General features: G+C 43.0%; 14 protein-coding genes across 19 annotated transcripts; 5 read left to right on the top strand and 9 right to left on the bottom strand.

The window, feature by feature from the left end:
- Positions 1–8982: 8982 nt before the first annotated feature.
- Positions 8983–14031, bottom strand: stk16 (serine/threonine kinase 16). Its single transcript, XM_080527778.1, has 8 exons — positions 14011–14031; positions 13325–13447; positions 12853–13072; positions 11995–12128; positions 11728–11848; positions 11297–11392; positions 10921–11042; positions 8983–10450 (listed from the first exon to the last, which is right to left on the bottom strand). The coding sequence occupies exons 2-8, from the start codon at positions 13408–13410 to the stop codon at positions 10312–10314; spliced, it is 918 nt and encodes a 305-aa protein (XP_080383904.1). The 5' UTR covers positions 13411–13447; positions 14011–14031; the 3' UTR covers positions 8983–10311.
- Positions 14032–14982: 951 nt separating this feature from the next.
- Positions 14983–22838, bottom strand: tuba8l2 (tubulin, alpha 8 like 2). The gene is made up of 4 exons (XM_080526372.1): positions 22725–22838; positions 16961–17183; positions 16573–16721; positions 14983–16443 (listed from the first exon to the last, which is right to left on the bottom strand). Exons 1-4 carry the CDS (start codon positions 22725–22727, stop codon positions 15469–15471), a joined length of 1350 nt encoding a protein of 449 aa, XP_080382498.1. The 5' UTR covers positions 22728–22838; the 3' UTR covers positions 14983–15468.
- Positions 22839–33586: 10748 nt separating this feature from the next.
- On the bottom strand, positions 33587–36483 carry LOC308152152 (nuclear receptor subfamily 4 group A member 2-like; the record flags this gene model as incomplete). Its single annotated transcript, XM_080525070.1, has 6 exons — positions 33587–33813; positions 33921–34099; positions 34248–34450; positions 34636–34790; positions 34968–35097; positions 35617–36483. 6 exons carry the CDS (start codon positions 36481–36483, stop codon positions 33587–33589), a joined length of 1761 nt encoding a protein of 586 aa, XP_080381196.1.
- A 12457-nt stretch (positions 36484–48940) lies between these two features.
- LOC308154129 (glycerol-3-phosphate dehydrogenase, mitochondrial-like) lies at positions 48941–61855 on the top strand (the record flags this gene model as incomplete). Its single annotated transcript, XM_080527306.1, has 15 exons — positions 48941–49121; positions 49362–49486; positions 49619–49716; positions 49846–50009; positions 52268–52432; positions 52736–52880; positions 53248–53441; positions 53663–53797; positions 53944–54119; positions 55215–55346; positions 55571–55729; positions 56743–56861; positions 57108–57186; positions 60139–60237; positions 61380–61855. 15 exons carry the CDS (start codon positions 48941–48943, stop codon positions 61503–61505), a joined length of 2097 nt encoding a protein of 698 aa, XP_080383432.1. The 3' UTR covers positions 61506–61855.
- Positions 61856–80187: 18332 nt separating this feature from the next.
- On the top strand, positions 80188–87027 carry pcid2 (PCI domain containing 2). 2 transcript variants are annotated; one of them, XM_080525182.1, is made up of 15 exons: positions 80188–80285; positions 80589–80643; positions 80873–80962; positions 81186–81259; positions 81505–81570; positions 81694–81735; positions 81852–81906; positions 82005–82108; positions 82198–82273; positions 82660–82801; positions 83033–83133; positions 83392–83465; positions 83652–83777; positions 85866–85989; positions 86237–87027. In XM_080525182.1, the coding sequence occupies exons 2-15, from the start codon at positions 80608–80610 to the stop codon at positions 86324–86326; spliced, it is 1200 nt and encodes a 399-aa protein (XP_080381308.1). In that variant the 5' UTR covers positions 80188–80285; positions 80589–80607; the 3' UTR covers positions 86327–87027. The 2 variants fall into 2 exon arrangements, with proteins under 2 accessions (XP_080381308.1, XP_080381309.1); XM_080525183.1 differs by lacking the exons at positions 80188–80285; positions 80589–80643; positions 80873–80962; positions 81186–81259; positions 81505–81570 and having other exon boundaries at positions 81696–81735; positions 82009–82108.
- Positions 87028–87896: 869 nt separating this feature from the next.
- On the bottom strand, positions 87897–96453 carry prozb (protein Z, vitamin K-dependent plasma glycoprotein b). 2 transcript variants are annotated; one of them, XM_080525329.1, is made up of 9 exons: positions 96236–96453; positions 95642–95805; positions 95181–95205; positions 94922–95035; positions 90796–90894; positions 90125–90259; positions 89899–89984; positions 89656–89773; positions 87897–89097 (listed from the first exon to the last, which is right to left on the bottom strand). In XM_080525329.1, exons 1-9 carry the CDS (start codon positions 96309–96311, stop codon positions 88454–88456), a joined length of 1461 nt encoding a protein of 486 aa, XP_080381455.1. In that variant the 5' UTR covers positions 96312–96453; the 3' UTR covers positions 87897–88453. The 2 variants fall into 2 exon arrangements, with proteins under 2 accessions (XP_080381455.1, XP_080381456.1); XM_080525330.1 differs by lacking the exon at positions 90796–90894 and having other exon boundaries at positions 96236–96448.
- Positions 96454–96582: 129 nt separating this feature from the next.
- On the bottom strand, positions 96583–107961 carry LOC308154128 (uncharacterized protein). The gene is made up of 16 exons (XM_080527305.1): positions 107763–107961; positions 107135–107295; positions 106958–106982; positions 106554–106667; positions 106239–106376; positions 105924–106039; positions 105567–105687; positions 104607–105292; positions 102681–102765; positions 101902–102062; positions 101474–101498; positions 101021–101134; positions 99136–99267; positions 98742–98983; positions 98367–98484; positions 96583–97941 (listed from the first exon to the last, which is right to left on the bottom strand). The coding sequence occupies exons 1-16, from the start codon at positions 107824–107826 to the stop codon at positions 97325–97327; spliced, it is 2919 nt and encodes a 972-aa protein (XP_080383431.1). The 5' UTR covers positions 107827–107961; the 3' UTR covers positions 96583–97324.
- A 361-nt stretch (positions 107962–108322) lies between these two features.
- LOC308154127 (uncharacterized protein) lies at positions 108323–118360 on the bottom strand. Its single transcript, XM_080527304.1, has 16 exons — positions 118227–118360; positions 117556–117728; positions 116966–116990; positions 116424–116537; positions 115895–116059; positions 114783–114871; positions 114571–114691; positions 113044–113584; positions 112426–112538; positions 111286–111449; positions 111155–111179; positions 110856–110972; positions 110339–110479; positions 109918–110033; positions 109496–109616; positions 108323–109311 (listed from the first exon to the last, which is right to left on the bottom strand). Exons 1-16 carry the CDS (start codon positions 118315–118317, stop codon positions 108743–108745), a joined length of 2685 nt encoding a protein of 894 aa, XP_080383430.1. The 5' UTR covers positions 118318–118360; the 3' UTR covers positions 108323–108742.
- A 5600-nt stretch (positions 118361–123960) lies between these two features.
- LOC308154126 (uncharacterized protein) lies at positions 123961–157357 on the top strand (the record flags this gene model as incomplete). Its single annotated transcript, XM_080527303.1, has 9 exons — positions 123961–124042; positions 124481–124687; positions 131878–131937; positions 133215–133421; positions 139739–139837; positions 140714–140773; positions 142051–142502; positions 155086–155232; positions 157292–157357. 9 exons carry the CDS (start codon positions 123961–123963, stop codon positions 157355–157357), a joined length of 1380 nt encoding a protein of 459 aa, XP_080383429.1.
- A 3988-nt stretch (positions 157358–161345) lies between these two features.
- LOC308152678 (uncharacterized protein) lies at positions 161346–167049 on the bottom strand. 4 transcript variants are annotated; one of them, XM_080525719.1, is made up of 9 exons: positions 166781–167049; positions 166341–166546; positions 164685–164807; positions 164133–164365; positions 163733–163870; positions 163420–163613; positions 163098–163177; positions 162043–162126; positions 161346–161812 (listed from the first exon to the last, which is right to left on the bottom strand). In XM_080525719.1, the coding sequence occupies exons 2-9, from the start codon at positions 166525–166527 to the stop codon at positions 161667–161669; spliced, it is 1185 nt and encodes a 394-aa protein (XP_080381845.1). In that variant the 5' UTR covers positions 166528–166546; positions 166781–167049; the 3' UTR covers positions 161346–161666. The 4 variants fall into 4 exon arrangements, with proteins under 4 accessions (XP_080381845.1, XP_080381844.1, XP_080381846.1 ...); XM_080525718.1 differs by having other exon boundaries at positions 166341–166540; XM_080525720.1 differs by having other exon boundaries at positions 166341–166537.
- A 376-nt stretch (positions 167050–167425) lies between these two features.
- setdb2 (SET domain bifurcated histone lysine methyltransferase 2) lies at positions 167426–172596 on the top strand. Its single transcript, XM_080526764.1, has 10 exons — positions 167426–167529; positions 167621–167734; positions 168056–168160; positions 168286–169066; positions 169253–169422; positions 169680–169933; positions 170649–170697; positions 170836–171044; positions 171376–171464; positions 172292–172596. The coding sequence occupies exons 1-10, from the start codon at positions 167508–167510 to the stop codon at positions 172407–172409; spliced, it is 1911 nt and encodes a 636-aa protein (XP_080382890.1). The 5' UTR covers positions 167426–167507; the 3' UTR covers positions 172410–172596.
- A 4910-nt stretch (positions 172597–177506) lies between these two features.
- Positions 177507–184062, top strand: creg1 (cellular repressor of E1A-stimulated genes 1). The gene is made up of 4 exons (XM_080526182.1): positions 177507–177818; positions 179601–179720; positions 179946–180144; positions 182449–184062. Exons 1-4 carry the CDS (start codon positions 177528–177530, stop codon positions 182463–182465), a joined length of 627 nt encoding a protein of 208 aa, XP_080382308.1. The 5' UTR covers positions 177507–177527; the 3' UTR covers positions 182466–184062.
- A 23262-nt stretch (positions 184063–207324) lies between these two features.
- On the bottom strand, positions 207325–214157 carry pou2f1a (POU class 2 homeobox 1a; the record flags this gene model as incomplete). The annotated part of the gene is made up of 13 exons (XM_080527302.1): positions 207325–207596; positions 207881–207948; positions 208159–208387; positions 208599–208692; positions 209049–209228; positions 209636–209787; positions 209979–210120; positions 210496–210684; positions 211016–211107; positions 211261–211396; positions 211597–211770; positions 213887–213957; positions 214133–214157. 13 exons carry the CDS (start codon positions 214155–214157, stop codon positions 207325–207327), a joined length of 1824 nt encoding a protein of 607 aa, XP_080383428.1.
- A 776-nt stretch (positions 214158–214933) lies between these two features.
- Positions 214934–232064, bottom strand: dusp27 (dual specificity phosphatase 27; the record flags this gene model as incomplete). Its single annotated transcript, XM_080527301.1, has 6 exons — positions 214934–215019; positions 226647–229115; positions 230431–230648; positions 230976–231207; positions 231714–231832; positions 231949–232064. 6 exons carry the CDS (start codon positions 232062–232064, stop codon positions 214934–214936), a joined length of 3240 nt encoding a protein of 1079 aa, XP_080383427.1.
- Positions 232065–268605: the final 36541 nt, after the last annotated feature.

Genomic DNA, 268605 nt, shown 5'->3' with positions numbered 1-268605 from the left:
GCATGTGTGTGTACTGCATGCGTGTAACATTCTAACCATCACTCCTCAAACATTTGTCAATGTCCCCTTTTCATTCCTCTGCCCTCCTTCCATCCTTCACTCGTCCTCCCTCCTTTCCTCCTATCTTCCAAATAGGGGTCTGTTTAAAAGGTGAGAGGTCAATGAGCTCTTTCTCTGTCCTGCTGTCTAATTGGTTTGAATGAGTGGCCCCACCTCCTTAGTCAGTAGGTGTGTTTAATCAGTGGGGTCAGTTCACTCACAATGGGGAACGATGTGCGTCTGGAAAAGCATGCATGCATTCTTACATTACAATTTATATTTGAGTAAATTAGCACTTATACCCAGATCGACTAACAAAGTAAGTGCATTCAACTTAAGAATGTGAGACAGCCACACATCACACTCATCAAAAGTAAGATCTATAAAAACAGATGCTAGTTGCAACTACAGTTGAGAAGGCATAAAGAAGAAAAGTAGAGAGAGAGAGAGAGAGAAAGAGAGAGAGAGAGAGAGAGAGAGAGAGAGAGAGAGAGAGAGAGAGAGAGAGAGAGAGAGAGAGAGAGAGAGAGAGAGAGAGAGAGAAAGAGAGAGAGATGCTCTGCAGTATGGAATCAACTGTACTGTATGTGTGTTGGTTTCTAAATCTATTCTGGTTCACCTCCAGCTTCTCTACCCCTTCCCTCATTGTCCGGCTGAGTCTGTGTTGGAATATTTTCTGTTGGTGAGTGGTCCAGTGGTGCCAGGGTGGGACGGGACCGGCCCAGATCGGGGCTAACGGAGGAATTAGCAATCCCTTAATTGGCCGTTCTGTCAGGGCTTTTGACAAGCTGAAAGGCTGGAGCTGTCAATGGTCAATTTATCTCCCCTCATGTTGCGTCCCGTGCCACCAACACTAAACTTCATTCACTAATTAGATCGCTACTAAGCCTTTACCTCCTCCGCCTGCAACCTTTCTGCCCCCTCTCTTTCTGACTTTCCTCTCTTGTCCCTACTCAAATAATTTTTTGGTCATCCCTGTCCCTCTTTGCCTTATTTCCTCATCCTTCTCTCACATTCCCCCACTCTGTTTCTCCTCCTTTCTCACTCTTTCTTTCATTCCACCTCTCCTCCTATGTTTCTCTTTACCCCCTTTCTCTTCCCTCTCCTCATCTCTCTCTCTCTCATCTCCTACTTGGATCTCTTCCCCTCTCCCTCCCCTTGCTCTCTCCTTCTCTCTTTCCTCTCCCTCACACCCTCCTTCCCTCATCTCTGTGTCACAAGCCTCGTGGCTGCAGTGACAATGCAGCATTATGGAAATAAATGGTTCCATTAGGCACATTGTGCTCTGTCGTCAGGCCAAGTACAGGGGTTATTAATGGACCAGGCCTCTGCTTTGATTAAGACTGGAGATTTATGAAGAGACGCACACTGGTGGCATGTCCCACACACACACACACGCACGCACGCACGCACACACACACACACACACACACACACACACACACACACACACACACACACACACACACACACACACACACACACACACACACACACACACACACACACACACACAGACACACCCAAGCAAAGGTCATAAGAGCAGAAGATTTTTGCATATTTGGTTTTGGAAAGACAGACAAACGAACAAACATGCAAACGCAAAACATGCAAGACAAAATGAATTAATATTTGCATGTATACATTTACATTTTACATATGCAGTCTACATCTACTTAAAAAAAGACCCCCTCGTCTCCTGCCATTCTCCAGTAGATAGTGAATCTCACCACACTGCTGCCAATGCAAACGAACCAAATGGGGAGTGAGTGGAGGTTAAAGACTGATCTGAGGACAGAAGGGTGGAGGCAGAGCCAGATGAGTGAGTGGAGGTTAAAGACTGATCGGAGGACAGAAGGGTGGAGGCAGAGCCAGATGAGTGAGTGGAGGTTAAAGACTGATCTGAGGACAGAAGGGTGGAGGCAGAGCCAGATGAGTGAGTGGAGGTTAAACACTGATCGGAGGACAGAAGGGTGGAGGCAGAGCCAGATGAGTGAGTGGAGGTTAAAGACTGATCTGAGGACAGAAGGGTGGAGGCAGAGCCAGATGAGTGAGTGGAGGTTAAAGACTGATCTGAGGACAGAAGGGTGGAGGCAGAGCCAGATGAGTGAGTGGAGGTTAAAGACTGATCTGAGGACAGAAGGGTGGAGGCAGAGCCAGATGAGTGAGTGGAGGTTAAAGACTGATCTGAGGACAGAAGGGTGGAGGCAGAGCCAGATGAGTGAGTGGAGGTTAAACACTGATCGGAGGACAGAAGGGTGGAGGCAGAGCCAGATGCAGCCACTCAAAGCTAATGGAGACGCTAGTTCCACTTTTACGCCCAGTCACCAGATGTCATGGTGCTGCGCCATCCCGGGTCGTTAAGGCTTCTGCCCAATCAGGCACTTAACGAGTGCTCGTTTGGGCATCTTTCAATTACCGTCTTACAAGGCTGACCCCGGTGCACAGGGTGAGTGCACATGTGCATGTGTGTGTGTGTGTGGGTTTGTGTCTCTGGCATACAGTATACTTTACTGCATTAAAAGAATGTGACTGAACATACACTGAACATACATACAGGTACAGTATATTCCTGCTTGTGTGTGTGTGTGCGTGTGTGTGTGTGTATGTGTGTGTGTTTGCCTGTGTGTGTGTGTGTGTGTGCACCTTCATACTGAATGTGGACATGTTTGTGTCTATAGATACAGTATGTGTGTCTATATGAATTTGTGTGTGTGTGTGTGTGTGTGTGTGTGTGTGTGTGTGTGTGTGTGTGTGTGTGTGTGTGTGTGTGTGCGTAGGGAGGGGGACAGACAAGCAGGCAGTAGGCGGTGAATGTGTTTTTTTGTGGCAGATCCCATTTATCAGGCCAGTTAACCCTTGGCAGCAGGTTGTAATGTGGAGTGGGGGACAAGGCTGGGAGGCATGCACTTGCTCTAATTAAACCCCCCCAACAGCAGTTCCTCCCTAGACACGGGAAACAATCATCCCCCTCTCTCCCCCTCCAAACTAACCAGCCCCACAGGACTCCCACCTCTGCACTGTAAAATCCATACATAGCAAGGTGAGACTGGTGCTCATTGGGTTAAATGGATTTTAGTACTGTTTAGTACCATTTCCATTACACTGCCTCTTTATTACTGATCAGGAGTTTCAAGCTTTTTGTCTGAGAGACGAAGTACAGGCTGCACCTACATCCGCAATGCATCTGACCTGACACTAAACTCACACATATACAGTATCCGACAATAATCCAATAATATTGACACTGTACAATGGCCTTGCCTATCCAGATGAATACCGCCACTGCAAAGCAACAAGCTAATCCCCTTTATCTCCAGAAAAATGAAACAACGTCCGCAGCTCTGATACAAGCTTCCAACGGTGAATTATTTGTTGGAAGCAAACACAGAATAATCTTATTGACTTTCCCTGGAGTGTTTGAGCTAATTGAACTATGATGGTGTTCTTTTCACCTTTTAAATACATCTGGTATTTACCAAACCTGTTGACCTTTCAATCGAGGCTACTTCTTGGAGTGACAGACATGTTTTATGCTGACTCAGAGCAAAGGCACATTTTCTCAGCTTGTTAACAATACAATAATGAATATGTGTAGTGTTCGAGAGAGTGACATTTGCAAATGGCACCCATGAGTGTTTGAATTGGTGCAGTGCCATGTTGCCAGCTTTTGTGCAGGTTCTCCTGCTGCCCCGGGTTCAAAGGGGGGCTAAGCACTGGCGATTCATCTGGGTGACAGTATCAAAGGAACAGGCATCATTAATCTAGTCTCAGGCTGTCTGAGGCCTAATCAGAGCGGCTCTGTCTTCTGTTTGCTCAGACACATGCACACACACGTGCACACCAGGGGAGGCTGGTGGATGTAGAAATCGTGTGTTTGATACCATTTCTCATTCCATCCCATGCATTACAATGAGCCTGTCATCCGGTTTCTACCTCCACCAGACTCCACTGGTGCACACTTTACAGGCTTACCGTACCTCAGTAACGTTATACAGTAGGTTCAATTCCTCTTCCTCCAAATGTCCTCTTCTCTTTCTCTATTTGTATCTCTTTATATTCATCCATTTATTTATGTAAAATAAAGCGTAAGAAAAAAGCATTATGTACTTGTAAGGGTGTCTGGTGTTATTTTCATACCAAGGAAATGCCTGCTTGAGGAACTGAACCCCTACTTCCAATATACTGTATGTTATATCATTTCAACCTGAAAACAGACAACAGAGAAATTATATTCACAGGTTTGTGGTGTGTGCGTATATTCATGCATGCAGAGAGTGGCACGTCAACACCTCATTTATGTAATGGCTCGACGTTTATTGCAGCCAGACATGACAGACAGGTAATGACATCACTAACATTTCGAACCCCCATCCTGTTTGATCTACAGTAAGTAATATGTCCTAAGTAATATGCATTCCTTGAACAGGGTGTTTTTCCCTCATCTTTCTTGCCTTGCCTCACCCTTCCCCCCCCCCTCCCTCTCGCTCACACACAAAACCCTCTCTCTCTCTCTCTTTCACCGCCCTTTTTCCTCTCTATTCCTCCCTTTCTCTCAACTCTCGCCAGTTCTCTGCACTCTTCTCATCCTCTCTCTCTCTTTTTTACTGTCCTACAACCTTATGGTGTCACTGAGCTATCCAATTGGCATAATTGTGCCAGGTCAGGTGATATGGGGACCCGTAACAATCAATAAAGGTGAAATAAAAAACAGCTCTCTGTTATTGCTTTAGTCCTCGACAACGTCAATCAGCCACAAATGCCAGTGCCAGGAGAGGGATAGGCGGAGGACGGGTGCAAGTGCACACACACCCACACGCACGCATGCACGGACACCTACAGGCGCTCACACCTACAGGTGCACATACAGACACACACATCTACAGATACGTATTGTACAGACGCACACACACTCACTCACATAGAGACTATGCATGGTAAATAAAAGCTCAAATGTAATAAAAAAGGATGAGCTAAAATAACACACACACACACATCTGAATATGGGCTCTATTTCAAAGTACTGTAGCTAACTGAGGCCTGAGTGCTGGTAGGTGATGTGATGGTTTGACAGCCAGGAGAAGAGAGACTGGTCAGCACTATGGAGACAGATGGGACGGGCTGTGACAAGCTGCCACTCTCCTCAGCACCATCTCATCAGCATGACAGAGCTGTCACAGCCCTATTTCAGGAAAATTAAACAGGCTTACGGTAAACAGGCCCGCTCGGGCGGGGCCAGGGCCAAAGATGCCCAGTGTATGTGTGTGTGTGTCTGTGCGTGTGGAGCTGTTTGACTAGATTTTAGTGTGCAATGCACCCTTTAGAATTAGCCCCTGGGTGCATGCATGGAAATTACAAGATGAGTACTGAAGATGATAATTGAATACTGATGATGAGGATGGTGGTGATGGCAGTTTGTATGTAATTAAGTGCCTGATTAAGATCATACCGTTTTGTTTTGTGAGGGGGTGTGGAATGATGACAATGACATTGGTTTGTGTTTGTGTGTGTGTGTGTGTGTGTGTCAGATTGATCACCTGCAGTGTACAGATGGGCACACACAGCTCCTCTCGACTCTCCTCCCCCTCTAGTCTCCTCTCCTCCTTTAAGCACCATCCTCTCCTTTTGACATGGTAATGGATCCAAATTGATGAAGACATTTCACTCATTCACAGCAACTCTCTGACAAGCTACACAAACACTCCCCCTCCCACCCCCTCATCCATCAATCACTGCTGCTGGTTGGACGGGGGGGGGGAGACTGCTTAATCAGCTAATTTGATCTTGCCCACTTCCACTATGCCCCCAACAACCATGGCACAGCGGGATTATCTTGTCGTCTCTTTCTCTTAATCTGCGTTAATGAACTCCTCATCCACCTATTAGATGCTAGCTCTCACTAAGGGGGCAAGGAGGTATGTGGGCATGTACCCAGGGGCTAATTCTAAAGGGTGCAATGCTAAAGAACGTTCAAATAGAAACAGTGTAGAACAGCTATGGCTGTCTGTTACGCAGAATAGGGAATCGTGAGAGTATACAGCATGCACCTGCAGGCTAGGCACATTGAGCATGTGTGTGCACTAGTGTGTGTGTGTGTGTGTGTGTGTGTGTGTAACCGGTAGGTGTGTTTGCGTGAGTCCGATCTTGTCCTGTTTGCCTGTTTATGCCACTTTCCTGCCTACATCAGCACATTCCTGTGCTGCCGGTGAGAGTTGTGATGCCTTTAAAAGCAATAACACCCAACCTGTGCTGACCCTGTGGCAAATAAAAAACGATCGATCCTCCCTCCTCTACACCTCCACCACCCTCCCTCCCCCAAAAAGACTTATTGTTGAGCTCCACTTTCATCTAATCACTTGGCAAAAAACAGGCGCAGGCCTAAATAAAGAACGAATGAATAAAAAAGTCCTCGAGCCCAACGTGTTGCTCTCACCTTTGCAGATGAAATTACCCGAAAAGCTGTTACAAATCAATATAATCAATGCAATCAGCTAACTGACACAAGCAATCGCCTGCCAGAGAGTAAAATACCCCCGGTGGGGGGATCTCTCAATCTCTCCGGCCATAATTGCCCCGGGGGGCAACGTTAGCACGTAGCATTTTGTACACTTAATTAAATTAGCGAGGGGAGCAGACAGGACAGGTTTTCCATGGGTCCAGGGGAGAGAGCATTGGCCTGGCGCTACGCCAGTAATTAAGGCAATACCTTTCCTGATTACGCCAATCCCCCTTAATGAAGTCATTATGCATTTTAACCCAAACACTCACCGGAATTAATGAGCATGCAAAAAGCAGCTCTTAGAAAAAAAACTACCACAAGCATAACTCATAACTCAGAGACTCAATGAGGCGGATGTAATCTCGTCCATACGTTTTCTGTCTTATGGCATCAAGGCCACTTTGAATCTGTTTTGAGTCACAGTTGAAGTAAGGCTTAAAGGGTATCACTGCAGAGGTACTGAGGTACTATAAAGGGATAGTCCTATATCAGGATATTATACACTTACTATACAATATATTATCTTATTATTTTCCATCCATTTTGGATGTAGGCATATAAAGGAGCTGGATCTAAACTGCAATTCATCTCTACTTACGATAACTGTAGAGGTATGACACCATCTTTAAATTTAGAATTTTAATTCGTCTGGTCTTTTAATATAAAAATAAAATTAAATAAATAAATAATCCACAGTAGGTGTGCATAAACAATCTGGTATCAAACGTATTCATGTCACCCACACCCACACCCACACACACAGGCAGGTAGTGATTTAGAGAGACCTGGGTACACGGCAGGGTGGGAGAAGCTCAGCGCTGACCCATAATGTCTGGCTAATTAAATAATTCACTAATTGATTCATCACCAAATCAATAAAGCCCACAGATGGTTTATGGTGTGAGAGCTGCAGTGAGTGGGGAGTTATTACGGTATTTCAAATACACAATGAAATACACCTACACCATACACACGCATTCACACGCACACGCACACACACACGCACACGCATCAATCAAACAAAGAAACACACACCTACAAAACGTACACTTGTTGTGTGTTCACACCTGCACAAAGAAAGCCACTATGAAAAACCTGATTGCTGCCTTACTGCTCATCGCCTTTATTGATGGACAAAGAAGAAGGAATGGAAATTGGGTGTTAAAATGGAAGCCAGCATTGCGTTGACCTTGTGCTTGTATAGCATGACATCATTTCAGGCCCTCACAGGCAGATGATGGTGAATATAAAGGTGCTGCTTGGATGAGGGTGGGGGGGGGCATCTCCTCCCCTCCTGAACCCATAAACACTGCCACTGCATAATGAATACAATCCCAGGGGAGTCTGGGATATGGGTGGGCCGGGGGTAGGAGGTACAGTTGGGAGAAACGTTAATTAAAGTGTAATGAATCATGCAGTTTGTGTATTTTCAGTATATGTGTGTGTTTGTGGTCAGTTGTTCTTTCTGTGTATTATGTGTGTGTTTATGTGTATGCGGTTTATGATGGGTCGTTCCTACACTGGGTGTGTGTGTGTGTGTGTGTGTGTGTGTGTGTGTGTGTGTGTGTGTTCTGGGGGTCACCAGTGAGATTGATTAGGACAAAGAGTGAGGTACGACATCGCTTTGACCTCCACGACCCCAAGGGTCGTAAATCGAGCTATCTAAACAGTTTCTGATAATTGTTTCATACCTCCAAGTGCACACACACATAGAAGTGCACGCACGTGTTAACATGCGCAAGAGCACACCACACACCCACACACCCACACACCCACACACCCACACACCTACACACCTACACACCTACACAGGGGAAGTCAGGGTTAGTTTGCCTGCCTCTCTATGTAATCCAAGGCTGTGATACTGTACTAATAGCACCTCCTTGTGTTTTCTTCTGATTGGCCCGTTGTGTCAGTGGGTGTCTTCCATGTTATCTTTGATTAAACATTTTAAAATAAAAAAACATTAAAATGTTGTAATCTGGGATTGGTACATACATTCTTTTTTACTTTTTAATGATATAGATCGATTGATTCTTGACTCTTCAATCGGCGTAGTTCAACTGTCTTACCCCATCAGAGCCTATAATATAAGATTGTTTTAATCCAATGACACAAACGCTGTACAGCTTCAAAACATGGTCTCATGGACAGTCAGTCTATGCATCCATAGCTCAAGAATGAATTTGAGATTTCCCCAGCTCCATTGCTGTATAATGCAGCCCCCATTTCCCTATCTGTTGGTGGGGTGACCACTTTGCTATTGAATCTTAAATTGACCCTTTAACCAGGGTGCATGTGTAATAGGCATAGGGAAAAGAATGTCCGTTATTGAAGCATATTGCATATAAGTACCTTTTTATTTCCATGTATTGGTCAGAGAACATGTTTTTTCTAACATTCACATTTTGAGACTCTGTACCTCAACTCAGACCTCAGCTTAAACCATTTTGAGAGGGAGCATCTCCCCCTAGTGGAATAAAAGTCACAGAGCACTCTTACACTTCCCTTTTTCTTTTTCCCCCCTTTTTTAAAGCATCCTTCCTGCTTTCTGTGAGGTAATCACTGATCGGATCACATGATTGGATGGGCGAAAGCAATGTTACATCTATGTTGCTTTCACCAAATCCATCATTCCAGATCAGGGATTACCTTAAAAATTAGAGAGGGAAGAATGCATTTCAAAAGTAATGAAAGATGCTTAGAAGCTTAGCAACACATTTAAATAATAGATTGAATTAAAACACATGGTTAAATTAAAAAAGGAAAAAACTTTGACTTTGCAGTTATGGTGCAGTCAAAACTGCTAAAGAAAACTTGAACAAAACATGTATAGCAATATTCTCCATTATCAATACACACACTCCTACTTCATAAGAAAATGATTCATATAGAATAAATGATACATACCATTTCTCTTTGTATAGATGCATATTCGAAATAATGATTTCAAAAGCAATCCTTCGTTTTGAAAGTTCCTTAAATCAAGCAATTGTGTTAAACTATGAAAAACCTGAGAGTGAACCAAAGCGACAATCAAATCAGCGGCAATCAAAGATACATACAGGCAATAAGGCATACAAATGTAATTCTTAGGAACGCGACATAATTATGCAATCTCATTATGTGACTTCAAATAACAAAATACAGTGGAAATACAATTAAAGTGGACTTAAAACACGTTTCTAATATGCCAACAACAAATTGTGACGACTAGCCCATGACTAAAACCTCTTTAAAGCTTAACCGTCATCAGTTCTGAAGCTTGGAGGGCAGAGTCCGTTACGTGCAATGTCCATTGCCGTTTCTATGACAACCGTCTGGGAATTTCCACAATGTCCACAAGGTTCCAAATTCCTTTTCATGGCCCTGTGCACATCCCCATCTCCTGCAGTGTCTTAGTATAACCCATGCGGTCTGCCACTTGCAGTGTCCACTCACGTATCATTAATTTACACAAGAACAGCTCCGTGTGGAATTGACTGACAATCCACTGTGTAGGAGCGAGAGTGATAGATGCCTAGGGGTGACCAAGATGATGATGGTGTCTCTGTTTTCAATTGCAGCATAACAGGTGAAGGGGGAGCATGGGGGTACCCCTGAGGTTATGGTGGCGGTGGGTAGTGGGGGCAATGAACCCAGTGTCATCATGACAATTATAGTCCAGAGCTCAAACACTTCAAAGTTTTCAGTGTCCAGAGGTGAAGAGGGAGAAGAGCCCCAGGCCAGAAACAACCTCTATAGGTCTACTGGACCAGGCCAGAGAGAGACCATCATACCATGTTGGTCTGGGTGTTGGGACTGCAGGTCTGCAGGTCCTGGATCTGGTCCAGGATCCAGTTGATGTCAGGGCGCTCCTGAGGGTTGGACACCATGATGGAGCTCAGCAGCATCTGCAGGCCTTCCGTGTAACTGGAGAAGATAACAACAACAACAACAACAACAAACACAGTCGCATTTTCAGGACCAGTCACTGGGGCTTACGAATGATTCCATTTTGATTGACTCAATTTCGGGATTCCATGATGCTTCCATGAGGTCTATGATAGAAATAACTTTGCAAATATGTAGCTAGCTATGTTTGGGGAACAGCGAGCATAGAGTACAATGAGCTAGCCTTAAGGTCAGCTAGCCAAGACACAATTAGCCATAGAGTACATCTAGCCTTAAGGTCAGCTAGCCAAGACACAATTAGCCATAGAGTACAGCTAGCCTTAAGGACAGCTAGCATAATAGCTTGCATAGGGTACAGCTAGCCAAGACACAATTAGCCATAGGGAACAGCTAGCATACGGTACGTCTAGCATAGAGTAAAGCTAGCCATAAGGACAGCTAGAATAGGGTACAGCTAGCCTTAAGGACAGCTAGCCTCGGGGACTGACCTGCAGGGCTGTGGGATGGTCACAGGGTTCTGGACGGCAAGTGCCACACTGTCCCCCTTCTGGAATACCAGGTCATAGGGCCCCTCCAGCATCATCATACTATACAGCACACAACCTAGGGACTGGAGGGAGGGAGAGGGGAGCAGATAGGGAAGAGAGGGGAGCGAGATAAGAGACATAACATTTCATTGTATAAATGTTCAACAGGCATGAACACCAGGCACTATGAGGCAAGAGTCAAAACGTAAATCTCTACTCTCGTCAAAATGATGATTGGTCCATGAGAAAAATGTATCCAATAACCCACGTAATCTGCCTGTAATACTGTAAGCTTTCATGGACCCAACTAAAAGTGATGGGGGGGCGGGGGGGTTACCCAGATGTCGGTGCGCTCGTCGATGATGCAATGGCTCTCCACGTTAAAGAGCTCAGGGGCTCGGTATGAGATCGTACATCTCTGTGCTGCCCAGTCCTGACAAACACACAAACAGAAATTAAACCATTGTGGACAATTTGAGAGTCACATATGCCCAATGCCTAATCGACCCCTAGCCAGTACCCCTTAGACACTTGTGGAGATCTGAGGATCTCTGGATTGGCTAGGTGTAATGAAGATGGTGAAAAAAATGCTACCTGGTAAATCAGAGGGCAAGATTGAGCTAAATACCATATTACTTATTCCGGTTTGGTTGGGATGTCTAATTCTCTCAAATCTGCATAGCAGGTGGGGGCTAGGGGTGCATTTGGGATTTAGCAATAGAGTCATACAAAAGCAAACTTTCCACAGGAAGCAGGACTGGGTCTCACCTGTACAGTCATGGCCTCTCTGGTGCCCCTGACCTCCACCCTTGCCCGGTTCATAGAACCCAGGTCCATCAGGAGCGGTCGATCGTCCTCTTCAAGGAGAACATTTGTTGGCTTCAGATCTCTGAGAGACAAGGAAAAACGTTTACAAAGCTCTACATAACACATAAGGCCTATACCTGTGTGCACAGCAGCAATCATGGATGGGCGGACTGTGTGTGTGTGTGTGTGTGTGTGTGTGTGTGTGTGTGTGTGCGGGGGGTCCCGTACCTGTGTGCGTAGCCTCTGTCATGGATCGCCTTCAGCCCAGAGCAAATGCCATGTAGGATGTGCAGGATTCGTCTCTCTGCCATGAAGCTGCCCTTGTCCCTCAGCTTCTCCAGTACAGACCACAGGCTGCCCTTCTGTAATACGTGTACACAGACACACACACACACACACACACACACACACGCACACGCACACGCACACGCACACGCACACGCACGCACACAGAGGGAGTAAATTGTATGTGACTAAGGCCCGATCCCGATTCCCTATTCTACCCATATGGTTAATTTTCGAGTGATGCGAGGCCTCCGAACTGAGCCACAAGCCGTAGTGGTTGAAATCTCCCCCTATGAAATGGGACAACCCTTCCAGACCCTGATACGTCATCAGTAATGTCAAAGAAAAGCATTGACGCTCGCGATTAATTCACAACTTAAGTTTTACGCTATCAAACAAGTCATCAAATAAAAAAGAACAATGCTTCACTATCAGACCGTCAGACCGACAGAATAACGGTGCTCTGTAGGCTATTAACCTGTGCTCCTACCCTGCCAGTCTGCACTGATATAGGACAGGACATATAGGACATATAGAACAGTGCGGCTGAAATTTTGTTAAATTTCGGGCGTCATATGCCATTAAAGGGGCGAAATAGACATGTAAAAATGCATGACTATCATAGGTAGTCTGGTCATGAAAAATCTCCAAACAAAGCCGTGGATAGCCCTCCCCCTTCCCCCTAGCCCTCGATGAAACATGAATTGGGACACCCCTACCCTAAACGTGAACGGCCCTAAGAGTTCCTTCTCCATTACTGCATTACCAATATGTGAGCCAAAACTGTGTTTGGTGACTCACGCTGACGTAGGGCAGCAGTAGCCAAGCCTCACTCTTCCCCCCGCGCTCCACAAAGGTGTGTCCAGCCAGGCCCAAGACGTTGGGGTGGCTGAAGAGCCGGTGCATCTCCATCTCCGTCTGGGCCTCCTGGCACCCCTCGCGGTCGTGGCACAAGATACGCTTCAGGGCGTAGAAACGCCCATCCTGCACTCCCTCCACAAGGTCCACATAGCTGAACCCACTGGCAGTGGGGTTGAGAGGGGGGATGGAGGGAAGGTGGGAGCCAGAGAAGTGGGAGAGAGAAATCAGGTTGAGAGATAGGGGAGTGGAAAGAGAGACAAGGAGGAATGAAAGACAGCGGAGATACACTCCCATCTCTGCATCAGGACCCTTTATCTCTCATGTAGATACATGTAGCCTCATACATGTAACCCAAGCCCCCATCATATGAGGACTAATACTATAGGTGTATCTAAAGTAAGTCATGTCTTACCCTTCATCGAGTTTCTGGATGAAGTAGTATCTCTTATTGTCGATGGTGATGGACCCACGGGAGCAGATACACAGCGTCTGACCCATCCTCTCTGGGGCATCGCTCAATGCACACACAGACTGACTGAGAGAGAGGGGGGGGTTACAGAAGGGAAAGAATGAGATAGAAAAAACTGTTGATTTAGTTTAATTTAGAAGGGGGGGGGGGTTGTTGAAGGGATGGAGAGAGATTTGGGTATTAGAGCACAAAATGCTACTACTCTATAGTTATTTGGAGATGTTCCATAATATTTGAGCATTAACTGGACTAACTAAATTCACACATGGTAAACGACTGTGCGTATTGTGCTACACGCCCAGGTAATGGTGGCGCACAGGTGTGGCTGTAGCTGTGGCTACGGGAGGACACCCACTGGCAGTGGGGTGGCTGGGGAACAATCAGCTTTACTTCAATGCAACTGGCTACAGGGTTTGTCCAGTGACGGCTTAACAACAACCCCACCTCAAGTGAGTGTGGCTCTTTTTGATCAGGTAACGTGGCACACAAGCGAGTACAAAGCAGGCTGGCCGATATCCGAGAGGAAAGGCGATCTAAAAATGGTCCTTCGTCTTCGTTAACATGCTAGATCTCAATCTATACAATGTATACATTTGGTAGAGTTTTAAAATAGGTGAAATTGAAATAACCTGGTTCTGTCTGTGTCCTTTCTGACTGATGTTCCTCTTGTGTTGATTACTTCCGTGTACATGAAAGACGTAAAGGTGACGTAAGCTGCGAGTTAACCCATTGGTTACTCCTTAGCATTGAATGATTTGGGCCAGATGGAAGTAACCTATCTTTATTTTCAGTCAATGAACATATCTAGGAGAAACTCCAGGCATTAAGTATACATTTCAGGACACTATGCTCCCATTATAATAATAGCACTACCTTGCGTAATCACCGCTTTACGAGGTGGGTTGTAATATAATATAATAATATGCCATTTAGCTGACGCTTTTATCCAAAGCGACTTACATTGCAGTGAGTACATACATTTCAGTATATATGGACCCAGCGGGAATCAAACCCACAGCCTAAGCGTTTTGGGACCATGCTCTACCAACTGAGCCACAGAGGACCACATCATTTCAAATGTACAAGTTGTATATTTTAAATTGAATCCGAGTCAAGTTGCTTCCTCTTCTTGTTTCCCTATTCAGTGACCTTGAATAAATATCAACTGTCAAGTATATCAAATATAAACTGTCAGATGAGTGAGGAGAGAGCAAATCTTTGGACTACTGAGATGCACCATGCATGGAAGCTATAATTGTACCATGATTATCTAATGCCATTGTATGTGAATCTCACTATGCCCAAAAATTTGTTGAGGTCCTTACGAGTGTAATTTGACAACATGCCTTTAGCAGTGGTTGAAAAACAGAGTCCCACTCTCTCCTTGCAAATTGACATTCATTAAGTTCATCAGAAAGACATAAAACTACACTTAATAAAATGTCCATGTTGAAGCAGAGACAGGAATCCTTGTATTTTTCTAGGTGGTTTCCCCTTACTCGTCTGTTGGAAGAAACTTTCAGGCGTGCCAACGCTTTTATTGAGTAGGGCAGTAGGCAATCAGTGGTTAGCATGACAAAAAAGCAGAGTGACACTTCATGAACTGAGAAAACAACTTTATTTACAAAGGAGGTATGGTGATGTGGTACAATCTTTAATAATACACTGCTGTGGCAACAAAGTACACAGACATGGATAAAGAGAATAATAAAATCAATTGGGATAAAAAGAACAAAATAACTCAAATTTTAATGAGCTATTCCATTAATTAAGGTAAAATAAAATTAGCCAACCGATTTTTTGTTCAGCAGTAACTTTAACTTTAGCGTTTAGGGCAGATCTGAACACAGACGTCAACGAAGAAAACATTTTCATGGTGACAGATTTTATCATCAAGGCTGTATGGTGCCATAGTCAACCCTCTTGGAAAATTTAGTCAAACATGAATGCTGTTTCTTTGGTGAGGAACACATTGGCATACAGAATTACAAGAGGGAATCACATTACTCTCTCCATCAGAAGTAAAGGCAGTTCTCTCTCAGTTATGTTAACCATCAGAGGACCCATCCCTCCTTTGTTGATTTCTTCTAATACTCCTCTCCTTCCTCTTCCTCTTCAAACGAGTCAAGGCCCACCTCTTCGTAGTCCTTCTCCAAGGCGGCCATGTCTTCCCTGGCCTCTGAGAACTCACCCTCCTCCATGCCCTCACCAACATACCAGTGCACGAAAGCCCGCTTGGCATACATCAGGTCAAACTTGTGGTCCAGACGTGCCCAGGCCTCAGCGATGGCGGTGGTGTTACTCAGCATGCACACAGCCCTCTGGACCTTGGCCAGGTCTCCCCCTGGCACTACGGTGGGGGGTTGGTAGTTGATACCGACCTTGAAGCCTGTGGGGCACCAATCCACAAACTGGATGCTCCTCTTGGTCTTGATGTTACCGATAGCAACGTTGACATCCTTGGGCACCACGTCACCACGGTACAGCAGACAGCAGGCCATGTACTTGCCGTGGCGTGGGTCGCATTTCACCATCTGGTTTGCTGGTTCAAAGCAGGAGTTTGTGATCTCTGCCACTGACAACTGCTCGTGGTAAGCCTTCTCGGCAGAGATGACGGGGGCGTAGGTGGCCAGGGGGAAGTGGATGCGGGGGTAGGGCACCAGGTTGGTCTGGAACTCAGTCAGATCCACATTTAGGGCACCATCGAAGCGTAGTGAGGCAGTGATGGAGGAGACAATCTGGCTGATGAGGCGATTGAGGTTTGTGTATGACGGACGCTCAATGTCAAGGTTCCTGCGGCAAATATCATAGATGGCCTCATTATCAACCATGAACGCACAGTCAGAGTGCTCTAAGGTGGTATGGGTGGTCAAGATAGAGTTGTAGGGCTCCACAACAGCCGTAGACACCTGGGGAGCAGGGTAGATGGCAAACTCCAGCTTGGACTTCTTCCCAAAGTCCACTGAGAGGCGCTCCATCAGCAGGGAGGTGAACCCAGAGCCAGTGCCGCCACCAAAACTGTGGAAGACTAAGAAACCTTGGAGTCCTGTGCACTGGTCAGCCTAAGAGACAGAAAAAAAACATGTCACCTTTTAGAAGGGAGGTGCAGGTTTTTGTAAAGCACATGTAGGCTAGCTTCACTCTTAACCCAAGGTCAAATTACCAACCAAATCTATAATGGTTTCTCTTACCAGTTTGCGGATCCTGTCTAGTACAGAGTCGATTATCTCCTTGCCAATGGTGTAGTGCCCACGGGCATAGTTATTGGCGGCGTCCTCCTTTCCTGAGATCAGCTGCTCAGGGTGGAACAGCTGGCGGTAGGTCCCTGTACGCACCTCATCTGTGTGACAGAAACAAACAAACATGAGTAAGCATGCTCGCCAGCCAACCAGGGGGATAGTCCATCAACGTCTCGTGAAATAAGACAAAAGTAACCAATTGGTGATGCCCTCTTCTTTCTTTCGGATGCCTCGTCATTACTGCCCCAAAAACTATGGCAAAACTATTGTGTTTGTAATGTTTCCATGTTCTAAATCTAAACAAAGTGTCTGTTCCCATTTCCCCCACATACAAACTCACCAATGACTGTGGGTTCCAGGTCAACGAAGATGGCACGTGGGACATATTTGCCAGCACCAGTATCACTGAAGAAGGTGGTGAAGGAGTCGTCGCCACTTCCCACGCGCTTGTGGTCGGGCATGGAGCCGTCAGGCTGGATACCATGCTCCAGACAGTACAGCTCCCAGCAGGTGTTGCCCATCTGGACACCAGCCTGGCCCACGTGAACAGAGATACACTCACGCTGGAGAAAAACACAGGGGGAGGAAGGGTTATTCATTTGTGATTCACTTCAACCACATTTGTGACGGCGGCTGGTGAAAAGTGCAACCACTCGTGAACTGTGAAACCTCGTAAATCCTAAAAATGGTTTTCTTTTCAACAAAATGTGATTTGCAACAGTTTTACGATCACTAAATACCCGTAATTTATCAGCAAAGTAAGCTTGTTTTTTCGACACACATTCTCTTTTACTAGCGGTTACTAGCATAGAAATGGCCACAAAGTTTGCGTTTGCATGGAGGGCGAGGATCTTCAAAAGATCATAGTTCTATAATAATAATAATAAATATATTATATATAATAATAATAATAGATCATGTTCTGATGAGGCACAAAACATCACATGCCCTCCACCAAAGTCCCATTAGATGCATTATGGACTATAATGATAAATGCATACACACGGCCACTACATTATTATTTTTTACTATTCTATTATTGTATCTTGCCTTATGGTTTCCTTTTATAAATATTGCCATTTTGTTTTCTCATCTTGCTGCAATGTTGACTGGAACTGAAGCTATACAAATTGTACTCTTCTGTACTTGTATAATGGGATGTAATACACTTTTGGCACACATGGTAATAAAAAAAATCATGAATCTTGTGGTTGTCCTGGGGGAGTGGAGTTAACCAGCTGTTAACCACACCAGAAAAGTGTGAAGTGACATTTGAGTTGTACCAACATTCAAATACGCATATCTTTTTTCCGATTTCATTTGAAAGCTTACAATCTGTCCTTTCAGAATATGTAAAAATAAATAAATAAAAATTACTTGTTCCCCAAAACACCAGCAGCTGTCACATACGTGATTAGTTCCACTCTATCTAAATGACCATGTATTTCCATGAAGACATCTTTTCTCCAGCAAGTGGCAGTACACCACCCTTGCAGTGAAAACAAAACAGAACCACCCACCAGGCGGCCTGTCAATCATACCAGACCGACAAATAACAGCTGGTCGTGTGTACTTGCATGATGGAACACATGCCGTCGGCGTTCCAGGCAAGTCATCAAGACTTTGCGTATATTTACATCCTGACCTGATTTGTGTGTTAAAATAGGACTGTAGACAGTTTTTCCTAGCATGGCTTGCCATCTCTGTTGTCATCCATAGATGTGAATAATCTGTCATGTTGAAATAATAGATCTAAAATAGCACAACACCAGTCATCAAACCCTGGTCTGGTCACCGCCCATGACTCAAGACTGTTAGCTCCTTGAGCAAAAGCCTAGACAATCACTTGGAGTAGCCTTGAGTTTCACCTAACCTCATCCCCTATACACTACATAGACCTATAATCTCACACTAAATTGAGTATGCGACAGCGCAACCAAGAGCTCTAACAAGTCTGAGCCAGGGCCAAAGGACTTCTTCCACACCCTATTGAGGTATTTCTAGCTCGTTGTGAGTTAAACAAAAGTGTGGATGGATGAGTGGAGAGGAGAACAACACGTTAGGGCGCTGGCTCATCATTTTCTAATAGCACCACACCAGAGACAGTTCGTTGACTCAAAACACCTGTCTATCCTGTTCAAAAAACTGGTTTGTAACAGACAGACAAGGAGAAGAGGAATTAAAGACTAGGAAATTATGTAAATATTAAAAGTGGTGGGGGGATAATTATCGGCCCGATATTGGGAAATTAATGTCATTAAATATTTATCGGTTTCATTAAATTTTAGCCGATAATATGAAGCCGGAAATATTTCCGGTTCCGGTTGTCGCGCTGATGATGCGCCTGCGTACAGCCATGCAGTCAATTGGTAAGCTAAGGTAAATAGATAGCCAATGTTATCTAGTGCTAATGTTCACCATCTCTGTAGTCTGCTCTAAAATACGCAATCAAACAGTGCAGGCAACCCATGCTGTTCTGTGAATGAGACGAGCTATTGACTGATGGCTTTCTACTGCCAAATCATATTATTACAGCAAACATGTCGGTAGTTTGGCATCTTGTTCTCTGAACAACAAGGAGAGGCTCATTCCGACATTGACTTCTGTTTTCGTTTTCGCGATTTCAAAATAAAAGCGTGAGCTAAGCGTTGTTGAAAATGAATGACACATCGCTAGTCAACTAACACAGCTTGTTTTGTGAGCCTGCTAACAATGTAAAGTAGTGTTCTAGTTAACTAGGTAACAATGTAAAGTAGTGTTGTAGTTAACTAGGTAACAATGTAAAGTAGTGTTCTAGTTAACTAGGTAACAATGTAAAGTAGTGTTCTAGTTAACAATGTAAAGTAGTGTTCTAGTTAACTAGGTAACAATGTAAAGTAGTGTTCTAGTTAACTAGGTAACAATGTAAAGTAGTGTTCTAGTTAACTAGGTAACAATGTAAAGTAGTGTTCTAGTTAACTAGGTAACAATGTAAAGTAGTGTTCTAGTTAACTAGGTAACAATGTAAAGTAGTGTTCTAGTTAACTAGGTAACAATGTAAAGTAGTGTTATAGTTAACAATGTAAAGTAGTGTTATAGTTAACTAGGTAACAATGTAAAGTAGTGTTCTAGTTAACTAGGTAACAATGTAAAGTAGTGTTCTAGTTAACTAGGTAACAATGTAAAGTAGTGTTATAGTTAACTAGGTAACAATGTTAAGTAGTGTTCTAGTTAACAATGTAAAGTAGTGTTCTAGTTAACTAGGTAACAATGTAAAGTAGTGTTCCAGTTAACTAGGTAACAATGTAAAGTAGTGTTCTAGTTAACCAGGTAACAATGTAAAGTAGTGTTATAGTTAACCAGGTAACAATGTAAAGTAGTGTTCTAGTTAACTAGGTAACAATGTAAAGTAGTGTTATAGTTAACTAGGTAACAATGTAAAGTAGTGTTATAGTTAACTAGGTAACAATGTAAAGTAGTGTTATAGTTAACCAGGTAACAATGTAAAGTAGTGTTATAGTTAACTAGGTAACAATGTAAAGTAGTGTTATAGTTAACTAGGTAGCAGTGGGGATTACTCACCCAATCCATGCCTTGCAATAGTTTGGCTTGACTAGCGAGTGTGATGTGATTTTCAACAATGTTGAAATGTATTTCCTTTTTTTAAATAAATGAACATTTGAAGAGTCAGAAGTGTTCTCTTTGTTGTGTTAACAATAGTGATGTAAGTTAGATTTGGTGAGATCACTATGGAATATTAAATCATCAATCTTGGCTCACTACATAGCCTTTCTTACCTTCAGGTGTGCATGAACTACAGGTTCTCAACTGTGAAATTATATCTGTTCTCATATCGGTTATCGGCCACGAGAAGCGGGTAAACATCGGTTATCGGTAGGAAAATGCATATCGTGCATCCCTAATTTGAATGTATTTCATGAACTGAAATCATTTCAATACAAACCCTGATTCAGTTAGAGTTAACCGTTATTGCCTAATATCAATCCAGTCAGATGCAAATTGGCAAGTGACCTAAATATGAAAAGACTAGTTGCTACAATGAATGAGGCCTTTGTCGTTCTCAGGCCTCTCTCCCAAAATATGCTTCGGTCTACTTTGGAAAACTACTGCCTGTTTCTACACCCCTTTTGCTTGTTATTATTCCCAAACTAAATTAGACTGGGGCAACACTTTACATTACTTTTACTCCCCTGTGCAATTTGGCCTGGGGAAGGTAGTGTGTGTGTGTGTGTGTGTGTGTGTGTTAATGAGAATGCACAGGGATGTGGGAGTGCCTAGTTTGGGCATGGCAGCTAGGTCAGCAGCCAGCTATTTCAAGGGGAGGCGTCAATCATTCGACCCCCCTCTATGCAGTGTGAACACGCATACAGACTTTCTCCAACCCCCCATTCTACCCCACTGACCTCTGTGTAGGCACAGCCATGTTATATACTCCATGTTGGCACCACAAAATAATCTTACCACCATACACTCCATAACATTTTTTATTTGCATTCTAACTGGAATGAGGCAGAACTGTTAATATTGGGGTATGTTGAGGAGGATTGTCTTTGAAATTATAATGTCATACATTGACATAAGGCCTACTTTGCTTCCTATGAGCTAGGAAATCAGCCAATTGCATCACATGGTCTCCTTCAAACAGTTTATCTACTTATGTTTGCTGATGGTGCAACACACCATCTTTGTAAATGGTTACCAGACAGAGGCAAAGTTAACAGTCTCAGTTATTAGGGGGGGGGGGAGAATCCTACCACTTCCTGTCTGTAAAGAATTCAGGATCCAGTGATACCGCTGTAGTCATTGATGTTCCGATAAACATAGATAGATAGGAAACATGTAAGCTGGTTGAAACACTTTGAACCAAAATGGCTGTTGGATTGTGAAACACTGATTAACTGCATGTAATGCATGATGAGCCCACAGGCTAGTAGTGGGCAACCCCCCTCCTTGCAGTTAGCTTCCTGTTTTGTCCCACATGGGGCGGTAAGCAGTACTAAGAGGCCTGTGTAATGCCGGAAACATATGGGCCTGGAATTTACATCTAAACAAATGGTCCCCAACTCACCATTTAAATTAGACTCCAGGCATCATACTCCCCCATTGTTACCTTTGGTCATGCGTAAATCGATTGAGACCAGGGTAAGATATAGGCCTAGCACATGGAAGGACTTTTTAAGACCCATATTATGGGCTCATGGGCTAAACAAGATGCTAGTACATGAATTCTGGATTATGAAGTAAGATTTTTTTTCCTCATTAGAGAGTACACAAGTCACCTTCTGGGTCTTACATTCTTTTTTCAGATATGTTGATCCTGTAGTTTGTCCCAACTACTTATAGATTATGGAGAGGGTTGCGATATCAGGGCTAAAGTGCACCATACAGATGACTTGAGATACTATTGTCTTATTTAAGGGCAGTTGATAAATCAAGTCATGTTTCATGAATATTTCAGTCTAAAATGCTTCTATGTAAATTGTATGGCAAACATCTATTTGATAACTAGTTGCGCGAGGTTAACTGACTAGTCACTACACACGGATCGGAGGGAGCCACATCAGCATTTCAAACCAGCAAAGCAAATAAACCCACCCAAAACCACACTGGACCTACTGCTACCGCGCATATGGAAATGGTTACCGTTTTTTTTAAATCATTCAAATCCGTGTAGGCTGTTGAATTACTGTTTTAAAGCTTTGAGCTAAAATGTTATTCATGTACAACACACGCGACTGTGGAAGCCCACAGCATCAGATGAAATATGAGAATTAAGGTGTGGTTTGGGTTCATCGTACTCCACACAAATGATTTTATCTGCTGCGCCACTGGTGAACGACTCTTGAATGGCAAAACGGCGCGCTTCTCTTGAGCGCCGCAGCAAAATGGATACTGAGTGACGCATCACTATAGAGGGGCGATTTACTTGTTCTCCAAATGCAATCGAGCCGGAGCGAAGTCGTATTTCATTACTAAAGTAAATAATAAGGCTAATCTGCATGTATGAATATGGACAAATTGTAGACCTTTTCGTTTTGCTCCAAAAACCTACATTGTTACACCGTGATACAAAAGGTAATATTTGAAAAGGAAAAATCACTCACCATTTTTGTCTTTGTGTTTGATTGCCTTTCGGAGGAATAAGTAAAAATATATTTTTTTCTTTCTATACCGTCTCACAGTGCACCTTTTAATGAGGTCTCCGTGAGTATGTCGCAACTGAGAATCGCAGCGGTTTGCTTTTATACTGCGTCTGGTGGAGGCGGGGCTTCTAGGCAGAGAGAGCGCTACGTGCAGCGGAAGAGCCACTCAACTTCTTCCGTCTGAAATGTGGCCCATCCCCATCCACCCTCCGGTCGCGAATTTGCGGAACCTAGGATGGTAGGGGAAGGTAGGGCAATACCGCTACCTGATTGGTTGGCGAAGCAGGGAAGGTAGGGCAATACCGCTACCTGATTGGTTGGCGAAGCACTCATGAAGAGCCCCCTCATTGGCTGGTGAGTCTCCAGCCAATGAGGGGGCTCTTCACCAGTGCTTCGCCAACCAATCAGGTAGCGGTATTGCCCTACCTTCTCCTACCATCCTAGGTTCCGCAAATCCGCCCCCCGGCCCTCCATGGCCCTACCCCTCTGCGCTTTCACGTGTAGGGCTAGTAGCTGTGTTAGCTATCGAATGTTACATCTTCTAAGGCTGATTTGTGCATGACATTCCCGCATTTGACTATTTCCATGTCGCATTTCCCCCCTTTTGATGGCATATGACGCCCGAAATGTAACTAAAGTTCAGCTGCAGAGTTCTATATCACTGCAGACTCACTGCACAGGCCAGGGTGCTGCTGGCCGAACACCGCTATTCTGTCATGAACTGGCCTGGCTGGTAATGAAGCATTCTTATTTTTTATTTGATGACTTGTTTGATCGATTGATAGCGTGCAACTGACTCTCTTCCGTGACTGTATTGTTCATTAATAACGTTGTGCTTAGATAAGCGACCTCCACTTTAATGATGCATAGGCCTAGGTTGTAGGTACTGCTATGAGTTAGGAAGTATGTCATGATGCTCGCTTTGAGAGAAAACCCACCCATTGGATCAGAATTGCGCCTATGTGGACTTGTGTGACCCGCTCATGAATATTCACATTGCTCTCGTCTTAGGGCACATTGACTGGCTCACATGCATGAATATATTAAATATTCAATAGTCTACTTCCGTACTGCGTACATAACCGTACTTCCGGACTGCGATGCCCAAGTAGTCTGATCGCCACACCTTGTCATTCTAGCAAATCACAACAAATCACAAGTAGCCACACACTCCAAGTAGTCTAACGTGTCTGAAACCAAACTGAGATTTTGGGTAGCTGGCTGAACCTGCTCTATCCTGAGTGGAAGGGACAGACGAGATTCGTAATATTATTTAATCATATAGCCTAATTCACATGACAAAAGCTGCCATAAGGTGGTATCTGTGGTTCTATATATTATAGAATAATAATGTATATGCCTATAGTAGTATAATGGTGCATTCATGACCAACTCAGGAACTCATAATTCCCACCCCGTCATCTCGGATCTACTGCGTACATAACCGTACTTCCGGACTGCCAGTCTGATCGCCACACCTTGTCATTCTAGCAAATCACAACAGTTTATTAGCCACACACTCCAAGGTGGTATCTGTGGTTCTATATATTATAGAATAATAATTTATAGGCCTATAGTATAGTATAGTGGTGCATTCATGACCAACTCAGGAACTCATAATTCCCACCCCGTCATCTCGGATCTCCGAGTTCGGAAACATTCATGTGATTTGAGGTCGGAAACTCCAAACATCATGAACGTCCGCAGCTGATGGCAAACATTGGCCAGTTATAACCGCTTAATGTATTTTTTTTTTCTTGTTATGAATGTACTATAAATGTGTGTTTCTTGTTTCACATGAAGGTGAAGCGGTTTTGTCAAAATGTAGTTAGTGAATGTATTTCCGGTTCAAGCCAAAAATCCCAATTAATATTTTCAATGAATCAATTGAAAAACGATTTCAATGAATATAAACGTTGTTGATATATTACAGGTAATAACAAATTCAGATAGGCTCTGAGATTTACCCCTTGTAATTCTATTTATTATATTTGTTCTAAACTGGATTTATAGCCACTAGATGTCAGCCTTGTCCAAATGTTTTGCCTGCTGGTTCCTGGTTTGCCTGTAGGAAGACGCGGATCTCTGTACAAGATATGTCATCTGTGTCTTATTGACAGTTTTTCCATTTGTGTGAGTGTGGTCAGAAACAAGTACACTTTTAGCACTATATTTCAGTTTTTGCATACTCATTTTGTTACTCTCAATTATGTAATTATGAATTCACCACCCTTTGACACTATCCTCCATGCAGGTACTTGTATATCTGCGCCATGTGACAGACTGGGTTGAAGGTTATCATCAGTGAACCACCAGGTACGCTTCTCTGTTTTGCCTGAAAATAAACATAATCATAAACCCATCAAAATATTAGGGAGTCATTTAATTTGACTTTAGATACATCAACATTAGTTAAGATACTTAAAAAATAAAATTATTGAGACTCTGCTAGAGTTGAACTTAGTGTTTTCTCTCTTCTATCACAATTTACAGAAATCTTCACCTGAGCTATGCCTCCTGAGGCCTAACCCTCTTCTCCAGATGTTGGCTATGAATGAAAAAGTCTTAATCCCCAAAGAAGGGATGTGCTTCATCCACCATTCACTCATTTCTCTTCAAACAGTCTCTGTGGCTTCCTTGGGCAAGATATACGGATGATCGAAATCTTTTTCGAGAGCACTATTTTTCCTCTCCCACAGAGAACGCTATAGGGGCCAAGGATTGCTTCTCCCCTTTACATCTTCCTCACAGGTGTTTGGCAGTAAACTGTTTTATTTTTCCCTTTTCTTTCTTGAGTCTTGATTTGGCTTTCTAAAAGTCAGACTTTATTTCCAGTTCGTTCCATGACAGTAACACTGACAGCTCTTTCACAAATTGACCATAACTTCACACTTTTCTTTGCTAATCAAAAAAAGAAAATCTGTTTTCACTCAAATTTTATTTAGCAATTTCATTCACAATGACTGAGCTTTCTCCATGTTAAATGTAAACAAGTGCTTAATGTGTTGGTGATTGTGGGTTCAACATCATAGGGGTTCTGATGATGCCAGTACATACTTGCTGTCACCAAGAGAAACATGCTGAAATAGCATCATACTTATTTTCATGCCTCAGCAATCACTAGCCTAAAGGACAAGAGAGAGGGAGATGGGGTATAGATTGTTTCCATGTTGGTACCAACTTCAATTCATGCTCCTTGTAGAATTCATTTTAGAATATTTAGAACAGTTTTTAGACTGCGATTGTGCTGAATCAGCATTACTCTCCACAAAATAACCTGATTGTGCCATGTGTTTGTGCCATATAATATGGTCTCTGTCTTCTAATATAGTTAGTTACCTTCTGTCACTTCCCCTCATCTTAGGTTACTGCTAAACCACAAATAGTAAGATTAGCTTGAATTCAATTAAATCTGCACTGGACGAGGACCAGCACTGAGCAAATAATAACATGCTCTAATACCGTCTACCAATTCGGTATTTATGTACCAAACTCATGCATTCTTGTGGCACAGAAGCAATGGGATGTGTCCACATTGCAGATTGGAGATATTGAAGAATCTCTCAGAGTGTGCTCGGTCAGACTATGCCCTGTGCATACAGATTGAGAAATGAGATGTGTCCCCTGCAGCCCCCCCCCCCCCTCGCTCCCCTCTTATCCTCCCCTAAGCAAACCCCTGGTCAAACAGAGCCCCCTATCCCTGTGGCCCAGCTCCTATTATTCAAACTGAGAAACTCTGGGCCTGTGTTTGACCTCATACACACAACCTACTGATTGTAATGGGATGAAGCTGTTGGAGATGGGTGTGTGTGCATAACTACACGGGTATAAAATGATAAGCACCGATTAACGATCCATTGGATGATGACTCCATTCGACGTGTGAGGCATGTTAATAGAAAGAAACCCATTTATCTACAGCACTTTACTTTTTCAGAACATGCAGTACATAACGCCTCATAGATCATCAGTCATGAAGCATTAGGACATGGTACAATAAAGCAGTAAAAGAGGCCTTTATTGTGAATCTATCACAGCTCTCTTGCCTAATCCTTTATTATATAGTATCTTTGTTTAGTATTTTCTCATCTTGTATAAATGTCAGTTTCATAATGCTCTGTGACAGCTTCACAACATTACAAGTTCATCATACATTCGTTATGCTGTATGACTACAGATCTACCAGGTCAATTAAATATGTTTATATGGCAATTTAACACTTCAGAAGGTGCTTCAGGTATTGTTACCACAACATTGCAATTGGTATGCTGACTGCATGAATGTCCACTAGAGCTGTTGCCCGTGAATTGAATGTTCCTTTCTCTACCATAAGCCGTCTCCAAAGTAATTTCCAAGAATTTGTCAGTATATCCAACTGGCCTCACAACCGTAGACCATGTGTAACTACGCCAGCCCAGGACCTCCACATCCGGCATTTTCATCTGCAAGATCGTCTGAGACCAGCCATCCGGACAGCTAATGCAACAATTGGTTTGCATAACCGAAGTATTTCTGCACAAACTGTCAGAAACCGTCTCAGGGCAGCTCCTCTGTATGCTCATCGTCCTCACCGGGGTCTTGACCTGACTGCAGTTCGTCATCGTAACTGACTTGAGTGGGCAAATGCTCACCTTTGATGGCGTCGGGCACTTTGGAGAAGTGTTCTCTCCACTGATTCTCCACTGGTTTTCACTCTACCAGGCAGATGGCAGACAGCGTGTATGGTGTCATGTGGGTGAGCGGTTTGCTGATGTCAACGTTGTGAATAGAGTGGCCCATGGTGGCGGTGGGGTTATGGTATGGGCAGGCATACGCTAGGGACAACGAACACAGGTGCATTTTATTGATGGCATTTTGAATACACAGAGATACCCCACCATTACCTCATGTTGCAGCATGATAATGCACGGCCCCATGGATCTGTACACAATTCCTGGAAGCTGAAAACATCCTGAAAACATTGCACTCAACAGACATGTCACCCGTTGAGGATGTTTGGGATGCTCTGGATCAACGTATATGACAGCGTGTTCCAGTTCCTGCCAATATCCAGCAAATTAGCACAGCCATTGAGGAGGAGTGGACCAACATTCCACAGGCCACAATCAACAAGCTGATGCAAAGGAGATGTGTTGCACTGCGTGAGGCAAATGGTGGTCACACGAGATACTGACTGGTTTTCTGCCACCCCCCCCCCCCCCCAATTTTATCTGTGAAATCCACAGTTCACTCAATGTCTCTTTGCAAGATAAAACTGCACATTTTAGAGTGGCCTTTTTTTACCAGCCTAAGGCACATCTGTGCAATAATCATGCTGTTTATTCAGCATCTTGATATGCCACACCTGTCAGGTGGATGGATTATCTCAGCATATGAGAAGTTCCCACTAACACAGATTTAAACACATTTGTGAAGAACATTTGAGAGGAATAGGCCTATGTGTACATAGAAAAAGTATTTGATTTCAATTTGAGCAAAAACAAAAGTGTTGCGTTTATATTTTTGTTCAGTGTAGTTCAATGTGTTTATAATGCATTATAAGACTTGTTGTATGATTGCATTATAATGTCTTATATAATGTCATAATAATCCTGAGCTATTATTAGCAATTTTTCATCAGTTGGAAAAATAGCCAGCAAAAAAGCATCATGCATATATGATGAGTAATAACACATTGTATCTGTATGCTTTAAGTAAAGTGTTAACAACTACATGTAATACATTTCATGTATGTGAGGTTATTATTATTTTCTTTTCCCCCCATTCATTCTTTTATAGATTTAAAATGTGTTGTGGGATTTTGTCTTCTGTTTCTTCTATCTTATTCCGTTACCATGTTCCTACAGGGCTCTTCTGCAAAATAGACTCAGGTCTCAGTAAGATCTCCCTGTTTAAATAATATAAAATATAAATAAATAAATATTATTGTGTTCTGTCTCATCTCCCAAGTTCCCCCAACCTGCTGCTGAACCAGTCAAAGACCCAGGAAATCATCATGGACTTCAGGAGGAAAAAATCTGAGGTCCAGCCCCTGCTCGTCGATGGAGGGAGCGTGGAGAGAGTCTCAACCCTCCGATTCCTGGGGGTACAGGATGACCTGTCCTGGAAGACCAACACAGCAGCCATCATCAAGAAGGCACAACAGCGGCTCTCTCCCTCAACCACTCAGAGACTCACCCTCACTCCTCACTTTTAAATCTCACCTCAAAACCTACCTGTTCTCCCACGCCTACAGCCTCCCCTACCCCTAGCCATCTCCCCCATCCCTGCCACCCCCGCCCCCCCCTGGACATGCATACAACCTCCCCTATCCCTAACCATCTCCCCTAACCCTGCCACCCCCCCCCCCCCCCATGGACATGCATACAACCTCCCCTTCCCCGTTCGTTAACTCTGTGTTCTATGTGCTCATGTTATCTGTTGCTTGTTATTTCTGTGTTTTTCCGTTTTTCCCATATTGTCAGCGTCTTTGAGCCTCGGAAAAGCGCTATATAAATCTAATGTATTATTATTATTATTATTACTTCCTGAGAGTCCTCAGGAAATACCACCTCAAACAGGAGCTGCTTGTGACCTTCTACCGCTGCACAGTGGAGAGCATCCTCACCTACTGCATCTGCGTGTGGTTCTCCAGCTGCACAGCCGCAGAGAGGAAAGCGCTACAGAGAGTCGTGAGATCGGCCCAGAAGATCATCGGCGCCCCCCTCCCCTCTCTGGAAGAGCTGTACAACACACGCTGCCTCAGGAAGGCCTCCAAGATCTCCAGAGACCCATCCTACCCTGGGAACGAACACTTTGTCCGGCTGCCCTCGGGCAGGCGGTTCAGGACCATGTCCGCAAGGACAAATAGACTGAAGCTCAGCTTCTGCCCTGAACACAGCAAAGACCTAGGTTCTAGGCCCTGGACAATCTAGACAATTTGATGGCAGCTACTAGATTGTAATCAATTGCAATACTGAAACACAACTGTGAACATTTCAAACCTGCAAACTGCGACACTTTAAATGAATGTGCAATAATACTATGTGCAATATGACAACCCTCGGGTACATAAGGTTCAGATATAGGAAATGTTAGGATATTTATAGCATAGCATAGAGTGCAGCACAGTGTTTTATTTGTATAGTATAGTATAGTGGATAGTGTATATAGCCTTTATTTATGTAAACCAGCTCTTTTCCCTTCTTGTTTTTAGTATTTTTATTTTATTTTATTTTATTATTATTTTTTCCTAGCACCAGGGGAGCCCCCCCTCCCAAATGTCGTTGTATGGTACCTGTACTATATTAATGACAATAAAGACCATTCATTCATTCATTCATTCATTCATTCAAGTGCTCTCCAATCCAGTGATTATGTTTCAAGTGATAAACAGCCCATTGCCCCTAACATAGAAGAATCCTGACAGCAGGTAAGCCAGAGTTAACTCTTTTTTTTTTTTTTTCCACACAAATCAGTTATTACAAGACAGGATTTGTTACATAAAGCATTATATGAATACTTGAAATGATCTTCAATTGCTTGAAAAACAATCAGAATTGTGTAATTCTAAACAGATTCATGTCATTGGTTATAGAGTACATGGCCATTTTCTTGAAAATCCATGGTCAAAAAGTAACAGTGCACACATGTTCAAGACACAGATACGTCTGTGTTTGGCAATCTAGAATATGTAAATAGTGTTTGATACAGTAAGTCACTATAAGTAGCTGCCATGTTTGAATGTTATGGACCCCTCCCCCAATCAAGATCAGTTGAGAAATGGCCACCCTTATGCTGTCACAAATACAATGAATGGATAACTATTTGGTGGACTCATAACTATGGTTTTTGGACCACAGAGAATGTAGAATGAGGTAGCCATTAGAAATGGAAAGAAGACTGCCAGGGTAGCAAATATGCTTGCTGAAGTTTTACATCCCAGTGGGTAACTACATAGACATGACACTGCCATGTTTGGGATTATGCTAATCATAACATTGAAGTTTTAGAGGCAAGAGCCTCTTTTTATCGTAATGTCTTCAATTACGGTACCTTGACTGACTTAACTCAACTTGTTCATTTAGCAGTTAAACTGTAGGCCCTGCGAGAGACATTTTGGGGAGGATTTTTAAAATTGTTTTCATGTTTCATGTGGGAAACGACATAGTCTACTTTGAGTTGTGTTCTTATGTTTGTGAAAACACCAATTTAGTAAGAGACTGAGTTTGTTTTACCTATTTACTTCTCCCTCCAATCTACTGTAAAAGAAACGATGGTATTTTGAAACGCGGAAGGGCTACTACAGTGACCTTGGCTCTGGGGAATCTGGGATGGCCGTGATAACGGCTTAGCTGCTTTGAAGCTGGCTGAATGCTGAGATCAAGGTGGGCTACAGACCTCAATAGTAGTATTCAGGCCCCAGACATCCCAAGAGCTCTGCCCTTGAGATTAAATGTTGTCCTTATCAAAATTAAATTGCACTCAAAGGGTCACACAGGCCTCAAAAGATGCAATTATGCCATGAAAAAATGCCATGAGTTGGTCTAGTTGATAAATGGTTAATATTTGATCCCAGAATCTATTAATGGTTGATGTATGGCCACAATGTATTCTGTGTCAATGTTGAATGTGGTATAAGCCATAGATGTTCTCCAGTCTTCACAGTCTTCACCATCAGTGTGTGATGCTAACAAGGGTCCATCCTTGGGGATCAGTCCCTGTCACTCTCCATCCATGTGATTATAATGTATTTGACATTTCACCCATAATATTGAATATTTTATCTTAGTATTTCAGCATGCATGACACCCCATGAGCAGAGAGCATCATTATTGATCTCTGGCCTATTTAACCCTCTTGAATGTAATCGTTTTTATAAGACCTTTTACAGCCTATAAATCAATGTTTCATATTCCCAGACACAACAGACAGAGGAGAATGTCGGAGAGGAGGCATTTTACACCTGCACATCTTCCCCAGATGCGCAAATGTAATTCTTCAGCATTTTCTTTCTGAGATAAGGACCCGAGAGACATAGCCAAAGAGAGGTTGGGTGAGTGTATTGTATTTGTGCCATTTAAGTCTTGATTCATAACGTTTTTGCAGCAGGTGAAATGTTTGCACCTGTTTTCTTAGTAGGGAATAAAAAATGAAATATCAAGTAACCTCTCAAAACTGTATATTTTAATCTTGTGTTTATGTTAAGTATATCTTATTCCTCTTGTAAAAAATAAATAAAAATAAAACAATAATAATAATGAAGAAAAAAACGTATTGGACATATATATCCCACAATTGAATATGGTGTTCATATTTCTTTGTTGTCACTGATGTACCATGAATGTTGTTTAATGCTAAACCTGTCCTGAGGGTTTGGTGTGGAAATGTCATACAGCAGGTCAAATCACACACTCCAGCAATTTGTTCCTGCTCCTTTTGGTGCATTGTTCACCCTAACATGAAATGCTATACTAACAGGACCATGACTGGTTGCACTTTATTTTGTGGTTTAGAATGTTTTTTTAATGACAACCAAGGTAGCTAACTACATGCAAACTGACTCAGATATGAATCGATATGTAATAACCAATCGATACCTGATAGACTAACAAAGAGCAGTCAATAACGATGCACAATCATCCTTATTTTGTTATTACTGGGAATACTAACATATTCAACAGCAAAATATAACGTACACTTGACTGGAGAAGAAATAATATAGGCTAACCATCGGGAACAGTTTGCAACAGCACATATGCCAACACATTCTATGCCTATTCAATATGTAATAATTACATTACAGTCTTACTGGGTCTAAATGAAAATGTTTTTAAATCGGTCAAATTTAAATAATCCACAAATAATGTTACATTTGGCATCATTTTATTACTTGGAACGGAGGCAAATCCTCAGACAAATTGTCATCAAATTAGTTGATTTTGTTAGAGTGTAACATTTCATGTAGTCCTATACGTAATGCATAATATGTAGGACATTATTAGGAATTTTCATGACACAAAACCGGTGCACAAATAAAATGGGTATTTAACGAATCTCGTAGCAAAACAATGGAAACAAAATATGTAGGCTATGTTATTGGTGTTGGTATTTCCATTAGGCTGTATAATCCGACATCTCAACACCCCCAAAATAGTGTAGCCTACACATTAAGTATTTAGCCATAATAAATTAGAACGTCTGATTAACTTAGAAACCATTTGTTTTCATTGAAATAATAATAAACAGCATGAATTGCATTTTGCATGGACAAATATATACACTAGTCCTCCCATTTATCAAAAACAATATGACATAGATCGAACAGATAGACCTCTAATGACGAACACATTTAACGTTGGATTATTCTAGCATGTAGGCTATATACATTAATGCTTTTCACGTCTGGTGAGACATAAAACACATCCCAGTGTGAGTCGTAAAAATCTATAACACATCACGCACGCATATACATCCAGTAACACCAAACAACAATGTTCCCGAGAATGGTCACTTCAAACTGATGATCAATTTGAAACCATGGTGATTCTTATCTGCAGATGTCCTTTACACATCACGCTAAGACATTTAAGTGTTGTATAATGTCCTCTAATCTGTGCAGTATGATGAGATACATAAATGCTGGGTTCTCGTCTAATTATATAGATCTGTTTAACTCCATGATGGGAGAATGGATGTGCTCTAAATACAAAGCTCATTCACCTGTGTTCAATATCATGTATATCTTACATAAACCTCCTCACGTATCTGAATTGTGTAAACAAAAGAAAAAAAGAGAAAAGAAAGAAAAACCCGTACATTTGCGTAAATGACCTTCTCTGATATTTAAAAGGGTAATGTGTCGAGGAATAGCTTGTCTATTATGGCGGGTGGAGGAACCAAGTCTTCGAGCTTCAAGTAGAATATCCGCTGCAAACCCTGTGTACATAGCGTGCGAAGTTCTGGTAACTTTTCCAACAGCTTTGATAAGTGATGCACTTGATGTTTCAAGCAGTTCACTATCTTGTTTTGAAGTTCCTCTACTCTCCTGGGTTCCTTTAGTCCATGCCTGTCTGTAATGACACGGGTGCAATTTATTTATTGAGCACAAACTCGGCATGGCATTACACATTATGAATTGATGGAAAGAAAAAAGAAAAAATAATTTGGACTGTCTCACCTGTTACCATGGCAAGGGCGGATATACAGCAGAAAGTTGACACGTCTAAATTCATGCTTTGAAGGTTAGCAGAGAACTCCACAATGGTGTCAACCCACGCCCCAAAGCCGCGCCTGCATTGAAGCATGTGCAAAACCAATCCGTTGCAAAAGATTAGCTTCCCCTCTTCTGGGTTGGACCTGTATTCGATTAAAAGAGGACCGTTAGGAGGTCGACTAAGATTTAGTAATCGAATGGAGGGTGAAGTATATCATTATAGCAATAATAACCTGTAGCTTAATCAATGATTGGCTATTGTGCGATTGTAACCATCTTAAGCCAGGTTACCTATATGATAAACGTAGAACGAAGAGTTCCAGGAAGGCTGATTCGAATAGGAGATCTTGGTCTTGTTTGGGGAGATCGGTAAAACCCGGGATCTTTTGAGCCCATCCGCGGATGATCTCCATCGAGCCAGTCAGAACGTCATAGAACTGCTGGACGTGTTGCGTGTCGTCTCCAGTAATTGGGCTGTCAGGGTTAACCTGGAACTGGAAATGGATGATATTAATGGTCAGTGGTATTCGGATATCATAAACGTAATGGTCAAAATGGCATTGTAGTTTCGACAGTTGTGTTGTTTTATGTCAGCGTAAACTCGTGCGTAAAACAATCACACCTTCGCTCTCCACGCGCCTAGATGAATAGGGACTGAATTAGTGCTGTTCGTTCTTACTTTTGAATAGTCTAGACGAGATAGGGATGGGTTGGAGTCCACATGGGCCCTCACGAGCGCACTTAGGATGCTGACCGATGGCGAGGCATCTTGCGGACTCTTCGGTTTGGATGGCAACCGCCCCCGTCGACCCTTTAAACTGGCAGTCCTAACGACTGAATGTTGAAGAAAGACAAATGGATTTGATGGTGAATAATCATTTTATGTAGGTCTATAAAGGCCTATACATCATAGTACATGCCAACACAAATATAATGGAACAATCACGTTCGATGCGTAAACGTGTGTGTAATATAAAGTCAAAACACACCAAATGCAAAAGGTTGTCATACCCTCTTTGACCATTCCCACGACAAGGCACTTTTGGAAACGGCAGTATTGGCATCTATTTCTCCGGCGTTTGTCAACAGGGCAGTTCTTTCCAGCTAAACACACATATTTCGCGTTTTTCTGGACAGTGCGCTGCGGAGACAAGAAGAGCACATTATGAATGCTATATTATGCGTTGCACCTGATACCTGGAAACAAACACAAAATAACTTTGGATGGAAAATACATTGCCGCAGCACTGCACTCTGATACCTCTGCACAATGTACAGCTGTAATCGATTCAAGGAGCGGACAGAGAAGACGGTAGGTAAACACAATTCCGTGGCCACTCATATTTTGACGTATCCCTGAGACCCTCTCCCAATTCTCCACAGGCCAAACGAGCAGATTATTCAGTCAGGTAGGCGAAATAAGGAGGATGCTTGATTTTTTTTTGCCTCAATAAGAATAGAATCGGGTTTAGTTACATCCACCAGAATTGCTCACTGCTTACCCGAAAAAAACATACAATTCAGGTCTCCAAAAAGCGAATCAATAAAGAAGACTCTTACATATCGCAATTCATCAAAGGCATGCTATTCAGGAGATCCCCCTTCCATGCATTTATTAATGTCAAACTTGGAATGGTTTGACTTATGGAACATAGCCTACCTTAAAAAATCCCTTACATCCTTCGCAGGTTCGCACTCCGTAGTGTTGGCAGGCAGCGTTGTCCCCACATACAGCACATAAGACGTCATTGTTGGGGGATCCTCGGCTCGGAGGGGACGGTACTTGGTTATCCATGAAGTGTTGCCCGTGACCGATTTGGAGTGAGTGGGGGAAGCCCATAATGTGCTGCGTCCTTAGTGCGCTGGGACCAAAGATGCCCTGATGGCTCTCTAATGTTTGGTGCCCGCTCGGGGTGTCTGGGTTTACGGATACGCGGAGCGAACCGTCGAATCTCATCTGGCATGTCGACATATGGTTTCCAGGTTGGGAATGCTTAAGAGAAAACAATGAGAACCTGGGTATCGAATTTTTCCGTTGGTCCATCCTATGCGCCACCGCCAAGTAGTCCTGGTGGAAACCGTAAAAAGACCCAGAGTCGTCCCATACGTGGCTGGGTGGGTTTTGGAAATGTGTCGTGGTGGTTGGTGTATGTGGCGAGGGGGACTTGTAGTACATTGGCCGGGGGGGAGTGACTATTTCGTCGCACTGATGTGGTTGATGATGACTCTGCTGGTGGTAGCCTTGCACGGGGATGTCTTCAACTTTGACGGAGGACAGTTCCCCTGAATGTGGCATTTGAAATAGACACGGAGGCTTGACGTCGTATGTGGAATTGTAGCTGTCCACGAAATTAGGCAGAGAGGTCGTTGCTGCGATCTCGGTGTTGGTCAGGTCCATGCTGAACTTGACGAACTCGGGCGTCAAAAAGTCACAGCTGTGCTCTCCAACGGCGTGGACACTGGCGCTCTGAGATGCGGGACTTGCTCCTTGAGGGGACGACCCGCATTGAGCTTGGACGCAAGGCATGGCCGCTGAGAGTAGGAGACACGAACGGTTCTATGAATCGATCATCATGTCAAGGCACAATCCAATCAAATTCAGATGCATATCATGTAAATCAGAATAATATGCATGCGTAAAAGCGCATCCCTATAACATCAGCCAGCGCGTGGTTAGCACCACTCACCACTAGGGATTAGACGATAATACGCGCAGTCTTCAATATAATGTGTATAGTCTTACCTTCAATCAAATGGCCTAATTGGTAGATAATTCACTCAAATGTGCCTAGAAAACAGAAAAGAACGGGTCAAGTAACATCTACTTGCACACACATGGCAAACATGATATTTCTTTAGGAATATTTCATTATACTTTGAGCTTGTTGGAATCCAAAAGGGATCTTTCCCTGCTCTGATCCACCGAGGCAATCCACCTATCCAAATAGTAGACTTCTCATACCTTTTGGCTTCACCAAATTATTTCCCCCCCCATACTTCAAGTATGGGGAAAAAAAGTAGCTAATCAAAGCTGTACCTTATACAATAATCCGCAGTACCATCAAATATGCATTAGGGGAATTCCATCTTCTCTGCTGTATTAATATCCAAGGTTTGAAGCAATAGTATTGAGAGACTGGGGCTTCCGGACAAATGCTGACTTACCAGTAGACTAACCGCGGGTCACACTGACAAGTCTTGACGTGGCCCACACTTGGAATACAGCTGCTCACGTGCCCATGCGAGACGTCATACCCCTTGACGCGCTCCAATCGAAAACCATGGGTATGGGTGCTCTCAGAAATATAATAATAATAATAATAAATAAATAAATAAATAATAATAATAATAATAATGACCTTTATTTAACACTTTTCCTGCAAACGTTGGAGCTCAAAGTGCTTTTAAACATTATGCATTATGGTTAAATACTCGATGCATATGTTGCACAAGGGATCTGCAACAGGGATGTAGTGGTAAAAAAAAAAACGAAGTAACTGATACCAATTTTTCATATGGACCTATATGTCACACTTGGCTACAAAGATGAAACTATAATCATGCTTCGTCAGTCCAACAAGAGAGTTTAGGTGAGCAACAACACACCTTATTGAATCTCCTGGTAATGTATTTCTGACATCTATCACTTTTTCTGTTGTTAAGACACTTTATTTAACTATTTTGGTAGTCTGTCCAATGTGACCAGCTCACTCGCCCCCCTCCTGATTTTTATTTTGATGATAAATTGTAGCTAGCTGCCTATAACCTCTTCATATATATATATATATATATATATATATATATATATATATATATACTATACTATGCAGGCTATATAGTGATTAACATCATTGGCAAATGCATCACCTATCTTAAGAAAACGTGTCTCTATCTACCACTCCAATTGTGTCAGTTATCTGCATAATCTTGTATTTGCATGCTTTGTGCTAAAAAATTATAATAATGCACAATCACAAATCGAGTCCCTGGCACTTGTGACCTCAAAGATGTGACTCAAGCATTGTACTCGAGTGGGGAGGGCAACAGAGCAGAATATTGTGCAATTGTATCCAGCCGTTACGTCAACATGTAGTAACGCCCTCTCAAACACGATTGGACAAGTCATGGAACCTCATTCGTGCTTCCTTATGACAATCAAATCATGTTTGCTTCCTGGTTCTCCTGTCAAAAGATACGAATTGGATGTCCACAGGTAACGCCCTGCCTCTCCCAGCGTTGTTAACGTCATTTGAACTGAGAAAACAAGTAAGTAAAAGCCATGAAAATGTAATGTTTGCCCTTTCTTGGTTGTTCTATCAATAGCCTATGATGAGAAAGCTTGGTTGTTCTATCAATAGCCTATGATGAGAAAGCGAATGTTTGATACAGACACCATGGGCACGTCAATGCGCCTTCATATCAGTTACCAGAATTATGCTTATTTGTAATGACATGTAGGCCTATATACAAATGTTTTCTCAATAGGCATATTCTCGTGGGGTTTATTCACTGCGTTCATTAGCAACGTGAATGATGCGAAGTGTCCAGTGAACAGGTGGGGCAGCTTGACCCTCCTTAGGCTATTATTGCATATCAAGACTGTTAAACGTTGGTTATTGCGTATTGGCTAAGACCATAACGATCGGACTACACACTGAACGGAGGAATCATACGCTGTCAGACAGGGTTCATGTTATCAAGGAAGCAACGTTTATTGTGGGAATGGTCACATATATAGGATCAGCTGGCTCAATCATTCATGTCACACAGCTGGTGTCAATCAACCAATTATGCCCCACGAACACTGGGATAGGGATGACTGGAGAGCACACTCATGTCAACACCCCCACTTGCTCTCACCTGACCAAGATGGAGAGAAAAATAAACAAATCAATAACAATCAGTAGCCTACAATTTCCATAACACTCTTTGGGCTGTCATTCCATCAATCAAACAAACAAAAGCTGGCACTGATATTGTTCCTCTCCTGTGAAACAAGAATATACATCATCATCATCATTTACAAACAGTCTTCAGTTTTTCACTGGTATTCTCTTATAACACTTTGAAAAAATAAAGCAAGAAAACCAAAACAAAAATTGACCGCTTGGTCTTTACTCACACTGATGTGGTTTCTCTCCCAAACATAACCTTTGTGAACCTAACCAATTTGTCCTTAGTTACTGGTTTGGTAAACACATCAGCCACCATTTGATCTGTGGGACAATATTGCAAACAGATCTGTCCATTCTGTACTGTAGACCTGATGAAATGGTACTTTATATCTATGTGTTTGCATCTTTGTCTGCGGACTGGGTTCTTAGCTAATGCAATCGTTCCCTGATTGTCCTCATGGACAATGGGTGGTGCATACTTGCATGCATCCATATGTGTCAACAGTTGAGTCAGGTGTAAACACTCTTGGGTGGTTGCAGCTAATGCCATGTACTCCGCCTCACATGTGGACAACGCCACCGTTGGTTGCTTTTTGGTCTTCCATGAGACCAATGGACCATTCTCATGTAGACTAACACAGTAACCTGTTGTGCTACGACGGTCTGTGACATCTGCTGCCCAGTCAGCATCACTGAAAGCCTGTAATCTCAAATCAGAGTTACACCTTTTGTAACACAACATTTTATCACTGGTGCCCTTTAAGAACCTCAATACATGTTTGGCAGTGGCCCAATGCTCCTCGGTTGGTTTGGTAAAATACTGGGACAGTTTACTCACTATGAAACAAAGATCTGGCCTAGTACACATAGTCAGGTAGATGAGGCTACCGACGACCTCTCTGTACCGAGTGACATCACTCATTAATCCTGCCCCTTCAGTGTAATTGAGTGTCTGCTCACAAGGCGTCGATCGGGGTTTACAGTTCTGCATGTCAAACCTCTCTAGCATGTTCTTTACACACTGCTTTTGTGACATTGTTACACATCCATCACACTGTTCAAAATCGATTCCCAGGAAATGTGTCAATTTGCCCATATCTTTCATCTGAAATTTCTTTGAGAGCATCTCTTTTACAACATTCAGTGCATTCTCGTTACTGGCAGCAATAACCAAATCATCGACCCATATAATCATGATCACTTTCTCATGTTCCGTTTCTTTAGTATATACACAATGATCTGCAGGGTTTTGCACAAACTCATTCACCATTAGATAGTCGTGTAATAAATGGTTCCAATTTCGGCCAGACTGTTTTAGACCATACAGTGACTTCTCTAGTTTACACACCACTGTCTCTGTGCCAGATGTCTGCTCATAACCCTCTGGCTGTTCCATGTATATCTCACAATCTATCGGTGCATGAAGATAGGCAGTTTTGACATCCATTTGATGTAAAATCAAATTCTCCTGTGCTGCTTTTTGCATCAACACTCGAACACTGGTTAAATCGGCTGTGGGAGAAAAGGTCTCTTCATAGTCAACACCCCTTCTCTGACTGTAGCCTTTTGCAACATATCGTGCTTTGTATTTTTCTGAACCATCTGCATTTTTCTTGATTGTATACACCCATCTACCCCCCACTGCAACTTTGCCCTGGGGTAAGTTAGTCAAAGTAAACGTACCATTCTCTCTCAATGATTGCATTTCGTCGTCCATAGCACTGACCCATTCTCTAGACTTGGGTGACTTCACTGCATCACTGTAGGTCAAAGGTACGTTACACAACATTTTGTAGCAGTAATCAATGTTTACCTGTGCCTGGTCCTGACTTCCTACTTCATAGACACGGTCCCCAAAATAATCAGGTCTCTTCCTCTCCCTGGGAGGATAGCGTGGAGACTCCTGTTTCTCCCTAGTCTGCACCTGTTCGGGCCTGGTCACAGGAATATGCTCTTCAGCTGTCTTTGGACTCGCGTCCCTTTGCTTAGTCGTGCTGGCCCTTTGTGGCACATCACAGTCCTCATCATCTATTGATATCTCAGTCTGTGTCTGCTGCTCACCCATCGTCTTTGGCATAAATCTGACCAGTCTGTGCTTCCTCACCTTTCCACTGTCAGGATAGAAAACCAGGTAAGCTGGGCTTTTCTTGTCATGCCCTACAAAGAAGCCCTTCTCACTCCTTGGGTCTAGCTTTTTCTTATCCTGTTTGTAGGCATAACACACCGTTCCAAACTTCTGCATCCTAGACATATTGGGACGTCTCCCTGTCAGCATCATGTAAGGTGTCTGTTTTGTGCGATTGTTAAAACACCTATTTCTCACTACAGATGCAGTCTGTACTGCATAAGGCCATAACACCTTGGGTAGCTTGCTCTCTAATAACATGCATCGAGCCATGTCAAAGAGAGTCCTAAACTGGCGTTCTGCAGTGCCATTCTGATGTGGCGAATATGGAGATGATGTCTCATGTCTGATACCATTTCTTCTCAGTAGCCCTTGGTACTCTTTCCCTGTGAATTCAGTACCATTATCTGACCTGATACGTCTGATCCTACCATACGGGGCGGTGTCAGCTATGAACTGCTCTGTCGCCTGTACAGTATCACTCTTGTGCTTAAGAAAGTAGAAAAACACAGTACTAGTATAGTCATCTGTGAACGAAAGTGCAAATCTATGTCCATCTATGGACACTGGGTCAATTGGACCCGCTAGGTCTGTGTGCACCAACTCTAGAGCATTTTTGGCCCTTCTATCAGGCTTCCTGTTGAAGCTCTGTACAAACTTTCCCCGAGTGCACACTTCACAGTTCAGGTTAGACTTATCAATTTTTCCCTTAATTGACATACCATCAACAACATTCTGGAGTTTCAGAACATCCTCAAAATTACAATGTCCTAGAATTTCATGCCATGTCTTTAGATCAAAACAGCTCTTACTTTGATCACATTGGTCATCCACTGTGGGCAAATAATATAGTCTATTATGCTCATGGATGTGAAATGCAGTACCGTCTCTGTGCTGTAGGATGTCTTCTCCTGTTCTGAAGATCACAGTTGCCCCAGTGTCTGTGGCTGCTCTCACAGAGAAGATGTCCTGGGGGAATGAGGGGATGTACAGCGCCCCTCGCAGCGTTGTAGTCAGTCGCCTCCCTCGGCTGTCCATCAAGCACACCTCCGCATCTCCTCTGCGCTCTGCGACCCCTTTGCTCCTCGTGCCGTCCGCCAGCTCCACGCAGTGCGTCTCGGCCTGGAAACCGTCATCGAACACCTTGAACCTGGCCAGGTCGGTGATAATATGCGCAGTCGCACCGGTGTCCACCATCAGGCCCCTCGTAACACTGCGTCCTGGCTTGTCTTGCTCGGACACCCCTCGCGCGTCGTCCTGGTCCGGTCTCCTTTTGCAGGCGGCTCCTTGATGTGTGGATCTCCTACAGTGGTTACACCACACCTTGCGTCGACAGGTCCTTTTGATATGTCCCTTTTTGGCCACATTTGTAGCACACAATGTCTGTTCGCTGTGCGCTCTGGCTACGTGCGCTTTGGGCGTTCTGGGCACCCCGGTCAGACAGGGCTTGGGCTCGCATAACATTGTCCTCCGACGCCGTTACGCGCATTTTCTCAGTGTCCTCAAAACTCCTGAGCTTAGTTTTAAACACAGAAAAAGGCATGGTCTCGTCACTCTGTGACATGTATCGCAAAGGGTTTAAATGACTCGGGCAGTCCTTTCAATACCATAGCCACAAGTAGGCTATCACTCAAAGTCTCATCTGCATTCCTCAGTGCAGTTATTGCCCTTTCTGCACGAATGATATAGTCGGTCACTGTTTCACTGTTAGACTTTTGCAGTGTGGTCAACTCTGTATAGAGACTTATAACCCTTGGCTTCCCTGAACCCGCATAATAATTGCGCAATATCTCTAGGGCTTTCCGTCCGTCATCTGGTGCGTCTCGCATTATGAGCGACAAACTTTTGTCATCTAGAAACTGAATGAGCTCTGCGTAAATCTCTGCATTCTTCTCCTCATCTTCTCTCAACTCCTGAGCCGAAGCTGTTAAGGGAAGGTCTGTTTTGAGAGTGTCTTTCAGTTTCTGTAGCCGGAGATGGCCCATGAACTTTGTTTCCCACAGTTCGTACCTTTCCTCATCTCCGTCAAACGCTAGTCGAGACCAACGCGAACTTCTTTCCGATTGTCTCGCCATGGTAGCACTCTGGGCCCATAACCTGTTAAACGTTGGTTATTGCGTATTGGCTAAGACCATAACGATCGGACTACACACTGAACGGAGGAATCATACGCTGTCAGACAGGGTTCATGTTATCAAGGAAGCAACGTTTATTGTGGGAATGGTCACATATATAGGATCAGCTGGCTCAATCATTCATGTCACACAGCTGGTGTCAATCAACCAATTATGCCCCACGAACACTGGGATAGGGATGACTGGAGAGCACACTCATGTCAACAAAGACCATTGATCAAGACAAGCATGAAGTAAAGAGGGTGGAGTGATGTCTATAGTGTGAAATATAAATATGAACTATTACTTGAATGCCTATAAATTCACAATGTCGATGACCATTATTTATAATTGGATGACATGCGTTAACAGTGATCCATAACAGGCCTCCATTACAGTACTCTTAGACCTTCATTAGGAGTTATGTTTTATGTAGTCAGTGACGATGCTGTTGGGTAAGAAAGTCTGTTAATCAGGCAAAAAATAATAATAATCAAATAGCAATATTAACAATAAGACATCATAATAATAGGAAATGGTGTAGACCTACAATATAGACATTTAAATACACTGAACAAAAATATAAACGCAACACTTTTTAGTTTTTGCTCCAATTTGTCACGAGTTGAAGTCAAAGACCTAAGACTTTTTCTATGTACACAAAAGGCCTATTTCTCTCAAATATATCCAGGCGCTGATTAGACAGCATGATTATTGCACATATGCCTTATGGTCACAATAAAAGGCCACTTTAAAATGTGCAGTTTGTCACACAGCACAATGCCACAGATGTTGCAAGTTTTGAGGGAGCGTGCAATTGGCATGCTGACTCCAGGAATGTCCACCAGAGCTGTTGCCTGTGAATTGAATGTTAATTTCTCTACCATAATACACCAATAATAATATTTTCATATCACATTTAAAGGGGCAATCTGAGATTTAACAACAACAAAGAGGTCGTAACTTAGACTACCCATGACACGCCTTATCCCATATATGGATTATACTGGTAGGTAGGGCTATAACCATGGACCGTTTCTGGTACTTACTGCAAAGAAGACACAAATGGGATCTGCCTACCAACACAAATGGGAACTGCCTACCAATTAGTGCAAAGTCTTGCTTGATTCAATGTATTCTCAAAGAAACCAAACTGTAATTTATATGGAATTATTAGGTTGATCCATTTGACTAGCCTGATATCTGCCCTCTAAAACACCTGATGTTAACTATTTACGTCACCGAAAAGCTATTTGATTGCACAGGTAGGGGTATTGTAACCTGAAGAGTGAGTTTATCACTTGCATGCATAAACACAACGATGTTTGCTCTGTTCAAGATTACAGCACTTTGAAAAAGATATGTCACCAAACAGAGAGATAAGTGAGAAAATGCCAGTCATTCTGCTTTACAGCACCAGAGAAGAGCTGATTCACTTCATGCCATCCCCCACTGACCACCTGCCATGTCAGTATAATATAACCTCTGTCTAATTCATGCCTAACCAGTCCAAGCTTGTGTTGCAGGACCAATGGCATTCCGGAAGGCTCTGAAAGGGACAGCCATTGTAGGGGGCGGAGCAGTCGCTGCACTTCTGGGCCTATCACAGCTGTCGGAATACAGGAAGAAACAGGTAAACATGGGGAATGACAGCTCTCCTAAAACATACCCTAAATGCTTGTTGAGATGATTTGGTGCTAGCTATTCCTACCCTAATACTCTGCACTATGACTAGGATGTACACAGTAATGGCAATGAGAACATCTGATAATGGCATGCACTGAGCCTATTAAGGCAGCCACACCTATGGCACACCTAAGCCACACCTATGGGCATGCCTTATCTTGACCAAATAATGTGTTCGGCTCTTTTATACCACTCTATGCTGTGGTTCTCCTTTCTCCGTAATACATTCAGTTGGGTATCAAACTCCAAAGTTCAGTGAATGAAGATATACAAATGTAATAACAGTGATTAACAACAATATTTAATACAAGCTTGCAGGAGTACATTGTCTCTCTCTAAGAGATAATAAAAAGTCAGTCAGCAGTACAGAGAAAAGGGTGCAGTTCTTATCGGAGAGAAAGCTTTCATAGTATGGCCAGGCCATGTACGTTTCTTTCTTGGTCTGTCTTCCAGTTTCTCAAAATTCTGATCCATGACTAAACTGGAAGGTACCTGCCCCCTCATCTCTCCCCCCAACACCCAACCACACGGGAATGTCTCCTAGACTAACCTTGGTTGTACATATTACTCTGCATTCTGTCCTTCTGTGGTAGAGCATGGTTCTACCTACGCTTGGGTCTTGGGTTCGATTCCCGATGGGATCATACTGAAATGTATGTACTCACTGCAATGTAAGTCGTTTGGATAAAAGCGGCAGCTAAATGGCGTGTTTATTCTATTTAATTAAATTATAGTTATACAAAATAATTAATAAATGCAATTATAGTTACGGTATACAAGAGGATTTGGCTTCCACAATACTTTGCTTAGGTGTAGGTGTAGAGGTTGTTGCACTACTGTCTCCACCATGGAGGTCAATGGTATTGGCAGTTCTATGAGATTTAATGAAAAACCATTAGACATCCTGATGATGCAGTACTATAGGTTACAATTTAGTTTAGTACATTAATGTTTGTAAACAGAAAATAGGCCTACATACACCCACCGAACACTTTATTAGGAACACTATACTAATACTGGGTCGGGCCTCCCTTTGCTCTCAAAACACCTTTAATTCTTTGTGGCATTGATTCCACAAGATGTTGGAAACATTCCTTTGAGATTCTGGTCCATGATGACATGTTCCTAATACAGTGTCCGGTGAGTGTAGATTAGGCCTAATTATTATGTCAATGATTGGAGGGTGTGGTTGATGTTTTGGCTCATGGCTTCTGGCCAACCGTCTCAACCTACCACTGCATTCTATAGAAAGTGGTGAGAAAGCATAACTTGATTTGACCACTTTTATTCCACAGAATAGTAATTTAATCTGATTTTAATTTGGGTCTCTCTCTTATTATGGTTGGGAAACAAAAATCGTGTATACCTATACTGTCTTACTTTATATGTGAGAAACTAGCATTTACTTTATGATATGTGCTTAATGTGTGAATTACAAAAACATGATCACCATGAAACACAATTAGTGCAGTCCTAGGGTCTCATCCTCACATCTCATTTTATTTACATTTAGACAAGAAAGAGCCCTGGGGAACTTGTCTTATGTGATTGTATTATTACAACAAATAAGTTAAAGTCAAGTAGTTTTGAGATAATCAACACGACTTCTGTGATAAACAAGGGGAAAAAGGATGTTGAGGAGCAATGGGAGTCCAAATTCTATTTGATTATTTTTTAATATTTATTCAAATCTGCTGAATCTCATTTGGATCATTATCCCAAGTCTTCAGAATAATTGCTGAATGGAACTCCAGGGAACAGGCGAAAATACCCCTCAGTGATCGTTTCCATGGAAATGCATCATTTGATACTAATGATTAGAGAACATTTGTGACTGGTATGAATAAGAAATGTCTAGATTGGAAAAAGATATATAAATCATGAATCTTGAAGTTTTACTGTTGACCTAGGCCTATATGTTTTGACAGTACAAGGATAGTACTGTATAGCTGTCTAGTTTCAATACACTTGCCAGTGTTTCCTCCAGGAATTTTTACAATGGTGGCGGGTAGTGCTGACCGCGTGCACGCGCATGAAACGCGCACGCGCGCTCAAAACAACGACGTAATTTCAGCCAAAACTCGAGGATGGCCCAAAAAAATAAAATGTTTTCCTGTACTTCTCCCGTGTGTCTCTTATTGTCTGTGTCTGCATGTTTTTCCAGCATGTAATTCCGTTGTCAATAAAAACAAAAACACTGATCTGACGGTTTTTTTCACAACGTTATTACTTGTCACTTTAAGCCCAGGAGGGAGTTAGCGATTAGCGATGTTTAGCTTAGCTTAGTTTAACAGAAGTATCTTCACTTTTAACATGACTTCCCGTGGTCGTAGAGGGCTGGTCGACGGCTTAAAATGACCGTGTAGACCTGTAGACCTTATATAGTCATATATAACCTTATGACCTATATATAACCTATATGACCTTATAGTCTTGTGTTTCTACCCCGGGCATAGCCGGTGTTATTCACGGACAAACACTCCTGTTAGAGTGGTTCTAGTACACTGGACATAGGTAACACATAGAGAGGCTTCTCCTCTCTCTCTCCATACTACACTACACTACACTACGCATCCTATACTACACTACACTACGCTAGCTCGCGGTGTTCGGGTGACAGCCAGGGCGCGTTCGTAAATACGCTCTGGAAATCTGATCAGCACTCACGGAATGCCTCTTGTCCAATCAAATGACTTGGTCCCTTTATGACGTTGAACCCAGTGTGCGCTCCGGGGCTCTCAGAGCGAATTTACGAACGCAGCCTCAAGTTCAATACTCGCGACACACACGGACTGGTCCAGTTTCAGCGCTTGTGGGTGTGTCTAGCGCTGTGAAGGTCTGAAAAGCGGCCTAAATCTTTTTTTTTTTTTTGGGTTGAGAAATCTGAATGGTGGCGGAGGAAATTCCATCGTGGCGGCGCGCCACGATGAAATGCATGTAGAGGAAACACTGCTTGCACTTGGCTTTAGTAAAATCTTGATATCATTTACACACCTTTAACAAAGGTTATATGTATCTCACTAATTTGTTTAAGTGTGTGTTAGTGTTGTTAGTTAGTGTGTTAGTGTTTGATGTCTTTATGAATCATGTCATAAAACTATGACATTACACCATGTATTGCCATCCATAAGTCTTTCTTCCAGCAATAGTGTAAGTGGCACTACTGAATCACTATAGGGCTTGAAATAGCCATGGAGTTGCTCAACACTTGAGTCATGGAAACTTTTGAAAGAGAGAAACAGGTGAGTTGTGAAGTTAGATCTAGATGAACTCTCTGAAGCATTTGACCCTTTTGGCCTAATGTCAATGTCTAATGTTGTTTTGTATCCCTGCTGTACGAATGTTTCCCCCCCAATGTCCTCTCAACCAAGCATAAATGGGTAAGCAAAAGTCAAACCTGCCACGAAAAGATAATCACAAATCAGGCGGGTGGGCGAACGACAATCCTTGAAATTGTTATTCTAATTGGATAAATATGTCTGTTTTGTCTCCTCTATGGCAAGGGCACACTCAAATTCGGCTCAGAAAGTTTTGGCGCCACTGGCCGATTGGTCATTTGCATGAGATTCACCGTGGCACTGGTGTACTTAATGTGATTGCAGGGCAGACTGACACTTAATTGTCTGTGGGTGTTTAGATATGCATGTCCTTGGAAATAGATACTAATTATTTGATCTTGTTTGCGTTTACAGCCCTAAATTACAAATGCCCAGGTTTCATTCACCGATTTGCAAGTCAAATGGAACACAGGCATCATCGGAGCAGCTTGATGTAATCATTCAGAGCGAATGCTTAATAGAAAATGAATAAAATGTTTAATTATGACTGAAATCCTTGACATGCTTTGTGCCCACCCTTGAGTTCAGCATCTTCTTGATTTGACTTAGATTTTTTATTTTGTCTCTTTACAAATAAGATGACAGTAGTCAGTGTTATTGTCTGTGGCTGATATTCAGATCGAGAATTGACTACACTGTGCTCTCAGACGTGTGTGGGATTTGCAAAGCAACGTGTCCGATTGACACTTGAGTTGAGTTGACACTTGATTTAGTCCCAGTGTTGGCGAACCTGGCTGAGAAGTGCAGATATTCTGAATCTGCTGATATGTATCAATATGTTAGGTAATAATCTAGTGTGTGTGTGTGTGTGTGTGTGTGTGTGTGCATGTTGCAGGCGCGGCTGACATATGTGGCAGCAGAGGGGGAGTTGAAAGTGCCGTACGCAGATGGGTTCCCGACCCGGAAGGCCCAGTTGTCCACCCTGGAAGACACGGAGGAGTTTGACGTCCTCATTGTAGGGGGAGGGGCCACAGGCTCTGGGTGTGCCTTAGAAGCTATCACACGCAGTGAGTACTCTTTCTGAAGCGCCCCTTTTTGAAAATGACAAGATATGCCAGGGTTTGGGTCAGTTCCACAATCTGCAGGCCCTGCTCCCCCCCCCATGCACAATACAGGAGATGTATATACGAATGATACCACTGCATCCTGACTAGATTTGTTTAGATTTGAGATTTGACTCTGTACACTACCAGACTGTTATTGATCTGTCTGTCTTTGTGTCTTCGTGTCTCTGTCTCTCCTCCCAGACCTGAAGACTGCCCTGGTGGAGAGGAATGATTTCTCATCAGGCACCAGCAGCCGCAGCACCAAGCTCATCCATGGGGGAGTCCGCTACCTCCAAAAGGCCATCATGCAATTAGATTACGAACAGGTAAACATATCGTTTTCTATTCCCTAAGCTGGCGAAGAGCTCACTTTATCATCACATTGCTTAGTTTTCCCTACTCTGGCCATTTGTCATTGAAGAGATTTAGATATTGTACTGCTTTCCCCCTGGGTACAGTATATGATGGTGAAAGAAGCCCTCCATGAGCGCTCCAACCTGCTGGATATTGCACCCCATCTATCTGCCCCTCTACCAATCATGCTTCCTGTTTACAAGTAAGTGTGTACAAAGAGTGATGAATGTTTTGAGACTGAAAATATGTATCAAATATATGTACCAGGTGTCAATACATGCTGCACAGTGGAAGCCATCATTAATGATTGTACTGTGGTCTGTGTGCTCAGGTGGTGGCAGCTTCCCTACTACTGGGCAGGGATAAAGATGTACGACCTTGTGGCGGGGTCCCAGTGCCTTAAGAGCAGCTATGTCCTGAGTAAGAGCAAGGCTCTGGAACTCTTCCCCATGCTGAAGAAAGACAAGCTGGTGGGAGCCATCGTCTACTACGATGGTGAGTTGGTTTAGGCCTAGACTTAACATTCACGCAAAGATGTTCCACTGGGTGTGGTGCAGTTTCCAAGTCCAATCACTGGGATACATCATACTGGTTAATGTTTACTGGGGGCAAACACAATAAAGCTACTCATGTCACATTGTTGTGATTTTCCCGGCTATGTGGGTTAGATTGAATATGGCCCCAGGAGGTCAAAACAACAGCTAGCCAGTGGCCATCAGATCTCCACTGTTCCCCCTGAGTGAATGTGTCTGCAGGCTGCTGGTGCTCTGCATGCCCTGTGCCCCTGCTTAGCCCTGGGAAATCCAGCCATACGTGATGTCTCTATCTGGCTGTGTAGATTGTCACCCCCTTCCCCGTCACTCAAGACCTCTCATTTTCACACTGCAAAAAACTCCCAAACGTGTCTAAAGGCTATTCTGTCAGTTCTTTGTTTCGAATTATGTGGATACCTCCAAGAACAGACAGTCAACATGTTTTCTGAAAGGGAATTATGTCCACAGTCTGTACAATTCAGTCATTTAAAAGCTCCTATTTACATAATGTGTGGGTGAAAACAGAGATCAAGGGGAGTACTGCTTTAAGCAGGAGTTTGTGAGAAAAATGGTCATCTCATTTAGCCTAACCCGTCCTCCATAGGGAGATATAGCAGCATTGTCTCTGGGTATGCTCCTGGTAGCTGACAGAGAAAGGTTTCTAGAGCTTCTATCAGTGTGTGTTTGGTTTTTACCCTCCCCCATAGACTGCCATAGGGGGGCTTTTCTCTCCAATTATTCCGTCTGGAACAATCACGGCCGTGACATTTCAGAATTTGACCTTCTACTCTGTAACGCAGAGCCAGTACCGTGGTCCGACGGCCTGACTGCTGCTTTACAATCTCTCATCCCTCTTTACCCTGCTAGTTTCCCCCAAGCAGAGCTGCCGCCGTTCCTGTCTCCCAGGGGGCCAATGTGGTCCAGAAAACACACACTACTCAAGCTAAACACAACCTCACCCTGAAAAGCACAAGGATTCCTGGTTACTACTGATTTTGAAGTATGACATTTTTTAAAAATGGATTTATTATTCGGTCAAACATTAAAAATAAAACAACCCAAAAAACATGAAGTTTCAGTAGAAACTGCTGTCTGTCATCACCTCCCCTATTAGATCCGTGGACTCTCTGTGGGGTGTAGGGTAATGACTGCGTCTCCAGCTGTAAGTGTCAGCCTGGCCAAGTACAGTCTAGCGACTCATGACTGTGTTAGATGACACTGCCTGCCATGACTGTCCCCTGTCATTTTCCCACAGCCTCTAAATGTTTAAACCAAAAATGAAATCAAAATAATATATAATTACGCACTCTTATTGAGTTTAGTAGCACCTAAACCCAAGGCATGGGTTAGGATCGAATCATGGGGGCATCAAATCGTTCTGCAAGGAATTCCTATGCATCCTACAACACACTGCAAGGGTCTGTTCCGGTGAAAGAAATGTTTATTCTTTCCTTCTTTCCTTGAGGAAATCACTGCTAGAATACAACTGGACAGGTCCTGTGTAGGGCTCAATTGCATAGCTTTGACCTATCCTGCCAGGTCAGATCAGTGATCGTCCTCAAGGGAGGAAGGACCGATGTGTTAAGTACAGTGGGGTGCAAACATTTGGGCAGTGGGCACCCCTAGTCAAAATGCCTTTTACAAGGCCGGGCCGTTGTGAGTAGGGGTCGTCAGCTCTTCAGGTCTGAGGGAGGCGTGATGCTGAGCTCGGACTCCCTATCGTCCGCTTCATGTGCAAATTATCTTAACTTTACAGACACCACTAAGTAAGTGATAGTGAAGGATGGCTAACTTAGTACTTGTTGGTATAGTGATCGTAAATGGATAAATGGACTGCACTTATATAGCGCCTTTATCCAAAGCGCTTTACAACGGCCTCTCATTCACCCATTCACACACACATTCACACACCAATTCTTTTTCTTCTCTCCCCTACTTCTTTACTTCTTCTTTGTCTGTCACCTTTCCCCACGCTCCTCTTCCCCATCTTTACCTCTCCCTCTCCCTCCTTTCCACCAACCATCTTCCTCTCTCCCTTGCACACATCCTTTTTTCTCCTTCTCCCATTCCTCCTCCAAACCTCCTTGCTCCCCCTCTCCAATCTTTCTTCCCTCCCCCTCCACTCCTCCTGTTCCTCCTCTTCTATCCCCTCCCCCTCCTCCCCCTTTACCCCCTCCCCTTCTCTCCTCTCCTACCGTCTCACCCCCTCCGCCGCTGCAGGGCAGCACAACGACGCTCGGATGAACCTGGCCATCGCCCTCACGGCGGCCAGGCACGGCGCCGCCATCGCCAACTACACAGAGGTGATGCGCCTCCTGAAGAAGAAGGACCCCCAGACGGGCAGGGAGAGAGTGTGTGGGGCCCACTGCAGGGACGTCATCACAGGTACACACACAGCGACAGACAGGCAGACACGCATATACATTCTCTCCCTCTCAAACTACTTTCTTTCTATTTCTCCATCTTTCAAAATCTTCCTCTCTCTAAATAAGTTTAAATGTTTTTGAGTTTTTTTGAGTTTTTTTGGCCGCTGTTTTGATTGGCTACCCACATATCCGAATAAATTCATACTCCCTATCAACATTTCCCCTTGTCTACCCGTTAAAGTGAGCGGGCAGTCTAATAGATGAGCTCATAGGGGTTTATGGCCCTGGCTCTTGGTTGATGCTGTTACTGTGCCTCTCTCAGGGCAAGAATTTGATGTCCGGGCCAAGTGTGTCATCAACGCCACAGGACCGTTTACCGACTCACTGAGGCAAATGGACGACGAGAAGAATGAGAACATCTGCCAGCCCAGTGCTGGCGTACACATCGTTATCCCTGGCTACTACAGGTACTGCACAGCGACTCCATTCAGTCACGTAGTAGAGCAAGGAATACACACTGGCAGGGCATAGGGGCTGACCAGCCTGTCTTCTCTTGTAGAGGGAACTAAAGGCAGAACACACAAACGGGCAATTGCAATACAAAAAGAGTAAGGTGGCCTGTATATGGCAAGTATAGAGTGCACATTGCTCCTATATAGTACAGGCACTTGCAGGCAGGTCTCAGAAATGTTGATAATGTAATAAGATCAATGAACATAAAAACTGTTTGGTGTGGTGTACTACTTTGAATGCTAGTGCTAGACAACGGCATAATGATATAATGTGTGATTAGAGTGAGACATCGCTTTAACCCACCCCATCCTCTTCTTGTAGTCCTGACAACATGGGCCTCTTGGACCCAGCAACCAGTGACGGACGCGTCATCTTCTTCCTGCCCTGGGAGAAGATGACCATCGCCGGGACGACGGACTCGCCCACAGCCGTCACCGCCCACCCCATCCCCAGGGAGGAGGACATCAACTTCATCTTGAATGAGGTCCGCAACTACCTGAGCCCCGACGTGGAAGGTACGTCTACTAGGGAAGCTCAATACTAGTCTGATCAGCCATCATATCGGTATTGGCAAATAACGCTTATGCTTAAAATTACAGGAGGCTTTTTCTGATATTTGTATTGGCCCAGAATTGTCATATTCGTGCATCCCTATTATGTGTGTGTGTGTGTGTGTGTGTGTGTGTGTGTGTATGTGTGTGTGTGTGTGTGCGTGTTTTCTCCATTTGGTCCTCAGTGCGGAGGGGGGATGTTCTGGCAGCCTGGAGTGGTATCCGTCCCCTGGTCACAGACCCCAACTCCAAAGACACCCAGTCCATCTGCAGGAACCACATAGTCAACATCAGCGACAGTGGCCTTGTCACCATCGCTGGTCTGTACTCTAAAACCGGGCTGAAACACTTTGGGATTTTTTCAAATATAGGAGACATATTTAGTAGCTGTTTCTCTCTCCATATTTATTGAGGAATAGCTTGTGTGTGTGTGTGCTAATATAACCAGACAATGTTCTAACCCCAGGGGGAAAGTGGACCACCTACCGCTCCATGGCGGAGGAGACCCTGGACGCGGCCATCCAATCCCACGGCCTGAAGGCTGGGCCCAGTAGGACGGTGGGCCTGTTGCTTGAGGGGGGCAAGGACTGGAGCCCCACCCTGTACATCCGCCTGGTCCAGGACTACGGACTGGAGAATGAGGTGAGACACATCCCATAAGCAGTCACTTCACCACTTCACCCCCCATTTTGGCTCCAGAACCTAAAAGCACTGTCAGTGAATTCTGCATGCATGGCCACAAACAAATAATACCAGTTTGTCAAATGCAAGCGTTTTCCCTTTTCCAACACCAACAAAAAGTAAAGAAAGGAAATGCAAATAGCACTTTATTTCTGTTGTGCTTAAGCAATACCATTCCATTAGAGCAGCATTGCTTTTTTTTTTTAAATCATGATTTGAGGCTATACAGAATTTTACAAAAAAAAACTAAAACTAAAAAACCCATTGTTATCAGTCCTTATTGCTTTGGTTATGAAGGCATCATTGTTAGGGGGGTTATTAATAATACTGAATATATGACAGTGGCTTTTAAGTTTTCTAGGTGTCACAGTAACAATGTTGTAGTACCATTAGCAATTGAGTTACAATGCTGCTTAGACATGGTCCCATTGTTACTTTTACGATGGTTGTAGTTGTAGTGTTTTTTACATTACACAACAACACATCATTCTGTGATTTTGTTTGACTGCAGGGAAAAATAGTTTAAATTCTGCAGTGCTGGTTGGATTCAGTTGACTCCCCATTCTAATCTCGATTGTAGACATGCATGTACTCTTAACACTCTATGATTCAACCATACCAGGTAGTAAAAGAGCTCAACACCCAAGTATGTTAACTCCTCATTAGACCAAGCACTCTCTGCCATAGTGGTGTTTTGTAGAATATTCCAAAAGGTCAATGTTGGTGTTTTGACAGCATTTGACCTTTGATGTGAGAGGTAAGTCAGCCATCTGAATAGCAATACCCCTTTGTTTAGTCCAAACACAGGATGAATCCTAGACAAAACTGTACCTTCCCCACTACCCTCCCCAACAGATCCTCAACAGTGAGCGCTCTGTCGAGAGATCATATTGATCCTAGAGCAATAGCCTTTTGTGTGTGTGTGTGTGTGCGTGTGTGTGTGTGTGTGTGTGCGCGTGTGTGTGCATGTATGTCTGAGAAATGTGTCTTCTTTTCACACTAAACCAATGATGCAAACATGCAATTTCAGAGGATAACATTGTCGTTTATCTACAGGTAGCCCAGCACCTGGCCGCGACATACGGAGGAAAGGCATTCGACGTCGCCAAAATGGCACGGGTCACCGGAAAGAGGTGGCCGATTGTGGGCAACAGACTAGTCTCTGAATTCCCTTACATTGAGAGCGAGGTACAGTATTTCTGTATAGTGTTTCAGAGTTTTTCCTCACGCTTTTGACTTTTGTGAGATACACTCAGACCTTAGAGAGTCAAAGCAGGTAGAATACACAAGAATAAAGAGTGAAAGCCTGCACATGACCCACACATACACACACTTAATACATAGCTAAATCACAACCATAGACCACAATCTTCGTCCCATTAAAACGCTGCTCCTTCTCCCTCCTTCTCAAGGTGCGGTACGCCATTAAGGAGTACGCGTGCACGGCCATTGACGTGATCGCCCGGCGTACAAGACTGGGCTTCCTCAATGTGCAGGCCGCGGACGAGGCACTGCCGCGCATCGTAGAGATCATGGGCAAACAGCTGGACTGGAGCGATCAGAGGAAGACCGTGAGTGACCAGCCCAGAGACAAAAGACACAAATCACAGAATCTTTCATAGCACTTGGAAGGTCCCCTTATTACCTGGTATGGTAACAAAGTAATGACATAATTCTTTATTACTAGGGCTGTCAGTCGATTAAAACAAATTGCTTATTGCTAACTAACCCTAACCCCATCCTATTAATCAATCAATCAAACGTGGAAATGCGGGGAAAAAAAATCACCCTTTTTTTCACCTTGGTTTGAGATTTTAAAAACACTTCTAGACAAGAAACCCAAAGTGGTGCCTAAACAATGAGTTGGGGAGTAATAAAGTGCCCTACACGTTAATAATGAAATGATGGCCTCCCCATCAAAGGTGCACGTTTCTATTCCTATTCCCACAGATGAAGACACAAGGCTTAAACCAAGCTTCCTTGGTGCTACACTCTTGCTTACTTGGCTAAAACACTATATTCTGATTGTCTTATAAAGAATGCAATGGGAAGATTTAAGGGGCCTCCTCATTCAAAGTATTGTTTATATTGGCTTATTGAATATGAACATGCTTCCTTTCTGCACAAGAATCATGTTTATTTTTATCCATGTTTATCGACACAATAACAATGTTTATTTTTGTCCTACTCCTGAAATCTGGTAACCTGTTTTGATTGAATAGGGCCTTACATTTCTGTGCTGCTATTATGCTGGTGTATGTGTGGATAAAAGTACAATAGAGAGGTCCACTCCCTTCCTGTATTTCCCCCTCTAGGGGAGTGTGGTGTGTGTGTGTGTGTGTGTGTGTGTGTGTGTGTGTGTGTGTGTGTGTGTGTGAATGAACCCTGACCCAGTTCAGTTTAGGTGTGCGCTCTATCTCCCAGGTGTGTCCAGTTTCCCCATTAGGATGAACTACACCTTATTACACAAGACCCTGTAACAGCCATAAAACGTAACTGCAGTGGACTGGTGCCAGGCCGACTTTTCTCCATACTGTTCTGAAAACAAAAAAAAAGTCTCATATTTTCACTGTGATTTCTGTAGGAAGAGCTGGAATCTGCCAGAAAGTTCCTCCACCAAGAGATGGGCTACAGGTCTCGGGATGAGCAGCTGACCAAGACAAAATCCATGCCAAACATCCTTGATGCAGAGGAGGTGGCTAGGTACTGTGCTGGGGCAAAAGGAAGGTCTTTCACACATGCTCCAACGTACCTATCAGAAGGCAAGGTGTAGCCACCGCCATCTTGCTTAAACTCCAAATCTTTCAGGGAGAACTCCAAATAATTTCAAGTGTCCAGGGACTGCTAGGGGAGTTTTAGAAGGGAAGTAGGGAGGGAGCAAGTTTACAGATTGAGATGTACAAACAAGGGTATATTGTGTGTCATTGATGGCTATACTTGTATTGACAGGTACACAAAACGGTTCTACAAATTTGACAAAGACAACAAAGGCTTCATCACTACAGTGGATGTTCAGAGGGTCTTAAAGGTGAGCAGCGTTTCCATCTTTTAAGTCTTTGTCTGTAGGTATACAATTTTTGATACCGTTAAACCTTTTCCAAACAAAACCGCGGTTTTTCAGTTAACCGCGGGATTCAAAATGATGTTGTTGTAGGGCTTTGACGGATAATGGAGCCCTATACTACTACAATACATTCATGTGAAAACATCGGAAGCACAGTCGCAACACAATTAGGCTACTTTAATACATGAATTAAGGCACACTTTAGTAGGCTACACCGTACATGAAAATATATAAACACATAAAATACATGAAACATGGAGGGTGCAAGGAAGATCTATGAAGAAATCTTTGAACAGTGTCTTAATTTAATGAACTGCTTTTTCTCATTAGCTTGGTTCTTACACAAAGTTTCAACTGCTTCTCAAGGTATTTCAGTTTTTGAATTAGGGTTAGGGTTAGGGTTTGAATATCTGATTTAGAATTATGCAGTGAACATACTTCAAGCTCTTCATAAAAACCACATGCCTCTTTCTCATTAAACCAACGTGACTCTGACTCGTCTTGAACTGTCGTAAGTCTATCAACAAAGAAAATGCTATCAAAAATAAAAGTAACCTAACCATGGTAGAGCTGTCAAAATAAATGTACTAATACAGATACAGATAAATACAGCATTATATTTGCGTTCACTAGTGATCGTCTACCTTCTGAGAAGCAGTCATGTGACACGCGATTATGATTGCTTCTAAATAGTAGTTTTTGACAGGTTATTTATTTGACAAATAAACTTTTGTAAATGTTTTACAAAATGTTCTGTCAACAGTTTCAATAGCGTCTTCAACCACACAGACAGTGGAGCTTTGCACAAACACTCTTAAGGCATTTATTATTATCTCCTACCTCTTGTTTTATTGTATTGTGGTTTATTTACTACTCGTCAGCACTTGGAGTTACATTCAATGCATGAATTGTGCAATATATATATACCGTATTTTCCGGACTATAAGTCGCGTTTTTTTTCATACTTTGGCTGGTCCTGCGACTTATAGTCAGGTGCGACTTATATATCAATAATTCATAATCTCTGACTGACATGAACTGACATACGGTAATCTCTGACTGACATGAACCAAGGAGTAACTTCCGCTAGCGCCTCATACACGATAGAATAGCCATTATACTTGACAATGTGGACATTAAACACGACATGTGGACATTAAACATGATGTTATGGACCTTCTACACAATGTTATGGACTTTATAAACGATATTAAAGTCATTTATTCCTTCCAGAGACTGTTCTATGTTGCTAAGTTACCCCCGCGAGGCTATTTTGCTACTTCCGCTAGCGCCACATACGCGATAGAATAGCCATTATACTCGACAATGTGGACATTAAACACGACAATGTGGACATTAAACATGATATTATGGACCTTATACACGATATTATGAACGTTATACACGATATTAAAGTCATTTATTACCTTTCAGAGGCTGTTCAATGTTGCATTGTTTGTAGGCCGCCCTTCATCCTAACTACTTCCGTTTTTCACCAAGCTATCTTTGTCATGGCCTTATACACGATAAATAGTCGTTACACTCGACAATGTGGACATTAAGCACTATATTATGAACGTTATACACGCTATTATGAACGTTATACACGATATTAAAGTCATTTATTACCTTTCAGAGGCTGTTCCATCCTGTTTGCTTGCTCCCGCGACGCCATTTTGCTAACCTTCGTTAGCAACGCGCTAGCTAGCCCTGGCATTACACTCGATAATTTAAGTATTTCTAACCTTTCAGAAGAAGTTTTAACGTGAATTATGTCCTTCCTGGGCTTACAAATCCTCTCATGTCTCTTCACAGTGCCAGACTAGAGTCAAGCTCAACAGGGTCTTCTTTCCCCGCTGATTCCGCCAAGCCCGTTCCCTTGAACCATGCGACTTATAGTCCAGTGCGACTTATATGTGGTTTTTTCCTCTTCATGACCCATTTTTGGCCTGCTGCGACTTATACTCGGGTGCGACTTATAGTCCGGAAAATACGGTATATATATATATATATTTTTTTTGTGATACATTTTTTATTAATTTTTCTTCAGGGAATGGTACAAGGGAGTGGTAACATGTAAATGAACAAAAGAGAAATAGAATAACACAAATCCAGTAGAAACCTCCCCCCCCCCTCTCCCAATCTCCCTTTACCCCAGCAGTCCCCTACCTCCCCCTCCTCCCACACATGTCCCTCCCGCCACAAACCTCCAACCCACCCGCCCAATCACAGCCCCATGCCCCCCACCCACTAAATACATTTGATTGATTGATTTATATCATTGCGCTGCAGATTCATTGACTGCATCATTGTTATTTTGACACAACAACAAAAATGTGATACATGTTCCAGTTTTATTCTTTTTACAACAGAATAGCAAACGTTAACAACATCTATAAATATATATATATATATATAAATACAAATATAAAACTTGAGTGGAAACTCAAATAACACAAAAACGGCAGTACCAAAAATGGGCATAAAAACCTGTTGCGGTCTGTAGCGGACTCTGCAATGTAGAGGTCTGCACTGTACCCCCATCACAGTGGGCCTGAGAGTTGCATCAAAATGAGTCTATTAAATAGTCCATTAGGCTATTCTAGGTTTTTTGCCAGAAAAACGAGGATGTTCACCTTTTCAGGATTCACGGTTTAACCGTATAACCATCCAACCCTAGTATACATAGGTATACATTCTCTATTGATAGGTTGCTCAAAGGGAACAAACTAATGTGGATTTTGAATGGGACCCAAAGCCGCCATTTTTCCTAGGTCTCCTTCTGGTAGATGAAGGCACACATTGGCTCTCTATTACTGAGGAACAGCCAATAGAGCAGTGATATCTTTATTTATTTATTTTATTTTTATTTTTTATAAATGTCTCACCGATCTCTCTCTCTCTCCCCTCATCCAGAATATCTGTGTCCAGATTGACGAAAATGCGCTCCACGAAATCCTCAACGAAGTAGACCTCAACAAAAATGGGCAGGTTGAAATCGATGAGTTTTTACAGGTACAGTAGGTGTTTTTTTAAAGTAAAGTAAAGAGGTGTCTTCCGTAAGTGCAGGCGCTCATGCGTGTGAGTGTGCGTGTGCGTGTGTGTGCATGTGCCCATATAATCTCTGTCCTGCTAATAAAGGGACTCATCATAAAGATCAGACAAGGCGTGATGATAATGGAACCCCCAGGGAGTGGTATCCATTACACACACACACACACACACACACACACACACACACACACACACACACACACACACACACACACACACATACACTAATACTTTCAGTTAACTATAGCTCCTTGCCCTTCCTTTCAGATGATTACAACACTACAACTTAAAAATAGAATATAGAATCTTCATGTTCTTTTCCCTCCTTTTTCTTGGCCAGGCATGAGCAGTCCTCGCTCTAGGTGTGAAAGCTTCACTGCAACGTAATGTACACCCCAGACCAGCCGGTCTCACTAGATAAAGATAATTAGTCTAAAGAACTCCTCCTGACAGAATGAGTGGAGGTAATGAGGTTGAAACCAGTCCAGTTCCTGAGAAGTGATCCTGTGGTAAATGAGAGTGTACCATGTTGAGAGGGCCTAGAGAGGCTTGGTGACAGCAGTAGATGAGCACATAATGACTCTTCATTAGTGCATGTCTTTGACTCTGAGACCCTTGGATCCTTGGTCTGCTGTGCGGCCACCAACGGAGTGTGTTACAGGGGACAGAAAGTCTTGGAGGTTGTTCTTCCGTGTTTACCAGTGGTTCTTGTGTTGGTATTATAGTGATCAGTCTACTCTCTCTTTTAATTACATGCACTGAATCACACACACACACACACACACACACACACACACACACACACACACACACGCACACACACACTGTTCTTCCCTCTCTCCACAGACACTGACACACACACACACACACACACACACACACACACACACTTTCTCCCACTCAACATTTCATGTACATTTTTACGATTTGGCAGACACTTTTATCCAAAGCGACTTACAATTAGAGATTACAGGGACATTCTCCTTGGAGCAATTTAGGGCCTTGTGTTTGATACGTGTTTGATACGTGTCATTCCATTGAGAAGGGTGCTGACATATCATTCTCCTCTGTTCTATGGTTGTGTGTCCTCCGGTAAACTGTAGCTGATGTGCGCAGTAAAGAAGGGCCAGGTGTCCAACAGCCGTTTGGACATGCTCATGAAGAAAGCAGAGGAGACTCTGGACCTGAGGGGGCCTGTCTCTGTGGATCGCAGCGGGGGAGGGGTATGAAGTACCCCTGTACGAAACAGAGCTGTGGTGCCAAGGAGGTGGAGAGAAGCGCGTTTCTGGTGGCATGGCAGTTCAACCATGTGGTTGGTGACAGGAACGGAGATGTCATATGGTAATATGATCATTTGAATGACAATGTTGTAATCAAGGAACCATTCTGAATTCTCAAAATGTAGACCGTAACACTTCTGGTTATTTTTTGTGTGTGAAATTGAATCTAAATAGTGAATTGGAACTAGGGGAAATATGTTCATTTTAATTTGTATATGTATATTGGAACTAGGGGAAATATGTTCATTTTAATTTGTATATGTATATATATATAGTATATATATATATAGTCTAACAGAGTTTTTCATGATAATGGATTGCACTCCTTACTACTGTGGATTACACAACTCGTGCCTCTGACTGAAATGATGCTATTGTGACGCACCCAAAGTGTCTGTTTTGAGATTCTCATCAATGCTCTGCATTTAATGCATTTAATCATGTTGTAATTGTTGTAATGTTATTTTGTTGGGGCTTATTTGTTAGTTGTCTCATATGGCTGTCCAAGTTGTCCAAGTAACTTTCTTTAGCTGAGATACATAAACTATACAGTTTATCCATAAGAAAGTTGAATGTTTCTGACTTGCACATTTATGTAACTACCTATTATACTCCGTACCATACTGCAGTACTATTTTTTTAATGGTTTCCTAGAGATATTTTTCGAGAGCTGCTAACATACTGTACCTCTTGGTTTGTCAAACTATTGAGGTTGCCATTACAAGGTTTCTAGCTTTATTGTTACTGTTTAATCAAACTGCTTTTTACTACTGATGTTATCATTATATATTTTTGCATTTGCATTTGTGTTTATCATTAAATACATTTGCATTTGTGTCTTAATTTTTTAAGTTAACCCAGTGTTGATGATGTTGGCATCTTGCTGAATCTATAAAATATTGCATAGGAATCTCTCCTTTCACTGTCTCTATCTGTCTGCACATGAGATTATTTTATTATGTATTAAGTAATTACTGCACTAAAAAAGTAAATAGAATTTGCACGTTTTTACAGTGTCAATGAATAATGCAAACATTTCAAGCATGTAAAGATGAACAGTTATATAAGTCTATCACATAAAATTATTTTTTACAAAAGGGAAGTTTTATATTGTGCTGTGAATGTTTCTCAATATATGTTTTGAGTTATATAATACAATAGCATGTGTGTACACTTCCTTAGACAAACATTTGTGTTGTGAGAAAATCATTTGTGAGGTTTCAGTTGTGTACAATTACTGTAACTAAATCAAACCATGTGTATCAGTTTGTTGTCACATGGGGTTTGTGCACAATGCCTTGACAGCAAGGGCTCTTGGAACTGCCAACTTCAGCCTATGAAGAATACCTGATGGGCAACTCGACTTCAATCACTGTTCCTTTGATTGTGTCTTCTTGGATGAAATTTCATCTTTATCCAGATTGAAAGAGATTCATATTCCTCTTTTTTCAAAGAATACTATGTAAGTCAATCTCTTTTCAGAAAAACGTAATTATCTAATTAAATGTATTTGGTTACAAACAAAGCATTGTTTTGTTGTGTGAGTATTTTTAAGACATAGCTTCTTTTTTTAAATCCTGATGACTACCATTCATAAAGTTAGCATGACAAGCTTGCATTTCTCATGGGAATTATATCTGTTATGAAACACAATACAGGAAATGGTTCCATGTTTAACTGTACACACCCTGTAGGGTTGGAGGGCTGGAGGGCTGGAGGAGGTTACCTAACGATTACTCCTGTGCACAACAAACAATCCAGCACTATACATCTATTTAACACATAACTACACATACAGTGCATTCGAAAAGTATTCAGACCCCTTCACCTTTTCAACATTTGGTTGTGGTGGTATGCCTCAATTTAAAATTGATTAAATAAAAATAATTTCCCATCAATCCACACACATTTCAACATTCTATATGACACAATAATGCAATGATATAATGAAAAGAAACGTCATATTAACTGCATTCAAGCAACAATAATTCATGTTTTAAAATTAATTGACCTATATGGGCAACCATAGATGATGTCATTTTGAGTTTCCTTTTCCCCCCTCACCTGCTCCAATAGGATGGGAAATTACAAATGTATAGGAAATACTAGCTTAGACTGCGCTATTGATTAGTTCATAGACTATTACAAGGATAGTTCACTGTATACTGTATGTTTTGAATGAAATCATGTTTGTGGAGCTCATACTACGGTACTCCTCAAAGCTTCAGCATTCAAATTGAATTTAGCCTCAGATATATCTGTCAGAATTGAAAGCCATTTTAGTAAAACTGTGTCCTTAAAGTGAAAAAGTGAAAATGACTACCATTTTCTCAATATCTGTATTATATATTACTCTAAGCTAGTGGTTACCAAACATTTTACAACTGTGGAATTGTAATGAAAGGCTACAACACACAATACTTGTTATTCATAATGCAGTTATGTGCATTTATGCAGTATTAATGCGCATTAATGCGAGTTAGACCTCTCTGCACGTTTTAAAGTTGGATTGGTTTCAATATCTTAAAAATTGTAGTAGGATCAGCAGGTAGAAGAATTGGAATAATAATAATGATATGTCCAAGAACAATAGTTGGGCCTGCTGAAGCAAACCCCACCGAACTAGAGGAACTTTGTGGGCATACAGTCTTATGTTGATAGTGGAAAAGGTTTAAAGATGTTTCAATAGATAGATAGATAGATGGATACATACATAGATACATAGATAGATACCCAGATTGCTTGGTAATAGTAGTTAGTGGTGTTGGCCATAGCTCTGCTGTCATAGGATTTGAGGCAGGTCCAGTAGAAATCATGTCCCTGTATCCTGCACATATTGTTATTATACATATAATACATAATAACATAATATAATAACATATTATATTATAATTATAATAATATAATAACATAATATAATACATATTATACATATTATATATGTGCTAGTTAAAAGTTATACAATTATTAAAAAACATGTTTTCCAAACTATTTGTGTCTTGATTACAACGGTAGTTCATCAGGTGATCAGCAGTCAGCATAATGCAATTAAGAAGTCTGCACCATTCCACACCCTCTAATCCTGAACAAATTTGAACTGCACTGTGATAACTATAATCAACTATAATAATGTGGGATGCTAATGTAATGCTATGTGTCAGTGAGGAGAGGGGGAACACAGATCGGCCAAAATGTCTTAACTATCTACAACAAGGTGTCATGAGGAATTAGCCTCATTATAACCTGCAGAGTATGTGACACGGTCTGGTGAAAAGGGCTGCATGTCAGCAATTCTCAAGTTGTGCAAATGAGCACAAAGCTTCTTTTTTTCTTTCGTTTTTTTTTGCGTGTTGAAGTATTGAAGAGCCCACTGGATATAACAAACAACAGTTTTAGGATCATTAAATACTTTGTGAATTGGATTCACTGTCTCGTCTGCCATAGGCTACTGGGTAGGCCTAAGTGATACATGGTTTGTAAACAAACGTACGTTTTAGGACGTGTTCAAAAGTAAGGACTGTGTGATCATCTAATTATATGCAGTTATGTGTTTTTAGCATGTTGATGTTCTATCAGCATGTTGTGATGTGCTGAACATGCAGTCATATGTTCGTAGCGATGTTCCTTTTTAGCGCTAGCCTACTAGCAGCTGTTTTGCATGTGTTTTGATTCAGATCGTGTTTCTCCGCTATTTGATATAAGGTCTGCCAACATTCAAACTATTTTCAGATTTCAATGTATGACACATCATTTGAAAGCTTACAATCTGCACTTTCATAATCTGGAAAAAACTGAAAAATGACATTGCCTTACTTGAGGACTTTTTTTTACCAGACCCTGTCACATCCTCTGTATGCAATTGGGCAAGAGAGTATCTTAAGTGATATGGATTTAAACAGTTAATATTTTATTTTTCAAGTTTTACAACGGTAACAAGGTTTCACATGTGTTGTGTGTGTGCATAAATGAGCGAAAGAAAGAGTACAGTATTACCACTATAGTACCACTGGTACAGTGGACATATTTGTTTTTATGTATGGCCATTTATCTATTCACTACTCAAAGCCAGTTTGTTCTTTCTTCTCTAGCCTTGCTGCATTTACAGAGCCAGCACTGGTAGGAAAGTTATTCAACATGGTCCTGAAACGACATCACTAGGTCAGTTGTCAGTCAGAAATCTCTGAACGTTCAATCTCGAGCAGAAGAATCCTGTGTTGTGTTGATTCCATGACCCTCTTGACTTTGGACATTTTATTACTTTAGATTATTTTTTATTTTTTTTATCTAACCAAATCTCAATGACACCACAGCAAATGCTGTTTTCAATATCATGTCTCTATGATCCCATGCCATTTGGTAGAAATATTGTCTTTCAGTTTCTTTTGGAGGGGAACAGCATCTGATGGGGGGGGGGGGGGGGTTAAACTGGCCCCAGGACTGAGGGGCGGTCACTTACAGTATAACCAGGTAGGCTGAGAAGACCTCTGCTCACTGCCCACCTGTTCATAACACGGACACGATTATTAACACCAATTATGGAGCCTCTCGCTAGTCAACCTCTGATGAAAAAAATACAATTAAAACAGGCGTTTGCTAAAGGTCAGTGTGAGATTTGAATGGCAGGAGAAGTCCTCAGCTCAATTTACACTTTGGTGTGCATTTGCAGTGGGCCGTCCTTAAAGGCCTTGTGTGGGAGGAGTAATTAATTGTGATGGATAATCGGACAAATCTGGTTGACATATGACCGCTAATGCTCTCCATCTCTGGGGGATTAGACCAGGGCTAAAGAGACTGTCAGCACACTAATAGAAAAGAGCAGGGAGAAATTGGGGAATTCAACAGTGGTACTTGGCTTCTCTCCCACTTTCCAGAGCTATAATTTGTTATGATTGCCTTATTGACATGACATTAATACTGTAGTGCTACGGCAATTATCTATAAGCAAATGTTATGCTACCATACATAAAGGTGGGGAAAGCGTCATACCTCGTTTAGCAAAGCACCTTATGTGAGGATCTGTTACAGTACCCTTTGTACAGTATGCATTTGCAAATACATTGTTTCTAATAATAATTGAGTTTTAATAAAGTATTTTTTAAAGTTCTAATTCATTGTAACAGGCTAAACTAGTTAATAATTAGTGCATATTTGGTGATGACCAGAAATGTACATGTTGGAAGTTGAGGTCAGTTTTTCAATCTAATGTGTGTTGCTAGCTCTCAAATCCAGTTTAAGACATTAGCAATTGTATCATGAGGAATAGACTGAAGTATGGATCTAAATACATTGTCAAGACTGTAGAATGATAAATACACATGAAATAATAATATACAGTAAATAAGATAACCTCACATTATCTCACAATCCAATCAGTTCTTGAAAACTCGAAAAGGAGAACTTTCCAATTCAGTGCCCGTATTATGTTTGTCCGCAGAATGTTGTCATTAATTTACAACCACAGTTGTTATGAACCGAGCTGACAATAAAACTGTCTCAGTACACCTTTGTTCGATTACAACAGGTCGTGTCATATGGGAATCGTTTTCAAGGAGTTCTTTTGTAAACAAAAGGCCTAAGGCCTGATGTTATCTTAGCTTGGGAAAGAAGAGATCTCCACCACAAAATTGTATCTATTCATAGCAAGTTCACCACCCTACACTGAACTCGGCTAAGGTAGTACGGGGAAAGTACAAAAACGCATCAGAAAAATATATTCCATTGTCCAATGTTTGGAAATTATTTCTCAATAACCTTAATTATTAATTAACATTTGCCAAAATGGAACATTGAAACATTGAACCTGAAATTCTATTTATGTGAAACCCCAACTGTCAAGAACACTCACTACCTAGGTGTACACATACAGTGGGGGAAATAAGTATTTGACCCCTGCCGATTTTGTAAGTTTGCCCACTCAAATACTCAAATACTTATTTCCCCCACTGTAAGTGTTTTATATGGTATTTACCTAGCAACAATACTTTGATTGTCTACAAAATGAAGCAAAAATAATGTATGCATAGAATGTTGACAATTTGGGTTGACAACTTTATTCACACTGCACTAAATGAGTTAATAGAACACATGTAATCATCAATGTCTACTGTCTTTTATCACCCTACACTATGTACACAATTCTGTCTATGCTTTGACATGGTGTGCCAAAGCACGGAACATGGTCAAACAAACCTGAACATCTTTATGATACACCAGTTAACAAGCAAGTCCCATGTAATAGAGAGGATTCAGGAGGAGTCCTTTGGTGTTGGTGTATCTGCCTGACATTTGTAACTTGATTTAGAACAAGTGAAATCTCCAATGTCCATGAAAAAACATACACACAGTGTTTCTATAACTCTTGCAGTCGTATTCATAAATCATAGTTAATTAGTCTTAATAAGATATAGGTTAGGGAGGGGCATATTTAAAAGGAGCTGTTATTTAGTTTCAGTTAACGATTATGTTAATTAATTAATTTTAATTGTGTAATCATGGTAATTAATTATGCTAATCGTTCAAATTGGCTACTCAATAATTGAAGTTGGAAAACCATAACAAATGTACTGTATGTTCTAGCTGTAGGCTATCGGTGATACGGGGACAGGCCTTAATAAACAGCAATGATGGACAGACCCCTCACTAAAAATACCTACTTATGGTGCATCAGTGTCAAATAAAAAGCAGATTTATCAGGTCAGACTTAATGTCTTCCTTCAGACCACAATCCTCTGCATCAGGTTTTACATTGTGCTCTTCCACTCAGCTCATATCTATTAAGTCTGATATGAAGGTACTGTTATCAGTAACCTGACCAGAAAAGATTGTATTATGTGAAGCTGCCTTTTATTTCTTATCTAATCATTGTTCTCAACCAGTTCATGGCATACCAGAACATTCTGGAGACTGAAGACCCACATAAAGTCCCTACATACAATAGTCATAGGGAAAAGTCCCCATGGTGTTTCAGTAGTTGCCATGGTTTCAAGTCCAATGCAGCTCACCCACCCACACACTTAAGCGACTGTGTGAATAGCTGGCCTGTATCCTCAAGATATTGTGTGAAACTGAAGAAATCCAGTATCTTCACCATGACCCCTGATACTAAGTGAACTTTTGTGATGAAAGCATACTTGAAGGTTTACTCACAGCAGGCTGGAACTACTCCTGTTTTCCTCAAAATGTCTTTTAACATGTGTAAACATTGAGGCTGATTGATCTGTGAGGCCACAACAGAACAAAGTGTGTGTTGAAGTTGCAGTTGTTTTTTTGGACTGATCAGTTCTTGGTGTGAAAGCTAAAAGTGTATCTCTTGATGCAAATCCAGCAGGTTCCTGATAGTCTAGACTAGTGTGAAAGCAATGTTTCTTGAGGTGTTTCTGGCCAGAATCAAGAACAGAGTACATGTTTCAGATTCAGCAAACTGAACCAATTGTCACTATTAGGGGGTTGAGAAGGTGAACCACTGAGACACACTCTCTCAAAGGAGAGAAGGGAGGCAATAGGCTGTGTCGCTTTGTATCCAGCCTGGCTTTCACCTGAATGGAGAGAGCTGAGACAGTCTGGAGCACAGCAATGGAGCACAGTGGAATATTCATGGAGAGTCTGGAAGGGGGAGATTAGTGAATAACCGTAACCTAGGCCATGGGGAGCGATGATCTTGCTCTAACCCTACGTCACATGACGCTTCTGTCGCCAGGGGTCTGCTAAGTTAACAGATAAGGATAGGGAAGGATGGCTAAAGGACCTCACGAATACTAATAATAACCCTTCCATTGTGTGAAAAGAATAAATAATATGGCGATGCTAAGTCTGCCCATTTCTACATCCCCTGATCCTCCCATGAATTAAGGTATGCCGGTATTCATCCAGGCCATCCGGAGGTTTAGGGTTAGGGTGTCATAAGGTGTGTGAATTTTAGTGCTCAAACTGGAAGCTGTTTCTCTGGTTTTGCTAAGGGTACAGTACCTGTCATTCATGTCAAAGAACATCCCTGTCTGTCCTTGCATGGGGCAAGCTCACGGTCTGTGAACCCTCATATGTATAGAAAAGACATAAAGTATACAGTACATGTAATATAATACTATCAAATGCCCCCCCCCCCCACTTCAACATTTATTTGTGCACCCAATTAACCAACTTACGATGCAACACTATCCATGGGATGTGTGGTACCAAGCATCGTACAAAGACAGTGATCCCCCTTCACATTCAGTGCAACAGTTTGGTACAGTGTATGACATATTTCACTTTCCTATACTGCAACTCATTTGGACTCTCTACTATGCAACAGTGGCAGCATTTGTCCTTTGAGGTCCAAATGGCACCATCCAAGGATAGCTGTCCCCATCAGGGGAATGTTGAGAGCAGTTACTGCATGTGTAGAGACACTGGTGAATGAATGGCCCCCATGTTCTGCACTGCGAAACACCATTGTTCCCCCCACGTAGGGAAATTAGAGAGTCTGCACAGAATCTGGGTGAAGTAAACACTTCATGTGTTTTTTCTCTCTCTTTCTCTCTCAAATATGTTCCACTGCCGTTCGCAGCACTCCTCTCAACAATGTTCCTTTTCAGACTGGGGTTTGTGGATGGACTAAGACCCATGTGGGCTGACAAAATTACAGATAGATATGTAATGAGGATTCTGCATTGTTTAGCTTCTTCCTATTCATTTTCTTTTCTTTTTACAGCCATTTCTCGTTGAGAGACATCATAAAACAGCTTCTAGACCTCTGAAACTGCAGCGGTCATGCTTGAACCCAAAGAGCAGTGAGCACCTAGGCAAAATGAACATCTTCCTCAACCCTGTTTGAATACACCCTTCAAATGCATAATTTCATCCTCCCTCCCATGAAGAAACCCCTGTTCTGACATTATTATGAAAAGCAATGCACAGGCCATAGTATACAGTAGGTCAATGATTACATCAAGGATGGGAGGAAGGAAGGATGTCTTATATGGAGACATAACGATGGCTTTTATGTTTTGCAGTAAACCATTTTAACGTAGGTTTTCACCCTCTCTGCTCTCTAAAACTCACCCCCATAGTTCTCACTTTGCTATCATGGTTTAATTACTTCCTAATGTCACCAGAGAACATGCTGTTTTATTTGTTGAATTAAGACCTCATTAACAGGGAATGAAATTCCACTGGCACCAGCAGAAACAAGACAATATGGAGGCTGCCATGAGGGGCCACTCCCATTATCGCTTGACCTTCATTGCAATAGCTAATGTGTGTCGAGCGTTCTAGCACAAAATGCTGACCATGTGTGAGTGATTTACCTCAATACAATGTAAACACTTGGGGTCTTGTGAAAAGTTTTACTGTTTTGTATTTGACTGATACCAAAATGTATTATCATTCATTGTCATTTTACCAGGTAATCTTTCAGTAAACACCAGGAAAGAAAACCTTTCTTATCTTGGTATTAAAAACAGTCCTACTAGCCACCCTACTGTCACACCATGCTAATTAGACAGGCATCACATGCTGTAGTTCTCCCCCATGACAACTAATGATGGGGTGTGAATACACTGATAGAAATGTCGCTGTATGCATCTGTGTCTCAGTGGGCAGCTGGAATTTGGAATTATGGAAGCTTGTAAGCAAAAATGACTCACGTATCAAGGTTATTTTGAAAGTTGGTATCCTCAAGTTTTGGGTTTCATGGTTAACTTTAATGAGTGTGAAATGGTTATGGAATGGACACTAATCAGGAAATTAATTAAGCTTTTAGCCCCATGATTCAACGGAGTAGGTAAAAGGGACAGCGACAGCCTGTAGTGAAATTGCACCAATTAATTTGAACAACATGGTTGAGTTACAGATGACGATTTCTCAGTATGAATGAGATGCAGTAAGGTGAAATATGTTGTTACTACATATTAGTATACAATATATACTTTTAGTTATCAGTAGCAGTATGACCATTCGGTCACTGCCAGGGCTCTGACCTGGAAGTGCTTCCTGTGAGCTCTGCTCCAAGGGCTCATCTCAGAGGGAACAGGTGGCCTGCAGCCATGCATAGCTGACATTTGCGCCTATGCTAATTAGACAGGACAATATGCTTCTTAATACAGTCTTTTCCCCATTCTTCTGCTCCATAGGCTGCCATGGGGTGTTCATAAAGCCAGCATTGCCCTTTCATCCCCAACATAGCCCGGAAGGGTGAAAAAACTCTCTATTATTGAACAATATGTAAAAGAGATGGCTCAATAGAATTAAATCAAAGTAATTTAACGTAAAATACATAATAGAGTTCAATCATTTGATCAGCGGTACAGCGAAACTATGACTAGGAAAATAAACTTGGGTGGAGTAAATTAGCAAGGACAATTAGGCCTACTTCAATTGAAATTATCCATCTGATCACAACAGAAAAATTAAGATTTGAATTTGAGACAAACAACTAATTACACAGCCACTGTTTACACACCATATTTCTTAATGAGCTTCTTGATTGCCACTGAGTATTCACGTTTCTAATTCATGCAGCTATATGTATGGAGCTATTATAGTACTCCATATTATATGTTAAATCACTCATGCTTTTAACAAACTAAAACTGATTAGGATATTCTAATAAAGGTGTAAATGTCACATCAATCTGCCACAATCTGTAACATTTAGCATGGTTTGTTAGATCTCTTTTACGTGCAAATCACTACACCTTACATTGTAGTTTGGATATGACCTTCAATCAGCCATAGTAGGGTGCATAGGCCATGTTGGCAGGCCTATTTTCTATAGGTCTGTATTGCTTATATACAGTCAATTGAAACTATACTATTTATCAGACACAAACACATGATGCACGCACACGTATTTGGCCCACTGAGTCCGATAGAGCCCAAGCACCCTCTTGTGTCCTAAAATGGAATGTCTGGTACTTTCTCAGTTTGTGAGAGGGAGAGGGCTCTCGCCTGTCTTTTAAATTGTTTAATATGAATACATTACACTTCACTAAATAATTTGCAGGTCAAGTGTGAAACATACCCTTAGCACCTCCAAACATAATATGTGTCTTTATTGTGCTGAATACTGATATATTTATAAGACAATTTTGAGATATGAAATGTATCACTTATGTCCTTGAAATGTTTGGTGTTTCATCCTTCTGTAATGTATATGTTTCTATGTATTGTTTACCTGCCCAGGGACTGCAGATATACTGTAAATGATCTGTAAAGGTACAAAGCATCAGATCTTAGTGTCTGAGATATACAGTATGTGTTTTTTTGTATTATTGTCTCTGTCAAATAAACATAATAAATAGATAAATACAAAAACCCTACCCCTAACAAAAAAAACTGAACAAACGATAAAGTTCATATGGTTAATGAACTTTATTCAATTCCACTCTACTTGAAGTTTCTGTTACATTGTAAGTGTTTTATTGTAACAAATAAGCCATGGGGCACTATTGATAATCCATCCATCAGGCAGAAGAAGCATATTAGACCTAGAAAGAAAACCGTTCTTATCTTGGTATTATAGAAACAGTCCTACTAGCCACCCTACTGTCACGCCATTAAGCTATGCTGAAATTCTCCCCCATGATGACTAATGATGGGGTGTGAATACACTGATAGAAATGTCGCTGTATGCATGTGTGTCTCAGTTGGCAGCTGGAAGTGAAGATCAATTATGGAGCTTGTAAGCAAAATGACTTACCTATCAAGGTTATTTTGAAAGTTGGTACCCTCAAATTCTGGGTTTCATGGTTTGATGAGTGTGAAATGGTTATGAAATGGACACTAATCAGGAAATTAATTCAGATTTTAGCCCCATGATTCAGCGGAGCAGGTCAGAGGGACAGCTCTATAAAAAAAACAAAAAAAAACAGAACAAACGTTTTTTAACTGGTTAATGAACTTTATTCAATTCCATTCTACTTGAAGTTTCTGTTATGTTGTAAGTGTTCTATTGTACAAATAAGGCATGGGTCACTGTGTCTTATTTGGTAATTCGATCAAGGTTTACTATATGTATGCTGCATTACTATTCTGCCAGAGACCTATAAAAACGTTTAATCTTCTACAGCAACTGTATAAAACATGGTTACAACTAGCATTTTGTGTGTTTTGTTATAACTATCAGTCTGTGCATCCAAAGCTCTGTCTGTGAATTCTCCATGGTGGGGAGACTTTTTTTATTTTTAGCATTTAGCAGATGCCTTATTCCAAAGCGACTCACAATCAGTACATTTGACTAAGTAAGTGAATCATCAATCCACCAGTTGTAGCAGGAAAAGCAATCTAGCTCAGGCCAGCAGCCAGTGGCTATTGACAGCTGTTGTGCTAGATTTTTATTTTATTTTTGTAGACACTGGAGAAACAGTACAAGGGGGTAACAGAAATCTCAGGAGAAGTAGTATAGGGGGAGGGAAACAAGCGTCTCTGGAGACAGTGCAGGGGGGTAGTAGATGTTTCTTGAGATGGGTCTTCGTCTCCGATGGAAGACGGGGAGTGACTCTGCGATTCTGACAGCCGTGGGAAGCTCATCCCACCCGTGGGGAGCCAGTGTAGTGAAAAGACGCGACCGGGCAGCATTGCACATGACAACAGTGTTGTAAGTAATGTGTCTTGGTCACTGTTACTGAGTCTAGTGATTGATGATGAAATTCAGGTTTATGCTATATAGTTCAGAACATATTTCCGAAATCAATTCAAGTATGCAGTTAAATGTACTGTCTATACCCTGCACTCCCCACCCACACCCCCTTTGACCCCCACCACTTTTCTCATTTGCCGCATGCACCCACTCTTGACATCATGTTTATATGTCTATCATGGACTCAAACTCATCTATCCGTTGTTTTGTGTTTCCCTTACGGATCTTTCTGTAGGATACTGTTTGATATTTGGTTTGGTTAATTGGTTTCTTCCCATCGCAGAGGATCATCTCCCCACAGGACTCGAATCTTTGTGAACTAAGGGAGCCATTTTCTTTCCTTTCTTCCGCTTCGTCCTCTTCTTCACGGTCCGCTCGGTTGTCATTCATCGGCTCTCTGCTGGATGTGCTCTCTGTTGTCTCCACTGCCTCGCTCTCTGTTGTCATTCATAGGCTCTCTGCTGGATGTGCTCTCTGTTGTCTCCACTGCCTCGCTCACTGCCCCCTCCCCTATTTCAGGCTGACAAGTGGACAGCTTTATCACCTGCTTTGCCTCCTTTGTTGTCTCCGCCATTGATGTCACTTCCTCTTCCAATGATGAAGAAACTGGTGATAGTGAGATTAAACATTGAGAGGACTCTCTAATTATCATTCTTTCTTATAGCAATGATTTCACCAACAATCTTATCCATACCTCTTGGTGAGACACAAATAATCTGACTAGAGAGGGCTATGATACTGTAAAGTGCTTTGGATAATGGCTGGCATTGCCTAAGAAGTGACTTTGTGGAATTTTAATTTGGTTTTAATTAACCAACCTGGCCTCATGCCCAGTGTGTGTTTAGACATTTGTGCACACAATAATAGTGGTTGTGAAGTGCTCCCATTGACAAACTACACAAACTCATGAATCTACATTGTACATCATGCATAACTCATATTATATTAAAACACCTTAAACTCCCGTTGCATATAAAATAATAAACTTCTCTTATCAACTTTTCCAATAGACCACAATGTTATACTATGTAGAAACCTCCTACCTTCCTCTAGGTAAACCTCTGTGACTGGTTCAGCCGCAGTGGTGTAGTCTACGTGATACGCAGGACTACGCCGTATACCCACTAGGAAAGGCCAAGGATTTGCGTATACCCACTAGAAAATGCGCGAGGATACGTAACGGCGTTTTGTGACAGAACTTTCACTTTCATTCATACAATTCACCCCGTCTCACAAGAAAAGAGGATATTACATACCTGGGCTCCATCTTAGAGGCAAATCTTTCCGGAGATAAAATGGCAGCAAAAGTAATCAAAAAAGTGAACCATAGAACTAGATTCTTGTACAGGATATCCTCACTTGTCAGTAAAAACACACTGAGGACCCTATCAGGAGCTCTCATTCAATGTCACTTCGACTATGCCGTAACATCATGGTACTATAGAACCACAAAGGCCCATAAAACAAGACTCCAGACAGCCCAAAATAAACTGGTTAGGCTTCTGCTAGGCCTCAACCCTAGGACACATCTAACCGCTGCTCATTTTTTGAGCCTTGATTGGCTACGAGTAGTTGACAGAGTGCAGCAGCTTGCACTGGGCCTGGTCTTCAAGATACGCTACACCACAAAGACACCCAAGTACCTGTCAACATACTTCCAAAAAGTGAACAACGTCCACACATACAACACCAGAGGAAGCTCCACGAACCACGTTCAACCGCGTTGCACCACAAACAAGGGGTTAAACTCGTTTGCAAACTATGCAGTAAAAATGTGGAACGCCCTTCCTATAATCTTAAAGGAGTGCAAAACACTGCCCACCTTCAAAACCACTCTCAAAAAACATTTACAGGAGGCTGCAATCCGTAACTGGACCCTCTAAATCAAAAATCAGATTAAAAGACCCGAACTACCCACTGTACATACTTTGTGTTTTGTCCCCCGCCCCCACCTGTGGTGTATGTCCCCACCTGTCCTACCCGCTGTACATACCTTATGTTTTGTTGTATTGTTCTTCCCATGATGGATGTATGTTTATCTTGTAGATAGTAATAGTTATTTGTCTGTATTATCTTGTAGATAGTACTAGTTTTTTTTGTCTGTCTTACATGTAACGATGAATTGAGAATCAAGGACCCCAATTGAAATAAGCCAGTGGCTTTCTTGGGTTTTTATCCTTTTAGTTGACCTTGTATGTAATATGTACTTTCATGTACCTACTTCTGCAAATCTTCTAATAAAGTTTTCAATCAATCAATCAGTCTGTGTTACGAAGCACTTACCGTATTTTCCGGACTATAAGTCGCGTTTTTTTTCATACTTTGGCTGGTCCTGCGACTTATAGTCAGGTGCGACTTATATATCAATAATTCATAATCTCTGACTGACATGAACTGACATACGGTAATCTCTGACTGACATGAACCAAGGAGTAACTTCCGCTAGCGCCTCATACACGATAGAATAGCCATTATACTTGACAATGTGGACATTAAACACGACATGTGGACATTAAACATGATGTTATGGACCTTCTACACAATGTTATGGACTTTATAAACGATATTAAAGTCATTTATTCCTTCCAGAGACTGTTCTATGTTGCTAAGTTACCCCCGCGAGGCTATTTTGCTACTTCCGCTAGCGCCACATACGCGATAGAATAGCCATTATACTCGACAATGTGGACATTAAACACGACAATGTGGACATTAAACATGATATTATGGACCTTATACACGATATTATGAACGTTATACACGATATTAAAGTCATTTATTACCTTTCAGAGGCTGTTCAATGTTGCATTGTTTGTAGGCCGCCCTTCATCCTAACTACTTCCGTTTTTCACCAAGCTATCTTTGTCATGGCCTTATACACGATAAATAGTCGTTACACTCGACAATGTGGACATTAAGCACTATATTATGAACGTTATACACGCTATTATGAACGTTATACACGATATTAAAGTCATTTATTACCTTTCAGAGGCTGTTCCATCCTGTTTGCTTGCTCCCGCGACGCCATTTTGCTAACCTTCGTTAGCAACGCGCTAGCTAGCCCTGGCATTACACTCGATAATTTAAGTATTTCTAACCTTTCAGAAGAAGTTTTAACGTGAATTATGTCCTTCCTGGGCTTACAAATCCTCTCATGTCTCTTCACAGTGCCAGACTAGAGTCAAGCTCAACAGGGTCTTCTTTCCCCGCTGATTCCGCCAAGCCCGTTCCCTTGAACCATGCGACTTATAGTCCAGTGCGACTTATATGTGGTTTTTTCCTCTTCATGACCCATTTTTGGCCTGCTGCGACTTATACTCGGGTGCGACTTATAGTCCGGAAAATACGGTACTTCGAACTTTCTGACATGTTTGTTATCGCATAACCAGTCGTTCAGAATGCTAGTCTCAGTATTCTCAGAGAGCGTGGAGATAGTCTCAAACCTCCGATTCCTGGGACACAACATGCGGGATGACCTGGCCTGGAAGGACAACACTAAAGGCACCATCAAGAGGGCACAACAGCGGCTATACACCCTGAGATGCCTCAAGAAACAACACAGCAAGAAGGAGATGCTGGTGGCCTTCTACCACGGCGCAGTGGAGAGTATCCTCACCTTCGGCATCTCCAACTGGTTCCACAGCTGCACGGCAGCGGAGAGAAGCGATCTACAGAGAGTCGTGAGAACAGCACAGAGGATCACCGGCGCCCCCCTCCCCTCTCTGGAGGAGCTGTACAAAACACGCTGTCTCAGGAGGGCCTCCAAGATCTCCAAGGACCCGACCCACCCTGGGCACGAACACTTTGTCAAGCTGCCCTCGAACAGGAGGTACAGGACCCCGGCCGCTAAGACAAACAGACTGAAGGACAGCTTCTACCACAGGGCCGTCAAGGCCCTGAACACAGAAAAGGCCTAAGTTCTGGGCCCAGGACAGTACGGACGGATTGTATGGCAGCTAGTGCTGAGGCACAAACATGTACATTTTCAAGCCTGCAAACTGTGACACTTTAAAATAATGTGAAAAAATACTTTCTTGTGAAATATGACAACCCTAGTTGACTATCTGTGCAGTATAGTACAGTGGATTGTGTACATAGCCTCTATTGATGTAAACCAGCTCCTTACCTTCTTGTGATTTTATGCATCTATGCTTTTTCCAAAATGTGTTTCTTTTTCCTTTCCTAAACACCAGGGGAGCCTCCCCTCCTAAATTTCGTTGTTTGGTACCTGTACTGTAGCAATGACAAATAAAGTCTATCTATCTATCTATTTCCCCTACAGAGACTTGGGGTGGGCGGGCCGCGAATTTGCGAAACCTAGGATGGTAGGGGGAGACAGGGCAGTCTCGCCAGCCAATGAGGGGGCAATGAGGGAGTGCTTCGCCAACCAATCAGGTAGCGGTATTGCCCTGCCTCCCCTTACCATCCTAGGTTTCGCAAATTCGCCGGCGGGCCAGACCTCCACACACAGCTTCGTGCCGCTGGAGAATGGTTTTGGTTTTGTTGTGTGTGCGCGTGCGACGCGAGAGAGTTTTTGCAGGGTGAAAGCTCTGCAGAAGAAAGTAAGCAAGTTGAAACGTTAGCAAATGTAAATTACTGTGTTCTGACAGAGAAAGTTGGTTCAAATTAGTCGTTATTATTGTGACTAGAAAGTGTCTGATTATAGTTTCATGGTGTGAATAATAGTGTCAAAGAACTAGCAAGCTAGCTAGCGTGCTCAGAGGTGATGAGATGAGCTAGTCTGCTGCACACATGCCAGCTAAAGAGCTAACTGGATGCACTTTATTATTTTACTTAAAGTAGATATACAATATTTCTTATTCTGCTAGAATTGGGCTTTATGGTAATACCATAATGGTATATTTACAGTACATGGACAGTGGATTGAAGCATTGGAACAAACCCTCACTCATTGGAAATGTCTGTTTTTTGTAGTTGGACATACGATTTTCTTACAGGTGAGAGAGTAAGTAAAGACAGTATCTGACTGCATTGCCCACAGCAACCCAATATGCAATTAGAATGATGTTATGATTTGATATGAATTCAATGTATACCTCTTATTACATTATAAATACTCTGGTTGTTATGTTTGCCTTTTGGTTGACTGCAAAAGTGGGAGAGAGGAGGATAGAGAGGGAGAGAAGGAGAGAGAGCAGGATGGTGTGAAAGTGGAGAGAACCAGGTGAGAAAGTGGACATGTAGTCAAGACCACATAAGTAAGTAGCCTAACGGCCCTTAGGGGGCAGGAGCCTATCTCCTGTTTCTGTTGCGTGAGGCAGCTTGATGTACAAGTACAGTCCATGCCACCCCCCCCCCCCCCCCCAAGGCAGCAAACACTGGTGTAGATGCATACTGTATGCATAAGTGAGTGTGGTGGTGCTTATGGGGTGTCGCTACGGGACAGGTGTCGCTCTGACTGGGAGGGCAAAATCACAGTATACCCACTAGAAAAAACTAGACTACACCACTGGGTTCAGGCTGTGTCTTTGGGTCAGACTCTGGATCTGGTGCAGACTGTGTAGAGTTGGCAGCTCGGTGCATGTCTTGTGGACCAATGTCTGTGGCTGTGTTTGGGGTTCTGTGTTGGAGGCTTTGGTAATGTGACAAACACTCCCCCTCCGTGATAGTTGGCTGCCTCCCCTACCCAGCTGTGTCCCCGCTCCCTAGCTCTCTGGTAGGGGTCACTTAACTCTGTTCTAAGCATCTCATCAAAGCTCATTTCCAAAATGATCAGCTAAACAATGTTTAGATTAACACAATAATCGGCCTGATTGTAAGACCAATACAAACTTGTTTCAATTTGTATATTCTGAGAGATTTGTGTGTGAACAAAAGTTGTGGTTATTACTCTTTCTGTTAAGTATTACAGCAAGTTCACATTGTTCTTATGTTCACCAATGTTTTGCCATTCAATTTTGGGTTTGCGAAGAAACTTTTATTTTGACATGAGACGATACGAACTACATACTACCGGAAGTTCACCTTTTCTAATCCGGATGTACTTCGAATGTGCAGCAGGAATTACTGACCAAAATCATCACAATAGCAGTCAAAACTTTTTTGTTTTGGATGAATATTTTGTTTGTGGAAATCTAGGCATTATTTATGGTAATAATTATGCGTGTTTATTTTATTAGCTAACGGTTATCAGAGCGGTGTAGCAATATAGACCCAGACTTTGACAGTCCGATTGAATGAAGTCAATGCATGCTTTTTTTGGTGGCAAGCAAGCTAACTAGCTAACATTCAAATAGCAATGAGTGATATGTGTAATTTCTTCTACTAGCTTGTACAAGTCTGTAATCGTCACGATTAGCTAGTTAGGGCCCCTAACCGGAAACAACTCTTGAGACAACATGATAATAGAGGTTTGCTTGAATATCTGTCAAACCACATCTCAACTCTTTACAGGTGAACGTCCTGGACCCCAATGGCTCACATAACTATTAACCAGTATCTTCAACAGGTAGCCACCTTTCTGTTACATCTTGCCAGTTACAGGATGCTTACATGTATTATTATATTTTTTTTGCATAAGCACAATTATTGGATTCATAAGAACTTCTTACCTAGTGCGCCCATACAATTGATTGCTGCCTCCCAATCGTTTTATATTGTAGCTAAACACACAAGTGGCCGAGGGGTATAGAGTGTGTGGACTAGCTACCGTCTTAACACCAAGTTATCTTTTCCAGGTTTACGAGGCCATTGACAACCGAGAAGGGATCTTCTGTGCTGAACTTCTGTCATTCCAACACCCTCATGTTGCTAATCCACGTCTCCAGGTAGGGCTGCAGGGGGTCTGTTCCCTCTGGCAATGATAGCAGTCCTAGCAGAATTGTATGTATCTGTAATTGTTGATGTCTGTAAGTCGTAGATTTTTTTTGTAATCAGTATTTTAAGTCGTAGAATTTTTAAAAAGATGTCATGAATGTGATTTTATTCACCATGTTGATGATGCCACTCTCCTCTCTCTGTGGCTGTGACATCATTGCGGTGTGTTGACAGCTCCCCAATCCCGAGGAGAAGTGTCAGCAGGTGCTGGAGCCACCGTACGATGAGATGGTCGCAGCTCACTTGAGGTACAATACTGGGACCCTGTTCAAAATGAAATACTTTTGAGATACGTCCTTCCTTTCTAACTTGAGATGTTTTCTGAGCTAACATCATAGGTGGGAGATTTGTGAGTCGCTGTCTCACAGCCCTTGGGAACATAATAGGAAAGCATATTGTCACTTCAGTATGGTCATAACACTGTGTTAATGTTGCTCGCATAGTGTACATGTTTAGTAATGTCTTCCTACTGTATGTTTACGTCTGTTTTCAGGTGTACCTATGCAGTGGCAAACCATGACTTCATAGACGCCTACAAGTGTCAGACTCTGGTGGTTCAATATCCTTTTGTGTTCTTTAGACAACTTTGAATATGCAACACACGTACTACAGAGAAGTTAATTTACAAACTGTTCTTTGTGGCATGACATACTTACTCCACTTTTTCTCCTTAACTTGTTACGTCATTCCTGAGGGCCTTTCAATCTCACAAAGAGGAGAATTGGTAAGACCAGAGTGGCATATTCAATACAAAAATACAAGAAAAGTGGATTTTGCATAAAGGTTGATGTGCAATACATTCCTACAATACAAGTAACAACCTGCTAATTACATGTATAGGGCTTTGTCAGTGATGTTCGCTGTAACCCTGGACCTACGGATATTCGCCAACAATGTAAGTCAACGTAAATCACACATGGCTCAGAATGTTTTTTGTAGGATTGTGGTTGAGTTAAGTTGAAGTCGGGTTTTGATTATTGTGGTTGTGGTCAGGCAGAGCAGCAGCTGTTGAAGAAAGGGAAGGGCAAAGTGGGAGACATGTTGGAGAAGGCAGCCGAACAACTGATGGGCTGCTTTAGAGTGTGTGCCAGCGACAAGTGAGTCTGAAGCCACACACACACCCAGGAGAATTATCCTAGAATTGACTGACTAAAACATAATAACTTGGCTTCACTGTGGTTTGCAGTCGGGCCGGCATTGACGACTCCAAGAAGTGGGGAATGTTGTTTCTCATCAATCAGCTCTTCAAAATCTACTTCAAGGTGAGAGTTGTGTTCATCATATTTTGGTCATTTGAATAATGTTAAAATCACGAAAACAATGGGCTGTTTAGTTGAGTTTAACTTTAGTCACATCACCTTGTCTCATTAACCGATATAAACATAAATCACTGACTTCCATGCGCACAAATATACTTTACTTGTCCTACTGAACATGCTTTGTCCTACTACTAACACATTTTTCTGATAACAATCTGCAGCAGATTAAAAGTCACACCTCTGGACCTGTCACATAAAGGGCAGTAGGCCTAATCAATGCAAAAACAAGATCTTCCTTTGAGAGGATCACTGTATTATTTACTAAAGAGTATTGGTTCAGGTTGGCACAATATTGTGAAAGATCCCTTCATGTTTCTTTGTATTCCCAGATCAACAAATTGCACCTGTGTAAGCCTCTGATCCGCGCCATCGACAGCTCCAACCTAAAGGATGACTACAGCATGGCCCAGAGAGTCACCTACAAGTACTACGTAGGCCGCAAGGCCATGTTCGACAGTGACTACAAACCAGGTACCTTTCATGTGTATACTTTGAAAATTGCTTACAAAAAATAGTCATGGTTGTTATTGCACTGGTGGACAGTGGTCATATAGCATAGCTCCTATCCAAACAAACCTACAATAAGTGCCTTAGCATACGAACACTTTAATGGCTGTCTACAACGTCTTATAATTTATATCTTCTATCGTCCATCTGTCTCCCTGTCTCACCTTGTGTGTGTCCGTGTGTCCTTCTCTGCAGCGGAGGAGTGCCTGTCCTTCTCCTTTCAGCACTGCCACCGCTCCAGCCAAAGGAACAAGCGCATGATTCTCATCTACCTGTTGCCTGTCAAGATGCTGCTTGTGAGAAAACACACACACACACACACACACACACAGCCTGTAAAGACACTGCTGGTTGGAGCTAGTGGATTTACCACTGAATGTTCTCAACACTTACATGTGCAGTAGTCACCAAACTCTACTACGCTCTCATTTACTGTACACTCAACTTGACTACTCTCACCTTTAACTACTTGACTCCACTAAAATCAACAGATTGCTTCAACTGGCCTTCTGAGCTAAATGTATTTGACTACTATGTTGTTGTTCCTGTTTCAGGGTCACATGCCCACCTACCAGCTACTCAGGAAGTATGACCTCATGCAGTTCGCTGATGTCACCAAAGCTGTGAGGTGAGTAAGGCATACAGCTCCTCCCCTCCTATTTCCTCTGCCATTCCCACAACTCTCGTCAATTCCTTTCTTTTGCTCCGTTAAGCCCTGCCGCACCTTAACTTAACCATCCCCGTCTTCCCTCATTCTCATTCTCCCTCTCTCTTTCTCCTTCCTCTCTCCCTCTACCCCCTCTCTCTGTAACAGTGAGGGGAACCTCCTGCTCCTGAACGAGGCCTTGGCTAAACACGAGACCTTCTTCATCCGCTGTGGCATCTTCCTCATCCTGGAGAAACTCAAGATCATCACCTACAGGAACCTCTTCAAGAAAGTGTGAGTAGTTATGGACTGTGTGTGCATGCATGCGTGTTTGCATGCATGGGTTATGGTTAGGGATGGGGCGATTATCGTTTTTATCGTTAATCGCGATAAAAACACCTGCGATAACTTAATCGTGGAGAATTGTAATTATTTAAATAATCGTATGTTATGAATAAACTGTAATATAATTGCGATTCCTCACATGAGCCGCGCGCGAATATCCTCACAGAACTTGTCTCGCGCTATTGTTCAGCCTGCATGGGTAACGTTACTGTCAAGTCAGCCTTGTCAGTCAGTCACTAGGTAACGTATGCTAGCCTACTCACCATGGCTGGTGAAAAACTTAAGACGGGATACTGTCATTTGCCTACCTTGTTATTAACAGGCAGTGACAGTCTATGGCTGCAAAAGGCACGGTCGCTCCTAAGTAGGGATGTCCCGATCCCACTTTTTCACTACCGATACCGATACCTGGGCTTCGGGTATCTGCGATACTGATCCGATATTTGTATAATTTTTTTGACCCCTGAATAATAACAAATACCTCCCCAGTATATAGTCCACACCAACAACAGTTAAATTAAAGACTGCCAGCCTTTATTAAAGCAACAAATGCGACGTGTTGTGGATTGGAACTACGGATCATAGGCTTTCAAATGATGTGTCATACATTGAAATCCGAAAAAATATGAAGTTAGAGTCATTTGAATGTTGTTAGACGTCAGGCACATATAGGGTTAACCTCTTTGTAATGAAACCGGAAGCACACAGCGCTACGAACTATGACAGCTGTATCCATTATGCGCATTTTAAGCGCATATAGGACTCGCGTGAAGCATTTCTGCGACACGCGTTTCTGTTCACTGTTTTCATTCCCTCATCGCTTATAATACACATAAGTTTGACTGCGCATGACAGTAGTTCAGCAGTCTCTTAGTCGCACTGGTGCGATTGAATGTATTTCCAAGTCGCACAGAAATATATTCACTCGCAAATGCGACCAAAACAGTCGCACTATCGAGCCCTGGTCATGCACGTGACCACTGGCTACTACTGTTGTCGTCACTTGAGTGACGCGCGGATCGGAGCCTTTTTTTTCTGGTGCGATCCGCGATCCAGCATTCAGGTCCAATATCGCGGCGATATCCGGTATCAGTATCGGATCGGGACATCCCTACCCCTAAGCTTTAGCAAATATATTGTGGTTTACTTAATACTGTTCAGCACTTGGGGTTACATGCAATGCATGACTTGTGCTTTATAGGCTTAATAAAATTATGAAAGCGGCAAGTAGCAAGTGTGCGCATCAAAGGCATTAGGCACGTAACATCCATGCTGTATAAACACATGACAACCGTGCGTTATTTCCCGAACTTTGCCCGAACCCCCCGCGAGGACCCGGGGAACAACGGTACGCTGCCCGCGGCTGATATCAGACTGGCCGCGGGAGTGAGTGTTGAGGGAGAGAGGAGACGGCAACCCTCGCTCGCCATAGACTGTATCCCTACTCGTCTCTCCTGAGCTCGGTTGTAACGTGAACCGTGGAATACGGGATATGTTAGATGCTTTACAGTAATTCCCCAAATGACCAGAAAGGGAAGTTAGATTTGTCGCTGGTCGCTTTTGACTAATTAAGTCGCCATGGGGCTCTGGAAAGTCGCCAGATATAGGGACAAAGTCGACAAGTTGGCAACACTGGGAGTGCGTTCTTTAAACTTCCTTGGGTACGTTAATGAAAGGTGCTGATTGGCCGAAAAGGAGTTAGGTCAATCAACGCTCGATTGCTCTTCCTTAAGGACCCGGATTATGGCCAGAGATATGTGCCACTAGAATCTGAATTTGAATTACTGACTTAAAATGTCATAAAAATACAACAAAATCTAAGTTAAAGTGATATTTTATTTTATTTTATTCTCGCGATAATATCGTGGATCGCGATTATTTTGCCCATGATAATCGTGCCATGAAATTTTCTAATCGTCCCACCCCTAGTTATGGTTAGTACCCTGGCCCGTTTGTGTTAATGTTTATGCATGTGTGGCAACGTGCATGTGTGTTTTTGTGTTAACGTGTGTGTGTGTGTCATCTGGACTGTGTTAGGTACCAGCTCCTGAAGACCCACCAGTTGCCTCTGGATGCCTTCCTGGTGGCCCTGACGATGATGCAGGTGGATGAGGTGGACATTGACGAGGTGCAGTGCATCCTAGCCAACCTGATCTACATGGTGAGACACTCTGCTTACGTTACACACACACACACACACACACACACACACACACACACACACACACACACACACACACACACACACACATAATTTCATTCTTAAAAATAAGAATTTTACTCTCTTACACTTGTGTAATGTGACGTAACAATAAACTTGAATTTGTACACATTTGCTGGATACATGTTTTTTGCCTGTGTTTGCACCTGATATAGAAATAAAACCCTCACCACCTCTTCTCTTTCAGGGACACATAAAAGGCTACATCTCTCACCAGCACCAGAAACTGGTCGTCAGCAAGCAAAACCCCTTCCCCTCACTGTCCTCAGTCTCCTAAACTACATATCCCAGACTCCCATTCACCCAGCAACTATTCCCAGAATCCTGTCTGGCCCAATCCTGTTACTCGCCACAATACAATTTTAATAGGACTTATTCAATCCCCCTCAGGGATTTTAAATGAAAAGGACTGGTGTAAGAAATATGGTGGAAACTCTCCCTAGGTCATGCCTAACCCTATCCAATGCTTATACATTCATGAGGGAGAGTGAATGAGGGCACATTTAAGGGAGAAGGTTACAGAATCAGAATTCAGCAAAGTGCAGAGAAAGCCTCCTCACATTGTTTCCCTTCCTACTTCATCTGCACCGATCTGAAATGGCAGGATAGGTGAAAGCAATATGGCAGAGACATGTTTGCAATTTGTTTTCACCTGTCCAGATCTTTCTGATGTGCAAATGAAGGAAAAGAGGGCCTCTCAGGACTATTGAGAAGAGTTGCATCCCGAAACACCAAGTGGGTTTTCTACTGAGTCCTCAGTCCTAGTCCCGGAGTCCCCATTGTTTGCTGGTTATTTCAGATTTTGGCTGGTTTTCTGGAATCCACACCCATGGGTTCCCAGATCATTAAAGACAAGAATACCAATATGTTGGGAATACTCAACTAGATTCCTTGTTCAAACTTTTTTTCTCCAATATTTTGATTTGCTTTATTTTTTAAGCTCATTTATATGTTGCTGTTTTGTAATGTAAATGTTGAATAAAACCCATTATAGTTTGTTATGATTGTGGGGTTGATTATTCAGTATTGAATTATTACTCTGTGTGTGTGTACCATAATGCAAGCAAGTCAAATGTAACAACTCATCTTACAGTCATTGTAATAACTAATCATGGCAGCTTACGGTAGGCCTATGTCAATAATGATTTGATACTGATAATTTGATCATGATCTTATTTATATTATCTTGCTTTATTGTATTATCATTATATGATATTTGATGCTATGGTACAGTGTGATAGTGATGTGTTTCTACCTTTTGACAGAAAGCTGGTTGTTGTGTTTCTCCCAGACCCTGGTGAAGTTCATGTACTCCCTCAGTAGGGCAATCACCTACCACAATTGGAGACATGGCTTCAACGTGGGCCAGACCATGTTCACCCTGCTGATTGGGTTCAAACAGAATCGGTCCCTGTGCTGATGTAACACACTGAACTGTCACTCACTCTACAGTACATGCACAGATTCTACCACTACAGTTGATACATGACATCCATCTTGAAGCTGTAATGGCCAGCGATCCAAAGTGTTGTTTTACTGCATTTTTAAGCCCTGAACATTGATTCCACTCATGGTGTGAATCATTAGGGCATAACCTTTACTCATGCTACATTGTTTCTCTTCGGTGATACACGGAGCTCCTCATTGTTACTCACAGAGGAGGGAGGAGCAGTACGGGCAGCCTCATTACCAGAAGCCCTCAGAGACTCCTCCATGCTTCATTGGTTATAATGAGCCCTCAAGAGACAGGCTTCTCTATGGGAGCAGCATGTGTGTGTGTGTGTGTGGGGGGGATGAGTGAGAGAGAGAGAGATGCCAAGAGTCATAGAACTAGGACAGCATAGCACTGAATGAATATGCCATTTATTTATAGAATCATTGCAGGGGGAACAACTCAGCATGACAGCATTGGTGCAAATTCAATATAAAAACTCACATTTGTATGAGTTTCTGTCAGTTTCCTAGTTCCGAGCACACATAAACGGCACATAATTATCATGTACATTGAATGATTTAATTTAGTTGTCAAAGAGGTGTGGCAGATGTTAAGTAAATCATTCAATGTACATGATAATGATGTGTCGTTCATGTGTGCTCGGAACTAGGAAACGGACATTTCCAACTTAGAAACTCGTTGTACAAAGATGCTACCTGAGTTTCCCACTCAGTGGAGTATTTGAATAAACTAATAGGAAGCTCTATGCAAATAATTGTAACTTGAAATTCAGAGTATGTTCGTATGAACACTACATTATCCTCAGCCATCGTAGTGGAGCCATTTTGCCCCCAGTTATTTAAGTCAGTCTTTTTATTTCACAAGAACAATTAGACTACAGTCTTTAATGCAGTCTTGTTAGCTTTCAGTCCAGTGTAGCTGAAGTGTAGCTCTCTACATAGGTCAGAGTTAAGGTTCAGGTGGATACTGGTTAAGTTGGGGTGTCATCTCTGACTCGGCTTTATCCAGGTGTTCTTGAATCCAGAGCAGGTAGCGGGACATCTTGGTGAAGACCCGGCCTTGTCCACAGTCATGTAGCATGGGGGAGAGGAGCACCCCAGTGAGGAACACCGTACCACCCTCCACAGTCGCCATGGGGGTCCCTGGCAAGAGGCTGCAAAACTCCCTGGCCTCCTGCCCTGCTCGGACTGCCTCTGCATTCGTATTGAACCCCTCTCCGCCATCCTCTATCTTCTTAAGTGTGGATCTCCGCTCCATTTCATCATTTTGGCTCTCCATACAGAACATCTTGTTGCTGAGAGGGTGGGAGAGGTTGAGCTGGGTTCGACACTGCGCAAGGGGGAGGTAAGAGAGGCGCGGGGGGGTGGAGGGTGTCTTTACCGGCCCTCTGGCCACCCCCTCCTTCCCTGCTCTCATCAGAATATTTTCGCTGAAGTCCTTGGTTGGCAGGCAGACCTGGAAGGCAGACTGGCCAAGGGTGATGGGCCGTCTGAGTTTCAAGAGGGCTAGGTCATTATTCGGATTGCCATTCTTGTAGCCGCTGTGAATATACATCCGCTGTGCAGGGATCCTCACACCGGTAACCGGGTCATCTGAGTAAAACAGAGAGGGTTTGTAGGTATTAGATTTTAGGCTTTCTCTTCTTTTTAGCCAGAGGTTTTGGGGGTGGGGTGGGGTGGGGAAGGTAGGGCTAGCTATAGAGGGTGACCTAATTTCCTCTCTTCCATCCTGGCTGGTTTTCTGACTTTGTGTCTTGAAAATGTCACTAAATTCAAGGTAAGGATGGGAGGAAAAGTCACAAGGAAAGAGCAGAGCTAAAATGAATCTTCATTCACTCCAATGTTGCACAAAGCAACATTTATATGGATTTATTAATTTACCAAACTTACTGCAGTGATGCTGCAGTGAACATATAATTGTGTAAATAAATGTGTCAGAGAACATATATTTTAACCTATACATTTTTTAAAAATTCAGAACCATGCAGTGTTGAGCAAAATGTTCCTAAACGCTTCCACAAGAGCTACATCCATGGGGTTGAAAATGGACCGCAGCCCAGATATGAAATTGGTGTAAACTCTTATAAGCTCTTACAATCTACTAGGTCTGGAACGTGTCCCACATCTGGGTTAGTGTATGTGTGGACTCACCGACTTGTATAGGTATCTTGTCCATTGTGGAAAGGCACCTAGCAGAGGTGAGAAGGGTGCGTGGCCCCAAGATCACCCCATTACATAACTCCTCTCCAGAATCATTCACAAGTGCTACCTGTCAATCACAAATGATGGGTTATCCAATCTGGACTGATTTGGTTTTAGTACTCAGGAACTCAGGAATAGCCATATCGACATGCATTGGGGGAATAGTTGTTTTTTGTAAGTGGAGGGACTTACTTGCCAAGGACAACGACCATGTGGACAGATGTGATTAGTTGCATTGGTTTGGTTCTGTGAGGCAACTCTTCCACAGGGGTTTTTGACTAAGGAAAGGCACACTCTCATAACCACAACAGCAGAGGAGAAATCACGTGTGTGTGTGTGTGCATGTGTGTGTTAGTGTTTTTTTCAGCAATAGAAATATGCAGCAGGCGTGCAGATGTATAACTCAGAAGTGGTTTACCTGCCGGTATGCAGCTTCTGCCATCACTGTGAATCTTATATCCCTCAACACAAGAGCAGAGGTATGTCGACCCGAGCTTGGGGGTGCAGAAATGTTCACAGGATAAAGGCCCTTCGGTTGGGCACTGTGAGATATCTGTAACATACAACACAAACAACACCAATATCACTTACTTACTTACTTACTTACACACAAACACACACACACACACACACACACACACACACACACACACACACACACACACACACACACACACACACATACAGGGCCGGATCTAGGCATAAGCATTCTAGGCACATGCCTATGGCCTCCTTGCCACTAGGGGGCCCAGACAGAGAGGGGTAAAGAACATCAACTGCCTAAATAATGTTAAACATATATTTAAAAATATTTTTAAAATATAAAAATCCGATCTAAAACTTTATTTCAATGTTTATATATATATTTTAAAATTCATTTCTTTTTTTTAAACATACACAACGTTACGTTAGCACCAATGTGAGGGACAAAATATTTCCGGCGGTTCAGTGGAGATCATCACTGTATGTTAGCAGGAGCTACATATAGGCTAACTGTTTAAAATGAAGAGGAAGAAAGAAAATGACAGAGAGGGGCTTTACACAAGTTTCTCTCAGACCCTTCAAAGCCCACAAGCCAGCCTCAATTACCGACGGCAACTGCAAGATTTTCCACTGCTGAGGAGAACGGAGGCTCCGCACCCAAAGAGTCGGCGGCAGAGGCGGGTGATATTACCAAGGATGGTTCCTCTACAACGACACAAAAACATCACCACAAGCAACAAGGATCGACAAATAAAACAGATGAAAACAACAACAATGAAAAAAACCTGGATAAAAGCAACAACAATGCATCAACAACATCAGCATCCACATCACAGGACAAGACTATGGGAGAACATGAGACAAATGTTTTTTTCTTAGGTCTGTAGGAAAAAAAATAATTGAGAAATCCTGTTGAGAGAATGGTTAGTATATTCACCATCTACAGGCTCTATATTCTGTTATTGCTGCGAGTTGTTCAGTAAAAGAGACACTGTATTTACCACCACCGGATTTAATGACTGGAAAAACTGTTCCAGTCACTTACATGAACATGAACATTGTATGGACCATCGCAGTGCTGTGCTCCATCTGTCATCATTCGGAAATGAAAATGCACGAATAGATTAAAATTTAGTACAGCAAGTGGAATCTGAGAGAGCATACTGGCGCAACATTTTAAAATGTATAGTGACGACTTTCTTCCTGAGGACTGCCCTTCCGTGGTGAAGATGAGCTACTGGGATCACCCCACAATGGGAACCTTTTTGGCTGCTTGGAGTTAATTAGTTGCTTTGATCCACTGCTATCAGAACATATAGCCAAATACAGAAACAAGGTCAGGGGAAATACCAATTACCTGTCCTCTACCGTTTGCAATGAGTTCATTCAATTGATGGCTGAAAAGGTCCTGCATGCCATTGTAAAAGAAGTTAAAGATGGCAAGTATTTCTCTATCATTGTGGATTCAACACCCGATGTTACACATGTTCATCAGCTCGCTCTGATAATTCGCTATGTCCAGAAGAAGAACGGGGAGCCTGTCGAGAGGTGTTTAGAGTTCACACCACTGCGTGGTCATACCGCAGAACACATGGAGACAACACTCAAATTTGTGTTAAGAGACATTGCTGAAGGCATCAGCGCAGGACTTGTGTGGGCAAAGCAGTTCCGACCCTCCAAGAAAACCATCGCCTTTGTCAGAGCTGGGGAGCAGCCAACCCCTGCCAGGAAAACATCTGCAGGCATCTTGACCTCTGCAAAAGACTGGCAGCTGTTGGTTGACCTTGAACATAAGCGCGGAATCAAAGCGGCCAAGGCAGAGCACAGAGAGAAGATTGAGGAATGCCTCCTGAGCAACGACTCCAGGCGGATGTGGCAGGGGGTTCAGCAGATGACAAACTTCAGAGCCAACAGGCTCACAGCCGCAGAGGACGACCCCCTGCTGGCGGGAAAGCTGAACACCTTCTACGCCCGGTTCGACGAGCGGCGAACGGAGGTAACCGCAACACAAACACCACTCTCTCCAGCTCTCAGCAGCCTCACCCTCACAGAGCATGAAGTGAGACGCATACTGAAGGCGGTGGACCCCAGGAAAGCCTCGGGGCCGGATGGCGTCCTGGGACGGGTGCTGAGAGACTGCGCCGACCAGCTGGCCGGGGTTTTCACCAACATCTTTAACCAGTCCCTGTCCCAGGCCACCGTCCCACCCTGCCTGAAAACCTCAACTATCATCCCAGTCCCGAAGAAAAGCACGGTGAGCTGCCTAAACGACTACCGCCCGGTGGCACTCACACCAATCATCATGAAGTGCTTCGAGAAACTAGTCCGGGCCCACATACTCACACGCCTCCCGCCCAACCTGGATCCATACCAGTTCGCCTACAGAGCCCACAGGTCCACAGAGGACGCCATCGCGACGACTCTCCACGCCACTCTATCCCACCTGGAGAGGGGAAACAGCTACGCGAGACTGCTCTTCGTGGACTTCAGCTCCGACTTCAACACCATCCTTCCAGACAGGCTAGTGACCAAACTACTAGACCTGGGTCTATCACACTCTATATGTGCGTGGATCAAGGACTTCCTGACCGACCGCCCCCAGAGGGTGCGGGTGGGCCCCCACACCTCCACAGCCCTCAGCCTCAGCACTGGGTCCCCCCAGGGCTGCGTGCTAAGCCCCATCCTCTACAACCTCTACACCCACGACTTCACCCCCGTCCACCCCAGCAACTACATCGTAAAGTTTGCAGACGACACCACCGTGGTGGGATGTATCTCGGGGGGGGACGAGGCGGCGTACAGGGATGAGGTAGAGCAACTGAGCAAGCTGTGCAAGGTTAACAACCTGCTGCTGAACAAGTCGAAGACCCAGGAATTCATCGTAGACTTCAGGAGGAAAAAGTCCGAGATCCAGCCCCTGCTCATCGACGGAGAGAGCGTGGAGAGAGTCTCAACCCTCCGATTCCTGGGACATCACATGCGGGATGACCTGACCTGGAAGGACAACACAAAAGGCACCATCAAGAGGGCACAACAGCGGCTATACACCCTGAGATGCCTCAGGAAGGAACACAACAAGCAGGAGATACTGGTGGCCTTCTACCGCGGCGCAGTGGAGAGCATCCTCACCTACGGCATCTGCAACTGGTTCTCCAGCTGCACAACAGCGGAGAGAAATGCGCTACAGAGAGTAGTGAGAACAGCACAGAAGATCACCGGCGCCCCCCTCCCCTCTCTGGAAGAGCTGTACAACACACACTGTCTCAGGAAGGCCTCAAAGATCTCCAGGGACCCGACCCACCCTGGGCACGTACACTTTACCAGGCTGCCCTCGAAAAGGAGGTTCAGGACCCTGGCCGCTAAGACAAACAGACTGAAGAACTGCTTCTACCACAGGGCCGTCCAGGCCCTGAACACAGCAAAGACCTAAGTTCTGGGCCCTGGACAGTCTGGACGGATTGTATGGCAGCTGCTGGACTGAAAAAATCTGGTGTAGTGCTGAGGCACAAACATGTACATTTCAAGCCTGCAAACTGTGACACTTTAAATAACGTGAAAAAATACTATTGTGCAATATGACAACCCTAGTTGACTATCTGTGCAGAATAGTACAGTGGATTGTGTACATAGCCTTTATTTATGTAAACCAGCTCCTTACCTTCTTGTGATTTTTTTTTTTCTTTTTTCTAAAAGTTTTTTTTTTTTTTCCTTTTCTAACACCAGGGGAGCCACCCCTCCTAAATTTCGTTGTTTGGTACCTGTACTGTAGCAATGACAATAAAGTCCATTCATTCATTCATTCATTCATTCATTCATTCAACATCAGCTGAAGTTCCCCAGCCACATTGTAGTCACCACCCTGCGACCAGAAATTGTTCTCTTGTCTGAGTCCACCAGGCAAGCAGTGCTGCTGGAACTGACAGTCCCGTGGGAAAACCGCTTGGAAGAAGCCTTTGAGAGGAAGCTCTCCAAGTACGCGGGACTGGTCAGTGACTGCCAGCAGGCTGGTTGGAGAGCGAGGTGTTTCCCAGTAGAGGTTGGTTGCAGAGGATTTGCAGCCCGTTCCTTGGCCAGAGCCTTCAGCAGTTTGGGCATCGATGGAGAGAGAAAGAGGAGAGCCATCCGCAGTACCACCAATGCGGCAGAGAGAGCCTCTAGATGGCTGTGGCTCAAAAGAGGAGAGCCATGGAGTCATGGTAGCTAGTTAGCCATCTGGACACAAGCTGGGGTCTGATCAGCCCCGGCTGGGTCACCTGGAGGAGGGTGTATGATGTTGAAAGACCCGAAACGCCCGATGATTCCAGGAACATCACTGAAGATGTGTCCAGAGGCATCAGTAGATGTATGTACACAGGACATTGATTTGATGGACTGTCGTGGGCAAAGCTATGGCAATGCCTGTAATATGGCAGGTAAATATTATGGACTTCAGGCTAGAATAAGAAATGAAAACCCTCATGCTGACTTCACACCATGTTCTGCACATTCTCTTAATTTAGTTGCTGCATGTGCAGCACAATGTTGCCTAGAAGCAGTTTCATAATTTGGCTTCATTCAAAGAATACAGCCTAGTGTAATCTATCCATCCGGCCCTGCACACACACACACACACACACACACACACACACACACACACACACACACACACACACACACACACACACACACACACACACACACACACAGAAACACACAGTTGTCATTTCCCAAAAATGCTTTTGGCCCTGTTTACCCCATTCACAATTGGGCCCATGGTACAGATCAGTGCATTCACAGGTGTAACCCCCAATTCCATCTGTGCAGCTGCCCTCATGGAGACAGGGATTAGGGCTGCACTGGTCCCCATCTGGGTGGGAGAGGAAGGGGAGGGGGAGAGGAAGATGGAGGAGGGAGAGAGGAGCAAGGAGGAGGGAGAGGGAGAGAACGATGAGTAGCTAGTCTTGGGAGAAAACCCAACTTCCCTCTGCATATGATTGAAAAATGTGTCTTACCAATGTAGTCATTCCAGAAAGTGTTCTATTGGGATACAAGAGAGACACAATTAACACTGGTGGAAACAGACAACTACAATTGTCATCAGTTGGGCCCAGAGTTATTCCTGCTGAGAGTGGCCAGTAAAAAAATCAGGCCCACAACGGAAATGGATAGATCAAGGGCTTAAAGACCCTGTGAGGCATGTGTTATTGTACCTCATGGGCAATTCAATCATATTCAACAATGAGATAATATTATGATACTGTGTATGCCAATGATATATGATATAATGTACGCCATATGATACATAGATGACAGTCTTTACATGATATGATACGATATCAGATGATGTGCTACAAACCCACAATATGATACAATACTATACAAGATCAGTAAAGATGGAGATATGCTGAGATATTCTGTGCAACATTTGAGGGTACAGGTGGTAGTTTATTGACAGTATGCATCTGTCACTCACAGTTTTGGCGATGTTCTCGAAGACCTCCCTGGCCTCCTCATAGGTGCAGCGTTCCTCAAAGCACTCTCTTTCCAGGTTGCCTTGCAGAAGCTCATCAAATAAGAATTCATTTGCACGCTTGGACCGTAGGAAAACCATGCTGGCGTGTGCCGGGGGTCTGAACACTGCCATGTCAGAACCAAAAAGAAGAACACAAGAAGTCAAACAGTCAAACTCTGTTATCTTCCTCCTGCTGCTTACCTGCTGCTTAGAAGTGTGCAGGCTTTGGTTCCAGCCCAGCTTTACCCTCACCTGATTAAACTAATCACAGTCTGAATCGAAAACCATGATCTGTGGAGTGTTTCAATCAGATGTCAGCTAGGCTGGAGCAAAAGCCTGTACGCACTGCGGCTCTCCAGGACAGAAGTTTCCCCAGCCCTGCCTTTGTTTGACGTTTCAACAATGTTAAGACAAAATTGTCCCGTCTCCACTTCAACAAATCCCATGAGATTAGACACACAGAACACGGTAAACTATACCAAACACTCTTCTCGCCATGGACTAGAACATACAGTATATGCTATGCTTTAAAAGGCTTGAATTCATAGTTTTTACCTCTCCTGTTGCTCTGGACCAGGAGGAAGCTGCTCAGAAGAGAGAAGGACAGGAACCACCATTGCCACGGCCCCATAACGATCCACTCTACTGCACCCACAAGCCACTCTGGCTGTACCAAGGTCCTGTTGTCGGAGTCCCCCTCTCTCTCTCTCTCTCTCTCTCTCTCTCTCTCTCTCTCTCTCTGTTTTTCTGTATCTATCTCTCTCTCCCTCTCTGTTTTTTGTTACCACCCCCTCATTCACACAGAGACACACACACACACACACACACACACACACACACAAGTGCACACACACACACACACACACACACACACACACACACACACACACACACACACACAATGTCAGAGAGCTGTTTTTAAATTGTATTAAATACCTTGCAGATATATGTGAGAGTTCAGACCAACATACTGTATTATGTTTTGCCCCCTCTAACCAAATCTGTTCTGCTGTAATGACTTTGGTTCCATTTCTGGACATTTTAACATTGAATACTCTTTTATCAAACAACAACAAAAGCAAAAACATTTCTAATTTACTAGTGATTGTTTAAGAGTTGTTTTTGCCACTATCAGTTATAGAAGCTCATTTATTTGGTGATGAATTGAGAGGAAACCATGTTGTGTGTTGTACTGATGGTAGAGCAAGATACGTAATTGTACCCACTAGCACACTCTTACCCATAATAGAGCTTGACAAACACAGTGTTCCAGGAATGGACTCTAGTCTGTACACACAGACACACACAGGATGTTGTGCAATGTTGCGAATCAATGGGGTAAACAAAAACCATTACCATTTTGAAGCTTTCTGTATTGAAGGTGTACAATGTAGTTTTCTGCATTGCTGCCCTCTTTGGCTACAGCGTCAAATGTGTGCATATATATGTAAATAAAACAAAACTCAAACATACGTACTGGACCTTTAAGACATAGAGGTTATTGCTTACATTTCATGAGGAGAACAGCATTTTTATTTCACAGTGTTTCTCGAAGGCTTTTTTTAATTCTAAAAGCTTCTTTATTATTTATCGATGCACTCTCTTCCGTGTTGTAGCCTACATATCTGGCTCAGTATATCTGGTTCAAACCCAGAGCGTCGAGCGGCTGGTCCACCTCTTCCTCCTCCTCTCTGACATCGGCATCTCCTTGGTGGGGATGAACCTCGACATGACGTCACGGATCCATTGGATATACCTTGACACCTGTGTGTAGATGCCATACTTGCCCTCGCGGGCGCAGCCCTCGCCCCAGCTAACGATGCCCGTGGAGAACCACGTTTCCCCAAAGCGAGTGACATGTGGCCCGCCGCTGTCACCCTGGCATGCGTCCATCTTTTCCATGTCGTAGCCGGCGCAGAACATGCGGTGGGAGATCTTATGCTGGCTGGACTCGATGCAGGTGGCTCGGTCAACGTAGGGCACAGTCAGCCGGAGGAGGAGGGTGGAGGGCTGCTTGGACTCGCCCACGCGACCAAAGCCGCTGATCAGGCCGTCGGGCTGGTTCATCAGGACCTTCTCAGCAAAGTTGCGCTCAGGCAGGCAGGCGGGCAGGATGTACTCGGTGAAGACGATGGGCGTGGTTAGCTTTATGAGGGAGATGTCGTTGTGGTAGGTCTCATGCATGTAGTGCTTGTGGATGAGGACCTGCTCCACCTCGTGGATGGCCTCCCGCCCCTCCCTCACCTCTGTGTCAAACTCTCCTGCAGGTGAGGGTCGAATCAATGTTGCGTCAGTGCACAGTAGTCTCAATGTAGTTTCAACGTAGTTTGAATTCAGTAAAAACATTAATTGAAGCCGCTTCAATTCAAAGTTATGACAAGTGCCCATAGTTTTTCCTGAACATGTGACCTGACCAGGAACAACTCTGCGCCCTAATCACAGCCTACAAACAATCGTTTTTCCTGGTCAGGTTACATGGTCAGGAAAAACTATGGGCACTTGTCATAACCTTGAATTGAAACTACTTTGAAGTTCAATTTAACTGAATTCAAATTACATTGAAACTGAGTTTTTCCTAGTGAGGTTACATGGTCACACTAAGGGCCTAGAGTTCTCCTAGTCAGGAATCATGCTCAATAACACCTACCTGAGGGGGTGTTGCAATTTGGTAAATTGGACTACTTACCAAGTACAACATAAAAGGAGCTTGTCTGATTCATGCAGTGCGCTGCAGTTAAGATGAAGTACTCATTCAGGATGGTTCCTCCACAGAAGCCTCTGTCTTCATGGTCAACTAGAAAAGCCTACACACGGATGGACCGAAAGAAAGAACACAATTAACACATTGTAACGACTCTAGCATTGTAAACCCCTTAAGAGTTAACTTCCCCAAAAGCGAGTTAACTCTCTTGGAATAGTGGTCAACACCCCAGGTTTGCTTGCTGTGCAGAGAACCCATGTTTGATTCCCTCTATGGGCATTTGCCCTGTTAGAATTCGCAACAATATCAAAACAACTGTAACAAACACACAGAACTGCAACATCACAGAGGCATATCTACCTGCCAGGGGCATTCTCCAGGCGGACACTGCTGCCCGTTAACAATGCGGGTGTCGATCCTGGTACTGGGTACGATAATCTCCTCCTTCACTTGGTCAATCAGAGTTATATTATCGAACTGGTCAGTTACGTTCAACATCATGATTCCGTCAACTGTGTTGTTGACATTGGTTGTGGCATTGCTATGGTAGGTGAAGATGCTGCGTGTTTTCTTAACTTTCACAAAGCCACATTTAAAAGGTTCTGCAAAGACAAATGATAATGTTGTAAGTGCACAGAGGCCAGGCTAATGTCAGTCTCTTTTTTGTATCTATCTGTCTATCTTACTAATTTTCTCTATCTCCTCCTCTCTCTTTCTCTCTAAACCGTCTGAGCAGCTATCTGTCCACTCTTACCATCCGAAAAGCATTTCTTATCGTCAGATTGAAGGTAGTAACCATCAGCACAGGAACATTCCACCCGGCCCCGTTTCACAGTGCAGAAGTGTTCGCAGCCTCCGTTGTTATTCTCACACAGCTCTGGGGTCGCTGCAAAAGGGTGGTGGAGACAGAGACACTGAGGGAGGCAGAGACACTGAGGGATGCAGAGACACTGAGGGAGACAGAGACACTGAGGGAGACAGAAAGACACTGAGGGAGGCAGAGACACTGAGGGATGCAGAGACACTGAGGGAGACAGAGACACTGAGGGAGACAGAAAGACACTGAGGGCGACAGAAAGACACTGAGGAAGGCAGAGACACTGAGGGAGATATAAAGACACTGAGGAAGGCAGAGACACTGAGGGAGGCAGAGACACTAAGGGAGACAGAGACACTGAGTGAGACAGAGACACTGAGGGAGGCAGAGACACTGAGGGAGGCAGAGACACTAAGGGAGACAGAGACACTGAGGGAGATATAAAGACACTGAGGAAGGCAGAGACACTGAGGGAGGCAGAGACACTAAGGGAGACAGAGACACTGAGTGAGACAGAGACACTGAGGGAGGCAGAGACACTGAGGGAGGCAGAGACACTAAGGGAGACAGAGACACTGAGGGAGACAGAAAGACACTGAGGGAGACAGAGACACTGAGGGAGATATAAAGACACTGAGGAAGCCAGAGACACTGAGTGAGACAGAGACACTGAGGGAGACAGAAAGACACTGAGGGAGATAGAGACACTGAGGGAGATATAAAGACACTGAGGAAGCCAGAGACACTGAGTGAGACAGAGACACTGAGGGAGACAGAGACACTGAGGGAGACAGAAAGACACTGAAGGAGACAGAGACACTAAGTGAGACAGACACTGAGGGAGACAGAGACACTCAGGGAGACACAAAGACACTGAGGGAGACACAAAGAAACTGAGGGAGACAGAAAGATACTGAGGGAGACAGGAGACAGAAATACACTGAGGGAGACAGAAAGATACTGAGGGAGACAGGAGACACAAAGACACTGAGGGAGACACAAAGACACAGAGAGAGACATAAAGACACTGAGGGAGACACAAAGACACTGAGGGAGACACAAAGACACTGAGGGAGACACAAAGACACAGAGGGAGACATAAAGACACTGAGGGAGACACAAAGACACTGAGGGAGACACAAAGACACAGAGAGAGACACAAAGACACAGAGAGAGACATAAAGACACTGTGGGAGACATAAAGACACTGAGGGAGACACAAAGACACTGAGGGAGACACAAAGACACAGAGAGAGACATAAAGACACTGAGGGAGACATAAAGACACTGAGGGAGACACAAAGACACAGAGAGAGACATAAAGACACTGAGGGAGACATAAAGACACTGAGGGAGACACAAAGACACTGAGGGAGACACAAAGACACAGAGAGAGACACAAAGACACAGAGAGAGACATAAAGACACTGAGGGAGACATAAAGACACTGAGGGAGACACAAAGACACTGAGGGAGACATAAAGACACAGAGAGAGACATAAAGACACTGAGGGAGACATAAAGACACAGAGGGAGACACAAAGACACTGAGGGAGACATAAAGACACTGAGGGAGACACAAAGACACAGAGGGAGACACAAAGACACTGTGGGAGACACAAAGACACAGAGAGAGAGACATAAAGACACTGAGGGAGACACAAAGACACAGAGAGAGACATAAAGACACAGAGAGAGACACAAAGACACAGAGAGAGACATAAAGACACTGTGGGAGACATAAAGACACTGAGGGAGACAGATATACTGAGGGAGATAGAGAAGGCAATGGCTGACATGGACAAACAGCTAGGCTACATACGAATCTCGCAGTTGTATCCCTGGAACCCTGCACGGCAGAAACATGTGAACTTCCCAATCGCATCCTTGCACACTCCTCCATGGACACAGGGGCTAGAGACACAGGCGTCCCCGTCTGTGAAACCATAATTAGGGTTTATAGACTTGATCTGTGCAGTCATTTACGGACCTCTCAGTATGGACCTACAGAATTACCAAATACACTGAAAACCAGGGTTGGGGTCATTCCCATTATATTTTAGGCAATTTAAGGAATTCATTGCAATTGATGTCATCGATTTCACAAATTGAAATATTTTTTCTTTAGACTTTTTTTTCTTCACTTCTTCAATTGACTGAGTTGAAATGGATTTGCTCCCAAAACCTGCTGCAAACATGTTACTGTCATGTGTTCCAAATCTCCTCTCCACCTAACCTACTGTTTCATCCTCAATGTCCAACAACGTGGCCTTACCATAATATACGTTCCAGAATTCATTCTGATGGAAGAAAAAAGAAAGAAAACACATCTCAACTGCAAGTACAAACCAAAGGTAACTTAATCATTGGGAAATGTTTTGGTGTAAAAGTCTTTAGAATAGAATGCACAAGCCTGTGTAAAGGAAGGGAAAGTGTGTGAAAAAAGGTGGGAATTAGACAGGATGAGGAGTGAGAGAGCAAGGATGTGGATGTGGTACGCAAATACACAGAGCCAAGTACACAGAGACAGGGAGGGAGAGAGAGAGAGAGAAATAAGGAGGGAAGGGTGTGAGGAAGAGCTATACACAGTTAGTGATAGTGGTTTAAATTGACAGACAGACAGACACACACACTCACAGACACACACACACACACACACACACACACAGGCACACACAGATAGATAGATGTTTTCGCATGTACAGTCTTTTCGTCGTGTTCAAAGATCTCCCTGGCTTCCTCTCTGTCACAACGCTCCTCCAGACACTCGCGCTCCATGTCTCCCTGACGCCATTCCTCAAATGGGCTATTGGCCCGCTTCCGACGGTTCAGCACCTGGCTGGCATCGTCACTGTGGAGGAAGACTGGGGAACATGGGGACACATCCATCGTCATCATCATCATCATCATCCTCATCATCATCATCATCATCATCAGAAGTGTACAGCATTCTTCAATCTCACATTCTTCTAACAACACATTTCAAAAGGCAATATTCAGGACAGTGTCACAGGCATGCACAAGTATGCAAACACTTCATCATCATCAACAACATCATCATCATCATCATCATTATTATTGTTCTTGTCATTATCCTTTTCTACCACTTTTCTATTAAATTCTACCACCATTATGATTGTTTGTGTTCATCTTGATCATGAATTATTCTGTCATTTGCATCATCATCATCATCATCATCATCATCATTTTCAAGCTGGCATCACGCAGATCACATTAATCAAAGCAGTCATCCCTGGCATCCTCATTGGCATCAACACACACACAAACACACACACACACACACACACACACACACACACACACACACACACACACACATCCCTATCATCTTCCCACCACAATCACTGTGATGCAGACAACATATCACACATAATCTTTCAACACCAGATATTTCTCAACCTCACGTCTCTTCTATGTAACAGTTCATCAACACGTTGAGACAGTGGAGTGATTGAACATACCATTGGCGGACACACAGTGCAGCAGAAGGAGAAGGAAACAAGTCTGGGACAGCCGAAACATGGCCGATTCTCGGGTGAGGCGCCTCTACACTCTACACTCTAACTCTGGGGAGAGCAGCTAGAGGGAAAGAGCAATGACCTGTGAGCCAGGAAGAGACAGAGAGGGAGAGAGAGAGAGAGAGAGAGAGAGAGAGAGAGAGAGAGAGAGAGAGAGAGAGAGAGAGCAGGAGGGGAGGGGGATTAGGACAGAGAAAGGGAGGGGACTCAAGAGGGATAGAGGGAGGAACAAGGGCTGTATGTGTGGGCAAAAAAGAGATGAAGAGACAAACACAGAGAGATAAATAGAGATAGAGAATAGAGACGGGGGGAAAGGAGAGAGACTGAGGAAAAAGAGAGTGACCAGCACGTACGGTGGATTTGTGAGCCTTGAAATGTTGAAAGGTGTATGAATTATAAGGTTTGTTGCAGATCAATGTTTCTTCCTAAAACTGTAGTTTAAGAATGTGTGACTGTGGAGCAGGGACGGGTAATAAAATATTTATGGTGGGCTTGAGTAAACAAGGTGAGGTGAAAGAGAGCGACCAGGGCAAGTCTTTACAGGGTCAGAGGGAGGTTGCAGGGAGACACCACAGGGGTTCATAAATAGCAGGAACGGGTGGGTAAGAAATGGCTTAGAAAACAGGATTTCAGCCAGATAAACAACAGGTGATGTTAATGTTAATGTTAATTTTATTTATAATGCGCCCCCCATCCAACTTTTACATCGGCCCGGGGAGCAGCCCGGGTAAAGGAACAGATAAAGACAAAGACAAGGAACACAGAAAGCAATCAGACACAGACGACTTAAACGTAAATCTCAGGCATACAATTCACAACAAATAGGGAGTAGACTTAGGGAATATCATTTAGGAAGAGGTGGGCTTTTAACTTGGCTCTAAAGGAGTCCAGAGTGGGGGCAAAAAAGGTGATAAGGCAGTCTTACTTGAAAAATCAACAGCTCTGATTTCTGTCATAATTTACTAGTCAGTAATTGAGTAAAGATAAATAAGATATTGAAAGAATTGCCCACGACACACTTAGGTTCCAAAATCTAACTTTGGCCACTCAGGGAGCAAAGCCTTGTCCACTCCACTATACAGCCCTGTGCTCCTCAGCATGATGGCCTTTATGGTAGCCAATCAGAAGAGCTCATACTAGCCAATCAGAAGAGCTCATACTAGCCAATCAGAAGAGCTCATACTAGGGGCAGAAAGTCACAGATCATGTGAGTGTTCTGACTGAGGTCCAAAAGATTGAGCTAATATTTGCACTAAGGGATCTGTGACTTATCTTTAACAGTGGTCAACACCATGTTTTCGAGAGAGAAAGAAACAGGCTTTATATATAATAATAATAATAATAATAATAATAATAATATGGTTATCAAAAGAAATCACATTGTTTTACAGTGATTTTGCATTGCAGAGAGAATGAAAACTATGTGAATATGGTGGCTTATTGCTTGTTAGTACAATGCATCCATTAAAATAATTTAGAAATGTTCACATTGAAAAGTTGCCCATATCTTTGTCTCCCGCAAATACAAGTCAATATTACTAACTAAATTTTTTTCTCTCATTCCGTCTCATTCCGGGATTTTTTCACATCACATATCCTCTGTATTTACAACGGTTTACTGTCAGAGACACAGATAACAAAAATCATCACAAATGAGAAAACATTGAGTTTGTCAGTGAGTTATGTTTATTCTACAGAGATACTAGAGACAATCTTGGGAGAGACATACAGTATATGACAGGTCATGTCCATCATCATATATCTTCGTATACATCAATGAAATGCAAAATGATAAGAAAAGACAAACATTGTTGTGATGTTTGTGTCATTGTGGTGAGGTTAGCATCATTTGACTGGTTGAAATCACACAAGTTTCTGCTCTGGCATGGCAGGCAGTACCGTTGAGGCTTCAGTCTTCTGATTGACCTGATCTTGGATGCCAGCTTTCTCTAGGGGCTTCTCATTGGCTACAGCAATGCTGGGAGGAGCCTTCATTGTCTCCTCGATCCAATTCAGGAAGTTGGCTACGTTGGCGTAGGCCCCATAGTAGCCTGGATGGGGGCAGCCCTTCCCCCAGCCCACCACACCCATCAAGAAGTGGGTGGTCCCGTACTGAGTGACCAGGGGGCTCCCATCATCCCCTCTGCAGGCCTCTTGGCTGCCCTCCATGTACCCAGCACATAGCATGTTATGGGTGAAGTTGAACCCACTCTTGAGTGAGCAATCCGAGTTGGACAGGATGGGCACAGCTAGCCTGCGGAGGATGGGCGAAGAAGGGGAGAGCAGGCTGCCAGGTGGGGGCAGGTTACCCCCGTCGGTGCGCCTCCCCCACCCACTGACAGAGTGGAAGCGCACTGCCGCCAGCTCACTCTTGGCGAACGGGTGCTGGGGCAGGCAGATGGGCACAGCATAGATGCCCAGAACCACAGGCTGGCTCAGCCTCAGCATGGCGATATCGCTGTCACCCGTTGCCGGGTCATAAAGCTTATGGGGGATCGCCATGGAGACAGGGATCCTCTGCTCTGTGCCCTCATGTACCTCCAGGTTGTGTTCCCCTGGCAACAGAGAATGTTATTAAGTGGGGATCACATGACTTGAGTATGAATAACTCGGGACCCTATAAAAGGCATATTTTCGTTATGTGATGTACTGTAGGAGTGCATAAAACAATTTGCTCTCTCTTGCACTCAAAAGCCAAACAGACATGCGCACACGCACACATGCACCACACGCACACATGCACCACACGCACGCACAAGCACGCACATGCATGCACACACACACACACACACACACACACACACACACACACACACACACACTATGTACCTGCTACCACAGTCAGATCTTTGGCGTCTCTCATGTGGACACAGTGGGCGGCGGTGATGACCCAGTCAGGGTGAACCAACACCCCACCACACAGACTGCTTCCCTTATGTTCAAGTAGAACCTTCAACAAAACACCACAGGTACGTCAGTCATTTCCAAGTCATAACACCTGCAGCTTAAATAACACGGGTCAAATAAATACACCAATATCGTGGTTTATTTATTTTCTTGCTTTTTTCTTTCTTTGAGCCATTGATTGAGCCTGCCTGGAGTGCCACACGGGCAGGGGTTACACTGATTGGTTCCATTGCGCTATGCAATAAGCTCTGTCTGTAATGAGCGTGAAGTGATAATTACCTGCCACGAACAGTCACCTTTGGGACAGTGGTTACCACCAACAACTCTGACGTGTGACTGGACTGTCTGATTCATCAGAGCTTCCAGGGTTGGGATCTTACCACATGGATACTGGACTATGATGGACAGACAGACAGACAGACACAAAGTGAGACAGACAGAAGAGTACCTGTGCAAATCATGATGTCTAACGCTAGGTCCTTTGGGTAGTGTAATATCACCAAGTACTGTACTGTACTGTAACAACATGAAATGTACAATCATAAACCACGGGGGGTGGGGGGTTAACCTCCACAGGGGGGGGGGGGGGTTAACCTTGGGCAACACACTCTCTGCCGTCCTCTCCCAATGAATAACCAGAAGCGCAGCCACACTTGCGTCGTGGTCCTGAACCGTCACAGAAGTGCGCACAACCTCCATTGAGGTAGAGGCACTTCAGGGTGTCTTCAAACACTATGTATGGAGATATAGGAACAAGGCCGGTAACATAAGCAGCATTGTGTCAACTTACAATATACTGTAGATATCTATACAGTTCCATATAGTTAATGCAAACTATGTACATCTGAAAATGGTGAACATGATCATCATCACTTAATTGCTTTGACATCGTTCAGGTGTCCTTGTTACCTGTTTGACAGTATTTTCCCTCAAAGCCCTCTTGACACTGGCAGGTGTAGGTGTTGGCCATGTAAATGCATGTGCCATTATTTTGGCACGGGTTGACCAAGCAGGGATCACGACCTTTGAATGATGAAAAGTAAAGGTCATGACACAAAGAGGTCAGGGCAAGAAACAGTGCAACATTTGTGCTATTTGATTGAAATATCTTGTGCAAACAAACCAGGAATGTGTTAACAGACATACAGTACTACATAGTCCTAGGCCTACACCTCAATCAACATTCAACATGTTTAGAAGAGGTTAGTTTCAAAGGTTCTAAAAGGCTCTCAATAAACAAGCCTATGGCATTGATCATTGATAAAGCTACCCTTTGAGGTATTCCCTGATAACAATTCACAAACACCACTCACCATTGTATGTCAACCAATACTGGTTCTGTAAAAACAAACCATAAGAAGAGTTTACTTACAAAACCTAACAGTTAACAAAGCTCGTCTTTCCTCAACAATTAAAATGAAAATTCGAATATATGACAACGATAAATCAATCACAAAATGTACTCTAGGCTACCGTTTACATTAAGTTACCGTTTTGTCAACGTCCTCAAAAACCTCACGAGCCTCTTCATAGTCGCATATTTCTTCCACACATTCGCGCTCCAGGTTGCCCTGTTTCAGCTCCTCCAGGTAACCGTTGGCGCGTCTGCTTCTGTGAAGGACGACGTGCGCATCATCTCTCTCCAGGAACACTTTCGCAAATGGCAAAGGACGATAAAGATTCAGATTCAGATTCAATGTAATTGTCATTGGCATAGTACAAGTAAAGTGACAACGAAATGCATTTGTGAAGTGAAGTGAAGTGAAACTTTATTTATATAGCGCCTTTCGTACACGGATGCAACTCAAAGCTTTTTACAATGACTGAAAACAAGATTACAGAATAGAACAGTCTGATTGAAAACAAGATTACAGAGATGGGGGGACACGAGACAACAGGAAGGGAGGGGTGAGAGGGGTTACATCAATAACACTAATAATAACTTGTATAACTGCATCAAGCTTACACTATGAATGAATGAATGAATGAATGGTCTTTATTGTCATTGATATAGTACAGGTACCAAACAACGAAATTACTAATAACAACTAATAATCATTTTGCATAATTAGTTGTATTTAACATTCTAATAACAAAAAAACAAAAAAAAAAACTTACCTGCAGCAGAAATTACATTTGAAAAAGCCCAGATCGCGCATAAGGTTTTCAACAGCATCGTCATTGCAGAGAATCACCCAAGTGCCTTGAGGGAAACGTTTTCTACAGTGCTGCAGGGGTTTAAACAGGTCAGCACGCAGATGTTCACTCCCACTGCTCTATTAGGGGTCAATAGGCCAAATAGTTACCACATCTGGTTTGTGAAGACAAAGAAATTTGATTATCCAAACCAATCTCTATCTCTAAGATTATTTCAGCTCGGTTTTGATTTACCTTTGTGTGTTCAACATAATTATTAACCATAATTATAGAACCATGGTGATAGTGAATCACATTACCCTCACACTTTCCACAGAACTCATTCAATACATTTCGAATCAGTACACTATTTAGCTTACTTGATCATAATAATATAATAATAATAATAATAATAATAATAATAATAATAATAACTTTGTTATAGCACTTTTCCTGCAAACTTTGCAGCTCAAAGTGCTCGATAATATGCATTGAATGTACATGAACATAAGAGTTCCAATGGTACCCACAGAGCAAATTAGCATTGCTGAGGCAGCGAAGGGGAATGTACTTTATCACAAATTTGATTTCACAACATTTTCAGAACTTCTTTAGTGTCCATTTTTCTTTATTCTGTGACAATTTAGTTTTACAGTGTTGGTCACTTACTGTTTGTTTCCCTCTTACTAAAATCATTGAATTTACAGACATAAATGACACATGAAAATGGAAGAGTCACTCATAACAATTTCTTTCCTATTTCAAACAGAAATATATGTATTAAGTCAATGAACATACAGAGGTCACTACAACATGTAGTTTAAGCACCAGCCATGTTAAATATAAATACTTTGATCAAAAACGCTCAGTATGATGAAGAGCTGTACTCGTTAAACCAGCAGACCTTTGGGCTCAGCTCTACTACTGTCATACACATAAGACTCATGTTGGATTAGTCTGGACTATGAGGCTGCTGTGGTGTTCTGACCGTTCACTGTCGTGTGGTCGTGGATCCAGTCCAGATAGTTGGACACGCGGGTGTATATCCCATAATTTCCTGGCCGTGCGCAACCCTTCCCCCAACTGACAATGCCCAGCAGGAATATGGTGTCCCGGTAAAGGGTGACCAGAGGGCCGCCGCTGTCGCCCTTGCAAGAGTCCTGTCTGCCCTCAATGTAGCCAGCGCAGAACATGTTATCGGTAAGCACAACTCCGCTCTTCTCTATACACTCCTGGGTGCGGATGCGGGGCACCTCTAACCGGCGGAGGAGGTGCGAGGTGGGTCCGTTCTCGTTGACGCGACCCCAGCCGCTCACTGTGTGCATGTTGACGGCCCAAAGGTCACGCTCAGCCATTGAGCGGGTTGGCAGACACGCGGGAACGGCAAAGGGTGTGATGGTGATGGGCTTCTTGAGCCGCAGCAGGGCGATGTCGCTGTCCGCCGTCTTTTCAATGTAGCCCTCGTGCATGATGATCTCCGCCACTTCCATCACCTGCTCAGTACCCTCGTTTATTTCTGTGTCGTGTTCACCTGTGCACACACACACAAACACACACACACGCACACACACACACATACACACACACACACACACACACACACATACATACATACATACATACATACATAGATCTCTCTGCGACTGACAACTGAGGTTTAAACATGCAACGTGGTACATACAGAAATCCTCATTGTCAATATGCACAGCCCATACCTGCAACCACCCTCAGGAGATTGATGTCGACAAGCTCCAAGCAGTGTGAAGCTGTCAGGATCCAAGTGGGTTTGTATATCACTCCTCCACAGAAGCCCTTACCACGATGCATCAACAAGACCTGGAGAAACACACCCAGTTGGCAAAGACTCAAAAAGAGCTTCAGCTCCATCAAATTAGTTATTTTTGCTGTTTGGTTGTCAATATACAAATGCCGCAACACCACAATGTTAAAGTGTTGACTGGATAAACCATCAACATAAAAACTCAACTCAATACATTAAACATTTTACTTTTCAACCTTTTAGTACTGGATATTCACTACTTAACTACTGACCTTGTACTGTTGTAACAGCTCATGTTAGTTGTAGTTGTAACAGTACACTCTGAGTTGTCTTTGACCTCAAGGGCCTTTGTTTTACCTGCCAAGGGCAGTGACCCTTAGGGCACACTGTGCCCCCCACGATGCGCCCCACGATGTTTTCTTTCTCTGAGGCTTTTCCCTGCAGGACAGGGACCATCCCACAGGCAATTGTGTCTGGAGCAAAGAGTGGGCCAGGTCAGATATAAGATAGACAAAGATCATGTCATGTCACTAACAAAATGATACAGTACCACAATGGATTCACAAGTGGATCGTCAACAGAATTCATAGGTGTAGCTGTTCTCATTGTCACCATACTCAAGATCCTATTCATACTTGAAGGGGTATCCACAATTACATATGGAATAAAATGTGAATAAATGTGAGGTAAAATACACCAAAATAATTCTAAATTACATATACACTGTTTACAATGTCACACTTATGGTTTCTGAAATCATGATCTTGAAACCTCCCACCTTGCGTCAAGCAACTCTGTCCATCAGTTCCCAGGAAATAGCCGTCTGCACATGAGCAGTTGCGTGTCCTCCCATCCTCCTCGCAGAAGTGCTTGCAACCCCCATTCTCGTGCAAGCATGAGTCAGGGGTGGCTTTGAATTCTGAAGCAAGAGAAAGTGATGAGTTCATCAACAGGTGTTTGTTTTTCAGTTTTTTCTTTTTAAACCACAACATTTTAACACAGTTTTAAAACACCGTTTTTTACTATTATTTTTAAATGACTGGACTTTTTAAATAGGCACTACATTATAAACACTGCTATGTCTGTCTGTTTTTATTGTATGTATTAATGTATGTGACCTATGTGTGTTTTTAATGTAGAAACTGTATTCTTGAGCTGCACTTCTGCCTGTCAAAGGAGAATTTCTGTCACTGTGTGACAGACAATAAAGCAATCTTGAATCTTGAATCAACAGGTGTTTAGTAGAAACTGGCAGAAATGTCATGTCCAGAACTTTTCTCTTTTAGTGATTTTACCGAGCTCGCAGTTACGCCCACTGAAGCCAGGCGGACAGAGGCAGGCGTAAGATGATCCTGATGGGCTGGAACAGTTTCCGTTGTTCATACATGGGTTGGATTGGCAGGTGTCTTGAACTGCAGGGAAGGAAGTGGACATTAGTGAAGATTCACTCAGCAGTAGATTCAGATTCTGAAAATTGTTGTTCCATTGCTGGGAAATTTGGTTGCAGCAGGTTGGTTTAGGTATTATTATAGTTGTAGTATTAATTGATGACTAATTGATGGTGAGAAACCGAACATGAGGGACCATAGCTTACCATTATAGATTTTCCAGAACTCATCCTAGAGGAAGGGAATAGGAACAGTTGTCACTGTCATAATTAGGTTATGTCTAATATGCTGACCATGGTTTACTGATGGTCATGTTAGGTCTACCGAAGGCACTGACCGTGGTTTCTTTGTGTTCAAACACTTCCCGTGCCTCCTCGTAGGAGCATATTTCCTCCAGGCACTCGCGCTCCTGATTCCCTTTCTTGAGCTCCTCAAACCAGCCTGAGTTGGCCCGTTTCAGACGATTCAGGAGGCCATGGGCCTGTTCCCGTTCCAGGAACACTGAAAGACAGGCAGTTACACACACATACACACACACACACACACACACACACACACACACACACACATACACACACACACGCACACACAGGAGCATACATGATATGTGTGTTCTGGGCAGATACTGCATGTTTTACACACACCTACTTGCAAGATAAGTATTATGAACAATAAAAACATAAACAATTATTTGTATTATTCAACTTTATTTAGGCAGGGGGTCCTAAATTATAAATGACAACAGTGGGTCCCTGAAGATGAAGCGCAGAGCAGAGTGATAAACCAAGTGTAAGGTTTGAGAACTGAGGCTATCGAGTGCATGTAAATTATGTCACCATAATTGAGGACAGGGAGGAGCGTGACTTGGACAATACTCCTATTATCAAAGGTAAAGCAATTTACAACTCCATCCTGTAGGTAATAATAAGTATCAAAAAACCTTAGAGAAGTTAATATACAGGGCTGTACAATGCCTTTTCTTATCCAGGGAGATCACAATGTCAAAAAGGAAACTGAAAAAAAGGGCTGCATCTGAGAATTGATTAAGGAAATTATTTTTGCTAAGCAAGAAAGCGTTGAGATTGGACGGTAATCACTAAAGTTTGGGATCACCCTCCTTGTGAAGAGGGAGTATACTGTAATATAATAAGCCTTCCACACTTTTGGAATGGTAGCATGGAGAATTATCATGTTAAAAATGGAGGTTCAGCTATTATTAAGTGAAACTACAGACATTTGTAAATTAATGACACTCAACAACAACTTCCTATCTTAATGCATAGGATTCAATAACATATGATGTCTATGTATGTACTGACAGACAGACAGACACACACACACACACACGCACACGCACACACACACACACACACACACACACACACACACACACACACACACACATACACACACACACACACACACACACACACACACACACACACACACACACAGTAAGATAAGTATGCTATCTTACCTGATGCTGAATGACAACAGCAGATGCTTAGTGCCAGACAGAGGACATAAAGCCACATGATGAAACCTCTAACCTCAGGAGATCCAGCCACACTATCTCTCTCTCTCTGTCCCCTTCAGTTTACAGGTCCAAAGTCTGGCCAAAAACACCTCCCCAGGGCCCTGACCCTCCCCTTGCACGTGGTCTCAATGGACCACCCCCTACAAATTGTCACTATGCAGGCTCCGCCCCCTAATCCAATGTTTCATGATTAATGGACCTCACACATGATGTCCCTGTTGATGTATATGGTAGTGACAGGAAAGCCAACGGGAAATGGTACCTTTCAGTGACTCTCATTGCTGAGACAAGGTCCTTGTGTGATCCTTGATGTTGCGTTATATATTGTGCTTATAAAACTAGGAGTAATATCTTATAAATGAAGAAATCTATTTTATTTCTTAAAAACCTCTGATAACCACACATACATTAGAATTGGATTGAAGAATATACAAAAGTAGAACAATAGTTTTTTTCTTGTATTTTTTTGTATTTGAGTTCTGATAGCATGGTACACTAATGTGGACATCTTTGAGTATTTTAGGATGGGTACGGCTGACACCTTCCCCATCTTATCCAGTAGCCATGGTTTGATCAATCCAGTCCAGGAAATTGTCCACACGAGTATAGATCCCGTAGAAGTCTTTACGGGCACACCCCTTCCCCCAGCTCACCACGCCAGTGAGGAACCAGGTGTCCTTGTAGCGGGTAACCAGCGGCCCACCGCTGTCCCCCTGGCACGCGTCCCTGCCCCCCTCCCTGAACCCGGCACAGAGCATGTTCCTGGTCACATTGAGGCCTGAGTGGGCACGGCACTGTTTCAGTGGGACCCTGGGTACTTCCAGCCTCTGGAGCAGCTTAGAGTCGGGCCCTGACTGTGCCAGCCGGCCCCAACCGCTCACTACCGAGGTGCGCACGGCCCCCAGAGTACGCCCGAAGGAGCCGTCCAAGGCAGGTAGACACACGGGCACAGCGAAGGACCCCAGCTCGACCTCTTTCTCGAGCAGCAGCAGCGCTATGTCTCGGTCAGTGGTAGTGTGGTTGTACTGGGGGTGGATCAGCACCCTCACCACCTGCCTTGTCTGCTCAGTGCCCTCCTTCCGCTGACGGTCGTGTTCACCTTGAAGTTGGGAGGAGGAACTCAGGGTTAGTGGACACAGAGAGAGAGAGGTGGGGAGGTTGTGATAACTGAGGTACTTGGAGGGTTGGGAAAGCACTATTATATATATATTATATATTATATATTATATATTATACTATCTGTGCCAGGGATGCTGCGAAGCTAAACAAACTGGTGAAGAAGGCCAGCTCTGTGGTGGGGACCGGGCTGGACAGCCTAGAGGTGGTGGCAGAACAGAGGATGGGGAAAAAACTGGCGGCCATGCTGGCCAATCCCTCCCACCCGATGTACTGCGAGCTGGCGGGGATGAGGAGCAAGTTCAGCCACAGATTTGTTCTCCCCCGTCAAAGTACAAAATGATTTGGACAGTCCTTTGTTCCAGCTGCACTCCGACTCTACAACCAGGCCCTGCAGGGTGGGGGAGACCTGGAGCTGGAACTTTGGAACTTGGAACTTTTTACTTATTGAGCCTGCACTGTTTTATGTATTTTATTGAATGTTTTCTGTCTGCCCTAACTAAGCTGTTTGACAACAAAATTTCCCCATTGGGGACAATAAAGGTTTTCAATATTATATGATACACATGATAATCATCAGAAAAAAAAACTGCATTCAATTCAACTTTACTGTATAAACAAAACTTGGCTTGAGAAAAAAATGCACAAAAGTGCCTTGATCTTTGTTGCAGGCTTATTGTTAAACTCAAACTACAATATAGTTTTGCTGTCAGTCTATTTTGACCTTGTTTTCACTGATCGTTAAATCTTTTAATATTTGTATATAAACAAAGCAGTGCTGTTTATCCTCTCTTCTCTACAACTCTACATTGAATTTAATAGTTTCCTTTCTTTTTGTATCATTTATTTTATTTATTTTGAAGGGTTTTTCCTGACTAAGACAAGCTCCTGGTTCTACTGTATAGTGTATGAGCAGGACTTCAAAATGAAACTGTGGAGCCTGGTAAGGGGGCTGTACCATTCACTTACCCACAGTGACCTTCAGTTTAGAGGCATCCGAGGACCACACACAGTGGGCAGCTGTGAGGATCCACTGTCGAGCCAGAATGATCCCTCCACATTTATAATTACCCATGAACTCCAGCAGAGCCTGGAGAGAAAGAGGAAGAGAGGAAGAATGTGTGTGTGTGTGTGTGTGTGTGTGTGTGTGTTAGTGTATGTTGTGTGATACTGTACAGTACCTGCCAGGGACACTGTCCCTTAGGACACACATCTCCTTTTACAACTCGTGGGATTAAACCTCCCATAGTTCTTCCGCAGGGGACACGAACTAAGTAAAAAAGAAAAAGAGTGATTGAAGTTAAGAGGAGGATGCAGAAATAAGATAAGATAGAAACAATACAGGAGGAGTGAAATAGATGCTGGTACACACAAAGATTTTCTAAATCTTAACCAATTTTTTATCTGAGAGAGATCCCACACATGAAGATAAAAAATCATGGATTGAACAGTTTTGATCGTATTGTGTGTGGTGCGCTCCGATATTTCCAATACAGCACACCACATACATAAAGATCTGTCCTACGACAGTCTAGAGTCTCGTCCCCCAAGCCAGAAATCTCGTGTGATCAGGGTAGTAGTACCCTGACCAACCTGTACGAGGCAACCATGCGCGACAGGGGAAATAACGTGCCGAAGAACGAAAAGAAGAAGACGAGTCAGTCAGCTCGCTTCTTGATTGGCTACATTCCATTCCACGTCACAATCGGACTCGGGACTTGTCAATTTCGCCCACAGACAAGAGGACTTTTGATCGTAAATATTGAACATGTTTAATATTTACGATCGTCGGCCGGTTCACACATAAAGATAATCTGGCCGATTTTGGCCCGATTCCCACCCTTCCGACCAAGGACAGCAAACGCCCGATTATCGGATGGCTCTAAAGATTACGATCGTAAATATTAAACGTGTTCAATATTTACGATCAAAAGTCCTCTTGTCTGTGGGTGAAATTGACACGTCCCGAGTCCGATTGTGACGTGGAATGGAATGTAGCCAATCAAGAAGCGAGGTGACTGATGCGTCTTCTTCTTTTCGTTCTTCGGCACTTTATTGTGCCTTAAGATAACTAAAGTGGTCTGTAGGATTTTGCTGGCTGATGTAGCACTGACTGACAAAGGCCCTGAAAATCAGGATGGGCATCAGTTCCATTTCACCTCAGTCAATAAAGGATTATGGATTGTAATTCCAATTTTACCATATTGTCTTGAATAGTAAATGGGCTCATAGAGACATGGCTATGCGTTCCAGGGCTTGTAGTTACGAGGGTTTGACCCAGTGTGACACAGACCTTGAGGTAGGCAGCTGCTGTTGTCCTTGCCCAGGCTGTATCCGGGGGCACAATGACAGCTGTGGGACAGATCCAGAAGCTCCCTGCAGAAGTGTTCGCATCCTCCATTTCTGTACAGGCAGCCGTAAGAGATCTGTATTGCTGCAGAGGATAGAATCTGTACACCTTTACAGGAGAAATGGAAACCAGTATAGAAGAGACTGGTTCAACTTCATTCGTGGATCTAATAGGACTAGATAGGTGAGATTCGAGAACATTGTCACAGAAACTACTGACAAACTAAAGTACAACTGCCTAGTTGTCTCACATCCTCTAAGGGGAATGAATGAACAGGGGCAGAGGAGAGTGAACACTTTTCCTGGAATTAAATGAATTCCAGGTCTCTTTACAAAATGCATTTTGTAAAAAAGGGAAAAACCTTGCTTGATAAACAATATTTTAGTCTTAAATGCTGTATTATATTTGCTACACTAAGTGTAACCTCAGGGATAGGTTCAATTTCAGACAGATGCAGGTATATTTGACTTACCTTTATCACAGTTGCGTCCCTCAAACCCAGGAAGACAAATACAGATGTAGGTGTTCACCTGATCAGCACAGGTTGACCCGTTTAAACAGGGTCCAGACTCACAATGATCCACCACTATTGACAGAAATAAGGACCTGTGGTCCATTACTCCATTTTTTTTTTTACTGAAGTTCACTACTCTATGAATTTTAAAACCATTGGATTGGTTAATGAGGAGGAGTAAAGGGCACCCATGAAGCAGAAGGGTGGAAAATCGGATGGCAGCCTAGATTTCCCATTACTGAACCTTCCACTAGGCCTACACATATAGTATTTAAACAGCATACGACGTTCATTCAGTGCAGAATATCACTATCACATAAATAGCTCTTATTGAGCCCACTGTGAGTAGATGCATTAAAGTCCTATTCACCATAACCTTTGGGTCTATCATTCTGCTAAATGGTGATCCAACATCACGATGTACAGTAGATATATATTGAATGTTACTGAAATGATGAAATTGAATGAACTGTCTTTGAGTTCCTCCAGAGAGAAGTTACCTGAGTAGCCCCTCCAGAACTCCGCCTGAAAAAAGGAGGAAAGGGGGGATAGTTGTAAAATTAGAGAGAATCTACTATTATGGAAACAGTTGGGCAAAATCTATTGGTTCATTGAGTCTTGTTCCCAGACACTTGTGCGAAAGATCTGGTGGACCAATGCATCAAAGTTGTCCTTCATTAAGCCAACAGAAAGAGTGTTGAAAACAGACAGCACATAGCCATTGGCATTACTTCACATCAATCATCTCCCACAGCACTTCCCCTAATGCACACCACAAGTTTCTGACTCTGAGCTACGCCTCACAGCCGTGTGATTATCTGACATCAAATAATAACAGATACTTTGATCAGTAAATTCACTCCAGGCCAGGTTTGAGTCCAGGGTTTGTTATTCCAGACTTTTTACCCTGTGCGCAATAACCTGGGTAAGAAGTTAATTGTTTTATAATAGTAGAGTGACTAAGAGCAGGCTTATGTTTACATGACAACAATAATACACAGAACCTGTCTTTTTCAAACAACCTAAATCTCACACTGCTGCTTAAATGGCTCCAACTCCAACAAGAGTTCTGAGCACTTCTTTCACTCACCAACTGTTCAGGAAGCGTGAAGATCTCCTGCGCCTCCTCGTAGGAGCATTTCTCCTCCAGACACTCCCTCTCCAGGTCGCCCAGCCTCAGCTCCTCCAGTATGGAGTTAGCACGTCGCAAGCGTTGGTGTTGAAGCACCCCACTGGCTTCTGGTCTGTTCAGGAACACTGGGGCTGTCACCCACATAACACACCTGGTTATAGTAGTGTCCACACATCTAACAATGGTCTCAGGTTCTCTAGCTTTTCTACATACTTCAACAAACATACTGATTGTGTGACCTTCCCATGATGCATCAACAAGACTTGGAGAAACAAGCAGTTGGCAAAGACTCAAAAAGCTTCAGCTCCATCAAATATTTTTAATTAGGGGCTTGATTGTTAATATGAAATTGCTACAACACCGCTATGTTAAAGTGTCAACTGAATAAACCATCAGCATAAAAACTATAATGACACGTTCAGTGTACCCAGTTGAAATGCTTTTTAAAATACCAAATACTGTAACTATAGTCTATACACATCATTCACTGAGTCATGAAAGCCGGGGTGATTTATTTGGCCTTTTGCTTATACTTATCCAGTCTTTCAGATCTAAACAAGGGTCTACAGTGAAGGGCAGTTATTTCTATACAGCGCCCTGGAGACCCTTTGCTTGGATCTCAGACTTACCTTCAGAGAGCCCAGTACAGGCTGGGATACAGAGGGACAGAAGGATCATTTGGCGGAGCGTCACTCTCAGTGTATCTATGCACGACGCCATTACTGCTCTTTCAGGGCTCAGTCAAAGTCCAGATCTTTCACAAACTCTCACACAAAAACAGTCAGTATTTCCTCTCTCTGCTGTCTGCAAACATAAGTGGAAACAGAGGGCAGTGGGCTTCAGAAGTGATGTTGTGTAATGCAGATGGACAGAAGCCAGAGTTGCATTGCTTCTCTTGCACCAGTAGGAGATGCTATCCTATAGCCTTTTCTCAAATGTTGTTGTTTCTCAACATGGCCCCATCCTCTCCTCCATCCTCTACCCCCATCCTACAGACAACACATTGGAGTAAAGATCTAGGTTCCTACCCTTATATATTCTCCTTCAAAGTGTTTTGAGGATGAAGCGAGTGGAGGACTCGCTTTCTAACAATTGAGATTTGATTTTGCTGACTGCTGTAGCACTATCTGGCATAGGCCCTGAAAATCAGGATGTGCGCCAGTTCCATTTCACCTCAGTCAATAAAGGAATTAATTGAAATTACAATTGCATCATGTAGTTTTGAATAGTAAAGGGGCTCGTATAGAGATGGCCATGGCTTGTGGCTTGATAGTGCCCTTATTAATATAGTGTGTTTTGTTTGACTGTTTTACTACTTACATTTTTGTTTTTATTTGCATATTTGTTTTATCTGCACACTTGTAAAGCATTTTGTCTTGAAACGTGCTATATAAATAAAGTTCATTAATATTATTGTAATAGTTGGGGGTTTGAGCCAGAGTGATTCGACTAAGAGTTTTGTAAGGTATATTTCTTTTATGAGCTACCGCTCCAAAACAGCATGTGGCGGTAAAGCGAAATAAAAATGTTTATCGCGCTGTTATTGGAGAGCAGAAAAACACTAGAAGAAGTGCACATGCTGCATAGCCATCCAGCTGCGGGAGATAACCTTGCATTCTTTCAACATGTCCAAACTACAGTTGTTAAATGTGTATCTGACTCAGCGATTGACAGCGGCTGCTGTGGAGATATCCGTGGAAATTGAAAAAACGATAGTTGAATATGAGCAAGAAATCTCCCGGTCAAAAGAAGAGAACAAACGTTTGCGGAGGTTGCTGGATTTGGTATTGAAACCAGAGATCCATTTACACAGAGCAGACCATCATCAGGTAGGCCTGCTGTCTCCCCCTGTTTCTGGAGAGGAGGGGTCCCCTCAGCAACAGCAATGTGAGCAGGAGTGTCCCCGTCACATGCTCAGTGGTCACCTACAGAAGAACTATCCGCTTGTTAAGTCGTGACGTATTTCCGGGGCCAACGTTGGCTGAGGCGCTGTCTTCGAGATGCCTAAATAATAATAATAATTAATTATATTTATATAGCGCTTTTCCGAGGCTCAAATACCCTGACAATGTGGAGAAAACGGTAAAGTGCTGTGTCCCTTGTTGTATGAATAGATCCGAGTCTAAAAAAACGATTAAACTGTCATTCTACCGCTGTAGTTCACAGGTACTCCGGTGCGGAGAATTTCTGATTTGGACTAGGAAATGGCTAAACGTCACTTTTGACGTCAGACTTAACAAGCGGATCAGACGTACCATGCTTTCAGAAAAAAAGTCAGAAAAATAAGATTTCAGAATAAAAGTCCGAAAATAAAATTCAGAATAAAAGTCTGATAAATAACATTTCAGAATAAAAGTCTGATAAATAACATTTCAGAATAAAAGTCAGAAAAATAAAATTTCTTTTATGCGATAGGACCCGATAGATGGTGAACTATGCCTGGGCAGGGCGAAGCCAGAGGAAACTCTGGTGGAGGTCCGTAGCGGTCCTGACGTGCAAATCGGTCGTCCGACCTGGGTATAGGGGCGAAAGACTAATCGAACCATCTAGTAGCTGGTTCCCTCCGAAGTTTCCCTCAGGATAGTGCTCTGTTGAGTGCTCTGTTGAGTGCTTTGAGTGCTCTGTTGCATTGAGTGCTCTGTTGCATGTAGCAACTGCAAAGGATTATTGCAAACTCATCTCAGGCTGCATGTGATGAAGATGATGACGATGAAAATGGTGAAGATGAACCAGACACGTACTGATAAAGTTTTACTTAAAAGTTAACATGTTTACGTTTTTGTTCGATAGTGCCAACATACTGATTAGTGCAAATCTACCAGTCCAAAATATTTTGAAAGTAACATAAAAGTGTTATTTTAATAATATTGTTTTCAATTGTTGTTAATCAATGCCTATATTAATGTTGATTACTGCCAATTTATGTTGCCTTGTATAAAAGTATATTAATTTAGTGATTCGATTAAAGTTTCAACATTTTAAAGCTTTATTATGTCATTTTTGGAAGCAAAAACGTGTTACCAGGTTATGGTAAAAAAATATACTTTCCACCACTTGGATTTCTTAAGACTTTTTATGTCATATAGGAGACATTTATGAGCAATAAACAGTTGAAAGATTTTTTGTTGCAATTTGTCTGAGGTTCCCCCCTCTTTTCTCACAAAAAGCCTGTACTATAGGGTATGTAAGTACTGGTACAAGCTACTGGTTGCATGTCATTGCTTTTCTGGCATTTATGGAAAGTCTGATTTAGTGAGACTATGCCATTCAAGATCAACACTAAACCCACTACTAGTGACAGATATTACTGGGTAAATCAACAAAGAGCCTAATAATAATAAAATAAATAAATAAAGTATTTATCAACCTGTCAGTCAATTGTTGGAATTCTGTATTTTATGCTCTAGGCAAGGGGTCGGCCATAGACGGCGACCCTGGAGCAATTAGGGGTTCAGTGCCTTGCTCGACACGTGGCCAGCCGTGATTCGAACCGCTGCGAGCTGCCGACTTTTGCAATCATTAGATGCCGCTGTACTGGCTTCTTTGCTTAGCACACCAAAATGGTTTGTGTGCACAGCAGCCAGTGGGCCCAAAGGCAATACACGGTTGTAAAACAACAACCATACAAGATGTAACCAGATTGACTTTTTCAACACAAACAAATAGAGGCAAGGAATCTAGAGGTGAATTACTGTACATGTGTTTACTTTTACACAGTTTTTCTCAGTATAAAATCAAATGTATTGTATTGATTATGGTGTGTGTGTGTGTGTGCGTGTGCGTGTGCGTGCGTGCGCGTGCGTGCATGTGTGTGTGTTCTGGCTAAACTACCTAAAGTGAGGACTTGGACCTGATAACACACCAATAGAGTGGGGACCAACATTCTCTCTAACTTCTCTCACTACATTTACCTTACCAATTGCTGTAAAACATTGTTTTAAGGTGCCTGGTATCAAAATCTACGTCCTCACTAGTCAGAAAAGGTTACCACATCTCATTTGGTGAGCACAACCAACATTGATTGCACTTAATATATACATAGAATCCAGGTCAATATTAATATTTATGTTGCATAAAAAAAATATAACTGATTCCAACGACTTCATTCTTTAATAATTTCTACTTGTGTATCCATTTTGTCCATTTAAGTTACAATTTTTTTGTCTTTTTTCTAAACAGACAAGAACAGCTGAAAGCAGTGGGAGCACTGTTAACCTTAAATGCGATGAGAGCAGCATTATCTCCAGTGATGAGAGCATTTCTTTCTCCAGTGATTTTAAGTCCTCAGAACATGTTCCAGTCCTGAGAAGAACAGAGAGTGTTTTTGTAAGTTTACTTCTTAATTATTTGCCATCCTAGCTTAGTCTTTTGTAAATTAATGAACAATTGAAAAATATGTTATTTCATTTGTGCTCTCCCCCTCTCTAAGCTGATTAAGGAAACACTGGCGGATCTTTCCGGTTCCAGAGAGGGAGGGCATTATGTTCTTATTCCTGAAACTGATGAAGATTCTGAACACTCTTGGCAACCCAAATCCACCCGTTCTCGAAAGAAAAGTTCTATCTTTCCAGACATTGAAGATGAGCCTGATACAGTCAGAGCAAAGAGACAACATATCAAGTCTTCCAGTGGGCACACTGCTTTTTCAAAACCAACTTCAGAAAGTAAAGGTGAGTCACCAGTGGCCCTTCAAATCTACACACGACCAAAGCGATCTCATACCTCCCTCAACTGGAATCCAAATGTAAAACCATCTGAAGAGAGTGAAACCCATACCGATGTTTCCTTAAGTTCACTTGACAACAGTGAAGACAAGTCCATCCCAAATGCTAATGAATGTTCTGACAGCAGTTCTTCAGACCAAACAAAAGGCTCTATAACCCCTCAGAAATCAGCCAAGTCTCAAACATTGAAGCACAGAAGACTGTGTCATACAGACAGGAAGGGTCTCTCTAACTTCCCGCATTCTCGAAAGCGGATTGCTGACTTTTCAGACAGTGAAGATGAGTCTGATGCAGTGAGAGCAAAGAAACCAGCTGTCATGGCTTCCAGTAGGCAAGAGACTCAGCAGGAAGACCATCTCACGGGCGATACCGTAAATGTACAGGCATCAGGCAAAAAAATCTATGGAAAAAGGAACTACAACAAAAGACAACATTGTTTGTTTTGTGAGAAGCCGTTCAGCAAAATGGCTAGACATTTGGAGCGGGCCCATCTGAATGAACGGGACGTTGCCAGGGCCCTCAGCTTCCCCAAAAATTCAAAAGAGAGGCGACTTCATCTGGAGGTCTTTAAGTGTCCATGTATTGTCAAGAGTGATTAAGAGCAGATTCTGGTCTACAGCTGATCTCTCACAGAGGCACATTGAAATGCAAAGTGATTGCAGTATCAGCTTTGATGAGTAGCTCAGGTTTTGAAAACTAGTTTTGGTGGGAATGAATTGAAATGGCCTAATCATTGTTACAAAACTGGACTATCGCCTTAAGAACACAATGTTGTGCCATCATTTTAGTTGTAGTTCTAATTAACATTTCCATCTCCATTAGGAAACATCCAGCCACAGTCCATGTCTTCAGACCAGATCAGAGATCAGGAGACTGTTAAAGGTAGGGGCAAATATTACCCACTCACTAAGAGGCAAACATAGAAGAGAAGATCTCTTGGTTCTGCCCTTTGGAACTGTTAGGAGTTCAGTCACTAGAAACAAGTAGCGCTAAAATGATCCATACCTACAGTGTAGCAGGAGTAAGATGGCTTGAAGCTGGTTTGATTCCTTAGACTCTTGATGATGGTGTTACACTTTGACTGCCCTTCTCCCACTATTCTGTGGCTTGATATTTCCCCCTAAGGACGGTGTCGGTAACATGAGCTAAAGACCATGGGAGTATGCCTTCCTGACCCTCAAGTAAGGTGTGAATAATTGGCCATTTAGCAGACGCGTTTATCCAAAGCGACTTACAATGACCAATTACAGGGACATTCCGCCTGGAGTAACTGAGGGCTAAGTGCCTTACTCAAGGGCACACTAGTGGTGGTGTTCCAGGCGGGATTTGAACTCACAACCTTCTGATCATCAGCCCACCTCACTATCCATTAGACCCCTGCCTCCTGAATGACCCTAGCTAGGGCGCTAGGCTAGACGGGCTCACCTGTGGGCTGCCACTGTGTTGGCCTCTGTAGACAGCTCGGTCACCATCCGCATCTTTGTGCTACAGGAACCTCTGCCTTCTCTCTTCAAACTGATCTGTGCCGATCATACATCCTTCCCTATCTAACTAAACAGTTCTCTTAAAGAATGAGTAAGGTTAGTTCCAACAGTTTATCCAGAACGTGGCCGGAGAGAAACGTTCCCACTTCTCAACAATGGCGTCTCAATTCTCATCTCCCCAGCTGAGTGGCCTTAAACCCATAAGCCACGCCCACATAGCCCCCATGCCATTCGTCAGTATTAACCTACACTTAATCCCACTAATATACATACTAACTCAATCCAAACTGAACACATCCTAAACTAATATCCTAAAATATGTGATTAAGAGCAGTCTGGTCTATACTCTCTATTAAACTCTATGGGCCGGTTTCACAGACAAGGCTTAAGCCTAATCCTAGACTAAAAAACATCTTCAATGGAGATTTTACATTGCCTTGTCTCTGAAACCGGCCCCATAACTCTGATAGAGGCACATTGAAATGCAAAGAGATTGTAGTATCTGCTTGGAACAGTGGCTCAGGTGTTCAGTGATTCTGGTTTTGAAAACTTTGTGAATTAATTGAAATGGCTTAATTGTTACAAAACTGGACTTTCACCTTAAGAACACATTGTTGTGCTATAAAATGGTTGACTTTTTGCTGTGGTGCTAATTAACATTTCCATCTCGAATAGGAACCATCCAGCCGCCGTCCATGTCTTCAGACAACAGAGATCAGACGACTGTTAAAGGACTGTTAGAGGAGGGGTCCCCTCAGCAACAGCAATGTGAGCAGGAGTGTCCCCGTCTGGGGCTCGAGGACGCAGAGACCACATTTAAAGAGGAGGAGCAGCAGCTTCCAGAGTCTGATACCAAAGACATCATCATTCTCCGTGTAGAAAGTGACTATAATCAGGACCCACATCTGCACAAAACCCAACCAGTGGAGGATGAAGTAATGGATTTTATACCTAACAACAATACAGCTGAGCAGATCAAAACAGAGCCTAGTGGAGATGATGGAATATTAGAACCAACCATTGAGTCTAAGCCATTCCCTGCAGTAGGCCTACATCCAAACAGTTCTGCAGAACTGATTCAACGTCTAGATGGGGAGGAGAGTGAACTTGAAGGACTGCTGTCAGAGGTAAAGCCACTCAAACCAAAGACAACACAGTCAAAGAAAGGACAAAGCCTGCCTAGTTCTAATTTGAAAGGCCCAATGAGGCTTCACTCTGGGGAGAAACGATATATGTGCAAAGATTGTGGCAAGAGTTTTACACATAAGGGTCACCTGGCAGTGCACATCATGATTCATACTGGGGAAAAACCATATAGCTGCCCGTGTTGTTATAAATGCTTTACTTGTAGAGGTAATTTAAAAAAACATATGCAAATTCACACTGGTGAGAAACCGTATCATTGCGATAAGTGTGGGAAGAGCTTCAGACAGAAGGTTCACCTGGTGCTCCATAAGAGGAGGACTCATATCAGTGAATGAATGAATGAATGAATGGACTTTATTGTCATTGCTACAGTGCAGGTACCAAACAAGGACATTTAGGAGGGGTGGCTCCCCTGGTGGCTCCCCTGGGCAGTGCAAGGATTGTGTAGAATGCTTCCACTTGAGGGAAACCTCCAGTGCTCCAATGACACAGGCGTCATGCTGCCACAAACGTCATGCTGCCACAAACAGTATCCGGTTGTTAAGTCTGACGTCAAACGTAACGTTTAGCAATTTCCGGGTCCAAACCAGAAATTCTCCGCACCAGAGTACCAGTGTACTACAGCGGTAGAATGACAGTTTAATCGTTTTTTAGACTCGGATCTATTCATACAACAAGGGACACAGCACTTTCCCGTTTTCCCCATATTGTCAGGGTATGTGAGCCTCGGAAAAGCGCTATATCAATATAATTAATTATTATTATTATTGCGGCATTTCGAAGACAGCGCCTCAGCCAACTTTGGACCCGGAAACACGTCACGAATTAACAACCGGATTGTTTCATCCCACTCCTAGGTCACAGAAGTCTCAAACCTGTCCTCTCAACACCCAATGTTACAGGAAGAACAGACAGGACTACAATTCCCAGCCCTTAGACAGGTCAACTACTTCAGAGCGAGCTGTATGTGGTGTTTGATAGGTTAGGGGAAACATCACTCTAGTCTAGTCCAATACCCCAGAGAAGTTTGTTATCAGAAAAAATAAACATATTTGTGAGACACATTTCATTTGTTTATTTTGGATTGAGACCACTCTGGTGTTGAAACATACAATTTGTTTGGTTTGAGTGCTCATGATCAACATGAAAAGCAGGACATTTCACAGAATGACAAGATAATGATGTCTGTATGAATGCTTCATTTATGGATATGCTTTATTGAAGGAAGCCACTGCTTGGTAAACAACAAGAGGTATACTAAGGAACAGCATAGAAGTACACTGTACTTACATTACATTTAGACATTGTTTCGCCGGCGTCTAATGATCGCAAGGTCGGTAGATTGGCGGGTCGAGCCCTGGCTGGCTACATGTCGAGGTGTCCTTGGGCAAGACACTGAACCCCAAATTGCTCCCAATGAGTGGGCCGCTGCCTTGCGTGGTAGCTTGCCGCTATTGGTGTGTGAATGAGAGGCCATTGTAAAGCACTTTGGAATAAGGCACTATATAGGCTAAGTCAGTCCATTTACCATTTTATATAAAGTGCCTTGAAAAAGTATTCCAAACATCTATAGGTGTCACGATCCAACTGTTCCTAGTTGTCATGGTAAGCTCAGGGGGTGTTGATTGGCTACCCAGGGTACATGGGGGAGTGGCTTGCCTGTTGGCGGGACTCTCGAAAGGTATATGACAGGTGCTCATTAGCTACCTGGGGAGTCGAGAGAGGAGTTATCCGAGAAGAGAAATACTGATTGAGACGCCTTACCTAGAAGAGAACGGCTTGGACAATTATTATCAAGACTATTACCGTGTGAAATAGTGGATTACCCCCGAGGTCGTGTTGTGTCGTGTCCGGTTTTGTTGTTGTATGTTATATGTCAATACTGAATGGGAAGGAACACCCCACTGAACGAACGTGCGGGCTGTTCAGTATCCCCGCGGACCACGCCACGATACATCGGAGCCAGGTAAGCCATTTCCCCTTACCATCTACCTGGGTGCTGTCAGCTAACCCTGAGCTAATCTACCTGTGTCCGGCCTCGGCCCTGTGTGGGAACGAGCCCATTGACTATCTATGTACGCACATGGCTGGTGGGTCGTGACATAGGCTAATCCCATATCTGACCCTTTGAAAGTATGATAAAGATTGAAGATTAATGCAAAAATAATTCCATATTAAATGCATTTCAATTGCAGATTGTGAGGTAGCAAAATGTGAAAACTGTGCCAGGAGTAGTAGTACAGGCATTATACAATATGACCTCAGACAAATTGCAACAGAAACTCTTTCAACTGTCCTAGTCTCATGGATATGTCCTTCATAACATATCAAAAGTCTTAAGAAATCCAAGTGGTGGAAAGTATTGAAAAATACTGAAACTGGTGATGCCACAATTTCCCATTGACGCCCATGTTAAATAATGTTTTTATGCATGTCTTCTTGTCTGATGTCCACACAAAGTGTTCAATACTGTCCACAATCACCCAGAAACTGTTTTACATGAGACATGGAGTTGGATGCAGTACTATATGTGTGTAAAAGGAAATTCTTAACCCATAGATGCATACAGGTAAGTGGGTCAAGATGAAACAGTGGGTTCGTTTTCTTGCAATATATTTGTAATGAAAGGTGTTTATAATTTCATATTCCAGGTATTCCTAAAAATATATCAGACCATCTAACCCTAACCCATTAAAAAAAAAGATTTACCTTTTACACTTTTTATGTATGTTTTGTATTACTAGCCCAAGCTTCCATAAGAGGGTCAAAGATACAAAGATTAGGGATCAGTGTCTGCAGAGAAGGCTTGCAATGCTGATGTGATACTCAGAATAAAAGAACAACTCAAAAGCAAAAGTGAATACTTAAAATCCTGTAGCAGGACAGCTGCCCTCTGGTTGCAGTACATGGATATGGTGGACATACTTCGCAAGTTTCTGAGAGCTGAACGTACTGGCAATTGGGCACTGCACCTTGAGGCAATATCAGAAATGCTTCCTTTCATGGCAGCATCTGGCCACAATCTCGAAATCGGCTCGGATCTATGTGCAGCGGATGTGCAAGCTCCATTTACATTTAACTTATTTTTTTATTTTATTTTTTTACATTTTTTGGCATTTAGCAGACACCTTATTCCAAAGCGACTTACAATCAATACATTTGACTAAGCAAGTGAATCATCAATCCACCAGTCGTAGCAGGAAGAATAATCCAGCTCAGGCCCGGGGCCATTGATAGAAGGAAAAACCTTCTTCTAAACCTAGGTTGTTTTTTTATTTTATTTTATGTTATTATATATAGACACTGGAGAAACAGAGAAACAGTACAAGGGGTCAAGACACGTTTTTAGGGGACACAGTAGAGGGGAAAAGCGGGTGTCTTCAGGAGACGCAGTGCTGGGGTGCAGTAGATGTCTCAGGAGGAGCAGTTAAAAGTTAAGGGAAACACAGACACATCCACAAAAGACATGACACACCGCAGGCGAGCAGGTGGGAGGACTGGAGCAGCCGTAAGACATGCCTATTACGTAAGACATGCCTATTACGTAAGACATGCCTATTACGATGAATTACCTGTTCCTTTCAAACAACACAAACAAGCAGCAGTTCATCAACATGCTCAGTGGTCACCTACAGAAGAACTATCAGACGTACCATGCTTTCAGAAAAAAAGTCAGAAAAATAAGATTTCAGAATAAAAGTCCGAAAATAAAAATTCTGAATAAAAGTCTGATAAATAACATTTCAGAATAAAAGTCTGATAAATAACATTTCAGAATAAAAGTCAGAAAAATAAAATTTCTTTTATGCGATAGGACCCGATAGATGGTGAACTATGCCTGGGCAGGGCGAAGCCAGAGGAAACTCTGGTGGAGGTCCGTAGCGGTCCTGACGTGCAAATCGGTCGTCCGACCTGGGTATAGGGGCGAAAGACTAATCGAACCATCTAGTAGCTGGTTCCCTCCGAAGTTTCCCTCAGGATAGTGCTCTGTTGAGTGCTCTGTTGAGTGCTTTGAGTGCTCTGTTGCATTGAGTGCTCTGTTGCATGTAGCAACTGCAAAGGATTGGGGTATGCAAACTCATCTCAGGCTGCATGTGATGAAGATGATGACGATGAAAATGGTGAAGATGAACCAGACACGTACTGATAAAGTTTTACTTAAAAGTTAACATGTTTACGTTTTTGTTCAATAGTGCCAACATACTGATTAGTGCAAATCTACCAGTCCAAAATATTTTGAAAGTAACATAAGTGTTATTTTAATAATATTGTTTTCAATTGTTGTTAATCAATGCCTATATTAATGTTGATTACTGCCAATTTATGTTGCCTTGTATAAAAGTATATTAATTTAGTGATTCGATTAAAGTTTCAACATTTTAAAGCTTTATTATGTCATTTTTGGAAGCAAAAACGTGTTACCAGGTTATGGTAAAAAAATATACTTTCCACCACTTGGATTTCTTTTCTTGGATGACTTTTTATGTCATATAGGAGACATTTATGAGCAATAAACAGTTGAAAGATTTTTTGTTGCAATTTGTCTGAGGTTCCTCTTTTCTCACAAAATGCCTGTACTATAGGGTATGTAAGTACTGGTACAAGCTACTGGTTGCATGTCATTGCTTTTCTGGCATTTATGGAAAGTCTGATTTAGTGAGACTATGCCATTCAAGATCAACACTAAACCCACTACTAGTGACAGATATTACTGGGTAAATCAACAAAGAGCCTAATAATAATAAAATAAATAAATAAAGTATTTATCAACCTGTCAGTCAATTGTTGGAATTCTGTATTTTATGCTCTAGGCAAGGGGTCGGCCATAGACGGCGACCCTGGAGCAATTAGGGGTTCAGTGCCTTGCTCGACACGTGGCCAGCCGTGATTCGAACCGCTGCGAGCTGCCGACTTTTGCAATCATTAGATGCCGCTGTACTGGCTTCTTTGCTTAGCACACCGAAATGGTTTGTGTGCACAGCAGCCAAAGGCAATACACGGTTGTAAAACAACAACCATACAAGATGTAACCAGATTGACTTTTTCAACACAAACAAATAGAGGCAAGGAATCTAGAGGTGAATTACTGTATATGTGTTTACTTTTACACAGTATTTCTCAGTATAAAATCAAATGTATTGTATTGATTATGGTGTGTGTGTGTGTGCGTGTGCGTGTGCGTGTCCGTGCGTGCGCGTGCGTGCATGTTCTGGCTAAACTACCTAAAGTGAGGACTTGGACCTGATAACACACCAATAGAGTGGGGACCAACATTCTCTCTAACTTCTCTCACTACATTTACCTTACCAATTGCTGTAAAACATTGTTTTAAGGTGCCTGGTATCAAAATCTACGTCCTCACTAGTCAGAAAAGGTTACCACATCTCATTTGGTGAGCACAACCAACATTGATTGCACTTAATATATACATAGAATGCAGGTCAATATTAATATTTATGTTGCATAAAAAAAATATAACTGATTCCAACGACTTCATTCTTTAATAATTTTATACAAAGTGTATCCATTTAAGTTACTATTTTTTTGTCTTTTTTCTAAACAGACAAGAACAGCTGAAAGCAGTGGGAGCACTGTTAACCTTAAATGCGATGAGAGCAGCATTATCTCCAGTGATGAGAGCATTTCTTTCTCCAGTGATTTTAAGTCCTCAGAACATGTTCCAGTCCTGAGAAGAACAGAGAGTGTTTTTGTAAGTTTACTTCTTAATTATTTGCCATCCTAGCTTAGTCTTTTGTAAATTAATGAACAATTGAAAAATATGTTATTTCATTTGTGCTCTCCCCCTCTCTAAGCTGATTAAGGAAACACTGGCGGATCTTTCCGGTTCCAGAGAGGGAGGGCATTATGTTCTTATTCCTGAAACTGATGAAGATTCTGAACACTCTTGGCAACCCAAATCCACCAGTTCTCGAAAGAAAAGTTCTATCTTTCCAGACATTGAAGATGAGCCTGATACAGTCAGAGCAAAGAGACAACATATCAAGTCTTCCAGTGGGCACACTGCTTTTTCAAAACCAACTTCAGAAAGTAAAGATGAGTCACCAGTGGCCCTTCAAATCTACACACGACCAAAGCGATCTCATACCTCCCTCAACAGGAATCCAAATGTAAAACCATCTGAAGAGTGAAACCCATACCGATGTTTCCTTAAGTTCACTTGACAACAGTGAAGACAAGTCCATCCCAAATGCTAATGAATGTTCTGACAGCAGTTCTTCAGACCAAACAAAAGGCTCTATAACCCCTCAGAAATCAGCCAAGTCTCAAACATTGAAGCACAGAAGACTGTCATACAGACAGGAAGGGTCTCTCTAACTTCCCGCATTCTCGAAAGCGGATTGCTGACTTTTCAGACAGTGAAGATGAGTCTGATGCAGTGAGAGCAAAGAAACCAGCTGTCATGGCTTCCAGTAGGCAAGAGACTCAGCAGGAAGACCATCTCACGGGAGATACCGTAAATGTACAGGCATCAGGCAAAAAAATCTATGGAAAAAGGAACTACAACAAAAGACAACATTGTTTGTTTTGTGAGAAGCCGTTCAGCAAAATGGCTAGACATTTGGAGCGGGCCCATTTGAATGAACGGGACGTTGCCAGGGCCCTCAGCTTCCCCAAAAATTCAAAAGAGAGGCGACTTCATCTGGAGGTCTTAAAGTGTCCATGTATTGTCAAGAGTGATTAAGAGCAGATTCTGGTCTACAGCTGATCTCTCACAGAGGCACATTGAAATGCAAAGTGATTGCAGTATCAGCTTTGATGAGTAGCTCAGGTTTTGAAAACTAGTTTTGGTGGGAATGAATTGAAATGGCCTAATCATTGTTACAAAACTGGACTATCGCCTTAAGAACACAATGTTGTGCCATCATTTTAGTTGTAGTTTTAATTAACATTTCCATCTCCATTAGGAAACATCCAGCCACAGTCCATGTCTTCAGACCAGATCAGAGATCAGGAGACTGTTAAAGGTAGGGGCAAATATTACCCACTCACTAAGAGGCAAACATAGAAGAGAAGATCTCTTGGTTCTGCCCTTTGGAACTGTTAGGAGTTCAGTCACTAGAAACAAGTAGCGCTAAAATGATCCATACCTACAGTGTAGCAGGAGTAAGATGGCTTGAAGCTGGTTTGATTCCTTAGACTCTTGATGATGGTGTTACACTTTGACTGCCCTTCTCCCACTATTCTGTGGCTTGATATTTCCCCCTAAGGACGGTGTCGGTAACATGAGCTAAAGACCATGGGAGTATGCCTTCCTGACCCTCAAGTAAGGTGTGAATAATTGGCCATTTAGCAGACGCGTTTATCCAAAGCGACTTACAATGACCAATTACAGGGACATTCCGCCTGGAGTAACTGAGGGCTAAGTGCCTTACTCAAGGGCACACTAGTGGTGGTGTTCCAGGCGGGATTTGAACTCACAACCTTCTGATCATCAGCCCACCTCACTATCCATTAGACCCCTGCCTCCTGAATGACCCTAGCTAGGGCGCTAGGCTAGACAGGCTCACCTGTGGGCTGCCACTGTGTTGGCCTCTGTAGACAGCTCGGTCACCATCCGCATCTTTGTGCTACAGGAACCTCTGCCTTCTCTCTTCAAACTGATCTGTGCCGATCATACATCCTTCCCTATCTAACTAAACAGTTCTCTTAAAGAATGAGTAAGGTTAGTTCCAACAGTTTATCCAGAACGTGGCCGGAGAGAAACGTTCCCACTTCTCAACAATGGCGTCTCAATTCTCATCTCCCCAGCTGAGTGGCCTTAAACCCATAAGCCACGCCCACATAGCCCCCATGCCATTCGTCAGTATTAACCTACACTTAATCCCACTAATATACATACTAACTCAATCCAAACTGAACACATCCTAAACTAATATCCTAAAATATGTGATTAAGAGCAGTCTGGTCTATACTCTCTATTAAACTCTATGGGCCGGTTTCACAGACACGGCTTAAGCCTAATCCTAGACTAAAAAACATCTTCAATGGAGATTTTACATTGCCTTGTCTCTGAAACCGGCCCCATAACTCTGATAGAGGCACATTGAAATGCAAAGAGATTGTAGTATCTGCTTGGAACAGTGGCTCAGGTGTTCAGTGATTCTGGTTTTGAAAACTTTGTGAATTAATTGAAATGGCTTAATTGTTACAAAACTGGACTTTCACCTTAAGAACACATTGTTGTGCTATAAAATGGTTGACTTTTTGCTGTGGTGCTAATTAACATTTCCATCTCGAATAGGAACCATCCAGCCGCCGTCCATGTCTTCAGACAACAGAGATCAGACGACTGTTAAAGGACTGTTAGAGGAGGGGTCCCCTCAGCAACAGCAATGTGAGCAGGAGTGTCCCCGTCTGGGGCTCGAGGACGCAGAGACCACATTTAAAGAGGAGGAGCAGCAGCTTCCAGAGTCTGATACCAAAGACATCATCATTCTCCGTGTAGAAAGTGACTATAATCAGGACCCACATCTGCACAAAACCCAACCAGTGGAGGATGAAGTAATGGATTTTATACCTAACAACAATACAGCTGAGCAGATCAAAACAGAGCCTAGTGGAGATGATGGAATATTAGAACCAACCATTGAGTCTAAGCCATTCCCTGCAGTAGGCCTACATCCAAACAGTTCTGCAGAACTGATTCAACGTCTAGATGGGGAGGAGAGTGAACTTGAAGGACTGCTGTCAGAGGTAAAGCCACTCAAACCAAAGACAACACAGTCAAAGAAAGGACAAAGCCTGCCTAGTTCTAATTTGAAAGGCCCAATGAGGCTTCACTCTGGGGAGAAACGATATATGTGCAAAGATTGTGGCAAGAGTTTTACACATAAGGGTCACCTGGCAGTGCACATCATGATTCATACTGGGGAAAAACCATATAGCTGCCCGTGTTGTTATAAATGCTTTACTTGTAGAGGTAATTTAAAAAAACATATGCAAATTCACACTGGTGAGAAACCGTATCATTGCGATAAGTGTGGGAAGAGCTTCAGACAGAAGGTTCACCTGGTGCTCCATAGGAGGAGGACTCATATCAGTGAATGAATGAATGAATGAATGAATGAATGGACTTTATTGTCATTGCTACAGTACAGGTACCAAACAAGGACATTTAGGAGGGGTGGCTCCCCTGGGCAGTGCAAGGATTGTGTAGAATGCTTCCACTTGAGGGAAACCTCCAGTGCTCCAATGACACAGGCGTCATGCTGCCACAAACAGTATCCGGTTGTTAAGTCTGACGTCAAACGTGACGTTTAGCAATTTCCGGGTCCAAACCAGAAATTCTCCGCACCAGAGTACCAGTGTACTACAGCGGTAGAATGACAGTTTAATCGTTTTTTAGACTCGGATCTATTCATACAACAAGGGACACAGCACTTTCCCGTTTTCCCCATATTGTCAGGGTATTTGAGCCTCGGAAAAGCGCTATATCAATATAATTAATTATTATTATTATTGCGGCATTTCGAAGACAGCGCCTCAGCCAACTTTGGACCCGGAAACACGTCACGAATTAACAACCGGATTGTTTCATCCCACTCCTAGGTCACAGAAGTCTCAAACCTGTCCTCTCAACACCCAATGTTACAGGAAGAACAGACAGGACTACAATTCCCAGCCCTTAGACAGGTCAACTACTTCAGAGCGAGCTGTATGTGGTGTTTGATAGGTTAGGGGAAACATCACTCTAGTCTAGTCCAATACCCCAGAGAAGTTTGTTATCAGAAAAAATAAACATATTTGTGAGACACATTTCATTTGTTTATTTTGGATTGAGACCACTCTGGTGTTGAAACATACAATTTGTTTGGTTTGAGTGCTCATGATCAACATGAAAAGCAGGACATTTCACAGAATGACAAGATAATGATGTCTGTATGAATGCTTCATTTATGGATATGCTTTATTGAAGGAAGCCACTGCTTGGTAAACAACAAGAGGTATACTAAGGAACAGCATAGAAGTACACTGTACTTACATTACATTTAGACATTGTTTCGCCGGCGTCTAATGATCGCAAGGTCGGTAGATTGGCGGGTCGAGCCCTGGCTGGCTACATGTCGAGGTGTCCTTGGGCAAGACACTGAACCCCAAATTGCTCCCAATGAGTGGGCCGGTGCCTTGCGTGGTAGCTTGCCGCTATTGGTGTGTGAATGAGAGGCCATTGTAAAGCACTTTGGAATAAGGCACTATATAGGCTAAGTCAGTCCATTTACCATTTTATATAAAGTGCCTTGAAAAAGTATTCCAAACATCTATAGGTGTCACGATCCAACTGTTCCTAGTTGTCATGGTAAGCTCAGGGGGTGTTGATTGGCTACCCAGGGTACATGGGGGAGTGGCTTGCCTGTTGGCGGGACTCTCGAAAGGTATATGACAGGTGCTCATTAGCTACCTGGGGAGTCGAGAGAGTTGAGAGTGGAGTTATCCGAGAAGAGAAATACTGATTGAGACGCCTTACCTAGAAGAGAACCCCTTGGACAATTATTATCAAGACTATTACCGTGTGAAATAGTGGATTACCCCCGAGGTCGTGTTGTGTCGTGTCCGGTTTTGTTGTTGTATGTTATATGTCAATACTGAATGGGAAGGAACACCCCACTGAACGAACGTGCGGGCTGTTCAGTATCCCCGCGGACCACGCCACGATACATCGGAGCCAGGTAAGCCATTTCCCCTTACCATCTACCTGGGTGCTGTCAGCTAACCCTGAGCTAATCTACCTGTGTCCGGCCTCGGCCCTGTGTGGGAACGAGCCCATTGACTATCAATGTACGCACATGGCTGGTGGGTCGTGACATAGGCTAATCCCATATCTGACCCTTTGAAAGTATGATAAAGATTGAAGATTAATGCAAAAATAATTCCATATTAAATGCATTTCAATTGCAGATTGTGAGGTAGCAAAATGTGAAAACTGTGCCAGGAGTAGTAGTACAGGCATTATACAATATGACCTCAGACAAATTGCAACAGAAACTCTTTCAACTGTCCTAGTCTCATGGATATGTCCTTCATAACATATCAAAAGTCTTAAGAAATCCAAGTGGTGGAAAGTATTGAAAAATACTGAAACTGGTGATGCCACAATTTCCCATTGACGCCCATGTTAAATAATGTTTTTATGCATGTCTTCTTGTCTGATGTCCACACAAAGTGTTCAATACTGTCCACAATCACCCAGAAACTGTTTTACATGAGACATGGAGTTGGATGCAGTACTATATGTGTGTAAAAGGAAATTCTTAACCCATAGATGCATACAGGTAAGTGGGTCAAGATGAAACAGTGGGTTCGTTTTCTTGCAATATATTTGTAATGAAAGGTGTTTATCATTTCATATTCCAGGTATTCCTAAAAATATATCAGACCATCTAACCCTAACCCATTAAAAAAAAAGATTTACCTTTTACACTTTTTATGTATGTTTTGTATTACTAGCCCAAGCTTCCATAAGAGGGTCAAAGATACCTGCATGCATCTGATCTGGATGAAGTTGCTGTCCTCTATGCACAGTTGATGGAGGGATCTATTATTTATTAATTAATTATTAGGGATCAGTGTCTGCAGAGAAGGCTTGCAATGCTGATGTGATACTCAGAATAAAAGAACAACTCAAAAGCAAAAGTGAATACTTAAAATCCTGTAGCAGGACAGCTGCCCTCTGGTTGCAGTACATGGATATGGTGGACATACTTCACAAGTTTCTGAGAGCTGAACGTACTGGCAATTGGGCACTGCACCTTGAGGCAATATCAGAAATGCTTCCTTTCATGGCAGCATCTGGCCACAATCTCTACATGAAATCGGCTCGGATCTATGTGCAGCGGATGTGCAAGCTCCATTTACATTTTACTTATTTTTTTATTTTATTTTTTTAAATTTTTTGGCATTTAGCAGACACCTTATTCCAAAGCGACTTACAATCAATACATTTGACTAAGCAAGTGAATCATCAATCCACCAGTCGTAGCAGGAAGAATAATCCAGCTCAGGCCCGGGGCCATTGATAGAAGGAAAAACCTTCTTCTAAACCTAGGTTGTTTTTTTATTTTATTTTATTTTATTTTATGTTATTATATATAGACACTGGAGAAACAGAGAAACAGTACAAGGGGTCAATACACGTTTTTAGGGGACACAGTAGAGGGGAAAAGCGGGTGTCTTCAGGAGACGCAGTGCTGGGGTGCAGTAGATGTCTCAGGAGGAGCAGTTAAAAGTTAAGGGAAACACAGACACATCCACAAAAGACATGACACACCGCAGGCGAGCAGGTGGGAGGACTGGAGCAGCCGTAAGACATGCCTATTACGTAAGACATGCCTATTACGTAAGACATGCCTATTACGATGAATTACCTGTTCCTTTCAAACAACACAAACAAGCAGCAGTTCATCAACATGCTCAGTGGTCACCTACAGAAGAACTATCAGACGTACCATGCTTTCAGAAAAAAAGTCAGAAAAATAAGATTTCAGAATAAAAGTCCGAAAATAAACATTCAGAATAAAAGTCTGATAAATAACATTTCAGAATAAAAGTCTGATAAATAACATTTCAGAATAAAAGTCAGAAAAATAAAATTTCTTTTATGCGATAGGACCCGATAGATGGTGAACTATGCCTGGGCAGGGCGAAGCCAGAGAAAACTCTGGTGGAGGTCCGTAGCGGTCCTGACGTGCAAATCGGTCGTCCGACCTGGGTATAGGGGCGAAAGACTAATCGAACCATCTAGTAGCTGGTTCCCTCCGAAGTTTCCCTCAGGATAGTGCTCTGTTGAGTGCTCTGTTGAGTGCTTTGAGTGCTCTGTTGCATTGAGTGCTCTGTTGCATGTAGCAACTGCAAAGGATTGGGGTATGCAAACTCATCTCAGGCTGCATGTGATGAAGATGATGACGATGAAAATGGTGAAGATGAACCAGACACGTACTGATAAAGTTTTACTTAAAAGTTAACATGTTTACGTTTTTGTTCAATAGTGCCAACATACTGATTAGTGCAAATCTACCAGTCCAAAATATTTTGAAAGTAACATAAAAGTGTTATTTTAATAATATTGTTTTCAATTGTTGTTAATCAATGCCTATATTAATGTTGATTACTGCCAATTTATGTTGCCTTGTATAAAAGTATATTAATTTAGTGATTCGATTAAAGTTTCAACATTTTAAAGCTTTATTATGTCATTTTTGGAAGCAAAAACGTGTTACCAGGTTATGGTAAAAAAAAATACTTTCCACCACTTGGATTTCTTAAGACTTTTTATGTCATAGGAGACATTTATGAGCAATAAACAGTTGAAAGATTTTTTGTTGCAATTTGTCTGAGGTTCCTCTTTTCTCACAAAATGCCTGTACTATAGGGTATGTAAGTACTGGTACAAGCTACTGGTTGCATGTCATTGCTTTTCTGGCATTTATGGAAAGTCTGATTTAGTGAGACTATGCCATTCAAGATCAACACTAAACCCACTACTAGTGACAGATATTACTGGGTAAATCAACAAAGAGCCTAATAATAATAAAATAAATAAATAAAGTATTTATCAACCTGTCAGTCAATTGTTGGAATTCTGTATTTTATGCTCTAGGCAAGGGGTCGGCCATAGACGGCGACCCTGGAGCAATTAGGGGTTCAGTGCCTTGCTCGACACGTGGCCAGCCGTGATTCGAACCGCTGCGAGCTGCCGACTTTTGCAATCATTAGATGCCGCTGTACTGGCTTCTTTGCTTAGCACACCAAAATGGTTTGTGTGCACAGCAGCCAGTGGGCCCAAAGGCAATACACGGTTGTAAAACAACAACCATACAAGATGTAACCAGATTGACTTTTTCAACACAAACAAATAGAGGCAAGGAATCTAGAGGTGAATTACTGTATATGTGTTTACTTTTACACAGTATTTCTCAGTATAAAATCAAATGTATTGTATTGATTATGGTGTGTGTGTGTGTGTGTGTGTGTGCGTGTGCGTGTGCGTGCGTGCGTGTGCGTGCATGTGTGTGTGTTCTGGCTAAACTACCTAAAGTGAGGACTTGGACCTGATAACACACCAATAGAGTGGGGACCAACATTCTCTCTAACTTCTCTCACTACATTTACCTTACCAATTGCTGTAAAACATTGTTTTAAGGTGCCTGGTATCAAAATCTACGTCCTCACTAGTCAGAAAAGGTTACCACATCTCATTTGGTGAGCACAACCAACATTGATTGCACTTAATATATACATAGAATCCAGGTCAATATTAATATTTATGTTGCATAAAAAAAATATAACTGATTCCAACGACTTCATTCTTTAATAATTTCTACTTGTGTATCCATTTTGTCCATTTAAGTTACTATTTTTTTGTCTTTTTTCTAAACAGACAAGAACAGCTGAAAGCAGTGGGAGCACTGTTAACCTTAAATGCGATGAGAGCAGCATTATCTCCAGTGATGAGAGCATTTCTTTCTCCAGTGATTTTAAGTCCTCAGAACATGTTCCAGTCCTGAGAAGAACAGAGAGTGTTTTTGTAAGTTTACTTCTTAATTATTTGCCATCCTAGCTTAGTCTTTTGTAAATTAATGAACAATTGAAAAATATGTTATTTCATTTGTGCTCTCCCCCTCTCTAAGCTGATTAAGGAAACACTGGCGGATCTTTCCGGTTCCAGAGAGGGAGGGCATTATGTTCTTATTCCTGAAACTGATGAAGATTCTGAACACTCTTGGCAACCCAAATCCACCCGTTCTCGAAAGAAAAGTTCTATCTTTCCAGACATTGAAGATGAGCCTGATACAGTCAGAGCAAAGAGACAACATATCAAGTCTTCCAGTGGGCACACTGCTTTTTCAAAACCAACTTCAGAAAGTAAAGGTGAGTCACCAGTGGCCCTTCAAATCTACACACGACCAAAGCGATCTCATACCTCCCTCAACAGGAATCCAAATGTAAAACCATCTGAAGAGAGTGAAACCCATACCGATGTTTCCTTAAGTTCACTTGACAACAGTGAAGACAAGTCCATCCCAAATGCTAATGAATGTTCTGACAGCAGTTCTTCAGACCAAACAAAAGGCTCTATAACCCCTCAGAAATCAGCCAAGTCTCAAACATTGAAGCACAGAAGACTGTGTCATACAGACAGGAAGGGTCTCTCTAACTTCCCGCATTCTCGAAAGCGGATTGCTGACTTTTCAGACAGTGAAGATGAGTCTGATGCAGTGAGAGCAAAGAAACCAGCTGTCATGGCTTCCAGTAGGCAAGAGACTCAGCAGGAAGACCATCTCACGGGCGATACCGTAAATGTACAGGCATCAGGCAAAAAAATCTATGGAAAAAGGAACTACAACAAAAGACAACATTGTTTGTTTTGTGAGAAGCCGTTCAGCAAAATGGCTAGACATTTGGAGCGGGCCCATCTGAATGAACGGGACGTTGCCAGGGCCCTCAGCTTCCCCAAAAATTCAAAAGAGAGGCGACTTCATCTGGAGGTCTTAAAGTGTCCATGTATTGTCAAGAGTGATTAAGAGCAGATTCTGGTCTACAGCTGATCTCTCACAGAGGCACATTGAAATGCAAAGTGATTGCAGTATCAGCTTTGATGAGTAGCTCAGGTTTTGAAAACTAGTTTTGGTGGGAATGAATTGAAATGGCCTAATCATTGTTACAAAACTGGACTATCGCCTTAAGAACACAATGTTGTGCCATCATTTTAGTTGTAGTTCTAATTAACATTTCCATCTCCATTAGGAAACATCCAGCCACAGTCCATGTCTTCAGACCAGATCAGAGATCAGGAGACTGTTAAAGGTAGGGGCAAATATTACCCACTCACTAAGAGGCAAACATAGAAGAGAAGATCTCTTGGTTCTGCCCTTTGGAACTGTTAGGAGTTCAGTCACTAGAAACAAGTAGCGCTAAAATGATCCATACCTACAGTGTAGCAGGAGTAAGATGGCTTGAAGCTGGTTTGATTCCTTAGACTCTTGATGATGGTGTTACACTTTGACTGCCCTTCTCCCACTATTCTGTGGCTTGATATTTCCCCCTAAGGACGGTGTCGGTAACATGAGCTAAAGACCATGGGAGTATGCCTTCCTGACCCTCAAGTAAGGTGTGAATAATTTGCCATTTAGCAGACGCGTTTATCCAAAGCGACTTACAATGACCAATTACAGGGACATTCCGCCTGGAGTAACTGAGGGCTAAGTGCCTTACTCAAGGGCACACTAGTGGTGGTGTTCCAGGCGGGATTTGAACTCACAACCTTCTGATCATCAGCCCACCTCACTATCCATTAGACCCCTGCCTCCTGAATGACCCTAGCTAGGGCGCTAGGCTAGACGGGCTCACCTGTGGGCTGCCACTGTGTTGGCCTCTGTAGACAGCTCGGTCACCATCCGCATCTTTGTGCTACAGGAACCTCTGCCTTCTCTCTTCAAACTGATCTGTGCCGATCATACATCCTTCCCTATCTAACTAAACAGTTCTCTTAAAGAATGAGTAAGGTTAGTTCCAACAGTTTATCCAGAACGTGGCCGGAGAGAAACGTTCCCACTTCTCAACAATGGCGTCTCAATTCTCATCTCCCCAGCTGAGTGGCCTTAAACCCATAAGCCACGCCCACATAGCCCCCATGCCATTCGTCAGTATTAACCTACACTTAATCCCACTAATATGCATACTAACTCAATCCAAACTGAACACATCCTAAACTAATATCCTAAAATATGTGATTAAGAGCAGTCTGGTCTATACTCTCTATTAAACTCTATGGGCCGGTTTCACAGACAAGGCTTAAGCCTAATCCTAGACTAAAAAACATCTTCAATGGAGATTTTACATTGCCTTGTCTCTGAAACCGGCCCCATAACTCTGATAGAGGCACATTGAAATGCAAAGAGATTGTAGTATCTGCTTGGAACAGTGGCTCAGGTGTTCAGTGATTCTGGTTTTGAAAACTTTGTGAATTAATTGAAATGGCTTAATTGTTACAAAACTGGACTTTCACCTTAAGAACACATTGTTGTGCTATAAAATGGTTGACTTTTTGCTGTGGTGCTAATTAACATTTCCATCTCGAATAGGAACCATCCAGCCGCCGTCCATGTCTTCAGACAACAGAGATCAGACGACTGTTAAAGGACTGTTAGAGGAGGGGTCCCCTCAGCAACAGCAATGTGAGCAGGAGTGTCCCCGTCTGGGGCTCGAGGACGCAGAGACCACATTTAAAGAGGAGGAGCAGCAGCTTCCAGAGTCTGATACCAAAGACATCATCATTCTCCGTGTAGAAAGTGACTATAATCAGGACCCACATCTGCACAAAACCCAACCAGTGGAGGATGAAGTAATGGATTTTATACCTAACAACAATACAGCTGAGCAGATCAAAACAGAGCCTAGTGGAGATGATGGAATATTAGAACCAACCATTGAGTCTAAGCCATTCCCTGCAGTAGGCCTACATCCAAACAGTTCTGCAGAACTGATTCAACGTCTAGATGGGGAGGAGAGTGAACTTGAAGGACTGCTGTCAGAGGTAAAGCCACTCAAACCAAAGACAACACAGTCAAAGAAAGGACAAAGCCTGCCTAGTTCTAATTTGAAAGGCCCAATGAGGCTTCACTCTGGGGAGAAACGATATATGTGCAAAGATTGTGGCAAGAGTTTTACACATAAGGGTCACCTGGCAGTGCACATCATGATTCATACTGGGGAAAAACCATATAGCTGCCCGTGTTGTTATAAATGCTTTACTTGTAGAGGTAATTTAAAAAAACATATGCAAATTCACACTGGTGAGAAACCGTATCATTGCGATAAGTGTGGGAAGAGCTTCAGACAGAAGGTTCACCTGGTGCTCCATAAGAGGAGGACTCATATCAGTGAATGAATGAATGAATGAATGAATGGACTTTATTGTCATTGCTACAGTACAGGTACCAAACAACGAAATTTTGGAGGGGTGGCGCTGTCATGCGAAATCGTGTGCACTGCCAAATCGTGTGCACGCGTCACGACCTAACGCGTCACGACCAGCTGGCACACGTCACGACCAGCTGGCGACTGTGACGCGTCAGTCTAGTGTTTTTGAAACCTCCGTTTAGCGAAAAGCTTTAATTTGGCTCTACAAGTGTCAAATGTCATTTTATGAAGTTTTAATATGTTTTCAGGCGAGAAAGTAACCATATATATTCACAAAATGTATCCGGTTTATCAAAATAACCCTTATATCTATCTGATCTGACGGTTTTTTTCACAACGTTATTACTTGTCACTTTAAGCCCAGGAGGGAGTTAGCGATTAGCGATGTTTAGCTTAGCTTAGTTTAACAGAAGTATCTTCACTTTTAACATGACTTCCCGTGGTCGTAGAGGGCTGGTCGACGGCTTAAAATGACCGTGTATACCTGTAGACCTTATCCAGCTATAGTCTTGTGTTTCTACCCCGGGCATAGCCGGTGTTATTCACGGACAAACACTCCTGTTAGAGTGGTCTGATCAGCAGATCATTTTCTCATAAAGTTGCAAACGCAACTCAGCAATTCAACTTAATTAAAAAAATGCGCGTTTCGTTCAAGATCCATTAGAGTAGGACATGTACAGTTATGATAACTACAGTCATATGTAACTTTTGGACTAGTATAGTAGTTGATATTGTAATAAAACGTGCCAATGTCAGACGATGAACAAACACACCACGAGTCCACACTGATTCAGAAAACAGAATAAACTTTATATATAAATACACAACACTTCAGGGGGCTAACGTTTGCAAAAGAACTGTACAGGTTACAATCAGGTATATAATAATAGTTAGGGAGTAACATATCATTCACAAATTCAACAATAATAGAACAGATAAATACACAGATAGCCCTGCTACGTCCTCCGTGAGGGCCCGTTCCCCTGTACATAAGTCCCTGTCCAGCCCTGCTACATCCTCCGTGAGGACCACCTCTACCACATCCTGGTGGTGTGTCTGAGGTGGTGGTGGTAGTGGTGTGTCTGAGGTGGTGGTGGTGGTGTGTCTGAGGTGGTGGTGGTGTGTCTGAGGTGGTGGTGGTGTGTCTGAGGTGGTGGTGGAGGGTTGGGGTAACATCTGGGAGGTTAGGGGATAACATCTGGAGGGTTGGGGGTAACATCTGGAGGGTTGGTGGGTAACATCTGGGGGGTTAGGTAACATCACACCAATCAGCTCTCCTGTTGAGGTAAGCAATAACCATCTTGTTAGTGTAAACACACAAACAAGCACAGATATGTACAGTCAAAATAACATTTTGTGAGTAAACACATTTCTAAATCATCCCTATTCAATGTGACTTACCAGTGTACTGGGTGGATGGGGATGAAAGGTAACTGTCCAGATGTAATTTTGTCCAAAACATCTTGGTGCTGTGTGAATGAATGAGCATACATTTAATGTATTAGTAATGAAACAATCAATATGAACATTTAAAAATAACAATGATGTAATTGTGGCTCATACTTGCAGTAGCCTGAGGTAGAGGTGGTCCTCACGGAGGAGGTAGAGGTGGTCCTCACGGAGGATGTGGTAGAGGTGGTCCTCTCTGAGGATGTGGTAGAGGTGGTCCTCACGGAGGATGTGGTAGAGGTGGTCCTCACGGAGGATGTAGCAGGGCTGGACAGGGACTTATGTACAGGGGAACGGGCCCTCACGGAGGACGTAGCAGGGCTATCTGTGTACAATCTGGAAAATACTTAAAAAACAACTTTACAAGCAGTACAAACAAATTCATTAGGAAACATAATATTAATTGACACACAAGACGAATGGAACAACTTGAAACACCTCCTGCAGGATACCTGAAGCTCTGGTCGGATGGTCCTCCTGCAGATGCAGTGCACACTAACGTCCATAGTGTACACTGACTGGGCCGTGCGTGGACACCGTATGGAGCTGCGGAATGGTTTCAGGTGCTCATACTGAAAGCAGGAAAAGAGGTGCGCACGCATATCAGACTGATCAAATTCCTTGCTTGCTGGGTCCTCACCTCTGCAGCATGTGAGACTGTTCGCAATAGCAAACAGCCCACAGTCTGAGCTGCCTCTCTGCTGCTGGACATCAGGCCACTGCAGAAGGACCTTGGGACCTGAAAAAGAGAGGAGACCTGTTATTTGAGAAATGAACTCCTCGGTCGACCCGTGACCAGCGGAGTCATAAATGTTAACAGTACCTACCTCGCAGTTGATGTTACTTACCGTAACCCAGTGATTTGAACAAACATTTAAAATCTGAACAAACCCCTGGGTTGATGCAGGCACGGAGGAGAGGAGGGAGAGGGACGTTGTGGCGTAGAGGCCTCCTACATGGGGATGTTGAGCCTGTAAAAGAGCCTGAGCATTGTCAATGGAGAGATCATTCAGCCAACAATTGGGAGTCAGAACGAAAGGCCTAAGCACCTCCAACCCGCTACGTAAAGCTGGACAGGCCCGCCCCAGCTGAACATCTGTGATGGTGACATCTAGCAGCTGAGATGGTGCCTAAAAAACATAATGATGTTGGGTTAAAGGGACTGTCATGTTACAGTACTCAGCCATTGGAATTTTGATTATTTAAAATGAATGAAGCTAGGATTTTTAAGTGTACCTGAAGTGAGTCCCACTCCGGCTCAGAGTTTAGCGGTTCAGGGTCATCAGAACACACTGGCTCCGGTGGATGGGACACAGCTTTCTGAGTGGGCGGGCAGGCTCGGAATCCTTAAGTCAATCAACAAAACAATTTTAGAATGACATCTTGTGGTAAAAAAAATACAGTTTCACATTACATTAACTTTAAAATGTGAACTGTATGTTACACTTACTCGTCCGCAGAGGCTTCACTGAGGCATAGGGGGTTTTGGTTCCCAGTTGTTGGCCATCCAAGGTCTCCAACTGCACCAAATTGTTGTCCCCAACCTCAGTCACCCTGAAGAAAATATGTATTAATAATGGCAAAATTGGACATCACACATCACCCTCTCATTCTGAATATTCTTAAAAGTCTAACATTTACCGGTACGTAGTTGGCCAGTCTGGGTCCATTGTGCCACCAGGTCTCACACGTTTCCTCTCATTCTTCTTCAGGACCTCCATGCCCGGGAGGATCTCAAACCGCTTGGTTCCCTTCTTGATCCTCTTCCGGTAGCTTTCCCGCTGTTTCTCCTGGGCCTTCTCCACGTTGAGTCGCACCTTGATCGTTGAAGAAAAAGCGAAGCAGCAGAGATTGTAATTCTCTGTTGTGCAGTATAGCTCTGTATATTGCTGAGGCATTGTTATTGCTTTAGCAGTTACTTAGCATCACTCAGGTGGTTGTTCAGTATATAGTTGTGTAATATCTTTCACCTCGTCAAAGACCTCCTCATCCTTCTCAGCCCTGGCGTGGAGATAGTCTGCAGCGGTGTCTTCATTAATCTCGTCCATCTCCACAAAAGGACGGTCGCCTGTGATCTGAAATGAGAGGCAAATAGAGATACGCAATACATACATTTGCATAGAGTTAGTGTTTTATTTTTTGTTTATATTGAGAATCAATTTGCAAAACAAATTATATATTATAAGAACAATAATATCAAGAGTTGACATACCTCAGAGGACAGCCGTGGCTCCCGACCGTACATCAGGCGGTAGGGCGAGTACTTGGTGGAGGCCTGGACGCTGGTGTTATGTGCGAAAAGGATTAACTTAAGGTTGTCCTCCCACCGTTCCTGGTGCCCTTCCAGAGATTTCCCGATAGCGCTCTTGAGTGTTTGATTGGTCCGCTCGTCCAGTCCGTTGGTCTGGGGATGGTAGGCAGAGGTAATCCGGTGCTTCATCCCCCACTTCTCAAACAAAATCTGGTTGACCTAAAAGTAGTAAGACAGAAGTCATTAGTTTTGTCCATACAAGTATGTCCATAACTGTTACAAGATCATATGTTTTAGCAAGTACATGACCTTGTTGCAGAACTCTTTGCCCTGGTCAGTCAGGATGACCTCCGGCGCACCATGGGTGTGGAAGATGTCTATCAGGGCCTGGGATGTTGCCACTGCCGTCTTGTCCTAGCAGTGTATACACACAGGATATGGTACTATTATATTAATACTTATAATGTTAATTTTAAGATGAAAATTGGGATACATGGTGATGAACTGTTCAAGTACAATACATTCAAGTATTTTAAAAAGCATGGTCATGATCATTATATTTGAGAAAACAACACTAAACACAGATATAACACACCTGGATAGGAATGGCCTCCACCCACTTGGTGAAGAAATCTGTCGCTGTGAGGCAGTAGCGATTGCTATTCTTGGATGAGGCCTTGAACGGTCCGATGAGGTCCACACCTAGCAAGAAAAATGTGTTGGCATACTCTAACATTGGACAAGCGGAAGTAAAACATTCACACTAAAAGAGCATACTGAAAGAAAGCATGGTGGGAAACAAGTCAAACCCCAAAAAATTAATTGGGATATAAAAGTGTAGAACTCACCAATCATGTACCACGGTGAAACAGGCTTGATGCTCTTCAGCTCAGGGGCTTCAGTCTTCACCTTCTCAAACCTCTGGCAAGCCACGCAGGTACGGACCTTGAAACAATCAGTAAAGTGCAAGTTGAAATGAAATGTGAATGAATGAATATTATCTGTGTGTAAAATACAATCTTGCTACTGTTTGTAAAACATAAAAACTAACTAAAGAAATAATAGATTTGCTTGCCCAGTCTTTCACATCCTTCACAATGCCAAACCAGAAGAAGCGCAGATTAATCTTGCTAATCATGCGCTTCACTCCGAAGTGACCGGCATGGACCTCGGTCAGCACTTTCTCCTTTTCCTCGTCTGACATGATGACCCTCCTTTGTGGCTGTCCCTTCTTGGGCCGATAATACATGAGACCATCTACAACATCAAAAGGATTAGAGAAAAGAGACCAGGACTTGTTAAATAATGTTTTTTGTTGTTGTTGTTTTTTTACAGTAGTACACTACTTTATTGCTTTATGGGTTAATTTAACAAATCTTACCCTGAAGCATGTAATTCTCAGCTGCTCTCCGGAGAGCACGCTTCTTCTCTGCAGACATATCCTCCTGGGCTTTGGACAGATATAAGAAAATTCCACTGTGGCTAGTATAGGATGCCATATCTATTATCTGATATGTATACTAATTGTGTATATATATATATTAATAGTAGTTCTAGTAGTTCTCTGTAGTAGCAGGTGTGTCGTGTAGCAGGTGTTTCGTCGTGCGGCAGCAGAGCAAAATGGTGGAGTAAAGTGCGGAGGATTAAACACAGCGCACTAGAATGACGTCACAGTCACCACCTGGTCCTGACACGTTCTAAACGATTATTGATTGATTGACACACCACCACCACAACCTTTAGACTTGCCTAAGAGAGAAACAAATATAAAGTTATAAAAATGCAGGGCTTCATTCTTGTTGACAATGTTTACTTTGATTTTTTTTTCTTTTCTTGGATACAATGTTTACTGTAGTAAAAAAGAGTGTGTGTGTCTAGGAGTGTGTGTCTAGGACAGTGTGTGTCTAGGACAGTGTGTGTCTAGGAGTGTGTGTGACTAGGAGTGTGTGTGACTAGGACAGTGTGTGTCTAGGAGTAGAGAGTGAAACGTGGGCTTAAACACGACTAGACTAGTGTGATCATGTAGTCATATTACTGTGTTAGTAAAAATGATGCGTCTACTACTCTACACAGTGGTTAGTGAAACTGGACCAGTCCGTGTGTGTCGCGAGTATTGAACTTGAGGCTGCGTTCGTAAATTCGCTCTGAGAGCCCCGGAGCGCACACTGGGTTCAACGTCATAAAGGGACCAAGTCATTTGATTGGACAAGAGGCATTCCGTGAGTGCTGATCAGATTTCCAGAGCGTATTTACGAACGCGCCCTGGCTGTCACCCGAACACCGCGAGCTAGCGTAGTGTAGTGTAGTATAGGATGCGTAGTGTAGTGTAGTGTAGGATGGAGAGAGAGAGAGGAGAAGCCTCTCTATGTGTTACCTATGTCCAGTGTACTAGAACCACTCTAACAGGAGTGTTTGTCCGTGAATAACACCGGCTATGCCCGGGGTAGAAACACAAGACTATAGCTGGATAAGGTCTACAGGTCTACACGGTCATTTTAAGCCGTCGACCAGCCCTCTACGACCACGGGAAGTCATGTTAAAAGTGAAGATACTTCTGTTAAACTAAGCTAAGCTAAACATCGCTAATCGCTAACTCCCTCCTGGGCTTAAAGTGACAAGTAATAACGTTGTGAAAAAAACCGTCAGATCAGATAGATATAAGGGTTATTTTGATAAACCGGATACATTTTGTGAATATATATGGTTACTTTCTCGCCTGAAAACATATTAAAACTTCATAAAATGACATATTAACACTTGTAGAGCCAAATTAAAGCTTTTCGCTAAACGGAGGTTTCAAAAACACTAGACTGACGCGTCACAGTCGCCAGCTGGTCGTGACGCGTGCCAGCTGGTCGTGACGCGTTAGGTCGTGACGCGTGCACACGATTTCGCATGACAGCTCCCCTAGGAAGTGCAAGGATTGTGTAGAATGCTTCCACTTGAGGGAAACCTCCAGTGCTCCAATGACACAGGCGTCATGCTGCCACAAACGTCATGCTGCCACAAACAGTATCCGGTTGTTAAGTCTGACGTCAAACGTGACGTTTAGCAATTTCCGGGTCCAAACCAGAAATTCTCCGCACCAGAGTACCAGTGTACTACAGCGGTAGAATGACAGTTTAATCGTTTTTTAGACTCGGATCTATTGATACAACAAGGGACACAGCACTTTCCCGTTTCCCCCATATTGTCAGGGTATTTGAGCCTCGGAAAAGCGCTATATCAATATAATTAATTATTATTATTATTGCGGCATTTCGAAGACAGCGCCTCAGCCAACTTTGGACCCGGAAACACGTCACGAATTAACAACCGGATTGTTTCATCCCACTCATAGGTCACAGAAGTCTCAAACCTGTCCTCTCAACACCCAATGTTACAGGAAGAACAGACAGGACTACAATTCCCAGCCCTTAGACAGGTCAACTACTTCAGAGCGAGCTGTATGTGGTGTTTGATAGGTTAGGGGAAACATCACTCTAGTCTAGTCCAATACCCCAGAGAAGTTTGTTATCAGAAAAAATAAACATATTTGTGAGACACATTTCATTTGTTTATTTTGGATTGAGACCACTCTGGTGTTGAAACATACAATTTGTTTGGTTTGAGTGCTCATGATCAACAGCAGGACATTTCACAGAATGACAAGATAATGATGTCTGTATGAATGCTTCATTTATGGATATGCTTTATTGAAGGAAGCCACTGCTTGGTAAACAACAAGAGGTATACTAAGGAACAGCATAGAAGTACACTGTACTTACATTACATTTAGACATTGTTTCGCCGGCGTCTAATGATCGCAAGGTCGGTAGATTGGCGGGTCGAGCCCTGGCTGGCTACATGTCGAGGTGTCCTTGGGCAAGACACTGAACCCCAAATTGCTCCCAATGAGTGGGCCGGTGCCTTGCGTGGTAGCTTGCCGCTATTGGTGTGTGAATGAGAGGCCATTGTAAAGCACTTTGGAATAAGGCACTATATAGGCTAAGTCAGTCCATTTACCATTTTATATAAAGTGCCTTGAAAAAGTATTCCAAACATCTATAGGTGTCACGATCCAACTGTTCCTAGTTGTCATGGTAAGCTCAGGGGGTGTTGATTGGCTACCCAGGGTACATGGGGGAGTGGCTTGCCTGTTGGCGGGACTCTCGAAAGGTATATGACAGGTGCTCATTAGCTACCTGGGGAGTCGAGAGAGTTGAGAGTGGAGTTATCCGAGAAGAGAAATACTGATTGAGACGCCTTACCTAGAAGAGAACCCCTTGGACAATTATTATCAAGACTATTACCGTGTGAAATAGTGGATTACCCCCGAGGTCGTGTTGTGTCGTGTCCGGTTTTGTTGTTGTATGTTATATGTCAATACTGAATGGGAAGGAACACCCCACTGAACGAACGTGCGGGCTGTTCAGTATCCCCGCGGACCACGCCACGATACATCGGAGCCAGGTAAGCCATTTCCCCTTACCATCTACCTGGGTGCTGTCAGCTAACCCTGAGCTAATCTACCTGTGTCCGGCCTCGGCCCTGTGTGGGAACGAGCCCATTGACTATCAATGTACGCACATGGCTGGTGGGTCGTGACATAGGCTAATCCCATATCTGACCCTTTGAAAGTATGATAAAGATTGAAGATTAATGCAAAAATAATTCCATATTAAATGCATTTCAATTGCAGATTGTGAGGTAGCAAAATGTGAAAACTGTGCCAGGAGTAGTAGTACAGGCATTATACAATATGACCTCAGACAAATTGCAACAGAAACTCTTTCAACTGTCCTAGTCTCATGGATATGTCCTTCATAACATATCAAAAGTCTTAAGAAATCCAAGTGGTGGAAAGTATTGAAAAATACTGAAACTGGTGATGCCACAATTTTTTATGTTAAATAATGTTTTTATGCATGTCTTCTTGTCTGATGTCCACACAAAGTGTTCAATACTGTCCACAATCACCCAGAAACTGTTTTACATGAGACATGGAGTTGGATGCAGTACTATATGTGTGTAAAAGGAAATTCTTAACCCATAGATGCATACAGGTAAGTGGGTCAAGATGAAACAGTGGGTTCGTTTTCTTGCAATATATTTGTAATGAAAGGTGTTTATCATTTCATATTCCAGGTATTCCTAAAAATATATCAGACCATCTAACCCTAACCCATTAAAAAAAAAGATTTACCTTTTACACTTTTTATGTATGTTTTGTATTACTAGCCCAAGCTTCCATAAGAGGGTCAAAGATACCTGCATGCATCTGATCTGGATGAAGTTGCTGTCCTCTATGCACAGTTGATGGAGGGATCTATTATTTATTAATTAATTATTAGGGATCAGTGTCTGCAGAGAAGGCTTGCAATGCTGATGTGATACTCAGAATAAAAGAACAACTCAAAAGCAAAAGTGAATACTTAAAATCCTGTAGCAGGACAGCTGCCCTCTGGTTGCAGTACATGGGTATGGTGGACATACTTCGCAAGTTTCTGAGAGCTGAACGTACTGGCAATTGGGCACTGCACCTTGAGGCAATATCAGAAATGCTTCCTTTCATGGCAGCATCTGGCCACAATCTCTACACGAAATCGGCTCGGATCTATGTGCAGCGGATGTGCAAGCTCCATTTACATTTAACTTATTTTTTTATTTTATTTTTTTACATTTTTTGGCATTTAGCAGACACCTTATTCCAAAGCGACTTACAATCAATACATTTGACTAAGCAAGTGAATCATCAATCCACCAGTCGTAGCAGGAAGAATAATCCAGCTCAGGCCCGGGGCCATTGATAGAAGGAAAAACCTTCTTCTAAACCTAGGTTGTTTTTTTATTTTATTTTATGTTATTATATATAGACACTGGAGAAACAGAGAAACAGTACAAGGGGTCAATACACGTTTTTAGGGGACACAGTAGAGGGGAAAAGCGGGTGTCTTCAGGAGACGCAGTGCTGGGGTGCAGTAGATGTCTCAGGAGGAGCAGTTAAAAGTAGTGTTGTTCCGATACCGATACTAGTATCGGCATGGCCACCGATATGCACAAAAATGCTGGTATCGGCGAGTACTTTACAAAAACGTATTTTTTATTTTATTTTATTTTTTTACTTAAGTTTTACAAAAACTTTACGAGTTTTACAAAGGTTTTGAGCAGTGCCAGACTAAGTGTTAGCAATAATTTTACATCGAGGTGAGTATGCGGCTCAAAAAACATGTTTTTTTGTTTTGTTTTTTCAAACGCCGTGGTATCGGATCGGTACTCGGTATCGGCAAGTACTGCACGGTCAGGTATCGGTATCGGTATCGGGATCAAAAAACGGTATCGGAACAACACTAGTTAAAAGTTAAGGGAAACACAGACACATCCACAAAAGACATGACACACCGCAGGCGAGCAGGTGGGAGGACTGGAGCAGCCGTAACCATGGATGAAGACATGCCTATTACGATGAATTACCTGTTCCTTTCAAACAACACAAACAAGCAGCAGTTCATCAACATGCTCAGTGGTCACCTACAGAAGAACTATCAGACGTACCATGCTTTCAGAAAAAAAGTCAGAAAAATAAGATTTCAGAATAAAAGTCCGAAAATAAAAATTCTGAATAAAAGTCTGATAAATAACATTTCAGAATAAAAGTCTGATAAATAACATTTCAGAATAAAAGTCTGATAAATAACATTTCAGAATAAAAGTCAGAAAAATAAAATTTCTTTTATGCGATAGGACCCGATAGATGGTGAACTATGCCTGGGCAGGGCGAAGCCAGAGGAAACTCTGGTGGAGGTCCGTAGCGGTCCTGACGTGCAAATCGGTCGTCCGACCTGGGTATAGGGGCGAAAGACTAATCGAACCATCTAGTAGCTGGTTCCCTCCGAAGTTTCCCTTAGGATAGTGCTCTGTTGAGTGCTCTGTTGAGTGCTTTGAGTGCTCTGTTGCATTGAGTGCTCTGTTGCATGTAGCAACTGCAAAGGATTGGGGTATGCAAACTCATCTCAGGCTGCATGTGACGAAGATGATGACGATGAAAATGGTGAAGATGAACCAGACACGTACTGATAAAGTTTTACTTAAAAGTTAACATGTTTACGTTTTTGTTCAATAGTGCCAACATGCTGATTAGTGCAAATCTACCAGTCCAAAATATTTTGAAAGTAACATAAAAGTGTTATTTTAATAATATTGTTTTCAATTGTTGTTAATCAATGCCTATATTAATGTTGATTACTGCCAATTTATGTTGCCTTGTATAAAAGTATATTAATTTAGTGATTCGATTAAAGTTTCAACATTTTAAAGCTTTATTATGTCATTTTTGGAAGCAAAAACGTGTTACCAGGTTATGGTAAAAAAATATACTTTCCACCACTTGGATTTCTTAAGACTTTTTATGTCATATAGGAGACATTTATGAGCAATAAACAGTTGAAAGATTTTTTGTTGCAATTTGTCTGAGGTTCCCCCCTCTTTTCTCACAAAATGCCTGTACTATAGGGTATGTAAGTACTGGTACAAGCTACTGGTTGCATGTCATTGCTTTTCTGGCATTTATGGAAAGTCTGATTTAGTGAGACTATGCCATTCAAGATCAACACTAAACCCACTACTAGTGACAGATATTACTGGGTAAATCAACAAAGAGCCTAATAATAATAAAATAAATAAATAAAGTATTTATCAACCTGTCAGTCAATTGTTGGAATTCTGTATTTTATGCTCTAGGCAAGGGGTCGGCCATAGACGGCGACCCTGGAGCAATTAGGGGTTCAGTGCCTTGCTCGACACGTGGCCAGCCGTGATTCGAACCGCTGCGAGCTGCCGACTTTTGCAATCATTAGATGCCGCTGTACTGGCTTCTTTGCTTAGCACACCAAAATGGTTTGTGTGCACAGCAGCCAGTGGGCCCAAAGGCAATACACGGTTGTAAAACAACAACCATACAAGATGTAACCAGATTGACTTTTTCAACACAAACAAATAGAGGCAAGGAATCTAGAGGTGAATTACTGTATATGTGTTTACTTTTACACAGTATTTCTCAGTATAAAATCAAATGTATTGTATTGATTATGGTGTGTGTGTGTGTGTGTGCGTGTGCGTGTGCGTGCGTGCGTGCGCGTGCGTGCATGTGTGTGTGTTCTGGCTAAACTACCTAAAGTGAGGACTTGGACCTGATAACACACCAATAGAGTGGGGACCAACATTCTCTCTAACTTCTCTCACTACATTTACCTTACCAATTGCTGTAAAACATTGTTTTAAGGTGCCTGGTATCAAAATCTACGTCCTCACTAGTCAGAAAAGGTTACCACATCTCATTTGGTGAGCACAACCAACATTGATTGCACTTAATATATCCATAGAATCCAGGTCAATATTAATATTTATGTTGCATAAAAAAAATATAACTGATTCCAACGACTTCATTCTTTAATCATTTCTACTTGTGTATCCATTTTGTCCATTTAAGTTACTATTTTTTTGTCTTTTTTCTAAACAGACAAGAACAGCTGAAAGCAGTGGGAGCACTGTTAACCTTAAATGCGATGAGAGCAGCATTATCTCCAGTGATGAGAGCATTTCTTTCTCCAGTGATTTTAAGTCCTCAGAACATGTTCCAGTCCTGAGAAGAACAGAGAGTGTTTTTGTAAGTTTACTTCTTAATTATTTGCCATCCTAGCTTAGTCTTTTGTAAATTAATGAACAATTGAAAAATATGTTATTTCATTTGTGCTCTCCCCCTCTCTAAGCTGATTAAGGAAACACTGGCGGATCTTTCCGGTTCCAGAGAGGGAGGGCATTATGTTCTTATTCCTGAAACTGATGAAGATTCTGAACACTCTTGGCAACCCAAATCCACCCGTTCTCGAAAGAAAAGTTCTATCTTTCCAGACATTGAAGATGAGCCTGATACAGTCAGAGCAAAGAGACATCAAGTCTTCCAGTGGGCACACTGCTTTTTCAAAACCAACTTCAGAAAGTAAAGGTGAGTCACCAGTGGCCCTTCAAATCTACACACGACCAAAGCGATCTCATACCTCCCTCAACAGGAATCCAAATGTAAAACCATCTGAAGAGAGTGAAACCCATACCGATGTTTCCTTAAGTTCACTTGACAACAGTGAAGACAAGTCCATCCCAAATGCTAATGAATGTTCTGACAGCAGTTCTTCAGACCAAACAAAAGGCTCTATAACCCCTCAGAAATCAGCCAAGTCTCAAACATTGAAGCACAGAAGACTGTGTCATACAGACAGGAAGGGTCTCTCTAACTTCCCGCATTCTCGAAAGCGGATTGCTGACTTTTCAGACAGTGAAGATGAGTCTGATGCAGTGAGAGCAAAGAAACCAGCTGTCATGGCTTCCAGTAGGCAAGAGACTCAGCAGGAAGACCATCTCACGGGCGATACCGTAAATGTACAGGCATCAGGCAAAAAAATCTATGGAGAAAGGAACTGCAACAAAAGACAACATTGTTTGTTTTGTGAGAAGCCGTTCAGCAAAATGGCTAGACATTTGGAGCGGGCCCATCTGAATGAACGGGACGTTGCCAGGGCCCTCAGCTTCCCCAAAAATTCAAAAGAGAGGCGACTTCATCTGGAGGTCTTAAAGTGTCCATGTATTGTCAAGAGTGATTAAGAGCAGATTCTGGTCTACAGCTGATCTCTCACAGAGGCACATTGAAATGCAAAGTGATTGCAGTATCAGCTTTGATGAGTAGCTCAGGTTTTGAAAACTAGTTTTGGTGGGAATGAATTGAAATGGCCTAATCATTGTTACAAAACTGGACTATCGCCTTAAGAACACAATGTTGTGCCATCATTTTAGTTGTAGTTCTAATTAACATTTCCATCTCCATTAGGAAACATCCAGCCACAGTCCATGTCTTCAGACCAGATCAGAGATCAGGAGACTGTTAAAGGTAGGGGCAAATATTACCCACTCACTAAGAGGCAAACATAGAAGAGAAGATCTCTTGGTTCTGCCCTTTGGAACTGTTAGGAGTTCAGTCACTAGAAACAAGTAGCGCTAAAATGATCCATACCTACAGTGTAGCAGGAGTAAGATGGCTTGAAGCTGGTTTGATTCCTTAGACTCTTGATGATGGTGTTACACTTTGACTGCCCTTCTCCCACTATTCTGTGGCTTGATATTTCCCCCTAAGGACGGTGTCGGTTACATGAGCTAAAGACCATGGGAGTATGCCTTCCTGACCCTCAAGTAAGGTGTGAATAATTTGCCATTTAGCAGACGCGTTTATCCAAAGCGACTTACAATGACCAATTACAGGGACATTCCGCCTGGAGTAACTGAGGGCTAAGTGCCTTACTCAAGGGCACACTAGTGGTGGTGTTCCAGGCGGGATTTGAACTCACAACCTTCTGATCATCAGCCCACCTCACTATCCATTAGACCCCTGCCTCCTGAATGACCCTAGCTAGGGCGCTAGGCTAGACGGGCTCACCTGTGGGCTGCCACTGTGTTGGCCTCTGTAGACAGCTCGGTCACCATCCGCATCTTTGTGCTACAGGAACCTCTGCCTTCTCTCTTCAAACTGATCTGTGCCGATCATACATCCTTCCCTATCTAACTAAACAGTTCTCTTAAAGAATGAGTAAGGTTAGTTCCAACAGTTTATCCAGAACGTGGCCGGAGAGAAACGTTCCCACTTCTCAACAATGGCGTCTCAATTCTCATCTCCCCAGCTGAGTGGCCTTAAACCCATAAGCCACGCCCACATAGCCCCCATGCCATTCGTCAGTATTAACTAGGGATGTCCCGATCCCACTTTTTCACTACCGATACCGATACCTGGGCTTCGGGTATCTGCGATACCCATACCGATCCGATATTTGTATACATTTTTTGACCCCTGAATAATAACAAATACCTCCCCAGTATATAGTCCACACCAACAACAGTTAAATTAAAGACTGCCAGCCTTTATTAAAGCAACAAATGCGACGTGTTGTGGATTGGAACTACGGATCATAAGCTTTCAAATGATGTGTCATACATTGAAATCCGAAAAAATATGAAGTTAGAGTCATTTGAATGTTGTTAGACGTCAGGCACATATAGGGTTAACCTCTTTGTAATGAAACCGGAAGCACACAGCGCTACGAACTATGCGCATTTTAAGCGCATATAGGACTCGCGTGAAGCATTTCTGCGACACGCGTTTCTGTTCACTGTTTTCATTCCCTCATCGCTTATACACATAAGTTTGACTGCGCATGACAGTAGTTCAGCAGTCTCTTAGTAGCACTGGTGCGATTGAATGTATTTCCAAGTCGCACAGAAATATATTCACTCGCAAATGCGACCAAAACAGTCGCACTGTCGAGCCCTGGTCATGAACGTGACCACTGGCTACTACTGTTGTCGTCACTTGACTCAAGTGACTCAAGTGACTTGAGTGACACGCCAGATCGCACACGCGGATCGGAGCCTTTTTTTTTTCTGGTGCGATCCGCGATCCAGCATTCAGGACCAATATCGCGGCGATATCCGATATCAGTATCGGATCGGGACATCCCTAGTATTAACCTACACTTAATCCCACTAATATACATACTAACTCAATCCAAACTGAACACATCCTAAACTAATATCCTAAAATATGTGATTAAGAGCAGTCTGGTCTATACTCTCTATTAAACTCTATGGGCCCTATTATGCACTTCATCAATAAGACGAGGCGGTAGATCTAAACTTAAGACGTGGAGGCGTGGTCAAGGCCACTTTGCTATTATGCGTGCTGTAGTGGGCGCCTAAAACCCGGCGCTAAGCAAAGAAATTAGTCATGGGTGTGTTTTGGGCGTCTTCTCAATCAACCCAATCAGCGTGCCAGGTGCCATTCCCTTTAAGAACCGGCTGCGTTGAGTCATTAGCGCTATGCTATTATGGAAGACCTGAGAAGGAGGTCAGCGCGCTTCTCTGCCTCTCCCTTCTGAAATAAAGCATTTATACTGTGACCGTAATTGACGTCTTGCCGTGGAGCCACGTGCGTGTTCATGTGTGCCCACATGCATGCGCAAACCGCGGAGGCGCGCTCGTGTTTCAAAACGTGCATGAAGTCTAAACTTAAGAACGTTTCAAACCACTTCTTAGCGCTAGGAGCAAAGTCAGATCGCATAATATCAGGGGCGCCTAGTGCACTTCATTAACATATGAACACTCCCACAATGAGCAATATATGCACGGGAGTTTTACGTCTTATGTGTGGGCGCCTATCGACACCTGCATAATAGCAGTAGCGCGTATGAAGCGCATAATAAGGGTGGGGGTAGGTCTTAACCTGGCGGTGCGTCTTAATTATGACTTAATACGGCAAGTTAAGAAGTGCATAATAGGGCCCTATAACTCTGATAGAGGCACATTGAAATGCAAAGAGATTGTAGTATCTGCTTGGAACAGTGGCTCAGGTGTTCAGTGATTCTGGTTTTGAAAACTTTGTGAATTAATTGAAATGGCTTAATTGTTACAAAACTGGACTTTCACCTTAAGAACACATTGTTGTGCTATAAAATGGTTGACTTTTTGCTGTGGTGCTAATTAACATTTCCATCTCGCATAGGAACCATCCAGCCGCCGTCCATGTCTTCAGACAACAGAGATCAGACGACTGTTAAAGGTAGGGGAGAATATCTAGCAAAACTATAGCACCCTGCAAATGTATTGGGACAGTGAAGTATCTTCTTTTTATTATTATCTCTGTACTCTAGACTGCTCTAGTAAGGAGAAATAAGCACTAACATTATCCACACCATACACTGCAAACCAATCATTAGACTTGGGGTAGTCTGACTCACTTTACTGAGACCCAGTAAAAAAAGTGTTTTATTATTTATTTTTGATTGAATTAAACATTAATCAAGTGTTGGGGTGGTAAAAAAAAGTTGTATTAAAATGTTACAACATGTGCACGGTAGTGTACAACCGGACTTAATTGATGTTGAGCATGAAACATTTCCTTATAGACCCCTAGACTAGACACTAGACCCTATATCCTTAGACTACATCCTAGACACTACACCCTAGAGTAGAAACTAACCCTAGCCACTAGACCCCTAGACTAGACCCCAGACACTAGACCCCTAGACTAGAAACTAACCCTAGACACTAGACCGTACTTCAGCTGGCCCTGTGTCTTGGTAAACTTCATCTGGCTCCTTGTCTGAGTTCAAACCCTCTCCTGGACTCAATACCATCCTCAAAATCCAGACTCTGGTCCAGATCTGGAACGAACCACAACTGTCTAGACACTGAGCAAATGATACTTTTCCTAGTATTATTTCGGAGACATCGCCGCAACGCAACCAGTAAAAATTATCCGCTTTCTCCGTTGCATGCAGCAGTTCTAATGGGGAAATGGTGATTTGTATTTTAACTGTTTTCTTAAAAGATGGACCTTTGGATTATTGGGGAAGAAATAGTGGAATATTAGGAATTGTCTTTGAGTACCCCAGAGAAATGTATAGTATGAGAGGAATTAGCAAAAACATAATGTGCCCCAAAGTGTACAAAAATGAACTGTTTCAGGAGGATAACATAATTATCATTTGTTTATCCTGTTTTGCAGTGGTGATCTTAGAAGAATCAACAATGCTCTTATTATCCATAGCCAGATTATTGTACAAAAACCCCTGATCTGATCCATTTATTCTTTCTTTCTTAGGTCCAAAACGACGAAAATGGCAGGAGGATGAAATCAAGGCGGTAGAGAAACATTTAGACACATTTATTGGGTCATGCAGAGTCCCACGAAAGTTGGCCTGTCTCAACTGCATCAAGGCTGAACCAGAAGTTCTCAGAGACAGGGACTGGTTAGCTGTTAAATTCTACTTCAAAACCGCATCAGAGCTCACAAGAGAAGGCGGCTGTAGTTGAGTGTGTGTGTGTGTGTGGGGTGAGAAGGGGATTGTTTCATTTATTTGTTGATTGTTATTACTGTTAGAATGTTATTATAATAACTTGAATAATTTGCATTTAACCTTTTAATGGGGGGTAAATGGCACCCAACCTTTTAGTTGAGGCTCCTTTTTCATTTAATTGCATTGTTGTTGATTGCTTGTATGTATACAAGTGCATTGTGGTTGACTGAGGCTCATCAGTTTCCAATAGGGTGGGCCACTACTCTTTTGTATCAATAAATGCATTTGCATTGATTTGAAAATGAGTTAATTGTGATGCTCATAAATGGAACAGACTAGTCATTAGTATTACTGAACACATTTAAAAACTTGGTCATGTTCTAACATGAAAGTCCGAATCAGGACCCGGAGCAAGTGGATGAGTTTTCAACATTGTTGCATAAATTATTTCTCTGATTTGCGTTCTCACAGCCCTTTATGTAAACGAAGTAACATACACAATCGAAGCAACAGACGTGGTAGTTGATTGGTCAGAAAAATGTAAAATTGCCCGTTCGTCCCGCTCTTATCCAGATCAACACGCATGCGCTGTTGTTTTCCTATGGACAGCCTCGATGCGTCGTTTCTAACTGGAGCGAAACCACCCTTTTCAAGCGGAGCATGCCTTGGTTCTTTGCTCTGGGAGTTACTTAGAATGCATGTTCTCACAGCTCCAAACGACGCAGAGCAAAGCGAATTTCATCCTAAACTCCGTTTCAAGTGAAGCAAATGTTCTAGTGAGAACACACCCTAAGTTAAGGAGAACAATAACAAATACACAATCTGAGCATACACAAATACACATTTTTTTTATTAGGTCCCCATTATGACTGAACATTCAGGTCTGCATCTGTTAAGAGATGTTGAAGATTTGAAGTGATTTACATAATCACTGAGCGCCGTTGGTCATATTGCTCTGAAAATCATGTTCCTAGGCCTTTAGGAAAGGCGCGTCCCCGCAGGGAGGCGGCCAGTCATAGTCCCCACATAGTATAGCTAAGCCAGTGTGTGTGTGTGTGTGTGTGTGTGTGTGTGTGTGTGTGTGTGTGTGTGTGTGTGTGTGTGTGTGTGTGCGTGTACAGTATTTGTATTCTTATTGACAATGTGTGTGTTACTATGAGTACAGATCCATGTGTCTCCCTCTCAGGTTCTACAAGGGGCAGTATCATGGCATCTCCTCCAGGATCTTGTGGATTTGCTCCCGAGCATTGCGCAAACCTTCCTTCCACTCCTGGGGCACAGCTCCACCTGTGTACCCTGCCTGTGCCCCCAACAGAGCTCCCAATGCTGCACCCCTGTTACAGTTCTCCCCTGGAAAAATACATAGAAAAATACACACTTTTAAAACCAGGCTTTTGTTGACTAACAAAATATATAAATAATATGACTATTGTCATATTAACACCAGTGGTCTGTTATCTGTCATTCAGGAAATATTGTTTTCAACCAATTTCAATGGACTGACACCCTTAATACACTCACAGGTACTTAATTATATAGACATCAAGCGGACACACTCACTCACTCCTCTATGGACCTACCACCACAGTTGGTGTTTGCCAGGATACCTCCCTGAGGGTCATTATGAAACTCGTGTGCCAAGTAGAACATACTGCTAAGAGCACCTGTATGGAGAGAGAGCAGAGGCAGACAAACAGATAGAGACACACACACACAAACAAAAACAAACACATCAAAGCCAAAAGGGTTAGGGTTTGAATTGGGGGCGGGGTTGCAGCCCAGGGGCCGTATTACAGAAACGTCCTAAATCTTAACTGTTTGGTAACCATGGTAATTAGGATTAGGACTGAAAAGCCATTTCAGATCACAGTTCCTAAGTCAATGTTCCTATCCTAACTTGAGATAGGAAAAGTGTATTACACAAGCTTCCTAACTTCACAAAATCTTAAATAAATTCACCTAACTTTAGGATAAGCGTTAGGCTGTCCTAACTGTCACTGTCACACCCAGGTGGTGGAGTAAGCGCTGCAGGTTTCACAGCATTCCGTTGCTATTGTTCATGGAGTGGCAGTTGGTCATTTACATTTCAAACCCATTTTCTAACTTGTGATGACGACTACAGTTTTTAATGTACACAGACATAATATGTATCAAAATGTTTAGGAAGTTTGAATAATAATAATAATAATGTCTTGAAGTTTATTGCCCGTAGTTTTTCTGATCCATTATAAGATAATTATAAGATAAGATATTGTTTACAATATAGGGACGTTACAATACGTTACAAAGTATAGGCTACCTTACAAAGGAGCTGCGCGAGATGGAAGTACCATTGGTTGCTAGGTAACAGACATAAACGTTGGTAACAGACATAAACGTTGATAACCGACGTTGGATTTAATATTTAGGATGAGATAAGATAGGATGAAATAAATAAGATAGGATTCCTAAAGTTAGTTAGGATTTGCTTCTGTAATACCAAATTGAGATAAATCCTATCTTCTACTTTCCTATACTAAATCCTATCTTCTACTTAGGACTTAAGATAGGAAGTTTCTGTAATACGGCCCCAGGTTCTTGCATTTAAAAATGTATTCTTACATTTTTACTTATGGAGAAGTATAGAAAAAGAGACCTTTGGTGTAGCAGGCAAGGCCCAGCGATTCCACTGCACTCTGGTGAATCCTCAGCCTCTCCTCAGAGGACACTGGAAACCTGCCGTACAACCGAGTCATAAATGTCTGTGACAACACCACCGGACTACATTACATTACTAGAACCTGACCTAGAACAACTCTGGGTCTGGTTATTATGACCGAAACCTAGGAATAGAAGTTTTGCTCTGGGCCCAGACAAGCACATTGCTGGTCAGCTCACATGTTCAGGGAAGCCCGTGGCCTTAATCATAGATATAGCAATTAAGCACTTTGACATTCCGGGCTTCATCTGAATGGTACCTGGCAGCTCTCTGGATGAAGCGCTTGCACGTGTCCCATGTGTCCAGCGTGGGTGACTTGAGCGCATCCTCCGCCTGCTGTCTGAGACTGGCACCGTTCAGGGTGCTGTGGAGGGCGTGGGCATAGAGCGCCACGTACCTCTCCACCTTGGGGTGGGGGTGGGTGAGTCGGGCAAACTCTACTGCTGCAGACACCTGTGTGGGGAAGCGGAGGGGAGAGAGAGAGGTGAGAGTGATAGAAGAAGTGATAATAAGATGAAGCTTCTCTTTATTACTCCTACTCTGTCCCATTGAAGCTTTTTTTTAACACTCACAGCTTGCTCCTCATTGACTGAGGCGGAGAGCAGCACAAAGGGGACAATCATGGGAAGGCAGCCAATACTGTCCAGTTGGCTGTCGGGGACGGACACATTCATCTTCTGCTTGTAGCGCTTCTCTGCAAACTTCAGCACCTAGCGGAGACCAGCAAGGCTGCTGTATCACTGTTCACCACATGGGCTGGTGAGGAACTGTGTCGTTAAAGGTGTGGTCTATACAGGGCAGAGGTAAAGGTGTGTGTGTGCGTGCTTTGTTTTGTTTATTTGTAAGAGTGTGTGTGAACTTCTTTACTGGGCAAAGTGAAGTGTGTACGTTTGTTACCATACCGAGTAGTTGAGAACAACGTGTGTGTGTGTGTGTGTGTGTGAGAGTTCTCTTAGTTCATGTGTGAGTTACCTCGCTGGTGGACGTAGGTCTAGAATCCTGCCAGTCAGAGAAGAAAGATCTATGGAAGGACTCAGCATAAGTGTCTTCATGTGTACTGGGAGTGGTCATAAAATGCACATAATCAACCAGAACGGCTGCCCTTGTCGCCGGCTCTGCAACACAGGCAAACTTGGCCCCCGCCAGGGTCTGTGCCACCCTCAGAGAGCAGATCGCATTCAGTGTGTTGTCCCCCGCCCTCATACCTGCACAGAGTCAAGGCAAAGTGCACAGAGCACTGTTGGAATCAATTCCATGTTCGATGGAAGTTCGATCATTGATAATTCATGAATTGAGTTCAAAGGTGGAATGGTCTCCACCCCTGCAAGAGACCCAGTCGCTGTAAGAACAGTAGGCTGTAAGCTGGTCAGACTTGTACATCTACCCAGACAGGCATACTAGCTGATAGATCAGATAGTGTTATAGTGTTGCAAAGCATCCTGGGCAATAGAGAGCCATCAACACTTTTGCAGATGGCTGCACAGCTGCTAAAACCCATTTTATAATAATTAGAATAATTAGTACCTTGATGATAGTGGACTGATCCGCCTGCTGTCTTCCAGAACTTGAGCTTGTCATGGAGGATGACGTTCCCAACCACATTGGGTCGGTTAGCACCAGATGACCATGCAGAGCGACCGCTACCCGCTATGAACCATATCAAAGAAATAAATAAAGAGAGAGAGAGAGAAGCAGTCAGCAGATGAGAAACCAACCAAATACAGCTTTATCAACATCATGTGGAGAACTAACATTCTGTCTACTAACATGTGTGTTTATTCTGGTCTGATTCTCCCACCAAAATGCAGGAGAATATGTACATGTGAGTATGAATGCATATGAATGCAATATGCATGCAGCAGGTACTTTTCATTTCAAGTGCGTGGTAAATCAGCATACATTTTACTAAAGAGATTAACGAGCAGTTGTTAGTACAACCTCTACACCCACGACTTCACCCCCATCCACCCCAGCAACTACATCGTAAAGTTTGCAGACGACACCACCGTGGTGGGATGTATCTCGGGGGGGGACGAGGCGGCGTACAGGGATGAGGTAGAGCAATTGAGCAAGCTGTGCAAGGTTAACAACCTGCTGCTAAACAAGTCAAAGACCCAGGAATTCATTGTAGACTTCAGGAGGAAAAAGTCCGAGATCCTGCCCCTGCTCATCGACGGAGAGAGCGTGGAGATAGTCTCAAACCTCCGATTCCTGGGACACAACATGCGGGATGACCTGGCCTGGAAGGACAACACTAAAGGCACCATCAAGAGGGCACAACAGCGGCTATACACCCTGAGATGCCTCAAGAAACAACACAGCAAGAAGGAGATGCTGGTGGCCTTCTACCACGGCGCAGTGGAGAGCATCCTCACCTTCGGCATCTCCAACTGGTTCCACAGCTGCACGGCAGCGGAGAGAAGCGAGCTACAGAGAGTCGTGAGAACAGCACAGAAGATCACCGACGCCCCCCTCCCCTCTCTGGAGGAGCTGTACAAAACACGCTGTCTCAGGAGGGCCTCCAAGATCTCCAAGGACCCGACCCACCCTGGGCACGAACACTTTGTCAAGCTGCCCTCGAACAGGAGGTACAGGACCCCGGCCGCTAAGACAAACAGACTGAAGGACAGCTTCTACCACAGGGCCGTCAAGGCCCTGAACACAGAAAAGGCCTAAGTTCTGGCCCGGACGGATTGTATGGCAGCTAGTGCTGAGGCACAAACATGTACATTTTCAAGCCTGCAAACTGTGACACTTTAAAATAATGTGAAAAAAATACTTTCTTGTGAAATATGACAACCCTAGTTGACTATCTGTGCAGTATAGTACAGTGGATTGTGTACATAGCCTCTATTGATGTAAACCAGCTCCTTACCTTCTTGTGATTTTATGCATCTATGCTTTTTCTAAAATGTGTTTCTTTTTCCTTTCCTAAACACCAGGGGAGCCTCCCCTCCTAAATTTCGTTGTTTGGTACCTGTACTGTAGCAATGACAAATAAAGTCTATCTATCTATCTAGTATATGTGTTACGGACCGGTACATGTGGGAATACGACCATGTGGGAAAACTAGGGTTAGGGTTAGGTGCTAGGGTGACTTGCTACATGCTGGCATGTCTAACCCTAACCTTAACCCTAACCCTAATCCTAGTTTTCCCACATGTACCGTAAGATATGCACCTGAATTGGAGAGGGTGAGGATGCTGGACGGGTGTCTGTTCTTGGGCTCGTTGAAGCTTGTTATCCAGCCTCCGAAATCTGTCCTGATGTCTTCGACTGAGTAGTACCAGTGCACGGGCATTGACATGGAGTCGGCTGCGCACATCCCCCATAGCGCTTCACCTACCGACCTTCGCATCGGAGTCATTACAGCAGGACTGCTGTTCCTTCAAACAATAAACTGCATTAGAGAACTTAAGTTGGACATTCTTTCTATTGGTTTAATAACTAATACATGTTGGTGGGATACAACAATGTATAGCATTCAAATAGATAAAAGAGACCAGGCAAATATTAGCCTATATAATAATAATAATAATAATAATAATAATAATAACCTTTATTTGTATAGCAATATACAATATTGTATATGGCTAACTAAGAAACAGTTCCTGACTTACCGTATCTGCAGCTACAAAGATAGCTAGCTTCTCACCCTTTAGAAGGTGTAGTTATTGCTGCAGATTTTATTACAGAATAAAACTTGCATAACTTCATCATTGCTGTTACAAAACAATACAGGAAGTATGGCTACGTAACGGTCTACACGTGCGCTACACAATCGCTGGACAATAGTAAACAATCGACTTTCATTGCGGCGCAGTGCAGTCCATCCCTCAAGTCGCAAGATGAGAAACATTGCAATTATAGATCCAAGCTTGACATTCGTTGCTAAATATACTGTAAGTCTAATTAAATATCCTAAAAGCGGATTGTTGACAAGTGCCCCTCCACGCCTCAGTTCTACGGTGTTCGAAGTGGGTCAAAGCCGAGAGAACGGCGAATAAACACCGGCATGACCATCTCCACGTATGCCCATCGATAATCGTCACATCCAATAGAAATGACTAACGTTAACCTTAGAATAGTGTGTAAAATACCTGATACATATTCATGTCACACATGACAATTAAATGTATGGAGCAATGTTCTTATTCCATACGTTTATGTCTTGGATTTTAGATCGATAATCTACTACCTAGACTCAAAGAAGAAACACATCAGTGAATGGCATTGTGGGTAGGTTAATTTCCTCTATAGAAGCAAGCTGAATGGATATGCATTTTAGCTTATCGTGAAAAGTTTCTTGATCGCTATTTCAGACTAGGAATAACTAGTCAATAGAGGATGGCGGGGACAGAGCAAGTCGGTGAGGATGAGTTCGATGTTTTACATGATCATAAATCCGTTTAAAGTTTTGCTCATGGATCTAATTCTGAATTCCTTTGTTCTGATATCAGCAAGGGCGAAATCGTTCTGGATACAGGTGGATGTGGACCAGACTTTTGATGAGTTATGTGAATATCTGCTAACACTGAGACATGCAATCAAGACCTGCACTGCTACTGACAAAGGTACACACACACACACACACACACACACACACACACACGCGCGCGCACACACACACACACACACACACACACACACACACACACACACACACACACACACACACACACACACACACACACACACACACACACACACACACACACACACACACACACACACACACACACACACACACACACACACACACACACACACACACACACACACACACACACACACACACACACACACACACATACATGGCTAGCTACATGAATTTTACAGAAATAAAGTAGATTATGCAACTACATTTGTACATGTAATCATTTTCTCTGTTGTAGAATATGTTCAGGGGATGAATATGATCACATTATTCGATTCTGGATCGATTGGAACGCCTGCTCCCACCGTGAATGACATTGTTGTGGAAGTGATTATTGGTGCAGGTATGTTCTTAAACAAGGATGATATTATTATCTATTTCAACTAATATGAGGTTAAGTTACCTACTGTATTACCTACTATTTGCTGCTAATCCCAAAATTACCCCAATATTTATGTTGCTGCACAGACATTGAAGCTGACAGCCCCCAGACACCACTACCGCCCCAGCAGACTGAGCCTTCCTCACCCCTTTGCTTTGACGGCTCAGTCGACCCGCTGTCACCCTCCTACGTCAACAGAGAGGACCTCATGCCCCCACTGACTACCGTTCAGCTCCCTTACCAGCCTCATGACTGCAGCCAGGCCTGTGTGGCCATCTTGCCCAAGTCTGCCGATCACTTTCGATGGGAGAACCGTCTGAGGGTTCCCCTACTGTGTTCTTTCCAGCGCCAGTGTTCTGTACCCCTTGGCCTGGAGGTCAGACAAGACTCTGAGGGGGAGTTCTCAGAGGGGGGGGCGGGTCCTGACCATGCAGGGCTGGATGTTGTTTACAAGGCACCCTGTGGGCGGAGTCTGCACTCTCCAGGGGAGGTGATGCAGTTCCTGCTGTTGACGGGGAGTCACGGCATCCTGCAAGTGGACGATTTCACCTTTAACCCCCTGGTGCGGCCGGAGTTTGTGCCGCAGCAACAATGGCAGCCCGGGTTTGCGGACAGAGATTTGAGCCGGGGGGCAGAGCCTATGCCGGTGGAGGTATGTGTCGGGGAGGAAGGGGAGCGGCCTGCGGAGTTCCGCTACAGAAAGGAGCGTTGGCCGCACGGTTGCTTCCTCAGTGCCGGGCAGCTCTTCTCCACCTGCTGCGACTGTACGGACGGCTGCACAGACAAAGATGCCTGTGCCTGTGTCAGGCTGACCTCCAGAGACAAACACTACTCCTACCAGAGACTGTCTGAGCCTGTTTCTGCAGGGTGAGTGGGGCTGCTGGGTCCTGTCATAGACACACAGTATATCTGTCTTCATCCTCTGTGTACCGGTATATGTTTTGTATTGTATTTTCTACAGGTATGGCGTGCACTGCGAGTGCCTGCCGCCAGCAACTGATAACGTTTGATGTGTGCGTGTGCCTACGCGTGTGATGTCTGTCCCTATACTAGGCTGTACGAGTGCGGTCCATGGTGCGGGTGTGACCGTGGTATGTGTCAGAACCGCGTGGTCCAGCGCGGTCTTCGTGTGCGTCTGCAGGTCTTCCAGACTGGGGATAAAGGCTGGGGTGTGCGTTGCCGTGACGACCTAGACAGAGGCACCTTCGTATGCACGTATGCAGGTGGGTGGAAAAATAATGTTTGATTTAATGTGTTTGTATGTCTTTGAGATTCTAAAGCATGTGTGCATGCATAAATATGTAGGTAGGGTTGTATGTGTGAATGTTTGCTGGTCAGCTGTCGTGTGTGCGTGTGTACGTGCGTGTGTGTGTGTGTGTGTGTGTGTGTGTGTGTGTGTGACTGACTGACAAGGGTCCCTTGCTCCTGAACGCTGACCGTGGATGTAAACAATGTTGACTATCTCTTCACCTTTACCTAGGTATGGTTCTTAGGCTAGGCTCAGACTCAGACCACTCTAGCAAGCCCCCCCCACTCAAACGTCCAAGGATAGAGCTTCCATCCGATGACGAGGTGGAGGTGGTGACTGAGTGGCTGGCGCCGGTGGAAGAGTGCCGAACCCATTCAGAACCTCTGGAGCCCTCGCCCCCAACCTCTCCCCCTCTCCATGTGCCCGTCATCCAGAGGCCTGCGGACCCCCTCCAGTCTGTAGTGGACCCCACTCTCGAGGGCAAGGTCAATCCTCATCTACTGTTATTAAGCAGTGATCAATTTTAGCATAGCCAATAATGTTAACCGGGAGATGCCCATACGTTGCTTAATAACCCCAGGAAGATTAGCAAACTGCTACGGCATAAGCTAATGGGGATCCTTTAAATAAACTAAAACAAATAACTACCCAATAGATACAAAAACATTTTTTTTAAGAAGAACCGATAACACCATAAGTAAGGTAAGCCATAGGTAAGTCAAACATATGGTAAAAGGATGATAACTTTTTAGGTAATCTCCAGACTGGCTACATAATCATTAATAAAGCAGTATGACCATACTCCTATGGATATCACGTGTGGGTGTGTTCCATCTAGATTTCAGTACATTTTGGAATTGTCCTATAGAGAAATGCCGTGTCCAATTCAATCAAGGGTTCTTACTTGTAATGGACTCCAACTCCAAGGACCGTGTCTTGGAGTGATGTGAACACTTCCATCCATGTGTTTTTATTCATTATCTATTATCTTATTGCTTATCTTATTAAATGTTTATCTATATATATCTGTTCTTGTCATTTTTTATTTTTTATTTTTGTATCTTCTTACAATTCTCCTCTTGATGTATTTTTTAATGCTGTATGTAAAGCACTTTGAATTGAAACCCTGAAATGTGCTATACAAATAAATTTGCCTCGCCTTGCCTTACCTGTTTTAACACAAACCTCTATCTCCCTCAGATCCAAGCAGTAATCGTGGGAAGCCAACAGCCAGGCCACATTTTTACAGGTACTGTACACTTTGGCATTGGAGACAACTGAATGCATGCACAGTACATCTTTCTCCAAACCTATGGACTCCGTTAAAGTTTCATCGATGAACTACATTATACACACAGACATGGTTGACGCTCTTCCTCTTTTCTAGGTGTGGTGGTTAAGGAGAAGGAGCAAGAGAAGCTGGTGCAGGAGACAGAGTTGAATTCCAAGCCAGTTGTGAAAGATGTAGACATGAAAGAATTGGAGATGGGGACGAGCCCGAACACTGCAGGGATTTCCCAAAAGCATAAGAACCCAATGGAACACCTGTATTATCTCGAGGCTACAAAGGAGGGAAACGTGGGGAGGTTCATAAATGTAAGTGTCAGACTGACTTAAAATAACTTTAAGAAATAATTGTTCTTCTTATTTTCAACTCTATATAAAAAGAGTTGGTTAACAATTAATCAGATCTGGCATCCAGCTTAGAGGTTGATGCATTCCACAATGTCTATATGATTACTGTGCTATAATGGCTAATGTTAGCACTGGACAGTGGGAGCCTATGCAATTCCGCCTATATACTGTTAAGTCTAGTGATCACACACATGATGACATGTTGTGGGCTATTTAAACTGTTACATTTCTGCTGCACTGAGGGAGGTTACTTGCCTGTGATATCTAATCGTGTTTGTCTCTCGCTCTATAGCACAGCTGTGACCCCAACCTCTTTGTGCAGAATGTCTTCACTGATTCCCATGACCCTAACTTCCCCATTATCGCTTTCTTTACCCGCCAGTAAGTATTCCTCTATAGTATTATCGCAGTATTATCCCTGGGTCCATTTTACTGCACTGTACAAACTAAATCAAGAGCAGCTCTATAAAGTATTTAAAAGCATTTGTGAGTATTTGATCCAGGTGTGATTTCTAGTGGGGCAGGTAGTGTTTTTAAAATCAAAGTGATAAGAAATCAAGGCACCCTCACAATATTTTCAAGGCAGCTTAGTGACTGATGATGTGAAATAGAAGTGACACTATATTTATAAATTCTGGTTTGACTTCAAGTAGTTTATACTGGTTACTTGAGGGACGAATTCAGGAAGGCAAAGTTTCCCAGTCCCCACTGTCACGACCCGGCTCGTGGGTCGAGGCAAGAAAGGGAGACTACACATCAGAATCAGTGAAATAACAAATACAATTTATTAAACTAACCAAAATAATACTTACAAAAATGATAATGAGGTGTGTCCGTCAGTAATCAGTAGGGTGAGTGGGTGGATGCGACTATGTATTAATGAAGGATGTTGTAGGGTGTAAAAACAATAACGCCACAAAAAAGAAATGCCACAACAAAACATAATGTGTCCGCATGGAGAGAGGTCTCCCTGAGGAATGGGGAGCGCCTGGTCTTATAGCCCAACCACCAGGTGAAGGCAATTCTGCAGCCAGGTGCACAGGTCTGCTTCTCCTGCAGAAAGAAAACAGAGGCACAGCCAACAGCCCGAACAGACCGTCACACCACATTGAAAGTGTTCTTTCAGGTTGCCTTATTTCTACTTGTGTATTAGCTAATGTGATTCTGAATGTCCATTACAAGACTGATGTTTCACTCTTTACTTGCAGGGTGGTGAAGGCAGGGACTGAGTTGACCTGGAACTATTCTCACAACCCTGGAAGTGCCCCAGAACAGGAAGTTTCATGTCAGTGTGGCAATGATGGCTGCCAGGGACTGTTGACCTGAATAAAGCTAAATAACCTTGGATACCTATAAACTACAAAAAATACCCATTTAGCTGCCACTAAGAAGAGCTGTTATGGACAATTTTTAAGTGTTGCAACCATTTTTACATAATCTGGCATCGTATTATTTGTGTATGATGTCCAGCAAATAAACTGCTTAAAACAGAAGATGGTTCAAAGCCACTGCATACCAGGCGCGGATCTATGGGTGGGCCTGGGTGGGCCTAGATTCATAAAAATACATATTTTTAAATAATAAAATATTTTTAAAGTTTGTACCTATAAATGTACCTATTTATTGTTAATTCTGTCAGACTTGGTCCTCCATAGTTGATGGTTATTGGTTAATTCATTGACTATTGCGTGCGCTTGAATGCCTTGCGTGTGTGTATTATAATAACTTGTTTGGCTGTCCGTTGCATTCTCTGGGTAGACAGGTACTTTATTTATTTTCCGTTCGTTTCATGGTCTGCATAGTGATCTCCTCCAGTCCCTGCGAATATTTTGCGTGTGCGTGTGTGTGCATGCGTGTTGGTCGTACCCAAATGTTTCGAGCACCCACGGGCAGAAACATAAATCGGCGCCTATGATCGCGAGCCCGGTTGTGTTCCATCCATCTGGCTGCTCATACATAGGTCTAAAACGTGCGGTGATGAGTTTCACTCAGGCCTACCCAGATTTTTCCAGGCCTACCCATCAGCCACTTTCTGTATCCGCCACTGCTGCATACTATTGAATATTACTGGCGTTCAGACAAATATTTCCACAGAAGATCTCCATTGAAGATGCATTGTTGTCGAGGATTGGGCTTAATTTATGTACAGTAAATCAGGCCTTGAGCCTCAAGTCCAAATATTGCAGCAGAAGTGCTCAAAACAAATTAGCTATGTTATTGATTCATTTTGTAAAAAAAAAACAACAACAACATCTTAGTAGATTGCTCATTCACTGGTGTCGTAGCTTCAAAACCAATCACCAAGGGTGGGGGCCCATGAGCTGCATCTTCTGTTCTGTTAAGATTCAGAGCCGCCCTTAGCAGAAGCTGCTGTGTCCGCATACAGAGAGGTTGCACTCAAGGTCACCTCAACATTAAATGAGTCAATGACGGATAAGGTTTTCAGAAGTGAAAAAAAGTTAAATGATGCATAACACATTTTCCATTAATTATATATTTTAGATTTTGCACCCAAAGATGTGTAAATAGGACTAACATAGCATAACATAACATAACATCATTCGGTGCAACCAGATTTCTGTAATATAATTTTAGATATTTTAATGGCACATTAGCTGGTTGCATTTGTGTTCGGACGGATACGCACTGTATCCCGTTTTCTCTACTGGAAAGGGCCTCCCTGCTTTGGGACACTGTCATGTAGGTGCGGCATATAAACGGCGCTTAATAACGGCACCCTTTTCCATTGGAAGGGCACCAGTGGCGGCTGGCCGATAGAGGGCGCTGGGGCGCCGCCCCCACCTTCACTTCCTTGTTGCGATTTGTAAAAGTTTTTTTTTTAAATAAACATTGTTTATTCACAAAATGTGGCTGATATTCTGTCGGCGCCTATCAGCATTCATTAAAAATCCTCCAATACAATAAACATTTTTATCTGTGTGTGTGTGTGTGTGTGTGTGTGTAAAACTCACTGTTAAAATACATAGGGAGAGAACGCGGGGCGCCGTGTCAATGCAAGTCTATGCCAGGACGAATACTTTTCGCTTACACGTGAGCTGTAGCAGCGCTCCAATTGGCTGTCTCTATTTCTTGGCCAGGACGCACATTTGTGCGCCCTGGCCAAGAAATCTCCGGTTGTATTGCAGACAATGCATTATGCTGAGGACTCCCGACTTCCGGTTTTCCGGACTTCGGGCTTCCGGAGTATTTTAAATGAACATTCGTAATGTCTGTCTCTGATGTTCATGGTCAATTAAATCAGCCTATTTTGTGCAACTAATAATGTTCCCGCTAATGGGTTAACCAAGCAGCCTTGCACCTAACGTGCAAGCACCTATCTTCGAACTATTCATAGCAATATGCGCGGGGCAAGGCGGAGGTACGGGTAAACACGTACACATGTTCTGTCATCAAAGGTAAGAGTTGGTTTTCTTTAACTCAGCTGATGCATTGTTGTGTTTCTGACATGGTCTGGTTGTGTTACAGACATGGTCTGGTTGTGTTTCTGACATGGTCTGGTTGTGTTACAGTCATGGTCTGGTTGTGTTACAGACATGGTCTGGTTGTGTTTCTGACATGGTCTGGTTGTGTTACAGTCATGGTCTGGTTGTGTTTCTGACATGGTCTGGTTGTGTTACAGACATGGTCTGGTTGTGTTTCTGACATGGTCTGGTTGTGTTACAGACATGGTCTGGTTGTGTTACAGACATGGTCTGGTTGTGTTTCTGACATGGTCTGGTTGTGTTAAAGTCATGGTCTGGTTGTGTTACAGTCATGGTCTGGTTGTGTTACAGTCATGGTCTGGTTGTGTTACAGACATGGTCTGGTTGTGTTTCTGACATGGTCTGGTTGTGTTACAGTCATGGTCTGGTTGTGTTTCTGACATAGTCTGGTTGTGTTACAGACATGGTCTGGTTGTGTTACAGTCATGGTCTGGTTGTGTTTCTGACATGGTCTGGTTGTGTTTCTGACATGGTCTGGTTGTGTTTCTGACATGGTCTGGTTGTGTTTCTGACATGGTCTGGTTGTGATACAGACATGGTCTGGTTGTGTTTCTGACATGGTCTGGTTGTGTTTCTGACATGGTCTGGTTGTGTTTCTGACATGGTCTGGTTGTGATACAGACATGGTCTGGTTGTGTTTCTGACATGGTCTGGTTGTGTTTCTGACATGGTCTGGTTGTGTTTCTGACATGGTCTGGTTGTGATACAGACATGGTCTGGTTGTGTTTCTGACATGGTCTGGTTGTGTTTCTGACATGGTCTGGTTGTGTTTCTGATAGTGTTGTTCCGATACCGATACTAGTATCGGCATAGCCACCGATACGCACAAAAATGCTGGTATCGGTATCGGCGAGTACGAACAAATAATAACTCCCGATACCACGTTGCGTTTTTCTCAGCTTGTCTGTAACCTGACACCGCCTTCCTAACACAGACATGCGCAGACATGCCCAGGCATGCTCCTCCCAGAGCAGCTGCTCTCAACCAATGGCGTGGCAGCTTTTGTTTTCACTTCACTATCGCAGAAAAACAAACACGCATGCTATAGAGGAAAACATGTCGGCGGTTTGGAGATATTTCAAGGTGGATAGTCCGGTGTGTACAACGGCTAAATGCACAATTTGCGGTCTCAATGTGTCGAGGGGTGGCACTAAAGCTGCCAGTTTCAATACTAGCAACTTAATTAAGCATTTAAAGCTAAAACATATTAAAGAGCACGACGAGTTTCTGTCATCTACTGCAGCGACAGCGAGCAAGAGAACGGATGGAGCAAAACAACAAATGCTGAGTAGCGCATTCCATAAAAAGGACCAGTGGGACGCGACGAGTGAAATGGCAAGAAATATGACTGAGAAAATGTCTGAAATGATTGTGCTCTGTGACCTGCCCCTCTCCTTTGTTGACAATGTGGGATTCCGCCTTTTTATGGCTCACGCGGTACCTAAATACAAAATACCAGGTCGCAAATACATCACGGAGACGGCCGTCCCTGCCCTCAATAAGAAGGTGACTGAGCATGTTTCAGATAAGCTAGGAAAGGTGCAGGCCATCAGCTTCACTACGGATATTTGGACCAGCGACTTCTAAAATAGTATTATTCCCTCAGGTAGGCCTACATCTTATGTTAGTCTCAAATGGGCCTTATTTTGTTTGTAAATGTTTACTTGCTGTTGCACTACTTGTACGGTTTTATATCTTAAAGTTATTTTGTTTGTAAATGTTTACTTGCTGTTGCACTACTACTACGACTGTTTTATATCTTAAAGTTATTTTGTTTGTAAATGTTCACTTGCTGTTGCACTACTACTACGACTGTTTTATATCTTAAATGGATATTGCACTGATTGGCATCTGTGAGAGCCACATTTCAGGTTTTATAAGGGGTTGATTTTCTTGTCACCATACCAGGTAGATAATAAAAAAAAGTTCTATAGCATTCACTCTCTGTTGGTCTTTTTTCCTGTTTTACAAAGGTTTTGAGCAGTGCCAGACTAAGTGTTAGCAATAATTTTACATCGAGGTGAGTATGCGTTTTTTTTTTTTTTTTTTTTTTTTCCAAAACGCCGTGGTATCGGATCGGTACTCGGTATCGGCAAGTACTGCACGGTCAGGTATCGGTATCGGTATCGGGATCAAAAAATGGTATCGGAACAACACTAGTTTCTGACATGGTCTGGTTGTGATACAGACATGGTCTGGTTGTGTTTCTGACATGGTCTGGTTGTGTTTCTGACATGGTCTGGTTGTGTTTCTGACATGGTCTGGTTGTGTTTCTGACATGGTCTGGTTGTGATACATCATTGAATGTGTTGACCTGCTGTGATGTGTTGACCACCATCACTCTCCATCATCATCCATCATGTGTCTATGAAATAGATAGTTACTGTACTACTGACTGCAGCATTCATCTCTGCTCATTGATGTAGCCATGTCACACAGACACAGTACACATATTCATCTGCTACCTTTATTAACCTGAGTGTAGCTGTGAGGCCTGTACTAGCCTTGTTGACTAGACTTCCTCCTTGTCTGACACTGGGTATTGGACCGTACTGACGTCCATAGACCGGTCACTCTTCCACCTCAGTGTCTGTAGTTGACAGGGTAACTTCTCCATGGCCCACACGTCATTTTAAGGGTGAAAGTTGAAAGTATACAGTGGTTGTAATGCCAGTGCGTGTTTTATGCGCGTGCACGCGGAAAAAAATCGTGCACGCGAAAGAGGACCCCCCCGCCACACTGCTGTGCCCCACCCAAAATTTTTGCCACCAGCCGCCACTGAAGGGCACCCATAGGGAACAAGTGCTCGAAGTGCCCTCCTATCTGAACTGAAACACATGTCACATGACATGCAACTTGTCGATCATGTGACCGCTGCATTCGCGTCTAGTAAAGTCTCGTCTGAAGTGCACTACACGTTTTGTTGTTGTTGTGAAGGAAAATGGAAGGCATCCTGAAGTTGAACTCAATGCTGGCTGCAGTGTTTCTACTGCTTTTCGTAGTTTCTTGCGATATGTATAAAATACCCCCGCACGAGGAAGTTGCTAGGATGGCGAGATACGTCGCCAACCAGTGCAACTGGGCGTCTATGGCGACAATATCGACCCACGAGCCTGTGCAAGGACAACCCTTCTCCAATGCATTTTCTATCAGCGACGGCCCGGACGGTTTTGGGACTGGGGTGCCTTACATGTACCTGACCCGTATGGAGATCTCTGTTCAGGATTTGGAGGTGAGTGATGTTTGCCTTCTTCTGTACTAGTTTAAATGTTCTACATAGTAGTAATTAGGGGTGTAACGGATCACGGAATTTCCGTGATCCGTTCGGATCGCCCTCCACGGTTCGGAACGCATGTGTACCGCGGATCAATTGCAAAATGTTAACAAGTAATAATATTACTTAATATCTTACTTAATATCTCTTGTAAATCACAATGTAGAGTTGCCATGAAAAGATAGACGCGACAGCTGCGGGCTTTGTTTTACTCTAAAGCGCAATGATAGGTTGATAATGCGAAAGAAAAATAATCCGTTGTTTGCTCACTACACGTGAAGCTGGGGAATCCACAACAACAAGGCTGCGTTCGTAAATCCGCGTTCGTAAATCCACTCTGGAAGCTGAGCGCTCTTGTCCAATCAAATTACTTGGTCCCTTTATGACGTCGGACCCAGTGTGCGCTCCGGCGCTCTCAAAGCGAATTTACGAACGCGGCCCAAGTGTATCATGTTAAGTTGTTCGGCGGAGAAGAACTCGAAATGCCTCCTCGTCATTTAAATCCCATGTATGAGAGCACTTTGGCTTCTCTGTCAACTATGACGGGAGGCACGAAAAAGGTAGCTCGACAACTTCTGATAATGTAGGCATTTTTTTCATACCCTGTTCAAAATAAGGGTTCACTTTATTATTTAGTTAAAAGTGGCATAAAACATGTTTATTCATCTGCTTTAAAGAGCCCAGTGACTCACTGCTGCAACCAGGTCCTCCCTCTCTCCTATCATTTAAATTGAGTGTATTTCAGTATACCGTAATTATGTAATGTTTGAGTATATATATATATTACCAGTTTTGACATCTTGAATGTTGTTGGTTTTTGTCACATAGTAAAAGTGGTGTTTTTACAGAATTCAAGAAAAAAGCAGTTTTTATAAAAACAAAAATGTTTTGTGTTGATCCGAAAAATGATCCGATCCGCGACTCAAAAACCGTGACACGATCCGATCCGTGAGTTAGGTGATCCAGTTGCAGTCTGTTGCCCATCAGAAGACTTTATTGCCATGACATGTAAACATGTTAGGAATTTGGTTTGGGACAGTGGAGCACGGTTTACAGCAGGACAGGTGCAAGACAGGACAAGACAGTGCAAACCAACATAATAGTGCAAGAGTCATAATTAATATAAATATAAAGTGCAGAGATCAAGTGTTAAAGTGTTCATATCCAGACGGTCCAAAGCTCTCTGGGTGGGGGTGGAGGGAGGGTAGATAGATAGATAGGGGTCAGGTCAGGGGGCCCATGTGTTATGGACCGTTTAGGAGACAAACGAAATAGACACACTGCAGCCAGCATGTTTTAGCCTGGCTACACAATAGGGCAATCTTCCAAGTTCCAAGCTCTAATGTTTTATAGAGTTTTTCATTTCGTTGTTGAATTATGCAATCGTTGGTGCAATGACTCAGCAGCTTTTGGGGAGTGACTCAGCCATTTAATGTCTGTCATGTTATCATGTTAGTCTTGTGACGGTGGCAATACATTTACAGCTTTCTGCCCTTTGTCCATGAGAACGACAATGAATTTGACTGGCTAGGACTAGACAGTACACAACTCATGTGTGAAGTTGAGGATGAACATTTCTAAATGCAATGCTGAATATGTAGTATTAGCCCTCTGAACCAGAGAGCCCACTCATGCCACATTGTTGACCCCTATATGCTAATGTGACCTATGGCTCATATGAGAGCCTGTGTGATGGATATAAAGAGGAATGCTGATTCAGTATACACGTGTCTCTCTCAGGTGAATCCCCAGGCCTCCCTCTCCATGTCCCTGGCCCAGACAGACTTCTGTAAGAACCAGGGCTACGATCCTCAGAGTCCCCTGTGTGCACACATCATCTTCTCTGGCTCTGTGGTGGAGGTAAGACACACACACACACACACACACACACACACACACACACACACAAAGACACTGTCCTTTTCACTTTCAGGCCCACTTCCAAGACATCAAATGGGAAATGTCATGTGAAACATTTCCGCACAGTCTCAGACCCTCACATAGTCTTTAAGTATACACACACTTGTATGTTTATTCACTTACCTGTCTTGCAAGTTGACGGTCATGAACCCTACTTTGTTTCAGGTGAATGGCACAGAGGCCGTGTTTGCCAAGAAAGTCCTGTTCACCCGCCACCCAGCAATGGTGGACTGGCCCGCAGACCACGACTGGTTCTTCGCCAAGATGAACATCACCAAGGTGTGGGTGTTGGACTACTTTGGAGGTGTAAAAACAGTCACCCCAGAAGACTACTTCAAAGCTACTCCCTACAAGAAGCACCACAGTGAGTATGAATGCTCTCTTCATGACTATGCTGAGGACTAGTTCATCTCTTTCTGGCCTCTTTCACACCGGCAGTTCCGAACGCCGGTTCGCGTTCGCGTGCCGAAACCTCAGAGCGTTGGCGCTGTCTGACGAACGAGCCCGCGTTCATACCAGTGTATCGTTCGCCAGACAGCGCCAACGTTCGGAGGTTTCGGCACGCGAACGCGAACCGGCGTTCGGAACTGCCGGTGTGTAAGCCCTATCAGTGTTCTTAAATCCTGGGCTGTGTTCAATAAGGCCCAATGCTGTGGAAGGTGAAGATAGGAATATAGGAATATACGGATATAGAACAACAGCTTCTCTGTGTGGTGTAGATCATGTTAGCTCTATTCATTGCATTTTTATCTGCTTTTTTTAGTACATTTGGGTTCCCTTCTGAGCCCAATCCAGCTCTCAGGGACCCATCTGTGTAAATCTTTCTAGTCCAGCACTTACTCGCCTACTTCACAAAGGCTTGATCAGTTGGTTGAATCAGGTTTGTTAGTGCTGGTTTAGAACAGTGTTAGCACCCATCTTAATTCCCTGGTACCATGATTGACCTGTGTTAAGGGAATGGATCAGTGACTAAAGCTTTGCTGTAGCATTCACAGCTGATTGGTCTACAGCAGGGGTCGGCAATTAGGTTTGGCCTCGGGCCCAAAAAAAAATTAGCCACTAGATGGCGGGCCCGAACATAATTTAAGTAATTGATTGTTTAAAAATGTGACACGTTCTAATGCTTTGACTTTTCTTTCGAGAAATGTACACATCGCTAGTCAACTAACACAGCTTGTTTTGTGAGCCTGCTAACAATGTAAAGTAGTGTTATAATTAACTAGGTAGCAGTCCAATCCATTTCGTTGCAGTATTAGGCTCGACTAGTGAGTTTGTGTTGTGATTCTCAACAACGTTGAAACGTAGTTTCACCCTTTTCCATAGTTTTGAATAATAAATGTGTGGACTGACGATGTTTCGCAGCCTAACTTATTCTAATAATTATTTAACATACTTTTATTCTGAATGATTCCCCCCTCCTCCAGACAAGGTCACATTATTTATTATTGGATTGGTTGTTTGCGTGTCGGGTGAAGTTAGCTAAACATTTAACCTGCTAACTAGCAAGAGAAACATAATGTCACTCTCCAAAGGTCTAAAGAGGAAAGTTGACGGTGAAAACAGGGCATTTAAACAGGAATGGACAGCGAACTATACGTTCATCCTTTTCATCAATGCAAAGCCGTTGTGAGACTCACATCTTCCGTGCTCACAATGTTCCCTTTCTATACATGCGAGTCGTCCTTTTCCTCAATGAATGTGATAAAGACGCACGAAGGAATCGATAGATGCATAAAAAAATAAAAAAAACTGCCTGCGGATTAAAGTGACGTCCATATCACCAGATATCAAGCAAATAGTGACCGATGAGAGATGCCACTTTTCACATTAAGTGTACCAAGCCTGTCGTTATTGTATTTAATAACCTAATTGTATTTTGTATATTTTTGAATGAATGGCTTATGGCTCATTGTACTTATTATCCCTAATAGCGCGTTTGCTCTGTCGTTTCAGGAGCATAGGCCTACCACCACTTTTGCGCCGATTTTGTTTTTCAGAAAATTAAACAGAATTTGCTTTGTTACTGTTCATATGTGTGTTGCAGTCACATACGTAAACATTACGTTTGAATGATTTAATGAGCTGATGTTGTTTTTTTTTCAAACCACACACCGCATGTCGGCTATTTCAGCACCACGCCGTGTCCACCTGCTTATGATTCACTATGAGGGGTTCTGAGGGGTTCAGCGTCAGTGCGCTTCGGTGCACCCCGCTGCCTGATTGTCTGTCCCTGTGTCATTCACTCTCAACATGAATAAAAGTACAATAAGCATTATTCAGGTGGTGGTAGATTCTCTATTCGGACATTATAGGCGCGGTGTGGGACTGTCGGTCCGATATTGTAAAAAAAAAAAAAAAGTGGATTCTCAAAATAATCTGCTGGGCCAAATATTATTGGTGACGGGCCGCCTATTGCCGACCCCTGGTCTACAGCAAACCTTTGGATCAAAGTCTCAATTGAAGTGTCATGGAGTTCAATGTGTCATATATTTGGTTTATTGTCAGTAATGAAGTAAGGCACAGCACTCATTGTATGGCACAGTGTATGTATGTATATATTATTATTTTTAAAATCTTTTTTATTATTATTTATTTATTATTCTTTATTTAGTTTTTACAATGGCCACAATGGGCCACTGACTGCTGTAGTTTTCTTTTGTCTTTACAGGAGGACAGTCACCATAGTCGGTCGGTGTGTGTGTGGAATCCCAAGTGCCTCAAAGTGAGTCTAGTCTAGAGGCCTGATGAGCAATATTGTGCCCAATGAAGACTCTTTGTGTGCTCTAGTTGACCAATATTTGATTTGTCCCATAAACTGCCAGTTTGAAGCTTATGGCTACAGTATCTTGGAATAATCAGAGTGTTTTATTAAATGAGTGAACAGGTAATATCTATAGGAAGCTCTGCTTGTTTAATATAATGATTTTGATAGTTATTAAGGACTGCATTTTTGTTAATTAGGTGGTTATGTCTTATGATGTCCTGAGACATCTTCTGACCCTCACCACTACGTCTCCTAAAGACACCCGCTTTCCCCTCTACTGTGTCCCTAAGAACTTCTATTGCCCCCCTTGTACTGTTTCTCAGTTTCTCCAGTAAAAAAAAAAAAGAAGAAAAGTTTAGAAGAAGGTGATAGGGAGAAGGGTTTTCCTTATATCAATGGCCCCGGGCCCGAGCTAGATTACTCTTCCTGCAACGAATGGTGGATTGCTGATTCACATGCTTAGTATTCAAATGTATTGATTGTAAGTCGCTTTGGAATAAGGCGTCTGCTAAATGCCAAAAATGTGAATGTAAAATGTAAAAACATCTCACTCAAAACATTCAGTGACTGCAGTATTGCTGTTTTACCACATGAGGGTGCAACGGCTGTTTGGTACAATACTTGGCATTCTCACAGAGAAAGACTTCAGGGGTGTTCAGGAGGATGGAATGTTCCAAAATGTTCAGATTGAAATATGCTTTGTAGAACAGGTATGAGTGTTTGTTATGAGGATGAGGGAGTCATGTCTGCTATATAAATTACATTCTTATCTGCAATGTTCTAAACGTTTCACCTCACTGACTACACCCCTGACGAAAGTTGGATGTAAAACTAATTAGTGTGTTTTTATTAGCATATATATTATTTATGGATAGGTTTTGCACTTTTTCAAATCTTCCATTTTGCGCATATGTGTCCTACTTGTTATTCAGTCCCAGTGGAGGCAGAAATTGAATCGCATGCACTGCAATTGGATTTATTCAGTTTTAATAGTTTTAGTTAATCAATATTGTAGCACGCTTTTTCTAGAGGAATTTTGTTCATGATATACAGTTCATGCTGCGGAAAAAAGGCATCATGAACTGTGAAGCCTCACCCATAATCAGTTGACAACTGTGAAGCCTCACCCATAATCAGTTGACAACTGTGAAGCCTCACACATAATCAGTTGACAACTGTGAAGCCTCACACATAATCAGTTGACAAGACAATATTTTCATGCAGACTTGATATTGATATTGGGGTAGTGGTGGTCTAGTGGATAGTGAGTTGGACTTGTGATCGGAAGGTTGTGAGTTCAAATCCCGCCTGAAACCACACCACTACTAGTGTGCCCTTGAGTAAGGCACTTAGCCCTCAGTTACTCCAGGGGGAATGTCCCTGTAATTCGTAATTGTAAGTCGCTTTGGATTAAAAGCGTCTGCTAAATGGCAAAATTAAAAAAATAATTAATTGATATATATTTTTGTAAATTAAATAATGGATGATTTGTATAAATAAAGTTTTAGTTTTACTGAGCCTGGTGGTAGTTTCCTTTGTACTCAGAAGTTATTTTGGGGGGTTTTGTCTATACAGTATGTCAGAAGTTATTATGTTATGTTATTAAGTTATTATGTTGAAGTAGGTCAGGTTTGTTGCTGCTTTAGCTATCCCATTGGAAATAACTACATTACATTACATTTTTGGCATTTAGGAGACTAAGTAAGTGAATCATCCATCAATCATCACAAGAAAAAGTAATCAATGCTCGGGCCAGAGGCCATTGGCAGTCAAAATGCTCGATTGAAGTTTTTTGTTTTTGCAAATTTGTTGCAGCCAAATTAAACTTTTAATTAATCATTTTCTTGTCATATGGCTGTCATAAAGAAGTATATTTGTATAAAACTAATTAGAGCTGGGTGAATGGTTAAATGTGAGGAATGTAATCAAGCTTTTACAATTATTACCTATCTTTACATTCAAAGTTGTAATGTAAATGTTTGTGTGTCCATTTATAATGTGTTTTTCTAATGCAATCCTCTTAGATAAAGAAATGTCAAGGTGTCAAAGGAAAGAATGAAACACTATACAATTCTACATCATCAGAAAATTATTAAAAAAATTTTTTTTTTTAAAGCAGTGGGGCTATATTTGTAAATAGCTTGGAAAGTAGGAAAGTGTAGAGGGACATACAATTGGGATATAGGAGAATAGGCCAAGTGGGAGAGAACAGGTGCTGTTGGTATGTGCACTAAGCTGTTGGTGTGTGCCCTATTATGCAATTCTCCTCTCCCTCTTTAATCTGAAGGGAAGGGGAATTGAAAGTGCCAGTACAGATTTAGTGACCAAAAATATTCACAGGTCATTTAGGGGTATGCTGTACAATACACAGGTCTTTGGTCACCTTTTTCCTCTCAATCAAGATGACCTCATCCGAGTACAAAGAAAAGGCTTACCTTTTTAGAGCCTGGTTTAAGGACGCGCCTCTATGTATGTGTATGTGTGTATCTGCATGTGTGTCTGCGTCACCAGGTGGAGCAAAGCGAAGCCACTTCCTGCTACCAGACGGAGTGACAAGGAGCCGTCAGCGAGTCACGGCATCACTGAGCCCCAGGCAGCTGGTGTGGGAGGTCACTACTGCACCCTGATCCCCAGATATATATATATATATATATAGAGAGAGAGAGAAAAAGAGAGAGGTAGCCCCTGAGAATCCAGAGCTGGAGGGCAAGCATCATCTGAGGCCTAGAAAGAGTGGACGGAAGAGGTTTTCAGTGACACATTCGACCGCACCCATCGAGGAAGATGGAAGCTCAGAAGAGGTTAGGAGCCTTGCTGGTCGTGACTACTGGGTTTCCCTACGCAGGTAAGACCTTGTCAGACATCCCCATATGCCTTGGGTCACCCACCCCCTACACCCAGACTCCCCCACCTTATGATGAACCCACCAACGTCGTAACCAACCCACAACATTGGTATTATTAAGGGTTCCGTTGGTAAACACAGTTATTCATTTGCTGAAAGTGTTATTGACAAGACTGATTAGAAGTCTATTTAAACAAATAATTCCACGTGACATTAACAACATGAATATCGCTGAACAACCATGAACTGTGTTCTACACATGGAGATGATCTTGGTGAAACTCAACATTGGGTTTGGGTAGAATTAAGGGTTTGTGCTTAGGAGTGGTGATGGATGATTATTAAGCCATTATGGGTATTGGTACAAACTAAAATGGAGTTGTTGTACCACTTATTGTGATGCTTCTTCCGAGCTGAAAATGTGCCTTACTTGTGGCGGTGTCCTCCACATTTTAAACTAAAGTCAGCCATCTTTGATTAAGGCGGAAAAGACAAGAAAGTCAAAACACAGCTATATATACAGTAGTTGTGCGATGAGAAACAGAAATGTACCACATTCTCACACAGTGTCAGTGCCTACAGAACAACAAGTCTCTTTCTGAGCTACCTGGCATTGGCACATATAGTGAAGGGAGTATAGTATCTATATATTTCATTTTCTGGGACAATCTCTCAATCCTATCAATTGCAGTTTGCTGTTTCAAATATCTGGTGGTTATTAGATTTATCCTCAGATATCAAGTTGTTGTGTTTCAACATGCATTCATATACATTATGTGTGTTAGTAGCCTTTGTGTACACCAGTGGCTAACAGAATAGACAAAAGCCTATTGTTGGGTTGGGCTTCAATGTCGGGTGCCTTCTTCCTCTTTGACTGCCTACCGTATGATCAAAGGGGTAAGTGTCAGATTTACTATACCAGATTTAGTGACTGAAATTCAGCATTTTTCCCCCCCCTATTCCATTTAATAGACAAAACACAGACGGTGAGATAACCTAACTGGTAGTGTAATAGACTAAACACAGATGATGAGGTAACCTAATAGACTAAACACAGATGATGAGGTAACCTAAATAGACTAAACACAGATGATCCTTCAACACACACCCCTGTCCTAGTTATTCTGATGTTCCATAATATTACAGTGTGTGAAAGAAGATCACAATTCAGGCTTTATAAGTACAGACATCTATAGTACATTTACTCTGAATATTTCTGTGAAAATGTATGAAAGATGTTGAAGAAAAACAGTGCAACCTAGAGAAATGTAGCGCATTTGTAACATCTAACACCTCACACATCTGTGAATGTTTATGGAAGATATTGAAACCAAGTACTACTGTATTTGCATTAAAGGCACCCTATGTTAGTTAGTCCTCTTCACCCCGTTGAGGGGCATAGGGCGTCCACCAGAGCTCTCCATCTCACTCTCTTTTGGGCCTGGGCCTTTGTTTCTTGCCAGCTCACCCCGATGTTCTTCAGGTCTTGGAGTGTGGAACGTCTCCAGGTGTTTTTCGGCCTTCCAACTTTCCTCTTCCCCTGCGGGTTGTAGTCCAAGGCCTGTCTAGTGATGTTGTTGGAGTCCTTCCTAAGGGTGTGCCCTATCCAGCTCCACTTTCTCCTTTTGATGGTGGTAGCTATGCTGTCCTGGTTTGTTATTCTCCACAGCTCTTCATTTGTGATTCTGATGGGCCACCACAGCTTGAGGATGTACCGCAGGCATTTGTTGACAAACACCTGGATCTTGCTTGTGAGGCCCTCGGTGGTCCTCCACGTTTCAGAGCCGTAGAGCAGGACAGTCTTCACATTGGTATTGAAGATCCGGAGCTTTGTATTGTTGGAGAGTTGCTTGGACAGCCAGATGGGCCTGAGTATATTGAAGGCTACTTGTGCTTTGCTGATGCGTGCTACTATGTCCCTGTCTGCTCCTCCATCCCTGCTGATGTTGCTCCCTAGGTATGTGAAGTGCTCCACGTCCTCTACGGCCTCTCCCCTGAGTGTGATTGGGTCATGTGTTTTCTGGTTTAGCTTCATGGTCTTAGTTTTCCCGATGTTGATCTTGAGTCCAAGCTGGTCACTGTTAGTCTGTAGCCTATCTGTCTTCTGTTGCAAGTGTGTGTGGTTTTCGGAGAGTAGTGCGAGGTCGTCTGCGAAATCTAGGTCCTCGAGCTGGGTGAACAGGGTCCACTGGATTCCTGTCCTATGGTTTTCAGTTGTTCTTCTCATGATCCAGTCTATGGCAATGAGGAAAATCAGAGGGGAAAGGAGACAACCCTGCCGCACCCCTGTCGTGATGGCAAAGGTGTTTGACAGTTTACCCTTGCAGATCACCCGGCCATTGGAATCCTGGTATATGTCTTTTATTACGTTGATGATCTTAGAGGGTAGGCCATAGTGACCTAGGAGCTTCCACAACACTTCCCTATCCAGGCTATCGAAGGCTTTTTCAAAGTCAACAAAGTTTATATAAAGTGCGCTTTGCCACTCAACACACTGTTCTATGATGATTCGCAGGGTAGCAATGTGGTCTGTGCATGACTTATCCTTCCTAAAACCTGCTTGCTCCTTCCTCAACTGGTCATCCAAGGCTGCTGGTATCCTATCTAAGATAATCCTACAGAGAACCTTGCTAGGGGTGGACAGAAGCATTATGCCTCTCCAGTTGTTGCATTCACTAAGGTTTCCTCTTTTTGGAATGGTGACCAATGGTTTTCCATTCTATCGGGGTTGTCTCTGCATCCCAGATCTTGTTGAGGAGGGGGTATAGAACCTCTGTGGACGCTTTGGGATCGGCTTTCAGAATATCAGGGGGGATGTTATCAACTCCTGGTGCTTTTCCAGCCTTCATCTTATGCAAGCACCCTATGTAGGATTGCATTAAAGGCACCCGATGCTCTTTTCACCTCAATGGTAATTGCAATGACAATTCAGAATAATGTCTCCTAACTGAATCTGTCAATAATGTTCATGTTTATCCAGCAAATGTCTTAGTTAATGACCTTGAAACTGAGAAATGCTTGCAGTAGCCAATGAGGCACACACACACACACACACACACACACACACACACACATTGCAGGTTACATGCCCACTTCAAGAGGTAGACGTCCAGAAACATCTCAACATTTTGGAAAAGCAAATTCAAGGAGAAAGGCAAGGTTTTGACAGGTGCACACACTGTCACAGTCTGTTAATGAATCATAAGTAATGATTCAGGTTGGTTATTTAGTGAGAAATATAATATATATATATATAAAAATATACATTATTATATATAGTGGAAAAAGCTACATATTGTTCTTGGGATACTCTCAACTTTTTTGCCCAGCCTACGGGATCTAAACATCGGAGCTTCTCACTTTTTCTCCGGCAAGCTGATGCAGAAGTGTTAATGCATGCTTTTGTTATTACCCGTTTGGACTATTGTAACAGTCTCCTTTCTGGTCTTCCGAAGAAAGCTATTGGCCAGCTGCAATTAGTCCAAAATGCAGCAGCGAGAGTTTTACCAAAACAAGCAGACGAGCTCATATAACTCCTATTTAGAACCTCTACACTGGCTTCCTGTTAAGTTCAGAATAGATTTCAAAATCTTTCTGCTTGTTTATAAAGCTCTCACTGGCACAGCACCAGAATATCTGAAAGACCTTTTGCTAGCATATTGATTTGATTGATTGATTGAGAATGTTTATTTTGGTCCCCTATACAATTTACAATACAGATATAAAAAATGTACACAGTCACAATGCATAACACCAGGACCAAAAAGGTGTAGGCTGAAGCCGTGGCTTATTGCGCCTACCCTTGTTACATGTATGTTTTTTTCCCCATGAATGCATAATCAAAACATTGAAACTTTTACAAACAAAATTTCACTTATGCATGTCAACAAAAAGTTCAAAAATACCAAACAAAAACTATATTTAAACCTCTGTTTTATACTTGTTAATCATCTTATTTTTAAATTTTTTTAAAAATCCTTTTAGTGTACTACACATTTTCATTTCCTTTTCAAAAGTATTCCATAAGTTAACTCCTTTAACTGTTATACATCTTTGTTTTGCATTTGTTCTAATCTTTGTTTTCATAAACATACATATTCCTCTGAGTTCGTAATTACTCTGTCTAACTTGAAATAGTCTCTGGATACAGTCTGGAAGCATCTTATTTTTTACTTTATACATTACTTGTGCCATTTTGAAGTCCACCAATTCTTTACATTTGAGATCATAGGTGTTTATGAATAATTTGTTAGTTGGTTCTTGATAGGCAGCTCTGTTTATAATTCGTATAGCTCTTTTCTGTAGTAAATATATTGGATTTGTGATTGTATCATATCATATATCACATCAGCCCAATAGAGCTCTCAGGTCTTCTGACGCTGGTTTTCTCTGTGTACCACATGTACAAAAGAAGAGATTTGGTGAGGCTGCATTCTCATTTTATGCACCCAAATTGTGGAATGCACTGCCAGTTTACATTAGGGATGCAACTTCAGAAAATATGTTCAAGTCAAGACTAAAAACCCATCTATTTAATATTGCCTTTAAATACTGTAGTGGAGGGACTGTGGAGGGACTGTATCCTTGCCGCTTGTGACTAAAAGCTGGGTTGTCAAGGCCTCCCAACAACTGAATATGAACATGACACTGGACGAAAATATAAATATAAAAAAACTAACAAAAACACAATAACAAGATGTGTTTCTTATTTCTGCAGGGTTGAGAATATTGCTCTGTCAGTGCACTGCTGCAAGGGTCCTGTCACACAATGGCCCTTTTAGACTCAATTCAGCAATTTGTGAATTAAATAGCCGATGTAATAAAAGGATACTGTTAATGGTTACTGTGGTAGGCAATAAGTAAATAATACCGGCAGCATATCTCAAATAGAAAAATAAATGACGGTGTAATGCATAATCAGCATACCGTAGTCACTGTGGACACGTTTCGGCGTCAAGCCTTCTTCAGCACAGAGTTTTACAAATACTGCAGTAGGCATTCTGCATTTGGTGGATTGTCCTTTCATGTAATAGCAGGACAGCAGTGATAAAGATGTATGAATAACCACAATATACAGTACTTGCTCACCTCAAGTCCTTTGTCTTTAAAGTGTGGTGTGGCGTACATTAATGTAGGGTGTACATTATTTATTGCGTGTGTCTGTGTGTGTGGTGCGAGCGTGCTTAAGCTTGTTTTTGTGTGTGCATACAGTATTCAAAAGCCAGAGAGCATGAGATAAGCTACAGTCATTTTTTCCTCTCTGTCAGATAGCTGTGTCATTTTGGGGAATCCTTGTTTTTGTACCCATAGAGCAAGAAGTGTGAAAGCAGATTACCATAATGGGTTGGGGTTCTCTCTCACACATATCCCACTATGACAGTACCATGTAGGACGGCTCTCTGTTACCTCTCTACTATGAACAGTTTAAAGAAATAATTTGAATTTGCACATTTTGGTTTAACCTTTTGTCATATGTCTCTCTGTCTCTCTCTCTGTGCACTGACTATCTAACATATTATATTATGTTTTTTTCTGCCATGTCTCTGCCATGAAGTGTTCATTTAATTTGTATAGCACCAACAATACAGTATTTATTTGTAGCTTCAAATTAATTAGCATTACTTGTGTTGGTATTCATGATTTGTTGTATTTGAGACTCAAATAATCATCTACATAAGCCAGACAAATGTATTTAAAGTTTGTCTTTTGTGATGAATGTAACTGCTGTCACAATTTTGCACAATTGCACAATTTTCTAAATGCACCAAAAGACAAATCAGCAATCCTGGAAAAATTAACGGCATACATTTTACCACTCATTCATATAATTAAGCAACACAAACAAAAATAGTGTGTTTTGAGTCTTCGTTCAAGAGCTGAGTGGAAATTTCATGACTTCAAAACAGATGGTTGTTCGTGGGTGAATACGCATTGGCATACATCAGCATTGCTTAGTATCACTTTAAAAAGGGATTCATTCAAACATATCTACTGTACACCCACTTGTTTCTCTTTCCTGTAAATCTCTGTCAAGAAATGACAGATGTTGACGTCACACTGAGAAATATCTATGAGAAGAAAATGTCAGTCCTATGTCAAAGATAATAATACCCTGCAGTTGGAGATAAACTGTAAGAAAACATATTGCATAAGCTTCATCACCTACTGTTCATGATGCCAAAGTCTTCTACTATACACCTATTTAAATTAATCTAGAGTAAAATCATTTGATTTCTGAAACTACGCTTAACTTAACCCCTGACTAAAATGAGTAAGGGTTAATCAGATTTGTGTGAGGTTGCTCCAAAATCATGGGATTGAACACACAACTGCATTTGTTTCTCTTGGAGAGGCCAAAGAATGGGCAGAGATGAAGAGAAAACATTCAACATTGTTTGTTAATTTGAAATCTTGAATCAAACCTTGAGGCTAACTGTGTCGAAACATGCCATAACTGAGAAAAACCAGCATGATTTTGCAACAGAAGCAAAGCATGTTTAAAAACCTAAACTACAGTTTGCATGAATTCAAAACAAATGAAAAAGCAGATGAAGCCATTTAATCCTGGACTAGATTGCACGTCTATAATAGTTGCCCTCTGTGATGTTTATGGGTCATTTACTAACATTGCCATTGACGAACTGCACTAATCTGAAGTTGAATCTACCTCCATCAAGGTCTAATTTACTTAACTTAGTTATGCATCAGCTCTGCATAATTTTCATTCTGGAAATCAGATGTATTAAACCCTGTTGTTTAGTGTGATTATGCACAGTAGTCTATAACAGTGGAGGCTGGTGGATGTAGAAATTGGAGGACAGGCTCATTGTAATGCATAGAACAGAATCACGAGTGGTATCAAAGTATTTCTATAACTGAACCAATAGACCATATCTGCAGTAATTAAAGACGTGAGCATGTGTATCTGAGCCGGCACTACTGCCTCTGTAGCAGTGCTTAAAAATAGGTATTAGGTAACAACACACACACACACACACACACACACACACACACACACACACACACACACACACACACACACACACACACACACACACACACAGACCTCGACTCGAGGTGGGAACATCCTGTGTGGAACAAATGGTGACACATACAGTTTATCTTTTGGTGTATTTTGACTAATACTAATACTACTTTAAATTATTTCTTTTTTTAAATTCCTGTCAGTTGTGAACAGCAGGTCCTGAATAAACTTACTCAATTAATTATTTAGATTGACCTCTACTCGATTTATAGCCTTCTTCAGCCAAATGCATCTGTTCTTGACCACTGTTGCAATGCATTACATTATTGAAGAGCATTTATAGTGAGTGCAGGTTTTTCTTTGTATTTGAGTTCTTTTAACCCTGCATTCGAAGGCTTTTGTAAAATGGAGTCCATTCCCAAATGTCAATGTCTTATATCATCTCATAAGTATCCTGAGCATTTTCCGTCAAAAAGTCTTATAGACAGATATAGCATAATTATTATGAATCATTATAATGCATCATATATGCCCTATAATGAGTTTAAAGTAATACGGAAAACAAATGATCTTTTTGTAATGTCAAAGGTCAAATGAAGAAGCCTTGGTATGTTGGTGGTGTAGCATTGGTGGTTTTAAGTGCTTTATTATTTACAGATGTTGCATAAACTGTTACATACAGTATTTAAACCTTTTCCCCTTGGGAGATGCTAACCACACCAGAATATAACAATTAAGTGCAATCTAAGGGCTGCACAATTTTATCTAGGCCAATTCAGTTGCTCATTTATGGTGGACGTTACAGTAACACAAAAGTTTATATGACCATCTAGGCCAGACAGTTGTCAAATTAATGAAGACAGAGCAGCAGCAACAACAACAACAACAACAACAACAACAACAACAACAACAACAACAACAACAACAAAGAGTTCAGAGTATGAATGATACAGAACACAAATAACTTAATAGCTTAACATATAATATATATGTTACGGTACATGTGGGAATACGGTACATGTGGGAAAACTAGGGTTAGGGTTAGGTGCTACGTCGACTTGGTACGTGCTGGCATGTCTAACCCTAACCCTAATCTTAACCCTAACCCTAACCCTACCCCTAACCCTAACCTTAACCCTAGCACCCTAGCACCTAACCCTAACCCTAGTTTTCCCACATGTACCGTAACATATACACTCACTGAACACTTTATTAAGAACATTATACTAATACTGGGTATAGCCTTCCTTTGCTCTCAAATGGTGCATTATCATGCTGGAAGTAGCCATTAGAAGATGAGTACATTGTGGCCTGAAGGATGCACATGGACAGCAACAATATTAATAGGCTGTGGCATTCCGTTGATGATTGATTGGTATTAACAGACTAAAAGTGTGCCAAGAAAACATTGCCACACCATTACACCACCTCCACCAGCTTGGACTCTTGACAGGTGTACAGGTGTTCCTAATAAAGTGTTCAATGAGTGTATATTATTACAGTATATGGCCATCTAGGACAGACATTTGCCCATTAAGGTAAGACAGAATGCTTGATAGTATGGAGCAGCATAATAACCTCTTTGGCTAGACACAGGTTTAGACCAGTGGAGGCTGGTGGAGGTAGAAATCGAAGGACAGCCTCATTGTAATGCATGGAACAAAATGAGGAATGGTATCAAACACATGGAATGTTATCAAACATTCCTCATTCTGTCCCATGCATTATAATGAGCCCATCCTCCGATTTCTGCCTACATCAACCTCCACTGGTTTAGATGGGCAAAGGATATAGGCCTAGAACTTACCAACGCAGCATGTTGGGGGTTAACCCACCAACCTGTGGTCAGAGCAGAGGAAAGTGTCGAGGCAACCACATCCACGACCATGGCAATGTTAGTCATAGTTGGAATAGGTCATACCATGGTAAAATGTTGTGTCATGCACAAGGGCCAAAATAGGATTAACATTTTTGTTTATGAGTAACAAACTATCGTAATAAAGGAGTGACAGAGATTTTAGTTTGTAATCTTTAATGCACATCTGTATGGTCCTCTACTGAATGGTGGGCTACTGTGAGTGAGTGAGTCCGAATTTATGATAATATCATGCTAGAAGCATAATATCACATCTAGCACTTTAAAAATAGTGGTCTGAAAAGTCCAGGTTTATTCTGATGAGCTGTTTCCCCGATAGTAACGCGCTCTGTTGTCCTGACGTCATACTACATCCTTATCAGGTCTCTGACTTGAGCAGCACCAAACCCTGGAACTGACAGATAGGGAAAAGTCCTCTGAGTCAGGGTGGTGACCATAAAGATCCTCCTGTTAACCACAGACAAAATCTTGTGTGGTGACCAAAGAGATCCTGCTGTTAACCATGGACAAAATTGTGTGTCTGTGTGTGTGTGTGTGTGTGTGTGTGTGTGTGTGTGTGTGTGTGTGTGTGTGTGCGCGCGCGTGTGTGTGCGCGTGTGTGCGCGTAGATGTTAGTTGGAGAGATATATGGTGGAGTTAAGATTAGTGGTATACTGTGTACTGCAAATGTGCTCAGGGGTGATGTAGTATTTGGGTGAGACTTGACAGGCTCAGGTTGAATAGCAGAACAGGTTGGGAAAAACTACTGCTTGATATGTCTTTCTTCACTGCTGATAGTGAAGTAAGAGTCGCAGTCGTGGCCCCCCTTGTACTCTATCTCTCTCTCCCACACACACACACACACACACACAGACACGCAGACACCTGGGGTTCACAGAGGCAGTTACACCACCTCAGACTCAGAGCGAGCTGCAGCTGAGGAAACCACTGAGCTAGATACAGCTCGGCTCACACAGACCACAGAAAGGCTTATAGTCACATGACCCACATTGCATCACTCATAGCTCATACTGACTGTCAGAGAGAGAGAGAGATACACAGACAGAGAAAGAAAGAAAGATAGAGCATGGAGTCTGTGCAGTAAATCAGAGGGAGAAAGACAGAAAGACAAAGGCTCTGTGTGTGTGGGGGGGGGGAGTGTTCCTGCACCAACAACAGACACCCCCCCTCCCCCCCAAGAACCCCTCTGATAATATGAACAGCCTGCCTCCTCGCTTTTGTCATGGATCTCTCTCTCTCACACATTTTTTTCGTACTTCCGGTTCACCCATTAGTGAGTGGGTGGGTTGCCCAGAGAATGGCAGTGGTGCCCAAGCTGACTGTTTGTGCTTCCACAAAACCACTTTTCACATAAGCCACTGTGCTCACATTAGAGCAACTATGACTGATTTGAAGTCAGTTTATTTTTTCACTTGTCAGATGGTCCTGCACCTACAGTAAGGGCAAAAATATCTACTTGACCAAAACAGCACCTAATAAAGGAGTTAATGGCCAGTCAGAAAATAAATAACCTTACACCTTCACCCCTGTTGATACACCAAGACACTTTTTGAGTCCACCCTGTTGGTGCATCAACTCAAGTGAAGGTATGTAGTTACTTACAGAAATCTTATTTTGAGAGAAAACTATACTTGAAGCGTGTGCAATGCAGAATTGTTCTCAATCTTAACATTATTTTTTAACTTGCAGCACCTCAAAGTAAGACAATGGTTGTGTTCAGGTCTACATTGCAATACAGTCCACCTGGAACACAAACAAACACTGTTTTATTAGCCATACATTAATCGAATCAACTTGGAATGTGGTCATTTTTGCATGAGTGACATGATGGTCATGGCCTTTCCCCCCCTGCAGAGGCATATACCGCACTGTATGACCCCCAACTCTGCTACATCTTGGATGGATTCCTCCTGCTCTATGGAATCTTCATCACCGGAATGTTCCTGCGCGAGAGAGTACGTTAGTTTGACCTCCCCACAGATACAATGCATCTGTTAATTGTTGACTGATTGTATTTACCAGCTCACTGGGGATAATGGTGATATCAAGCTTGATTTATCTGACATCTTTCTCATTTTCTCTATCTCTCTTTCTCTCCCCCCCCCTCTGTTATAGTTTTTCAAACCAATGGCCAGTCCTGAGAAAGAGTCTGACTACACTGTAAGTGGCTGAGTCTTAACTGAGACCTTAACTTATCTGGCTTGCTGTGTGTGTGTGTGTGTGTGTGTGTGTGTGTCTGTGTGTGTGTGCGTGCGTGCGTGCGTGCGTGCGTGCGTGCGTGCGTGTGAGCGTGTGTGTGTGTGTGGGGGGGGGTGTAGGTGTGTGTGTGCGTGTGTGTGTGTGCGTGCAGATATAACTGCGGCTAATGTAGTAAAGATGTTTTGGATGCTTGTGTGTGTAATTTAGGACCTGATAAACCATCGCGCTGATGGTGGTTATGGACACCTACAAAGAAGAGACCCAGAGACTGGACGTGGGGTGAGAGGCAGTGCTGTGTGCCTGTGCGCATGCATGTGTGCATGCATGCGACTATGCATGCATGCACACATGCATGTGTTCACATAGGTATCTGTATTTGGTAGAATATAATATGACAGAGATAAAACATTTGTCTGCTATGTTTCAATGTTCCACCAAAGCCTTGTTATATTATGTTTATATGCATGTTGTTCTTTACAGGTCCACGCTGATGAGACTTACACGGTAAGGGCTTCAATGGATTAACTATACTTACCTCAAGTAATGCCATTCATTCATACACACACACACACACACACACACACACACACACACACACACACACATCACTAATGCGCCCGCGGCGTTGATACTTTGTGCTCTGTGCCAGATAGTACTACCAATGGATTTCTTTGTCTCAAGTGAGGTCAAGGAATTGTGCATATAATATAATAATACATACATATTATGTTATTCATATTTTGCAGTAAGTTCTATAGTATCGAAGTTGTACGTAAATGTTCAATTGGTTATGGTAATTTTTAATTATATTATGAAGTTACTCTTCCAATTAATGAGACAACTGAAAAAAATGTTTTAATATGTAAAATACATTGTTTAATATTATCAGTATCTATAGCATAATGATACTGCTGGCTGCACTGTAGCCTCTTTTCTAAATAGGACATATCAGTCTTCAAATGATCTTGTTTTAGCGCCACCTTCTAAATTATAAAGAAGAATTGTTTATTTTATGTGCCAGTTTTAGATTTGTTTTCCATGTCATGTCCTTTTTAAGAAAATTAGCGTTGTAATTCATTTTAACATGTTTAAATGTTATTAGGCAGACATTCTACACTGTGTTCATAAACTCAAGATAATAAAACAGCTGCATTGACACTGAAAACCTCTAGGCATACTTTTTTTCCACACAGACATGTGGAGATTGGGAATCAAAGAATCAAAGAACCGGATCGATAAGCAGAATCGATAATGGCATCGATATCAATAACATCTTATCAATTCCCATCCCTACTAAGGACTAACCATTTTGATAATCATAGGTTAGATTTAGTCAATTGAAGCTTTGGCTATGGCTACCAAACGTATAACAGACCTTCTAAAACGAATAGCCACTTGATTACCAAGATATTGTACAACCCACTATCCCATATCTTAACCCTGCACCTGAAGAAGTTGCTAATATCGAGTTGAGCATGCGAATTCCATATATAATCACTATATAATATTGCCAATTCATCCCAAACCCATATAATAATAATAATAATAATAATAATAATAATATCTTGGTTTTATATAGCGCCTTTCACAAACCCAAGGACGCTTTACAGATTTTACAGAAAGAAAGTCAGACAGAAAGCACAGAGACAGCGACAGCGACAAAACTAGATACACAAATAACAGAGTTGATTCTTCTGTCAGATATACTGTATACAGAGGCAGTATCAATTGGTGTACATTCTATGGATATCAGACAAATATCAGACACATACTGTACTTTTCTCACAAAACTCCAACTACCAATTTCTGATTTCCAGGTCTGTTCATAAGAGCAAATATCCCCATTATAACTCTATGCACTGTATGTTTCCTTTCCAGCGTCTTAACAGAAAGGGCAAGGCAGATGACACCTACAACAAGATTGAAGTGAAGAATGATGTGAGTGTTTTTAAACATGTAGCCTAAAAAGGCTGACTGAGCAGTGGTAAAAAGAAAAAGAAGGTGGTTAAACTCTAATGCAAAAAACACTTCCTTAGCATATGGTGACCCCTGTTCATGAAAATAAAAAGGTGGGTAAAGGAGTTTATCTTCCAGCTCTGCTGATGCTGACATTGGGGATGTGGTTTGGGTTTACTGAGGAGTGGAGAGAGATGAAAAGAAAGAGATTTGGAAAATATCTCAGACCTCACATATCTCAGTGTGAGGTGTAAGCACATCAGCAAAGAGATGATAAGATGATAAGATATTTAGGAGGTGTGTTTTGTGCTGACGGAGGCTTTTCATTCTCCCTGCAGCGCCGCAGAAACAAAAACGACCAGGTATACCAGGTGAGTGGCACTTCTCAGTCCAACCAATCAAAGCAAAGTTAAAATATTACACTTTTAAAATAAGAAACTGAGGAGAATGGCCATCATTAGCACTACTATTATCAACTGCTTTCACCATTGGCCTCTATTAATTTTGAGGGGACCGTGCAAGGTGGCAGAGATCGGTTTGGGACAATCCAGCTAACCGTCTCCTCCCCTCTCTCTACCAGGATTTGAGTAAAGTCAACAAGGAGACCTACGACTCTCTGCAGATGCAGCCTCTGCCTCCTCGCTAACACAAGTGTCACAGAGAAGACCTTGTCAAGCAATCACTCTCCTGTTTGCCTAATGACTCGTATCCTAGACTGGTCCAGAATACTATGCGCTTCAGCTAACTCTTCAGTCTGTTTGGCATGATAATGAATGAGGAGTTGACAAATAGTATCTGGGACCAGGATACTCCTGTACTTGTTTCACATTTTCTATTAGGTGCATAGTCACCCACTAAAGATCTATTGATACCTATCAGTAAGTGTATGATATGAAATATACAACAGTCCTTGTATAAAAGTGTGTTTGCATTTGTAGCATCTGTACTAGCAGCTCTATTTCTCCACATTTTATTTCAAGCTTTGTCAACTTTACGAGGCTTTTGAGTTGAACAACTTTCGTGTCAACAACTGTTCCAGAACTTTATGAATGAATAACCTTAATCATATTTAACATTTAAATTGCCATAGTTCCAGGATCTCAGCCAACCCTCAGATCGTTGTAATCAATATTATGAGATCTAGATAAAAACATACATTAAGTTCTGCCCTCAAGATCAATAAGCAAGATCACAGATTTCTTAATAGAATCAAAACCTTGCTGAAGGTGAAGAACGGCCTACTGAACTGAGGGCACAAGTGTATTGAACAGTATCATCAGCATAAAGGACAAACCAACATTATTTATGTATTGTAAATTGTAAACAGCTGTGAACCTAGAATTGAACACTTTTATTAACGTTGAGAAAACTAGACTGAACTTCATCTACTGAAATACATTGGGTCCTATCCTGCAGGTAATTTTGAAACGAATTAGAGGAAGGTTGATCCAAAACAATGGCAGATAACCTCTGTAATAGGAGGGCATAATCAACTCTATAAAAAGCTGTAGAGAGGTCAGTATAGAGGGCTGTACAATGGTCTTCCTTATCCAGAGAGATCACAGTCATCTATTATGATTTATTATGGTGCTCTGTCCAGACCTAAAACCTAAAATGCAATTTATTGATATAAAGGACACTTCTGAGAATTGATAGGGGACTCTTTACATTATTTTTGCTAAGCAAGAAAGCCTTAACATAGAGCGCTGATTATTAAAGTCGCTGGTACCAGAGAATTGTCAGCAGGAGCTGCAGGATATACAGATCAAGCATGTGAACCTGTTTACTTTTTAACATCAATCTTACACAAAACTGGTAGAACTTCCCTGGTAGAAACACAAGAGAAAAACAAGAATTGTATCTTATGGGGAAACCTAGGAAGGCTATCATTCTGATCGGGAATATTTAAATAATGATTTCATACCTGCAGAGATAAAATGTTGGTTTACGGTGTCACATTCACTTTTATCTGTAATGATGTTAGAATTATATTTGTATTGAAATAAATGAAAAATTATGTATTTTTTTGTTACTTTAATTACAATGTACAGTATCATTGCTTTCCTTTTTTTTATACCCAATGTCATACAAATGATGCTCTTCTGTAAGGTTTTTTTTCACTATAATAAAGCAGTCGTATTTGAAAAATCGTATGTACAAGCTTTGTCCCTTTACTACTGAGATCTCCCCTTCCCCAAAAGACAGAGACAACAAATGCTGTCACAGCCACATTCATTTCTGCATACCATCAGAGTTGGCCACCAACGTCATGATTTGAAGTTAGCTATACAGTGCCTTGCAAAGGTATTCACCCGCTTGCGCAATATTGTTGCCTTGGAGCCCAACATTTTAAAACTGGGTTTTCTACCCACTTTTGAGGTGTAAGAATTTTTTTGCACATTTTCCAAAATCAGATTGCATACTGTAAGTACTCACCCCATTTGCTATAGTACTCATAGAATTAATTCAAATGCAACAAAGTGCAAAATTAGTTCACATGATTTCAGATTGGATACCCTTGTCTTTATAGGGTCCCTTAGTTTAAGAGTGATGTCATACTCATTCATAGAAGGATACTGATGAGTCAAAACATTATGACCACCTGTATAACATGCTAATATGCTGTTGGTCCCATGCTGCCAAAACAGTGCTGACAGCGAGGCATGGACTCAAGACCCCTGAAGGTGTCCTGTGGTATCTGGCACCAAAACATTAACAGCAGATCCTTCAAGTCCTGTAAGCTCGAGATGTAGCCACCTTGGATCGGACTTGTCGGTCCAGCATATCCCACAGGTGCTCTATCAGATATGTGGTTTGTTCCTCCTCAAGACCACTGTCGGTAGGTACTCACCACTGCAAGAGCACCCCACAAGCCTTGCCGTTTTAGATACTCTGAACCAGTCGACTGGCCATAAGTGTGGCCCTTGTCAAAGTCGCTCAGGTTTTTACTCCTGCCCATTTCTCCTGCCTCCAACACATCAACTTCAAGAACTGACTGTTCACTTGTTGCCTAATATATTCCATGCCCTTTACAGGTGCCATTGTAACAAGATAATCAATGTTAATGTAACTTCACGGGCCGGTTTCACAGACAAGGCTTAAGCCTAATCCTAGACTAAAAAACATCTTCAATGGAGATTTTACATTGAAAGTGTGATTTAGTCCAGGACTAGGCTTAAGCCTTGTCTCTGAAACCGGCCCCACCTGTCAGTGGTCATAATATTTTGACTCATCGGGCTATATTTCATTATTTTAAATAACTGAAAATACTGCTTTCTGTTGCTTTAAGAATTTTTATGATGTTAACAACCAAAAGATACATTAAGAGATTTCTCATGAACATAATTATGTGTAAAAAGAAAATACAGCAGATAAAATGCATCAACACAAGAACATGACTACAGTCTTTCAACTAATTTCTTGTCTCTGTGGCAAACGTGGGGAGTGAGTGCGTTGACACACTGAGTGAGTGTATTGTTCAGAACCTGGGGTGTATTCAGCAACACGAAACATTCAAAATGTTTCAGATAGAAATGCCATTTAGAGACGACATGATCCTTTCAAATGAACGTTTCATTCAATTACCGGCAAGCGTCAGCGAATAATTAAGAAAATATTGACATGGCCGCATAGCAGTAATAATAAACAGAACCTCATTGAACTACCGTATTCATTAAATATTTGTAGTGGCAGTTTAGCTTTTGCTAACAATCAGTCTTGTTAAATGCACCTTTATTCTACAGAGCACATTTCTCTGCAGAACATTCTGAACAGTGCACCTTACTGAATTGATCCATCCAGGAAGTGGCTTGCGCCTGCTACTCCCTGTGTCGCCACAGGAACTGTGTCACCTCACTAGACCCCGTTCAGACTATAATGTGGATACAGACCACTTTAACACAAAGTCTGAATGAGGTTGAAGAGTGAATTTGTTATATTTATTTATCCAGGTTAGTGTCTTAGAGACAAAAACTTTTTTTCACGAGACCTCAAATGTAATGGGTGAGAGAACTTGGGGTACATATTTTGCACAGGCAACAGTAATGAACACATCCTCTCAGACTGAGGAATTAGGAGAAAGAGTTGCAATATGATAGGCATTATCAACATAATATAAAGTAATATATACATGTTTTTGTTTTTGTATTAAATCATGATACTAGGGCAGTGATTCCCAAAAATGTACAAAAATACCTTAGATTTTACCATCTATTGAAAGTTTTGCATTGACTTCCATATATTACGAGGACAAAAAGAATGACACACCAAACAAATTCGTTTTTCAACAACACAACATTTTTGCTTGACTATATCATCCCTGAAAAGTACCAAAATATACATCAAAGCTTTGGATAGCAGTGCTTGGATCTGTATCTGTGATCTAACATGCAGGTAGTAGAGGTGGAGAAGACAGTAGAACAGACTGTGTCACAGAGTCATCTTTGGTATCTGTGTAGGTTTGAACATTTAACATTTGGATTTCTGCTTTGGAATAGAGCTTGAGGGACCATATATGCCCTCGACTTGATGTACAAAGAACAACATCAAAACTATTCCCAAAAGTGTGTGAAATAGATCTGTAAACGGCTAACCAAGGTACATTCTGGCTAGGGAAATGAGGACTAATTTAAGGACTAACATTCTGGCTAGGGAAATGAGGACAAAGCAAAGCATAGAGGCATTGCTGAATAACATAGAACAATTGTTTATAAACAAAACAAATAGAAAGTTTGAATTTGAGTCTGCAGTGATAATTGAGTATGCAGAACCAAGTGAGTGTGTGTTTGTACAGAAAAATGGAGCAGTATGACCTTGATATCTTTGGTTTCCTATGAGAATGATGTGTTACAGTATCTACATTCAATATCACCTGTTTGGTAAAAAAAAGAAAGAAAAACTAAACATGACTTATAGATTCATAGAAGTTTAGCGGTGGCTCCCAAAAATGTTCACATTTTGACCACCAAAGCCTTTTCAAATTCCGTTTGACCCACAAAATATACAATACGTTTCTGAAAAGGAAGTTTTACTTTTCATCCTTTCAGACTTGTGGTTGTGTTTAGAGACCAATGTCGCCCCCTGATGGTCCAGAACTCACAAGCGTGCACTTATCAGGCACAACAAAGCTTGACATGAGTAACAAGTTAAAATACTAGTCTATAACAAAGGGGGCAAACACCCCATTATACACACACATACACACACACCTACAGGAGTTGGAATATCAGTAAATCTTTGACAAACAGGTTTTTAGCTAACATACAAGTAGTACAGTCTGCAGCTACAATTAATATTTAAACTTTAAGGCATTAAAAGATAAAGCTGTGAACGCAATCAAAATAAGCCAGTGATTCTCTCCCTTGTGATGTAAACAAACAAAGGCATAAACAAATTAAATTAAAACAATGTTCGGTTAGAAAATTATGGTTAGAAGAAAATGAAAGACGAAAGAACAAAAAAAGAAAGTACAAAACAATCAGGTGATTCAGGGTCAGTTTCCATGGTAACCAAAAGGGGTGAGAGAGCACCAAATCACCACGGAGATCAACAGAAGAGACAAAACACACAGATAGTTCAGTCTACTCTCTGCTAACCACTTTTGGGCTAGATACACCATTAAACAGGATCTATTCTGGCCGACTGGGTTCGGACCGGCACCTGCATGCCACAAGAGTGTTATCCCAAGGAGCTACAGCCGAAGGGGACTTAAGTCCTCAGGTCTAAGGCAAGGCTACTCATCATGGGAGCAAGGTTCACCAAATATTTCAATTATACTTTCCTAGAGAGGATGTTTGTGATACTGTACTACATTCAATTGAACCCTTTATCAGATATAAAACAGGAAAATATAATGTATATATTACTCGTGTGTATACAACTAGCTAGACATAAGTAAAAAGTATCCCAAATGTGTCCCTCGGATATATATTTCAGTGACATCCCCAAACAAGGAATCCATAAATCTAACTTGAAAACTGCAGATGAGTAACTAAAGACAGAACTACATTTCCCATAAGGCAACCCCACCCAAAACACCAAGAAAATACCCACCCTCAGCGGAGACAGCCCCTTCCTAGAAACCCAACAACCTTGCTACAGAATGCTAAAGGCTAAATGCTTTGGTATGTAAGATATAAATAATCAAAATAAGATTACAGCAAATTCTCAAAAACGTAGTAGTACTGGCCACTGCAGTCATAGTGCACGTGGGATAAACATCAGGTCTAGTTATGCATCAGGATTTCCTTCCTGCCATCGCTTTAATGTACAATGCAATGAAAAAGCCACAAAGACAGGTAAACATCTATGTATTCTTGGACAGTGTGGTTTCTGTTTTTCTTGAGTATCATTTTCCAGCTACTTGAGGTGCTTTATAAAATTATTTGGTCATATGAGGAACAATAACCACTGAAATAGTCAGTGGCATCACTAGCCTATACATTTAGTAGCAGTGCTCAGACAAGCACCGTATTTGGTAAAAGCCCTGCTTTGGCTCAAGCATGTCTACAATGGGTCATGGCTGATCAGGGATTTTGTTTTAAGTATAACTGACAAAATTGCCATTCAGAAACAAACATGTTCAAACTGAGATAAAAGGTCAAATCCAAACTTTTCATTTGAATATTGAATATCAAATCAAAGATCATATTGGTATGAGTAGACTAAGCACAACTGCAAAAGGAGCATGGACAATCTCCACTCAACACTCCAAACACGTACAATACAGTAACTCAATAATATGGTGGAGGGCTAGTTAAACATTGAGAGATGTCACTCTCCTGGAAACCTTAAGTACTGAGGCCTCCAACTAATAAATACCATTGTTTTTAAGGGTCAGTGATAATCAGGGATGGGATTGATTATTCAATTAATCCATTAGTCAATCTCTGGCCTCCAAACAGACTTTGAAATAGGTAACCCTTTAATCGAAAAAATACTTTCCCCCCAACTTTCAGTGATAGAACTGAAGCAAGTCACTTCTTAGTGAGATTTGTCTTATTTTATCCAACAGAAGGAGACCCTGATCTTTCATGCACTCACTCACTGTCAATCAAATCACTCCTGGCAGAAAAAACGTTTTAAAATGATGCACTATAGTGTGGGGTCAATTAATCGGCCCTGGCAATCATAATTCAGGTGATTAACAGTATTTGAATCAGACCCATGCGTAGCAGTAATGTCAGTGAGAGCAGAGCTCTGGAGCGGGGTTAGTACTGGCCAGAGTAACATGGGAGGGGGGGGAGAGAAACCCTGAGTACTACGAAATGGCCTACTTAATACCCACTTATATCATGTGCATGGGTAAACCCTAGGGATGCTCCGATCTGGATTTTTGGGGCCGATACTGATCACCGATTTTTTTCCTCAAGATCAACCGATACCGATACCGATACCGATTTATTTTTTAAATACATAACTGTAGGCCTACTGACTGGATAGCCTACATATTTTTTGCTTTTTAGACAAAAGTTTTGATCCATTAGGCACCAAGCAAACGCAGACCCATTTTTATGGCATAGTAAAGGTCTGGCCTATCACCCAGTTAGGGCCTGAAGTCCAAGTCAGTCGATATGGCTGTATAAAAGACATCATAAACGTGGCCTTCATGGTTTACATACTGTTACGTCCTCCTATGTTTTCTGTTCAGTTATCTGTCTTCCCCAGGGAAAAAAAAAGAAGAAAAAAGATCGGTTTTTGCGATCGGCCATTTTTGCCGATCACCGATCGAGTCATTTGGAGTGAAATCGGCCGATTTAAATCGGTGGCCGATAAATCGGAGCATCCCTAGTAAACCCTACTATATTCTCTGTCCACTCTTTTTGGTTACCTGCCTCAGCCCTCCACAGACCATGGCACAGAAAAGGGAACATCAGAAATACATTTAAAAGAATGTTAGTCTTTGGAAAGTCTTCTCAAAGTATTGCATTATCCTCTCAGGGTTCAGAGAGCGGTCCAATGGATAAATAACCATGCTACACTATATTGGTGAGATAATATACAGCTGTCTTGTCAATTCTTTTTTGGTTTGTGTGGATAACGACGATTCAAAGACCACTATAATTCAGTTTATCTCGACTCTTCCAAAACACAACAGACCAGTTCATGAACTACGTCACATCAAGGGTCTCTCTAATCTGGCTCATGTAACACGTCCAACTCTATTAAAGCTCTTCCATATCAACTGTGCAACATCAGATCAGAGTAGCCAAGCGATCCACATCTCGACTTAAACACCAAACTGCTGCATTCACCAAAGGAAAAGACAGTGTTCCCTGTTAATTGTGTAACAATGAATGAGATTAGAATTAGACCAATGATATATATGTACAAGATCTCTTATAGCAAGCCTGCTTTGAGAACATGTCTATGAGTCCAACTACTCAGTTTAAAGCATTTCAACCATATTGAAAAACGGATGTGCGTTTGTTAAAGCAACAGAACCATAAACAGCACAAACATATCAGAAAACATCCAGAACAGATAAGACAACAAACTAATTTGTCACGACAGCTATTCCAGTATAAAGCAAAAACACACAGAGAAATCTACCCTAGTTCAGTAATTATAAATCTGTAATATAAACTGTAAAGGACCGTACAACAGGTCCTCAAATAAAATACAACTCACAGTGAAGCTAACAACTAAGGTCGTAAAGAAATCTCTTTAGAAAGTTAGTGTCTCAATGACATTCAAGACCTTGTAAATAAAAATCAATCGCACATTTTTGGTTTCAGAAGCAGTTCTGTGGGAGAAAGAGAACAAATTCTATCCTCATAAAAAGGAACGAAAGGACCCTCGTTGTGGAGAAAAATGAACCTTAAAACTCCTCTCCCAACATTACTTTTTGGTGGTAGCAAAGGGATTAAATAACAACCAATTAAGAGAAGGAATTGGAGAGAAAAGGGGCCATGAGCACTAGTTCATTGGGCCTCGGAGGCTGTGGTGATGGTGTTGACGGGTGCCGCTGCCGTGGTGATAGCGTTGTTAGCTGAGACCTGCAGGTTGAGAGCCCCAGTGCCGCCTGCTGACAGGAGGCTGACGGGGTTGCTGGCCAGCAGGGACAAGGTCTGAGGATTCAAGAATAGGGGAGTGGTCACCAGGTTGGGGCTAGTGCCGGCACTGGTGTTAGCAAATAGCAAGTTCCCGTTTCCGTCCAGGGAGGTGAGGGGGAAAGCCCCATTGGCGGCCAGAGCTGTGGGGGAAGGGAATAAGAGGGGAAGGAGGGAAAGTTAGTCTTTCATTGGGAGGTTTTATATAAAACACATTCCCTTGAAGCAGATAAATGTGAGCATAAACTCCTGCAGCTTGTCAATGGCTCTGTTCCAATGCAATTGTCACTGCAGCTCCATTACCAGTACAACTCAAATCCCTTATTATTTCAAGCAATGCTGAATTACTAAAGTATTTAAATGAGGCTCATGTCTTTGCTGGTGTAATGATGATAAAGGGTTAATAATACAGGGGTGTACTTCCCACTCCACACACCTTGGATGGTGGCCAGTGCTGAACCAAGACCCCCAGTGGACAGATTCAGTAAGCCACCCCTGGAGAAAGACATTTGTCATTTGTAAGATAATAAACATGTAATACCTATTCTTGTTTAGAATGATATGAATGCAATGATGGGGCATTGACTTGTGTTGAGGTGGCCCTGTGATATATATACATTAATATGGTAGACACATACATTAGGTGCAGACACTATATTGATCGCAAAACTGTTCAGTGAGAGAGTGTAAATGTGAGAACCTCACCCTGTGGTGAACTGGGACGAATGCATGAGGCCTGGGCTGATTCCTGCTGCCGCTGCTGCCATGGCAGCCAAGCCCCCTCCGTTGCTATGGAGCCCTGCCCCCGTCAACATGACCTGCCCTGCTGAGGGCTCCTGCTTCATGGCGACGGAGGAGGAGGGAGTGAGTGACATAGAGGTCATGGAGGGGGTGCTGTAGATGACCGATGGTGTGTTGGTAGTGATGGTTGTGCCTAAAATACAGGAATTATATATATATATAAAAAGAAAATTCAAGACATAGGGCTATTATATGCTTAAGACTGCAGAAAATAAAATTCTCTGATAAAAGATTTGACTGTCATAGTGCAGAAAAAAACAAATCCACAAAATGAGTCATGACAAGCCTGTGTTCACACACACACACACACACACACACACACACACACACACACACACACACACCTGTGATGCCGAGGCTGGTTCTAGCTGTGCTGGTGAGAGGGTGAGTAGGGGTGACAGTCACTGTGGTCTGGGGAATCTGGCCAGCAGTGGACACCTGGGGAGGGGGTACACAGCTAGGGTTATGGCTAAGGTGGAGTTAACAGATTTATTCACCACCCTGTATAGAGCTCTGAAGCGTGCCATCAGAAAGTAGTTTGTTGAATTAACTTCTGGTTCAAGCCAAATATCTCCATTCATTATTCCCTTTGGATTTTTTTTTCTATCTCAGCTGATATGAGATAGAACCAAACACTAGTTAATCGTAAAAGAAGAATGTACAAGAAACTGTGACACAGCAGTTATATTAGCTATTTGAAAAAGTTCCAACGGGAAACATTTTCAGTTTCAACCGGAAGTAAGTTGACAGACAAAATGTTTAGCAAACGAGTAGTAAGTTGGAGTGGAACATACCATGGCTTTGGAGGGGGAGTACATGGCCTTAATGGTGCTGCTGCTGCCGCCGCTGCCCGGGGGGTTGATCCTCTTCTCCTTCTGCCGGCGGTTGCAGAACCACACACGGATCACCTCCTTCTCCATGTTGAGCTGGTCTGCCATCATGGTGATCTCCTCAGAGTTAGGCTTTGGGTTCTGCTAGAAGAGGACAACGAAACCCACACGCCATATCAGTATAAGACAGAGGCAGAGAGTAAAGAAGACTCTTACTGTTTGGCCGAAGCTATTGCCTGGGGCATTTCCAATACACACTCTTGAACCTCAAGGTAGACCTAATCCGGTTAAAATAGTCCTGAACCACTGAAAGCTTATCTTAGCCTGCATGGCAATGAAAACAATCTCTTGCTTGCTTTAATCGTCTCTTGATGCCCTATGTGAAATTAACCATCCCTTATCTATACTTATCAAAACCCTAGTTCTCTAGTTAATACTCCAATCCATTGCTTTAAGCGAAATAAATCCCCTGTGTCACATGAACTATCTGCATCTACTCCTTTAACTGGAAACTCCTTCAAATGCCCAATGTATAGTGAATTATCTCTTACATCCTGAAAGCTCTTTTCTAAGGCCACACGGATGTTGGTGTCAATGCTGGTCCTCTTCTTGCGTCGGCGGTTGAGCAGCTCCATGGCCAGGCTTGGGGAGCCCTGAGAGCCATGGGGACTGGGACTGGAGCTGGACTCAGAACTCACATGCTCTGCAGGGGGACACGGGGGTGGGACAGGGACAGAGGGGTTAACTAATACACAGGTGAAAACCTACTCTGACAACTACACACTCCAGAAAGGACACAAATAAACAGACATACGTGCTCATACTACACACTCAAAATAAACGAATGGGCATGCATACACGCACCTCAAGAGCATCAATAATATGTGGACCAACCTGCTTCGTTAAGCCACTTCTCCAACAGAGGCTTGAGCTTGCACATGTTCTTTAAGCTCAGGTTGAGGGCCTCGAAGCGGGAGATGGTAGTCTGGCTGAAGTCATTCCCATACAGCTTGCCCATGGCCAGTCCAACGTCACCCTGAGGGAGAGCAGGCAGGTTTGAGAAGGGTGCAAGGTCTCCATAGTTTGCTGTGGATACTTGGCCAGTTGGATGATGAGGTTCACCCCTAACGTACCCACACATTTATCATTCTGGGGTGTTGTGTGTGGATTGATGGCAAATGATTAATTATTAATCAATTTTAAATTGAGTCTATAACACAACAAAATGTGGGAAAAGTGATGGGGTCTGAATACTTTCCGAAGGCACTGTATCTTTTACATCCCACCCTCAACAGCCAACTCGAACTACACAGAACTACACAGTCCCTCTCATTCTGTTTAATTTTAATGGGTTTCTCCTCTACCCTAAAGACACATTCAGACAGACAGACAGACAGACAGACAGACACACCTGTGTGAAGCCCAGTCTGATCCTCCTCTGTTTGAAGGCCTTGGCAAACAGCTCCAGCTCCTCCAGCTCATTGACGTCCTCCGGACAGGTAGTGTCCAGCCGCTTGGGAGGAGGGGTTTGGCTGTGCGTGGGGGTGGTGGCCATGGTTCGTGTGGGTGTAGTCGCTATGATCCGTGTGGGTGTGGACGGCTGTGAGCGAAAAAACAGAATGATTGAGGAATTAAAAGACAATAGTAATCTGCTTCTGAAAAGGCACCCTTCTAGTGCATTACTTCTGACCACTGCACTATATGGTACTCCCAAATACTATGCAAAACCAGTTAATTCATTAAGGTTGTTAATTACATAAAAATAAGGGGTCGTTATCTCTCTTAGGATTCCTAAATTGTACAATGTGAACTTTCTCATCTGCGCTAACATTCCCATATGTCTTAGCCTAGCTAGTTAAATGAAACCAGCCTACATACTGGACAACATGTGCCGTGTGTGTGCTGTGTGTGTAAGCCGGGCTTCCCCTGACCTGTTGGGCGAGGCTGATGCTTGGCTGCATCGGCAGAAGGTTGGCTTGGCTATGAGGTAGCTGAGCGAGAAACTGTTGGGCTTGCAGGAGACCTGTACGTGAAAAGGGGTGAAGAGGATGAGTGAGTGTGATAGAAGAGGTAACAGGAGAGGTAAAGAGATTAGTTAGGTTTACTGAGGGTACTGAATCAACTCCAGAGCTGGGTATGGCTTTGAAAGAGTGAGGGACAATGGGAGTAGACCTACTGGATTGTCCCTGTGCCGTCTGGATGATAAACTGGCCTGACTGTAACTGGTTGGCGATGGGATGGCCTGGTTGAACCAGCACAAACTGCTGAAGGCCCTGCTGCTGGAGCTGCTGAAGGCCCTGCTGCTGGAACTGCTGAAACTGTGTCAGGGGAGGGGAGGGGGGAGATTGCAGGGGGAGAGAAAAGCGAGAGAGAGCGAGAGAGAGAGAGAGAGGGGGGTGGCGAGAGAGAGTTAGGACCACCTTTAAGGTAAGGTTTATGGGTAGAAAGTAATCGTACAGAGCATTATACCACTGTAACATGTGTATTGTAATTATATTGTAGCAGGTCATACAGGAGCAATGTGGAAAGGCTGGGACAGCTGGGTGATGGGGGTAGCTGCGGAGGCAGAGATGGCAGCCCCTGTGGTGCTGTTCTGGCTCGCTGTGTGCTGTTGCATGGCCGCAGCCAGGATCTGGGCCTGGGCCTGCTGCAGCACCATCTGCTGCTGCGCTGGAGACAGGGTCAACTACAGAGAGAGAGAGAGAGAGAGAGAGAGAGAGAGAGAGAGAGAGAGAGAGAGAGAGAGAGAGAGAGAGAGAGAGAGAGAGAAGAGAGAGAAGAGAGAGGGAGAGAGAGAGAGAGAGAGATGGGTGGAAGAGAGAGAGAGAGATGGGTGGAAGAGAGAGATCTAGCAAATCTGGAAATGCGCAAATCCATTCCCAAGTGCAGTACAGACAACCAACAACATCCAGTTGATGTTTGGAACTATATACACAGCATAACAGGATTTTCTTTATAGAAACAATCATCCATAATTTAAAGACTACTACAATGAGAGATATACAAAATGAGATGACCCAATTAAATTGTAGAGCAACCTGGGGGAATATCGTGGTAGAGTGGGAGCAAGTACTGTATGAATATAAAACATTAGTTAGGCCGATGTGGTGCTGGTGCATGCAAATTCTGCATACATTTGCATATTGATCCACCACCTGTTTCCCAACGACAGTGGAGCCACTTCATTAGCATACGTTACAGATTGCTCTTCTATTTTTTATTTTTTACGGGGAGATAAGGAGTGCCAAGACACCAGGCTACTTGCGTTCCAACTGCTCAGAGCAGGAGCAGCCCCCCAAGGGCAAAACTCCACTCCAATGGACCACTTGAGCAAAGTTGGCTGATCGCCTCTTCCCCTCTATTAGGGCTGCAACTAACGATTATTTTTATAATCGATTAATCTGCCGATTATTTTTTCGTTTAATCGATTAATCTGATACAAATGAAAAAAACTGATTTATTTTGCTAATTTTATTTTATGTTTTCTAAATCAGCCAGGCCTATACATATACATGTGCAAAATGAATAAGTATTAATAAAAAAATATAAATAATATAAATAAAAAAGGCTTTGCTACATCAAATAGGTTTAACAACAGGCCATGGACTATGGCGGTAGATTGTTTCAATAAAGTAGTTGAACTCTAGCTCAATACATGCATTGTTTGTAATGTAGAGGTCAGTAACCCAAAGTGCAATATAGGCTACAGACAAGACACTAATGTTTTTATATAACAGATATGCTCCAAAACAATGCAATGTGTCCTCTCACTCCATACAATAGGCTAGGCTACAGTCAGTGCCTCACTCTAACTCACGGGTAGCTTGGTAGGCTACCACTAGCTAGCCTTTAGCTTATCACCTCTGCTCTACCACTGACGTTAGCCAGCTAGCTAAATACACTTGTCATGCAATATTGAATTCATGAATGCGAGCAAACACTCACTGGCTATCGCATTACATTACAGTCATTTAGCTGACGCTTCGCCAGAACTCACTAGTGCATCTCCTTACTAATACAAGTAACTATGAGCATACTCCGGTGCTGAAGGCATAGAATGCGAATAGCAAGCTAAAAATACAATAGGTCATTAAGAGGGAGAATCTATTAGATAAACGAGAAGAACTAACTTAGGCCTACAGCTGTGCCAGTGAAACGAACGATCCTCACTTCAAAACGCAACGTATGGCATGGGTACAGCCAACGTTAAACTCGTATAATCTTCATCCATCACTGTCACATGCTTTCTTTTAAGGTGTTCTCGCATCACCGTTGTGCTCCCGTGCCATGCAAGATCGGTTTTGCATAGGTTGCACCATTTTTTAGTAGCTTTTAATGTGAAGTGCTCCCATACCTTGGACGATTTCGGTCGAGTCGTTTTCTCCGCCTCCGCCATGATTTAAATGTAGCCGCCGCGCCGGCTCCGCAAGACAGCGTGGCGTGCGTCAACAGGAAGTAGGTTTGTTATGGAACAAGACCCGACGAATCGATAATGGAATTCGTCGCCAACGAATTTCATTATCGATTTTTATCGATTTCATCGATTCGTTGTTGCAGCCCTACCCTCTATTAATAATGAATAGTTTGCCTCGCTTCTACTGCTTGCATGGTTGTTTTTAGCAAGTCAAAGAACAAAAAATGCAAATATTTATTTGGACCATGAAAGGACTACACAGACCTTTGAACCATTTGTTGTATGACAGCATTGCAGACTGACAGCATGCATAGACATAGCCTATGTGTGTGTGTGTGTGTGTGTGTGTGTGTGTGTGTGTGTGTGTGTGTGTGTGTGTGTGTGTTACCTGTTGCAGCAGAGCCTGTGACTGAGCATTTGTAAGGGTCAGCAAATTCTCCAGTCCATTTGTTGGGACACCTAAAGTGAGAGAGGGGGGGGAGAGGGGGTCAGAACACTACACTACACACACAATTCCTTCAACATCCATGGGCATCTGTTAGGCTATTCTTTATTCAGAGAGCTGAGCTGGCCACAATGTTATCAGAAATGCAAGGTTCCCACTACTAGTGACACTAGCAAGATTGAAACTCACCTTTGGCGACTTCCCCATTCTCCATTACGCTTTTACTTGATTCTGACAGTGTGTTCATTGAGTCTGTGATAGAGAGAAGGTGGTAAAATATCGCTAAAAATATAGTCATATAATGACTCGCCTCCTTTTTTTAAAGATATTTATTGATAGCATGAAATTGGCTCAGCTGCATCAGGCCAATAGAAGAATAGAAGTCAGCACATCACTTAAGTCGAATGTGAAGAGTTGAATGTGAAATTTGTTTCAATTGGCACAATTCATCAAACTTCAACTGTGCTTTGATAAAACACACGTTCAGAAAATTAAGATTTTCAAAGATTTATCAATTGAAATTACAAGTGAAATTTCTTAGATCATCAGCTTACATATTGTCTGAATCTGTTTGTTTTCAATAGCAAAATCTGGAAAAACTGGCATAGCTTAGCCTACTTACTATACAAAAAAGGTGAATAAACTACATTCTTATAACAAGCTAATACTTAGGTTTACGGCTGATACTTTCTCCTGTACATGGCCTCAGTAAGATAAAAGCAAACTATAGCAACAACTAGCCTAAATGCATCTTGGTAACAAGCTATGTAGAAAGATCACACTCTGAGACACACATAAAAAATAACTCCTTCACAAGCTCTGCTCTCACTCTATTGTTCTAACAATAGCTCATTCACATATCATACAAGCATACCACTCAGAAGGCATAGCCAATCAGCCAATACATGAAAATCAATTCTAAGTAGTGTGGACTTTCAGAAAACTACAGCTTAAGAGTCAGCTTGTATGTTAAAAAGTCTGGCTCACCCACTATGAGTCCACACTCTGTGGCATGGCGTCCGAGTCGGCTGCGCCCACCCTGCTCAGTTGGACCCTCTGACCAAGAGCGATCAAGACTGGCACAAGAACGTTGAACACAGCACGACTGGTGAAGATCTATCTTAGACTATATTCTCTCACTCAATCTCTCTCATCTCTGTAAAGACAATCTACTGTAAGCGAAATGGGCTACCGTTCTCACTGTCACAACCAGAACGTGCAAGTCTCCTGTACTTGTGTCTCTCTCTTGCTATCTTTCTATCTTTCTCTCTCCCTCCTCACTCTCTCCCTTATGGAAACGAAACAAAGACTGCAGCTGGTAGTACCCATAACGAAGCTTAATCAGTATTCAGCTGATTAGAGCTGTATGCAAATGTCACCCCCCGTTTCTCGTTAGGCAGAGGCATAGGCTTTGAAGTCCTGTAAGCAATTCATTTCGCACAGAGCTCTGAAAGCTTTCTGCATAATTCAACAATCTCCATGAATATTTATCAGCTCATTTGCATATTAATTGGATAGCTTTTATAGGAGCTTGTGTGCCAAATAAGCGCGCGCACACACACACACACACACACACACACACACACACACACACACACACACACACACACGTCTTCTAATTAGAGTTGCAGAGGAATGACTTTCCAAGCAAGTTACTTTTCAATTTGACAGTGCTGGTGGACCTGATGATGGAATGGAGCAAAGAATTAGGTAAAAGCTTCCAATACAATATAGCTTAGCTCAACACTGCACAAGGCCTATATAGTAAAGTGCAGAAATGCAACTGAAGTGTGGGGGTTCTTTTGAATTACAGCATTTTCCTGCATAATGCTAAGAATAAGACATTATATCAGCTAAACTCGCCCCAAAATGGCTGATTAGCCTACTTTAGCCTCTATAGTGACCTGCACATAGAACCGGAAAGATCTAGGCCTAATAGATTTGCATTGAAAATTCCTAACCAAAGTCTAGGCCTCCATAGTTGGAACAGCACAGGAAAAGTCATAGATAAGAGCTTGAGGGAGAAACAAAAAAGAAATACCTTTAAAGTGATTAAAACCTATTTACATTTCAGCAGTGCTGGGGTTCTACAGACCTAATTGGCACACAATGCATTATGCAAATACTTAAATTAATAGAATTCTAGATTAGAAATTAATTATGCTTTCATGTTATTGAAAGCTCAACTGCATGCAAACTCGATAAGGGAGAGAAAATTGAGAGCCAGCGAGACTGGGAAAATTTAGCATATTCAAATTACATTCAAATTGCAGCATGCAAAATATTCTTAAATATTCAATCAAACTGGAAAAGACACCTCGTCACATCTCAGTTGGACAAACCAGGATATCTGTTTGCATCCAAACTCTGGGTTAGATTAAAAGATTAAACATGAAACCTCATCATGGTCTATGACTCAACCATGTCACATCTCTGTAAAAAAAAAAAAAAAGTTTGATGATGGTAGTACAAGTTGTGAGGGGTCAAACCATACCAGCACACCTTACAGGTTGTTGCTTAATTTTGAGCTAGGCCTACACTAACAAGTAGGTCTAGGGTCAGTTAAATAGCTGTTGTTGAGTGACTTTAGTTTGAGCCAATTAAATTTCACTGGGAAAACCATGATGCAGCACTTGCAGGCCAGTGTATTCAGACCACCGGTACTGTCTTTGACTGACTACACTTGGCTAGAGATATTATGCCCAAAAACGAAAAACCACCAGTAGCAAAATAGGTGCTCCATCAACCCGCCTCCTGTTGGTCAAACGTAGCGGGAACAATAGCCTAATTGTTTTGTTCTGGTTGAGGCCAAACGTTTTTCAACAACGAAAGACATTTGTGAAATTATTAATTATATTAATATAGCTAACATAGTTATTTCTGGGTAGTATGGAAGTAGAGGATTTAGGTTCACAATGAGTTATTGCAATCGGAAAACATTAAGACCGTAGGAAGCCTCGGACAGTTGTGAGGTCCGCCTGCGCCAGGGCCACCTAATCCTGAAGCAGGAGGATTTCATCTGTTTATATGGGGGGCAAACCCATTATTAGCTGTTGCCCCTTTGTTATGAAGTATGTTGTAGTTATAGATGTTTTCCAAATTAAGAAAGTACACACACGTCCCCATGTCTTTATCAATGTTAGTTACAGCACCACCAGTATTAGCATAACGTAGGCTACTACAGACAGGATTTGTATTAGTCTACAAATGACATTCAGCCTACAGTTTCATTAATAATCCAGAGTACACTGGCTATGAAGAGGTCATCTTTTCCCAGCCAAATCCATCGACACTGCACATATTCGGCAATGCTATCTAACACACTTTTCAATAGGAAATTAATTATGTAAATGTATCTGCCTTTCATAATAATCAGATACCCCATCAGATTATTTTAGCAACGCGAAACTTTTTGTTTAGCAACATTGTTGTGACACAGTTCCATTCCAGCAATTAGTCCGACCCTTGTCGAGAAGTAGCCGTCTACTAGCTGGCTGAATGAATATGCAAACACTGGGCAGCTAGCTTGCCAGCCTATTAGCACACACACAAAAACAGCTAGCTGCTAGCTGTTTTCAGTCCAACCATTTAATGCTACAAATTCTAATTTGCTTGCGCAAACACGTGGTTGCTGATTACTGATCAAATATTCGAAATCATTATTGCTTTGTTTTGACATACTCGCAATGAATATGCAACGGGCATCGTGATCTACACAAAGAAGGGGACGTCCTTCCCTCGCCAATAATGCTAGGTAGCTAGCAGGCTAGTTTTCTTCTATTTTGTGCGAAGAAGTCCATCACTATAGAGTGGAGGTTTAAAGCTTTCAACATATAACTGGGTGTGATTTCTTGTATATTGTCCAAAAGCCAAGCTGAATAAAATAACGTCTAGGAATGAATATGTAAAACTGAGTAATGATTACCTGGTGCCGAACTCTCATGTTGACCCATTACTCCTCCGTCAGCCATATTGAATATTCAAAACAGCGCAGCCAGATGCAGCCGCGCAGCCCTCCCACCAGGGCTGATACTAGCTTCTCTGATACTAGCTTCTCTGATACTAGCTTCTCTGATACTAGCTGCCCTCCCACCAGGGCTGATACTAGCTTCTCTGATACTAGCTGCCCCACTACACTGGACAATACACTGAACACTGAGCACTTTAGTTAGTTTAATGTTGGTTGTTGTTGAATGTAATGTCTTAAATGTCTGATTGTTTGATTAATTGATTGTATATACGGTGTTGTGTTTTTATAAAAACCAATAAAAAACACCTGATACTAGCTGCCCTCCCACCAGGGCTGATACTAGCTTCTCTGATACTAGCTGCCCTCCCACCAGGGCTGATACTAGCTTCTCTGATACTAGCTGCCCTCCCACCAGGGCTGATACTAGCTTCTCTGATACTAGCTGCCCTCCCACCAGGGCTGGTACTAGCTTCTCTGATACTAGCTGCCCTCCCACCAGGGCTGATACTAGCTTCTCTGGTACTACCTGCCCTCCCACCAGGGCTGATACTAGCTTCTCTGGTACTACCTGCCCTCCCACCAGGGCTGATACTAGCTTCTCTGATACTAGCTGCCCTCCCACCAGGGCTGATACTAGCTTCTCTGGTACTACCTGCCCTCCCACCAGGGGCCAGGGCTGATACTTTAAATACATGTGAAATAATACTATTGTGCAATATGACAACCCTAGTCGTCTATCTGTACAGTATAGTACAGTGGATAGTGTACATCAGGGGTCCCCAAACTTTTTTCTGTGAGGGCCACATCATTTTTCCTTTCTGTGATGGGGGGCCTGGGTCGGTCTCTAACATAAAATAATATGGAACGGAGTGAAATGGAGGCGGTTGCGCAAAGCAATTGCGCGCAGGAGAGCACTGGTGGATGCAAACAAAGTCTAAACAGTTGAATTTGGATGGAATTTATACCTATAGTGATATGTCAATGAAATATAATCAGTTTTACAGTCTGATACATGAGGGAGGACCCTCATCATACACGGGGGGACCCATGAAGCAGGGCTGTCTGGGGGTCCTTAAACGAGCATCAAACACTTAATTTCTACCATTCTGGTGAATTGATATGCACCAATTTGTGACCTTTCTGCATCAATTTATGGTGGAAATGTCATTATTTATGCAAAGGAAAACACAATATTCAGGCACCAGATGATCAAAATATAATGTAATATAATGCAATATAAGGCTCTCAGGCATTCTGTACTTTCAAATATGTATTCTCCTTGAGCAGTCAACATCAACTATCAGCTATTTCACTAGCAAAAACTAAAGACAACTTATTTGCGAAACAGCGCTCCCGCCACCACGTCGGCGCAGTGCCGCTATTGCAGTCAGAAATGACAGAAATCCACCGAGTGCAACGCCTGTAGAAAATTGACGTTGTTCAAAGGGCCGGTCCAAGTGTGGGGGTGGGCCGTGTCCGGCCCGCGGGCCGTAGTTTGGGGACCCCTGGTGTACATAGCCTTTATTTATGTAAACCAGCTCCTTCCCTTCTTGTGATTTTTTTTTTTTAAGTTTTTTTTCTTCTTCCCTTTCCTAACACCAGGGGAGCCACCCCTCCTAAATTTCGTTGTTTGGTACCTGTACTGTAGCAATGACAATAAAGTCCATTCATTCATTCACTAGCTTCTCTGATACTAGCTTCTCTGATACTACCTGCCCTCCCACCAGGGCTGATACTAGCTTCTCTGATACTAGCTGCCCTCCCACCAGGGCTGATACTAGCTTCTCTGGTACTACCTGCCCTCCCACCAGGGCTGATACTAGCTTCTCTGATACTAGCTTCTCTGATACTACCTGCCCTCCCACCTGGGCTGATACTAGCTTCTCTGATACTAGCTGTGTTACGTCTGTGTTTACGACAGTTTGGGCTTTACGACATGTGCCGTATTACGTTTTGTGTTACACTCATGTTTGATTAAATGGAGTTGCCAGCTCCGACTACAAGCTCTGAGTTCGACTCCGTTATTGAACATAGCATTGGCGACGAAGATGGCTGATTGTTCTCTACCAACACCCCCTCCTTTCCTAGCAGTCCCGGCAGAACCACCGATTCCGTGGGGCCGCTGGATTTCCTCTTTCGAAACATACATCCTAGCTGCCGGCTTGGAGGATGTATCAGACAAGAGGAAATACGCGCTGTTGCGGCACTGCCTGGGAGCGGAGGGTCAGCGCGTGTTTGAAACTCTTGGCCCTGCGGCGAGATACACAGACGCTGTGGAACTATTGAAGCAACACTTCGCCCCTCCACAAAGCGCTCTTCTCCGCCGCGTCATATTCAGACGAAGACACCAACGAACAGGTGAGACAGTGACACAGTATGTGGCTGATCTGCGGGGTTTGGCGAGCGTATGCAAGTTCGGGACATTACAGAACGAAATGATAAGAGACCAACTCATCTTACACACGAACTGTGACAAGATTAGGGAAAAACTGTTACTGGAAAATGACGAACTTACATTATCAGCAGCTCTGAACATGGCGGTCCAGGTTGAAACAGCTTTAGAATGTGCAGTTAGTTTTTCAGCCTCTCCCAGCTCACCGGCAGAGGGCGCGCACAGCCTACAGGTGCCCCTCCTCCACGTGAGTGCAACCAGCGGCGGGGAGAGCATTTTACTGGCCTCTCGGTCACGCGACCAGCCACACCAGCCGTGTGGGAATTGCGGCTCTTCTGCACACAATTCAAGAGCTCAGACATGCCCAGCCCGTGGTAAAACCTGCTCCAACTGCGGGAGACTAAACCACTTTCACAAGGTCTGCAGGTCTGCCCCAGCTAGAGCTTCCCAGTCACCTACCACTGTCATCCATAATGTCAGCTCAGGACGAGCGCCATTCAAAACATGCTCGTTGATGGTTGGTGATGTCACTCTGCCGCTCCTCCTAGACACTGGAGCCACAGTGTCCCTTGTGAACTTGACGACTTATACACAGTTCTTCTCCCATGTGCCCCTGGGGTTGCCCTCCACCACCCTGCGTGGCTATGCCAACTCTAAGATTGACATTGTGGGCTCTTTTCAGCTGCCTGTGAAGTACGGGGAGAGGACACTGCCGGCTTTCAGGTTCAACGTTGCACGCCACGGGACCAACTTGTTAGGCCTCGACCTGTTCAACGCCCTCGGTTTCACCCTGCTAGACACAGCTGGCTCAGAGATTCACACCGTTTCCATCCCCTGGCAGCAACAGTGGCCTGCGCTGTTCAGCGGTGTAGGCTGCCTCGACACTTTTGCCCACCAGCCTCTGTTAGATCCTACAGTGATGCCTGTTATACAGCCCCTCCGCCGCTCCCCCCTGGCTCTCCGCGATGACATCTCCTCTCAACTACAGAGCATGCTCGATAGCGACATCATTGAGCAGGTGAATGCATCGCCTTGGATCTCCAACCTGGTGGTGGCGAAGAAGAAGTCTGGGGGGCTGCGCATCTGCGTGGATCTGAGAGCGGTAAACAAGGCCATCATCCCTGACAAATACCCCTTGCCAACGATAGAGGAGCTCACCGCCCAGTTCTACGGGTCCAGCGTGTTCTCTAAACTGGACCTCCGTCAGGGTTACCTCCAAGTGCCACTACACCCCGAGAGCCGCAACCTCACAGCGTTCATCACTCACAGAGGGGTTTTCCGCTACAAACGCATGGCTTTCGGTTTAAGCTCCGCCCCCAGCTGCTTCCAAAAGATCATGGCCTCCATCTTCGCTGGGATCCCAGGTGTGGCCATCTATCTTGATGACATCGTGGTTCACGGGGCCACCGTCGAGAGCCACGACGAGCGTCTCCACAGTGTGTTCAGTGCATTGGCCAAGCATCACCTCACACTCAATGGTGAGAAGTGTGTATTCGCCGCCCCAGCCATTGACTTTGTGGGGTTCCGCCTCTCAGCTGATGGCACGTACCCGCTGCACTCGAACACCGAGGCCATCCATCATGTCCCGGAGCCCACCACAGCCGCTCAGGTGGCCTCCTTTCTAGGCATGACGGCGTACTACCTCCGTTTCCTGCCACAGTACTCGGCCACAACCACACCACTGCGGAAGCTGTTGAAGCATGACGAGCCCTGGCTCTGGACGTCTGCCTGCTCAGACGCCGTACGCCTCCTGAAGGCCCAACTCACCTCGCCACCGGTCCTGGCGCATTTCGACCTGGCCAGCCCCACTCTTGTCACGTGCGACGCCTCTGCCACAGCCATTGGTGCGGTGATGTCCCAGCTGCAAGGGGGGGTGGAGAGACCGATCGCCTTCGCCTCCCGTGCTCTCAGCCCCACGGAACAGAAGTACTCGGTGGGGGAGCGGGAGGCCCTAGCATGCCTCTGGGCATGTGAGCGCTGGCACATGTACCTCTATGGACGGCTATTCACACTGAGGACAGACCACCAGGCCCTCATCACCCTCCTGGCCACGTCTGGCACCGGTCACAAGCCACTCCGCCTCCACCGCTGGGCCGACCGCCTGCAACAGTACAACTATCGGCTACAGTTCACGCCAGGACGAGACAACGTGGTAGCCGACTTGCTATCACGCGCAATCCCCAGCCCACCCACAGCCCCAACCTTGACCCCCGGACTGGACCAGGCTGAGCATGACCTCGTCCAGCTCCTCCACACACCCCTTCAGGAGACGGTGTCGCTGAAGGAGCTCCGGGATGCCTCAGCCGATGACCCCACCCTCTCTACACTCTCAACCTACATCACGCAAGGGTGGCCGGTAAGAGTACCTGACGAGCTACTCACTTACTCCAGGATCAGGGAGGAGTTGTCGGTTTGGAATGACACCTGTGTCGCTCGCGGGTTCTGCACTGTGGTCCCAGGTGTCCTTCGGGCGCGTATCCTTGCTATGGCGCACGAGGGTCACCTGGGCATAGTCAGGCTCAAACAGCGCTGTCGTGAGGTTGTGTGGTGGCCAGGCATCGACAGGGAACTCGAAACCCTGGTCAAGGATTGCACTGCCTGTCTCCTTAGTGGTAAGACCAGGGCTCCAGCTCCACCCCCGCCCATGCAGCCGTTGGACTGGCCATCTCAACCCTGGGAGCACCTGCAACTGGATATCTGCGGCGAGCTGCATGGGGTACCACATCACCAGCGTTTTCTCGTTGTGACCTACGACCTCCACTCTAAGTGGCCAGAGGTGACACCTGTGGGCTCGGTCACAGCAAAGGTGCTGATCGACATTCTCGACGCTCTGTTTGCGCGTTGGGGCCTGCCCAAGAGGATCACGACTGACAACGGTCCTCAAATGGTTTCCCATGAACTGTCCTCCTATTTAGTGGGTAAAGGGATCCACCACATCCGCACAGCGTTCTACCACCCTGCTGCGAACGGGGGGGTGGAACGGCTGAACCAAACACTGAAGAATGGCATCAGGGCCCACCTGGCACAAGGGTGCACGCTCACCACCAGCCTCCTCCAGACGCTGTTGCATTATCGGGCCACGCGACACGCCACTACAGGAGTCTCCCCAGCCTCCCTCATGCTGGGGCGGGAGCTCCAGCTGCCTCTCGATAGGCTCCGCCCTACACTAGCTCAGCCCCCGGTCCATCCAGTTCAAGCCACAGTCACCAAACACCAGCGCTTGATGAAGGATCGTTTCGACAGGGCCAGACGTGCTAGGCCACCTGTCATCGCTGTGTCGGACTGGGTCAGGATCCGACGACCTCATCGGGACAACAAACTCCAGTCGTTTTGGTCTGACCCTGTCCAGGTCAGCAAACAGCTTGGCCCGGCCTCGTTTAGGCTCGCCGACGGCACTCGCTGGCATGCTACCCGCCTGCGTAAGGTGCAGCCTCCCCCTGGCCCAGCGCTGAGTGTGGCCTCTTCCACAGTCTTGCCAGCCGCACGGTTGGATGAAGCAGCAACCCCGGCCTACCAGGCTCAGCCCCAAGGCGTGGAGCCGCCACCAGTGGCTGTGGCTGCACCAGAGCCACGTCTGGTTCGAGCACGCAACAGGCCCGAGCACTTGCGTGATTACATGACTGAGTATCACACCTAGGTTGTGTGAGGGGGGGGGAAATGTTACGTCTGTGTTTACGACAGTTTGGGCTTTACGACATGTGCCGTATTACGTTTTGTGTTACACTCATGTTTGATTAAATGGAGTTGCCAGCTCCGACTACAAGCTCTGAGTTCGACTCCGTTATTGAACATAGCAAGCTGCCCTCCCACCAGGGCTGATACTAGCTTCTCTGATACTAGCTGCCCTCCCACCAGGGCTGATACTAGCTTCTCTGGTACTACCTGCCCTCCCACCAGGGCTGATACTAGCTTCTCTGATACTAGCTTCTCTGATACTACCTGCCCTCCCACCAGGGCTGATACTAGCTTCTCTGATACTAGCTTCTCTGATACTAGCTTCTCTGATAGGTTCTCTGATACTAGCTGCCCACACTGGTTGGACGGAAGAAGACTTCTAATCATAGTTGTCACATTAATATTAACATTTGCATAAACCCAAAATGTGTATTACACTAACTCTAAACGTGATAAAGAAAATAACTCGCGGGCGCATGCTCAGCAACTGTTCTGACGATATTTGTTAATTTCTTCTAGTTTGACCATAGTGACCTTTCTCCCCACCTGGCATTTTCGGACATCCAAAACTGATCAGGGCATCGGTTTGACATCGGTTTGAAATCAAATTGACATTGAAACCCTAGTAATAATTTAAATGGATATCGATAGGGATGTAGTGGTAATGAAGAGAAATGGGTTTGTAAACCTTATTTGTGAATGTGGGCAAATTAATTCTGCATATAAAACAGCAGATTAAATGCAGCCCAAATAGACTGTAATTTGACTTTGATCATCTGGTTTTTACATGTTGATTAGACTTTTGTTGTTGTTGTCATCTCTGATGGTTTCTGTATTCTGTATGGAGGGTGTGACAGACAGAATTCGAACCCTGGTCTGAAGTCCAAAACACCGACTTTAGGCCAAGAGAATGTCTGAGGGCTACCTATAAGACTGCAAATTACTGCCACCTCAAGGGTAACATACTTTCTAATTTGACCTTGCTGTCTTCCTATGGTCCAGTATTCTCATCCATTTCTTCCTGAAAACTGAAAACCTAATTGTCATTATAGTACATACAGTAAGTAGGTCACCTCACCTACGGCATCTGCAACTGGTTCTCCAGCTGCACAACAGCGGAGAGAAATGCGCTACAGAGAGTAGTGAGAACAGCACAGAAGATCACCGGCGCCCCCCTCCCCTCTCTGGAAGAGCTGTACAACACACGCTGTCTCAGGAAGGCCTCAAAGATCTCCAGGGACCCGACCCACCCTGGGCACGTACACTTTACCAGGCTGCCCTCGAAAAGGAGGTACAGGACCCCGGCCGCTAAGACAAACAGACTGAAGAACTGCTTCTACCACAGGGCCGTCCAGGCCCTGAACACAGCAAAGACCTAAGTTCTGGGCCCTGGACAGTCTGGACGGATTGTATGGCAGCTGCTGGACTGAAAAAATCAGGTGTAGTGCTGAGGCACAAACATGTACATTTCAAGCCTGCAAACTGTGACACTTTAAATAACGTGAAAAAATACTATTGTGCAATATGACAACCCTAGTTGACTATCTGTGCAGTATAGTACAGTGGATTGTGTACATAGCCTTTATTTATGTAAACCAGCTCCTTACCTTCTTGTGATTTTTTTCTTTTTCTAAAAGTGTTTTTTTTCCCCCTTTCCTAACACCAGGGGAGCCACCCCTCCTAAATTTCGTTGTTTGGTACCTGTACTGTAGCAATGACAATAAAGTCCATTCATTCATTCATTCATTCATTCATAATAAAGAACATGTATTGTTCATTGTTTAGAGAAGATTGTGAAGAAGATAATCAACACTAATCACCAATAAGATGAAGGAAGGAGACAGAACATTTGGTTAAAGATTTATTGTGGTTACAAATGCTTAGAAGTGGGGTTGAATTTGTCCTCCACAAATGCATATTTTATGTCATGAACATGTAAAACATCATGTTTGATTTTATTGATTATTTACCATCAGTAGAACAGAAAACAGGAGTGTTTTTGACTTTCAGAAGTAGCTGGACTACCAAGTCCTTCAGAACTTTTATGAATATGCATATTCATCTCCTGTGGTTTTAGTTTTTATTATTTCACCTTTATTTATACAGGTCAGTCAATTAACACATTCTTATTTACAATGACATTCTACGCAACAGTTGACCAAACTTGTTAGAGTATGGAAAGCACAGTGCTAAGTTATTTTACCTTATAAATTATAACGCTTGAGTACGTAATTTCTGTTCATCATAATGATCCATAAGAACACTTCAACCTACAGTTGAATCAATAACATCTCTCACACTCTTGGAAAGAGCATTAAGTTGGAACACAAGCACAATTCTAGGTATAAATCCCTGTGGACTAGCTGCAGCATAGGGATAGAGAAATATACATTTGCCCTAAGAAGCACTGGATTGAGATTCCCTTCTTCATAAGTGTGCAACTCTGCCTTTTGATTTCCATCTGTTTGATTATGATTCACTTCTTTTAGAACTCTGTGACTTGGATTCTTGTTGTGCCCTCCAAGCAGCAACAACCTCATCATTTTCCATTTCCGCTGTGGCCCTAGCCCTCGATCTCTGTCTAGCCTGGTTGATGAAAGTTGCAACATCGTCTTCTTCCTCTTCTTCTTTTCTCCCTCTCCTCCCCTCTGTCTCTCCACTGTCACATTGTGAGTAATGGGTGAACTTTCTCTTTGCTGTGTAACTCTCCTCTTCCTTTTCGTCCTCATCATAGGATCTCCCAGCTCTATTGTAGCCGTGTGGTTCCAACAAGCCATTGGAGTTATCTAAAGATGACCTCCTGGACCAGTTAGGTGGTTCAGGGCTTGAGTCACAGCTTGACTCTGTATTGTTCCGGAACCTGGACCGGTATCTTGATGTGATGCCATATTCTTCCTCATCTTCCTCCTCAGCATATGAGATTCTCCGACTAGAGAAGTCATACTCGGAGGGTTCTGGGGCTGCATCATAGTTGGCGTTGGATATCCCAGGTTCAGTTCTATCGGTACTGTAGGGTGCTGGCTTCGTTTGGGGAGGTCTAACACTGTTGAGCCAATCGTCGATGCTGGTGTTCTTGTTTTTCTCCAGGACTGTGTTGAGATTTAGTCTGCCAGAGAGACCATAGCTCCGTGTATGTTTCGGTTTCTCGCTGGTAGACTTTCCTTTTAAGTAGTCATCCTCTTCTTTCTCTTCCTCCTCTTCCTTGGGCTTCTTCTTCTTGTATAATGTACTGCGCTTGTTGTCCTCAGTGATCTTCTTCACCTCATAGCAAGCCATCTTGTCCCTCATTTCCGTCTTCATCTCCTTGTCCATGGAGTCCAGCTTGCGCAGATCGACCTGGTCCTGGAAGAGACTATAGAGGGGCACACTGGTCTTGGTGATCTTGCTCCTGCGGGAGCCCAGCCCGGTGACATCTGAGATACTGGAGGCCCCACTGGCAGAAAGCACAGACTCAGCCCTGCCGTTGCCACCGCGGGATCGCAAGCTGGAGTATGATGCCCCACTCAGTATGGAGGCCTTGTCATCATCCATACCCCGCCCTTGCCCCATGCTGGACCCACCAAAACTGAGCACCGATCCAGCACGTGAGGGGGGCAGGCTCATCTCATTTTGCTTTTGGATAAGCGTCTCGCTCACCACATTGGCAATCCAGTTCTGGATGCTGGCCAGGTTCACCATGGGCTCACCACCAGGCCCCTGCACTGTGGGAACAGGAGGGACCATGGGGACGTGAGGCAGGCTCTGAGGCAGACCCATGGATTGGGATCTAGTGCTGCGGGCCTGTGACAGGACAGAGGACCTGCCACTCAGCATGGACATGTTGTCATCATTGGCGACACTCGGGGCAGCTGAGACGCCGGCTCCTGCCCAGAAAGCAGTGAGGGGCACGGTGCTTCCACTAAGAGAGCTTTCAGTCTCCCAGCCACACATGGATTGACTTTCCTCTAGCGTCTTCCGTGAGCGCGCCAGGACCTCCTCGCGCCGCTGCCTCCTCTTGACCGTGGCTGAGTCCTCGCCCCGGGTCATCTGCACAATATCATCTTTGTCGTCCTCGCCCAGCCGTTTCTGCTGCTTTAGCTTCCATGTCTGGTAGGCTGTCAGGTTGACGTCCTCCAGTGCCGGCGTGCGTGCCTCAGCTTTCTCCCCACCACCACCCTCAGCAGCTATTTCTCCCTCCGCATCCTTCTTGTTCCAGCCAAACTGGATCCTTTTTACACGCCAACGCTCTAGGGGTGTTAGGTTCTCCTTGTTCCTCTTACAGAAGTTGTACATCGAGCTGGTGTCCGAGAGCACGCTCTCAACGTCGTCATCAATCTTCTTCCCTTCTGAGGCAGTGCTTTCGCTGTCATTGTCCTCCTTTTTGCGGTAACGGGCTGCTGCCTGCTCCTCAATCTCCCTCAGACGCTGTTTCCACAGGTCGGAGTAGCTGCTGCAGCTAGCAGTGGATACGGAATCCGAGGCAGCCCGGCGCGGCCGCCGCTTCAGCTGCTCCTTCAGAGCCTGCACATCCTCGCTGGTCACGCTCTCCAAGTCCTCGTACCCTTCAGGCCGGGGCTGATGCATGCCCTCCAGGAGGGATTCTCCATCCTCCCCATCACACATCAGCTGAGCCTCCCACCACTCCTCGCTCTGGTACTTCTCATTCCTACGCTGCCACTCGCGAATCATGCTACCCACGTCATCGTCTTCCTCGCCTTTCCCAGAGAGTCCCAGATCCTCTGTCTCCCCCTGCTGGTCCTGCCCATTATGCTCTCCGATCAGACCAGACCTCAGTGCAGCTGCTGCTGCGGAGGAGGCTACGCTACTCATCACGCTGACGCCATCCTCCTCCTCCTCTACCATGATGGAGTGTGCCTTCACTCCCAGCATGCTCTGCTCCTCGTCTAGGCAAGCGTGGGCGTCAATGACGGAGCACTGGCTGAGAGTGTCATCATCGTCGTCATCACGCTCCTCCAGCAGTGTTTCGTTGAGCTGGCGCAACTGCTTCAGGAAGGTTTCATTGGGGTTGATGGGCCGCTTCTTCCTCAGAGCAGTCAGGGCCTCCATGATGGTCATGTGTTGGAAGATCATAAGGTAGGCCGCCACCAGGACCGCCGAGCGACTAATGCCCATCATGGAGTCCACCAGAACCTTGCCTACAGAAGCCAAAACAAAGATACAAACATAGTTATACACAGTTGAAGATTTACTTACAGAATGTAGTTTCTCTTGAATTTGCTCAGATTAAATACCTTGGAAAAGCCTGATAATAGTATTTTCAGATTGTGTATGCAGCATATAGAGTATTTAAGTGTAATGACATCAGTGTATATTCATTAATGCTTTATTTTGTAGCTGGGTGTTTGACAGAATTCACAGAATTCACAATAGGGTGATTGCAGCTGCACCCTGTAATGAAAGTCTCTGACCAACAGGGGGCTGTCTCTACTTTCAATTGGTTTTGTATCACTCAGATAACGCATGCTTTGCTGAAACCTCCTAGTTGCTACATCATCATAGAGGAGCGTCACAAGACCACACAGGCAAAAGGGCACCATTGCCTCATTGCCCCGCCACTCACAAAGTGCCCCCCACCCCCATCTGTGGTGCCGTTTCTTGATAAACAGCACCTGCCTTTCCTTAACTCTGTGTACAGCCCTGGGCAAACACTACATAATAACACAGTGCGGCCTGACATTTAACATGATTCAAACAGCTATATATTTAATTAACTAAGGATTGCTCAATGGATCTATTTGGTTTTGATCACCCTAATGTGAAGCTTAGAACCTGACTCACTCACCCCTAACAGAGATCATACATATCCCTGTCAGAATGCTTCCTAAAAATAAGACCCTGGTCATGAGTGGATGACTGCAATTCTCAATTACTGTAAATGAATTTAATTTTGTTCATCCCTCAGAGGCAGCATTATTAGGAGAGCATAGCCAGATCACAAATATATCTTCCTCCTCCACATTTGATGCAAGCACACTAACACCATATCACAGACTTCATGTTATCACAAGAAATGCCCTATACAGTACTTGAGTACAGTACAATACTTTATATGTGTAATGTTACATTATGATGCGGTATTGATCTATCATTGCATTGATATATTGTTTTAATGTTCTTGCATTAAGTGTTATGATAAGAAACATTTGTGGGATTCTCTAGCTACTGCCCAAACTAACAACCCAAGCTAACAGCCAGATGTTGTGGTCACCTGACATTGTCTTTCCACTCAAGTCTTTCAGAGAGTAAGGAAAATATGGATTGATTTACTATGTTAATGGGCACCATATAATGTTGGAACCAAAATATCCATGAAGGCAGTAACTTTCTGGTGAAAATTACTAATGGTATTGTTAGAGTTTAGTGCCAACATGATCAGCAGTTCGCCAAACCATTGCTCTGGTACCTACTTTCCACACAGGGTCTATGTATGTTCCTTGAGTGAGCACTCACCCTTGTGTGTGAGCAAAGCCTCGTCCAGGAACTCTGCGGCCGTGCGGAAGTGAGGTGAGATGTCCGCCTCTGTGAAGTCGTCCACCTCGATGCCCATGTACTGTATGTTCATGCCAGAATAGAAGCTCTCTCCTGTGTAGACGCCCGTACCATGGGCCGTGTTTAGGATGTGGGTGATGCCCATGCGCTTCAAACGGCCTTTATTAACCGCCACGGATCTGCAGAGTAAGGAAGAGCCAAAGTTATTGTTGCCACAGTATCAGCTATAGTAACTAATGACCAACACACATACAGATGGTACACTAAGAGTAGATCATTTTTAATTTGTATTGAGCCAATTGAGAACATGTTTTTAGTAGTTTATAAAGACTCTGCCGTATGTAGTTGAAAACGGTTACATTTCCACTTAGGGCATAACTTGTTCCTGTGTGTAAATGTGTGTGTGTGTGTGTGTGTGTGTGTGTGTGTGTGTGTTTGCAGGAGGGGTGAGGAGGCATATAATCTGCCTTCTTAATATAAAAAATATAGAAGGCTTGGCGACTCACTTCTCGCCGATGAATATGTTGGGCCACACCTCATCCACAGCGTTTAAGGGGGACTCCAAACGATCCTGCACCATGGCCCGCTGGATGTCCAGCACACAGGGGGTGTTGTAGGGACTCCTGTCGTCGATCATGTCCTTAACACGGTTGTAGAGGTCCTCCACCATGAGCTGTTCGGCACTCTCCCGCATGCTTTCTGGAATGGAATCATTCCTCACCCGCCGTGGTTTCAGCTCTGTGGAGAAACCAGCCAGAACAGTCTCAGAGATACGCTCCGATGTGCATACACGTTTATTCTACAACATTACATCTTGATGTTTATTCTACACATTTTCAGTGCGCCAAATCATGTCTAAAATTCATGTATAAACCAAAATTAACAATTGATAAACAATTCCAAGGAAACCAAGAGCATGTGTATGTGAACTCAATGAGTTATTATGGATGGAACATTCTGTGATTCATTCCTTGTGATTCACACCTATGGAGGACTTTATAAACATGAATCTATTCAATATTTTTGGGGTCATTGGTCGTCCCCCTCCTGGTTTACACCATGTATTGTAATCATTTGAAAGATTTTATCTTGATATATCCATTGTCCACTACAGTATATCAGCATCAACAGCATTTGGCTGATGGTCAGTGGTTCAGTAGACGGGTCAGGTGGCTAACTCAAGAATCCTGTTATGTGAGGTACGGTACCCCATAGTTAAAGCAAAGTAGCGATGGCTGTCTCACCCTCGTTGATTATCTGTTTGGCGGCGATCGCCGAGGAGAGGTGTATGGGCTCCATGAAGATGCTCTCTGCGTCCGAGCCTGATATCATGGAGAATCTGGACTCTGAGATCATTGAGAAACTGTGAAGGTGTAGAGGGGGGACAATGGTCAAGAAGAAGACAGGATGTTAGTAGTGGTCAAGGTTAGTAGTGGTCAGTGTCAGACATAACGCTGCAGTTAGCTAGAAGTTTCTCACCTGCTGGGGGAGGGACTACGCAGGTAGTGAGACTGGATCGTTTTGACATTGGCTTCCTCTTCCCCATCAGGTACTGCCTGATCACCCTCCTCCGTGGTCTCACTTGGTGACGCCATGGCAACACAATCCCTGCCTTATTGTCAGATCTGGCAGTACTGATTTGTACTGATTTGCACTGTAATATAGAAAAGGCATCTGAATGCAGCATATGAAAAACTACAGGGCTACAAGGTTCACATAATACTACGAAGTTAACATCCTAATCATTCAAAAATACACAGGATAACAGAACAACAGGGCTTTGTTGGCCTGAAAGGAGGTGTGTAATTTATCTCAGGAGTGTTTCTATTTAAATTCTGCCACAACCATTTGCATCATAGTGTACCTTTGGAAAAGGCAAGAGCAGAAATGGCAAGGGGTGACTGGAGCTGAATAACAATAACATTCTTCAACATGCTGCGCTCAATGTTTTACCAATGAAGTGGGATTGTACATGTAGTATTTCTCAATGTGTTTGTAGAGAGAGAAATACTGTAGAGACATTTAAAAAAACACATATACATCATCACCTCATCAAGTTAACAGGTAACCACAACTCAGTGGCTACTCTCTATAGTGAACCCATTAGAGTGTGTGTGTGTGTGTGTGTGTGTGTGTGTGTGTGTGTGTGTGTGACAGAGAAAACATCAAGCCAGCATGCATATCTATTTTTAGCACCAAGGACAGCTGCCCTGGGTCTGTCAAGGCCTTGTGGTGTGACAAGACATAAAGAGTAACAGAAAGAAAGAGTGAGAAGGTTGAGACAAAAAAAAATCCACAGGACTGGACACATCTCAAGGTTCTACCTTTACCGTGTTCCTTAAATGTCTAAAAGGCGTCTTACCTGAGAGCTGTTTTCTGGCAGTTGGTCCGCTTATTAGAGTGGAACACTGGAACTGTGGTACGAGAAGAGAGAGAGACCTAAACTTAGAGAGCCCCCAACCCTGTCATAACTCCCCCTCCCTGTTTATCTCCCACCCCTACTCTCACCACGTACCCACCTCCTGACACCTAATAGCCCCTGTGACATCATCACAGCTCATCTAAGAGCAATATTAACCCCTCGAGTCCAGGACAGTTATACAAATATATTAACATAAAAATACCCAGTATTTCAAATACACACACACACAGACACACACTCACTCACACACACACACACACACACACACACACACACACACACACACACACACACACACACACACACGCATAGCTACATACATATTCATATGCATGTGGTGTATACTGGTAATGTTGACTACTATATTAAACTGTAGCTGCTGGGGTAACAGTAACATTCCTGTCTACACTGTTAGGTGTTGAGCCTTAACTGAGATGAGATTCTCCAGCTTACTAGTGTGTGCGTGTGTGTGTGTGTGTGTGTGTGTGTGTGTGTGTGTGTGTGCGTGTGTGCGTGTGTGTGTGTGTGTGTGTGTGTGTGTGTGTGTGACAATAAGTCTGGGTCTATTTATAAACATAGAATGCAGGCTAAGAAAAGTTACTGGGTCACACTGAAACACACACAGATAAGAACACAGACACAAAGTTTAAATTGACACAAATAAGTCAACAGTAGACTTTATTCACTACAATGGGAAAGTGCTTGCAGCAGGTCACAAAGCTTTTAAAAAGAACACAACTCATCCCAGTATCGAATATACAAAACATAAACAATTCGACATTACACTAGACTATACTGTACCTGTTTTTACAAAACCAGTCTATGTTGGTGGATCTCAGTTTTGTGTGTGTTGAAGAGGTATTTGTTTTCTGAACATTTGATTGAGCTTCTCTTGGAGTGTCAGATGGGTTTGGGCCGGTATGAGAATCATCAAACCAATATACCGTCCCACCAAAATAACTGCTACACCGGCAAAAGCTTTATAAACAAATAATAATAATAATAATAATAATAATAATACAAACATGTCTACCAAGTGTAATCTTTATGCCACCAGGCGCAGCGGCACACACGGCAACTTCAAAGGGGCGCACCCAGACTGAGCGCATCAGGTTGCAGAAGGGGTTTTCCTCTGGTATTTTAATGTTCACAAGCAAATCTAGCGGCCTATTCATTTAACACAAGTAATCGAGGTAGTATTCGTGTGCTTGGCAGTTAATGTTGAATTACATTTCATAAAGTTTATTTTTATTTTTTGTTTTACCTACTAGCCTCTACATTGCTTACATTCGCCAACTGGCTATAAAGCGAGCTCTTGATGCCAATTTCATAAACGTACCGGTTAAACCTTACCCAACCGGGCGTTTTTTAGGCTGTTTAATTGGTTCTATTGAAAGAAAGAAAAATATGCTTTTTGGACCCTGGGTCTAGGTAAACATTTCCTAAAATCTTAATAGGATTAAGATAATCTCATAAATAACATAATCTGTAAATGATGGGTGAAAAACTATAGTAAAGGAAACTCTTGGGAAACTTGAGAAAATTGTGTTACGTCACTACTTACTTTACCATCTTTGAAAAAATAAATTTCTGCCAATGAAGGGTTCAGTGGGAGATTTGGTTTTATGGCAGACATTTCCAAAATATGCCTTGTTGTAACATATTATCTAGAATTTCAACATCTCTTGTTTATTTTTTTGGAAATATCTTAGAATTCCTGAAATAGCTTGTACAGCTTTCTATAACTTTACTTAGGACATAAGGGTTTATGACATACAGTCATTATACATTATGAGTATCGTACTTCTCACTTCACTGTTCTTCCTTACCTAATTGCCCATAAAAATATTATTTAATGGGATGTGAAATATATTACTTGTTGTTTTGTTATTATTTGTTGATTTCCTCAACTTCAATAACTACACCAGTGAATTAGAAAGATGAAAAAAGTAAACAGGCCACTTTACAGCTTTAAATGATATTGACATTAATTATTTTTCTCTCATGGAATTCCATTCCTTTGGTACAAATAGATCTTAGAGATTAACAGCTATTTCAATGTGGACAGGTAATGCACCTTTAAATGTCCCACCTTGTGCTGTCTCCAATTCCCATTCCACAACAACAGAACCCCTGAGAGAATGTAAGCACTTGCAAGGACAGGCGAGTTCCACAGAGCTAATTCAAGGCACACACAGGCACACATTTGAAGCAGCACAGCAATATACAATGCAAAAGATTATAGAGAAAAATATGATGTACAAGATTGCTGGTGACGGAGAAAACCCATTTTCATGGAGAGAGAGAGAGAGAGAGAGAGACACACACACACACACACACACACACACACACACACACACACACACACACACACACACACACACACACACACACACACACCCTAACCCTAACCCTAACCCTAACCCAAAATAATCATGTTAAAGCTTACAAATTGACCAACACACCATAAAAAGATGGAACAGAAATATGTCATGTCCACCTATGGGGACAGTGGAACACAGTGTTACCAGTTTCATCACAATATTCAACTCTAAACTCCAATATTCAAATGCTCTGAGGTGGCTTAAATTCAAAATAGAAAATAATGCATAAAGATGCATGAAGACACAATGAACATTCTTGAATAAGAGTTCCATATCTATGGTGTAGTAGTAGCCTCCGATATCAGGCTGAAAACTACATTCAATGAAATTGTTACCCTGGCTGCGTTCGTAAATTAGCTCTGAGAGCGCCGGAGTGTTCACGTGACTGCCTCTTGTCCAATCAAATTACTTGGTCCCTTTATTTGATTGGACAAGAGGCAGTCACGAGATGACAAGAGGAAGTCACGTGGACGCCCCGGCGCTCTCAGAGCTAATTTATGAACGCGGCCCATATAAGTTAATTGTAAACAATTGTTAATTGTAAAATAAACAGCTGTCCTTCAAAGAGTGGTTGGTCACCGACATATATCTGACACGGAGAGTTAAACAATGTTATTTTCTATGGTGTGGACAAAGCATGTGACAAGCTGAATTTTGGGTGATTCTAAATAACAGGAGAGAGGGAGAGAGGGAGAGGGAGAGAGGGAGTGAGAGAGAGAGAGAGAGAGAGAGAGAGAGAGAGAGAGAGAGAGAGAGAGAGAGAGAGAGAGAGAGAGAGAGAGAGAGAGGGAGGGGGTGGGAGGGTAGTTACTTTGGGCCCAAAGTAAATCCAGCAGGGCAGTCAGGAAGTCAACATCAAAGGTTCAGTCTCTTATTCTGACTACGAATGACTCAAGGACATTTTAAGAATGTTTGTCTACCATAGTAGCGGTGGCCACGGTGGCAGCCTTGTCTGTCCAGTGTCCGTGTCATTTGGCACATGAGTGGGCAGAGTTGTGGGCTGAGGGTGGGGGTAGGGTCGGAGAGACCAGTGACAAGCATGTGTCAGGCCCCAGGCTCAGGCCGCAGGAGTGTTCACCAAAACAGTGTCAAAGTAGTTTCAACAGGTCCATTTCTAGGTCCATATTATGATGCACAAAGAGCGATACATGAGTTAATTCATTAATCTAATTTAGCCTTAAGAAATAACCATGTATCTGTGTGTGTGTGTGTGTGTGTGTGTGTGTGTGTGTGTGTGTGTGTGTGTGTGGGTGCGAGCTTGTGTGTGTTTACGTTTGAGCATATATGTAGGTTAATGTGTAGGTGTGTGTGTGGTTCTGTAGGTGTGTGTGTGTGTTCAATGGTCACACCCTGTTATCAACGGTTCCAGGCAGCAAAGGCATGGCCGCGTTGCTTTGCTCCACGCTCCCTCCCTCCGTGGCCCCCACTCTACCATTAGTCACCGCCTCACTCTTTTTAGCAAGGTACCCGGCTAATTTACTGGTTTTCTCCACTCCTTCCTCCAGCTTCTCCTTCAGCTGCACGTAGTGGGTGTGCTTATCAGGGTTGGGCAGACAGGGCACCAGATGCACCTCCCCTCCGTCGCTCATCACGTTCACACATGTGTAGAAGTCCTGGGAATTGGGCGGTGCCGGGTCTAATGGTATGGCGGGGGCGGCCATTACGCTGTAATCCGACCCAGGGAAGGCCAGCAGCTTTGGCTGGGCGGGGTTTGCACTAGGCCACGCCCACGCAGTCGGGACGACCTCTGTTGGAGCCTGGCAGTAAGCAGTGGAGCCTTGGAAGGGGGAGGAGCTGGGTGCCAATTGGGTGTAAACGAGTAAGGGGGTCTGGGAATAGGGTGTGGCTAGACTACCCCTCTCCCCCCCCACCCCGTTTCGGGGGTCTTGGACTCCAGGGCTCTCCTGGAGACGCTGGCCGTCGTCCATGGTCACCTGGTCCCACACTTCCATGCTGTAGCGTGGCGGCTTGTAGCCGTGGAAGGAGATGAAGTGGTGGTTGATCTCCTCCATGCTCCCCTTCTGAGAGAACAAGAGAAGAGGGAAGGAGAGAGGAGGAGGAGAGAGAAGTAGAAAGGACAAGAAAGTGGGGTTGATTAATAGAAAATACAAAAAAAGAAAGAGAGCCCACTTAAAGCAGTATCAATACGATACCACAGTTGAACTATTTGTTCTGAGCCTCTCTACAGTACTGATAATGTGTGTACGACATAGCAAAGTATAGAACATGTGAATAAGTCCATTTGAGAGTGCAATTTGGGTGTGCATTGGTTTCCATTTGTGGTGTGTGTGTGTGTGTGTGTGTGTGTGTGTGTGTGTGTGTGTTTGTATGTTCTCACCTTCAAAAGCAGGGGATCAATGCCTCTGATCCTTGGTTTGGGAATGGGAGGTAGGAGGAACGCTTTTATCCTATGAAAGGAAAGGTGGGTAAAAGACGGCATTCATTAGAATCACAATAGACACATGGGCACACACACAACCACCCATGCACACAAATGCATGCATGAACACACACACACAAGCCCTAAAAGACTGACATGCGTGCAGACGTGCGTCCATCAATTAACCAACAAGTACCACTATTGTTGTTTTTGTTGCATTGAGGAAATACTGAGCTATCAGGCTATTCATACTGTAGCAACTTCAGTATCAAACAATCATCACTATTATATTAAGTATGATATGAAAACACATTAATTATATTAATCCATATTCATGTCTTCCTTCAATTTACATAACCATATTTCTATTTCATCCAGACAAACAGGTAGGCTACACAGGTTCCAACCATTTCTTCCCCAATGTCAATTTGATCAATACAGAGTTAGTACAATAGTAGCCTAATGACCCAGATATTTGTTTTCTCTTTGGTCACAGAAGGTGATCACACCAAGAGCAACGCCCCCCCAGGATGCAACAGGGACACATCACTGTAAAACAGAGACAACCACAGTATCCTAGTTAAAAGTTTATGAATAAACGTCTTGCTTCATTCACAGGTTTCTCTCTCACTCTCGTTTTATGAGAGGTGCTACATCATTCATGGGGGATGACATGTTTATTGTACACTTGAATCATTTTGTCAATAATTGCACTTGTCACAGTTTGAACATTTAATCTTTGATTCAGTACATGCTGTACATGGTCCACCCCAATGTTAGCTGTTTACTTAAGGTAGACGATTACATTGTTGGAGTTAAATTACTAAACTATCCTCAGTGCTGAAGATCCATAATATGTTATGTATTCTATTTAAGTCTGTTAACATCCTCCTCATAAACAATTGCAATTTCCGGCCCAATTTAACCCCTGCACGCGCTCACACTTGCACGCACCCACACACGCACCCACACACACACACACACACACACACACACACACACACACACACACACACACACACACACACACACACACACACACACACACACACACACAGACACACACAAACACACACAAACAGAAGATTGCAGTAGGTTACTTTACATACATTAAATGTTCTTTGTGTGTCTATGGTATACATAATATCGCTGGTGGGATGTGTTTTGAAATTGGCCGTATGTTTATAGATATTAATGACAACAAAATAAGTTCTTATCTGTTGCCATGGCAATTTACTGTCAGGTCTAAATGACAGGAGAACACAGTAGATAAACTAATGACATGTTATATAAGCACTACAGTGCATATGTAGTTTCTGTGTTATGTAGAGGGGAAAATGAGTGTGTGTGTGTTTCCTTCCCCACCTCTTGCCCTGTGGGATGACTCCAAAGCCAATGACAAGTAGAGTCATAATGCCGACCCCCGTCACCAAAATCAGAGCCAGTAGTGTGTCTATAGGAGAAATTAGAGAGATTTGCACCATGTCACCACCACAATTAGAGAGATGTGCACCATGTCAGAATTGGCCAACATAACACATACTAACACACCTCCAGAAACTTAAAGCAGAGGAAGGTGAAAACCATCAGTGGGTGATCATTTTGAAATTTTGTCTTCAAGAATCCATATTCATATTCTTACTACGAATGCTCCCAGTGAACTACCATTACCACTATTATACTTTATTTTACTGAACTTCTTTCAACCATTTGTTAACTATATGGTAACCATGGACACCTTTACATCAAATTAAGCACTTCAAATAATTCAACACAAGAAGTAACAATCTGGTATGTAATGGCTGGTAAGCATGCTTATCATTGTACCTGGTGTGGGTCTAGCTGGGATACTGAGTAACAGAGAGTTGCTCCACTTGCTCCAGTGGCCATAGTTGCGGGACCGGCAACGTACTCGGGCTATGTATTCTCCAACAGGCAGGTCCAACAGCTCAATATTAGGTTCTCGCAGCAATCCCTTTACCTGCAGGGGGCGACAAACACAAGGACAGTATGTACCCACACTATTTGGAATGGAATGGAATGGACTTTATTTGTCATTGCTACAGTACAGGTACCAAACAACGAAATTTAGGAGGGGTGGCTCCCCTGGTGTTAGGAAAGGAAAAAAATAAAAATAAAACATTTTAGAAAAAGCATAAATGCATAAAATCACAAGAAGGTAAGGAGCTGGTTTACATCAATAGAGGCTATGTACACAATCCACTGTACTATACTGCACAGATAGTCAACTAGGGTTGTCATATTGCACAAAGAGTATTTTTTCACATTATTTTAAAGTGTCACAGTTTGCAGGCTTGAAAATGTACATGTTTGTGCCTCAGCACTAGCTGCCATACAATCCGTCCGGACTGTCCTGGGCCCAGAACTTAGGCCTTTTCTGTGTTCAGGGCCTTGACGGCCCTGTGGTAGAAGCAGTCCTTCAGTCTGTTTGTCTTAGCGGCCGGGGTCCTGTACCTCTTGATCGAGGGCAGCTTGACAAAGTGTACGTGCCCAGGGTGGGTCGGGTCCCTGGAGATCTTGGAGGCCCTCCTGAGACAGCGTGTGTTGTACAGCTCCTCCAGAGAGGGGAGGGGGGCGCCGGTGATCTTCTGTGCTGTTCTCACGACTCTCTGTAGCGCGTTTCTCTCCGCTGTTGTGCAGCTGTGGAACCAGTTGGAGATGCCGAAGGTGAGGATGCTCTCCACTGCGCCGTGGTAGAAGGCCACCAGTATCTCCTGCTTGTTGTGTTCTTTCCTGAGGCATCTCAGGGTGTATAGCCGCTGTTGTGCCCTCTTGATGGTGCCTTTTGTGTTGTCCTTCCAGGCCAGGTCATCCCGCATGTTGTGTCCCAGGAATCGGAGGGTTGAGACTCTCTCCACGCTCTCTCCGTCGATGAGCAGGGGCTGGATCTCGGACTTTTTCCTCCTGAAGTCTACGATGAATTCCTGGGTCTTTGACTTGTTTAGCAGCAGGTTGTTAACCTTGCACAGCTTGCTCAGTTGCTCTACCTCATCCCTGTACGCCGCCTCGTCCCCCCCCGAGATACATCCCACCACGGTGGTGTCGTCTGCAAACTTTACGATGTAGTTGCTGGGGTGGACGTATTTCAATTATACACAATCAGCATACAATCAATAAAAATACAGCCTAGATTACATTTTAATCCCCCCCCCCCCCACCCACTCCCTCTCTCTACCTTCCAGTTACCGGGCTCGGAAACGCGTCCATACTGCAGTTCAAAGACCAGCGTGATCCAGCCAAACTGTATGTGTGCAGGGGCGGGATAGACCCAGGACAACATGGCTGTGCGACCGGCCTCGTCCCCGTTGGTCTCCAGGAGCGTGTAGGTCAGGTTCACGGGTGCCTCCGTCTCCACTGTAGACACAGAGAGTTCATTAAATGAATGAGGCACAAAGGGAGAGTGAGGTGAAAGGGACCATCGTACTGCAGGAGGGAGGCGGCTATTTCTGAATCTGAATGTATGTATTCATGATTTCATTCATAAATTGTGCCATTGCTTTACTCATTTTACATCACATTTGAGTCATTTAGCAGATGCTCTTATCCAGAGAGACTCATTCGTCTAAAGTACGTGATTCAACAGTCATCACAAGTAAATGTTCTATGCATAAATACCAAAAGCAGTCACAAAAAAAGGTGAGGAAAACAATTTCTTAGTGTTATTTTATGCATTTTATTACATATTTTTGAATTAGTTGTCTCATCTGCCTTAGTTGAGAGTGCCTGTTAAATTACTAGAATGCGTGTATGATTATACAATGTGTAATAGAACTAAATGGCTACATGAGGCATGTCCATAGAATAATAGTAGCAACTGAAATAACGGGTCATTCCCCTGCCTAAGGGGAAAGACCATGTGCGTCATCGAGAGAGACTTTGAGTCACATGCGTCGGTAGTCTATAATCACATTTTTGCATCAGTATTCTATGAGCACAAGTTTTTTTTACGGTTCCACAGCAATAAGGGAAAGATGATGAGGAGAGAAGGCACATTTCTTAATATGTGGCATTTTATTTATACCTATTTCGGCTACATCTACACAGTGGTTCTGGGAGGTGTAGTTCCCATGCATGGTCCTCGCCACCACATTCATGCAGTAGAGCATCCAGATGGACGTGTGGGTACTGTCAAAGTGGCAGCTATTAGGACCACCTGTCACATAGTCTGGACACTCCTGCCTGGGTCCCTTCCTGCAACACAGGGCAAGATGATAAATCGAGCTCAGAGAGATTAAACAATTTGATCCAAAAAAACATCATGTTTGGTCTTTGATTCAGCACCAAGTAGTAGAGTCAGAGGATGACTTCATCATACTATCAGTACCTTCACAGCATTGTTTGGATCGAGTCATCAATATAAAGTCTGTCGGGCTGTGCATGTGAGGGTGTAGTACAGTATGTAGTTCTCAGTGCCTAGTGCCTATGGTACGTACTCTACGGAGTAGGTCAGCGTGTAGGTGACGTTGTTGTTGCTCTCTGAGCTGTTGTCCAGGGGATGCCACCAGCAGGTGAAGACCTCCATGTTGGGCGATCGGCAGTAGTAGATGTGTGGCCTGATCAACATGCCAATGTCATCTGCAGCATCAATAACACTGAGGTCAATTGAAACATTAATGTCAACATTTTATCATTCTAAAAATGTTCTCTGTAACTTTCTACAAATGTAAACCTAGTTTTACATTTCAATATGTGCACCTCCTTAGCAAAACGTATGTGCGATTTAGGGTATCATATAAACTATATATAAATAAGTGGAATTACTAGCCAAAAACAGTGAAACAAATATTCAACTATCAGAAGTCATTGGTCTCAAATGTTGTCTGGGCAACTCAAATACAGTCTTAAGACATCTGGGCTAATGCTAAAAACAATGTTAATCAGTTCCTTCTAACCCTTAGTTTCTCTCCTCTGCTGCCAAATAACTTAATGTAGTTGTGTTGAAACAATATTTGCACTGAGGTAATAAACTGTAGAATACATATTCATACATACACATGTGCACACTCACATAATTCCATCCAATTCACTTCAGTTCTCAACACATAAGCGCAACAACGGCAAAGTACTAATAAACACACAAAGCCTTCTGTACACACATGTACCCGCAAACACTGCGCATGCTGCACACACTCGAGTGCGCAGACACAGACCCCCCACCCTCCGCACACACACACACACACACACACACACACACACACACACACACACACACACACACACACACACACACACACACACACAGGGAGAAGTGTAGTTGTGGTCTTATGACCACTGTTGAAAGGAACAGCAGGAAATTGAAGTCGACCCCAAATCAAACAGAAGGACCTTGTGAGGAGGATTATGTTTCCCACAGAGACACACTATTAGACACCAAACAACAAGCAACATGTTTCACCCTTTAATTTCCCTGCAAGTTGTATAAGTTCTAGCATCTACTTATGAGGAGACTATGTAAGACCATGTGACCATGCGACCATGTGCAGTAGGGTAGTTAATTAGTCATGCATTCTCTTTGATGGACCAGTAATCTGAGCCGAAGAAATAAAGAGCCTTCATTGTGCCTCTGTCATAACTGTCTCAATGTTCAACACAGATACTGATCTTCTGAGAAGTCAGAATTACCTTACCAGGAACAACTTTGGTTATTTAGACCAGGGATTTTTCCAGACCAGGAAAAATATATATTTTACTGTATACATCACATTGGACTGCTCTGTACTGTGTGCGACTGAATGCCCTTGCCATGACCAAAGACAAGGTCAACAAACAAGGAGGGTTACATTTTGTATAAAGACCCTAGCCTTAACGGTGTACTATGATCACTGCCAAAGGAATACAAGAATGAATGAATGAATGAATGAATGGTCTTTATTGTCATTGTCAATATACTGTAATACTGTAATAGTCCACTATCAAGAGTGGACTATTACAGTAGCACTCTGGATAATACACGTTTTTGTAAGCGGAGGAGCGTCTTCAAAGTCTTCAGAGACAGAATCCTACCCCATAAATGAGAAGGATTATGTTTCCCACAGGGACACACATTCAGACAGTAAACAACAAGCTGAATGTTTCACCGTTTCATTTCCCTGCAAGTTGTGTAAGTTCTAGCATTTACTTATGAGGAGACTATGTAACCATGAAAGACCATGCAAAGTGAAACCTTTGGGTCAGCACGTTGCAGGTCTCCATACCCCAGTTAATCAACGGCAGTAGAATTATGTACAGTAGGGTAGTTAATTAGTCACGCATTCTCCTTGATGGACCAGTAATCTGAACCGAAGAAACAAAGAGCTTTAGTTGTGCCTCTGTCATAACTCTGTCTCAATATTCAACACAGATACTGATCCTCTGAGAAGTCAGAATTACCTTACCAGGAACAACTTTGGTTGTTTAGGCCTGGGGATTTTTCCAGACCACATGACCAGACCAGGAAAATGTCTGTATTGTCTATGTATATAGCAGTGTACTATGATCACTGCCAAAGGAACACAAGAGGGGACTATTAGAGCACGCTAAGTGGACTATTAGAGCACTCTGGATAGTGCACTAGATTTGTAAGTGGAGGAGCGTCTTCTAACTCCGCTTGGATGAAAAAAAATGTCTCTTTCTCTTGGAAAACAAGATTTGTCCCTGCAGAACCCTTTGATATTATTATGATTGTTCAAGGGTGCTCCAGCACTTCACACTCCAAAGTCAACCATCATTGATTGTTCTCAATGGGGCGACAGCTACTTCAGGGTCTCATGCAGGGTAGGTAATGCCACTGGCTGCATGATACAATACTAGCTAAACCTGGATTAAATTGCATGAAGAACCAGATGGGCAGGGGTCGCTCTTTTGGGATTATTCCATTGGGTCCATCATGCCAGGCAAGTTCAACCAAGCGCAGGTAAGGTACCCATTTGGAAAAACAAGGTCTAGCTACAACAAACCTACATTTCCACCACTACATTAATGTGGTGGAGGAAGGTCAAGGTTGTGATTAGGTGTTGGGTATTAAGACAGTTCATCTGTGATTAAGACAGATGCAAAATACTGTGGTCCAGATAGTCATTTTGGCAACTATGGCTACATCAAAGCTCAATCTTTTATAGATTTACAGCATTGCCAATTTGATTGTCCATTTATCTTATGAGATTTAAGATTCATGTCTTAATATCAAATCAAATCAAACTTTATTGACCGTCAAGAATTCAGTGCCAGTGGACCTCAGGGGTCTACCTGGTGTGTACCTCACAAGCATGTCATGGCAGGATGCATGGCTGTGGAGTGACTTACGGACTAATAAAAGAATCTTGATATCTATTCTAATATAATATTCTATTCTAATATAACATCTTTATTTCTCATAATCAAGGTGAATCATAACGTATCATGCTCTTATAAAAGACAGAAAAACTTGTCACCAGATTCTTTGAAGGAGCAGTACATTGTTCTGTCTAGATTAAAATATCAGAAATCAATCAGAAGATGTCCAATTGATGAACATGTGACCTCTCTCTATCAAAACAACATTATTTATAAATGTCTCCTTCTGCTTGTTCCTTTGTCTGACACTAATGATGCCACTGTCAAGCCACTTGTCCTGGCTCCATACTGAGTCAAAAGGGATGTGTTGCCCAAACCCATTATGCTCCAGCCTCCTACTGCGCTACTAAAGGGCTGCTAGTGGTAGGCAGACATCACTCCATTCAATCCTTCTCTTTTCTTGTCTCTATTATTTTCTTATCTACAGTACGTGGTCTGGATACCCAACTGTTTCTGCGATCACTGACGCACAATGTTGTCTTGCCACAACAACAATGAGTTGGCTGAAGCATGAACAAACCCCAGTTAAATACATTTTGGATGGCAGCAAACTGCATTGTGGGGTTAATACAGAAAACTAAACACTGCATTGAAGGTGATCTGATGTAACTATGATTAAAACGTCATACCTTGCACATTTTGCCTTTCACTGACAGTGTCATTAGATATTGAAACCATCAATATTTAATGACACAAAACCATCATGCCTGTCTTTAAAATATGCTACAACCTAAACATTCTGAGTGAACCTACAAGTGGGTTTGCCTTTATCAGTTCAATCTATTGAAGTCAGGCATATGAGGCACCTCGGCTGATGGATATATTCAGAGACATCCTCGCTAAACCGATTTTGCTGTGTCTATGGAGTCAACCACAAAAAGTAATTTAAAATGTTTGTCTTGATTAATTCAACTGAACAAGTAGTCCAGGTCATGGTGTCACATACAGTACATCCATGACAACCAGACAACCAGTGACAGCAGTGAGAGAATCACCCACACGTGAAATCCAAGGCATGGGGTGGAGGGGGAAGCAGGAGTGGGGGTGACCAAAGATCTGCCACTGGACCAGCCACTTTTGATTTTCCGTGGAAGCCAGTGTTTTTTTCTCTGATACTCATATTTGATCTCAGGACAATCAGGTTCAGGTTAAAACGCCTCTGGACTTCATCACTTTTGCTAACACTGCTCCTAGGCTAACCTAAATGTTACTGCAACTATGAGTCTGCCCATAGCCCTCCAAATAAACACACACACAAACACACACACACACACACACACACACACACACACACACATACATATAGGAAATAAGTATTCAATGTTACAATTTCTTTAGCTGTGTAGTTTAATTGAGTCTGGTCTAAATGTCATGTGAACAGCTACAATGGAAATATGTTGAATTAATAAATGTTTATGCTTATTTCCCCCACTGTATACACTATATGGACAAAAGTATTCGGACACCCGAACATCACACCCATATGTGCTTGTTGAACTTTTCATTCAAACCATGGGCATTAATATGGAGTTGGTCCCACCTTTGCTGCTATAACAGCTTCCACTCTTCTGGGAAGACTTTCTACTAGATTTTAGAATATGGTTGCAGGGATTTGCTCCCATTCAGTCAAAAGAGCATTAATGAGGTCGGGCATTGATGTTGGGCGAGAAGGACTGGCTCGCAGTCGGCGTTCCAATTCATCCCAAAGGTGTTCGATGGGGTTGAGGTCAGAGCTCTGTGTGCAATATCAAACGCTGATCTTGACGATGAGAACATTCAGAGCCACACAAGAACAAACTAACAGTCAATCTTTATAGCTCTCTTGAAATAGACATCACAAGGCCATTTGGATCCTAAGCATGGCTGATTCGATGAGGCACACTGTATGACAGAATGTTTGTATTGTACTCAGCTTGACAACAAGGTACAAAGTTAACAGAACAGTGGATAGTCTATCCAAACATTTTACCAAACACACATAACATGTGAGCTTGAAAAAACATACAGTATAAAGGCAATGAAAATAAAATAAACGTTCACCCGCAACTCAGAGTGAGCTTTATTGTGTGAGAGGTTCAGTACAATAGTTTCAAACGAATGGTCTTCACCAGATAGGTACATAAGGTTGCAGAGAATAGGAAATGTTAGAATAGGTATAGCATAGTGTTTTATTTGTACAGTATAGTATAGTGGATAGTGTACATAGCCTTTATTTAAACCAGCTCCTTTCCCTTCTTGTTTTTTTTTTTTTTTTTCTTTCCTAGCACCAGGGGAGCCCCCCCTCCCAAATTTCGTTGTTTGGTACCTGTACTATATCAATGACAATAAAGACCATTCATTCATTCAGATAGCCTGAAGTAGTCTAACATTTAAAGGAAGTAACCAGACCAAAGGAAAAAGCAAAGAAGTGCAAACAGCAAAGATCTATTGAAATATTGAAATGTACAGTAGAACTCAATCCTACAAACTCATCTTTTAATATATTGCAAGATAAAATACTGAAGAAATCTTAAGCACCATCAAAGAACATCAAACACACAGACACACACACACACACGCATGCACACACACCATAAGGCAAGCGTTATGTAGATGAGAAAGCATTCTCTGTCTTTTCCTCCACACACACACACACACACACACACACACACACACACACACACACACACACACACACACACACACACACACACACACACACACACACACACACATCTCAGGTCACCAAGGGCCTGTATGACTCACCATCTCCCCCCTGATTTGAAGATTCCTGGGTCATGGCGCTGAAGCCCACCCTGGGTAGGAGAAGAACCAGCAGCCACAGCATTCCACTCCTCTCCCTGGGCCTGCCAACACACACACACACACACACACACACACACACAGTTCACATCTCACATTTGATAGTTTTGTGCGTGTGTGCATGTGTGTGTATGTACCTTTGGTACAAGCGACTTATTGTTAAGTTACAAACAAGATGCAGAGGGAGGTAGTGAAAGCTCCAATTCAACGTCTACGTCCATCACGTACACTACAGTATGTGCAGCTTAACCAAAGCATGACCCACAGTACACACAAAAAGACATTCCGATGTTTTCCTATCACCATGACCCAACATAGTGGGATCAATTAACTATGACATCTCGTCAGACTTTCAATTTTGTGGTTACTACTAATCTGTAAGTCAGATCATATGTTTGTTTCAAATTGACAGGATTACTGATTACTGAGGTAGGTGACCTTGGTCCTAAGCCCAGTCAAATTCCTGGCAAATTAGGAATGACAGAAGATTCCTCTAACATTGTGTTCACTGAAAAAGTGTAGCTCCATGTATCTGTGTATATGAGTCTGTGCGTGCATGGGAAGTGTATGTGTGAGAGTTGTTGTGTGTGCGATTGTGTGTGTGTGTGTGTGTGTGTGTGTGTGTGTGTGAGTGTGCGTGTGTGTGTGTAAGTGTGTGTACTCTCATCTTAATGGTGACCATAATGGCAGACTGGGAGAAGGAGTGAGAGTTTATAAAACGACCAACATATTTTAGTAGGAAATGGCCATTAGAGCGTATTAAGGCCTACATGGCTTAATAACCAGGGTTCCCTTTAAGGACAGGAGCCATTATGCTGATGCCTATACAGTCATATTGCATTGTTGAGAGGGAGTGGGCTGCGTTAGCACTGGCCAGCCAGTGATACCATATGGCCATCTGGCTGCACCTGAGCTGATATGGTGATTAAGAGTAAATTTGTTTTAATTGAGCTCTGTTTTCATCCACAGTGAGGCCCTACAATATGTGTTTAAAGACTAGCTTATTGTCAAGTGTACTATTACTGCCACTTGACCTCTGAATTCTGTGATAGCCGTCTCCTCAAATATTGTTTTAAAAAATACAGTATTGTAGAGTATGCAGCATAACCTTGGTATTGGCGGCCGTTCCCACATAACTTACAACAACATAATAATACTAATAATACTACTAATAATAATAACTTGGTTTTATATAGTGCCTTTCTCAAACCCAAGGACGCTTTACAGATTTTTCAGACCAAAAAAATAAAAAGACAGCGACAGTGACAAAACTAGACTAGGGGCCTTGATGAACAGGGCCTTGATGAACAGATACGTTTTGAGGGCTGATTTGAAGGTGTCCAGGGTAGGGGCATTGCAGATCACTGTGGGGAGAGAGTTCCAAAGGGTGGGAACTGCCACACTGAAGGCTCTCTCCCCGAAGGTCCGTAGGTTGGTGCGGGGGGTGGAGAGCAGACCCATGTCTGAGGGCCGCAGGTTCCGGGATGGGGTGTGTTGGCAGAGAAGGTCAGTTAGGTACTGGGGGACGCAGGTGTGGAGGGATTTGTAGGTGAGAAGGAGGATTTTGTAGGTGATGCGGGACTTGACCGAACATGCATTCACCTTTAATGCTACTTCAATGTGTGGTTCTGATTGTATTATGTATTGGGCTGTTACAATATATCTGAAGATTTGTATCAGTTGATAATCAAGTTGATCACTGCTGTCTCAGAATAAACATACTGTATGTCCCACTAAAGTGTGAACACGAACATTATGAGCTGTTGAGCCTGCGAGATTGCAAGGTTTTAAGACAAATACCGCACCTGAAAGCCGACCAGCTTTAAAATAATAGAAAGAAAGACAAAACATTTTCAACTAACAAGCTTGACACACACTGCCTCTCTGCCATCAGACTACACACTGACAATGTGGATAATCCTCTCCTTGATCCATTGGCAAAGAGGGATTTAGATTAGAGCCTATTAGATGTAAATACACCGGAGCCTCCACACACAACTCGTCTGGGGGGCTGGGGGAAAACCAAGTCACCTGCCTCCCTTTCCCCCCCAGTGCTCCTGAGTTGCTCAAAACTCTGATCCGCTCAATGGCAGTGGCAGAGGTCCTCTGGACCCTTAAAGGAATGGTTCACTATTAATTCAAGTTTAGATTATTTAGCAACTTTCCACAGCCTCCTGCTGGCTTAGACCGCTAGTAATGCAATTGTGTTGTGTAGCTCTCTCTCTCTCTCACCAAATCTGTGGCACTTAATACCAAAGTATACTGCAAGCATTTGTATCATGCCATCAGTCAGTTGAAATGGACCAACCATTGTGTGTGGGTGTGACATATTGGTTGTGTGTCTAAGTGTTTTGGTGGCTGGGTTTATTAACTAGCTTAATCATCTCAACCAAGCTTTCATTAATTGGCTGTTGGCTGGTCTATTGTTGCATAACCAGACCCACTATAACTTTAGCATTATGGTTCCTCATTGATGTTTTTGGGTATCAAACTTTCAAATGTAAATGACTAATATTGAAAAGGTTTTGCTTGTGATTGTGAGGAGATGATGGGTCCAATTTTGGGAAGCTTTTTATGCTTACTAGTAGTCTAGTGCACAGGACATGAGAGTACTGAGCACAGGACATGAGAGTACTGAGGTACTGAGAAAGCTCTGGGGAGGAGCATGTTTTGCTTCCAGTTGAATCGATCGCACTGATTGGAACAATCATAACTGCTTTTTTGCCTCAGATGAGGCCTCTTACTTTGGTGTGCAAAACCGTGACACTGTAGGCTCAATTTCAAAGGGAGTAATCCAACTAGTGATAAGTGCAGCCCCACTCATGCCGTAGACTACTTCAAAGGAAAGTACCCAGACATCACTAAGAGTGGGGCTTAGTTGCCTTACTAGCCAGGCTGGCATAGTGAGCCTTGTTCACAGACATTATCATGGTCAATGTCCACATGATCAATCAATTTACAGTGGGAGGGCCAAGGGCAGTCAACAAATATCACAAGGATTAAATTAGCTCTGCCCATCTGCTGACCTGGAAACTTTTAATGTATTGCATTGAGACCGTGGTCCTGTTTGAATAGCTTAAGAACGCATCCTTCTGTCCTCTCTTCCTTGAATTAATCGCTGATATAACATGACTGAATTGGTCAAAAGTATGTGTTCCACTGCATTGCTTTCATTTAAGTCATATTAGATTTATCATTTAATCAAGAAAGGAAGGTAGGGTGGTTTTAAGAGTACAGAAGTAAAGGGTGCTTGTGTGAGATATACTTTAAGGGAGAGAGGATAATATCACCATAAGCCCTCGGGTGATTTCCTTTCAGACACTCACAATAGCAGAATTCAAATCTGCCTAGAGTCTGCCATTAATGTGAGCATGCCACAAGCTGCGGTTCACTTTGGGGAAATAATGTCTGTAATCAGGAAGTCACCCTAGTGTTGATGTTGATGTCATTTGGCTTATTCTCCCTTTAAAATTAAGTATGATTTGATTTTTGATTGGTATGTGAGGGTGGGTGCAGAAAGGGATACAGCTTTTAGTCAGGATATCCAACCCCAGCTCCTAGGAGCTACAGAGTCTGCTGGTCTCCTTGAATAACTACAGGAAATCCCCACCATTATAATATTGGCATTTCCCTTCAACTGATAAAGGGGGCGATTCTTAGAATTAAATTGGCCACTGATTTAAAATGCATGGGTTGAAACCAGTGAACAACGCGGCACCTTGTATAACTACTGTTAATAATTCTCTTTTAAGGTCAGTTACTGTACAGTTATCTGTCCAATGGACAGGTGATGCAGCAACATACTCTGGTTTGCTTGAGAAAGAGAGTCATACCTGGTATGGCCCATCAGATCTGAAAGTCACTGCAGGGAAGAGCAGGGATTGGCTAATTTACCTAAAATATTTTAACCAACCCTGACATTCCATTAAAGCTACCGGGTCAAATCCCTACTGATATGTGACCTACTTCTTTCACTGCATGGTTACCCAGTGCTTCCTCCAAAGATCTGGCACTGAAATAACCTTCAACCTGTTCATCTCCTTTTAAATCCCAGCCACATCTGCTTCAGTCTAGTGGATTGTTTACCAAACATTTTGGCTAAAAAGCCTTATAGAAAATGATGGGCAAATCAAGAGCTGTTGCTAGCTCCTAACTGCTGAGGAATACTATTGCGTTGTTATTCCACAAACTGCCATTCCCCTACGGTTTCTAAGCCCTTCAGAGTACATACTGTACTGTAATTGCATCTCTGATCCAAATGTTTATTTGACTTTAGGCCACTTCAGTTGGACAAACAGTTATTGTTTTTTCCTCCAGCACAACAAAAGGGTCTAAAGAAAAGAAAGGTCTTCTGTGGGGATAATAGGATCCATGAAAACGCAGTGATTCACTCTACCTGGTGCTAGTAAGAACATCAGCCTTGCACTTTCCAGTTGTATACTCTGGCTAAAAGATGACCCAGGAACAAAGGCATTTTTTGCATTCTTTTTTTCAAACTAGATAAATAAAAAACAAAACTAGAAATATGGTGAGGTTAAGATAGGACAAAATAAGATGATGATGATGATGATGATGATAATGATGATGATGATGATGATGATGACAATGACGACAACGACAACGACGACGACGACAACGATGATGAAAAAAGTACTGGTAAAGCCTAGGAATACAGCTGAAAAGGGACAAAGCAATAAAGTGAGTAGATAAAAAAATCGGTTCTGAGAGTGAAGTATGAGCAGCAGGCACTATCAATCCCTTGGCCTAAGTTGATCCCTAAGAGGATCATGAGGACCAGAAACCTTGACCCTTGACTGTTTCAGGAGTAGATTTCTCATTACTTAGTGACACCATCCCTGGGGATAGTGAGTTGGACTGGTGATCAGAAGGTCATAAGTTCAATTCCCGCCTGGGAGCACACTAAGTGTGCCCTTGAGTAAGGCACTTAGCCCTAAATTACTCCAGGGAGATTGTCCCTGTAATCTCTAATTGTAAGTCGCTTTGGATAATAGTGTCTGCTAAATGGTAAAAAAAAATACATATTTTAAATTTCTCTATAACCAAAATATTTGATGTAATTATACATGCATGTCATCTGATTATGAGTTATTAGCAGATACTTTTAATCAGTTTAAAAATTGCCACAGAGAAACTAGGGCTGTAATCGAGTTAATCGCATGGTTTGCTGTGAAACAAATTCATTGCAATTATGGTTAGGATTAGTGTTATCTACTCCTCCCTATCCATGGTTGTCAACATGACAAGCTACTATATACAATGGGGATGGGATGCATGGATCTGCTCAGCTGAGAGTCACAAATTCAAAGGGAATAATACATCTTCCATGTTTTTAATTGAATTACCAGAGACAGGTTAACCATGCTGGGCACAATGCAGGCAACACGGTTGCTGCAGCAAGACTGCTGCCCTTTCAGCATCTGGCCTGGACAGGTCTGTTTCCCTCTGAGACAGCCTCCCCATTTGATGGTTGGGTTGAACAAACAACATGCCATATAATTAGAGTTGATGATAAAACATATAATCATTTTATAACAAATAATAACTTTTAGCAATTAAAAGTGTTTTCTTTGGGAAACTTAAAAATACTATGGGACTTTAGACCCAGGAGCTCTTGAGTTAGATGCATCCCCTAAATAGTGTGTGTTTTGTGTGGATGATATGCTATGGTAATAAATTAGCAACGTATTGTGCGATCTGCTGTGTGTCAACCCCATGCCAACCCTGGAGCTCCCCCATGAAACCTGAGGGTATTACATTTGAAATAGCCTAATTCAATTTAATAAGTCGTCATCCTCAATCCAATAACAGTAGTTTGAACATCACTGTGCTGAAGAACATGCAAAAAAGCCTTACAGTGGTGTTCCAGTCAAAATAGCAAAGGCTACAGTAATGAGTTAACATTGACAGCCCTATTATAAACACAATTATGGTGACCTAATAATCTGTAATATCATCTGTCATTATGATCACCACATGCAGATTTCTAAAATAAATTACAGGAACTGTCTCAGGGAACATACTGTAATCAAGGGTTTTATCATTGGGAATTAGTTGAGTTGAGTTACACTTAGTGCACACACTATTGTCACACTATTGCCACACCACCTAGTGTACATACTATGCAATACTATGCAAGAGAAACAATTAGTAAAAAATGTGTGGCACATGCTGATATGAGCATGACTCGACAATGTACAAAACCGCTAGAAGAACAAACATTTTAACATGAATTCTTCCCTGAGAACTGTGCCGGAGGATGTTTTTTGTTTGTGCCTATTTGAGCTTCCTGCAGAAATTTGCCAAGTCTGTTCTGTACATGGGAATTTGCTCTGATGAAATTATAAAACATTTAGATTAACCATGACATTTATTTTTTCCATATAATTTCATATTGGCTGTGCTTTTTTCCTTTGTTGACTTTACTGGCAACATAGCCTATACAGTATGACCCACCATGACATTGCCATTCAGTTGCCCTTGACAACACTCATAAACTAGCTTTTACAATGTACAAACATTACAACTGTTGATTGGTATTAATATCGGTCCTATTTTTCAGGTTTTCTGCTCGAAATGACATGCCCACAGTGAATATAGAATATCTCCACAATCACAAGGGCCTTCATAATGATCATAATGATCTTGGTATCAAATGAAAGCTAACACCTGTGGGGTGACTGTAGAAGTAGAGTAAATAGAGCTAGAACATTGTGAAAAATCTCAAATTCACTCCTCGCCTAACAGCTTTTAGAGTGAATATCAGCTTGGAAACCTGACTGAATAAGCCCAAATCATCTAGGAATCAGTACTCCAGGGTCTGATGAGTACTTCAGAGACATACATTGATTATATTTCATTGCACTATAGGTATAAATTGCATCCAAATCCAACTGTTTAGACTCTGTTTGCATCCAGCAGGGGTCTCCTGCTCGGTTTTCTGTGCGCTCTAAAAGCACACCCGCCTCGTTTTCACAACAGCTCGGATTACGCAGTGAATTTTCTCCCGAACCCATTGGTCAAAATGTCATGATTGACCACTCATTTGAAGCGTCAGAACCAATAGAATCGAGCAGAGGCGGAAAAAAATACTTTCAAGGACCAATGATATGGAAATTCGGGGGTTGAAACCAAGCATGCCTGGTTTTCCTATGTGACGTCGCTGTAAACAAGGGCTTGTGACTCGCACTCTATTTACCGGGCACGGAAAGAAACGATGCGGTCGTTTAGAATGGAATCTAATTAATCGTTTGCGATATCGATGAACATTATTGATAAAGGTAAGCTGTTATATTAAACATAGATCCGACTTTTCCCCCAAATATGGGGGAGTGGATAAGTGGTTTTAATAAAAAAAGAATCCTGCAGTTATATTCCTACAGATGATCATTATGCCTGGTGTGTTCTTATTTATTGTTGATTGTAGAGGCCATTTTTATGAACTGGCCTGTAACTGTTTTTGAAAAAAAACACCCGTACCAACTGTGCAAAGTTATCTATATGTTACGGTCAGATAGGGAACCCAAGTGCAGACACAGACCAGAGACTGATTGAAGTAAATAAGGTATATTTATTTACGGGGTTAGGCAGAGAATGGTCGTAGGGCAAGCGGGGGGTCAAGCAGGGGGAGTAGTCGGCAGGCAGGGGGTAGGCAGGAGGGGTTGTCGGCAGGCAGGCAGGGGGTTAGGCAGGAGGGGTAGTCGGCAGGCAGGCAGGGGCTTAGGCAGGAGGGGTAGTCGGCAGGCAGGCAGGGGTCAGACTGGTAGGGCAGGCAGGCAGGAGGGCAGGCAGGTAGGGCAGGCAGGCAGGAGGGCAGGTAGCAGGAGTTAGGCTGAACGGACTGCAGGCACAGGGAATAAGGGTTTAGGGTACAAAGCAGACTGACTGAACAGAATTCTAGTAAGGCTGGAAGCGTGACTAACAGTGGAACTGAAGCTATGATCCGGCAGTGTAGTGAAGGCTGGACCGGGTCTTTATACAGGGCTAACGATGAGGTAATAGGGAACAGACGGAACACTGCACACCTGAAACCACTCCTGCCAATTAGAGGGAGAGAGAGAGAGAGGCACTGCCCACTACCTAGAGGTAGAGGGCGTGACAGTACCCCTCCCTCTACGGGCGCCACCTGGCACATCTAGGGTGGTCATCCATAATCCTGGATGGCGGCGGAAACGGGAGAGGGGGAAGTAGTAAGCGGGTGTAACCGGTCTTATCTTGGAGATGTGGGACCAGAGGCGACGGGGAACCGGTAGGGGCTGAAGGGGACCAGTGGGAGGCAGACTGGGTTCAGGGTCAGAGCCGGCCTCGTCCACCGCAAACTGACGGGACAGTTCGTCGGGAAGGAGACCAGTGGGAGGCAGAATGGGTCCAGGGTCAGAGCCGGCCTCGTCCACCGCAAACTGACGGGACAGTTCGTCGGGAGGGAAACCAGTGGGAGGCAGAATGGGTTCAGGATCAGAGCCGGCCTCGTCCACCGCAAACTGACGGGACAGTGCGTGAACGGGCATAGGAGGACCCGGGGAAGGTGCTGGGCTGAGAGACGTGTCGGGTCCGGTGACCGTGGAAGCGAGCATCTGAAAGTTTTGGCTCATCTCCGCGAACCTCTCCTCTAGTCTCTGCATGCGTTTCTCGCGCACAGTGAATTGTCCTCCGAGAGAAATCAAGGCGTCCGAGTGTTGCCCCAGCAGTTTGCCTTGCTCCGTGATGGCTAGTAACAACTGACGCTGTGTCTGCTGGGTTCAGTTCCATGGCCGGATCATACTGTTACGGTCAGATAGGGAACCCAAGTGCAGACACAGACCAGAGACTGATTGAAGTAAATAAGGTATATTTATTTACGGGGTTAGGCAGAGAATGGTCGTAGGGCAAGCAGGGGGTCAAGCAGGGGGAGTAGTCGGCAGGCAGGGGGTAGGCAGGAGGGGTTGTCGGCAGGCAGCCAGGGGGTTAGGCAGGAGGGAGTAGTCGGCAGGCAGGCAGGGGCTTAGGCAGGAGGGGTAGTCGGCAGGCAGGCAGGGGCTTAGGCAGGAGGAGTAGTCGTTAGGCAGGCAGGGGTTAGACTGGTAGGGCAGGCAGGCAGGAGGGCAGGCAGGTAGGAGGGCAGGAGGGCAGGTAGGGCAGGCAGGCAGGTAGGGCAGGTAGCAGGAGTCAGGCTGAACGGACTGCAGGTACAGGGAATAAGGGTTTAGGGTACAAAGCAGACTGACTGAACAGAATTCTAGTAAGGCTGGAAGCGTGACTAACAGTGGAACTGAAGCTATGATCTGGCAGTGTAGTGAAGGCTGGACCAGGTCTTTATACAGGGCTAACAATAAGGTAATAGGCAACAGCCGGAACACTGCACACCTGAAACCACTCCTGCCAATTAGAGGGAGAGAGAGAGAGAAAAGAGAGAGAGAGGCACTGCCCACTACCTAGAGGTAGAGGGCGTGACACTATGATATACTGCTGTTAAAAGATATTGCCAGGCTTACAGACCAAGTCTGTTGTGTATCATAGAGATACAGTACAGAGAGGGCGGGGAAGAGATGGTATCCTATAATATCATCACAAGTCTAGCCTCGATACACTCTTGCGGCTGGCGGAACAAAGATAAATAAACATTTGACAGTAACAAGGTATGGCATTTCACGTCACAGATGATGCCATTATCACACATTGTGCTGCACAGAGTGGATGCTCCACATAGTCATCACAGATGAGGCAGATGCTCTTCCCTTTTTGCTGGCTCCCTCTGCAACAGGTACTGAGCTAGAACACATAACATTATTGTGGCCTGGGTTGGTCCAGTGGTCTAGCATCATGGTCTACAATGCACACATAGTATGCTCATGTCCGCATGGGTTCGAATCCAGCCCATGCCCTGCTGACATATCCTCTTCTCCTTACTGTCCTATCTATCTTCACTAACGCTATCGAAAAATATGAGTGGGACTGCCCCACTCAGAAAAAAATTAAGGTTAAAAAAAAAGAACACAGAAGATAGACTGGGGTGGGTCCACTTGATCCCCTGGAAGGTGATCTGCCATTTTGAATCCCAGACCAAGTCCAGGGTGATTATACTGTATGAAAAAGGGTGTGCTCATAATGCCAGTCACCACTGAGGTGGAATACTGAATACCAGTGAATACTGCGCCCCAGTATGGTGTCGCAGTGCCCACACCCGCCTCATCGACTCGCCTATAAACGAGGCCTTGCGCATTGTGACAGGATGCCTGCGTCCTACCCCTGTGGACAACCTTCCCATTCTAGCAGGCATCCAGCCCGCAGGCCTCCGCCGCATGGGAGCCACAGCATGTCTCGCCTGTCGGGCCGTGGAGCTTAATAACCATCTGCTCCATGATAGGCTCACTATAACAGCGGAGCCCTCCCGGCGTCTCAAGTCGAGACACCCATTTGTGCCTGCCGCACAGGATCTCAGGCAGCAATGCAGAGATCAGTGCGGCAGGATGGGCGGATTATATGTGGCGCACGGAGTGGGAGGCAAACACCTCCAAACTCCGTGACCACATCTCAGTCGCCGGCCCTGCGCCCCTCGGGATGGACTTGCCAAGGCTATCCTGGGTGAGGCTCAATTGTCTCCGGACCGGCGTCGGGCGTTTCCGCTCATCAATGCACAGATGGGGCTTGGCCCCAAATGCGTCGTGCGAGTGTGGCGCAGAGGACCAAACCGCAGACCATGTTATCTTGGATTGCCCGGTGTACCACCCACCCAACGGGATGCATGGTCTGTCGGTATTAGATGACGAGACGATGACGTGGCTTCTGGAGGGGTGTCCAGAAATATAGCCCGGGTGAGCCCCTCAACCAGGTTTCGGGGTGGTAAAAGGGTAGCCCCTCGGCCCCGAGCCTGGTGGAGTGGAGAGGAAACAACAACCCATACGCCGAAGAAGAAGAAGAAGAAGAACCACTGAGGAAACTTTTTGTCAATGATCATATGATGGTTGTACCTGGGATTAGATCAGCTATTTAATGTCTACTATGTACAAAGATGCATTGGGCAAACAGTCCAAAAAAAGGTAATATGAACTCAATATTGCTAGGCCCCACCTACCGTAGCACCAAATGCATATGAAAAAAAATACATGTGTCCCAGACAAGACAGTTAGAGACTCTGCAGCAATTGTTTTGTCAGTTATTGCTGTAAATGTATGCTTTTAGTATCAATACTGTACACAGTAGGACTGTTTGTCACAGGAGCAGAATATGTTTATTTTCATTTCTATACACACGTCACAAACTGCAGAATGAATATAACTGGAGACACTTGGAGACAGATGGGTTTTTTGTATGTGTTTTTTATGTTCTGATTTGTCCCAAGGTTTACTAGGAGTAGGTAATATATATAGCCCCTTTCGTACATGAAATGCAACTCAAAGCGCTTACTACTAAGCTTTTCAAGTAAGGCAAATTAAGTAATTTAATTCAATTTACAGTTCATTAGTTCAAACTACGTTTTCTAGCAATCATAATGCTGGTGCCTGTCTCACTTGTTTTTTTTATTACATGTTTCATAGCATATTGGCTGAGTTAAACTAAGAACATGATCATTCTGATAAATACATGATGATAATGTATTTAATGCTCTTTCTGGAAAATCTAAAGGCATGTCTAACATTTTTGCCTACTGTACCTTCAACTCTACCAGCATTCTACTGGTATCACACATGACTGTATACCAGTCAAGCATGAGATTGGTTGTTACCTTAGCAACACCTTCTACAGCATAGCCAAACAACTACTCCATGATTCTGACTCAGCCGGAAGTAACACAATCAATATGATGCAAGCACATTTCACAGCTCACTGGGGCGTATGGACCTGTCAGCCGCAAGTACACATATCCATTTGGGTCAGAGAGCCGCATTGAACCATCAAACAGACACACTTGTTTGTGCTCACCACAGGTTGCTCAAACACACACGCGCACGCACACTTCAGAGGCTGATAAGAGTTCTTCAATGAGCTGACAAGTAATTAGTCCATTTGTAGCAGCAAATGTGGTACATCTGAAAAAGAAGTTCAAGAAGGCAGAAGAAAATCTTCCAGAAAGGGTCTTCTGTCTACACTCCTGACAAAATACAAGTTTGGGTTGGTAGTAGGGGTGTAACGGTTCACAAAAAGTTCGATTCGGTACGTACCACGGTTTTTAAGTCACGGTTCGATATGTTTTCGGTACAGCAGGGTAAAAATTCACAAAACATGCTGGTATGATTTGCTGGCTGAAATGTGTACGGTGATGCCGTCAGGTGATGCCGTCTCAAATGAGTGAGCAAGTTCGACATACAGCCAACCGCACACCGGCCGGCACCTAGCTTTGGTCTGATCCACCTGTCTTTGTCCAACGTCATTGTAGGTAACTGAGAAACCGTAATTTTCCTAAACAGGATTTCCTGCACATGCATGTCCTTCCCATTCCATCTAAAGAACATTTAGACATTTACATCCTCTTAATCAAATACAAACTAGTACTCGGTCGAGATAAAACAACAGTAACATTAAAATATACGATATGAGGTGGGTCGTTCCCAGTGGCGGCTGGCCGATAGAGAGCGCTGGGGCGCCGCCCCCACCTTCACTTCCTAGTTGCGATTTGTATATATTTTTTTTTTAAATAAACATTGTTTATTCACAAAATGCGGCTGATATTCTGTCGGCGCCTATCTGCATTCATTCAAAATCCTCCAATACAATAAACATTTTATCTGTGTGTGTGTAAAATTCACTGTTAAAATACATAGGGGGAGGACGCGGGGCGCCGGTCGATTGCAAGTCTATGCCAGGCCAAATACTTTTCGCTTACACGTGAGCTGTAGCAGCACTCCAATTGGCTGTCTCCTATTTCTCGGCCGGGGCGCAAAAAATTGCGCCGTGAATATCCGGTTGTATAGCAGAAAATGTGTGTGTGTGTGAGGACTTCCGACTTCCGGTTTTTTACAATGTAAGGAGGATTTATTTCTGTAAACAAATTGAACAAATGGATTAGAAGGAGGCATCTTTTGTTCCTAACTTGAGGATATTGCAACTGGACCTATTACCGAAGTCAAACTTATCTCGTTTGTGGTCGCAATCTCCGCACCAGCTGTTTGTTGATTGTTTGATATAGGTTACTCAAGTTGTATGGCCAACGCCGCTGGCAGCAGAGAGTTAAGAAATCTAAGAAGCGATCTAAAACAAAAAGTTATGGTGATGGACCGCGGAGAACTTGCATCAATTATGAGAGAAGTCATACGTGAAGAGCATTTGATCTGAAACTTAAACCAATTAAAGAATGTCTGGAATCTGGATTCACTCCACAAGGATATGATTTCCAATACGACCCAGGTAAAGGACCTGGAAACAGCCGCTAACGAGACGGAACGCCGTCTAACTGATATCGAACAAAAACGTTCTCAATCACAGTCGGATAATAATGCATAATGCAATACGAAGAGCGTTATTCAACGAGGTGCTGGGACATCTGCGGGAGGCTAACGTGAGGTATGGGCTGTTATTTCCACGCAAGCTGATTGTCACATTTGCTAACAACACTGCCTCCTTCACGGACCACAGAGAGGCCATGGCACACTACATCCAGGTAATTAAACCAACTCTATAATCCTGACTACATCAATGGCTAACATCAATACCTGAACAACAGCCCACTATATGGGCAATGTGACAGTAGACAATGTAATGAATCCTGGATTGATGGAGATGCCTATAGGCTACGTGACATTTAATTGGAGTCCCTGACTATGACGAATATATGATATGTATGTATATATGAATAACAATTGATATGGATCAATTTATACCTCTTATTAGATTATAAATACTCTGGTTGTTATGTTTGCCTTTTGGTTGACAGCAAAAGGGAGAGAGGAGGATAGGGAGGGAGAGAAGGAGAGAGAGCAGGATGGTGTTGACACACCAGAGAGAGAGAGAGAGAGCAAGAACCAGGTGAGAAAGTGGACAGGTAGTCAAGACCACATAAGTAAGTAGCCTTGAGAACCGATGGTTCTCGAGCCTAATGGCCCATAGGGAAGGAGCCTATCTCCTGTTTCCGTAGCGTGAGGCGGCTTAATGTACAAGTTAGTACACCCCCTGGACATGACGCTGGTATGTCGCGGGGTCTTACCCCCTCGGGGGGGGGGGGGTCCATGCCACGGTCCATGCCACCCCCCCAAGGCAGCAAACCTAGGGGAAACACGGTTATTCTCATGCTAAAATCGACTGTAAATCGAGATTTTAAAGTTGATATTCTTCCCCGTGGAGCATGCCCCCATAACCTGTGCCCCACCAAAAATGTTTAGCACCAGCCGCCACTTGACTCGTTCCACCAGCGAGGTGCCAGGGCGGTGAAAAGCCGTGAACAGGCAGCGCGACCGCTGCAGCCCCGCAGAAACAGTGGAGCCAGTCGGCTACACAACCTAGTTAAGTGTAGAGTAGTGGGGATTACTCAACGAATCCATTGCATTGCAATATTTTGGCTTGACTAGCGAGTGTGTCATTGATTTTCAACAATGTTGAAATGTATTTAACATTTTCTGAATAAAGGTCAGAACAATTTGATTGGTTGTCGTCTTGTTCCTGGTTTAACCAGCTGCTGCCACATAATGTAAAAGACGACCTCCTACCCCTGGAGCATTTTATAATAATTAATCATAACTTAATACATTTGTAAAGCGCTTTTAATTTTACAAGAGTAATCTAAAAGTGCATAAAATAAAAGATAAAATAGAACATTCAAAAACATTACATAACAAAAGCAAAACAAATATACAGGTGCTGGTCATATAATTAGAATATCATCAAAAAGTTGATTTATGTCAGTAATTCCATTCAAAAAGTAAAACTTCTATATTATATTCATTAATTACACACAGACTGATATATTTCAAATGTTTATTTCTTTTAATTTGGATGATTATTACTGACAACTAATGAAGATCCCAAATACAGTATCTCAGAAAATTATAATATTACTTAAGACCAATACAAAACAAGTTTTTTTAAAAATGTAGGCCAACTGAAAAGTATGAACACGGAAAGTATGAGCATGTACAGCACTCAATACTTAGTTGGGGCTCCTTTTGCCTGAATTACTGCAGCAATGCGGCGTGGCATGGAGTCCATCAGTCTGTGGCACTGCTCAGGTGTTATGAGAGCCCAGGTTGCTCTGATAGTGGCCTTCAGCTCTTCTGCATTGTTGGGTCTGGCGCATCGCATCTTCCTCTTCACAATACCCCATAGATTTTCTATGGGGCTATGGTCAGGCGAGTTTGCTGGCCAATTAAGAACAGGGATACCATGGTCCTTAAACCAGGTACTGGTAGCTTTGGCACTGTGTGCAGGTGCCAAGTCCTGTTGGAAAATGAAATCTGCATCTCCATAAAGTTGGTCAGCAGCAGGAAGCATGGAAGCATGAAGTGCTCTAAAACTTCCTGGTAGACGTCTGCGTTGACCCTGGACCTCAGAAAACACAGTGGACCAACACCAGCAGATGATATGGCACCCCAAACCATCACTGACGGTGGAAACTTTACACTGGACTTCAAGCAACGTGGATTCTGTGCCTCTCCTCTCTTCCTCCAGAAGGTCTGGGACCTTGATTTCCAAAGGAAATACAAAATGTACTTTCATCAGAGAACATAACTTTGGACCACTCAGCAGCAGTCCAGTCTTTTTTGTCTTTAGCCCAGGCGAGACGCTTCTGACACTGTCTCTTGTTCAAGAGTGGCTTGACACAAGGAATGCGACAGCTGAAACCCATGTCTTGCATACGTCTGTGTGTGGTGGTTCTTGAAGCACTGACTCCAGCTGCAGTCCACTCTTTGTGAATCTCCCCCACATTTTTGAATCGGCTTTGTTTCACAATCCTCTCCAGGGTGTGGTTATCCCTATTGCTTGTACACTGTTTTCTACAACATCTTTTCCTTCCCTTCGCCTCTCTATTAATTTGCTTGGACACAGAGCTCTGTGAACAGTCAGCCTCTTCAGCAATGACCTTTTGTGTCTTGCCCTCCTTGTGCAAGGTGTCAATGGTCATCTTTTGGACAACTGTCAGGTCAGCAGTCTTCCCCATGATTGTGTAGCCTACAGAACTGGACTGAGGGACCATTTAAAGGCGTTTGCAGGTGTTTTGAGTTAATTAGCTGATTAGAGTGTGGCACCAGGTGTCTTCAATATTGAACCTTTTCACAATATTCTAATTTTCTGAGATACTGAATTTGGGGTTTTCATTAGTTGTCAGTAATAATCATCAAAATTAAAAGCAATAAACACTTGAAATATATCAGTCTGTGTGGAATGAATGTATACATTATACAAGTCTCACTTTTTGAATGGAATTACTGAAATAAATCAACTTTTTGATGATATTCTAATTATATCACCAGTACCTGTATATAACCAAGCAGCAATCAAAGTCTTGGAGCAAGGTATCAAGGTATTTCACCTATTGCAAGGGGATTCATTAAGGTCAAGACATCCAGAGATAGAGTGCACGCCTCCACAATTGTTCAGTGGATATCAGATGGAAAACAAGAGAAGCAAGACAAAACAGCAGTTTCCCTACTCTTAATCCATACATTTTGCAAGAAATTACAGTTCAACCACATGGCTGAGGAGGGCAGTTCCATGTAAAGGACCCACGAGGACCAAAATATGAAATTCATCAGAGCATATCACATGCGTGTCAAATAAGACATAATATATTTCTCAACTATTTTTCACCACAACCATGTCCTCAGACATACAGTACATACACAGTACATATGTCTATTCCACTCCTCCTAACTGCCATGAACAATCCAATACTGATAAACCTTATCACAGGGTAAGCATGAATCCCTGAATCATTATCTGCCGCTTTCCGAGAAACCAAAGACCGCAACATGGCAAAGCCCCCCGGGCAGCATGCTGAATGCAAGCAGATGGGGGGGGGTCGATCTGTGGCAGAGGAGGTCAGTTCCTAGCGTGAAAACACACACACATACACATACATGTGCGCGCGTACACACACACACACACACACACACACACACACACAAACTACTGTCAGTACTCACTATTTTAAAAATGTTTAAAGAAAAAAAGAAAACATGACATTTCAGCTTTAGATTTTTAGGGATAGGGTTAGTTTCAATGTAGTGAACTACTTTTAGCAATTTTTGTGTACAGTAGTGTAGATCGACTTCTGTGTAGTAATTGGTAGAATTCAATGCTAACAGAATGTTGCATTCAAAATTCTATGTTTTAATTTAAAACATGGGCCAAACAAAAACCCTTGATATCAAAGTTTAACAAACCATACAACTCTAGTCACAAGGACTACTCCTAAACTGAAAAAAAGATATATTAAAAAAGAGTGGGTAGTAGCTATCATATGATACCTTGAGTTTGAAAATAACTCTTGGTTGTTGAGCTACAGTAAGTGAAGTGGATTCACATCCGATAGCAGAATGATGAGTCCCCTACAGAAATGCATAATTTCTTTACGTGATGATGTAGCCAAATTAGGGACACAAAGCTAGACATAGATAGATAATAGACACTCTAATTAAGGTAATATTGTCTTTGATCAACTTATATATAACATTTAACAGGGTAATTGATAAAACTCACAAAACCTAAGAAACATAAATCGGCCTTTGAAACTCTTAATTTAATGTGATTTAAATCATTGATATTTGTTGTTTACAATGTGTTTTAATTTATACAAAACAAAAATAGTCCACACTTTTGCCTCCAAATTAAAAATAATAATAAATACAAGTAGGCCTAGGTCATGTGCAGCCACATACAGAGACGTCCAGTCTACTCCTAATTTGCCTGCAACCGGGGTGGGAAGGATCTTAAAAATCGGTCTTAAGACACCACAACACACGCTCTTCAATATACTTCACTAGACAAATCCAGTGCCTCCTTTTTGTAGAAGTGTACAACATGTGCTGTGCCATCATTATCAAAAGCATCTCAATTCATCATCATCCCCCCAAAAAGGCAGCTCACATAAAAAAGGTACCCGCCTCCCCTAAATGTTTGCGCCGATTTTCACCTCAACCAATAATATTGGTACAATATCCAGCTAAAATAAAGTCTCCAGTTACGTCTTTGAGCGTGGCGAGAGGTGTGAGTGCTCTTGGCTCCTGGACCATTGGCGATGTCAGCTTGTTTTCACCTTCTCTGAGGTATGCATTGCATCACTCAATCAACGTCAACAGCAGCAAATAGCAATCTCCATTCCTCCACAAACTGAAGTCCAGTTAAATAGAGTGCCACTGCTGACATTAGCTGTGCTGTTGTTGAACTAGCAGAGTGAGAAAAATGAACTTAACTAATGTAGACAGCCAGTCACACACACACACATTGATGTTGCCAGTCAGTCACACACACACACACACATTGACACAAGCTCACAATTAAAGTGACCTTTCTCTGAATGGAGCCTCTGCCCATCACAAACGCTCGGCACGGCCCTGGATGCGATGGTTGGTGAGGATGTTGATCCAGTGGTTTGTTACTACTAGTGTATAATTTTCCACAGTTTTTCGGCTGTCCCTGTGGAAGAATCCTTTTGGAACTCTTTTAAGTTCAATGTAGAACCCGCTTGGGTTCCATTTAGAACTCTCTGAAAAGGGTTCTACATGGAGAACAGCCAAAGAAGCCTTTTGTTAACACAATGACCATTTATGCGGTTTGATGTTTTTCTTAACACCTTTTTCTGGTAGATGTTTCTGGTAGATGTGCTAGATGTGCACTTTTCCATGTTTGACTAGAAGTCAAAGCCTTTGCTTATCCCTATTCTTATGATGGAAGATGTTTGAGAAATATGTTTCTGACTTCATTACCCAAAAATATAGACTTGTAGCTTTCATCTGACACCCATTTTGATATGCTCTGAATAATTATATATTTTGGTCCTCCATAGTTAGATACATGTCCATGTACTTCCCCAACACTGCAAACATGCACAGGCACAAACAAGCACACACACAGACAGACGTGTGCAAACTGACCACCAAACACATGTTCTACTGTATTTTTATGTCACACACACACACACACACACACACACACACACACACACACACACACACACACACACACACACACACACACACATTACTCTGGTAAACGCTCACAGCATCTTTTACTGTGTAAGTTATGCATTAACAGCTTCAAGGTTTCTTGGTCATACAATATTAAGTTACAGCCTTATCATGTGGGAATGAAGTCCTACCTATGTAGAGGGTATGTTGGTGTTAAAGGTTGAGTGTTAAATGATTTAGGCTTTCATATAATGTTTAGTATGATTATTCTAATCACTGCTGTCATCAATAGAAGCCTTGTTATTACTGTGAGTGGTGGTTATGAATACTTGCCTCCCTGGGACACAAGACATCCGTGAAAAGAAAACCTCATGACTATTATTGTTCCGGCTACTTTGCTGCAACTAAAGTTGTATTTGGAACACTTCTGAAACAATGGGCAGACAATTCACAGACAAGGCTTAAGACTAATCCTAGACTAAAAAGCATCTTCAATGGGGATTTTACATGAAAGTGTGATTTAGTCCAGGACTAGACTTAAGCCATGTCTGTGAAACCGACTGATTGTGTTCTGTGTTATGTAATAAACTAAACATGCATGTAGACAGGAACATTCAGAACATTAACCACTATAGAAGATTTTGTTTAAGTTGAAAAAAGAGGTGCCTTTTTACACATGATGGTTTGGTTTCCAACATCATTACAAGAGTGTTGTACTTTGGTTATGTTGCCTGTTTTGTGAGAATCTGTGCTTAAGAACTTAAGATACACATTTAATTCTAACAAGTGTTATCAACACACTATTTGTGTGTTGCGAGGATGCGTGTTTGCGAGGATCCTCTACAGAACCACAGAAGAAAATAAATCGTTTTGTTTGTCACTATTATACTTAAGCTACATTGTGTTTATACTTGTGTTTGTATGGCTGCAAAATAATGATGCAATTTACAAATAAGCATTCATAACAAAATAAACAAGAAGCTCCATACTGTGTGTTATTAAAGCGTTCATGGTTGATTACATGTGCATCAAATCTATAGAACAACATAGCACTCTTGTGAAACCAACGACCTTTTTTTCTTTTTCTTTGTTGACGCTTTTAATTCAAAACGATTTACAATTACGAATTTACAGGGACATTCAGGCCTACTAAGAGCTCATTAGTGTTGGTGTTGTTTCAGGCGGGATTTGAATAGTCCAGTCCACTACCAGTCCACTACCACTACCACTATCACCACTACCACTACCACTACCACTACTACCACTACCACTACCACTACCACTATCACCACTACCACTACCACTACCACCACTACCACTACCACTACCACTACCACTACCACTACCACTACCACTACCACTATCACTACCACTTCCCATATCACCACTACCACTACCACTATCACCACTACCACTACCACTACCACTACCACTACCACTACCACTACTACTACCACTACCACTACCACTACCACTACCACTATCACCACTACCACTACCACTACCACTACCACTATCACCACTACCACTACCACTACCACTACCACTATCACCACTACCACTACCACTACCACTACCACCACTACCACTACCACTATCACCACTACCACTACCACTACCACTACCACTACCACTATCACCACTACCACTACCACTACCACTACCACTACCACTACCACTACCACTACCACTACCATCACCACTACCACTACCACTACCACTACCACTACCACTACCACTATCACCACTACCACTATCACCACTATA

This window comes from Nansenia antarctica, assembly GCF_963989245.1.
Source record: "Nansenia antarctica genome assembly, chromosome: 3".
Lineage (NCBI taxonomy): Eukaryota > Metazoa > Chordata > Actinopteri > Argentiniformes > Microstomatidae > Nansenia > Nansenia antarctica.
The sequence above is the reverse complement of the archived record's forward strand: the minus strand, read 5'-3'. Positions and strand labels throughout refer to the sequence as shown.

Coding starts and splice junctions, on each gene's coding strand:
- stk16 (XM_080527778.1), bottom strand. CDS start 13,410: ATGGGTCAGACGCTGTGTATCTGCTCCCGTGGGTCCATCACCATCGAC. Junction 13,073..13,324: donor ATCCAGAAACTCGATGAAGG/GTAAGACATGAC, acceptor CCCCACTGCCAG/TGGGTTCAGCTATGTGGACC. Junction 11,043..11,296: donor ACGAGCGCACCGACATCTGG/GTAACCCCCCCG, acceptor CCCTCCCTCCAG/TCCCTAGGTTGTGTGCTGTA.
- tuba8l2 (XM_080526372.1), bottom strand. Junction 16,722..16,960: donor CCTGGAACCCACAGTCATTG/GTGAGTTTGTAT, acceptor TCTGTCACACAG/ATGAGGTGCGTACAGGGACC. Junction 16,444..16,572: donor TAGACAGGATCCGCAAACTG/GTAAGAGAAACC, acceptor TCTGTCTCTTAG/GCTGACCAGTGCACAGGACT.
- pcid2 (XM_080525182.1), top strand. CDS start 80,608: ATGGCTCACATAACTATTAACCAGTATCTTCAACAG. Junction 80,963..81,185: donor TTGCTAATCCACGTCTCCAG/GTAGGGCTGCAG, acceptor GTGTGTTGACAG/CTCCCCAATCCCGAGGAGAA. Junction 81,736..81,851: donor TCTCACAAAGAGGAGAATTG/GTAAGACCAGAG, acceptor TTACATGTATAG/GGCTTTGTCAGTGATGTTCG.
- prozb (XM_080525329.1), bottom strand. CDS start 96,311: ATGGGGCCGTGGCAATGGTGGTTCCTGTCCTTCTCTCTTCTGAGCAGC. Junction 95,206..95,641: donor TCGAGAACATCGCCAAAACT/GTGAGTGACAGA, acceptor GTATCCCAATAG/AACACTTTCTGGAATGACTA. Junction 89,098..89,655: donor CAAGATACCTATACAAGTCG/GTGAGTCCACAC, acceptor TGTTTTACTCAG/ATGACCCGGTTACCGGTGTG.
- LOC308154128 (XM_080527305.1), bottom strand. CDS start 107,826: ATGACGATGCTGTTGAAAACCTTATGCGCGATCTGGGCTTTTTCAAAT. Junction 106,377..106,553: donor GGGAAAATACTGTCAAACAG/GTAACAAGGACA, acceptor CTCCATACATAG/TGTTTGAAGACACCCTGAAG. Junction 98,984..99,135: donor TAAGAAATGCTTTTCGGATG/GTAAGAGTGGAC, acceptor TTGTCTTTGCAG/AACCTTTTAAATGTGGCTTT.
- LOC308154127 (XM_080527304.1), bottom strand. CDS start 118,317: ATGGCGTCGTGCATAGATACACTGAGAGTGACGCTCCGCCAAATGATC. Junction 116,991..117,555: donor TCACGCTTCCTGAACAGTTG/GTGAGTGAAAGA, acceptor TCCTTTTTTCAG/GCGGAGTTCTGGAGGGGCTA. Junction 109,617..109,917: donor AGGGTCACTGCCCTTGGCAG/GTAAAACAAAGG, acceptor GTGTTTCTCCAG/GTCTTGTTGATGCATCGTGG.
- LOC308152678 (XM_080525719.1), bottom strand. CDS start 166,527: ATGACTCCGATGCGAAGGTCGGTAGGTGAAGCGCTATGGGGGATGTGC. Junction 164,366..164,684: donor ATCAGTCCACTATCATCAAG/GTACTAATTATT, acceptor GACTCTGTGCAG/GTATGAGGGCGGGGGACAAC. Junction 163,871..164,132: donor GACCTACGTCCACCAGCGAG/GTAACTCACACA, acceptor GGTCTCCGCTAG/GTGCTGAAGTTTGCAGAGAA.
- setdb2 (XM_080526764.1), top strand. CDS start 167,508: ATGGCGGGGACAGAGCAAGTCG. Junction 169,067..169,252: donor TCTGAGCCTGTTTCTGCAGG/GTGAGTGGGGCT, acceptor TCCCTATACTAG/GCTGTACGAGTGCGGTCCAT. Junction 170,698..170,835: donor GCCAGGCCACATTTTTACAG/GTACTGTACACT, acceptor CCTCTTTTCTAG/GTGTGGTGGTTAAGGAGAAG.
- creg1 (XM_080526182.1), top strand. CDS start 177,528: ATGGAAGGCATCCTGAAGTTGAACTCAATGCTGGCTGCAGTGTTTCTA. Junction 177,819..179,600: donor TCTCTGTTCAGGATTTGGAG/GTGAGTGATGTT, acceptor TGTCTCTCTCAG/GTGAATCCCCAGGCCTCCCT. Junction 179,721..179,945: donor TCTCTGGCTCTGTGGTGGAG/GTAAGACACACA, acceptor ACTTTGTTTCAG/GTGAATGGCACAGAGGCCGT.